General features: G+C 44.7%; 6 protein-coding genes and 2 long non-coding RNA genes across 13 annotated transcripts; 6 read left to right on the top strand and 2 right to left on the bottom strand.

Moving 5' to 3' along the window:
• The first annotated feature begins 36,912 nt into the window (after positions 1–36,912).
• Positions 36,913–55,145, top strand: LOC140502230 (CUGBP Elav-like family member 5). The gene is made up of 3 exons (XM_072606528.1): positions 36,913–37,168; positions 54,574–54,656; positions 55,068–55,145. Exons 1-3 carry the CDS (start codon positions 36,913–36,915, stop codon positions 55,143–55,145), a joined length of 417 nt encoding a protein of 138 aa, XP_072462629.1.
• A 32,374-nt stretch (positions 55,146–87,519) lies between these two features.
• On the top strand, positions 87,520–111,478 carry LOC140499814 (CUGBP Elav-like family member 5). The gene is made up of 12 exons (XM_072601695.1): positions 87,520–87,580; positions 88,804–88,806; positions 92,389–92,517; positions 92,910–92,989; positions 95,787–95,933; positions 97,092–97,236; positions 97,610–97,756; positions 98,239–98,301; positions 98,381–98,470; positions 100,316–100,459; positions 108,395–108,539; positions 109,316–111,478. Exons 1-11 carry the CDS (start codon positions 87,532–87,534, stop codon positions 108,520–108,522), a joined length of 1,125 nt encoding a protein of 374 aa, XP_072457796.1. The 5' UTR covers positions 87,520–87,531; the 3' UTR covers positions 108,523–108,539; positions 109,316–111,478.
• An 18,792-nt stretch (positions 111,479–130,270) lies between these two features.
• LOC140499812 (uncharacterized) lies at positions 130,271–143,380 on the top strand. 3 transcript variants are annotated; one of them, XR_011965548.1, is made up of 5 exons: positions 130,278–130,869; positions 131,285–131,472; positions 134,438–134,489; positions 135,624–135,885; positions 143,099–143,380. It is a non-coding gene; the product is annotated as an uncharacterized lncRNA (long non-coding RNA). The 3 variants fall into 3 exon arrangements; XR_011965546.1 differs by having other exon boundaries at positions 130,280–131,135; XR_011965547.1 differs by having other exon boundaries at positions 130,271–131,552.
• Positions 143,381–143,423: 43 nt separating this feature from the next.
• Positions 143,424–147,585, bottom strand: LOC140499813 (uncharacterized). Its single transcript, XR_011965550.1, has 2 exons — positions 147,438–147,585; positions 143,424–147,262 (listed from the first exon to the last, which is right to left on the bottom strand). It is a non-coding gene; the product is annotated as an uncharacterized lncRNA (long non-coding RNA).
• Positions 146,342–160,394, top strand: MAP1S (microtubule associated protein 1S). Its single transcript, XM_072601694.1, has 7 exons — positions 146,342–146,560; positions 150,161–150,262; positions 153,528–153,610; positions 154,269–154,409; positions 155,181–157,884; positions 158,546–158,781; positions 159,858–160,394. Exons 1-7 carry the CDS (start codon positions 146,389–146,391, stop codon positions 160,011–160,013), a joined length of 3,594 nt encoding a protein of 1,197 aa, XP_072457795.1. The 5' UTR covers positions 146,342–146,388; the 3' UTR covers positions 160,014–160,394.
• A 6,119-nt stretch (positions 160,395–166,513) lies between these two features.
• On the top strand, positions 166,514–223,907 carry FCHO1 (FCH and mu domain containing endocytic adaptor 1). Of its 3 annotated transcripts, none has more exons than XM_072601693.1 (27): positions 166,514–166,620; positions 178,356–178,527; positions 183,990–184,081; positions 184,271–184,345; positions 184,723–184,864; positions 185,545–185,697; positions 199,452–199,556; positions 200,665–200,763; positions 201,003–201,099; positions 211,257–211,301; positions 211,592–211,676; positions 212,088–212,112; positions 212,903–212,960; positions 214,359–214,543; positions 214,690–214,714; positions 214,979–215,030; positions 215,217–215,308; positions 215,466–215,681; positions 216,536–216,621; positions 216,976–217,063; positions 218,609–218,720; positions 220,080–220,235; positions 220,465–220,597; positions 220,928–221,127; positions 222,145–222,200; positions 223,045–223,209; positions 223,540–223,907. In XM_072601693.1, the coding sequence occupies exons 2-27, from the start codon at positions 178,501–178,503 to the stop codon at positions 223,560–223,562; spliced, it is 2,592 nt and encodes an 863-aa protein (XP_072457794.1). In that variant the 5' UTR covers positions 166,514–166,620; positions 178,356–178,500; the 3' UTR covers positions 223,563–223,907. The 3 variants fall into 3 exon arrangements, with proteins under 3 accessions (XP_072457794.1, XP_072457792.1, XP_072457793.1); XM_072601691.1 differs by having other exon boundaries at positions 215,409–215,681; XM_072601692.1 differs by lacking the exon at positions 166,514–166,620 and adding an exon at positions 172,871–173,449 and having other exon boundaries at positions 215,409–215,681.
• A 2,792-nt stretch (positions 223,908–226,699) lies between these two features.
• On the top strand, positions 226,700–258,984 carry B3GNT3 (UDP-GlcNAc:betaGal beta-1,3-N-acetylglucosaminyltransferase 3). 2 transcript variants are annotated; one of them, XM_072601688.1, is made up of 3 exons: positions 226,700–226,815; positions 253,205–253,965; positions 255,483–258,984. In XM_072601688.1, exons 2-3 carry the CDS (start codon positions 253,339–253,341, stop codon positions 256,041–256,043), a joined length of 1,188 nt encoding a protein of 395 aa, XP_072457789.1. In that variant the 5' UTR covers positions 226,700–226,815; positions 253,205–253,338; the 3' UTR covers positions 256,044–258,984. The 2 variants fall into 2 exon arrangements, with proteins under 2 accessions (XP_072457789.1, XP_072457790.1); XM_072601689.1 differs by having other exon boundaries at positions 226,704–226,815; positions 253,333–253,965.
• Positions 258,665–261,426, bottom strand: INSL3 (insulin like 3). The gene is made up of 2 exons (XM_072601690.1): positions 261,021–261,426; positions 258,665–259,246 (listed from the first exon to the last, which is right to left on the bottom strand). The coding sequence occupies exons 1-2, from the start codon at positions 261,187–261,189 to the stop codon at positions 259,017–259,019; spliced, it is 399 nt and encodes a 132-aa protein (XP_072457791.1). The 5' UTR covers positions 261,190–261,426; the 3' UTR covers positions 258,665–259,016.
• Positions 261,427–287,748: the final 26,322 nt, after the last annotated feature.

Genomic DNA, 287,748 nt, shown 5'->3' with positions numbered 1-287,748 from the left:
CTTGATTTATTATTTTGTTGATTATCTAGACTTAGGAAAGTGATTGGGAATTGTTAATAATGCAGATGAAACTTAAAAGTATGTCTTGCCATTGGGAGAGCCCACTGCTAAACATTTCCAACCATCTTTTTTAGGGACTGTCTTTTTTGCCTATGTTTGTATCCCCAGTGCTTAGCATGGTGCTTGTCATAGAGAAAGTGCTTAATCAGTGCTTTATTTATTTATCCGTTCTTTATCTACTCTCCTATCTATCCATTATCTATATCTATATACCTATCCATGCATCCATCTATCATCTATCTATTTATCTATCTATCATTTACCTGTCTATCCATCTATCGTCTACCTGTCTGTCTGTCTATCTGTCTATCATCTGTCCATCCATCTGTCCATCCATCCATCTGTCCATCCATCCATCTATCTATCTGTCTATCATCTACATGTCTGTTCATCTATCTATCTATCTAATATCTGTCTCTACATGTCTATCTGTAACAGTGACTTCCCTGACCCTCACAGCCCAGAAGGCCAGATATGTCATAATTGATCCCTCCTTCAGATTTTTCCAGCACCTTTAAGGGGGTTAGGAGGTATTTAGTCCTCCCATCATTCTCTGAAGCCCTCACTGATTGTGCTACCCAAAGTTTAGGGGCTCAACTTCACTCTAGTTCCATTTAACCACTTAACTGACAGAAGAACTTTTACAACGGAATATTTACTTCAAAGGTATAGCAAGGACAAACATCCTCCTCCCCCAATATCTGTGGGACATAATCTCCCCTTATACCACCTCAGGCTCTTGGAAGAGGTTGGGGATTTGGTTCACAGCTTAACTCACTTCTTATATATCACAATCCCACCAAGTTCCATGTCCAGAGCCTTCTTGGGCCTTTGTCCTTTGGTCTTCCTTGATAGGCTGGCAGCAACATCTGGCCTGGAATCCTGGCTCCAAGGCCATCCTAGCTGGAGCTCCTGGGTCCAGGTAATCTACTGCCTGTACCTCTAATGGAAAAGGACAAATAAAAAAGACCAAAACCCCAATTCCGATTCTTGGGGCGACAGGTCCCCCAAAGGGGGATGTAGCCCTTCCCAGCTCAGTGCAAGGTAGTTAGGCTGAAAGAACAGGACCTTGACCCCCTGAACCTGGGAAAGAAAGAGAGACTGTCCTGGTCTGGTAGATTTAAAGCCCCAGCCTGTTCTGATGATGCAGCCAATTGAAAGAGGCTGTTCCTACCCACATGGTTAAAGCACATCTTCTCCTAGAAACTGGTCCCTGGTGTCTCCCACATGGCTGCCTCCATCTTAGGTGATCTGGGCATGCTCAAAACCCTATTTCTTGTCTGTTTTTCTATTCCTCTAAAGTAGGAGTATGATCATCTGCTGAGAGGGAGAGAGAAAGGAGTAATTGAAGAGATTTGAAGAGAAAAGGAAGATTTGGTATATTTGTTTACCAATAGAGTGATAGAAATTCAATCAGAGAAGAATATAAACTTCAGGAGAATGGGACTGTTTTTGCTTTTTCTTTGTACTCCCAATATTGAGCATAGTCCTTAGTAAATATTAAGTACTTAATAAATACTTATTAACAGGTGGAAAGTTTGTCTCATAGAACCAGCAAGGGTTCAGTCAAAATCAAATAACATGAGAGCACAGCAGATCCAGCCAGTGCGATTTTCTTTTCGGCAGCACATGAGTTAGGAATGGAGAAGGCAGGTGGCAGAAGCAACCCCAGGGTAGGGGGTGGCAAGACATGATTGAACACTGGACTAGGGGACAATAGGATTCAAGGGCAGAGGATGATTGCTAGAGGAACCGGTCAACAATAAGGTCAAAGGGGATGGGGGAAGAAAGTGAAATCAAAGCTGTCATGGTGGACTGGGAAAACAGGGAAGGCTGGTAGAACCAGACCTCGTGGGGAGGACAAAGAATAGGTTTAAGAGGAGTGAAACTGAGGGAGAGATGAAAGGCTGAGAGGTTAGGATCAAAGAGAATTTCAGAGTTCAAGGTCATGGAGATAGTAGAGTAATAAGTGAGACAGAGATCTAGGGTGGGCATTCCTGCATGAGGCCAAAATAGGATGAAAGATGGAGGTCATGAGATTTCAGGAAGATAGTGACCTGGGAGGGCAGAGTATTTGAGGGGACGATGATGTCTACCTTGACTAAGAAGACTATGATAAGACTATGATCTGATTACTGATCCTTGAGAAAGGAGGAAGAACGATGAAGAGGTTGGTAGATCACAGCCACAAGAACTCTGATTTGGACAGAATGAGCCTCCAAGGATGAGCATGATGAGGACAGAAGGGGAGTCTGAAAGTAGGGGACAGAAGTGGCTCATTGTTGGGGTGAAGAAGGGAGAGAGACTGAGAGGAGTACCACCCAGCTCTGAAGAGTATGGAGAGAGAGGTAGTATCTTCCAAAGGCAGAGAGGTCTCCATTGTGACCATAAGATGGAAGATATGAGGGGATAAGATCAAAGTTTCCCAGGAATTTATTAACAATAAGGTAGGGATTCCAGGGGAGGGACAAAGAAAGTATGGACTGTGCAGGGAGAGGTAGGGCTAAGGTTGGTTGGGATGAGAACGTAGAGGAGTAGCAAAAATGAGGAAGGGGGAAGGAAGGGACATAACTTTGGAGCTAGAAGGGACCTTAGGGGCCCCGAGTCTAATTTTCTTCACCTGATAAAGAAAGCAGGGCAGTGGATAGAGTCAGGAGTCAGGAAGATTCATCTTTTTGAGTTCAAATCTGGCTTCAGACACTTACTAGCTGTGTGACCCTCAGCAAGTCACTTAACCCTGTTTGCCTCAGTTTCCTCATGTGTAAAATGAACTGGAGAAGGAAATGGCAAACCATTCCAGTATCTCTGCCCTTCAGCCTTCTAACTCCCTGAGACTTGGTATTTCTGATGACTGGGATCCCCGTGGGCATGGGCTTTTTACCTTGGCCATTAATCACAGTACTGTTAATCTAAGCATCCAAGTAGAGAGAGTTCAGGGCCTGGAGAAGTTGAATGGAAAGTTTTGGCCTAGGTGTTTGGGAGACCTCAACAGGAAGGAAAGGAGCTCAGAGATACTCAGGGAGAGAGGCATCTCTCACACTGGACTCTGCCCCCAAACTGCTGGTTCAGGAGATTTCCATGGCCACCCGAGTTGAACCTCTATTCTAGGTTTTGGCAATTTGCTTCCTTGGCTCTGAATTCTTTAGACCTTGCCTGTAAGTCATCGCTCCCTGCCCCAAGTGATGGGAGTTTCAAGCAGAGAGGTTCAGTTAACTTGGAATTTCTCAGGAACCTTTCAGTTCTCAGAATTGATTTTGTGTCTGTGCAGATGGATTCCCCTTGGCTCGGTTTGTCCCGCCAACTCAGAATGCTGCCTACCCTCCAGAAATTAATTTTCCTAGGCACAGTTGTTATTATATGCCACTAAGTGGAAGGAGCTGTTTGTTCTTCAGTGGAAGAGTAGTAGGGGCTCCCTGTGATCCACAACCAATGGAACCAAGGCATCAACTCCTTCTAGCACCCTGGGTTGCAATCTGTCCAGCCCAGCCCTCAAGTGATACTCCAGGGGGGTCAAATCTGCCTTTCCCCTGTAAAGAGACTCTCCCTACTCCCTCCTTATGCTTGGGAGCCAGCTTTCACAGCCCCACCTTGTGCTTGGCTTCCTCTGGCAGCTGTGCCTTTCCATCTGTCCACTGCCTTCTCCTGTGCCCCTCCTTTACCCATGCAGGTGGGCATCTCATCCATTTATAGTCTTGGAGAGTCTCCTGGAGGAAGTCCCCCATATGACTTGCCCATGATCACAACCAGGCCACTTGAGAAGCGGGACTTTGAACCGAAGTCTTCGTAGACCAAAGACCAACACACTTTCTCACCTGTCTGTGGCATAATGGCTTCTTAATAAATGCTAATTGAAGGATTCTGATTCTACTCCAGCAAGCTTTTATTAAGCACATACTATGGGTAAGGCCCTGGGGATAGAAAGACACAAGGAAAATCAGACCTCAGGTTCAAGAAAGGACACTTTGCTCTCCAACACACACATGTGCACATGCACACACATGCACACACACACACGCCCACACATGCACATGCAGAAATAGCATTTCAACACTCAGCCCCCCGCCTCACAAATGTGGCAGCTCATTACTAAGTGGTGGTAAGCTGAGAATAAATGCGAGGCTACCAGACCCAAGAAGACAAGAGATGCAGGAATTAGGAGTATTGCTGCCTGTCAACAAACCACACCAGAGGCAGGATGACACACACTCAAGGAACAGGAGTTAAAGTCACAGTCAGAACCAGGAGTCATATATGGAGCAGGACCTGGCAAGGAAGGTAGCCTGGAAAGAGGCTTTGGAGAAGCCAAGGCAAGGTCAGAATGATTGGGTGAGTAGTCACTGGGGATCTAGAACTCAGAACAAGGGGAGGGGAGACAGTAGAGGAACAATTCAGGTGAGAGGGCCTGGAGCAGTTGGAAGGAGGGAAGCAGTTCACCAAGCACAGCAGGTGTCCTGGGGCAGCTCTTCTGATGGATCGCTAATCCAGGTCTGCCAAGCTCTCCCTGGATCCCTGAAGGAATTGGTCTGGCAGAGATCAGGCTGGCAGGGCATGGCTGAGGGAGCCCAGCTGGTGCTTTTTCTCTAGGCTCCATCCATGCTGATGCCAAGGCCCCCTTCCTCTTTCCACTGATGTCCCTTGGTTGGAAGGTATGGAGTCAGGATTGGAACTAAGCCTTGGATATTGACTTCCAAAGCAGCCCCCTTCCCCTTCCTGGATGGGAGCTTTTGTAGCATTGGCAGTCCCAAAAATATAGAATAAATAAGATTTATCAGGGACATGCCATATGGAAGAGGGACGAAGGGAAGAAGGAAACAGTGGGAAAAGTCACATGATAAGGTGGGATCAGGGAACCTGGGTTCAAATCCTACCTTGATGCTAACTACCCATGTGACCTTGGGTAAGTTCCTTCCCCTCCCTTGGCTTCAGTTTCTTCCATCTGTAAAATGAGGCAGTTGGATTATTAGATCAGGGGCTCTTAACCTGAGGTTCACGAACTTAAAAAAACCCAATAATTTTGATACCTGTACATAACTGTGGTTTCTTTTGTAATCCTAGGCATTTGACTTTTTGCATTTAAAAATGTACTTCTGAGAAGGGATTCATAGGCAAGCTAACTACCAAAGGGAAAGAGGAGGGAAGGAATAAACATTTATGTGGCACCGACTATGTACCAGGTGGGCAGCTAGGTGGTGCAGTAAATAGGGCACTGAGCATGGAGTCAGGAAGACCTGAGTTCAAATCCAGCCTCAGATATTTATTAGCTATGTGACCCTGGGCAAGACACTTAACCTTGTTTGCCTCAGTTTCCTCATTGGTAAAATGAACTGGAGAGGGAAATGGAGAACCATTCCAGTATCCTTGTCAAGAAAACCCCATATGGGGTCACAAAGAATCAGACATTACTGAAGCAACTGAACCATATGTACCAGGCACTGTACTGAGTGCTTTTTACAAATATTATCTCATTTGGTCTCCACAACAGTCCTGAGAGGTAGGTGTTCTTATTCTCTCCATTTTATAGTTGAGGAAACTGAGGCAAGCAGAGATTAAGTGATTTGCCCAGGACCACATAGCTGGTGTCTGAGGCTGGGTTTGAACTTGGGTCTTCCTGACTTCAGACCCAGTCTTCTAACCAGAGAGGTCTAGAACATATCAAAGAGTTAAGCATCTCTGGACTAGACGGTCTCTAGGACTCCTTCCAATTCTACTGCTCCAATCCTAAATTACAGAGAAGCATATTTCAGTTTAAGACAAGGAATAAACTACCTAAAAATCAGAGCTGTCCAAAAATGGAAGGAACTGCCTTTGAGAGGAGTAAATGCTCTGTCATTGGAGGTTTTCAAGAAAAATCTGGATAATCGTTTGCTCCCCATACTGGGGAGGAGATCTCTGCTTAGATATGGGGTTGTATTAAATAGCACCTGAGGCCCCTTCAAACTCTGGGATTCTGGGGGTTTTTCCCCACCCAAGGCAAGCAAAAGGTGGCTTAGTTTTAAACCCATCCCACAATTCAAAATGGAAAACCAAGATGGTCCCACAGAAAAGTGCTTCCCCCTGGTTCCCCTGGGTCCAAATTGAGGAAGCCCTCAGTCCTGTCTTTCTCCTCCCTCAACCCAACCACTTCCCCTGAGATTAGTGATTAAGGGATGGATGTCTTCATCAAAGAAACTGAGGAGGAAAGAGTCAACAGCCTTGGGATGACATGGAATGAGCTCCCCAGGAATTGCACTCCCACCCTCCCCTTCTCCCTTGTGCTGGGAAGGCTCTTGCCATCTTTGTGCTAAGAACCAGGCCAGCTCTCCCTCCTCAAATGGGACCATACACACCTGTGCCCATGTTACAAATGACATCAGCTTTCATGCCGGTCCTCTCCATGCCTACCAAGGGTGGCTTATAAACTGCCCATGACTCTGAACCTGAGCCCTGAGATTCTGAGCAGCAGCAAGGGATGGGGAGGAGCTCATGGTCTGCCCTCCCTTCCTTCTCCCCAACCCCCTCTCCAACTCCAATGACGCTGGAGTGTGTAACGTGCACGTAAACTGAGGCCAAGAGGACAGCTGCTTGACAAGGCTGCCAAATCCTCCTTTGCTGGAAGATGCTGAATCCGACTCGCCTCTGCCCTCTGCCTGGGCTGCTTGGCTGGAAAGGTTTCCAGAGATGAGGGATGCCGGAGCCCCTGAATCCTCCTCTCCTTCCCAGCACGGCCTTGTCAGCCCCATGAGAGGGTGGGCCCCACAAGTGGATGTCGGTGTCTCATGATTCAAAGGAGCCTCTTGAAAAAAGAAAATGAACAAACAAAACCAAGTTGAGGTTTTCTTCCAGAATGCCTTTGCCCCCCTATTCTGTTTTAATAAAACCACACCAGGGAAGACTGGACTGCACATTCACATTGAGGCTGTGCAGTGGACCAGAGGTCTTGTTCAGAACCATTTAAAAGGCCCAAGAGTCAAATAATAATGCTGGAGGGGGTCTAGAATCACCTAGAAGAACGGGAATGCTAGAAGTCCCCTTTTCCCCTTTTGCTTGTCTCAGTCTTGGTGACTGCACTGATCGCATTAATGCCTTGCCGACTATAGTACTCTGATTTTAATCCTGTCTCCTGAGGCAAATAGTTATTGACCCTCAAACCAGGCCACCCAATGGATCAGCAACTAGAGAGAGCTTTTACTCCAGTTGGTTGTAAAGTGGAGTAGCTTGCAGGTGACTTCAAGTCCGATAACCACAGGAGTGGTGTAAGCCTGGTAATAATAAGGGTAATTATTGTTATTATGAATAATAATGTATTATTATCACAATTACTGTTGGTATTAATAATCATACTGTTTCCTTTTACTTTTAGGACTTCAAGTTACCCAGTGGGAAATTCTGCTTCAGGAAGTAATGAGATGCTTGTAGGAGGTGCTCACGGGACGATGACTTGCTGGGGATGGTGTGGAGGGGCTTCATGTAGAGCAGAGGTGGTGTGAGATGATTTCAGATCAAAGAGTTTTCTAAGGTCCTTTCTAACCAGATGATGCTAGCTTCTGTGGTCTAATGACCCTCTCAGTTCTGACTTTCCGTGTTCTAAGATCCTTCCAAGCCCCAACATTCCCTGATTGTGAGTTCAAGAGAGATTGTCTTTGGACTTTTTTTTTTTAATACTTTCATTGTTAAACAAAAGTGCAATGTACATAGTAGGAGTTAATAAATGTTTTTGACTAATTGGCGTTCTGAAGAGCTCCCCTGCACACACTCTGTGTTACATGGTTCTTTACTCTTCATCCTATCTGGAGCCTCAGCAGAAGTGCCCAGGATGGTGCCACAGCAGCCTGCTTACATCCCGAGACTCTTCCAGGGCTCACCTTGCCTTTGAAAAACAGAAAAACAGACCTGTTTTCCCCAGCAAGAAAGCAACATCTGGTTCCATTCCCCCACCTCCAAATAAATGCCGTCTGCTGGAACAAATTTGTATTTTACATGGATGTCGAACCCCTGTTGGCCTGTCTTCCACCTGCGACATCTGCTAAGCTTTCAACTTTTCCCTCCCTCCTTTTATTTTGACTCAGGAAGGGGAGGGGAAACAGCATTGAGACATTGGAAGACGCTTGTTTGGATCCCTTGAAAATTCCTTCCTGTTTTTTCCCAGACAGCTTTGAGAACTTCAACATCAAAGATGCTCCATCCTCTATATATTTATACATATACAGTGCATATATACATGTATGTATGCATATATATGTATATATGTATGTAAACATATTTATAATATATACATATATACAAATATAAATGCATAAAATTATTATATATTTATATATATATAAATAAATACACCCAAATTACATATACACATTTATACATACATGTATGTATATATGTATATTTTGGAGGAAGGACTGGAGAGGGGGGGTGTATTAGAGCAAATGAAAGGGATGATCTGAAGGAAAGTCCATTGTGCAACAGATTCTGTTGAAATAAGGAAATAACCAACAGTCTCTTATCTCTCTGCCTCTCTCAACAACTCAGTCATCTAATACCTACTGTGTGTGACCATGGGCATGCTTCCCTTGTGTTCCCCATAGCTGGGTTTACAAAGACAAACTATACCTATCCTTGGTCCTCATGGACTTTGATTTTATGGAACTTCTGTTCATGTCTTCTCTCCTTGGGATGAGGTAAGTCATTATCAATTAATCGATCATTCATCAAGCACTTGTTAATTAATTGCCTGCTCTGTTCCAGGTGGGGAGTTGGGAATTTGAAGACAGATCTTACCTTGCCATCAAGGAGCTCAGATTCCACTGGGTACATGGAATCATAGATTTATACCTAGGACGGACCTCAGAGACCATCGAAAAGTAGTAAAGTGATGTAGCAAATTCTTGACCTGGAGACAAGAGACAATCTCACCTCAGATACTTCCTAGGTGTGTGACACTGGGTAAGTCACATAGTCTCTGTTTGTCTCAGTTTTCTCATCTGTAAAATGAGGATAATAATAGCACCTACTCCCAGGGTTGTTGTGAGGAACAGATGAGATGACATATGTCAAGTGCTTAGCATGGTGTTTGGCACATAGTAAGTACTTAGTAAAGGCTTATTTCCCTTTTTCCTCTCCCCTTCTCCTACCTACCTTGGAACAAAGAATAAAAAAAAAAGATTGAAAAAAGGCAGTTTGGTAAAACCAACCCAGACTTCACTAACTCTGATAATATATGTGATATTCCATACCCACAGTCCCCGACTTTCGCAAAGAAGTTTGGGAGGTACATTTTCTTAACTCTTGTCTGGGGTCAAGAAAGTTTTTATTATGGAGAAAAATTTAGCAGCTTTGAAATCCATCTATAATTATAATAATCACATTCTCTGTAACTCTATTGCTTTGAATTTTTAGGAAATACTTTAAAAAAATACTTTGGGGATGCCTTTTCGTTTTTCTTTTTCTTTTGGACATCACTGTAATTTCTCACTGACATCCTTGTCCTCTCCCTGAATTTGTAGACTCCTTCCTTTTAACATATAAGCACAGTCAAACCAAACACTTCAATACACTGGTCATCTCTGAAAATGTATGCTTTATTCTGCACCACTAGCCCACCACTTTCTCTGTTGAGAAGGAGGAAGACCTGTCCACGAACTTCTAAAGTCACAATTGGTCACTGACGGGTACCTGGTTTCTTTCCAGTTCTTTACTACAACAAAAAATAATACTGTACTTTTTTTGTATATATGGAATTTTCCCCTCCATCTCTGGTTTCCCTGGGATCAAAAGCCTACTTAGTGGTATTTCTGGGTTAAGGGACATATGTGATTTAGAGACTTTTTGGGTTTAATTCCAAATTACCTCCAGAATGGATGGATGAATTGATAATTTCACTAGCAGCACATCCGTGTGCCTGCCTTAGTATACTCCCTTTGGTGTTTACTATTTTTGTCTTGTCATCTTTTCAGATCGGATGGGTGTGAGGTACGCTGTGAGGACAAACCCCTCAGGCCAACAGTCTTGGGCAGAAAGGAATGTCAAGGTCATCCTGCTCATTTTAGTTACCTATAGGCAATTAAAGTTTTATTTAGCATATTTTCAAATATACCAGTACATTTTGCTTAGCATGAAGACATTTCTTAATGAACACCCATATTAACCCCTCAACAAAACACTGCCCAGTAGTATGATTGTGACCGAAAGTGGCAATGCCACTTTCAACTTTCCTATTTCATCAAATTTCAACAGGAAAAGGGATCATTGTATCTAACCATGAGAAGAACTGAGTTCAGCTGTGACCTTAGATACTAGCTGTGGGACCCTGAAAAAGTCTTTTAACTTCTATCTGCCTCAATTTCCTCATCTGTAAAATGAGGATAAAAATATCACCTACCTCCCAGAGTTGTTGTGAGGATAAAACTGGATAATGTTTGTAAAGTGCTGTGCAAACCTTTAAGCAATATAGATACATATAGTTACATAGATATGCTAACTATTATTAAATTATCATAGCTTTGTTGTGTTGCAGTGTTCAGTTTATTTTCATCGATGTAGTTGTTGAGTGTGTTGTTCTTTTGACTCTGATTTCTTCACTTTGCATCATTTTATTTTGTTTTTTTTAATTAAAATTTTTTTCATTTAACAAAAAATCTCCTTTCCACCTTTTATTTTAGTAACTTGTTTTGTAGTTTTATTTAATTCCTGTTGTTGTTACGTTAAATGAAATTTCTCTTTCATATTTTGTTAGACATATTAGGAAAAACTAATGATTTTTTCCTACTACTTTACTGAAACTATGATCTAAATTAGTCCTTTAGCATGCCACTTCTTTTTAAAGCTGTGGGAAGCAAGCTTCGTTCATTTGGAGTCATGATGATTCGTTACATTGATCAGTGTTCTTAATTGTTTGAAAATTGTTTTTCTTTCCAATATTGTAGTTATTGCAGGACTTAGGTGGTCCATTGGATAGATCATTAGACCTGGAGTCAGGAAGACCCAAGTTCAAATCTGGCCTCAGACACTTACTAGCTGTGTGATCTTGGGCAGTTCACTTAAACCTGTTTGCCTCAGTTTCCTCAGCTCTAAAATGAGCTGGAGAAGGAAATGGCAAACCAATCTGGAATCTTTGTCAAGAAAACCCCAAGTGGGGATCATGAAGAGTCGGACATGACTGAAGTGACTGGACAACAAAATCATAGTCATGGCATAAATTGTTTGTTTGGTTCTTCTCACTAGGCATCTTTTCCTACAAATCTTCCCAAGGTTTCTCTGACTTTGACCCTTTCACCATTTCTTAGAGCCCCCTAATATTCCTTTCTATTTATCTACCAGCATTTGCCCAGTCATTCCCAATCAATGGGCACCTTCTTTGTTTCCAGTTCTTTTTGTTGTCTTAATTTTTTGTTGAATCTTCAGGGTTCTCTAAGTAGCCATTGTACATTTCATCTGTTAAAAACAATGTTGCCTCTTTACCTACGCTTATTACCTTAGTTTCTTTTTCTTATTGCTATAGATTGCATTTCTAGCACCCTATCAAATAGTGAAAACGGTAGGGATCTTTGCTTTACTTCCTGATCTTACTGGGGATTGCTTCTTCACAAAAATGCCAGTTTTTGGTTTTAGATGCATGTTTTGATCATATAAAATACTTTTATTCCTTACATATAAAGAAATGGTTAGTTTTGTTAGAGGCATTTTAAAGTATGTAGATAGAAACATGATTTTTCATTAATGTGATTAAATATGTGAACAGCTTTCTTAATGTATACTTACCCCTGTATTTCTGGTATAAAACCAACCTGGTGATATTGAATTTCTAAAAAAATTGCTGTTACTTCTTTGTTAATATCTTACATAATATTTTATATGAATATTCAAACATTACTGATATTGATCTATAATTTTCTTTTTCTACTTTATCTTTTTTCAACTTGGGTAGGAGGACAATAACAGGAGTTTGATGAGGTGTTTCATTCTCAATTTTTGCAGATACTTTATATTGTACTGGAATTATTCAATCTTTAAGTGTTTGCTAGAATTACCATACTAATGCAGCTGGATCAGATGTGTTTTCTTTTAAAAAAATACATTTTTATTTATATCCTTTGGTTTTACATTACTTACATTTCTCAATTTAGTCCTCCCCTAAAGAAATTTTCCATTTATAATAAAGAATAAAAAGAGAGAAAAAAACAGTTTAGAAACAATAACCAACATATAAAAGTATCTTGCATTATTGTTCCATGCTCATAATCGTTTCCCACCTCAGAAAGACATAAAGGGAGATGCCTTTTCATATCTGTTCTTTGGGACCAGACTTGGTCATTATAACTTCAAAGAATTCAGTTTTTATTGTTTTGTTATTCTTGTCCTTTCTATTCACAATTGTTTTAGTCATTGTGCATATTATTTTCCTGGTTCTGCTTACTTCCCTTTGCATCAGTTCATGTCTTCCTATGCTTCTCTTTTTTATCTTATCCATCATAGTAATATTCCATTACACTCGTATATCAAATTTGTGTAACCATTCCCCCAATTAATAGGCCTTTTCTTGTATTTCAGTTCTTTGCTATTACAGAAAAGGCTGCACAAGATATTTTGGTGTACATGGGACCTTCTTTTGTGTCACTGACCTTCTTGAGGCATATTCCTAATAATGGAATTGCTAGGTCAAAGGGCATGCAGTAGTGTTTTTCTTTGGGATTTAATTTATGAACTGTTCATTTTCTCTTTCGAAAGCTGGATTGTTTGGCTTCTATTTCTTGATTTGTTAATTTAGGTATTTTAGATTTTTAGAAATATACATGTCCAATTTTGTTGGCATAGAATTGTGTATGATAATTTCTAATAATTTAACTCTATCTTCATTTGTTACAAATTCTCTACCTTCATTTTTTTGGTTTGGTAATTTGATTCGTCTGTCTTTCGTAAGGAATCAATGGTCAATTGATTTAGTTGGTCACTTAAAAATAGTTTCAATTCATACAGGAAAAATTAATTGAATTGCAAAAAGACATAGATTGTAATATAATAACTGTAGGTGACTTTAATGTACATATTTCTCAGCACCTTATTGTACTTTTACAAAAACATATCTATCTATCAAAGCTGGAATAAATCTACTGAATGATTAACTAAAAGAAAATTATAGAATAGAAGAATCTGTGGAAGAAGTTAGCTCTGAAAGATTTGCTATATTTTTAAAAGTGACATGACAAATCTATTTTTTACTTTAAAAGAAAAGTAAACAATACATAAGGAACTCACAATTTCACAGCCTCTTTTTGTGTTCAACTTTTTTTTTTGGAAATATTAATTTTACTTGATGTTGGTTGAGTTCAAACAAAAATCAAATGAAAACAAAACAATTCTGGATTAGCGGGCTACATCTAGGTTCCATCCTCTGCCACACTTCTTGGCTTCTACTTCCTCTCCTGATGCCCTCATGCAAGTGTTGGTTTCAGCCTTTGTCTGTCTCCTTTTCTTGGAACAATCCCCAAACAGGATTTGGTTCTACCCCTTGATATGGCCCTAACAGGCTCCAATTAGATACGGAAGATTGAACTGGCCTTTGGTCTCCTTCAAGGTTTCCCTGGACTTCAAAGGTGGGAAAGATAGTTGAGCTGGTCTTGCCCTCTCCTATGTCTCTAAAGGAGTACTGTTTGCCGTGTCTCCCTGCGTGATGACCTATGAAATGTTATGCTATCCCACCACTGCCCCAACAAGCCAGGATCCAAATTTTATTGACTTCAGGCCCTAGCAGGTTTCTTTAGATAATTATTGCCGCAACGGGATGGCATGAACAAATTAGAAAATCATATATTGTTACATTTTAAAAGATATGTATTTTAAAAGGCTTATTGCACTTGATGGACTCTTCTTACCTAATCTGAGGCAGACTTCCCGTTGTGCACCAACCTCCAGAAACCACTACAGCCAGTGAATAAAGAATTTATAAATACACATCCCAAAAATGGGAAGAACCATATTATGTATTTTGAATGGGGAGCTTATAGAATGTATATATTTCTCAGCACCTTATTGTACTTTTACAAAAACACATCATGTTTTAGGGCACAGAGAGATGAATAACTATAAACATGTAGAAAATACTAAGCATTGTTTACACACTATAAAGCAACAAAAATAGTATTCAATACAGGGAATGCAAGTAAAACTTATAAGACTTAAATTTTTCCATCCCTAATGATATCCCAAATAATGAATTGATCAAAGAACAAACTACCTCTATTTTTAAGAATTTGTTTTCCTTCAAGCCTCAGCTCAAGCACCACTTTCAACATAAAACCCTGATTGATCCCTGAAATTGCTACCCTCTTCCCCTCCAAAACTACATATCCATTCTTTATACGTGTGTGTATATATACATTCTGTCTCCCCTGTTAAAATATAAAGTCTTTGAGGAAGGGATTATCTCATTTTTCTTTCTGTCTCCAAAAGCTTAGTATAGTTCCTGGTTTGTTGCTTGACTGGTTGATAGGAACAAATAATACTTAGGTACAATGGGTGATAATGATACAACATATCAACATTTCAGTGACATAGTCAAATCTTTCTTCAGAGCCAATATTATATCCCTGAAAAAAACCCAACAAAATAAGAAAAGAAAATATTAAGGAACTGAACATGCATTTTTTAAGTTAGATTTTTTTCTGGGGGCCATTTTTAGTCATCTTGATCTATATCTTGCCACTGAGAAAGGAAGAAAAACAAAACTGTTACAAATATATATACTCAAGCAGAAAAAATTCCTCTGAGTATGCATTTTATACACTAGAAAAGCAACAAATTAAAAAAAACACAAAACAAGCACAAAAGAAAAAATCTAGAAAATTAGAGGAGAAATAGATAAATTCAAAAATAAAAAGACTATATTAATATTAAAACTAAAAGCTGGTTCTTTGAAAAGAGTAACAAAGACCTTATTAAAATCGATAAGACCTGATCAAGAAGAAGAGAAAAGAAAAACAAATGATCAAAATGAAAAAGAAATGAACAAGGTGAAATCATAACAGACTGAAGAAATAAAAAGAATGATCAGATTCTACCACAGACAATTATGTGCTGGCAAAACCCCGAAATTTAAAAGTAAGGAAAGCTTACTTGCAAAAAAAAAATAAAACACACAAAATAACAATATCAAAGTAATAGAGATCTTCAATAATCCAATCGCAATAAATAAAATTGAACAAAAAAAAAAACCACATCCCTGGTCCAGATAGATTTATGAGTGAGTTCTACCAGAATTTAAAGAATAATGAATACCCCTGCTACATGAATCACCCTACTGTTTTTGTGCTCAGTCATTAAAGGGCCACAGAGATCGAGTGGAGCCTATCCATTAGGCATTCTCCATGTTTCAGCAAGTAAATTCTTAATTCCCTTTCTCCCTGTAATTCATTCACTGTGCAGTTGAAACAAACATTCTCTACCTTCCTCTCTCTCTCTCTCTCTCTCTCTCTCTCTCTCTCTCTCTCTCTCTCTCTCTCTCTTTCTGTACTCTCATTCCTATCCTCCTCAGTCCTATCTCTTCCAAATCCCCTTTTCCCTTGGCTTTGTTCCACTGTTTTGTCTGGAAGTACTCCCACCACTGTCAATTATGAATAAACTGCTTTTTATCTTGGATTTCTTAATTTTATATTCTTTCCATCCTTTTCTGCTTATAGAAATATGGTTCTCACAGAAGACACTGCATCCCTGGTCATCCCACCCAGTTCATAGCTCTCTGTAACCTGTTAATATTGTTACAATATTTTTTATACTTTCCTCATCCCAGATGAATTTGGTTCATGAGACTGATCCCCTCTCTTTCTAATCTCTACATCTTTTTTTGAATGACCTTCATCCAGTGTTTCAGTTTCAAGAAATATTGGTTGATTTCTTTTCTCTCTCCTTACTACTTCTCTGGGACAGAGGTCACTAGACCTCTAGACCCACAGTTGCCGGTTTTGTCCATTTCTTTTTGAGCCTTCAAGCCCATGACCATGACTGCCTGTTGCCTCAGTGACCCATAGTTGAAGTGGGACTTCCAAAGGATGACAGTTTTGTCTTCTGCTCCTTTCAAGCTATTAGGTGCCGTATGACACTATTTCCACCTTCATCACCATTTTACATGATGAGGTAGCCTTTCCTTTTGCCAAGGCAAACCCATCTACATATGGAAGGAATCCATCCCTTCTCCTCCAGCAGATTACAATCCTCACTCTCACTTATCTTCGCTTTTCCCTTGTTTATTGTCTCCTTTCCTACTTATATCTCCCCAATCTTGAAAAGAAACCCTCATTTGATCCATCCTTGCTAACTATCATCCTATTTTTCTGCTGTCCTTTGTGGCTAAACTCAAAAAAGGCTGTCTACAATAGATACTCCCATTTTCTCCCCTCTCATTCTCTTCTTAATCTTTACAATCCAGCCTCCAACTTCATTATTCCACTAAAAAGTCACCCTGATTACCAATGATCTCTTAGTTGCCAAATCTAGTGGCCTTTTCTCAAGCTTCATTCCCCTTGACCTTTGACAATCAATCACTCTTTCTTCCTTGATACGCTCTTCTCTCAAGTTTTTCTGGATATTGATCTCTTCTGGTTTTCCTCCTATCTCTATGACCTCTCCTTCTCCATCTCCTTTTCTGGATCCTCCTCCAGATCATTCCCTCTAATCATAGGTGTCCCTCGGGGCTCTATCCTGGGCCCTCTTCTCTTCTCCCTGTATACTACTTGGTGATCTCATCAGCTCCTATGGATTCAAATACTATCCCTAGGCTGATGATTCTCAGATCTACTTTCTCTGCCTTAACCTCTTTGCTGACCTCCAGTCTCCCACCTCCAACTGTCTTTCATACATTTCAAACTGGATGTCCAGTGGACATCTGAAACTCAACATGTCCAAAACTGTTCATTTTCCCCCTAAACCTTCTCCCCTTCCAAACTTCTCCAATACCATCGAGGGCAATATCATCCTCCCAGTGCCCTAGACTCACAATCTAGGAATTGTTTTGGACTCTTCATTATCTATCTCTTCCCCACCAAATTGAATGTATTGCCAAAGTCAGTCAATTTCACCTTTGCAACATCTCTCCAATACACCCCCTTCTCTCTTCTAACACTTCTGCCACTCTGGTGTCAACCCTCATCACCTTACATCTGGCTTCTTTGCAATAGCCTGCATGTGGGTCTGCCTACCTCAAGTCTCTCTCTCCTCCAGTTTATACTCCATTCAGCCACCAAATTGATTTTCCTAAAGCACAGGTCCAACCATGTCACACATACCCTTCTAACTCAATTATTGCCTCCAGAATAAAATGCAAACTCTCCTGCTTTTCATTCAAAGCCCTTTAGAACCTGGCTTTCTCCTACTTTTCCTACCTTCTTACACCTTACTCCCTGCCACTCCTGGCCTCCTGGCTGTTCCATGAATAAGACTCTCCATCTCTTGGCCTGGTCATTTTCTCTGGATGTCTCCTGTACCATTTTCTCTTTCCTCATCTTCACCTGCTTCCTTCCCTGGTTTCCTTTAAGTCCCAACCAAAATCCTCCCTTCTATAGTAGCCTTTCTCAACCCCTCTTAATATTAGTGCCTTCACTCATTTAATTATTTCCTATTTATCCTGTATATAGCTTGTTGATTCACATTTGTTTGTTGTCCCTGTTAAATTATAAGCTCCTTGAGGTCAGGGACTGTCTTTCTTTTTATTAATTATATTCGTAGCACTTGGCACAGTGCCTGAATGTAGTGAGCCCTTAATAAATGTTTATTCACTGTTGACTGTCTTAACATCAACTTGTCCAAAAGGGAATTTTTTGTCTTTCCCTCTAAAGCTTCTCTTCTTCCTAACATCCTTATTACTACCATCCTTAGTCACCTGGACTTGTGACCTCAAATCTCATCCTCAAATCTCTCTCTCTCTCAACCTCTACATCCAATCTTTTGCCAAGTCTGTCCATTTTTAGCTTTGTTGCATCTCTTACATGTGCAGCTGTCTTCCCTCTGACATTGCCACCACTCTGTTGCAAGGTCTTATCACCTTATGCCTGAGTCTAATAGGATGAAATCCAGTAGGGAGAAATGTAAAGTCTTACAGTTATATTAAAAAAAAAATCAACTTCATAAGCACAGGATGGGTGAGGTATGGTCAGACAGTAGTTTGTCTGGGAATGATCTGAGAGTTTCAGTGGATGGCAAACCTGACTGTGAATCAGCAGCCGAAATCATGCAACAAACATCCATTAAACACCTGCTGGCACAGGACCTCTCAGCATGGCATGCCCACATCAAAGAACGTGCTGTGCCGTATGAGCAAAGCAGAATTGAAACAACTCAAAGGAAATGCGGGATGCACAAATTTAGAGAATGCACCCCAAATGTTCACACAGACTATTTATGCCTGACTTGTGGTAGAGCATTCTGACCTCTTATAGATCTGATCAGCCACGGTCAAACACTGAAATTTGACTCTAGCCCAGGAATGTCATTTTGGTCCTCTTTGAGAATGAAGGACAACAACCAACCACTGTGTGCAGGGCACTATGGTAATCACTGAAGAAAGAACAAAGCTTAGCCAAGACATAGTCTCAAGTAGATGCCAATGAATGACTAAAAAGTATTTCTTAAGTACTTACGATATGTTATGCCTTGGGTTTACACATAGGGAAGGAAGATACTGGCATACCTTGTGAATAGTATGGGTTTGGTTCGGTTCCAGATCACCACAATAAAATGAGTATCCCAATAGATCAAGGCACACGAATTTTTTGGTTTCCCAGTATATATAAAAGTTCTGTTTATACTATACTGTAGTCTGTTAAGTGTACAATTGTGTTATGTCTGAAAAAACAATGTACACACCTTAATTTTAAAACAGTTTATTGCTAAAAAATATGTGAACAGTCCTCTGAGCCTTCAGGGCATCATACTCTTCTTTTGCTGGTGGAGGGTTTCATGTCAGTGTTGATGGCTGCTGACTGATCAAGGTGACAGTTGCTGCTGAAGGCTGTGTCAATTTCCTAAAACAAGACAATAAAGTTTGCCCCATCGATTGACTCTTCCTTTCATTTAAACCCTTAGAGGCCATGGTAGGGTTATCAATTGGCCTAATTTCAATATCGTTGTGTCTCACGGAATGAGGAGGCTTAAGGAGAGAAAGAGCGATGGGGCGGTGACTGATCGGTGGAACAGTCAGAACAAACACAACATTTATTGAAATCTTTTATGGACGAGGTTCATGGTGCCCCAAAACTATTACAATAGGAAAAATCAAAGATCATTGATCTTAGATCACCATAACAGATGTAATGATAATAATAATTATGTAAAAGTTCGAAGTTTTGTTGTGAGAATTACCAAAACATGACACCAAGACGTGATGGGAGCACGTGCTGTAGGAAAAATGGCACCCACAGGCTTCCTTGACACAGGGTTGCCTCAGACCTTCAATTTGTGAAAGAAAGTAATATCTGCAAAAACCAATAAAGCGATGCACAATAAAATAAGGTATGTCTATAGCCATTGTCACCTAAGAATTTAAATTTTAATAAAAGTAAAAACACATATCAGGGAGTGATGGCCAAGAACGGGTGTTTTGGTTTGGGAAGTCACAGAGACTCTGAGTAAAGCCATAGAGGAGTGATACTCCCTTTAATCCTATCAAAGAAGATAATATTTGTAAAGCCCTTACCACATAGTAGGTACTTCACCAATGTTTCTTTCCTCCCCCCTTTTCCTTTCGAGAAGCAATGGTAATATTGAGTTGTAACAATGACTACCCTTTGGGCCTCATTGTCTCAAGGCCAGGTATGTTACATTTCACCCCTAAGGGATCTCTACTACTCTTAGAGAGGCTCTTTGCCAGTGGCTTTAGCCCCCACGATTGGTATTCCACTTATTGTAGGAGATACCTTGCATCTTTGTTCTACTTAACCACTTAATAGTCAGATTAGCTTTTATAAGGGAATATTTACTTCAAAGGTACAGCAAGAATAAACATATGAACATTCCCCTAGTACTTGGAGGCATAATCTTCCCCTGTGCCACTCAGAGGTTCACAGTTTAGCTCAGTTTCTGTACAGCCCATCTTAAGTTCCAAATCCAAAACTTTCCTTGGGCTTGAGTCTTCAATATTCTGGATCCTCAGGGCTTTCCCATGGGCTGTTGGAAACATCTGACCTGAAATCTTGGCTCCAGGGTCACAGTGACTCAAAGTGAGTCCAGTGAGCACTCTGTCACCCCGACCAAGAACTGAAAAGGACAAATGATGCAGGCAAAAATAAAATAAAACCACAACCACAATAAAATCTAAACTCATTTCTTGGAACCATAGAGCAAAAGTGGAGAATAGGGGAAACTGGCCTTTGTTCTCTCACTAGTTCCATTCATAGTTTTGCCCATGCTGTGGGTGAAGTTGGGTCTTTATCCTCTCTGGACACTGAGAGAAAGAGAGCAGATGTTCTAGTCTGGCAGTTTTTAATGGCATCCTGTTTTGGCTACACAAGCAGTGGAAAGAGGCTACTCCCACCCTGTGGTAGGAGACCATAGAATATCTTCTTTCATTTTTTTAATTAATTAATTTTTAGTTTTCAATATTCACTTCCATAAGTTTCAAATTTTCTCCACCTCTTTTCCATCCTCCCTCCTCAAGATGGTGTGCAATCTGATATAGGCTTTATATATACATTCTTATTACACATATTTTCACATTAGTCATGTATAGAAGAATTAGAAAGTAAGGGAGGAACTGTGAGAAAGAAAAAACAAAATAGGACAGCAAATAGTATACTTCCATCTGCATTCAGACTCCATATACCTTTCTCTGGATGTGGATGACATTTTCCATCATTAGTCTTTTGGAGTTGTCTTAGATCCTTGCATTGCTGAGAAGAGCTAAGTCTATCAAAGTCAGAAATCTCACAATGTGGCTCTTACTGTGTACAATGTTCCCCTGGTTCTGCTCACTTCACTCAGCATCAGTTCATGTAAGTCTTTCCAGGTTTTTCTGAAATCCACTTGCTCATTATTTCTTATAGCACAGTAGTATTCTATTAGAGTCATATATTACAAGTTATTCAGCCATTCCCCAGTTGATGGGCATCCCCTCAATTTCCAGTTCTTGGCCACCACAAAAAGAACTGCTATAAATATTTTGTACATGTCGGTCCTTTTCCCATCCCTATGGGATACAGAACTCAAAATGGTATTGCTAGGTGAATGTCTTCTTTCAGAAAGTGATCTGGGCGTGCTCAAAACTCCCATTACAGATTTAACTGCAGTTCTCAAAGTATGAGGTCCAGGATACAAATGGTAGCAGGGTTGATGGTTAGAAGCATGGAAAATTGTTCTGGATAAAGGGGTCTATATGAGTTTGCCCTCATTCACCAACCAAGACAACTGATTCTCATGATAGGACTCACAAGTAAATTAATCTCCTAGGAATTGGAGGATGCATCGCAGGGTAGATGGTAAGATGGCCGGAGGTGGCTAGATCCATGGTCATATGAGGACTGGATGAAGGAAATGAACATATATCCTTGGAAAGAAAAGACTGGGCCGGGGGCACAATATCTATGTTCAAGTATTTGAAGGATAGTCATGTGGAGAAAGGATTATTTTTGTTTCATTTGGCCCCCAGGCATTAGATTTAGATTTAACAAATATTTTTAAGTGCCTACTATGTGCCAGGCACTGTGCTGAACACTTCATAAATAATATCTTATTTGATCCTCACAACCTTGGGAAGTGGGTACTATTATTAGCACCAATTTATAGATGAGGAAACCGAGACGAACAGAGGTCAAATAACTTGCCCAGGGTCACACAGCCAGTAAGTGTCAGAAGCCAGATTTAAATTCAGGTCTTTAAATCCAAGGTTCTATCCACTGCACCACCTAGCTGTCATAGGCTAGACCTGTGAATAATGGGTAAAAGTTACAAAGGTGCAAATTTATCCTTGATGTCAGGAAAAAGTTCCTAACCACGTCCAAAAGTGGAATGAACTGTCTTTGGCATGATGGGCTCCTTCTCATTGGCTGTCTCTAAGTAGATGATAGGTGGCCACTTGATAGTCATATTATAGTATGATTCTGTGGGTGTCTAGGTTATACTATGGCTGTGAGGACCCTTCCAACTCTAAAACCTTTCTGAAGAGAATTGGATGGAGGAGAATGGTAATATAATGGGAAGTCAAGTCATGAAATGACTTGAATGCCAGGCACAGAAGGCTGCTTCTTACTCAGGATTCATTCAGGAGCCCCTGAAATTTGGTGCCAGTGGAGTGACATGATCAGATCTAAGCTTAAGGAAGCTTGTCTTGGTAGAGGTGTGAAGGTTAGACTGGAAGGGGGAAGACAGTGGAGGTGGAGAGATCTACAAAAATATGAGAATATGACTGTGCTGGGTAGTAATGAGGACATGTATGCACTGAGTCAATGCTGGAGCTGATGTCAGATTAGAGAGATATCTCAGAGATGCAGTGAACAGGGCCTGGTCATTGATTGGTTATGACAGGTAAGGCAGAGGAAAGAATCGAGTCAATCAATCAATTAGCAAGCACTTAAGTGTTTACTATGTTCCAGGTACTGTACTAGCCCTGGGGATTCAAACAAAGACAAAGACAGTGTCCCTGTCCCCAAGGAGGTCACATTCTAATAGGAGATGTCATATGTACATAAACTGGCACATACAGATGAAGTGGAAAGATTACCCCCATATTATGAGTGTGATAGATTGGATGAATGGCAGCACCACAGCAAGGAGCACTGAACTCAACCGATCAATCAGCAGTTACTAAGTGCCTACTATGTGTCAGGTCATGTGTCAGGATTCAAAGACAAAAATGAAAACATCGGAAGGTGGATCAGGAAAAATAATGAACTCAGTTTTAAGCACCAATGGAACGCTTGGATGCAGATTTTTTGTTCAGGCAGGGGAGAAGAACTCAGGACAGATGTCAGAACTCGAGGTGTACATACAGGACTGTTCTACACAGAGAATGGAAGTACTGAAAGTGGCAAGAGAAGAAGTATAGGGAGAGAGGAGAAGGATGCCAGGGACAGATGTCTGGGGTCATGAAGAGGATGAGATAAGGGAAGAACCAGAAGAACATGGTATCCCTGAAGTCAAAGGAGGGTGAGAGCTGGAAGGGACCAATCTCATCATTTTACAGATGAGGAAACTGAGGCACATAGAGATGAAATAATTTGCCCTGGATCACACAGCTAATAAGTATCTGAGAGAGAATTGGAACCCAGGTCTTCCTGATTCATAGGATTGTAAGCTCATAGATGTATAGCTGGAAGAGATCTTAGAGGTCATTAAACCAAATTCTTCATTTTGCATATTAAGAAGTAGAGGCAGAGAGAAGTCAAATGACTTTCCCAGCATCCTCTAGCAACTAAGGGTCTGAGGGAGGATTTGAACCCAGGTCTTCCTGACTGAGTCAAGTCAAGTGCCCTATTTTGGTCAAAAATATCAAAAGTTACAGAGACAATATACAGAGATAATATATAGGGTCAAAATGGATATGTAATTTAGATATAAAGGGTGATACTGTAAACAAACTAGGAGAGCAAGGAATAGTTTACTTGTCATGTCTATGGAGAAGGGAAGAATTTATGACCAAACAAGAATATTATGAAATACAAAATGGATAATTTTTATTACATCTAATTAAAAAGGTTTGGCACAAACAAAGTCAATGCAACCAAGATTAGAAGGGAAGCAGAAAGCTGGGAAATAATTTTTACAGTCAGTGTCTCTGATAAAGGCCTCATTCTAAAATATATAAAGAATTGTGCCAAATTTATAAGACTACAAGCCATTCTCCATTTAATAAATGATCAAAGCATATGAACAGGTAGTTTCCAGATGAAGAAAGCAAAGCTATCTTTAGTCATATGAAAAAAGGCTCTAAATCACTACTGATTAGAGAAATACAAATTAAAACAAGCACATCACATCTATCAGATGGGCTTTCATGATAAAACAGGAAGAGGATAAAAAAATAAAACAGGAAAAGGAAATGTGGGAAAATTGGAACATTGTTGGTGGAGTTGTGAACTGACCCAGCCATTCTGGAGAACAATTTCGAACTATACCCAAAAGGCTATAAAACTGTGAGTATCATTTGACCCAGCATACTATTGCTAGGTCTGTATCCCAAAGAGATAATAAAAATGGGAAAAGGACCCACATTTACAAAAATATTTATAGCAGCTTTTTTTGTGGTGGTCAAGAATTGGAAATTGAGGGGATGCCCATGAACTGGGGAATGACTGAACAAATTATGGTATATGAATGTAATGGAATATTATTGTTCCATAAGAAATAACGAAGAGGTAGATTTCAGAAAAATCTTGAAAGACTTAAATGAGTTGATTCTGAGTGAAGTGAGCAGAACCAGGAGAACATTGTACACAGAAACAGTAACACTCTGTGATGACCACCTTTGATAGATTTAGCTTTTCTCAGCCATGCAAGGATCTAATGCAATTACCAAAGAAAGACTCATGATCAAAAAGGCTAGCCCCATCCAGAGAAAGAGCTATGGAGTCTGAATGCAGAACAAAGCGTACTATTTTCTCTCTATTTGTTGCTTCTTCTTTCTCATGGTTTTTCCCTTCTGTTCTGATTCTTCTTTACAACATGACTAATTGAAAATGTGCTTAATATGATTGTGCATGTATAGCCCATATCAGATTGCATGCTGTCTTGGGGAGCGGAGGGGGAATGGGAGAAAATTCAGAACTCAAAAATCTTATAGAAATGAATGTTGCAAACTAAAAATAAACAAAATTTTTAAAAGTTACAGAGAGCTCAGAGAGAAGGATTGGGAAAAAGCAGGTTGGTTTTGTTGATTTGGTAATTATCAATGCCCTTTAGAGACACTGGTTTTAGCAGAGTGGGAGGTGGAGAAGGAAGGCCTGATTGTAAGTGGTTCAGGAGACAGAGATTAGGGAGGGAAAAGGGGCATCAGATGTAGGTAAGGTTTTCAACAAGTTTAACCATGAAGGGGGAAAAAAGAGAGAAAGAGAATAGTGGCTGATTGGAATAGAAAGGTCAAAGCAAGGCTTTCTGAGCATGAGGGAGATCTGAATATGTTTTAGCCAGATGGGAGGGAGCCAATGACAAGAGGGAGAATTGTTCAGTATGTGGATATAGAGGGGATGCCTGCTAGGACAAAGTCTTATAGGAGGCAGGAGGGAACAGGATTCAGGGGTTTGGTCTTAGCAGCAAAAATACCTTTTCTGTGACTGGAGGGGAAGAAAGGAAAAGAGAGGATGCTGAGAAGGTCTGAGGAACAGAGCTTGGAAAGGACCTGGTAGATGACCCCAATATTCTCAGTGAGGTAAGAGAATGACTCACCTGCAGTAAAGGGGTGGTGTCAGAGGATGGAGGCAGAGGTCTGACTGCTGATAGGAGGAAAGAAGGAAATGTTTGAAAATGATGTCTTAGAGGCAGCTAGTTGGTGCAGTAGATAGAGCACCAGCCTTGGAGTCAGGAGGACCTGAGTTCAAATGTGACCTCAGACACTTACTAGCTGTGTGATCCTGGGCAAGTCACTTAACCTTGGGAAGGAAAAGAAGAAAGAGGAAAGAAAGAAAGAAAATGATTCCTGTCAGGTGAGAGAAAGAACCCTGAATGACCTCAGAGTTCAAGGACCCCGGTTCAACCCCATCTGACACAATACCTGTGTGGCCTGGGGCAAAGTAATTAACCTCCTTGGGCCCCCATTCTCTCATCTATAAAATAAAGGGTTTGCATTACCTCTAAGGTTCTTCCTGGTGCCAGAATTGGGCACCTAATGAAGAGATAGGGTCTTGGGATTCTGAGCTTTCTGGTTCTATTTCTGGAACTATTGAAGAACTACCCAGGAGATATCAGACTTGTACAAAGTCAAAATGTCCCAGCCAGTTCTGGAACCCCAGGACTTTGGGTCCCTATGTTCTTTCCATTGCATTAAAAGCTTCTTCTATAAGAAGGAAAAGGAAAACTGAAAATTAAGGGAGAATGAAGAAACACAATATTCCTCCAGCTCCATCCTGCAAATGATGTTTCAAGGCAGAAGAGTTGGAGACTGGTGATCTTCTCCTGGTCCTGTTACACCTTCTCCCATTGTGGATGCAGGTGGAAGAAGACACTCCCACTTCAAAAAAATGCAACAGCTTTTTTGGGAACTGAGTCAACTAACATCTATTAAATGCAAAGTATCTATTAAGATACAAAGAAAAGGCAAAAACAATTCCTGTTCACAGTCCAATGGAGGAGACAGCTATGTACAAACTATATACAGGATCAATTGGAGACAATCTCAAAGGTAAGGCATTAATAATAATAAAAGCTGGCATGTGTATGTCCTACTATGTGCTAGCAGGTCCTGTACTAAGTAAGCACTGGGAAGAAGAGATTCTAAATGAGGCCTGGAGTCCCTGAGACCTTGCTTCAGACCTCTAGGGATGGCCCAAAGATGCTGCCTTGGTGGGGCCAGGTGGCCAGAGCTTGTATCCCCTTTGTCAGTGCTATTTTCCCTTGTTAGAAGGAAAGGGGCCCTGAGGAGACAGAGATGAAAAGTGAGAAAGTACTTTGGCAATTTGATTTTTACTCCCAGACTCCTACCACCCAGCTTAGTATTTTTTCAAAAAAAAATTTTTTAATTAAATTAATTTTTATTTATTTAAATTAATTTATTTATTTAAATTCAAATATTTATTTATTAATTTGTATTTATTTAAAAAATTAAAATCTTTAATTATCATCATCCTCACTATTTTTATTGTTAATAATATTAATAGCTAGCTTTTTGCAGCATTTTAAAGTTTGTAAAGTCCTTTTCATGTATTAACTCATTTGATCCTCACCACAACTGGGAGTAATCATCATTTTCATTTTATAGATAAGGAAACTGAGGAGAACAGAGGTTAAGTGCCTTGCCCACACAGCTAGAAAGTGTCTGAGGTCAGATTTGAACTCAGGTCTTCCTGACTCCAGATCCAACATTCTATCCTCTGTACTACCTAGCTGGCAATCTTAGACAAGTCATCTGCTTTCCCTGAGTCTCAGTTTCCTTATCTCTAAAATAAGAAAGTTGACCTAACTAGCCGCCAAATTCCCTTCTAGCTCAAGGTGGATGATCTTTTTTTCCTGACTTTATCCTCTCTGACCTCGTTGTAGCATCTTCTCTATCCAGCACTCTCTTCCCGGTGTTTCTATGACATTGTACTCCCCTGATCTTCTTACCTTTGATGATGGCACATGATGATGATTGGAACAGAGGACAGAGAGGAAAGAGCTGGGGCTTCCATTTAAAAGCTTCTCAAAGGAGGGGGCTGGACCAGATCACCTCTAAGATAGTTTCTAAGTCTGATTTGACATCTTGCTTCTTGGCGTTTTCTCTGGCTGCCCCACCCCCAATCCCTAGAATTTTACCCCTCCTCATTTCACCTCCTGGCTTCCTTCAAATCCCAGACAAAATCCCACCTTTCTCCACAGGAGTAGTCTGAAGCTTGACTAACTTACATTAAGGTGTGAGTGGGTGGTAAAGAAGTTAAGGAAGTCATTGTAGATGCTTCTTCCCAGAAGACTAGCAATATTGGGGAGGGGGGAGAGACAGAGAAAGAGACAGAGACAGAGACAGACAGAGAGAAAGACAAGAGAGATAGAGACACACACAGAAACAGAGAGACAGAGAGAGACAGAGTGAAAGAGCATCTCAAGGGATTTCTGGAGTATCAGTGTCAAGAGAAAGTCTCTTTGTTTTTAGAGTTCATTTCTGCCTGTTTAGAGACCAAGGGGAAGGAACCAAATACAGGTTCTGGGTGAGAACTGTAACAATGAAGAGCCAATCTGAGTGCATTTGTGCCATGCTGATCATAGCTGGGCTGGACAGTGTGCATTTCAGAGGATGAAAGGCAGTTTAAACAAGGAATGCAGCAAGCAGTGCTATTACTCTGTCAAAATGTGTAACATTGTGAGTGAGGGCCCATTTAGCATTTGTAAGAAGTGCAGGATTGACAGCTATGGGTAGTTTGAGGTCTTCAGTGAATTCTGGAGAGTACTTAGTTTGGGGAATAGACAATTAGAGAGGGGACTTTCTTATTCTCTCTCTCTGTCTCTCTCTCTCTGTCTCTCTCTCTCTGTCTCTCTCTCTATCTCTCTCCCCCTTACCTCCCGTCTTTCTCTTTATCTTTGTCTCTCTGTTTTTTCTCTCCCTCTGTCTCTCTATATGCCTATTCTCTTCAGTATTACTGGGATAGACCATAGATAAACTCAATACATTCAAAATGGAATGTATTACTGTCCCCCCAAACCCTCCCTATTTCCAAATGTCCCTGCTTTTGTTAAGAGCACCACCACTTGTCCAGTATCCCAGGATCCCATCCTCAGAATTAGAGATTTTTGTGCATTTCTGGTATCCCCTCTAGGGGATTCTAAGGTCTTCTTTAACTCTAAGTTTCTGCAGTTCTCAACCTTTCCCTCGCTTTCATTCAGACATACAACTGGTTGCCAGTCTGGGGTGTTCTACCTTCATAACATCTCATTGTGTCTTTTCAGTCACCCAGCTACCACCCTAGTTATACCTCACATCACTTTCTGTCTGGACTCTTACTGTAGCCTCCTAATTAGTCTTCTTGTCTCTAGTTTCCCCTCCACAATTCATCTACTGCCTAAATTTCTGAAGGTATTGATCTACTTGTGTCACTCCTGCTCAAAAGCCTCCAGTGACTCAGTCAGTTAACAAGCATTTATTAAACATTTACTATGTGTCCCTCACTGTGCTAAGCATTGCGAATACAAAGAAAGGCAAAAGGCTCACCTTCTAATGGGGGAAACATCATGTAAATAACAAGATACATAAATGATACATCCAAAGTAGGTGGCCCCCTGAGTCCAATCCAATCCAGGAAAGATTTATTTTTTTTTCTTTTTTTAAAAAATTATCGGTGTGAACCTGGGAGCAGCAGTCTCACATCTAACTCAGAACTTTCGCAGCCTGACCAGTATCTCGCTATCCCCCCAGATACCCTCCAAAATGGCATCAACTGTCAAGGATCAGCTTATCTTGAATGTCCTAGAGGAAGGCCAGGTTCCTCAGAACAAGATCACTATCGTTGGGGTCGGTGCAGTTGGCACGGCATGTGCCATTAGTATCTTAACAAAGGAATTGGCTGATGAGCTTGCCGTAGCTGATGTAATAGAAGACAGACTAAAAGATAATGGATCTTCAACATGGCAGCCTTTTCCTCAAAACACCAAAGATTGTTTCTGGCAAAGACTACAGTGTGACTGCAAACTCAAAACGGGTCACTGTTACCCCTGGGGCACATCAACAGGAGGGAGAAAGTCATCTTAATTTGGTCCAGTACGATGTGAATATCTTTAAATTCATCATTCCCAATATTGCTAAATACAGCCCTAACTGCAAGCTGCTTATTGTTTCCAATTCAGTGGATATTTTGACACATGCGGCCTGGAAACTAAGTGGCTTTCCTAAAAACTGTGTTATTGGAAGTGGTTGCAATCTGGATTCTGCCCATTTCTGTTACTTAATATTAGGAAGAAAGACTTGGTGTCCATTCTTCAAGTTGTCATGCACGGGTCATTGGGGAACACAGAGACTCCAGTGTTCCTGTGTGGAGCGGTGTGAATCTGGCCGATGTGTCTCTAAAGAACCTTCATTCTTCTGTGGGAACTGATGCTGATGCAGAGAATTGGAAAGATGTTCATAAACAGGTGGTTGAAAGTGCTTATGAAATGATCAAACTGAAGGGTTACACTTCGTGGGCCATTGGCTTGTCTGTGGCAGATCTGGCAGAAAGAATTATGAAGAATCTTGGGAGAGTGCATCCAATTTCCACTATGATTAAAGGCCTACATGGTATTAACAAGGATGTCTTCCTTAGTGTCCCATGTGTCTTGGGGCAGAATGGCATTTCAGATGTGGTGAAGGTCAACCTGAATCCGGAGAAGGAGAGCTGTTTAAAGAAGAGCACAGATACTCTTTCTGGAATCCAGAAGGAGCTGCAATTTTAAAACCTTTGAATGGGCTGCCATAGAGAGAACATGGCAGGGGTTGAGGGGTTATGTATAATTCTCTTTTCAAATAGGCTAAATCCTTCCTCTGATTAGTGACTAAACACCAGAAATGTAAAACCTGTGAACACACTCTGGTTTCTTCCTAAAGTTAGAAATGGGGAATAGAACACTGTTTTAGTTAGCATACAATACTGGATATGACTTATATTGTCTGAGTGGTTGGTGTCAAGCAGAGCCAGTGCCCCACAAATATATCAACTACCTGCTTTGTATGTAGGTGCTACAGGTTCCCTTAGGTCCAGAAGACAACACTCCTGGATACAAAACACCATACAGTAGTAATTCTTCATTGATGCATTAATCACCTTTGTGCTCCCCTCCATTATGGCACTACAGCATGGCCCCATGTATCACCTTTCCAGAGGACCTGATTTTGTCTGTCTATATATGTATCAATAGTTGTAAATTTCCATATTATATAAAAAGATCTGCATATGTACAACACAACCAATTCCTCAAAGTGTCATGCTAACCCAAAATATTGAATAAATAACAAATAACTGATTTAAAAAATCATCTATTTATTTTTAGTTTTCAGCATTCACTTTTATAAGATTTTGAGTTCCAAATTTTTTCCCCTCTCTTCCAAAGACAGCATGCAATCTGATACAGGCTGTGCATGTACAATCAAATTGAGCATATTTCCACACTAGTCATATTGTGAAAGAAGAATCAGAACAAAGGGAAAAAACTATGAGAAAGAAAAAAAGAGAGAAAATAGTATGCTTCGATCTGCATTCCTGGATGTAAATACCATTTCCATCATGAGTCTTTTGGAATTGTCTTGGATCCTTGTATTGCTGAGAAGACCTAAGTCTATCATAGTGGATCATCACACAACGTAGCTGTTACTGTGTACAATGTTCTCCTGGTTCTGCTCACTTCACTCAGCATCAGTTCATGTAAAGCTTTCCAGTTTTTCTGAAGTTCACCTGCTCATTATTTCCTTTTTTATGATCTCTTTAGGATACAGCCCTAGAAACAGTATTGCTGGGTTAAAGGGTATGCACATGTATTCCCTAGCAAAATGTAAACCCCTAGAGAGCAGAGACTCTTCTGTTTTTGTCTCTTTAACTCTAATACCTAGCACAGTGTCTTGCAAATAATCGGTGCTTAATAAATGGCTATTGAATTGAATCCAATTGAAATTCATTTAGGACAATTCCAAAAGACTCATGAGTTTACAAGCTGATGTTCATGGGAGTTCATGGGAGGCACACTAGTTGGGGCTCATGATCTCAAGTGTTCACAGTGGTCACCTACAAGATTACTCCTAGATCTAGAGGTAGCAGTGACTTCTGGAGGGATCCAATGTACCAACATAATGGTAAATTGGAGCACCCCAAAAGAATTACTACAGAACAGTAAGAGAAATGTCTTCTACTTGCAATGTTAGGAAAGTAATTGCAAGAGAGGCTCAGCCCCTAAACCAAGAGGAACAAGGTTTAGACTAGGCTTCCTAGTGTTCCTTGTTCCTGGAAGGCAGAGGAAGAAAACTCTTTGGGCAACCTGTATGAGAAATTGTGTTTTATTTGACATGGGGGTGTGATGGCCTGTGCTTCAGGAACAATCTTAAGGTTCAGCAAATGCTGTCCCGCCCTCCCTGGGGCACCAGGTACATTTCATCAGAAAGAGACAAGAAGTTCCTTCCCAGAGGGTATCTTCCCCACCCAGGGGACAGCTGGAAATCATAGTCCCTCATCCCTTATAGTTGGAGAGTTCTATGTAATTACAGGATGCTTTGTGGTTTACAGACATTTTCCCACTCATGATGTCATTTAATAACAATACCCCTCCCATGAGGGTGTCTGAGCAGTGATTATTATCCCCATTTTATGGATAAAGAAATTGAAATTGAGAAACACCTTTGGCTAAGGTCATATAACTAGAAAGTCAAGTCGATAAGCGTTTATGAAGTGTTTACTGTATGCCAAGCATTTTGCCAGTCCTTAGGGATTCAAAGAAAGGCAAAAACAGTCCCTACACCCAAGGAGAATATATTTCAACGGGGGAAATAACAGCTAAATAACTAGACATATAGGAGATAATCAGACTAGATGGAAGGCAGTCTCAGAAGGGGAGGACCTGGAGGGAAGCCATAAAGATTGGCTTCTTTTAGGAAGTCAATGGAAAACTGAAGTCCAGAGGCAGGGCCAAGGAGGCAGAGAGAGACTTCTGGCAGGGGAAGGGGTTGGAGCAGGAAATGCGAAGGCATGGAGAGGTGTGCACGAGGAACAGCAAACAGGCCAGCCTTGCTGAATCACAGACTGTGTAGGGTCAACAATGGGCATTTTTATAAAGTGCCTACTATATTCCAACCACTATGCTCAGCACCAGAGACATAAAGAAAAGCATCCAACAACCCCTGCTCTCCAGGAGCACAAAGTCTAATGGGGGAGACAACTGTGTACAAACAAACCAAAAATTTACGCAGGATAAATTAGAGATAATCTCAAAGGGAAAGCACTAATAATAAAAACTAGCACTTATGTCCCACCTACTATGTGCTAGGCACTTTACAAATATTCTTTCATTCAATCTTCACAACAACCTTGGGAAATAGAAGCCATTATAATTCCCATTTTACAGATGAGGAAACTGAGGTACACAGAGTTTAAGTCACATAAGTAATAAGTATCTGATTGGAACCCAGGTCTTTCTGACTCCAGGCCTGGTGCTCTATCTACTTTGTTGTGTATGTGTGTTTGTCCTTCATTGCCAAAGACCATGCCATCACAGAAACAATGACATGACTTACATTTGACTTTGTTTTGAGTGAGGGTAGGTCACCAGCCTCACTTCTCCTCCAGAGCCATCTGAATCCAGCGACCAGATATTCATTAGGATGAGTGGAGATGACCCAGGATGAGGCAATTGGGGTTAAGTGACTTGCCCAAGGTCACACAGCTAGTGAGTGTCAAGTGTCTGAGGTGAGATTTAAACTCAGGTCCTCGTGACTCTTGCACTGGTGCTCTATCCACTGCACCACCTAGCTGCCCTTATCCACTTAACCATCCAGCTACAATGAGCTAGCATTAAAGGAGACTGCAGAAGATGGGATTTTAGCTGAGACCTGAAGAAAGCCAGAGAAGCCATGAGAAAGAGATCAGGAGGGAGAGATTAGAAGGCGTGGGGTCCAGCCAATGACAAAGAACAGAGTTGGAAGATGAAGGGTAGAAAAGTATAAAAAGACTAGATGTGAGGGAGGGAAGGGATAAGCACCTACTATGTGCCTGAAAGAAGGGGATCAGTAATAAAGAGCTTTAAATGGCAAAGATTATGTATTTGATCCTGGAAGTAATAGGGAGCCAGCGATGGTAAATGAATACGAGCATGACATGGTCAGATCTGTGCTTTGGGAAAATCACCTTAGTACGTGTGGGGTGGATGGACTGTGATGTGGAGTGGCTTTAGGAAAGAGACCAATTAGAAGGCTACTGGAACAGTCCAGGCAAGAGGAGATAAGGGTCTGAACTAAGGTGGTGGCTGTGTGAGTGAAGAGAAGAGACTTCATGAAAATAAAAACAAGGAGACTTGGCAACACGTTCTATGAGTGAGAGTTGAGGTCACAAGGATGACCCTGAGGGTGCAAGCCTGGATGATTGAAAGGTTGATGGTACCCTCAATGTTAATAGGACTTGTACCTGGTCTTTTGCTGCCTAGTCTAATCCAATCCAATAAACATTTCTTAAGTGACTATTGTGTGCTAGGCATAGTACTAAATGCTGGGAATACAACTGATAAAAAGAAATAGAGCCCCTGCCCTTAATGAGAGTACAATATGAAAGGAGACAATGCACCAAAGGAAGCAGGAAAAGGGATGGGGGAGGGAATGGGCCACTAGGGGTTCTTCTTTGTAGAGTTGAAACCAGACCAAACAGCAGAGACAGAGTAGAGTGATCTGAGAATTCAGTTTCTGCCCTTTATATAGTCCAGCATCTAGGCGAAGCAGTGGATGGAGTACTGGGCCTGAAGTCAGGAAGAATCATCTTAATGAGTTCAAATCTGATCTCAGATACTAGGACCCCGGGAAAGTCACTTAACCCTGTTTGTCTGTGTTTCCTCATCTGTAAAATGAGCTGGAGAAGGAAAGGACAAACCATTCCAGTATCTTTACTGAGAAAACCCCAAATTGGGATCACAAAGAGTCCAACATGGGACTGGAAAAAAAACCCAAATGACTGAACAAGAAAATAAAGGAAAACACTGGGAGGAGTTTGGCATTTCATCCTCCAGCCCTCCAATCAGAGAGGAGGGTGAGAGAGGTGGTATCATTCAAGGCTGGAGTGGGCTTCTAAATGATGAGATTAGATGGGATGAACTTATCCTGGAAAGATCATCTTGCTCTATGGAGCTAAAACCAGGCAAGGCCCCAGGTCAGCGGGTCTAGATCTAGGATTCTCTGAATTTCTGGACCTTCACATATGAATAGTGCCGAAGCAGCCTGTGCTGGGGAGAGGACTCAAATGAAGCCTAGGGGATCACTTGTCAATGTCAGGAATGTTGCAGTGGGGGTTGGACTAAGAACCTTTTGAAATTTTTCTAGTTCTAAGACTCTAGAATTCTAATCCTGACCCAGGAGTCACAGAAAACAAGTCTACCACCTCTTTCCTATTGAAGACAATGATTATACTGCCTCCAAAGTCTTCTCCAGAATAAATACTACCCCCTCCCCCCACCCATTTTCCCCATATCCTTGTCATCCATCCCTAGCTGCCCCCAGCAGCTCCAGTTCATCAGTGTCTCTCCTATAATGGGATGCCCTCCACCAGACATGGGCTTCCCAAGTTCTCTCCAAGAGGATCCACAAGGATATGTGTTAGGGATCGAATTATTTCTCTAATAGCCCCAGGGACCTCCCCTTTCCCCACTCCACCCCCAGCAGAGACCCCAGTGCCTGCTCCTTCTTGCTCCATGACGCCTCAACACGGGGGTGGTGAGGTGGCAGGCAGGACCATCTGCCTCTGTCGCCTTCCCTCCCTGGGCTTCTGCCATGGCGATGAAAAGCTGTCTTTCCCTGTGTTTCCACCTACTCCCTGGCCCGGGTAATGCTTTGATGAATGTTCTCAAATCAGCAGCTCCTCCACCTCCAGATGATGGTGCTATAAAAGCAATCACTATTGGAGGAAGGGCTGCTCCGTGAAAGAGAGAGAGAGAGAGAAAGAGAGAGAGAGAGAGAGAGAGAGAGAGAGAGAGAGAGAGAGAGAGAGAGAGAGAGAGAGAGCAGGCTCAGAGCAATGCTTAGCATTAATTCCACAACCCAGGAGCAGAGAGAGGCAGGAGATAGAGGAAAATAATTTTTTTCCTCATCTTCTTTTTTCTTTCTGTTTCCCTGGAACCCAATTCCTGCTTGTCCACCATGAGATGGGAAGAAATGAGGAGGAGGGCATGGGAAAGGGATGCTGTGTTCTTCCTAGCAGGGGGCTCTCCCCTTCTTTCCCTGGTTAATTTCAAGGCAGAGGAATCTTTTCCTTCTATGGCATGCTTCAAGCCTAGTTCTTTTCATTGCCAGGTCTGGTGGTCTATCACCTGCCACAGGGAAAGCTCTCCAGACACTCCCCTACCACCAATCCACTTCCAGTCCACCTCTTAGCCCCATTCTATCTATGTGTTGCAAGCATCTTCTCTCAATCTGGATTGTAAGTTGTACATAATACTGACTTGAGCTCCTTACCTCCTTTTACATCTTCCTGCCTTTTATGTACTCCTTTCCCTTCCTCTGCCTCTTTTCTGCCTGGATCAGGCTGGAATGTTCCATTGCATTCCATAAAGGTGATGCCTTGTTCCCAGGCCAGAGAAATTTTAAATATCAGATGGTTCTAGGTTTGGAACCTCTTCTGCCTAACCACCACCATCCTTCATTCCCAAAGGGTTCTAGACCACGAGGCCTCAGAGACGTGGGCACAGCGTGTGCCTCTTTATAGTTTCCTTTGCAAATTCATATATTTGTGCCCTGGCTTGGAGGAGTACCCTTCCCAGCTGTCTGGACCAGTAGAGATGTTTCTTTAGTGAAGAGGTATTTCCACTTCCTCTAGACCTCAAGGAGTGAACCCTCCCCGGCAAGGACTGATGGGTTGGATTAAGTATAGTTGCCTTAGAAAAGTTGAATACTGGGGCTGGATGGGGCATTAGAAACAAAAATATCAAAACCCACCTAGTCTAACCCCTTCATTTTAGAAATGAGGAACCCTAGACCCAGGGAAGGGAAATGATTTGTCTAAGGTCATATAGGGAGTCTGAGATGAGAATTTGGATCTCTTGGACTCCAGACCAGCATCCTTCCCGCAACTCTGGGCTGCCCCATTTGGAGGAAGCAAGAGCAAAGAGTTCTGGAAAGGAACCAGATCCTGCTAGCCATCCCTCGCCCCTAGACTCCCTCAAATACGACGTTCCTAGGTCTAGCCCTTGCCCTGCCCCCGATGGGGAGGGAGGTGTGTGGCCGGGGCGGGGCATCGGAGCGGGCCTGATGCACCCTGGCTGGACTGGGAGGGAAGCCTCTCTGTCCTTGACAGGGGAGGGAGCTCGCAACGCCATCATCCCTGCAACCCCCCTGACCTCCCCCTGCCTTGAGTCCCTCCATCCTCCCTGGCGCTCCCTCCCTCCCTGCTCCCCGGGCGGGGGCCGTGGGAGCCCCAGGCGGCAGCGCCGGGCTCGGGCCAGCAGGTGTCGCTGCGGAGCGCTTCTTTTGTGGTCCTGATGCTGCCGCTGGCCTGAGAGCAAGAGCTTCCTCTCCAGCTGAGAGCTTTTCTCCTCCGTTCATTTGCTCTTCTCCAACCTGTGTCGGTCTCGGGCATGGCCAGACTGACGGAGAGCGAGGCAAGGCGGCAGCAGCAGCAGCAACTCCTGCAGTCCCGAGCCTCCCCGATGAGCAGCGGCCCCGAGCCCCCCGTCCAGCCGGACAGCATGAAGGACCTGGATGCCATCAAGCTCTTCGTCGGCCAGATCCCCCGCAACCTGGAGGAGAAGGACCTCAAGCCCCTCTTCGAGCAGTTCGGCAAGATCTACGAGCTGACGGTGCTGAAAGACCGCTACACCGGCATGCACAAAGGTGCGCCCCCGCCCCGCCCCTCCCCGGGCCGGCCGCCCCCTCTGCTCCTGCTCCGCGCTGCCCCTTCCAGCATCCCAGCGCCTGCTGCTCTCGCTCCTCGCCGCCCCTCCCCGCTCCACCTCCTGGCACCGTTATCATCATCGTTATCAGCATCATCTCTCCCTCTTTTCCTTTCTCCTTCCTCTTTCCCTTATCCTTCATCAGTCCCCCTCCTTTTCTTTTCACTCTTATCCTCCTTTTGCCTTCCATCCTCCCCCTCCATCCTCAGCATCCTCTCTGTCCCTCTTTCTCTCTGTCTCTCTCTCCTGTCTCCCCCTCCTTCCTTCTCCATCCCATCCCCCCCATCTCTCCCATACCTTTCCTTCACCCCCCTCAAGACCCCTCTGTCTCATCTTCTTCACTTCCCCCATCAGCCCTCCCTCTTTTCCTCCTCCCACTCCCCCTGGGTTTCTAGGGGGTGGTGTGGGCAGATTAGAGCCATCCCCCTCCCTACTTTTCCATTCATCCAAGCTTTTGACAGGAGCAACCCAGGAAGTTTTAACCTCCGGACAGAATCCCATTGGTAATTTTCACAAAGGGGACGCGCCTGTGCGGGAGACTGGGGAGATCAGAAACACTAAAGGTCCAACTGTCCAGTGTGCAAACAGATGCCAAGGAGGCCAGCTAGTTGGTAACTACAAAGAAAAAGGGGATGGGGATGTGTGGGGAGAGAGGATCTATGGGAAGAGAATTCCTATTTATGAAAATGCAATCTTGCCCCAATGTTTGGGGGAAAGAGTCTGTCTCTCCCTTCCTCTTACATTCACCCATCTCTTGCCCATTTTGGAAAGCATCAATCTCCCTTCTTCCTCTATCCAACCCTACATCCTTCCCCTCCATCTCCCTGCCATTTCCTCATGCCTAAATTAATCCTGGATGAGGCAGGTTGGGGGAATGGGGTGAAGGGTTCCCTGTATCTGGAGACAATGAGCCCTTCGAAGGCAGAGCTGGGCAGAATCCTGGTGTGAAAATGAAAATCATTTGGCTAGTTTTGATAGACAGAGAAATAGGAAATTGCCCAGACCAGAAGGAGGTGGGCTTCCTGCAACCAGATGACCTGCCTCTGTAGAACAGAATCTCATTAAGATAAAGAAAAATTCAGTGACAGCAGGAGAGGAAAATTGTTTATGGTTCAACTTGCATCTTGGGTTCAGATTGCTCTTGTTAAATCAATTGTTCTGTGAGGGTATGCTTGTGCAGAGGAATTATGGACAGAGTTGACATGGTAAATATGGGAGGCTTGTGTTGTTGGCATCCATGTTTCCAATTCCCTTGTGAGCAATCAAGAATATTTAGGGACATGGAAACATGCATGGAATATCTTTGTGTCAGTTGCTGAGCAGGTACTGAAGTCCCAGAAAGCCCTTGGTGCCCCAAACATTCTGCCCCTGGCTGGAGGCCCTAACCCATGCTACCTTCAGTGTGCCTCTCCAGATGTCATCTTCTCAGGTCTTAGACATGAATCAGGGGGCCCTTTCCCCCCAGAATGCCTTCCTGATGGGGCAGGCATGTGGAGAGAATGTTGGACAGATGTCCAGATCAAATCTATGAGGGCTGGCTCATTCTGAAGCCTTTGCCAGTCTCCCAAAGGGAAGGCTGATGCCCTCACACCCCCTTAATGATGGAACCCTCTCAACAGTGCCCAGTAAAAACCCTAGTAAAATCTTCTGCTCATTCTCCTCAGCTTAGTCCTGTGATAGAGATGGTTAGATTTGATTTAAAAAAATCCAAGAACTGGACACTGAATGGGTAGATTGAACTTCTCTGAGGCCATGATGAGGCTCAAATTCCTCAACCTTCCCTTTTCTACTCCCTCCCCTCTTCCAACATGTGTAAAACATGAATCATCACTATCTAGAAAGATTCCTACCCCGGGTGGGGCTGGAGGTTGTCCTACAGGGCTGCCAGCATGCTTTACAGGAGACCAAGGCTCTCTCACATGGTACTCTTGGTGTCCTGGGCTCCTGAGGTGTGATCCAAGCAACTAAGGGTGGGAGGGTGGTTGTCTTGGTGATGGGAGACTTGAAGCATTTTTTTCCTTGTTAATTAACCTTCCCTTCTTCCTCTCCCCTCCATCACATACACACACATACACACACATCTCCTTAATTCTATGTTACTATCCTATTGAGATCAGTCTTCATCATCATGGCAGGGAAAAGAGAGTCCAAACACTAGGGGAGGTATAATTATGGACTCCTCTACCATGGATAATGACTTCCTGGACCCAGGGAGATGGAATTAAGGAAAGAGTATTTGGTATGCCCCAAATGCAAGAGATATCATTCACCTTCCTCTCTTTCTTTTAGAGACTCATAGAATCTTTGAGGTGGCAAATCTAAGTACCTCTGTTTGGATAAGTGTCATGCTTCAATGGCAACTTGAGGGGACAGGGTAGGACACCAAGATGTTGTTCCTGATTCTTTCTTTGAGGCTTATCTGGATATGATTAGCTGCTGGAGCCCTGGAGGAGTCCATTTCCATCAAAGCAGGTTTCCAATTTTTTAACCCCTTTGTGTACTGTGGCCTTACACCTTTATTTCAATATTTCCCTGAGGAGTGGGTTTGAGTTCCTACGGCTTGCTCCAGTGTTGGAGGATGTTGTGAGAGGGACCCAATGGACAAGGTGCCACCTACACACCAGTTTAGGTTCTGGGATAATGTGTCCTATGCTTAAGTATAGGTCTGGTGGAAGGCATCCAGAAGAGAATTGGAAGGGAGGAGAGTAGAAAGTATGGGGTTTCTCATAGAGATAACTCTAGGCCAAGAGTCAGAAGAACTGGATTCTAGCTACAGGTCAGACACTGATGAATTTGTAATCTTGGGTGAATCACTTTCCATTTGGGACCTCATTTTCCCCATCTGAAAAATGAGAATTTGGACTATATGTCCCCTAATGTCCCTTCCAGTTCCAAAACCCTATGTTCTAAGGGCCCTCCCCAGCTCTGACATCCTAGGTTCTAAGGGTTTTCCTAGCTCTAACATTCTATGTTCTAGGTCCCTCCCCAATCTGACATTCTACGCTGTATGATTCTAGAAAGGGAGGCAGCAAATTAATGGAGAGCTATGTGTGTGTTTCAAATGATGCTGAGCTGAAGGCAAGGAGAGAAGAATACTCTCTAGTTGCTGGGGTACAATGGGTAAAGAGGGGAGTAATGAACATTTGATTGGGACAACCAGAAGAAGACTACATTGCAAAGCCCAGTATCTTATTTGGGTCTCAGAATCACCCAGTGAAGCCAGTAAGAGCAAGGATTATTTTCTTCATTTTATAGCTAGAGAAACTGAGTCCTATAGAGGAAAAGAGTCTCGATGAAGGTCACTCAGTGACTCACTAGCATAGGTGGACCTTCCTACCTATGACTTTTTGTCATACCTGCGGCTGCTTAGGTTTGAGGGGAAATATCTGGACAGGGCTGGGTGCTGAAAGCTGGGGGAGATTAGGGTGTGTATGTGTATGTGGTTGGGGGGTGGGACCAGATCTCTCTAGAGCTCCCTTGGAGAGGGTGAAGGAATAAGTATCATTTCCATGAAAACTGAAAAATTCTTGATGGATACGATCGTTCCCTGAGTTGGGCGCTGGGAATAAAACTGCTGTGTGTGTGTGTGTGTGTGTGTGTGTGTGTGTGTGCCGCCACTCTCAGAACAAACCTGTTACCATCTGACAATGCTGGGCCTCGAAAATAGATTGGTGTGGCACGGTGGGGGCTGGGAACCAGGAGGGTATGGGAGGGGGCGGGGAGCCCATGAATAAAACACTCATTTCATTACAAACAGCCCATTAAATATAGTCTGCATTTGTAGGTTGAGGTCAAGCTACAGACAGAGGCAGAAATCTGTCACTAGCCTGTATGGAGATGAGGAGGCCAGTGTTGGCATTACCTGGGTGGGTTCTTGTAACAAAATTCATTCAGAAACACAGGATTCTATAGCAAAAAAAAAAAAAAAGTCCCTCCCCTAACCTCTGCTCTGAGTTGGCTTTTTTAATTTGGTTTTTGGGGTGTGTGTGTGTGTGTGTGTGTGTGTGTGTGTGTGTGTGTGTGTGTGTGTATATAGATATGTATTTGTGGAAAGAGAGACAGAAAGAGACAAAGAGAGACAGAGAGAAAGGCAGAGAGAGACAGAGAGCAGGCATGTAGGGCTACTGTTTTTGGTTATTAATTTTCTTTCCAGGGAAAGATGCTTGTGAGTGCAAGAATAGAATTTGGAGAGGGGGGTGGATTTCACTCCCTACCTCTCCCATCCCATTTGTTTCCAGTCATTCCCATGATTCCTCAGCCCCTCTGGCCTCTAGCCCCTGAGGCCATCCCGTGATGTTTGGGAAATTTTCTTCCCCCTCCCCCATCCTGTTTCCCAGGACCCAGCACCCTATTCTTATCTCTCCCTTGGGTCCAGGGCCTGGCAAATTTGGCGCATCTGGTGGGCGTCGTTAATTTTTCTATGAATGTTAATGCCTTAATGTCAATATTATTATGAAGTGGTTTATATATTCATATTAGCAGATGAATATTAATGCTCCAACACCCTCTGTAGTGGTTTGTGTTACTCCAGTTCCCCTGGTATTATTCACAATGCCATTTTTTTCTATTTATGTTAATCGCATATACATTTGCATATTAATGGTAATATTTGTCTTAAAAGGGTTATTTTGAGGGAGGGAGGGAAGGAAGAAAATGATTGATTAGAGATGGGGGAGACACAGACCACTGGCCAGCACTCCAGGATTTGGAGGGATGGTAACTCCTAGACCAGGGTCTGGGCCAGGTGTCATCCCTAGTGGGTTTTAAGAGGGAAGGAGAGGGGGGCTCTGAAAGCGTGAGATTCAGAGAGAGCCTGATGTGGTATCCAGAGGGAGATGACAGAGGAAGGAGGGAAGTCTGAAGATGGAGAAGGGGAGAGGGAAGTGGAAGGGGCAAGGCAAGGGGATGGACAGGGGAATGAGAATTATAGGGCATTATGCCAGGTGAAAGCTGATCAGCTTAAACCTCAGAGCTGGGGGACACAATCCAATCAAGCAAGAAGAGCTAAGATCAATTCCTGTTACTTCAGGGCAGGGTTTGATCAGACATGGACAGCACAAGGGCGAGGGGCCCCAAAGAATCTGCTCTGTCCGTTGTCCGTTCTTCTCCAGGGCAGAAGGGAGCAGCAATGGTCTGAGCCCCGGGAAAATCTGGGTTTGATATTAATCAATCATCTAATTTTATTGAGCACCTGCTGTGGTAATCTTTCACATGCATTTCACAAGGCCCTTTTTCATTCAGATCCTCATTTGTTTTTTTGCAATACCCCCTGTAAGGTGGACAGAACAGGAATTATCACCCCCGTTTTTCAGCTGGGAAAATGGAGGCTCAGCAGACGTGATTTGCCCTGTAAAATGAAAGGGTTAGACTAAATGATCTCTTAAAAGATCCTTCCTAGCTTTCTATGTTCTATGTCCTAAGAAGTCTCTCCTGGGTCTGACACGCTGTATTTCCCAATTCTGACATGTACCCTTTTTCAATTCCCCTGAGTTGTTAGTGTCCCATCTCCAGAATTTACTTGGTACTTGTTTTGCATCTTGTCTTTACTCATCTGTGTACATGCTGTACCTCTCCAGTACATTGTAAACTGATTGAAGGCAGGTACTGTAAATAAACAAAATACTATCCTCAGCACCTAGGACAGTGCCCAGAACATAGTTGGAGCCTAAATGGGCTTGCTGAATTGAATTGAGTGCTACCTTCTAAGATTCCTTCCAACTCTGTGTCTTTATATTCTTAGGTGTCTTCTAGCTCTGAAATTCTGGGTTCTAAGGTCACTTCTAGCTGACTGTGTCCCCAGACCTGACCCTCAGGAAGGCTGTAGCAACTAGGCGGTTCAATGGGTAGAGCAGTGGACCTGGAGTCATGAAGAGCTAATTCCAAATTCAGCCTCAGACACTAACTAGCTGTGTCATACTGGGCAACTCACTTAACCTCTGCCTCAGTTTCTGTATCTATATAATGGGGAAATAATGGCACCTTCTTCCAAGGGTTGTTGTGAGGAACAAATGCGTTAATATTGGTAAAAAGTTCCTGGCACATAGTAGGAACTTAATAAATGTTAGTTCTCTCCTCTCTGATTTCTAGTCCAGTGGGAGAAAAAAAAGACAGATGCACCAATTAACAGTGATCAAGAAAAGAACTTGATAAGACAGTTTCAGACAAGATGCTCAGACAAGATGGAAATCTCACTTCCAACTCAGATGAACAGAAAGTCTTAGAGGAGGTGGCATTTGAAAGGGGCATGGGAAAAATAAGTCTCCAGAGAGCCAAGGATCACCGGGAAGATAAAATGTAGAGCCTCAGTACCTCTGTGGCTAGCTGATGAGTGCATATGTGTGTGTGTGTATAACACACATGTGTATGAATGTATGCAGTGTGTGGGTGGGGGAGTGAGTAGGGCCAACATGTGCAGGTGGATGGGGTGTGTATACATTTGTAGATGGATGTGTGTGTGTCAGGGGGAGGGGGGGCGAGTATGGAATAAGTAATTCCTCTGGTAACAAGGAGGGTCTTCATTCAACCATCCACACTTTCCCACCTGCTTGTGAACACACAAACATTTGTGAGATGGAAAAGTTCATTGGGAAGGCAGGTCAGAGACCCTGCTGTAGGAATCCACTCTAAAGTGGACAGGTGAGGATAGAGGAAATTATGAGAAGTCAGGTTGAAGTTGATATAAAGATGACTTTGCACAAATAGCCAGAGTCTGGAGGGGACAGAGCTCCCTTTCCCTAGATGGTTTTAATCACAAAACTGGGTAACCTTCTGTGAGGAATGATGTAGGAAGGATCACAGCATTTGGCAGATGGTTGAACCAGGGGCCCTCTGGGGTCCTGCTCCACCTTAATTGAGGAACTGTTGGGGGGAGAGGAGGTATGAAAAATCAGGCTCTATCTGACTGGTTCAAAGTACCTTCTAACACCCAGGAGGTCCTGGATGAAGATCTCATTGCATCCCAGCTGACTTAAGTCCCTGGGATTAGCTGGAGTGATTGGGCATGATTAATAGTGATGAGAACAAAAGCTAGTGGCTCTCTGTTACCTGCAGGATCAAATATAAGCTCCATTGTTTGGCACTTAAAGCTCTTCACAACCTGACCCCATCTTACCTTGGCAGTCTTATACATTTTATTCAGTTGTGTCTTACTCTCCGAGACTCCATTTGGGGTTTTCTTGGCAGAGATACTAGAGTGGTTTGCCATTTCCTTCTCCAGCTCATTTGACAGGTGAGGAAACTGAGGCAAACAGGGTTAAGTGACTTGCCAGGGTCACCCAGCTAGTAAGTGTCTGAGGCTGGAATTGAACTCAGGTTTTTTTGACTCCAGGGCTGGTGCTCTATCCATGGTGCTACCTAGATGATCCCATTTTACACATTATGCTCCTTCATACACATGATGGTTCAGCCAAACTAGCCTACCCTGTTACATAATAATTCATTACTCCTCTCCCTACTTTTGTGCAAGCTGTCTCCCATACCTGGGATGCTGTCCCTTCTCACTTTCTTTTCGAAGATTTCCTCCCCTGTCATTAACTGTCTCTAAGAGAAAGATCCCTCCAAGGCTCAGCTCAGAGGTCACCTTTTACAATGAGACCTTTCTTCCTCAAACACTCAACATGGTGCCTGGTTTATAGTAGGCATTCAATAAATACTTATTCCTGCCTCCCCTCCCCTTCTCAATTTGACCGAAGTTATCTTATATCGATTTTGTGTTTATCTCCTTACATTCACATTGTCTCTGGTAGACTGTGAGTTCACTGAGGGCAAGGATCAGTTGTTTCATTTTTGTGGAATCCCCAGTACTTGGTTCATAACCAACACTTAATATATACACGTTAACTGTTTGCTTGATTGAATAACAATAGTATTTATTTAGTATCTGAAGTTGACATAACAATTCCACTTATGAATTGTACCTTACAGCTACAAACCAATTGGATTTTCATAGCAATCTTTTGAGGAAGTTAAGAAAGTGTTAATATCCCTATTTTACAGCTTATAGGATAATTATAGGAGTTGGAGCTAGGGAGGACTTTAAAGCCCATCTGGTCCAACTTCCTTCCTTTACAGAAAAAAAAACCTAGGCTCAGAGGGTTGGAACCCAAGTCTTTCCACTCTAAGAGTCTTGAATGGAGTGGGCATTCAGTAGACACTGGATTGAATTGAATTCTATTGAATGCTTGATCCCAGGTAACTATGCCCACTTGGTCTGGTGTCTGGAAGTGCCCTCTCTCTCTCACAGCCCCTCCCCACACACACACTTAGAAGTCCTTTGATTCACTCTTTAAAGTCAATGTAGCTCTGCAGACAGAGGGGTTTGAGTGGAGAGTCAGGGACCCAGGCTTTTGTCCCACTGGAGCTCCCTGACTGGCCTCTTGCTTGAGTGGCCTCACTGTGAGCCTTGGGTCGTTCTGCCTGCTGGGTTGGGAGCAAGAGATCCAGTCTCCTGAGCTTTGATTTTCCCATCTGTGCTGTTGGTCCTGTTTCCTTCTCGGGGAAATAGGACTGGATAATCTCTCAAGAACCTCTGTGTTCAGGTTGCTCCCAGTTCTGACGTCCTAGATTCCTTCCTAGATTCTAAGTTTCCCTCCATCTCTAATATTTTGCATTCTAAGAGCCTTCTCAGCTCTGACTCTCTGGTACTGGTGACTCTGGGCTCTCCCTGCTCTCACATTCTCTCTCTTAAGGGCCCTCCCAGATCTGACCTCCTGGGTTCTAAGGGTTCTTCCAGTTCTGACACCCTGTGTTCTAAGGGTTCTCCCAGTTCTGACATCCTGTGTTCTAAGGGCCCTCCCAGCCCTGACATTCTGTGTTCTAGGGACCCTCCCAGCTCTGGGTAGGTGGTTCTCTCTTTTTTTTCTTTATTCATTCTTTTCTTCATTCATTCAACAATTCAAGTGCCTACTACAGCACTATACAAGCACTTAATAGACATTAATTTGTGGACTAAGCATTTATTAAGTACTTACTGCCATATCGAAGGTGCTTGTGATAGGCTTGATGTAGGGGGAGAGAAATGAGTAAGAGATGCCCTCATGGAGTTCATTGTCTATGGGGGGAGGTTGAGACATCTACAAAAATACCAAAGCAGAATGTGCTGAGGTCCACAGAGACATACAAAGCTCAACAAGCTTCCCGCTAGCAAGATTAGGAAAGTTTCCCCAGAGGAAGAGACACTTAAGCTGAGACCTGTAAAATGGAGAGAATTACAAAGGAAAAGATGGCAGACCTACATTCCAGGAGGGAGGAAAATACAGGACACATTTAAAGAGAACAGTTTATATGCAACATATCATGGAAGGGAAGATAAATCTGCAAAGGCTCACTAAAGTTAGACTATTAGGTACCTAAAGATTCTATACCTTTTGTGGGTACTGGAGATTCATAAAAGGTATTAGGCTAGGTGAGGGTCATAATCAGAATTGGGTTTTAAGAAGCAGATTCTGATGACCTGTGAAGGAGGGTTCATGGGATCATAGGTTTATATCTTAAAGGGCCTGCCCTCCTCATTATACATATAAGGAAACTGAGGCACAGGCAGGTTAGGTAAGTGGTCCACACAGATAGGAAGAGGAAAGGCTGGGATTGATCCTAAGTCTGACTCCAAAATCAATCATTCTTTCTATTGTAAATAGAAAGGAATATACCAGAAGCAGAGAACTTATCTGGGGAGTCCAGTCAAGAGGTGACAAAATCTGAATGAGGGTGCTGGCCATTAGAGTGGCAAGTAGGGGACTGACCTGAGACAGAGGTCAGAGCCAAGATAGAAGGCTACTGGTTGGTTGTGGTGAGGTCAAGGAGGTGCCAGAAGTACCCTATTCGTTCCAAACTGTAGAGATTTGTTGATATCTCCAGGGATAGAGAGAGGACAGAAGGCCATGAGGCATCCCAAAGAGGTTGCCTTTCCTGGAATCCCAGAAGAGGATAGTTATGCCCAGAGATTCAGTCTGAAAGCAACACTATGGGGTACCTGTTTGGGTAGCCTGAAGAAAAGGTCTTTTAAGATGGAGGATGAGACCATGTCTCAACATCCATGGCCCATCCTCCCCCTCTGCTAAGGACTGGAATATCCATGAGGGTTTCCTCAAGGAGCTCATTAAAGGTATGGGAAATGAGGACAGGATCATGCATAGATTTGCATATGATTGATGGACATTTGCATGTATCACCTGAGACAACACTGCCTTTCCCCCATCATTCTCAAGTTAAAGTGTTACCATGATTTCTTCTGTCTTGGATTTTCTCACCAACTACCATCTCTGATCCCCATCTCTGGCTGGGGAGGGGGAGTAGGGGAGGAAGGCTTGGAAGACAAGGAAGAGTAGAGACCTGGTTTCCTATCTAAAGTCAAGACTAGTCTGACCCTGCTTAGCTGGTGGGAGTCAGCCAAGTGGGACAGGCATGGGAGCAGTGAAAGATTGTTACCATCTGTTAAGTGGGCGGTCTGTCCAAATGGTGTTCTTCAGACACATAGAGGAAGCTTCCTGATTACAATCAGGGACCGCCATGCTTTCAGCTGGGTCTTCATCCACACTTTCTTGCCTTGCTTCCTCTTGTGAAGAAGAAGACATGTATATGACATGACTGGTGGGCATTAGGACTAAGGATGGGACTGGGATCAGGACTGAGATTAAGTATGGGTTCAATGATCAGTCTGAAGCAGGACCAAGTTCAAGGACTGAGTTGAGACTGGGTTTAGGTTTTAGGACCATGCAATTCCACTAGATTGTTGGAGTTGAAGGGAATCTTAGATCAAAGAATGTAGAAAATCAGAGCTGGGAGGGCCCTTAGAACCCAGAATGTCAAAGCCAGGAGAGCCCTTAGAACATAGAATGTTAGCACTGGGAGGGCCCTTAGAGCACAGGATGTGAGGGCTTGGAGGGCCCTTAGAACCCAGGATGTCAGAGCTGGGAGGGATCTTAGGATGTCAGAAACTTGAACTTGAGCCCTGGTTTTGTATGTAATACAGCCCCCTCATTCCAAAGATAAGGAAGCTGAGATCCAGCGAAGGGACATATTTTGCCAAAGTTCCCATGGACTCAAAGTGAGGGGGCAGAGCCAGGGACTCAAAGCCAGGTCTCCTCCAAGGCCAGGTCAGGTCTCTTTCCATTATTCCATACTTTCTATCATGGAGATAGCCTGTCTCTTAGTACACTTTAGTTTCCTTTTGGTGCCTCAGGACCAAATGACTGAGCAGAGCATGACTTTATACTCAAAAGAAAAGTAATAGAGTGAAAGACCAAATTTAGTCAATTTCTTTTAGACAATTCAAATAACAAGCCTTGGTGAGTTAGAGTTATTTCCAAAAAGCTTGGAGATTTGTTTAGATTCCCTTTATCCCCTGACCAACCCCTAACAAAGAAGATTCTGATTTGTGACCCAGCCAGGAGGGACCTGAGAACACGGAACGTAGAATGTCAGAGCTAGAAAGGATTTTGTAACGTAGAACACAGAATCACAGGATTTAGAAGTGGAGGAGAGTTTAGAGATTTTCTTATCCAACTCTCTTGTTTTACAGATGGGGAAACCAAGGTTCAGATTATCTCTTAGGTCCCTTCTAACTGTGATGCTAAGAGTAATCTGGACCCAAAATGAATATCCAAACCCGGTTGTGATTTCTTCCAAGCTAGCTATGCTTGTTGTTGGGACCAGCCCACTGGACAGGCTCAGGGCTCAAGTCACCAGTCTCTTACCTTCTTTCTCCCTTCTCTTTTCCCCCCTGATTTTCAGTATAGCTAGAATTAGAGGCTGATATTGGCATGGGGGGCTGGGCTGGGCTGGCAGGCAGAGGAGAGGAGCAACATTTACCGAAGAGAATTGGCCCCTGGATGCAGTTGGCCACTGCTAGCCCTTGGCAGGCAGCCTCCATCCTCTGCCAGCGAGGGATTTCCATATTTTTGGAGCCTGTTAAATTATCAAAGGGCTGCTGTGCATAGATTCCACTCCTCTCCCCTTCTGACAAATCAAATTATCAGAGCCAAGATTGAATTATAAATGGCTTAAGATGATCTATTCATTGTTGGTATTTAAAGTCTCCTTGGTCTCAAAGCATTGGAGAGTTCGAGGCCCTCTAGCCTCCCACATGGAACCCTGGGATCACCAACAACAAAGGTCAATGTGTTTTTCCACACACTTGGCTCCATTCTTGGAAGCACCTCTGGCTGGAGCTGTATCACCCAGGAATACAAAATTTGGAGATCCTGCCAATGGGTGAAAAGACTTGGACTTGGAAATGAAAGGCAGGGCAGGGATGAGCCTCAGAGGTTCTGAGGTTTGTACCCCAGTCCATTTGCTTATTAATAGTTTAACCTTGGAAAAGTCACTCAGTTTCTCAGAGCCTCAGTTTCCTCACCTGTAAAATGAAGAAAATAAGTCCTGCCCTGCCTCCTTTGTGGAGATGTTGGAAAGATCAATCCAACCAACCAAATAAATGCTTTTAAATACAATTATAGGCCAGGCACTGTGCTAAGGAAGCAAGACAAACAAAAGGACATCACACATAGGAAAGAAAGACAAAATACATAGAAATGGTGACCTTGTAGGGGTGGAGACCAATAGATAGGGAGACCAGGAGGGGCCTCACATACAAGGTGGCAATTGAGCTTAAATATAGAAGGGAACTGGGAATTCTAGGGATAGAGGTGAGAAGAGAGAACAGAGGTTGAGCAGAAAAAAGGCCAGTTTGTCTGGACCAGTCAGTGGAGGAGAGTAATGTGTAATTAAGTCTGAGAAGGGAGGATGGGACCAGGTTGGGGGGAATTTTTCAAGCTGAACAATAGTGTTTTTATTTACCCTATTATATACATATATCACATACATATATATACACACACATGTATTATATTATATATACATACATGTCGTATATATGTGCATATGTATGTCTATACACATATATGTATATATCCTATATATGGGGAGTGGCTGGAGATTATTGAGTGGCAGAGTGGTATGGTCAGATGGGCCTGCTAGGAAAATCGCTTTGGCAACTACATGGAGGATGAATCCAATGAAATAATGGATAGGAGAGTACGTTGTAACTGCATAGTATAATAGAAATGTCAGCTATTGTCATTATTATTACAAATGCATGTGTTATCTTTTGTGTACAAAGATGATCCCCCTGACTCACCCCCTCTGGAAAGGGAGTTCTGCCTGCCATCTTCAGCAGTGGGAATAGGCTGTTCTGAATTATCTATATTTTCCTCTCCTTCTTTGTGACCAGCAGCATATTTCACTTAGGGGGTGTTAGGGTTCAGGCTGTGGTGGCAGAGTAATTCCTCAGTATGGAAGCAGGGAGCAGATCAGTCTGGGGCGTAGACTGCAGAGGACAAGGTGGGGAGATTAGGGAGCTGTCCAGTTTAGTTGGAACGTAGATTATGTGAAGGGCAAGAGATACAATTATACACACAGGATGGATCAAGATTTTGGAAGACCTTGAATGCTAGAGTGCAATAGGGGTGGGGATGGGGAGACTTTTTTTTTTTTAAACTGGGAAAGCATTGGGGAATCCTAGATGATCCATAAGGTCTGTCACAGCTCTGTCCCTATACAAGGTCTGCTGTTCTACAGTGTGAAGTCTCCTCCAGCTCCAACATTCTGGGTTTATTTTCTGTGGACCTTCCCAGCTCTGTTACTCTGTCCTAAAAGCCCTTATAGCCTTAACATTTTGTGTTCTAAGGGCCCTTCTTGCACTGACATTCTGGGTTCTAGAGACCCTCCCAGGTCTGACATCCTATGTTCTAAAGACCCTCCCAGCTCTGACATTACTAGAAAAAAATCTCAGAGATAGAAGATTACTCAGAGGTCATCAAGTCCAACCCATATCTGACCAAGAATCCCTCCCCCACCCCTCCAACATACCCAACAAAGGGTCCTCCAACCTTTGCTTGGGGACCTCCGGTGAAGGAGACCCCATCCCTTCCCAGGGTTTCCTGTTCTACTTCAGCACACCTGTCATTTGTTTGGAAGTTTTTGACAATGAAAGCTAACATTTACATGGCACATACTATGTGCTAGGCACATTATTTTATCGGATTCATCCTCTATGTGGTTGCCAAAGCGATTTTCCTAACAGGTCCATCTGACTGTACTACTCTTCCACTCAATAATCTCCAGCCACTCCCTATATATAGGACATATACATATATATGTATAAACATACATATGCACATATATACATTTGTATATCTATAATATACATATGTATATATAATATATGTATGTGATATATATGTATACAATAGGATAAATAAAAACACTATTGTTCAGCTTGAAAAATTCCCCCCAACCTAGTCCCATCCTCCCTTTCCAGGCTTAATTAAATTATCTCATTTTATCCTCACAACAACTCTGAAAGGTTAGTGCTATTGCAGTTGAGGAAACTGAGGCAGATAAAGCCTAAGTAACTTGCCTAGGATCTCATATCTAGTAACTATCTGAGGCTGGATTTGAATTTAGGTCTTCCTGACTCCAGGCCTGCCACTCATTCTATCCACTGGGTCACCTAGATGCTTAAATTCTTCCTGTTATCGAGTTGAAGTCTACACCCTATAGTAGTGCTTGTAAGGGCTGAATTCACCACTATCATAGATTACTCCAACTCTCAGGGCCAACCAAAATGAGCCTAATTCCTCTTCTATAGACCAGCCCTTCAAATACCTGAGCATAGCCCTTATGTCTGCCATCTTTTCTTCTCTAGGCTAAACATCCTCATTAGTTCTTTCCATCAATCATTAGGTGGAATAATCCTGAGACCCTTCAACATTCTGATCTTCCTCTGGATATTCTCTAGTTTATCAGGGTAGTACCCAGAATTATGAACACTATTGTGTTCTGAGGACAACCTAGTACAATAGGGCTATCCCCTACCTAGTCCTGGAGATTCTGTCCCTCTTAATGTGGCCTGAAAGCAAATTAGCTTTTTGATTGCCATATATGACACAGGGTTGACTCATGTTTAACTTGAAATCCATAAAGATACCAGATCTTTTTTTCCAGGTAAATGTGTAATCATACATCTGCTGTCTTGTACTTGTGAGCTGACTTTTTGAACCCAAGTGTATGACTTTACATTTAACCCTAGATTTCTCCCAATATGTTTCATATTGTAATGACTTCCAGTTCAAAGGTTCTATTTTGTGTTCTTACTCTGACTTGAATTCAATAATTATTTATTAAACTTCTGCTATGTGTAAGCTATTGTGCTCAGTGCAGAGGATACAAAGATGAAAAACAATATGAGCCCTACCCTAGAGGCACTCATAATCTGTAGAAGGTTGAGAGATACAAATCCCAATAAATTGGAATATAGAATCATAGGAAAGGTTAAAAAATGACAAGATTATATGGGGGAAATTTGAGTGGCCCAGTTTGCTTTGCAAGTTCAAAGTACAGCTAGAAAGAGAAGTCAAAGTCAGATAAATGCAGACTTTAGAGGCCAGCCTGAGACACTTGCATTTTATCTGGGAGGTACTGGGGACCCAATGAAGGTTATTAACTAGGATAGTGACCTGATCAGATTGGCGCATTGGGCAGTTTACTATGGCAGCAGAATGAACGGTGGAGGGAAGCAGGAAGAGACTGAAAACAGGTAGGTTGGTCAGGAGGCTATTTCAATTGTCCAGTCAAGATGTAAGGAGGGCCTAAATTAAAATATTTGCAGTGGGAGCGAAAGGGAGAGTACCAATTTGAGAAACAACTTTGGAATGAAGATTAATAGGATTTGGTCAATGGTTTGTATTTGGGTGGAGGGGGATGGGGAGAAGTCTTGCCAGAAGGTCATCAAAAGAAGGGTAGAGGATGAGTCCAGTCTGAAGAGTTGGGCTTAGGGTATTGACTGCTCATTTAGGTGGAGAGATCTCAGGGGCATTTGGAGATACAGGACTGGAGCTCAGGAGGGATGTTCAATACAGATTTGAGAGTCATGTCCAGAAACATAATATTTGGAATTGGAGAGTTAATGTGTATTCATCCTTCATTGCCGAAGAAGACCATGCCATCAGAGAAATGATGACATGACTTGCACTTGACTTTGAATGAGGGAGGGCTGTGCATGTCACTAGCCTCACTTCTCCTCAAGAGCCATCTGAATCCAGTGACCAGATGATCACTCATCAGGATGAGTGGAGATGACCCAGGATGAGGCAATTGGGGTTAAGTGACCTGCTCAAGGTCACACAACTAGTGAGTGTCAAGTGTCTGAGGTGAGATTTGAACTCGGGTCCTCCTGACTCCTGCACTGGTGCTCTATCACACTGTACCACCTAGCTGTCCCAGAGAGTGAATGAGATTATCAAGGGAGTGGAGACTGTCTGGAGATGCCCACCTTTAAGGCCATATAAACTTGGGGGTGGGATTAGTTAGTGTCTAGAGATCCTTCCAGCCCTGACATTGTCTGTGCTTGAATGAGGCTTGAATGAGATAAAGATTAATCAGAGAAGCTGGGTTCAAATTATGGCCCTTCCCTCTACTGGCTTTGTGGCCTTGGGCAAATTATTTCATCTCTCTGGGCCTCAGTTTCCTCATCTGTCAAGTGAGAGGCAGATGAGTACTAAGATCCTTTTCAGCTCTAAGTCTATGCACCCTAGGCTCCTTTTAAAGTCCCTCCACACTCTGGTGCTTGGGGATTTTCAGTCTCCTTGAAGCTAGGCACTTTAGGGCTTATCCTCCTCCCCAAATTATACTATAGTAATTACTTCCTCTGTTCTCCTTCCTCTCCCACCTCCCATCCATAAACCCCCCCAATGACCCTCATTTCACCAGGTCCTTCCTCTGTTGGTTTTTAACCTTGATTCTTCTCCTAATGACTCCCCCTGAACCCTCTTCTCCTTCCTCCCCAGCCAGAGCAAATTTCAACTCAAGCCCTCTTTCTTGTGTCTCCTTATCCTCTCCCCCCCCCATTCCAGATCATTAACAAACAACTGAAGGACAGGATGGGGTGGAGAATGAACATCTTTTCCTGCTTAGGGCAGAAGAGCTGAGTCTGATGAGGAGAAACAAGAGAATGCATGTCCCAAGACTGGGACTCAGGAGTGGGTGATGGAGAATGTAAATGAAAGAAGTGGGGGGCTGGCAAATGTTTAACAACTGGCTCCCCAGGAAAAAATATATGCTGGACATACTTTTAAATTTAATCCTCATTGTTAACACGTCTAACAATCAACACGATATTGGATCAAGGCCTGATCTGTTGTAGAGCTTGCCGATTTCCAGGGAATAAAAGCTCCTGCTGAAAATTCACCCATCTTTGTGAACCATTGAAAGCAGATCCAGCGCACCTGAAAGAAAAAAAAAAAAATCTCTTTTCTCTAACACCTGATTTCCATTTCTTTCTCTCCTCTACAGGGTGCGCTTTCCTCACCTACTGCGCCCGGGATTCCGCCATCAAGGCCCAGACCGCTCTGCACGAACAAAAGACTCTGCCTGGGGTGAGTCTGGCTTGGGAATGGGGGAGGGGAAGAGCGGGGTGAGAGGGAATGAGAGTCCCCCAGAAGGGTATACAGGGTTTAGAGAGGGAGTTGTCGTTGCAGACAAGCTTGGTTTATAAGAAGACCCCATCTCTCATAAAACGCCTCCCTTCCTAACCCACAATTACATGCAGCAACTACAGAGATGTAAAAAATTGGGAGGTGGAGAAAGGAGGTCTAGAAGGTTTGACAAAAATGAGTACTGCAGGTCATTGTAGGAGCCTTAGAATGCCCTCCTTCTGTTCTCTAGTAAGGACTGACTCTTCTCCCTTTGTCAATTACAAACAAAACAGACCTGACTGGGCAGGGGCTTCTTGGGTGGTAGTTCTGCCAGCGTTCCTTGCTCTCTGTCCCCTCTCTCCACTTCCCCAGGCTGACCACAGTCCTGAAAAGACTCGATCAAACACAAAACAACACAAAAAAGCCAGCCACCTTCTGATTGAATATTAGCTCTGTAAAGGCAGAGACTTGTTAATCATTTTTTGTCTTTGTGCATTCTCAGTGCTTAGCACATAGTAGGTGTTAATAAATCCTTGTAGATTTATTACATTATTACAATATAGTTATACTATTTATTTATTATATTCCAGGACATGAGGACTGCCTGTAAACTCAGAGAATTTAGCTCAAGTGGGTATCCTGGGTTAGTGTAGGAGCCTAAGAAAGCTTTTCTGAAGTTCTGTAAATAGTCCTTGGGGAATCTGACAAAACTGGGATTAGGCACAGAGGCATCTAGCCTCAGTATTGGGACTGACACATTTCAGTTCTTGGGGTTCTTTTACTTTTAGAGAGCCCTTGGGTCAGAGGCTTACTAGTGGTCACTGGTGATGGAGAAAAAGGTCAGAGAGCAAGAACAATAAGGTAGTAGGTGGCCTGAACATCCAGGAAAAATAAGGCGGATGTTGGACAGCTCCCATAAATCTATGATCTCAGTCAGAGGCAATACAGAAAGAAAATGCCCATGGGTCAGGAGACCTGGGTCCCATACCAGGTTGTGTCATGCATTCACTGCATTCCCTTAACAAATCCTTTTCTCTCTCTGGATCTCAGTTTCCCCATTTGTAAAATGAGGGAGATGGATTAGAGATAATCGCAAAAGTCCCATCCAACTATAAAATGCTAAAACCCCAATAAAGTATCAGGCCTCTGAGAGTGGAGCTGGCCTCCAAATCTCTTCCCTAATCTATGTCCCTGAAGGCTGAGAGTGCCAAGGCAGGAGTGGGATTTTCCTTGCAGAGCCTCAGGAGGGGTTTGCCTGCTGACCCAGCTCTCCCCTGGCACTGATGGGGGCCTCTTCCTTGCATCAGGCTCTCAGCAGAACAGTCTCCAGGTATTTAAATCTGTGGATTAATTTGTAGGGAGGTAGCACTCTGCTAATTACAGACCTTCCGTGCTCATCTCATTGTGGGAGACTAGAGGAAGCTGCCAGGGTTGGTGACTGGATTTAATTTGTTAGGGGTGGAAAAAGTGTAGAGATAGAGAGGACTAGGGGGAACTGAGGGACAATGGAGAAAGTGCCAGATTGGGAAACAGGAAGCCTTGGTTCTAATTCTTGTTCTGTCTTCAACTTACCTTGTGGCCTTCAGCCAAAACCTTCCATTGGTTAGATCTGACTGTGCCACCTTGGACATGTTACTTAACCCTTTCTCTGCATCTTGGTTTTTGCATCAGTAAAATGAGTGACTAAATGATCCCTAATCCTTTCTAGCTGTAAATGCTATGAGCTCCTTTCTCCTTCGAGCTAACCTGTACTGGGGGGCAGGGAGGATGTGGCCACAGTTTTCAGTGCTATGACTGGACAGTGATAGAGGGCTTTCTGTGTTCTAAAAGTTCTCCCAATTCTGACATCTTGGGTCCTAAATGCCCTCCTAAATCTGACCTTCTGTATTCTAAGGGCCCTCCCAGCTGATATTGCATGTTCTAAGGGCCCTCCCAGCTCTGATATTTTGTGTTCTAAGGTTCCTCCTGACATTCTAAATGTCCCCCTGCCTATTTTTCCACCCTCCTACCCAATTTTGACATGTTCTGTTTTCTTCCATCTCTGACATTAGCATGGTATGGTGAAAAGTGCCAGATTTAGAATTAAATGGCATGGGTCCAAATCTCCTTTTTGCCACATGCTGTAGCCTTGAGCAAGTCATTTAACCACTCTATGCTTCATTTTCCCATTAGTACAATGAGAGGTTGTTGTACTCGACTCCCAAGTACCTTTCAGCTCTAAGTCTACAATCTATGTTCCAAGGGCCCTTCTAGTTCTGATACTCAATGCCCTATATTCTAAGCTCTGCCTCCCCTCAGCTCTGACATTCTTTATTCTACATTCTAAGGGTTCCTCTCCCTGTAACATGTTCTAGAATCTTCATGGTTTCTAGGGTGAGTGAGGGTCCTGGGATCATATATGCTGGACAGAGGGCCTGCTTCATTGTGGAATGGTTCTTGGTGTCATCAGCTTTGACCTAGGCAGGTTCCTATGCTGCTGGCACCAGGGGGTGAATAAGAGCTAGGAGTAGGAATGTGTACAGTTAGAGCACCTAGGGACAATGAGGTCCCATAGGACTAGCAGCACACAGGAGGAAGCACACTGGACTGGGGAAGCAGGGCTGGAGGAGAAGAAGCAGCCTGAAACTAGAATCCAGAGACCAGGGTTGCAATCTTGTTTCAGCTTTGTGACCTTGGGCAAATCACTTTTCCCCCTTTCAGTGCCTCAGTTTTCTCATTGGTAAAATCAAGAAAATAATGTTTTATTGGAGTGATCAAATGATATGGCTCCTTTATACATTCTTTGTAGTAGGCTTGATATGAATGCAGGCTGGCATTATTCTTTTAATTCATCTAGTGCTCTTATCACCATCTGGGTTATGGAACCTAAAGAGACATTTCCCCAAGGCTCTCTAGCCATCTCAAGGAGAAGACTGGAGGGGAGGGGGGTTGGGGAAATAACCTTTGCTTTTCAATCTCCGAAGAGACATTGTGGGACACAGGGAGTTGATATCTCTGGGTGAACCACAGGGTTCACCCTAAGATGAATGAGAAAAAGTTTAAGGGAGGCAGATTTTATCTGAGACTTCTTAAGAATCAGAGATGCCCCATGGTATAATGGCCCAGCTCAAAAGGTAGGGCAGTCCAAGGAGCAGGGACTGAACAATCACTTGTTGGGGACACCATGGGAGATTCGTGTTTCATGTGGGGACAGGATTAAGGGATATCTTTGGTCCTTTTTTTTCTTTGCCTTTTAAAAAAGTTTTTTTTCAATAGGAGAAAATGTAGTTAAGAACAAAAAAAAATCAATTAAAATTTAAAAGTAGATTTTCATCAATATATTTGGTTTTTTAAATTTTTATTTTCATTGTTATCTTTTGTTTTCCTATTGCCTCCATTTCCCCATACATGTCTTCCCCTCCCTGTCCCAGAGAGCCTTCTCTTACTGACAAAGTTAAAAAATAAGAGAGGAAGAGAGAAAAATCAGCCAAAACCAATCAACACCTGGGAAAAATTTAATGTTATATTCAATATTCCATACCTATGGACCTCAATCCCAACAAAGGAGCAGGAGGAAGTTCCTCTCATATTTCTGCTTTGGGGTCAAGCTTGACCATAATAATTTCACAGCCTCTAGTTCCTGGTCCTTTCTAATGCTGATTAGAATTTTAAATTTTGTGATTCTAAGAATCTAAGATTCTATGATTCCATCCATTCCCATCTTGTTGTCTGTGATTAGTCATGACCTGGAAGAAAAGGAGGGGATTTTTTTTTTCCAGGTGATGTCAAGAATCAGGGAGCCCTATGAGGTCACTCCTTCCAAGGGTCAGTCATTCTGAATCTGTGACAAGCTGACCCATCAAGAGGACCTGTCCTGCTTTCTGTCTCTCCTGGGGGAAAGAGCCCATGTGTTCAGGGCAGAAGGCTCCCAGAGGGACAGAGGGAGCACAGAGCTTCAGCATAATTAACACACTGTAGAAAGCTGAATATTTTCCCTTCTTCCATCTACTCTCCAGCTCACTACCCTCCCCCCTCTTTTGCTGGATCCATAGCCCCCCTTCCCAGACTCTCTTGCAAGGTGCCAAGGTTAATAACAATAGGTCTGTAAGGTTTTAGAATTATTTTGCCCCAAATGACCCTGTAAGGTAGGGAGTTCCTCCCTCTTTCCTTCCCTTTCTTCTTTCCTTCCTTTCTTCCCTCCCTCCTTCCCTTCCTTCCTGATGCATCACCTTTGATCTATTTCATATGTACCTATCCTTGTACTTGTGTCCCCTACTAGACTATAAGCTCCTTGAGAGCAAGTAGTGCTTCAGCTTTGCCGCCTGGGGCGGGGTCTATACAAAGTAGATGCTTAATAAATCCAGGCAGATTGACCGAAGTATTGCTATTCCTGTTTTGTAGCTCAAACAATCAAGAAGCACCTATGAGAAGGCAGTCGTGTGCTAGGCACTGTACTAGGCACTGAGGATATAAAGACAAAAGTAAAACAGTGCCTGCCCTCAGGAAGGTTACCTTCTATGAGGGAAGAAAATGGATTTATTTGCAAGTATATACCAAATCAATGGAAGGCGATTTGGTATGGAGGAGGCACTAGCTTCGAGGGGAATCTGGGAAAGCTTCAGGGAAAAATGATATTTGAGCTGGGCTTTGAAAGAAATTAGGAATTTTAAGAGGGGGAGGAGAGGAGGGAATGCCCATAGGCAGGAGGGAGAGCCTGTACAAAGGCACAGAGAGAAGAGATGGAGAGATGTGAGCAATAGCAGCGAGGCCAGGTTGGCTGGTCATGAAGTTTGTGCAGGGCCAGTTATGTGTAAGACATGCTGGAAGGGTCACTGGAGGACTTACAGTGATAGGTATTAAATAGATCAAAGGTGATGTGTCAGGAAGGAAGGAAAGGAAGGAGGGAGGGAAGAAATGCAGGAAAGAAAAAAGGGAGGGAGGAAGGATGGCAGGAAGGGAGAAAGGAAGGGGGAACAAAGGAAGAAAAGAAGGAAGGAAGAAGGGAAAGAGGTAGGGAGAGTGGGAAGAAAAGAAGAAAATGACAGAGGAAGGAAAAAAGGAAGGGAGGAAGGATTGGAAGGAAAGAAGAATGAGATAGAAGGAAGGAAGGGAAGAAGGGGAAAGAGAGGGAGGGAGGAAGGAACAAAAGATGAAAGGAAGGAAGGAAGGAAAGGAAGAGGGAGAAAGGACTGTGAAGGACTTTAATCACTAAACAGAGGGGTTCGTATTTGATCCTAGAGTTTATTGAGTAGGGGAATGTAATGCCTAGATGCGAAGGTAACTTACAGACTCCCTCTTGTTGGGAACGAGTAGAGCTAGAGGAGATGATGACTTCTGATGTCTGAGCTTCCTTCCAGCTCGGAGGTTCTGTGAGAAGTAAGTCCTGGTACTGCCAGGGCCAGGACACGGATTATATATAACCTGTGGGTTCACCTGGACAGCTCCAGAATTAGGGTGCTCTGAGAGACATGAAGATGGGAAGGGAGTTGAGGATCTCCCAAGAGAGACAAAGGAAAATGTGTTTGTGAAGATGAGTCCTGGGGAGGCATTCTAGGGAAAGAGAATTTCATGTAGAGATGGGAAAGCATAGAATGTATCAGGAAACTAAGTTGTCCATTTGGATTGGAGAATAAAGTATATTTTAAAGGAAAAGGAGGAGGTTGGAAAAACAGCATCCTAGATTAAGAGAGCTGGGAGGGATCTAAAAGACATCTATCTAGTCTAACTCCCCCCTCCCCCTTCACTTTAGATATGAGAAACTGAGGCACAGAGAGATTAAGGAAGTTGTCTAGGGTCACACAACTAGTAAGTGGCTAAAGTGAGATTGGAACCAAGTCTTCATGGCTCCAAGGCTAGTATCTCTTATCTCCTCTAACATGGGATGCTGTGGTCAAATTGTTGAAGGCCTTGAATGCCAGGCTAAGGAGTTTGGACTTCTACAGATCATAGAGAACTAGTTAAGGTGGAGAAGAATCAGGAAGCTAGTTCTAACCATGTAAATGAGAGGTAATTAGGCCTGGACTAGGGGGAGCTCTATGGGGTTGATAAGCTAATGGATAGGAGATGCTTTGAGTTCCTGGAGCCATGGGCTTGAGGCAGTCAGTTAGGAGATGGGAGGCCTGTGTCATGGGTGTGATACTTGTTGACTCTGGCCATGTGCCCCACCCCAACACCCCCAGTCCCAGAGCCCTGAAACCCATTTCTCAGCATTCAAGGATCAGGGTATTTTACTTACCCAGTGAAACAGATTTTTCTCAGGTTGGTGTCCGTTAGAAATGATTAACAGCTTTTGTTAGTCTTGCATGAGGAGGATTCTTGGATGGGAATCTTTGTGGGCTCAACCAAGAAGCACCCCCACAGGGGAATGTGGCAAGGCTCTGCCCCAAGCTTTCTCCTCTTTTCTCTACCCCAGAGTTCTTAACATTTTTCTGTATGTGTACTACAGTCTAGCTGTATGACCCTGGGCAAGTCACTTCACCCTGTTTGCCTCAGTTTCCTTGTTTGTAAAATGAGCTGGAGAAGGAAAAGCTAAAACATTCCAGGATCTTTGCCAAGAAAATCCCAAATGGAGTAACAAAGAGTCAGACATGGCTGAAAACAACTGAACAACAACTATACGCCCATGGACTCCTTCTCAGAATAATATTTTCAAATAATTGAAGGAAATGCTCAATTTCAGTTAGAGGTAGTGAAAATAAGAATGTTTTTTTCTCATTCAAGTTCATAGATGCCCCACCTCCCCATCTGGGGACCCCAGATTAAGAACCCCTTCTCTATACTGTCTCCCTCAGAGAGATATCCCAGTGCCCCAAGCCTCCCACCCCAAACATACCCCTTTATTGAGGTGATTCTCACACCCTGGCCTCTCCCACTCAAGTTTCAGACTCCATTTTCCAACTGTCAGTTGGACACCCTTACCTGGATGAGTGTCAGCCCCCTCACACTCAAAAACTGGGAGGTACATTGACTCTGAAGTAAAACGCTGGCTTTAAACTCTGCCTCTGCCACTGACTTTCTTTGAGATCTCAGGTAAATCACTTAACCTACCCTGGCCTCAGTTTCCTCATCTATAAAATAAGGGGGTTGGACTAGATGGCTTCCAAGGTGCTCCCAGAACTAGATCTAAGAATCTGTGAGCTTGCCCTCAAACCTATTCCTCTTCCTGATTTCCCCATTTTCTGCCAAAGCAACATCATATCCACCATCCCTCTGCTTCAAAATCTCTGCAACCTCTGATTCTTTCAAAACCTCACAACCTATAGCCAGCTACTTTTCAAGTCTTGTGGGTAGCACATTCTCAATTTCTCTCCCATCCCATCTTCTTCATCCTCACAGAGCTCACCTTAGTCCAGGCCTGATCACTTCTTACTTAGATGGTTATGACAGCCTCCTGACCATCCCCCAACTTTGGTAGCTTCCTATAACCTGCAAGAGAAATCCTGGCATTCAAGGTCTCCCACAATTCAGATCCCACTTATCTTTCCAGCTTTAATCTCTTCCTTCAAAACTGACTTTTTGCTCCAATCTAACTGTACAAATTTCAGTTTCCTGTATGTAGCCTACATTTTCCATCCAGTCCATGATACAACCTACACCTTTCCTTATTTCCATCCACCAATACTTTCCCTAATCTGGCTCAGCAGCAGCCACCCTCCACAAATTGGACTTTTACCTGGACTCTTGCAATTTGTCCCTCAAACTCTCACCAAGTTGTTCTCCCTGCCTCCAGTGTCAGCCCTGTGCAATCCATCCTCCACACAGCCACCCAAGTAACAGTCTTAATATGTCAGTTTTCTGCTCAAGAAGGCTTCTGTGGTTCCCTATCTCCTCTAGGATCAAACGCAAGCTTGTGTCTTTGACAATAAAATCTTTTCACAGCCTAGTTCCAACCTTCCTTTGCAGACTTTTACAAATGACTTCTTTTCATGCATGCTATGACCCAGCCAAACTGACTTCTGACTTATTTGTTATTCCTCATACATGACACTCATCTTCCACCTTCATGCCTTTGCCCTCCCTGCTCCCCCTGCCTGAAATGCTCTCTTTCCTTCCCTCCAACTTTTTAAATCTCTGATTTCCTTGGAGCCTGGGCTTAGAGGCTCCTTCCTACATGAGACCTTTCCTGATTCCCCTCCCCCAGCTGCATGCCCACCTTCAAAAAACTCTTGTATTTACTTTGTACACATATGATACATATACATATATTATATGTACTTGTAAATATGTACATGTTGTTTTTCCCAATAATATACAAGCTTCTTGAGGGCAGGAACTTTGGGGCAGACTTACCTTTGTCTTTGTATCCTGTGCTGAGCATGGTGCCTGGCACATAGTAGATGCTCAATAGATGTTTTGTTGATTGACAGATAGATAGATAGAAGTCCTCCTGATCTCCCCCAAGCAGCTATTTATTCCCTATCACCGATTATCTTATGGTAGAAGCTAGCTAACAAGTTTGACTACACTTTCTGGCAAGATTCTAGAATATATTATTAAAGGGATGGCTTGTAGTTGTCTAGAAAAGGAAGCAGTGATGAAGGCAGTATGGCTTCATCAAGAGTATGTCATGCTAGAATGACCATGGTTCCTTTTTCAGACAGGGTAAATAAAGTATATCTTATAGAAGAAGATATATACCATAGATGTAGGGGAGGTAGGTGGCAGAGTAGATAGAATACAGGGCCTAGAGTAATAAAGATTCATCTTAGTAAGTTCAAATCTGACTTCAGACACTTACTATCTGAGTGACCCTGGGCAAGTCACTTCAGCCTGTTTGCCTCAGTTTCCTCAACTGTAATAGGAACTGGAGAAGGAAATGGCAAATCACTCCAGTATCTCTGCCAAGAAAACCCCAAATGGGGTCACAAAGAGTTGGACAGGACTGAAAAGCAACAGAGCAATAAAAGCATGTCTACCTTAACTCCAGCAGCATTTGACAAAGTCTATCATGCTATTCTTGTAGAAAAGATGGTGAGATGTGGGCTGGCTGGTAGTTCAGTAGGTGGCTTTTGAACTGGTCAAATGCCCAGACTGAAAGAGCGTTTATTAATGGATCCATGTCAGCTCGATGGCGACAGGAGGTCTCTATGGAATGCCCCGAGGCTTTGTACTTGGCCCTGTGCTGTTTAACATTTTTGTCAATGACTGGGATGAAGAGCTTGATGATCCATCCCTCCCTTCTCTGATGGTCTGTGATTGCCCCTCGGGGGTGGCAGACCAGCTAAGAATATCTGCTTCCAATTCCAGGGAAGGGGAACCATCCTTAGAGAGCCTCCAGCCCCAAAGCTGCAGGCTTCAAGAGAAAACCAGTTTTCCTGCCTGGCTTCATCTGCCTGGCACTATGCCCAGCACTTGGACCATGTAGACATCACTGACTGGCCCTCCACTCATCCAATGCAAAAGAGAGCCTCCCGCAATCCTAGTTGGTGGTCTCTGTTTATGGGCTACTCTTAGACTATGAGCTCCCAAGGGCAGTGCCTGTCTTTTGCCCTTTGTCTCCCCAGGCAGTGCCTGGCATATAGTAAGCACTTAATAAATGCATGTTGACTGACTGCTGTGGTCTGGAGGCTCCCTCGCTCCCCCCTCACCCCAGCAGCCGGGAGATTCACATCTGGAGTTTTCTAAACTAAAATGTGTTCATTTCCATTTATCACTAACCCTCACAGGGTGAGGGCAGGGTGGGAGTTGAGGAGTGTTCCCTGCATTGTTAGGAATAGTCGGGGGCCAAGCCAGAAGAACCATGTGTGACCCTAGAGGCAGCCTTCTGGTCAAAGGTCTGGACATCACTGCCACTGGGCAGTTCCTTAATATTTATCACCCATCTCTCTCTTTCTCTTTCCTCTTTCTCCTTCCCCACAATAATTTTCAGCCAGAAGGTGATTCCACAGTATGGCATAAGGTCTGATTTGTGCCTGAAAAAAACATTCCTCCTTCCCCCACTCATACACACACACACACACACACACACACACACACACACACACACACACACACACACACACAGAGAGATAGAGAGTCACCATGACTCAGATCAGCATTCAAGCTACACTCAGAAACCAAATGAAGCCTGGTCTCCACCAGCCCCAGATAGGAGTGCCAAACATTGCAGAAATATGTCTGAGGAGAGTCCTTAATGTGGGAATCTCTTCATAATCCTGATATCTGGGAACAAGTGTCATGCTCCCATAAACTTGCCCCACTTGTCTGAGAGACAAATGCTGTCGATGGGGTACATGATTGAAAAGAACCTTTACATTTTCTAACAGAATCTGAAATGAAATTCTGGGACAAATCCTAAAAAGAAGAATATAACTCTGGAAATTAAATCCTAAGGAAAATTCTAGAATAGATTCCTAAATCAGATTCTGAGATCCACAGAGTTCTGGAATTCAAGCTCACAAAGAATTATAGAAGTTTAGGTATTGAATCTGAAATAGAATCATGGAATTCTGGAATGCAGTCTTCAATGCAAGCAGAGCTTCCTCTGGGGAGGAGTCTGAGCTGAACAGGACTGGTCCAACTCCCTGCCTTCAGGCAGGTGAAGGTCTAACCCACCCAGAACAGAGGGCTATCTGTTCTGTTCTTGAAGGTCTCCAGGGATGAACTACACAGCCTTCCTGAGCCATAGCATTCCAGCATGGCTGCTCTTGATAAAAGCTCTTTCTCCTGCTCTCCCTCCTTTTGCCCTCTCCCCCTTGGTGGGTAGTTGTCTAGTCATCCCCTCTTAGAAAGTCACATAGTCATTAAGGAGGCCCAGTGGCATCTAGCCCATGGTTCAAGTGAGTCAATGGCATCCAGAGTCATGCCCTATGATTTTAACCTCAGCAAGCTCTATCTGGGTCCTCACAGAAGCCTGAATTTACTAATTGAGAAACTGAGTCCCACTTGTAGATGTCTCTAAAATCCTTCCTTCCAGAGAGCTGAGGCTATTGGGTTTAAGTGACTTGCCTAGAGTCACACAGTTAGCAAGTGTATGAAGCTAGATTTGAACTCAGGTCCTCCTGATTCCAGGGTAGTTTCTCTGTTCACTTTGTCACCTAGTTGCCACTGAGTTTTTAAATACAGGAGGGATCTTAAAGACATTAAAATTTCAGAACTGGAGGGGACCTTAAAGCACCAAATGTCAGACAGAGCTAGGACGGGCCTTTGAATGTAGAGATGTTGTGGTATGATGGGGATAAAAGAGAATTCAAGACCCAAGGTGGGTATGACAAAGGTCTTCAAATATCTGAAGGTCTGATGTAAAAAGAGGGATTAGAATGTTCTGTTTGACTCCAGGGTGAAGAACCAAGAGTGAGTGAAAGATGCAAAGAGGCAAGTCGAGACTCGATATCCAAAAAAGCTTCCCAACAATCAGAACAATTATGGTATAGAAAGATTATGGTATATATACCTGCCCCAAGAGGTAGTAGGACCCGACTAGAGGTCTTTGGGCAGAGGCTGGAAGACTTAGTGCAGGCTAAGTTGGAGTGGGGATTCCTTTCATGCATGGATTGGGCCAGGTCCCTTTCAACTATCAAATTCTATGATTCTGTGAAAGAACTTTGCACTTGGAGTCAAGGGAGATGTGAGTTCCGATCCTACCTCAAATACTTCTTAGTTGTGGGACCATGCACAAACTGCTTAGTCCTTCTGACTCTGGGTTTCCCCAGTATCTGTGGCACTTGCTTCTCTAGGTTCTGGTGAGGGTCAAATGAAATAATGCATGTGAAATGCTTAATTAACCTCAACACACTTTATAAACCTAAACCACTGTTACTATTCACAGAGCATTTCAAAGCAAGAGTGGGGTTGGGGAAACCATCCTGATTTTGCAGGTGGGGAATCCGAGACTCTGAGGAGGAATAGAATTGGTCCAAGGTTGCCCAGCAAGTTACTGAGACAAGTAGGGTTAGAACCTAGACCTCCTGATTCCCCCAAATCCAGACTGTTTCTGCCTTCATGGTTTGTCATAAAGCGTGGAATGTCAGATCACTAGGGTAATGCCTTCATTGAGGTATGGAGAGGTCATGGATATCCCAAAGCATATATAGGAAGTGGGGAAGGACACTAGAATCTGGGGGTCTTGATTTCTAATCCAAGTACTCTAGACCAAGGACCTTCTAGAAGCCTCATCATCCTATTCATTGTCCAATTCAAAAGAGATCTTATAGCTGGCATTTGGTAGGAGGGGACCAGTAGTGGAGAGCAGTGTCTTGGCAGACCAGCAGAAGGAAATATTTAGGATCAGGGCACCCATGAAGGTGTTGTAGGAACACAGCAGACCCTTAAGCCAGGTCCTGTGAGAGCTTCCAGCCAAATCAGGGAGCAGCTATGAAAGGTGGCACTTTTCCCTTCCATTCTTCAAGCATTGTCTTGTGTCTGGTTCCACCTGGAACAAGACAGTTGCAAAAGATACAAAATTATTCCAGGAGGAAAATAAGAATAAAGAGAGGAAGAGAGAAACGGAATGAGAGTAAGAGAAGGAGGAAGAGGGGGAGGGAAAAGAAGAAAGAGGCAGAAGGAGAGAGAGTGGAAAGGGAGTAAGAAATGGAGATGGGAGGTAGAGAGAGATGGAGAAAGAGGAGGGATGGAGGGAGACATAGAGACAAAGACACAGGGAGAGGAAACCGAAATGGAGACATTTGTTGCAGAGGGAGACAGAGAGGAGAGATTGTCCTAGCAATGCACAGTCCTCAATTTATTCCATCTTAGAGACAAGCTGGGATGGAGCTTGGGGAAATAATATGAAAACATGTTCTCTTTCCTTTCTCCTCCCTGTCTAAATCCACCCCTCCCCATCATTTTCCTGTTTCTGTGGATGGCACCAATATTTTTTCAGTTGTCCAGGCTCGAAACAGCTGTCTCTAACTCTTTACTGCCCCTCAGCTTCCACATCCAATCAGTCACCGATTAGACCTCCCTAGGGTCTCTCCTGCCTGCCTCCTCCCCTATATTTCCACAGCCAATACACATCAGGCCTCAACCCCTCTTGCCTAGACTATTAAAACAGCCTCCCTCCCAGCCTCTAACCTCTCCCCATCCTCCAGCATAGGCTGACCAGTCATCTTCCCAAAGCCCAGTTGTGGGTCCTGCCCAGTTCACCTTCCTTCCATGGAGCCATGCTGTTAAGGGCCTTATACTTCAGTCTGGCATTTAAGGCTTTCCACAGTCTGGCTCCAATGTCCTTCTCTAGCCCTTACTGTCCTTTACCTATACTGTGTTCCAGCCATGCTATGTTCCAGGCATCGATGACTCAGACTTAGCTAGTCAGTCAACAAGCATTTATTAAGTGCTTATTAGGTACCAGACAAGTACTGGGGATACAGAGAAAGGGAGGAAGAAAAGAAAGGTGAGATAGAGGAAGAGAGAAGAAAAAGGGAAAAGAAGGAAGAGGGTAACAGCTTTCAGGCAGGGACTGTTGGCTACTTTGGGTTCTGTATTCCTAGCACATGCTAACTGAATGCTTGTTGCTTGGTTGATGAAGAGAAGAAAGTGAAGTCAAGAGAGATAGTGAGGGAAAAGGAGAAACAGAGGGAAGGAGAGAAGAAAGAGAGGGAGAGGGAGAAGAAAAGAGAGAAGGAAAAAGAGGGAGAAAAGAAAAAGCGAGAAGGAAAGGGAGAGAAAGAAGGAAGGGAGAGAAAAAAGGAAGACGAGAAGGAGGGGAAAAGATTTATGAAAGGATGGAGAAACATTGAGATATTCCTGCATGTTTACAGATTAGAGACCAATTCTCCTTATTCTCTAGGTGATCTGGCAGGTGACTTTAACTGTCAGCATCCTTGTCAATTTCTAAGAGACGATGTTGACCTGCATTGGTAGAGGTTTTTCTAACTGGTGAATTCCCTGTATCAATGAAGTCGCAAATCCAGTCCCTTTTCCTCAATCCCCATCCTAGACACTGATCCCTGGGGTTCTTAGAGGCCCCGGGAACCTGAATGCTTAGGCAGTACCTTCTGAATTCTTGGAGATCAGTTGTGGCCCCTATATGTTTCCTGGTATTCTGTTGCTTCAGGGAGAGGCGGTCTTGGGGTCCCACAGACTGTCCTAGCTAAGGGTGAGCATGCTGCAGATGCCCCCCCGGGGGCCCACCAGGCTCTATGCCTCTATTACATGGCATACATAAGATACCCACTCGATGATCACAAAAGGGGAGCCATCCACACCAGCCCGGCTGTCAGGAAATGCCGCACAGCCAGAGGTTGCCATGGGAACTGGGAGTTAATTAAGGCCTATACACAGAGGCCTGGGTGGAGAGGTCTCCACCACTTCCTACTTGGGAAGCTCAGATGCACCGGCCTCCTGTTTCTCAACAACAAGAGAACATTAAATTAGCCGAGACCCATCTCCACTAAATCATTATAATTAAGTCTCCATGGGGGGAGGGGGCAGAGCCTGGTAACAGGTGCTACTGAATCTCTGCCCTGGCAGGGGAGAGGAGGAGGACAGGGAGGGGTCTTCTTGCTGATGGCTTACTTGGCAGGTCACTCATTCTGGGGAAGACCTAAGGAAGCCTGAAAAAGGGCCCCTCAGCTCCCCATCACATTGATGGAGTCCCTTCTGCTCCTTTCTGGCTCTGGACAGTACCCAGAAACCTTGATTAGATATCCTCCTTCACCCTCTCCTCCTGGACCAGCTTAGTCTGACCAGCGTTTGAAGAGAAAACCAACGGCATTCTTTCTGGAAGGCTTGGAATGTTGACCTGTCCAGAGGCTGGGGGATGGACATGATGAGCCCTTCAGGGGCCATTCTGGCTGAGAGATCACTGAAGGGTCCGAAACCAAGGCAACCAGCCTTGGTGGGGAGGGGACAGGATGGGACCGGCAGGGAAAATGAAGGAATAATCAATTACTTTCTCTGTCTTGACTTGTTTCCTCATCTGTCAAAATAAATGCTTGTTGAATTGAATCTGGGGGGTTAACTAAATGGGCACTAAGACCCATTTTAGCTCTGATTTGTAGCATTGCTCTTACCTTCCTGTCTATATGCCATCTCACAACCCCCTACCAAGTCATCTTTTTTCCCACTGGTTTGCTCCCCTGCCAACCCATCTACCCTGGCGTGTTAAGCGTTGGTCCTGCCCACAAAGAACAAACAGACCAAATCCTCAGCAGGAGCCCTGCTCCTGATGCCCTCCTGTCTTTTCCTCCAGTGCCTCATCTCCAAGCAATGGAAGCTCTACCCTCAATCCGGACCATACCCCACCCCCAGGACACTCATCAAAGGTCCTTGGAGGCCACTCACTACCATTCCATTACTCATGCTTTATTAATAGCAAGTCAGAGACCTAAGCTTTGGATTGAAAGGGCTTTCTGTCCCATGGGCATCCTCAGCCACTCGTTTTCCTTGCCCCATGATCTAAATGGACGAGTGGAGCCTCAGTCTGGTTATGTTATGATCTAGGGCAGCATGTGACTGAATCCAAAGGGCCGAACTTAAGGACCTAGAAGGCTGAATGTTTTTCCCCACCTCTGGGTAGGGAAAGAGGCTTTATGGGCAGCCACTACCTCTACCAGTAATTCTCTCCATTTAAAGTTTCCAAAGGACTTTTCTCACCATACTCTGAAGGAGGCACTGTGAATCTCATTAACCTCATTTTACAGATGAAGTAACTGAGGCTATAGGTGGTGAAATGAGCATCCCACAGCTAGTGTTGGAGCCAAGAGCCAAAGCCAGGTTTCTCCTGACTTCAAATCTCTCTCTCTCTCTCTCTCTCTCTCTCTCTCTCTCTCTCTCTCTCTCTCTCTCTCTCTCTCTCTTTCTCTCTCTCTCCCCCCTCTCTCTCCACTTGGAAATATTGCCTATGACAACAATCACTCACATTTCTAACCTACAGTTACAAAGCCCTTTCAGTCATTCTTTCGAATGATCCTCATTGTAGATCTGGAAGGGAGGCAGGGCAGGGTAGGAATTACAGTTCCCATTTCACAGATGGGAAAACTGCAGTCTGAAGAGGGGTAAGGACTTATCTAAGGCCCCACAGCTAGTCAGTGGCTGAGCCAGGACTCACCCTCGGGTCTCCTGACTCGTAGGCAGGACAATTTCCATGAAAAATGAGCCATTTATCACAGGAGCCAGAGTGACTTTGAAGCCTCATGTCATCACCAAGGGGCCCTTAATGAGCCCTGTCAGGGACTGGAGGGATGAGTAACTCCTTCAGACCAGGTCTGTTCTTGCCACACCCTCCCCATATCTCAGAGACTGATCCTGCTCTGCCCTACCTGAATGTGCCTAACTGGAAGGGGCAGAGAAGCCCATGGAGCAAGCCTAGGCTCCACCCTCCCCACTTGACTGCCTGACCCCAGCACAGGTTGGTTGTGGGCCTTGGCAGGGATCCAAGTGGCATTTTCATGGACTAAGGTTAAGATAGAGAGCACAGGAGGAGAAGGGGGTGGAGATGATGTGGGAGGGAGAGAGGCAGAGACCTTCCAGAAGAGCCAGACACAAGCAGGAAGTGATGGGAAGGGACAGATAGAGACAGATGGGGAGAACTGGAGAAGAAAGGAAGAGATGCGTGCCTGAACAAGGGAGGACAGAGACAAACAGACAGACAGATGGCAGGAAGAGAGAGAGACACACACACAAAAAGAGAGAGAGAGAGAGAGAGAGAGAAATTTATGAAAGGATGTGCTGGGCTCACTGCTATTCTGGCCCCCGCCCTTGGGATGAAACCTTAAACATTAGGCAAAGAAGGGGTGCCCACAAGGGGGAAAAGGGTGGTACAAGACTACCACCCAGGGTCAACAGTCTACTTACTGGCCAGGGAAAGACTGTCATCAGGAAGGAACAAATAGATTAATTTTTAATACTTATCTAAATAATTGAATGAGGGGAGAAAGGAGAAATCTAACTTTATCTCAGAGGCCAGTTTTATCTCATCCCTCAGTCGGTAGCCCAAGTTCAAAGACCTGCATGCATGGAATGTATGTGTACTTGTGTGTGTGGATGTGTGCGTGCATGTGCCTGTTCTGGGGATGGAGCATGTGAGGGTGTGTGTGCGCGCGTGTGTGTGTGTGTGTGTGTGTGTGTGTGTGTGTGTGTGTGTGCTGGAGCAGAGGGTGTGTGTCTGCCTATGCCTGTGTGCTGGAGAGGGAGCATGAGCATGTCCCCCTCCCCTGCCGAGTGTGGGGTTGGCTGGGCGGGAGCACGTCTCTCCAGCTGCCCAGAGACAGCGTGCGCGCATGAGTGGGTAAGTGTGCAGGGATGCATGTACCCTGGGGCACCTGCCTGCTGTGGCTGCTCGTGGCTGAAGGTCCCCAGAGGTTTCACACATGCTCAGTGTGTGTGTGTGTGTGTGTGTGTGTGTGTGCGCGTGTGTGCACGTGTGTGTGTGTGTGTGTGTGTGTGTGTGGCCTGTGGTCCAGCTTTCTAGGGTGGGAGGAAAAACTGCTTGAGCCCTGTGAATCGGGTGAGAGATGGAGTGGCCTCCCCCCGGGGACTTAGTCCATGTGGTGTCTGAATGGCTGACAGCTCTGCATGTCAGGGGGAATAGTCACACCCATCCCTCCAAGTGCCCCAGTGTCTGTAGGTGACAGGACCTGGGCGACGCTACTACTCATGTGGTCCTTTAGGGCATTGCCCTAAAGCACCTGCATGGGGTGTGGAGGGCACACATGCCATGTGCTCCAACCACTGGGCAGAAACCCTGGCCTCAACAGGTCCCTTCCTGGTTTTGCTGTTGATGTGGGCCAGGGTCTGCTCACTAACCATTACAACCAAGGCTGTCAGGCTTGCAAGGCAGAAAAATGTTCAAAAGAGCAGATATGTGTGGATGTGGGAGGCGGGGGTGAGACAGGGGCCTAATTCATTCCCCTCCCTCCTTCCCCATCACCACAGACCCTGAACATAGAGCATCTTCCTCTTTGGGCCCCCTCCCCACTGCAGCCCAAAGTGCTCTGGACTTCTAGGCTGAGTCTGGAGGGCAGGGACCCAGGCCCCTAGGCATAGAGGTGGGACAGCTCCCCCTCTCCCTCCCCCTCCCCTCCTCTTGGTTATCCATCTCCAGAAGATTATATTTAAATATCTCTTTTGTGCAAAGCAGGATCTGGGAATGCCCCTAAGAGCCAGTTACCACGGCAACAACAAATGTCAGCTTCCATGTGCTGAATAACGGTTGCCATGACGACTCCTCCTCTACCCAAGGTGCTGGGAGAGAAGGGAGGGAAAGGGAGGGGAGTGACAGGCTAGCCTTGCTCCTGAGGGAGGGGGAGGAGGGGAGGCTGGGGGGTGGTCCAGGTATCCAGATCCCCACAAAAGCCCTCCAGGCTTTCCTGGGGGCTCTTGTCCCCTTACCCGCCTAGCCACTCATTCCTCTACTTTCCATAGTCCCCTAGGTCCATCACCCTCCCTTCTGCCCCCTGCTCCAGTGCCATCTGTTTGTTTTAATCCCTGCTCTCTCCTTCATTCAGGGGGTACCAGACCAGTCCGCTGGCTGGGTTCTATGGCCGCAGGGTTCCCAGGACCCTGAAGGGTTGGGGGGGGGGGAAATCTAGGCACCAGGGAGACTGGAGCCCAGGACTAGGAAAGCTCTAACTCCCAAGATTCTCTGCCCTTTTGAGTCTCCCTGGGCCTGGCATCCAGATGAGAATTTGCCAGAGTTTGTCATAGGGGAAAAACTCGGGAAGAAGGAGAATTCCCTGGACTGGGGTATTTGGGGGGAAGATATCAGGGTGAGATGTGGCATTAAAAGAGATCTGAATCCATTTAAAAATTGTCCCAGTCCCAAAATACTTGGGAAGAGTTGAGACTCAGTGAACAGAGTGTAGCTCTTTCAAGACAGGGGAACTCTTTGGAGAGGAATGGGAAATGAGGGAAGGGATAAGGACATGACAAGAGGAATGGGGGAATCACTGAAGAAGATGGGGACTCAGTGAAGGAGGAGAGGCATTTGATGAGCGAATGGGATAAAGGCTCAAGGAAGGGAATGGGTTCACTGAGGAAGAGGGTGGTTCTGGGATTCAAGGAGTCAGATGGGGACAATGAGAGAAACAGGGGCTTAGAGATAGGTTTGGGGGTCAGAGAAGTGGTGGGGACTCAGTGAAGACATGATAAGACCTGTGAACTGGGATTAAGGGATTTAAGGAGTCTCAGGAAATGGGACAGAGGCATCAGTGAGGAATAGGGCTCATTGTGGACATGGGAACACACTGAAGGGCCTGAAATGTAAAGAGAGGGTTAAGTATTCTGTGTATTCTCAAAATATCTTGTATATTCTTATACCTGCATATTGTATCCCCTACATTCAACTGTGCCCTTGAGGGTAGGAATTATTTTTCACTTTTATCTTGTACTTAGCATAGGGCCTCCAACGTAGTAAGCATTTAATAAATAAATGAGCATTACATTGGTTTGGATTTAGAGTGAGGTGAGAGGAGTCCAGCGAATGAATGGTGAGAGGGGTGTTTTGGAACCAAACTGGGGCTCTTGAGAGCTGATTGTTAAATTTTCATTGTGAGCATTTATACCTAGGAAATTGGCAGATGCTATAAATCAGGGCTTGATTTATTATTTTGTTGATTGTCTAGACTTAAAGTGATGGAGAAATGTTCATGAATAAACTTAAAAAGTGTTATCAACACTCCCTGCCTTCCCCAGCTGATTTTTAAACATTTACCAGCACACCTCTGAATGTAGGTATCAGTGGAGTGGATATTGGGCTCCTTGAAGGGGATAAATGCTAAGGGAATTAAAGAATCGTAGAATTTGAGAATTGGAAGAGACATCAGTGATCATCTAGTCTAACCCATATCTCAAAAGAATCCCTTCATAGTATTTAGTGAATTGTTTTTCAGTCATGTCCAACTCTTTGTGACTGCATTTGGAGTTTTCTTGGCAGAGATGCTGGAGTGGTTTGCCAGTTCCTTATCCAGCTCATTTTACAGGTGAGGAAACTGAGGCAAACAGGGTTAAGTGACTTACCCAGGATCACACAGCTAGTAACTGTCTGAGGCTGGATTTGAACTCAGGAAGATGAGTACAGGCCAGGCACCACCTAACGGCCCTAGTCTATATTATTATATACTCAATTATTACCCAACAATCACATACCAACAAGTGGTTACTAAAGCGTCTTTGTGAAGACTCCAAAGAGGAGAAATCAAGGCAGCACATTCCATTTTGGAATAACACTGGTGGTTAGAAAGCTTTTCCGGACAAGCTGCCTAAATGAGCCTCTACCGTTTTTACCCACTGATCCTGGTTCAGCTCTCTGGAAGCAGGCGGAACAAGTCAAATAGCTCTTACAGGCGACAGCCCTTTAAATAAATCCTTGCTATGATGTCATCCCCACCCCACCCTAGATTCTTTTCCAGGCTAAATATGTAGAAATCAGTAAGATTCGGAGCTCAGTGAACTACATTGGTGTTCTGTATGGAAATGGGCACTCCAGGAAGGGGATTAAAGCTCACTGGGTGGGAAGGAGTTGTAACAAGTGGGATATAGGGCCTGGGGATCAGTCAGGGGACTGGAAGGGACTTCTATGGCTATCCACTCCAATCTACATCTGAGTAAGGATCTGGAACAGGATAATATGTGTAGAGCCCACTGCCTGGAACATAGTAGGTGCTGAATAAGTACTCATTCCCTTCCCCCAACCTCTCTCCAATATACCCAAGTATATATTCTCTGGTCTTTGTTTGGGGTCTTCAAAAGCAGAGGAACCCACTCTTTCCTGAGGTAGCCCATATCTCTAATAGGAAATTGTTTGTTTTCTAACCACACCTAAACTCTCCTCTTTGCAACTTCTAACCCTTGATCTGAGTTCTGCCTTCAAGAACCAAAGAGAGCAAGTCTAATCCCTCTTTTCCATAAGATCCTTTCAAATGCTTCTAGAAAACCATGTTTCCCCCTCCCCAATCTTCTCTTTTTCTGGCTGAACATTCCCATTTCCTTCCATCAGTCTTAGGGAGTGATCTCAGCACCTACAACATATTGGACGCTATCCACGTTATCAATGTCCTTTGGAAATGAGACTCTCGCAACTGAACACAGTGCTGCCGTTGTCCAGGTGTGATGAGGGCATAGTATATTGGGATTTTTCATTAACATTATCATCGCTATCCTTAGTCCTGGAAGAGTTGCCTCCCCTAATGCTGCCTGAGATTGCATTAGCGATTTTGGTTGATATTTATTACGCTCTTATTGTGTGCCTGGCATTTGTACTGAGAATACAAAAAGAGACAAAAGATAGTCCATGACCTCAAGGAGTTTACGGTTTCATGGGGGAGAAAACAAACAAATACATACAAAGAAACTATATGTAGGATAAATAAGAAATAATTAACAGAGGGTAAGCACTTGAATTAAGAGGGATTGGGGCAGGCTGCCAGTAGAAGGTTGGATTTCAGTTGGGACTTGAAGGAAATCAGGAACAGAGGATGAGGAGGGAGAGCATCCCAGGCCTCAGGGATAGCTAGAGAAAACACCCAGAGCCAAGAGATGGAGCTTGTTTGTGGAGCAGTAAGGAGGCCAGTGTCACTGGTTCAAAGAGTAGTGGGGGGGGGAGCTAGATTATGAAGGGCTTCGAATGCCAAATGGAGCATCTTTGTCAAGCACTTAGAGCAGTACCTGGCACACAGTAGATATTTCATAAATGCTTATTCCCCTTTTGTTTTCCAACTACATCCATTATTCTATCAAAATAAAAAAAAATCACAGGTTTAGAGACAGAAGGAACCTTGGAGGTCATCTAGTTCAATCCCTTAATTTTATAGATGAGGGAACTGAGGCTTATGGAGGTTAAATGATTTGCCCAAGGTCATTCAGGGAGTGAGAGAGGTAGAGTTTGAACCCAGGTCTTCAAACTCCAGATTTGGTACTCTTTCAAATGACTTAATCTGTTTCATTAATGACTACTCTTAGGGCTTAGTCATTCAACTACTTCTGAAGCCACCTTACTGTATTATCACCCAGTCCATATCTTTCCCTCTTTTCACAATAATGGCATGAGAAAATTTTAACTTATTTGCTAAAATCTAGGTGAACCATACCTACAACATCTACCAGAAATAAGGTTAACCCAGCATGACCTGTCCTTAATGAACTCTTGCTGACTTTTTGTGATCACTGTTTCGTCTTTGATATATTCACGAATCATCCTTTTAATAGTAGTCTCTAAAACTTTGCCAGTAATTGAAGCCAAACTCCCTGGCATATAGTTTACAGAATTCATTCTTTCCCCTTTTTGGAAAGTCAGAACAATGTTCGCTTTTCTTTAGCCCCGTGGCACCTCTCAATTCTCCACTATATTTCAAAAATCGCTAATAGATCAGCTGTCAGTCACATCTGCCAATCCTTTCAGTTCCCTAAGATGTCTACCATGGTTTGGTAACTAGAACTCATGCAGGGTAGCTAGTGTTCTCTTAGTACAAATCTCATTTATCTTGGTTATCCACTTCCTCTTAGTCATTTTTTATTGCCTTTTCCAGTCCAAAGGTTGTATTCCCCTTTATGGAAAAAGAGAGAGGGACTAGACATATGGTTCAATTAATATAAGGAATCCCCAGGTGAGGAAACTCCCTTTCTCAAGGCAAGTTGGCACTTTCTCCACAACTTACAGTCCTAGAAAGTTTAAAATCTCCAGGACTAAGAGGCTAAGAGATTTGCGCATAGACTCGCAATACTATAAAAGAAGGAATAGCAGTTGAAACATGCCAAAATAAACAGGAGTAAAAAATACAGTACTTGCCAAGAGGTGGGACTTCCTCAGTTTAAGGCCACCTCTCTATCTGCCTCATCCTTTATAACAGGAGTTGAGTAGCAATGCTTCCTCTCCATCATCCTTTATATTATCCCCCATCACCTAACCTATGTCTTCACTGATCCACCTCTTTTCTCTCAATATGCCTTAAAAACAATACCCTTTTGTCATTCTTAGCTTTTGCCTCAGATCATTGCAATTATTAGCAACCACGTTATTTTTATAACACCATGCCGTTATCTGTTTTTCACTCTCCATTTCTTGATTCTATCTGCTTTATTTCCCTTAAAAAACAAAACTCAACCCAACCCTAAATTGATAGATGAGTTCCCTGTGCGTTGACATGGGTCCCACCTTATCAGATTTGTTTCTCTTTGTATCTTTGGAATTTTGTGTTTGAGAGCTTTCCATCCCAGGAGGGTTGCCTTCTCCTGTAGAAATGAGATAGTGAAATTCTCCCCGGGCCTCTTCTGAACCCTTAGAAATATCTTCTCCCTAAAAGTGCATGTCATCTTTGTCATAAATTCTCGGAATCATCAGTCTCCTCCTCTCCAGACTCCCATCATTTCCACCCCCGAGCAACCTGTTTCTCCTTGTCAGTGAGAATCAGTGCAAAGGTTCTTCCATCTCTTGAAGGTTGAAATTATCATTAAGGCAATTAATTTATTAGCTGTTCTGCTTTTGGCAGAGAAAGAATGCTCTAGCAGATGTCTGGGTAATGAAATTCCCTCATCCTCCAGCGAGCCTGTATACCAAACTTGGGATGTATCCCCAAACTCTTCATCTCTTTCCTCTTCCTGTCCCGGTGGTCTACAGCATGCCTTGATGGGGCTGTGTCTTCTTGCCTCAGTTGATCACTCAAATGCTTTCCTCTATGCTTCCTTCCTTTCCTGGATTCCTGGATTTCCTCCCACAAATGTGTCTTTGTTGTACAGATTGCCATACCTATGCCCCTCTTTTAGCTATTCTATCCCTTTTCAAGAAGGTAGACCCTTCCAGAATTACATCCCACTCATTGGTCTCATTCTACCAACTTTCAACTAGACTTGTAAACTGAAGGCACTAGATAGTCCTGGAGTGGGGAACCTGTGGCCTCAAGGCCACATGTGACCTTCTCGGTCCTCAAGTGTGACTCTGGCTGAATCCAAACTTCACAGAACAAATCCTCTTATGTTGTCCTTTAGGTCCTCAAGTGCAGCCCTTTGGCTGAATCCGAAGTTCACAGACTGTGTTGATAGAGAATAATTCATTTTTTGAAAGCAGATTTTATTGATGCTTTAAAAAATATATTGCAGTCATTTCCAGATATATCGCCTACCCCTACACTCTCAATGAACCCTCCAGTAAAGCAAAACCAATTGGAGCCCATCTGACAAACAGCACCACATTCCGTGCCTATGGTTCCCCACCTCTCTCTGATGAAGGGAATCACATTTCATTGTACAAAATATTCTCTTGAACCAAATCTGGTCATTACACTTACTCTGAGGTCAACGTGCTTTAGGATCCTTTTCATTTGCATTGTTGCAAGGGCAGAAGTCATTGTGTTGGCAAATTATTTAAGAATAACCAGTTCTTGTAAGGACTTGCTCACTCTCTCCCCATGGCTTAGCTGCAAGGGCTTGCCTTACCCCTGCACCATTGCTTCAGGGCAGCTACCCAGAGGAGAACTGGTGGAGTAGTGAGGAAAGATTGGCCCAAAGAGGAGCAACTCATCATTTCTTGACTTGCCTTCATGACAATTTCATTTTCCAAAGGTGGAAGAATCAAGGGGATGTGCTGGATCTTAGTCTCACTAACGAGGAGAAACTGCGTTGCTTAGTGATAATAACTAGGAGGAGGGCAAATTTTCCAATAGGGGAAGAGGATGAAATCTGAAAATCATGGGCCAGTGACCTTGACTTTGATTCTTATAAATAAGTCTGAAATAGATAATTAAAGAGATGGTTAAAGAACATCTAGATTTAAGAAGGAAAAAAAAAGTAGGGATAATAAAGAGCCACCATGTTTTCATCCAGGTAAATGTTTTAACAGCTGATCAAAAAAAAGTGCGGGAAGTACTTTTAAATTTAAATCTGCAGGAGGACCTGAGTTCAAATCCAGCCTCAGACATTTATTAGCTGTGTGACCCTGGGCAAGTCACTTAATCCTGATTACCTCCAATAAAAAAAAAGTTTAAATCTCCATTATTAATATTTTTCTCCATCATTTTCTTAAGTCTAGACAATCAACAAAACAACAAATTAAGCCTTGATTGTTAGAGTTTGCCGATTTCAGAAAATCGGCTAAAAATTTTACAAGTGACTCTCAGGGTGCTGTCTGAACGGCCTCCATCCAACACATCACTGGCAAGAATCAATCATGCCACACCACCCTGTCCATCACCCATGCCTGGAATTTCCTTTCTCCTCATCTTCACCTTTGGCCTTCTCTGGCTTCCTTCAAGTCTCTGCTAAAATCTCACCTTTTCCAGAAAGCCTTGCCACATCACCCTTAATTCTAGTGCCTTTCCCCTTAGCTGATGTCTTCTTTATCCTGCACATATTTTATTTGTACATAGTTGTTTACATGTTGTCTCCCCCATTAGACCGAGAGCTCCTTGAGATCAAGGACTGTCTTTTGCCTTCTTTGCATCCCCAACACTTAGTACAGTGCCTGGTATGCAGTAAGCACCTAACAAATGTTTACTGATTTGACTTATAACCTGGGGCACCACGCTCAGGTCAGCATCTTTTAAACAGTGTCAAATGACTCTCTGAGAAGCATTCCTCCTAGGAGAATTATAAACTCCAGCTTATATTGGCAGCTAGGTAGCTCCATATATGCCCTGGAGTCAGAAAGACCTAAGTACAAATTCTCCCTCAGACACTAGCTGTGAGACCTTGAACAAGTCACTTAACCTCTGTTCACCTCAGTTTCCTCATCTCTAAAATGGGGATAATAATGGCATCAATCTCACAGCATCATTGTGAAGATAAAATGGTATATGTAAAATGCTATGCAATCCTGAAAGTGTTATATATCATTCTATAAATGTGAGTAATGATTGTTCTCTCTTCTCATATGATTGCTAAACTAATAGGTTGGAAAATGCTGCAAATATCACTTGCTTAGATTTTAGTAGAGCAACTGATTAGGTCTTTCATGATATTCTTATGAGTGAGTGGCCTAGATTATAACAGTTTTAGATGCTTTTGGACCTGGGGGAAGGGTTGGGTTTCAAGGGGAACTCATAGCCACTGTTTCATATCAGTTCGGTGGATATCCAGTGGAGGGTCCCAGGGTTCTTGTACTTTATCATGGGACATTTTTATTTGTGGCTTAGATGAAGGCAGAGATGGCATGTTCAGTACATTTGTAGATGGCACACAGTTGGGAGGGTTAGGGTTAGGGTTACTACAACTAATACATGATCAGGATCCATCAAATCCTTCAGAGCCCAGATTAGAGGAGTCAAATACAATGGCTACAGATAATTGGTGGGAACCAGATTAAAATGTAATTGGGAAATGTTGAACAAAATAAATAGAAATGCAATAAAATCTAGATATTACACTTTAGGGGAGCTAGGTGGCGACTCAGTGGATAGAGTGCCAGGCCTATAGTCAGGAAGACCTGAATTCAAATCTGACCTTAGACACTAGCACTATGACTCTGGACAAATCACTTTATCCTGTTTGTATCCATTTCCTCATCTATAGAATGAACTGGAAAAGAAAATGGCAAACAACTCCAGTATCTTTGCCAAGAAAGCCCCAAATGGGGTCACTGAAATAACAACAAAAATACTACATTTTAAAACTGTCAGTACTCAGCCTGCAGGGATTCTTATGTATGGATTAATATTCACCATTTCTTTTTGAGTTTGACTGAAACATTGGGTCTAGAACACTGGGTTGAATCTAGTGAGATGGAATTCTATAGGGATAAATGTTAAGTCTTTTGCTTGTATTAAAAAGGTCAACTTTATGATTTCAATGTGGGGGCAGGATGGGTAGACAAGCAGTTTGTCTAAAAAAATAATCTTGGGTATTTGGTCTGGGGTGAAGGCATTATGTGATAGACCAAAAGCTAACTGCATTAAGAAAAGCACAACTTCCAGAAATCAGGATCTTATAGCCCCTTGAATCTTCTACCTTGATCTGACTATATCTGAAGAACTGGGTTCAGTTCTCAGTGTCGTGATTGAGGGGGGGGCATTGATCAGTCAATCAATCAATAAGCATTTATGAAGCCCCTACTATGTGCAAGGTACTGTTCTAAGCACTGGGGATATCTGGATACAAAGAAAGGTATGCTGGAGAAAGTCCAAAGTGGGTCCACCAGAAATAGTGAAGAACTTGAATTCATATCATATGAGTATCTGTTAAAGGAATCAGCAAAGTTTAGCCTAGAGAAGGGAATACTTGGGGACCATGATGGCTGTTTTCAAGTATTTGAGGGATTAAATGTGTTCTGTGTGGCCCTAGAGGGTAGAACCAGGAATGATGGGTGGAAATTGCAAAGAGGCATTTTAGGCTTGATGTGAGGAGAAATATCTTTTCATTAGAGTTTCTCAAGAGGGAAATGGGCTGATTCAGGGTTCCCCCTCTTGGAGGTCTTTAATCAGAGACTAGTCAGCCATCTGTTGGATACATTATGGTGGGGATTTCTTTTGTGTGTCAACTGAGCGAGATGTCTCTGAGGTCCCCAATTCAGAGTAAATTTTCTTATAACCTATGTTAGAAATTATTGTGAGGTTCAAGCATATTCTCCCAAAGTCATTAGTTGGTCCTGAGAAAACAAAACATTAGGCAAATCAACATTACAAGAGATAGTTAGAAAGATGCAAAGTTATAATGGTCCATAAACAGTACATAGGCTGGTAGGTATTGGTACATCCTCAGACTGGCATTATTATTGACTCTTCCCCTAAGTGGAAGGTCACATCTGACTCTTGTCCTGGGCACAATCATGAAAAAATGTCATCTTGTGTTGTTATATCAGAGTTCAGTGATATTGCATTGGCAATACTACTGTGAAACAGTGTTGGTTAGGGCAACATCATGAACTGTGCAATATTATAATTAATCAATCATTATCATCATATCATATGATTACTATAATCATAAATAATGATTAATTAAGCTTGTGTGAGCTTACCTGGGGACTTGATAATCAGTTGTAACATAAATTCTATGGGAAAACATAGTCTAATTCAAACAATCAGTTGACAAATGAATCTGTCTCTAAATTAGCCCGTATAATACAAAACTGTTTCCCATGCTGACCCACAGAATCCTGTTTCTTGGAATTCCAAATGGATATCACTATGAGGCTTTTTCTTTTCACCTGTAAGGTGTCTGAGGGTATGAGTCCTAAAGGTGTTATAGGAATTCTTATAGGAAGGTTCTAAGTTTTGTCATTTTTCAAAGCCCCAAAGTCTAAAAGACTAATCATTCCAAAATGATTGGTCATGAGCAACTTGTCATACTGAATAAATCTGTACTGGATGCCTCTGATCCATATATAGAAAAACTTTATGGAAAAACACTAAAATTTACATCAGTTTCCACTATAATTAATAGCAACCTAGTCTTTCTAAGTCTCCAAGCACATAAATTCTTACCAATCTTTGTTAGGGCACTCCATCTCAGGCTAGGATCCCACTATTCCATTAAGTCATGGCCCAAAAATCCAACTCCCATTCTTAGACTTCACCTTCTTAAGGAGGCATTCCAAAATCTACTTCCTCTTCTGCGTTATTTGGTTTCCACCAACAAGAGTGATGAAAATATTATGTGTGCCACTGAGCCACAGACATCAGTCTTGGGAAGTGCTCCCTAGATTCTTCCCGGCAGTATGATTTGTTCCTATGTGAATCACTTGGACTAGGTAATAGTTACCCAGTTTGAAAAGTTTTGGAAAGTTCTCTGTCATCTTCTAGATACACGTCCTGGGAAGATAATAGACTTTTCTATTGTGGTTATTGGAACAACAGTTAGTTGGTCCTAATGACGGTGGAGCTGTGAATTGGTCCAGCTATTCTGAGAAGCAATTTGAAACTGTACCCCCAAAGTTACTAAATTGTGCATACTCTTTGACTCAGAAATATCATTATTAGGTCTATACCCCAAAGAGATCCAAGAAAAAGGAAAAGAACCCACATGTACAAAAATATTTATAGCAGACCATTTTATGGTGGTAAAGAACTGGAAACTTAGGGAGTGCTCATCAGAATCAGGAGGGTTGAATCAGAATGGTTGAACAAATTTGGTATATCAACATATCATTGTATTTTAAGAAATGAAGGGGATGGTTTCAGAGAAACCTGAGAAAATTTGTATGAACTGATGCAAAGTGAAGTGAGCAGAACCTGGAGCATGATTTACACAATAACAACAGCATTGCAAAAGCAAACAACTTTGAAGACTTAACAAATCTCATCAATGCAAAGACCAGCCACAATTCCAAAGGACTCATGATGAAGCTTATTACCCACCTCCTGACACAGAGATGATAGATTCTCTTCTAGGAGGTGAAGAAGTCTTTGGATACTGACTAGGTCATCCATTATGTTAGTTAACCCTCCCAGCTTTGTACTATCTGCAAATAGGAGCACACAGTGGAGCACACAGTGTGATGAATGAAATGTAGAGATGGGCTAGACAATAATAGGTAGGTGTATTTGGAACAGATTGAGAGAGTCTATCCCCAAAGTAGCCATTGGTGTCTCAGTGTTAAATTGAAAGGAACTCCTTATTGGAATGCCATAGAGATATGTGCTTGACCCTGTAATAAAGGAAATAAGTAGATAAATAACGTCATTATTTAACTTGAATCAGTGACTAGAACACGGTCAGCTAGATGGTGCAGTGGATAGAGCGCCAGGCCTGAAGTTAGGAAAACCCAAGTTCAAATCTGACCTCAGACACTTACTAGCTACGTAACCCTGGGCAAATAAATTATCAATGATTGCCTCAGTTTCCTCATCTGTAAAATGAGCTGGAAAAGGAAATGGCAAACTACTCTTTGTCAAGAAAACCCCAAATGGGGTCATCAAGAGTTGGAGATGACTGAAACAACTCCCTAACAACACAGGCATATTAGACATACTTATCAAATCTACAGTTGACACAAATCCAGGAGGGATGGTCAATATACTGTAGGACACAATCAGGATCTAAATAAAAGATCTTAACAGACTAGAATGTTGGGCCAAATCTACTAAGATAGTATCAAATAGGGATCTATATAAAGTTCTGCACTTGGATTCAAAAACTAAACTTTACAAGTATAACAGGGAGAGCCCTGATTAGATGTTGTGAAAAAAAAAATCTGGACTACAAACTCAAGGTGAGTTGACAGTATAATACAACAGCCCTAAAAAAGATAACTCTCTCTTAAGTTGCATTAAGACATATGTAATCTCCAGGGTGAAGGAGGAGGTGCTAGTGGCTCTATTCTCTTCCCCAGCTAGATCATATCTAAAGTATTTAGGAAAAACATCAATAAACTGGAGAGTGTCCAAAGGAGGGCAAAGCAACTGGGCTAGGGAATGGCCTCAAGATTAGACCATTGAGAATCAGGCAAAGGATGAAGGGATTCCTTAAGGAGACTTAAGGAGACATAAACATTGTCTCCAATATTTTAAAGGTTTTCACATGGAAAAGCTCCAGAGTACAGAACTAGGAACAGTTATCACTGAGCATCTTCATTCTTTCACTGATTTCCATTCTCTCACTATCTACTGGCTCATCTAAGATTGCCTACAAACATGCCTATGTCTCCTCCATCCTGAAAAAATCCTCACATGGTTTCCCCCAGCTCCTGCTAACTATTGACCTTTTCTTCCCTTTGTGGTTAAGTTTCTTGAAAAGTCCATCTATAATAGGTGCCTCTACTTTCTTTCCTCTCACTTTCTCCTTAACCTCTTAGAATCTGGCTTCTGACCTCATCACTCCACTCTTTCCAAAATTACCAATGATCTCTTAGTTACCAAATCTAATGACTTTTTTTGGTCCTCATTCTCCTCCATCTCTCTGCAGCCTTTGGCACTATGGATCACCCTCTTCTCCTTGATACTCTCTTGTTTTTAGATTTCCAGGGCACCACTCTCTCCTGGCTCTCCTCCTGGCTCTCTGATTTCTCCTTCTCCATCTGCTTTGATAGAGCCTCTTCCAGATCGTGCCCTCTAACTATAGGTGTCCCTCAGGGCTTGGTCCTGAGCCATTTTCTCTTCTCTCTCTTTACTACTTCATTTGGTGATCTCATCAGCTCCCAAGGATCTAATTATCATCTCTATGCTGATGATTTTCATATCTACCTTTCCTGCTCTAACCCCTCTACTGATCTCCAATTTGCCATCTCCAACTGCCTTTCAGACATCTTGAACTAGATGTCTACTAGACATCTGAAACTCAACATGTTCAAAATTGAATTCATGATCTTTCTCCCCAAACCCCCCTCCCCTCCAAGCTTTCTTATGACTGTCAAGGACAACATCATCCTCCCAATCCCCCAGGCTCACAACCTAGTTATCATTCTGGACTCCTCACTGTCTCTCACTCCCCATATCCAAGCTAAAACTAAAGCCTGTTGATTTAACCTTTGCAGCATGTCTCAAATATACTCCCTTCACTCCTTTGACACGGCCACCCCTCTGGTGCAGATGCATTCTCTCTCTGTCTCTATCCCTGTCTGTCTCTGTCTCTCTGTTTCTCTCTCTGTGTCTCTCTGTCTCTGTCTCTCTCCCCCTTCTCTCTCTCTCAACTTTATTTATTTATTTCTTTTTTGTTATCAACATTCACTTTTATAAGATTTTAAGTTCCAAATTTTTTCTCTCTCCCTCCCCTTCCTTATCCCCAAGACAGCAAGCAATCTGATATAGGCTATGCATGTACAATCATATGAAACATATTTCCACATTAGTCATGTTGTGAAAGAAGAATCAGAACAAAAGGGAAAAACCAGAAGAAATAAAAAACAAATGGAAAAAATAGTCTGCTTCAACCTGCATTCAGATTCCATAGTTCTTTCTCTAGATGTGATAGCATTTTCCATCATGAGTCTTTTGGACTTGCCTTAGAGCATTGTATTTTTGAGGGGAGCTAAGTCTAGCAAAGTTGGTCATCACACAATGTGGTGCAAGCTTTCTTGATCTCCTGCTTTGGACTATTGCAATAGCCTTCTGATGGGTCTGAGGGCAGCTAGATAGCACAGTACTGGGCCTAGAGTTAGGAAGACTCATCTTCATGAGCTCAGTTCTGGTCTCAGACACCAACTGTGAGCCTGGGCAAGTCACTTTACCCTACTTGCCTCAGTTTCCTCATCTGTAAAATTATCTGGAGAAGGAAATCGCAAACTATTCCAGTATCTCTGCCAAGAAAACCCCAAACAGAGTCATGAATAATCAGATACAACAATTTTTCTGGTAGGTCAGCCTGCCTGAAGTCTCTCTCCACTCCAATCCACCTTCCATTCAGCTGCCAAAGGGATTTTCCTAAAGTACGGTCCAGCTATGTCACTCACCTACTCAATAAACTCCAGTGGCTCTCTATTATCACCAGTATCAAATACAAAATTCTCTGCTTGGCATTCGAAGCCCTTCATTGCCTGGTTCTGACCTACCTTTCCAGTCTTCTTGCACTTTACTTCCCACCACATATTCTGCGATCCCATAACACTGACCCTCTCCCTCTTCCAGTTCCAGGCCTGGAATGCTCTCCCTCCTCATCTCCACCTACTGAAGCCAAAAGGGATGTCAAGGCTTCTAAGACATGGAGGAATTCAGGTCTTACACCCAGGTCTTATACCCAGGGTATAACCTTCTGCCTCCATATATGTGAATTTGGGTGAGGGGAGTCTCTAATGTCTTCCTTCCATTTAAGGTTAAAGGCCAGGCAACCTGGAGGGTCTTGCCTCCACTCTGAAGCCCTATAGCATTCCCTGCTACCTCTGTGATAGGTGTGTGGGACCACTGCAGCCAAATCCAACCCTATTCTATACCCCTCCTTCATGGAACTATGTGAGAGGAACCTGCCTTATTAGACCCAAGGGAAAAAAGGAGGACTTTTTGCCAAAGGAAAGCCAAAGCCCTCACCGAGGAAACTGGATCACCTGGCCCACCTGATAACAAAGGTTTTCCCACTACAAGGATGAGAATTCTTCCTAACTTCCCCCTATCTCTTTCTCTCTCTGCAGATGGCGCGACCCATCCAGGTGAAGCCCGCCGACAGCGAGAGCCGTGGAGGTAACTGTCATCTCTCTTTCTTCCCCCACCCACCTTGCTCCCCCTGCCAGGGGGTGGGGTTTGTGGAGATTTCACTTAAGGCTAAACTTGGGGCCTCCATCCCCAGGGCAAGGCTTCGTTATGATGCCTATGATGTCACCTGTGATGTACACATACCCAGCTCTCTGACTCTTCTCCAGACTCCAGTTTGGATAACTGGGCTTAGTCCTTGTTTCCTCCATCTCTAAGCAGGGGGTCCACTCAGGCCTGGCCATTGTGAATTATATTTGTCTCTTCAGCCACTGAACCCCTTGAGTCCCTCAGCCCCTACAGTTCTTTTAGCTCCTCAAACCCCTCAATCCCTCCAGCTCTTGCAGACCCCTTACCTCAGTCCTCCAGTCCCCAGCAGTTTTCTGAGTTCTTCAGATCCCTGCCTCCATGATCATTTCAGTCCCCCGGTCCTTTGGTCCCCTTCCTCTCTCTCCCCAGTGTTGCTCTACATCTTCATGGATTGTACCTCCAGGATTTACCAAGACTACCTGGATTCTGTGAAAAACAGACAATGTTCCATAGAAGTGCCTTGTTTTTGGAGTGAGGTGACATTGGTTCAAATCCCAGCCCTGCCAGTGATGATCTGTATGAATTTGGGAAATAGACCTTAATTTCTTACTCTATAAAATGAGAGAGTTGGATAATATGGTCCCTTCCAAGTTGGAAGTCTGAGATTCTATGAAAGAAATGTTACTTTGAACCAGGCTTTGCAGAAGAAGTAACCTTTGTCAGATAGGGTTTGGATAGTTTGGTTTGAAAAATATGGGTGCCATGTAACTGGGGGGGAGGGAAATAAAATATTAAATTAGAAGTCAGAAAGGAAGGAAGAAAAATTGGTTTCCTTCCACATACCTCATACAGAAAAGTGTGGTGGGAGCAGCCCTCACACCACTCCAACTCCCATCATGCCTTTTTGGCCAGCAAGCCCTTTCTAGGCAGGGCAGGAGGCCCTTCTTAGGGTCAAGCATGGCTGAATGGGAGAGGGACAACTCATAGGGCAGGTAAGATTAGGGTGAGGAAGCAAAGAGGAGAGGAGAGAAGGAGAACAACCTAGGGTGGCCAGGGTCATGCTGCTTAGGAGGCTATGTGGTCAGGGTGCCTTGGCCTGAATTCTTTAGCCCCGGTTTCACACACAAACCAGTCCCTCCCTGCTGGCCTCCAGGGGCCCAAAGTCAAGTATGCCTTCCTTCTAGGAAGTGCCTGATGTTCATGCCATCCTTCCTGGCTTTCAGGCAGAAAGCGCTAAGAGCCTTCACCTGGGCGGGGGCGGGGGGAGCCTTCACCTGGGGGGAGCCTTCACCTGGGGGGGAGCCTTCACCTGAGGGGGAGCCTTCATGGGGATGGGGGCGGAGCAAGGTTCTTGTCTTGGTTACTCGTAAGCTGAATGAATGAAAAAACGATCTGTCAGAGTCCTAGCACAGAAAACAGAGGTAATATCCCTTGCCCCTCCACCCCAGAGGATTTCTGTGAGGAAAACATTTTGTAAACTGTATGTTCTTATAGAAATGGAAGCGATTATGATCATCAGCATTATTCTTATCCCTTCCTGCTTCCCCCACCCTGCCTCTGAAGCCTTCTCCATCCTTGGGGAAGCAGTGAGGAATGTGCTGCTTTTAGGAAGCTTCATCCCCAGACAACAGAAGAAAGGGGACTGTTTTCTCTTCCCATCAGACCTCCTTAGAGGGGGTCTAAAGGGCAAAGGAAGGTGGAATGGCATGGACATCTAAACCTATCCCTTGCCTTGAGAGTCCAAGCCCAGGCTGTTTCCCCAACTCCTCTGGGCTTCTGTCACTGTCCAAGGGGCCTCTGGGAGAGGCACAGAACCCCAAATAAACATTAAGCCTTAGAAGACCCTGCCATTATCTATGGGGAGGGATGAAGACCAGTGAGAGCCTCCCGTAGGAATCAGAGGTCCGCCATCTCCAAGGAGAGGGACGAGATTTGCCTTGGATGTAATAGAGATAGGTATATGGGGAAAAGGTGGCACCGGGTATTTCTGGGAGCAGTGGAGTCCCTTCCCCCACCTCCAGCTGCCTCCTCAACACACTGGTCTATAGCAAGAGAGGTAGACGGGAGATGCCCTCCCCCCACCAGGGGCTCTCAGGGTTCACCTCCCTCTTATAGATCCTCTTTCTTGTCTCTGCCTCCCACGGTTCAGACCTTCACCCTCTAATATTCTCTGTCAGGGCTCCATCAGACAAGATGTTCTTCTCTCCCCGTTCCTCTCCCCCCCCAACCAATCTCACCAATGACTGATAAGAATAGGTTTCCATGGCAATGCAACTCAACATTGAGGGAGGAGGAGATAAAATGCTCCTGATTGCTGGACAGCGCAGGAAATTGCCGGGCCAAGGAGGGAAAAAAGCTGGGGGTTGGGGGGGGGGGGGGCAGGAGGAGATGGTCAGGTGATTCTGAGAACCAATAGGAGAGGGCACCCTTGCCCACTACCTCCCCTGGGTTTTGAGCCGATGCCTTCCCCTGCCTTGGCAGCAAAAGGGCCAACCTGTTGACTCCATAGTGAAAAGCTGGTTTAGGCAGTGGAGCAGCCAGAGGAGGATGCCTGCACAGGGAATGGGGATGTGGGGAAGTCCCTCCTCAGGCATCCTAGAGCCCAGGCTCTCAGTAGGGTCTTTGTCCCTGGAGTACATGGAGGAATTCAGGCCTGAGAATTCGGAAGCCTAGATTCCATTCCTGGTTCTCTGACCTGGGGCAAGTCCCTTCCTCTCTTGGAACAACCCTCCCCTCTCCCCCCACCCTGTAAAATAATAATCAGACTAAATTGTCTCTAATTTACCTCTTAGCTTTGACATTCTGTGTTCCAAGAACCCTCCCAGCCCTGACATCCTTTGTTCTAAGGGCCCTCCCAGCCCTGACATTCTCTTACGTTTTCTAAGATCCTGTCTAATAGCCTGAATGGGGCTAGACAAGAAATTTAACTGAAAAAACTATGAAGGTTTTAATGGAGCCTCACAATGAATTAGCAGTGTGATACTGAGATCAAAAGAAGCAAACATCTACCTTAAAACAGGCGTTGTGTTCGGGAATAAGGAAGAGGTAGTCTGGTGCTGCCCTGCCCTGCCCAGGTCTTATTTGGAATATTCTGGGCAATTCTGGGGCCTGTATGAGGAAGGAGGCTGGTAACTGGAGACAGAATGGAGGAAGACAACCGGGATGTGAAGGACCTTGGAATCACACCATGTGAGAATCAGGAAAGAGGAATATTTAGCCTGGAGAAGGGAGGGAGGAAAGGGATTTATATAGTGCCAATTATATGTCTGGCACCGTGCTGAGTGCTTTACAAATATTAACTCATTTGGTGTTCACTAACAACCTTGTAAAGTAGGGGCTATTATTATCCTCACTTCCCAGATAAAGAAGTTGAGGCAAACAGAAGCTACATGACTTGCCCAGGGTCACGCAGCTAGGAAGTCTTTCTGAGTCTAGGCCCAGCATTCTATCCATTGCATCACCAATTTTCACCTAGAAGACAAGAATTGTTGTTCTTCAAGTCTTTGGAGGGCTTATCATTGAGAGACCCTAGAAGAGAGGACCAGAAGCTGGGGGTGGAAGTTGCTAGGAAGCCAGTTGAGACTTGATGTCAGGAAAAACATTTCCTGAGGATGAGAGGGCTCCCAAGAGAAGGGGCTGTTAGCAGAACCCCTTCATGTTGGAAGTCTTTAAAGGCTAGTGGGCCACTTGCCAAGAATATTGCGAATGGGGGATTCTTGTCCTGGTGCAGCTTAGATCAGATGGCCTGAAGTCTCCTCCCAACTCCTAGATTCTAGATGTAGAGATGGGAACCTGAGAGGAGAGAAATCCAGAGATTGGAAGAGCCACTTAGGAGCGATGTCCTGCAAGGAGGGGGAGAGGGTGTCGGAAGCCACCTTGGTGGGTGCACACTTGCCAACCCAGACTCTAAGCAAAGTTTTCCAGCAAGCTAATATTAGTCCCTTAGTAGAAAGGGAGCAGAGTTGTTTGGCTTGGTCCCAGAATTCAGAAGCAGGAACAGTGGAAAGGATTTCTAGGGAGGCAGATTTCAGTTTAATATAAAGAAGAATGTTCTATTAGATAAAGTGGAAAAATATTAGATTTGGAATCCTAGTTAGATTGAAATCTCAGCTCTGCTCCATACTCCTGGTGTGACCTTGGGCAAGTCAATTCACTTTTTTTGGTTTCGTTACTTGTAAAAGTAGGAAGCTGGACTAAAAGTCTTTAACATTCCTTCTGTGTGGAGTCAGGAGGACCTGAGTTCAAATCCAGCCTCAGACACTTCTTAGCTTAACCTTAATTGCCTCCCCAACCCCCCCAAAACAAGATTCCTTCTGTGACCAATTAGAGATCTTTCACAATGAAATGGGCTGAGCAGGAGGGAGTGAACTCTCCATCATTGGAAGTACCTAAAGAGAGCTTGGAGGAACCCCAGTCAGGAAGGCTAATGAGATGATTCTGCCTGGCCTGGGTGACCTCCAAGAATGCCAGCTGTGGGATGTTAAGATTCTATGACATTTCCTCCCTTCTGAGAAAGAATCAGAGCCCTGCCCCTTACTGCCCTCACATCCCTGGATCTGTGTCCCCATTGTCCTCCCCCCCACCAATCAACTGCCATCTCCTCCTCTTCTCTCTTGGGGGAAACAGGCCCAGGGGGGAGTGGTCTAACAAAGAGAGTGATTAAAGGCCAGGCAGCATCTCTATTGGGGGTGTCCCCTGCTCTGGGCACTCTTTCCCAGGGCAAGGGTGCCTGGCTCTGTCCAGGCTGATGTCTCCATCTCCCCCCACAGGGGATCGGAAGCTCTTTGTGGGCATGTTGAACAAGCAGCAGTCTGAGGAGGATGTTCTCCGGCTTTTCCAGCCCTTTGGGGTGATCGACGAGTGCACAGTGCTCCGGGGCCCTGATGGGAATAGTAAAGGTGCTACTGGTGCTCTAGAGGGGAGGGAGGGAGCCTTTCATGGTCCTCTAGGGCATGCCGCTTGTCTGCCTGTTCTCCTGTCTGTCTGTTCACCTATGCCTGATTCATCTGATTGTATCTACTGGTCTCTGTCAACATGCGGCTGCCTCAGTCTGCCTGGCCGACTGTATGTGACTGTCCGTTGACCTCTGTCTCTGTAGGGCTGCCCAGCCCTGGCCATCGGACTGACCATCCCACCATACAGTTCTGTGTGCCTGTCCATGCCTGTCTATGTGATGTCGGAAGCGTGTCCTCCCCCTCCCTTTAGTCGCTAAGGCTTCAGAAGGGAAGGAGAGGCAAAAGGTAAGTCTGTCTCACCCTCCTATCTGTCCTTCCCTCTCTACCCCACACAGGCTGTGCCTTTGTGAAGTTCTCATCACACACGGAAGCCCAGGCTGCCATCCATGCCCTCCATGGCAGCCAGACAATGCCAGTGAGTATGAGATGCCAGAGGTTTCCTCCCTTCCCTGGGGGATGGAAGGAGGGGAAGGGAGACAACAGGGCTTCAGGTTGCCTGGTCCCTCCTAGTGCATTCAGGCTAGGTGCATCCCAGAACCAGAAGACATGGCCTTTAATCCTGGCTTTGCTGTTGATCCAATAGAACTTGACCAAGTTGCTTCTCTCTGAAGCTCCATTTGCCCATCCTGTAGAGGTCCCTGGCTCAGTGGTCTTTGAGGCTTCTTTCAGATCCAGTGGTCTATGTATGAGAGGAGTCAGTGGACCCCAACTCTCTACTGAATGACACAATGGGAGAGAAGGGGGATAAGTCCCAACCCCTGCCCTCAGAGAGCGCATAGTCCAGCAGAGGAAGGAGACAGAGTGGGACAAAGACCACAGGAAAGAGACGGACTTGGGACTCAGAGGAGGAAGAGGTTAGTCTAAGATAGCAGGCAATGCTTCCCAGAGGAAATTGAGTGGGGCCTTGAAAGATGGGGAGAATCTTGACAGGTGATGAATAGGAAAGAGCAAAGGGAGGAATGTGAGCAATGATCTACAGGTGGGAAAGAGGATGGTGTAAATAGTCCACACCTGCTAGAGCTGATAGTACCTGGCAGGGAGATGGAACAAGTCTGGAGAGGGAGACTGGAGGAAGAGCAGAGAGGGCCTGGAATGTCAGACTAAAGAGTCTGGGCTTCCTGCCCGTGAGCCTCAGCAGACCCAGGAAGGGTATACGTACAGGATAGAGACATGACCAGAGCTGAGTTTTAGAAATATGACTTTGGCTGAATGTGCAAAAAAAATCATAAAATGGAAGTGAATGTTGAATACTAAAAATAAATAAATTTGTAAAAAAGTCATAAAAAGAAAGGAAAAAACTGAAGGCAGGCAGACTGGTTAGGAGCCTCATTCAAAAGTCCTGGGGAGAGCCTGAAGGAAGTAAGAATGTTCCTTCTAAAGAAGCAGCACAAAGGTCATAGCCTTCCAAGAACTGAAGGGCCTTTATAGGATAGACTTGTTCAGTTGGGTCCCAGCATAGGGCAGAATGAGGGGCAGTGGGAAACAAGACTCATAGGAAGGCCATTTCAGGTCCAAATAAAGGATACCTTCCTGACCGTGCACACTGCCTACAATGCAATGGAAATGGGTAGCATCAGGCAGGGGCTGGATGCTCTGGTCTGACCACACCTGGAACTCCATTCTGAGCCAGCTGCTAACAGAGATGGCAGGCAGCCATGGGGCAGGACCCTGGATCCAGGCTCGAGGAGAATCTTAGCCTGAAAAAAAGACTCCTCAAATATTTCAAGGGCTGTCATTTGGAAGAAAAGGTAGACATCCTTGTTGGTCACACAAGGAAGAAGTAATGAGTGGAAGTTGTAAAGATGCAAATTTAGGTTTTGATGTAGGGAAAAACTTGGTGGTCTGGACTGCCTAGCAGTTCAAGGCTTCCTCCTCCTCCTTTAAATAAAAGCTTCCTTTTGGGCATGTCGCATTAAAGGGTTATTTTTCAAGTATAGATTAGACTAAATGGTCACTGAGGAGGGCTCATTCAACTCTGAGATTCTATGGATCCCAATTAAGGATGTAGTGTGCTCATATATGTTTAACAACCAGCTCTATAAAAAAGAAAAAAACGATATATACAAAACATTTTTCAAGTTTAATCTATATTATTAACATTTTCTTAAGCCCAGACAATCATCACAACAACAAATCAAGCTCTGATTTGTAGCCTTTGCTGATTTATGAGGTGTAAAGGCTCCCACTGAAAATTTAACAATCAGTTTTCCCTAGCTGGTTGGAGCTGGCTCCAGCACACCCACAGAGGGTATTCTGAGTAGAGGACATTCCTATACAGAGGAGGGATTGTGGACTAGATAGACTCTGAGACACCACCCAACTCTAAGAGGCTACTTAAGACAGGAAAACTAGGAGGAGGACCTGGTGTAGGGGATAATGAGCATGAAATGAAGGCAGACATCCATTCAGAAGCTGTAAATGGGCATTAACAGTGCTTGTATAGGGCAATGTTTGACGATTAGGGGATGCTGGTCACTCTCTCCCATGGACACAGCTGGGATCTGCTGCTTCAGGCTCCCAGGGTCAGGATACCTGGGGATGCGGTGGGGTGTGTGTGTATGGAACTAGCGAGCATGACCATCATATGAGAGGAGGCAGCCTGGCATAGTAGACTAGAAACCAGAAGACCTGGATTCTGTTCCCAGTTCTTCCTTACCTCACTGTGCAACCTGAGACAAGTCCTTTCCCTTAATCTGAGTCTCAGTTTCCCCCTCTGTAAAACAGAGTTAGACTTGACAGCTGTTTCCAGTTCTGACATTCTATGAAAAATGTACACATGTGTGTATAAAAGGGAGTAAGGGATCCTGGGGTTGTGTCCCCCTCTCCTTCCTCCTCTCTACTGTTCCCCTGCTGGGGAAGATGTATGATCTCTCTGCCTGCATGACGCCATCATTTTGTAATTGATCTGTCTTGTGGTCATGTCAATATCTGCCTATGTGAATATTCGGTCGCCTTTCATTTCTATAGTTGTGTTTCAGTTGGTCTGTGTGGGAATTGTGCCCCTGAGCCTTGGCATTGGTAGATCAGGCTGCTGAGTTGGCCCTAGATGAATGCAGGATGCCATGTGTGTGTGTGTGTGTGTTTATGTGTGCATGTATGTGTGTCATTTTCATGGGCTGGTCATGCTGCGGAGTGGAGGAGAGGGGCAGGCCTCTCCTGGGCCCTGGCTTCTTGCTGCCCCTCTCTCTCCCTGGCCCTTGCCCCTTGCCCAGGGCGCCTCCTCCAGCCTGGTGGTGAAGTTTGCGGACACAGACAAGGAGCGGACCCTTCGGAGAATGCAGCAGATGGTAGGCCAGCTGGGCATCTTCACACCATCCCTTACACTGCCCTTCAGCCCCTACAGTGCCTACGCGCAGGCTGTGAGTACCCCTAACCCCATCTCTCAGCAGTGTTGTCTCTCTATCTTTCTGCGTCTTTGCCTCGCCTTCCCTCCCTTCTCTTCCTCTTCCTCAGCTTGACGTTGACGCTTCTGGCCTCAGTTTTGTCTGTCTGTCTGTCTCTCTCCATCTCCCATTCTTTCCATCTATTTCTCCAGGTCCATCTTGTTTTCACTCAGCCTCTGTTTCTCTCCTCCCACCTCTGTGTTACGGTCTACCCAATCTTCTCTCTGACTCAGCTCCCCTCTACTTATATCTCTCCCCTTTCCTCTGTCTCTGTTTCCCTACCCAATTCTCTCTCTTGGCATGTCTAGCTACCTATCTCTGACTAGGTCTCACTGTTTCTGTCTCTTTCTCTTCTCTGTCATCTGTTCCTGTCCCTCTCTCTCTTTTTGTTCTTAGGAGAATGGGAGGAAAAGGAAATGGGAGGAAATAGTGGGGGGCTACTCCCTAGGGACAGGGGAGTTGGGATCCCTCTCCATCACGCTGACCCTTGGCACTAGGACATATGCCCATTGTGGCATCAGCCCTCCCAATGGGATGCTCCCTTCCACCATCCTGAGGCATGCCCCTAGAACCAGATCAGAAGACACAGGTGGGAAAGACCAGGAGGCTACTGGTTTTGGACTTCATGCCCAGGGTTAAAGAGGTAGAGATCAACCACAGCCTGACCCCTAAATCACTCTCTACCCGACAAGAATGTGCATGGTTCAATGTGGTTCCTCTAGGGGACATGCCATTAGAGGAGGGGGGCTAAGAGAGAACCTAGGGCCAGTTGTTGGGTAGATGGAGGGAGCGCCAAGCTATTGAGTTGTGTATCCAACATCCCTGCCAGACCCACTCTCAGTGGAGTCTGATGCCCTCTTGTGGTCAGACTGAGGAGCAACTGGATTGGGGATCAGGGCTGGACCCACCCAAGCCCTTCAAAGCGACGGTCCCCATCCCCATGAGAACCCTAGGTCCCAAACCCTCTGGTCCCAGGAGAGGGGAAGGGGAGGAGGAAGAGGAGAAGGAGGAAGAGGAGGGAGAGATGGAAGAGGCACAGCGGGGGAGAAGGAAGACATAGAGGAGGAAGAGAAAATGAAGGGAGGGGGAGGTCTTTTGGCAACTGTCAGACTTACTTATCCTGTCTGGCCCCAGCTTATGCAGCAGCAAACCACAGTGCTGTCCACCTCCCACGGCAGCTACCTGAGCCCAGGCGTGGCCTTCTCCCCCTGCCACATCCAGCAGATTGGCGCTGTAAGCCTCAATGGGATTCCTGCCACACCCATCGCCCCAGCATCTGGTGAGTGGCTGGCATAGGCCCCGTGTAGCCAGGCTGTAGGAAGTTTGCAGTGATTAGAGGTCCTAAAGCCAAGAAATCTCATTTCTCCTACTAACCAGCTCTTTGGCCTGAGGCCTTTCCCATCTCTGGACTTCAGTTTTCCTCTCTATAAAATGGGGGAAATCTAGAAGACTAGTGGGAATCTCAAAGCCCTGATTCTGAAAGATTATGACCTAGGATAAACCTCTTTTAAGACCCTGAGTATGTACAATATGGCAAAACTAATGCCCAGCCTAGTGATTTCCAAGTGAGAAGGCCCATGGGGCTGAGGAATGAGTAGGTGAGTCCTCCATATTCCTGATGACTGAAGACCTTGGCTTCCTTCCTCTCCTAGGGCTACACTCTCCACCACTCCTAGGCACAGCAGCTGTGCCAGGTCTTGTCACCCCCATCACCAACGGCTTCGCGGGTGTGGTGCCTTTCCCTGGTGGGCATCCAGCCTTAGAAACTGTATACGCCAATGGCCTTGTGCCCTACCCAGGTAACACGGGGGTGAGATGAAGGGTCTCTGCTGAGGATAGTTTCAAATGTCCCAGTTGCCTCAGACTGGGAGATCTCTAAAGGAAATCTGAGTTTAGGGACCGAAAAGGAGCAGTGAGGGGATGGGGATTGATGGATGAGAAAGGGATGGGAGACAAATAAGCGGAGCCTCTAGAGGTAGCATCAGGCAAATCCCTTCCATTCTCTGGGCTTTTGCTTCCTCCCCTTTCAAATGAGTTTAGATTCACTGACCTCTGAGGTCCCTTTTACCTCTTGTTTCTACGACACTCCGACCTCTGCTGTGCCTTGGTTCAAGTCTCCCACAGAACCACCCAACCCAGCCCTCCATTTCTTATCCGGTTCCCCACCCCCAGAGTAGCAAGTGGTGGCAAGGATAGGGGCCAGTGCGGGGAAGGGGACACAGAATGGTGAGGGTGCCTCCCCTTCTTTAAGGTTATCCTCCGCCCCTGGTCTCTTCTCCAGCTCAGAGTCCCTCGATGGCTGAGACCCTCCATCCAGCTTTCTCAGGAGTCCCACAGTACACAGGTAGGCATACCTCCCTATTGCCCTGCAGACTCTTGCCTGATTTCATGCCACACTTCATCCTCTCTCTCCCTCTCCCCAGCGATGTACCCAACTGCGGCCATCACACCTATTGCCCACAGTGTCCCGCAGCCTCCGCCTATCATCCAGCAGCAGCAGCAGCAGCGAGAAGGTGAGACAGTCCCGGTCCCTCCCTGATTGTGCCCACATGAAGGCACTAGCTCACACTCTCATCCCATCTTGGGGACCCAAGACAAGTCCCTTCCCTCTAATGAAGCTATTTCCTCCCTTGTAAAATGAAGTTAATAATCTCCAAGGATAAAACCAGATCAAAGATTCAATTCACTGGCCCTGGACTGGGCTACCAGGCAGACAGACAGGGATGAGATAGATCCCTGCCCCTGGAGAGCTCACAGTCTGGAAGGGGGCTGAGAAGAAGGGTACACAAAGCTAAAGTAATGGGCAGGACATGATAAGGCCCATGGGATACAGAGGAAGGAGAGATCACTTGAAGTCAAATGAAGGGGGAATTAGGTAGGAGCTGGCCATAACAGATGTCAACAGGGAAGTGACAAGTGTCCTCTGCCTCCTCTCCCCACAAGGCCATGAATAATCACACCCCCAAGAAGGGCATGCACAATGACCCTTAAATATACTACAAGCCAGAACCATCTGGCTTGCAGAACAACCTCCAGGCTTTTAATACCTATAATGATGGGTCAGTTTTCCCAGGGTTCCTTGGAAAATGTGTGCCTTTTTAGTTTCTTTGTACACATATTCTTGGCCCACATCCTGATTTCTTTTCAGCCATGCCTAATTTCATTGCAGCCTTCACTTTATGTAGCTGGGGCCATTTTGTATAGTCGTGGCTAACAGAGGTTCCACGTTGAGAGTTTTTTGGACAAATGAGCCTTCTAACCTAAGGATGTCCCAGGATGTTAGTTATCACATTGCCTTCTAAGAGGCCTATGAGGGGGGTGCGGCATTATCTCCTTTTACAGGTGATGGAACTGAAACTCAGAGAGGCTGGGCAGTTTGTCTAGGGTTACCCAACTTGTAACCCAGGAATCAGACTTGGGCAGTCTGACTCCTTTATGTCAATGGAATGCCCCTCAAACTAATATCAAACAATACCAATGCCTCTGAATCACATATCTGTCCAGTGGGGGACAACAGAGACCTGAATGGTCCCAAACTGCATCATAGAATCCTGAAATTTAGAACCACCAAGTATCTTGGCAACCATTGAGTCCAACCCTTTCATTTTATGGATAAGGAAACGGAGGCTCAGGTAGGGGAAATATTTATGCAAGGTCACACAGATAGTACAGAAGTTTGAACCCAGGTCTCCTGATTTCAGTGTTCTTTCCATGACACCAAAACTGATATTACTTCAACAGGTGCAGTTCAGGACACTTGCTTGGGGCCCACACAAAAATGCACCCCTTTCTCTCTGCTCTAGTACCAATTCATATAGGTTTTGACATTTAGGACAATCCTTATAGGTTTGGGATGGCAGAAGAGTATACCCAAGCCTGGGTTTTGCCATGGGCTTTTATTCTGGGTGGGTCTTAGCATCTCCTCTAAAATGGAGATGATAACCCCTACCTCATCTCCTTCCTTGGATTCTGATAAGGAGAGGGAATGCATGAGAAACCCTAAAGTATTCCCAAATTAAAGGAGGGAGGGGTTGGGATTTATTACTGACATGCAAGGTGCTTTACTCATTAGTGGATGATTGGGTTGCCTTGAGGCATTTTTGCCTTCGTCTCTAGTAAAATCTAAAATCCAGACCATGAAGTTGCCCCAGTGCTTTCCACGAGCAGGATCTGAATAGTTCAGGAGTTTCTAGGGGCTAGGTTCACCCAGACAGAAGCTCTCCTCCTTCCTGAAGATTGCTTGGTCTAATGCCTTGAGCGGATACATTGCCCTCTGCATGACCCGGTGCTCAGGATCCTAGTGGGGTCCCATCTCCTCTCCTTGGGGGCTTTATGTCTTTCTCTCCCCCTACCTGCAGGTCCCGAAGGCTGTAACCTGTTTATCTACCACCTCCCCCAGGAGTTTGGAGACAGCGAGCTGATGCAAATGTTCCTGCCCTTCGGCAACATCATCTCCTCCAAGGTGTTCATGGACAGAGCCACTAATCAGAGCAAGTGCTTCGGTAAGCAACTGTCCCATCCCATCAACAGCCCAGCATACAGACCATGAATCCCTGGGCCAGGAAAAGACGTTAGCGACTGGCCATGGTGCTAGATGGAGACCAAGCCAAATTCCAGCATGGTTCCAACCTCTATTCCTTCAGCCATCAGCCAACAAGCATGGTGCCTCTTGAGTGCAAAGCTCACACACTTCATCACTGAGGGAGACTGAGGCCCAGGTCTTGAAGAGTTCATTGGCTGAATGCTGAAAGTGATTGGGAACTTGATGTAAGTAGGATGTTGTGAGAGCTTAGGAGAGATTATATACAGCTGAGAAACCAAGGAAAGTGGTGGAGAAGAGGGTGTCTTTTAGGCCTTGAGGGATGGGGAAGAATTGGATAAGAAAAAGGGGAGGTGAGGACAAGAATGAAAAGACATTTCAGGTGATAGGGAAAATAAAAACACCCATAGCTCCTCATTGTGGCCTCTAGGATCCCACACAACACAGCTGCTCATTCTGTTCTCCCCTAAGCCTCCCTTCCCCCAAGGTCAACATTTCCAATTCCAGCCCATCATGAAACTCAAATCCACCTCCCTCTAGAATGTCCCAGAGAAGTCTTTTCCACTTGAAGAAAGGGCATTCACACCCTTGAGGATGGTGGTTGTAGAAAACATTATTCCCCAGGCTTGGGCCTATAGTGATGGGCAGCCAGGATAGGGACAGGAAAGGAATCCACTCTTGGGATCCCCAGATGAGCTTGGATCTCCTGTGTTTTGTTCCACTAGCCTGCTTCTCTCAATAGCTGCTGGGACACCAGACTTCTTTCCACTCTACTCTCTTATACCAGGATGTGTTTTTCTTATATGCCTTTGAGCTCCAAAGAGAAATTTTTTTTAAAAAAATGCTTCTTATTACTACTTAAGATTTCATTTAAGAGTCACATGAAATGAGAGTAGGAAAGCGATTGGGGAGGGGGTAAAAGGGGTACAATGGATGCTCGCTGAGATCTTGTCAGCTTTTCACCCTATGAATTCATTCTAGCCCCAAATCTATGATCATATGTTATTATGAGTCATAGAGCCTGGGAACTGACCCAAGATTTCAACCAAGATAGAGATGGGCTAAAAGAATTAGAAGGGATAGTGAAATGAATTAGCCCACAGAGGGCTCTGGGGACCTGAACATGGCTACCTACTGTTAAATAAAGCAGAGAAGATATCCTAATCAAACAGGCTGCCTGAAACCTGGAGGGATGACTTTACATCGTCAGTGAGGGCATACACAAATAAGTTAAGTACAAAATAATTCAAGGAGGGAAAGAGCACAGACAATTATGGGGTCAAGAGGGCAGATCAAGGAAGGCTTCTTGTAGGAGGCAGTGCCTTGAAGGAAGCTAGGGACTGAAAGAACAAGTGAAGATGGGCCCCACTCCAGGCACAGAGACCAGAACTGGGCTTTGAGAAGCAGCTAATAGACCAGCATGGCTGGAGTATGAAGGAGTACGTGCAGACGAATAAGATGAAATCAGTCTGGAGAGGGGAGTGGGAACCAAATGGTGAAGGGCTCTAAAGCCAGGTGAGGGCTCTGCATCCTATCTCAGGTAGCAGGGAATTCCTGAAGGTGTTTAAACAGGGAACGAATATGATCAGACCTGTGGCATCTTCACCATTTTGAAGAATCTTACCTATATTCTACTGCAAATCCCCCACAAACATGCTGGGAGGGCTTGCCAGAGCTATCCCAACACAATGAGCCGTCTGCTTCCCACTTCTGACTTCCTAACAAGCCCAGCTTTTCTGGCAATGCACAGCTGGTGAAATCTTTGCTTTGTTTTTCCTGGATGATGCGGTCACCTACTCACACCTGTGCAAGTCCATGTCTGTTTGACTGATGCATGAGTTTCGATTCTCCAAAAATGTAGTATTCCATGTTTCTCAGTCATATAAATACTTGTTGGATTGACCTGTATATATGCATATGTGTTTATCATATATATATACGCATACACACACATATATAATGTTTGTGTCTTATATATATACGTACGTAAAAATCAGTCTTCTAGTAATGGAGAGTGTAGATGTGTGTGTATACACATCTGTCTATATCTATATATATGGAATTGTGCAGACTAATGAACCCAGTTCTCCTTGAAATAAGTGACACACTCACACAATATATATAATATGAATATATAAACAATAATCTTTTTTAACAGCAGTCTTTTTTCAGTAATGGAATGTACAAACATATGTGTACATATATATACATATATGTATACATATATATGCATGTATAGTCACACACATCTATATACACACAGCTCCATATAGAGTATATATACTATATACATTCTTCTCGTGATGGTATCTGTGTGCACACACACACAGTCTGTATGTTTATATATCGTACGTATACACATGCACATACACATGTATATACACACACATATGTATATATACATGTATACAATATATACACATATTTTCTTGGTCAGTTTTACTTTTTCAGTTGCATCATAAGTTAAGGCTTAGATTTGGAAAGTAACTTCAAAGTAACTTTAAGGTCTTCTAGTCCATCCCCTGTCATTGAGGAAAGAGAAAACTGAAGCCCAGGGAGGAGAGGTGATGTGTCCAAACTCACCTGAGGCGGTGAGCAACAGAGCCAGAATTTGAACCCTGACTCCAAATCCTGCCCCTTCTCTACTGTACCATGTTGCCTTTAAGTAATAATGTCTGTAAATTTTTCCCAGGGACTTGATATCTCTGCCTTAATCATTGGTCCCTCAGGGTCCCCAAAATTGGGTCACCTTCAAGAAGGAAAGAAACAATGATTTAATAAGCATCTACTACGCGCCAAGCCCTGTGCTAATGCTATAAACATATTATTTAATTTATCCTCACAAAATCCCTTGGAGGATGCTACTGTTCCCATTTTACAGATAAAGAAACTAATGCAGACGGAAGTCAAATGACTTGCCCAGGGTGACACAGCTAGTCAGTATCTGAGGCCAGATTTTAAGTCAGGCCTTTCTGCTTCTAGGTCAAGTGCTCTATTCACTGCACCTCCTAGTTAGGAGATCTTCAACAAAGATAGATAGTCTAAACCAGCTCGTCTTTCCATTTTTTGTTTCCTTTACTATTTTTTCTACTTTATTATGCAGGATATTGATGTGAGAGTCCAAATCTCATCGTCACCAATAGGAGAAGTTATACCAACCTACTTTTCCATCTTTTTGTTATTGTTATTTTACTCTTATCCTTAAGTGCTCTCATGATGACCTGGTTTAATTGGGTCTCTCACCAAGCAAGCTTTCTGTGATTTTTCCTTTCTCCACACTTGCCTATTGGGGACCATAGTGCCTTTCTGAGAGAATCATAGGATCACAGACTTAGTTCTTAGAGGTCATCATGTCCAACCTCCTCATTTGACAGGGATCCAAGAGAGAGGAAGTGACTTGCTCAGGGTCACATAGGTAATTGGTATCAGAGGTGGGATTTGAACACAGGTCTTCCTGGCTCTAAGTCCAGTACTATTCTACTACACTTATCTATTTCTTTCACCATTTTCCTCTGAGAGATTCTACAAATGAGTTCATATTTTGTTCATACATTTGTTCACAGAACAAATGAGTTCTAAATGCCTGTTATCATTAGCAGCCCTCTCTCTCTCTCCCTCTCCTTTTCCTTCTCTCTCCCTCTTTCTCTGTCTCTGTCACTGTTGTGTCTCTCTCTGTATGTATGTGTGTGTGTGTGTGTGTGTGTGTATGTGTGTATTTGGGAGATCAAGTGTTCTAGACTTTAGGGGTCAGCTTGTGGTGGCAATTAATTTACATCTGTTAAGCATCTTTGAGAAATGATGATAGTTATTATCAATATTCATCCTTGTATATATTTCCATTTTTCTCCATATTTGGGGGCCATTTAAGTAACAAAGATAATTGATCAAATAATCAAGAGAATGTAGAGAGAAAAGAGAGTCTTATTTTTCATACATGCTTTGTGGGTGGAAAATGAATGACAAAAGTTTTAGGCCTTGGCTTACTTCTCTCCTTCCCTGCTCTTTCTTTTGGTGATCTCATCAATTTCCAATTAGTTATCACTTCCATGTGATAACTCCCAAATCTACATATCCAACCTTGATCTCTCTCCTGAACCCCTGGACCAACTGCCTACTGAACATCCCATTGACATCTCAAACATGAGTCCAAAATAGAACTCATGACCTTATCCCCAAATCTCCTACTCCTCATTCTCTCTATTTCCTGGGTTCTTTGAGGACCCAGATTTACAACTTTGGAGTCATAAGATTACAGGACTGGAAAGGACCTTCAAAGCTATCTAGGCCAGCTCCTTCACCTTGCAGATGAGAATACTAAGACCCAGGGAGGTAAATTCACTTGCCCAAGGTCACATGGGTAGGAAACATCAGGGGTGGTATTTGAACCCAGGTCTTTGGATTCCAGATCCATATTTCCCTTTCCCTCATCTCATATCCAGTCAGTTGCCAAGTCCTTTGAAGCCTATCTCTCCAATGTCTCCTCCATCCACATCCTTCTCTCTACTCATATATCCCATAACCCAGTTTGAGCTCTTATCATCTTTGGCCTGGATGATTATAAAAATCTCCTAACTGGTCTCCCTGTTTTCCATCTCTCTCCTCTTCAATTCAGCCTCCACAACAGCTGCCAAATTGCTGTTCCTAAAATACCATTCTGACCAAGGAACTCCCCTCCCCCTGCTTCAAAAAGTTTCAGTGGCTTCCTATTTCCTTCAGGATAAAATACAAACTCCTCTGCCTATCCTTGAAAGCTCTCCACAACAAGGTGGCCATTTACTTGTCCAATATGATTTCCCATTACTCCCCTTGTATGCTCCACTCCACTGACATTGGCTTGCTAGCTATGTCCTGTACATGACATTGCTTCATCTTTTACCTCAATTCCAATGCACAGTTGGTTCCCCCATATCTGGAATGTCTTTGCTCCTCACCTTCACCTCATATAATCCCTTTATTCAAATCACAACTTTGGGACCCTTTACCACCTTCTACAAGAGGCCTTTGCTGACCACCCCCCCTAGTGATTAGTATCTTTCTCCCTTGGAAATTACTTTTGCTTTGTGTGTGTTTGTGTGTGCGTGTTTATTTGTACTTACTTGAGTACATGTTATATCCCTGAGTAGTATGTAAACTCCTTGAGAACAGGGACTGTTTCCTTTTTGTCTGTATCCCTACTTCCTGGGGACACATGGGAGGGACTTGGGAGATATTTGTTTAATTGAATGAAGCAAAGGGTTCTGAAGAGTGAGCAGAAAGCTACAAAGGCAGCCAGGAGGAGAGGGTCATTAACCAAATCAAAAGCTTAAGAAGGGTTAAGGAGGATGAGTGGAAAAGGGCTACCAGATCTAACAGTTAAGAGATCACTGATAGCCTGGAGATAACAGTTCTAGCTGAGTAGTAGTGGTTGGAAGGTAGAATGTAAGGAGCAAGAAGAAAAGGTGAGAAACAAGTAGCAAGTGTAGTCTTTCTAGGAATTTAGCAAAGAAAGAAGAACGATAACCAGCATTTATTTAGATAGCACTTCCAGGCTTATAAAAACACTTTGCAAACACGTCCGTTAATCCTCAAAATATCCTGAGAGGTAAGTGCTGCTATTATTCTCTTTTTTGCAGATGAAGAAATTGAGGCAGAAAAAGGTTGAGTAACTTGCTCAGGGTCATCCAGTTAAGTATCTGAGCACACAGGGACTTCCTGCCACCAGGTCCAATGCTCTATCCACTACCCCACCAAGCTGCCTAAAGGAAAGAGAGATATAAAAGAGTAGCCTGAGAACTCGCCAGTGTGAAAATAGGTGTTTTTTAAAGGAATGAGAGACTGGAATATTTGTTTAGGTAGCAGGAAAGAGTCTGTGAAGAAAGAGAATTTTAAGATAAGATATAAGAAACATGTGAGTTAGCAAACTCAGAGGGAATGATCCAGCACATTAGGAAGGTCAGCTTTCGTGAGAAGCATCATCTCTTGTGAGAGTCTGGAGCCAAGGCGAGAATGGGGAATGATGCAGAGGTATGGTGTAGGGGAGCAGAGCTCACAAGGACCAACCTTTATTTCTCAGAAAAAGGAAGCAAGGGCCTCAGCAGGAAAAGGCAGAAGGGGTGGCAGAGGGAGACAAATTGAGAACTGAGAAGATTTGGAATAGCCACAGGGAGGGGGTAATCACTCAGGGAAAAATTAAAGGATTTCAGAGCATTGGTAAGGACCCAGGCGAGATGGCACGATTCAGTCAGCATGGTTGGGGGAAATGAAAGCATCCTTTATCCAGCAATAGAAAGTAATAAGACTAAAATAGGGGAGTGTAATCCAGGGTTGGGATTTGGTGAGTCTGGTGCAACATTGGGACAAGGGGCAAAGGACCATGGGTAGAGGGGCAAGGGACAGTCTACAGGTGAGCCGGAACTGGAGAGTCAGGAATGAGAAGGGAGGTAATTGAAGGCAGAGCACAGGCTGGGAGAGCCTGTGGGTGGACTGGAGGCTAAGGTAAGGACTACAGATGGGTTTAGGAATGAGAAAGAGGGGGCATCAGATGAAAGAAGTCTTCTCCTGGCAGTATGAGAATTGAGATTTCAGAGGTCAGCTAACCTACCCTCTCAATACAAATAGCCTTCTCTATAAGTGACCCCTTCTTGGACACCCCCAATACCAGAAAGCTGCCTCCAAGACAGACTTTTTGGGGATTAATTAATAGGCCTTGCTAATGGCACAGGATAGGCCTAAGAGCCCTAAAGTCATTTCTACTCATTCGATTTTTTGAATTTTTCTAGATGCTAGGTGGCAGAGGTAGAAAACTTGTGCATCATATAGAACTACAGAGTTTACTGAATAGATAATCAAAATCAAATTGCCTGCCTTCTCAAGGAGTGGGGAGAGGCAGGAGAGAGGGAGAGAATTTGGAACTCAAAATGTTTAAAAATGATTGTAAATTTTTTTTTTTACATACAATTGGAAAATGTTGAATGAAATGAAAAATTTTTAAAAAGAGTTAACTGGACATAACAAAGGAGCTAGGGCAGGAAATAAGTGATCATTGGAGGGGAGGAGGGGAATTGATTGGTACATAGCAAACTTAATGGCTTTTTTCATTTTTGAGGTAAAGCCTTTTAGAAAAACAAGAGAAATTGGTCTTAACAATGTTTTTCAGGGTTGCTGGGACATCTCATGCACGGTTCAGAGTCAGAGGACCAGGGTTCAGGTTAAATCTCTGTTAGGTCTACAGTTAAATCTAACCTTAGCTGACCAATCATTGACCTTAGGCAAGATACCCAAGAGTAAAAGTTCATATTTTGTTATCATTTTGTAGTTTACAAATGGCTTTAATCCTTCAGCTGCCCTATAAGGTGGGTAACACAAAGTGTTCTCTCCATAAGGAAACCGAGGCACAGACAGGATGGTCTTGCCCAAACTTACAGTAAGGGCAGAGCTGGAATGGGAACATGGGTCTTCTGTTTCCAAGTCTAAGTGCCTCTATACTAATGGTATCAAACTCAAATAGAATTGGAGACCACTAAGCAGTACATGAGGATGTCTGCAGGCCTTGTGTTGACTTAATTTTAGAATGAGATGATCGTTTATGTTTTATTATATCTTTTTTTTTTTTGTTAAGTATTTCCTAGTTTCATTTTAGTCTGGTTCCCAGCACACTCAGGAGGTTGTAGGCTGCTTTGACCTCAAATTTGACATCTCTTCTATTCTCCCACCATTCTAGGCCTTGTTTTCCTCAGGTGCAAAGAAGGAGTTGTCCACCATTTTTTTTCCAGGGAAGAGCAAAATGTGTGTGATTGATATGTTTAAAGACAACGTAATAAAAGCAGGCAAGCTCACTAAGCTCTCCTGCTAAGAGCTTCCCCCTTTCTGGACTCCCCCTGCTACTTAGCATCCCCTCCCCCTCTGCTCTGGCCTCCAGGTTTTGTGAGCTTTGACAACCCATCCAGTGCCCAGACAGCCATCCAGGCCATGAATGGCTTCCAGATTGGCATGAAGAGATTGAAGGTCCAGTTGAAGAGGCCCAAGGATGCCAGCCACCCTTACTGACAGGACCTCCAGCACAGGTAGGAGAGCTACCTCCCTGTTCTGGCCACATGGGAGCGACTGTGGTTTCCTTGTTTCAGGCCCAGAAGGCAACTGTTAGTCCTGGCCCTGGCCACTATAAAGGCAAGATGGTGGTGGGGTAAGGAGGGGTGGGGGTGGGGAGTCCTATAGGTTTTGATTAATTTCAGATGCCTATCTCTAGCAAAGAAGGCTAGAAGGAATGGAAAGGGCATCAGGCCCAGTCCAGTGATTATACCCCCCCAGTACTCTCAGCACCTTCCTTAAGGTCTCAGAAAAGTTGCTACTAACACTTTGGGTAGAGCCAACCTTGTCCTAGCTTAAAGTAATACTTCCCTCCCTTGGAAATAGAAGTTCCAGTTCTTCAGAAGTGAGGGTTACTAAGGGCAGAGACTGACATCATCGAGGGCAACTCATGTCTTTCTGGTCAGTTCCCTTTTGGGAGACCTGGCTTGCCCAGGACTGGGTTGTTATACTTGGCATAACACCCTGGACAGAGATCACTCATGGTGATACCCATTAGGAATGTCCATCCTCATGACCTTTGGTCCAAGACACTAACAGGAGGTTTCACTGTGGGCTTCTGGCTGACTCTGTTGTCCCAGAACACTTTGAGAGTCATGAGTAAGGAAAGCCAGGGGTGGGAAGGAGGCAAGAACAGGAGGATAAAAGGACATCTTCATTCTGTCCCAGATCCAGGAGCTCTTATAGGTTTCCTTGGGTATGCACACTCAACTGAGGTTGACTCACCTCATACTTTACCTTCCTTCTCCATCAGGTGAGGGGCAAATCCGGAGGATGGTTTGCAGCTTCATATAGATCCAGGAGATTCCAGTAAATTACAAACTGTTTTTGACACCAGCCCTCCCCTTCCTATCCCCCTGCAACACCCCACCCCCCCAAAAATGTGAAACATTGGAGAGGAACGCAGCTTTGGAAGGCGACGGCAAGGAGATCCTTCCCATGGGGGGCTCCAACAATGTCCTGGGGACCAGAACATGGCCCCTTGGGGACTAAGGATTCTCCACCCTGAGAGGACACAGGGAAAGAGTGAAGCATTGTGGACCAGAAAGTTCATTGTTGTATCTTTAGGTCACCATGACAACTCTCAGAACTTTGAGACTCACCCTTTCATATATATATACATATATATATATATATATACAGTATATATTTTTTTTTAAGTAAATCACAGGACCAAACTTTGCAGAGACTTCTGCCTGTGGGAGAAGGATTATGTCATCTCAACAGGAACTTAATGAGCCCTGAACATTATCAGAGGGAAAAACAGAAGGGTAGCAAGAATCAGGCACCCTCACGTTCTCTCTCTGCTCAGTATTAGGTTCGGGCTTTTGGAGAAGCAAGGATGGAAAGTGCTCCAACACTATATACCTCCAGGATCTTGTTACCATGGCGGCAACTGGATGAACCACTGAAGAATTTTTGAATGGCCTTCAGGCCAGCTTGGTTAGGCAAGCTTGAGTCCTTGCAGGGCCAGCATGCCCATGGATTTGAGACTCTGGCTCAATCCCATCCCCATAGGAATCCCCTTACACCTGGGTTTAGGCACAAAAATTACCTTTGACTTCCCCTTCCCCCCCATCCCTGCTCACGCCCTTGTATCATCTTCATATTCATAGCCTTATCCTGTTCAGCCCTTGGGTTCCATCTTTCTTCTGTGGGGCACTGGGGGGAGGGAATTAGGGGGCCACATCCTACCCACCTCCCACGTGCCTGGCAGCTGCCTCCTGCCCCTGAATATACCAGCCTGGAAACCAACCCCCTGCCTTACTTAGGGGGTCAAGAATGAAGAAAACTAGGCTCATTGGTGTTCAGCTGGTCCAAATGCTTATTGACCAAGCACACCCTTGGGATGATGTTTTCTCCAAGGATGATTAGCAGGAAGGGAAACTGTCTTTTGTCACCAATTTGGTCCTTCTCTGAGCTGGTGCCAGGAAGAACCAAGCAAAACAGATTTTCCCAAGGATACAGAAGGCAGCCCACGTGTATCTATCCAGATATATCTCTATCTTCATATAGATTCCCATACTGTAAGCACAGAACCAAGTTCAAAGCTTGGTTAGTCTCATTCCCAAACTAGGGGATGATCCGGCTAAGATAAGTAACAATTGGACCACTTGAAAACAGCCCCTTTCATTTCTACCAAAATATCCTAAAAGACAAAAAAAAAAAGAAAAAGACCCAACCATCTTCTGAACAACTTGTTTCAAGATTCCAGAGTTTGATAATGTACCAAGAACATTCCTATTGGTGTGTGTGTGTCTGTGTGTGTCTGTGTGTGTGCGTGTGCGTGCCCGAGTAAGTGTGTAAGCCTTCATAGGTAGCGCATCATTGGGAGAAAAAGAGCAAAATGAGGGCGGGAGAAGTTGCTTCTTCCAGGGAGAAGACAGGGGCTATTGCCCGGCTTCTCTTGGACCTCAAGGTGCCACATCATGCTCTGCCCTCCTCAGGCCGCCTCCTCCATGCTCCTCAGACCCCCCCTTCAGAAGAGTGTGGTGGTGTGGCGGTGTGGCGGTGTGGTTCCCCGGCCACTGGCCACGTGGCCTGTGCGAGTGAGCGTGCGAGTGAGGCTGCAGGAGTGGAAGTCGCGTGTTTCTATAGTCCATGTTTACTGGTTGTAAATACCATTTTTATACCTGACATCTATTACGTACGTGATTTGTACCTTATTTCTGCTACAAGTAATTTCATGAAGTTTGAACTTATCTAATTTTAAACAAACAAACAAAAAAAGACTTTGGGAAATTTTCGGTTAATCTGATTTGAATTCTGTGTCAAAGATCAAGTTTCTTCTACCAGAGTGAACTATGTGACTGTCAAATGTTGCAGGTAAGAACAACCATCGTCTTAATGTCCAAAACTCCTCTCTCTGGTCTAAAGAACCTAAATTTATTTAATAAAAGTTTTACTTGCTAAAGGAGCTATTCTTACTTTCCTCTTGAGTTTCTTTGACCTCTTCCCTACCTCATTGAAGGGCAGTGTGATGAAAGCTCAAACAGTGATAGGATGTCCCACGCACGATCTCATTGGAATCTTACACCAGCTCTGAGAGGCAGGTCTTGTACCCATTTTATAGGTCACACACAGTGGTAACAGAATCAGGGTCCTAGACATGATAGAATCACAGTATCAGTGAATGTGAGAGGTAGAATGAACCTCCGTGCCATCTAGTCTAACCCAGACACTAAGGGAATCTCCATTCAAACTTACCCAAGTCTCTGCTTAAAGACCTTCAAGGAGGTGGAGCCTAGAGTTAGCAAGTTAATGGTGGAATCTAGGCCTGAAAGCCCAGGTCTTCTCACCAAGCCTAGGTCTGCTTCCCATTGCACCCTTCCACTGCCTCTCACAAACCAGTAGTCCCACACTTCATGGTCAAAGATGACAGGATTCCATCCTTGAAGTCCAAGGAGAATAGACTTTCTTCAGTGACCTTAGGTAAGAAGTGAGGACAAACAAGTGTGCTGGAGCCAGCTCTCACTAGAGTTCACTATTCTATCTTCAGTGACAGCTCTGAAACTGGCACAAATGACAAATCAAGGCGTGATTGATTATTTAGTTGACTATCAACCCGGGTGGGGAACCTGTGGCCCTCTAGGTCCTTAGGTGCAGCCTTTTCATTGAGTCCAAGTTTTACAGAACAAATCCTTTTATTAAGGGGATTTAAATGTTCTGTGAGGTTTAGAGTCAGTCAAAGGGCCACACTTGAGGACCTAGACTGACACATGTGGTCTTGAGGACACACGTTCCCCACCCCTAGCCTAGATTTAATTTAAAAGGGTATCATTCATTCATTCTGTTTTGTTGTAATTCAGTTCATGTCCCCATTTGGGATTTTCTTGGCAAAGATACTGGTGCTCTGTTCCTTCCCCAGCTCATTTTACAGGGCAAACAGTGTTAAATGACTTGCACAGGGTCACACAGCTAGTAATTGTCTGAGGCTGAGTTTGAACTTGAGTCTTCCTGATTCCAGGCCCCAGGGATCTCTCCACTGTGCTACCTGACTGTAGTTGTTAAACATTTCCCAGCACATCCTTAATACAGTAGCTTAATCAGACACTAAGACTCCAGATCAAAATGGACCTTAGACTATAGAATTTCAGAACTAGATGGGGCTTTAGGCACCATCTCATTTTACGAAGGAGGACACTGAAGACCCCTAGTTGCCAAAGGTCAGGAGGAGTTAATGGTAGAGCTTGGATATCTCCTAAATATAAAAGAAAGGGATGGGAGAGGGGAGGGAAGAGAATGTCCAGGCTCTCCTGGGAACCAATCCTGTGTCCCTATGGCAAGTCAATGGACTTGGGCAATTCCCTTAATCTGTCTGGGCTTCTGAGGAAATGGTTTCTTTCTCAGGGGGTTCCCCTTTTGTGTAGGGCAAACATGTTCTAGCAGAGGACCCAAAGTTGAAGATGGACTGACCACTCATTCACAAAAAAAGATAAAAGCAAGAGCAGTGCCAAAAACAGTCTCCACCCCTGGACTCTGGGGTCTCCCATGTCCCTGGTACAACTAAGAGTCTTGGTTGGCCTTCGGCTGTGGAATCCCTGGACACAGTCCAACTGGCTCTGTAAGTCCAGAAGAGACCAACCAGAACCCAGACTGGGAGGCTACATTTATACTTACACGTAGAGCTTTTCCCACCAGTTCTCTCACTTTACAATAACCCTGAGAAGCAGACAAGGAAGAGGCTGTGACTTCCATTTTACAGAGGGGGAAACTAAGTCATGGTCCTACAAGTAGAAACTTTCAAAATTAGGACTCAAATACAGGTCTTCTGATGTCAAGTCCAGAGCTTTGTGAGGACAAGTCTGCCCCTCAGTCTCTGGACAAATGGAAGACAGTCCAACCAGCACTTTCTGTCACCAAGTTAGCCAGCCCAGGGCCTGCATGCACCAGAATATTCTCTCTCTCTCTCTCTCTCTCTCTCTCTCTCTCTCCCCCTTCTTCCCCCCTTTCTCTCTCCCCCTCTCATTCATGTTTGTGTTTATTAAATGTTAGCCTTCCAGTCAGGCCCAAAATCCAGCTAGAGCTTCCATTCAGAATCAAGGTTAACACAGCCAAAGTCTCTGACACAGTCAACTACATGAAAATCAGAATGTCCCCCACCTACCATGGGGTAGGAGGACAGGAAAGGAATAAAATAAGTATTTATATGGTATCTACAATGTGCTAAGCACTTCCGACTATCATCTCATTTTATCGCTGGATTCCTGGAGTTCCTAATGCTCTTGTCAGCTCTCTTTGCCTCTTGTCCTGATGCACTGACAGGGTTGATGGGGGGATACTGGATGGAGAAAGAGGGACTGGATAAGGATGCTTGGTTTGCCCATGACTTACTGACAAGTGACGAACACCAGGGTTTCCAAATCCTTCAAGAATGGAGAGAGACAAGGCCTGAATACTCAGGCATTCCTAAAGCGTGTGAGTTGTAAAGGGCAAGAATAGGAGAGAATTCATGAAACATAGCTTGTTGTAGCCAGAAGGGGTTTTATTGTTTAATAATAATACTAGTAATGGCTACCAATCCTGTTGACTTTTACCTTCATAACATCTCAACTGTACAATTCCTCCTCTAGTTTCCTCTATAATTCTAAATGGTTTACAAAGCATTTTCCTTTTCCTTGTGAAGTACAGAGTGCACAGAGTTCTGCGCCTGGAGTCAGGAAGACCTGAGTTCAAATCCAGCCTCAGACACTTATTAGCTATGTGACCCTGGGCAAGACACTTCACCTCTGCCTGCCTCAGTTTCCTCAACTGTAAAATGGGGTTAATAATAGCACCTCTCTCCCAGAATGGTTGTAAGTATACAGGGACTTTCCATCTCCCAATTCCAGTATTTTCTATGGCTGGGCTCTCCCTCCCCATCTCTGCTTCCTGGCCTCAGTTTCTTAGATCTGCTTATCCAGTAAATAAGAAACAATGACAAGGACAGATAAATAGTGTGGTTATCTTCACTTTCGGAAATGCTGAAATGACACTGAATAGACAACCTTTGAAGGGGTGTTAGGGGCATTGTTCTCTGCTTCATTCCCAAGTCCCAGCAGGAAAGCAGGGAGTGCCTGGACATAATACAGATGAGATCTCTCTCTCCCCCATCCTCGCCACTCTCCTGGGATTCAACAAGGACTCTTAGACTCTCTTCTCTCCTTCCTCGAACCTACTTCATGTGGGCTCCCACAGATTTAATGACCATCTCTACATTGAGCATTCTCAAATCCACTTATCCTGCCCCAATCTCTATGCTGACCTCCGGGCTCACAAACACTTTCCAGACATCTCAAGCTAGATGTCCAGTAGACATCATAAACTCAACATGTCCAAAACTGAACTCATCATCTTTCTCCTCAAACTCTCCCCTCTTCCCAACTTTCCTGTTCTTATTGAGGTCACCATTATACTCCCAGTTACCCAGGTTCATCACCTAATCAGGACTGGGGAAACCTGCAGCCTCAAAGTTACATGTTGCCTTCTAGGTTCTCTGGTGCAGCCTTTTGACTGAGTCCAAGTTTTAGAGAACAAATCCTTTTATTAAAGGGATTTGTTCTGTGAAGTTTGGATTCAGTCAAAGGGCTGCCCTTGAGGACCTAGAGGGTCATATGTACCCGCAAGACCCCAGGTTCCCCACCCTTGACCTAAGTGATAGCCTTGACTTTTCATTCTCTCTCTTACCGCTCCTCCATATCCAATTTGTTGCCAAGTCCGATAGATTTTACTTTTGTAACATCTCTTGTGTATGCTCCCTTCTTTCTCTTTTTTTACAATTTAATTTATTATTTGTTTTTAACATTCTTTTCTTTTTAAATTTTGAATTCCAAATTCTTTCCTTTTCTCTCACTCCCTTCCCCCAGTTACTGAGAAGGTAAATAATAAATCAATTATACATGTGAAAGAAGCCATGTAAAACATTTTTCCATATTAGCCATATTTCCAAAAAAAAGTGAGAAAATTATACTCTGATTTGCACTCAAAGCTCATCAGTTCTCTCTCTGAAGGCAGATAACATTTTTTTAAAAGCAAGAAGTCTTTGGAAATTGTCTTGAATCATTGAAGATGTAGCCAAGCCTTTCATAGTTGATCATCACTATAACAACTTCCCGGTTCTTCTCACTTCACTCAGCATCAGTTCATGTAAGTCTTTCCAGGTTTTTCTGAAACCACGCTGCTCATCATTTCTTGTAGCACAATGGTACCCTCTCACAATCACAGGCCACAGCTTGTTCAGCCATTCCCCAATCAATGATTAATTTCCCATTCTTTGCCACTACCAGCAAAGAGCTGCTATAAATATTTTTGTAAATATGGATTCTTCTCCTTTGTCTTTGATCTCTTTGGGATGCAGACCTAGGGGTGCTATTGTTGGGTCAAAGGGCATGCATCGTTTCATAGCCCTCTGATGCCCCCTGCTTTCCTCTGACCCTGCTACCACTTGCCCTAATGCCAGCCCTTACACCTGGACAATAGTCCTACCTGCTGGGTGATCTCTCTGCCTCAAATCTCTCTCACTCTAAGCCATCCTCCACTCCACTATCAAATTGATTTTCCCTAAAGTGCAGGTCTGAGAATGTCACATGTGCACACACACAAACACGCACGCATACACACACATATACCCACTCAATAAACTCCAGTGGTTCCCTATCAGCTCCAAAATCAAATATAAAATCCTCTAACATTCAAAACCCTTTATGACCTGGCCCTCCTCTTACATTTCAGTCTTTTTATACCTTACCTCTCTCTGCCCTGCTCCATCCTCATCCCTGTACCCGGCAGTCCTCTGACACTGACCTCCTTTCTGTTTCTCAGACAAGACTCCCACCTCCAGACACTCCCAGCCATTTTCACAGACTGTTCCCCATGCCTCGATGCTCTCCCGCCCCTTCACTGCCTCCAGGCCTCCCTGGCTTCCTCCAAGTCTAAAAACAGCCTTTTCTGATTCACTTCCCCTCTGTGGATTATAAGAGCTGACAGTAAGCGCTTTAAATTTACAGAGCACTTTAGGGTTTGCAAAATGTTTCATAAATATTATCTTATTTTATCTTCACAACAACTCTGGGAAGTAGGTGCTATTATTGTTATCCTCATTTTACAGATGAGGAAACTGAGGCAGACAGAGGTAAAGTGGCTTGCCCAGAGTCACATTGATAGGAAGTGTATGAAATCAGATTTGAACTCAGGTCTTCCTGGTGCACCGTGGGGCCACCTGCCTCTGAATTATCCTGTCTATGTCCTGTTTGTACATGGCTGTTTGCATGTTTCTCCTTCCTCTTCCCCCACCCATTAGCTTGTCAGCCTCTTGAGAGCAAGAATTTTGCCTTTCTTTGTATCATCGGTGCCTGGCATACAGGAGGCAATTAATACATGCTTACTGACTGAGTGGGTCTGTTACTTAACTACTATGTACACTAGACATGGCTCTAAATTTTAGAGAAGGTGCCAACCACCTGTATTAACAGAGAGAGTTTCCTTAGCCAGGATCAGTAAACCCACAGATCAAGCTCCTCCACATGGCCAAGGCACAGAAGCCCAGAACTGCAAGGTACCGTGTTCCGAAACATCCAGCCCAGTCACTTATAAATAATGACACAGATCGATGAAATTGTCTGTTAAGTTACTTTATATGGGGGGAGCTGGCTACAGAGGGTGGGGGTGGTAAAATACAAACAGAAAAAGCAGCAGGTACATTTACAGAAACAGCTAAACAGCTTATCAGGGTGGGAGAAATACCGAATCAGGCCACAGACCCTTAGGAGAAAGGGACCAGCACTGTACCTCCTCGAAAGAATTTCTTAAAATCCTAGAATAATAAAGCTGAGCCACTGAGACAGAAATACCAACTGGGAGAGGTGTAAGGTCCCAAGGACCTTTAGAAGACAGAATGGCCCTGCTGGAAGGGGCCTTAGAGACTGTCCAGGCTGACTCTCTCATTAGATGAAACAGCCCAAAAAAGGGTGAGGCTGGGCCAGAAATGAGTGCAGGTTTCTAGGTGCCCAGGCTAGCACTATGTAGTGATGCCAAGGTGTTTCACCAACATTAAAGTGTCCTGAGCCCCTGCTTGAACATTAAAGAGGTGGAATTTCTCAGAAGAGGAGGAATGGGATCAGAGGGCAGATAGGCTTCCTCCCCAGAGCAGGGGACTGCTTTGATCAACTTCAGAAGCAAGAGGAAAGGAAGCAGCTTTGTGTCAAGCTAGCATGAGCCAAGGTCGCTTTACATGATGACTAAAGGAGATGTAACGTGGGCAGAAGAAAGGCAAGGAGTCCCTGCCTAGAGACACGTTAGCAGGGGCTTGTTTTGGAGACAGAAGATGAGCCATAAGATTTTGGAAGGGCTCTGGGAGGGGAAAGGATGCTCCCAGACATAAAACTTGAATCACCCAGATGCGGTCAAAAGCCAAAGGAAGTCTTCCATAGTGTCTCAGGTCCCCTAATACAGGGGCTGTGGGGTTACCATGATTAGCTTCACATCTGCAGGCACAAGAAAGAAAAGGGGACCAAAGTTCACTATCCCATCAAACACTTGTTACAAGCTTAAGGTTGGGCAGTCCAGCCCAGGAAAAGGGGATGGAGCCAAAGAAGTGATAAGTTTGGACAAAGAGGAGAAGACCAATCAAGTTCCTATGTAGGGAACTAATCATAGATTCTCCTGGAAAGTAGAAACAGAGAATAGGGTAACAATTAGTAAGAAAAATAATCTCCTAAATCTGTATGGCTCTTTTAACTTGGAAAAGAATATTCACACCAATCAATGTGAATTTCAGCTCAGCTTGATGAAGGCAAGGCTGAGGATGGGAGTGGGGATAGGGCAGAAGAAAGGAAGGGTGATTCACTAGAGTCCCCCCATCTTGGAGGCTGTGGAACTTTGTCCTAAGAAAGACCTTCTAGTCACTAAGCCCCGCTGAATGGAATCCAAGGGAAGGTTGGTCCTTTGGAGGACCTAGTGGCATTTCAGGTCCTTCAATATGAAAGTCAAGAGCAGCCACAGACACTCTTGTACACAAGTGCCCATGCTGGACTCTACCCTGCTCTGGCTGGACCTCAGCTCCCTCTGTGGAGTTATGTCTGACTCTCAAGTTTTCTTCCTAGAGCCCCTAGAAGAAAGTGATTCGTGAACTTCTACATCAGAGGGGACAATGGTCCTTATTCTGGGTTCCCAGTTCACTGACAGAGCTAATTAAGGGTATTAGGATTAGAAGAATCAGACCACTAAGTGTGGCTAGAACCAGAGAAATTCCCAGTGTGAGGCAGAAGGAAAGCTACTGATTTGAAATCCCGAGAACCTCATTTCAAATCTGGACTATGCTTCAGTTTTCTCCTCCGTAAAATGGGGACAATAATGTTTTCCTACCTAACTCAAACAGGAAGAGCACTTTGCAAACCTGAAATGTGAGTTCTTTTTCTTCTTGGAGGCAATTGGGGTTAAGTGACTTGCCTAGGATCACATAGCTAGCTAGATTCTGAATCTGGATTTGAATTCAGGTCCTCCTGATTCCAGGGTCAGTGCTCTACCCATTGTGCCACCTAGCTGCCCTAAATTATTCTTGGAGTCTCTGTTTTGGGGAACCCCTCAGCTTGGATGTCCTATGTCTCCAGGTTCCAGTTCTGACCTTCTGCATTCTATATTCTCAAGTCCTTTCTAGCTCTGACACTTTATGTTCCATGTCCCCAAGGCTGACTCAGTTCTGATAGTCTGCTTTCTGTGGTTCTATGAACACTGCCCAGCTCTTTCCTGTATCTGTTAACAAGCCTTAATTAAGGAATTTCTATGTGCTAAACACTGGGGGTAGGTACAAAGAAGGGCAAAAAGCATGGACCCTGCCTTTAGGGAACTCAGACACTGATGGGGTGGGGGTGTTTGGGGCAGACAGGTTCAATGTAAATCCTCCTTCATTTTGAAGAGTATTGTCCCTAGGAGGGAAGGGCAGAGTAGGCCCTTCAGCCATCTCTCCCAGGTCTTACCAGGCCCCTGACCTCTGCCCATAGCCCATGAGCATTTATATACTTTCATGAACTCCCTGACCCAGGGGCCCAGCCAGAGCACCCCTCTTGCTCAGTCCTGCTGAGCTGGTACCCATCCAGGGCAGCACTGTCCCTGGAACTTTCCCAGAGGCTTCTGGTCCTCTCCACCCCAGGCTTGGGAAGGAAAGGATGTGGAACATGGGCCTTGCCTTGCTGGGGATCCTGGAGAGAAGACCCAGGCTTCATCTGAAGCATGAAGATTCAGGTCAGACACGGGGCTGGACTGGATTCTCTTTCTAGTTTTCTCTGAAGCCTGTGATCCTCCAAGGAAGGGAAGCTGGCTTTGGAGTGTGACTCCTTTAGAGTCCTGGATGCATAAGAGTTTAATGATCCCACTGATGTTGTTTTCTAAGAGGACAAAGCATTTTCCATGGTCCATCATCTCATCTGAGACTCAAAGTCACCCTGGCAGTGAGGCCAGGCAGGGGTTATTATCTCCCTTTTACAGATGGGGGTGCAGTTCAGGGACAGAGCCAAGGTAGAGACTCCTGGTGCCATGGAGTCCTAGGCTCTGTGTGACTATGGGTCAGTCACTTCACCTCCAGGTCACAGTACCCTCTTCTGAAAAGTGAGGACTAGATGATTTCTGGGACAGGGACAGTGCACTGGACCTGGAGTCAGGATGACCTGAGTTCATATCTGGTCTTAGACACTGTGTGAACCTAAGCAAGTCCCTTCACCGTCTGCCTCAGCTTTCTCATCTATAAGATGGAGATAATAATAGCACCTACCTCATAGTTTGTTATAAGGTTCAAATGACATAAGAGTTGTAAAGTGCTTAGCACAACACCACACACACACACACACACACACACACACACACACATAAATGTTAGCTACTAGCTGTTCTTGGTGCACATATTGGTTTGTATGTTGTCTCCCCCAACAGACTGGGAACTCCTCGGGCATTTAGGGTTCGTCTTTTGCCTTTCCTCATATGCCCAGCACTTACCATAGTACCTGGCACATAGTAGGTTCTTAATACATGCTTATTGACTGACTAACATGATAATAAGGACATAACCCCCAAACCACAAAGTGACATTCAAAGTTTTGCAATTCTGTAAAAATGTTGAGCAAATTAGCAACAGGGAGGGACAGAGAGGCCTATGTTCCCAGTGCCACTGGAGGATATGTAGAGCTAGAAATAACCCCAAAGGTCATCCAGTACAATCCTTTCAAAAGATGGGATCCGGATTTCTCCAGCTCATCAAAATGCCCTGACTCCAAAAAGAAAGGCCCATGGGCACAGGCAACAGAAGTGAGTAGGATCAAGGTACAGAGCTGGACAAGACCTCCCTCCAGCCCAGGGTTACCATTGAGGTGAAGCAGAGCTTGCTGGGATATCAAATTAAAAGGTCTCTAGGGTCCCATAGGGGAATAATGGAGAGGTTGGCATTGTCTGCAGAAGGGAGATGTCAAAGACCAGTCTGGAAGTATCCATCAGATACTTCCAGCCCTCAGAATTTGGTGTCCCTACTCTGAGGCCCTCTTCCCAAAAGACCCTGCAGACTCCAAGTCACATAGGATGAAGTTTCCCAAAGCTTAGTCTATATGGAGCAGGGGTCTGCTGGAGCCAGCTCAGGCTGTCTTGGGAGAACTGAGTGTTAAATTTTCAAAGTGAGAGTTTACACCTCAGAAATCAGCAAATGCTACAATTCAGGGTTAGATTTATTGTCTTCTTGACTGTCTAGACTTAAGAAAATGATGAAGGAAATGTTAATAATACCAACTGAACTCAAAAGTGTGTCATGGGTACCTTCCCCCATCACCCCTCCCAAGAGTTGGTTGTTAAACATTTACTGGCACACTGCTGTGAGCCCCCAGGTCATTTCACTCTTAAGGCAGACCCAGAAGCAGCAGTGGAAGCCAAGCTCCACCTGGCAGATGAGAAGAGTATTTCTGTTATATTGGCTTCACCCAGTTGATGATGATCTTCTCCAGAATCTAAAGGCAGCCTGCGTTCTCTAGCAGCACATAGTAGGTGTTATATAAATCTTAGCTATTATTATTATATTTGTAAAGCACTTGGCATAGTGCCTGGCACATAGTATAATCATAATAAATTCTTGTTTAAAATAATTTAAATAAATTATTTTTTAAAAATAAAATATTTAAAATAATTCAATAAGTTCTTGTTTCCTTTGATTACCTCATGAAATTTTTCACAACTTCCAGCTGAGAAAAGCTGGGCAGCGGTTATTAGTTCTGAGTTATAGGTGAAGAAACCGAATTTTAAAAATTTAAGTCATTTCCTCCAATATCACAAATCAAGCTACATGTCCAAGCTAGAAGAACCCAAGTCTTCTGACTCTAACATTCTTTCTACTGCCAATCAACAGTTAGTTAAGAATTTACATCATCTTCAACAGATAAGTGGTCAAAGGATACAAACTATTTTCAAAAGTTTTGTGAACCATAAATGACCATATGAAAAACTGCTCCAAATCAGTAACAGAGAGAAGAATGAAAATTAAATTAGCTCCAAAGTTTCACTTCACTCTGCAGATTGGCAAAAAATGGGACGAGCAAATGCTGGAGGGACTATGGAAAGACAGGCATGCTAATGTACTCTTGGTGTGGCTGGGTCAGTGGTTCAACTGTCTGGATTTCAATTTGGAATTATGCAAGAGAAGGGACTAAAGTATCTGTATCCTTTGACCAAGTAATCCCATTATAGGACACACAGGAAGTCAGAAACAGAAAATATGCATAGTGGCAATCTTTGTGGCACCATAGAACTGGAAATAGAGTGGGTATCCATTACCAGGGTAATGGCTGACAAAAACCATGTTATATGAATAGAACAGAATATCATAACAGTAAAAAAGAGAGAAGATGTGATTTCTAAGAACTGATACACAGCAAAGTAAGCAGGACCAAGAAAACACACACAATTTCAATGACCACAGTATAAATTAGGAAAATCACCAAAAGGAAATTGACCTCAGTAATGGGAAGGAAAAAAAGAAAAGGTCCTGCAGAAGAAGTAAATTAAACATTTCCTCCTTCATGACAGAGAGGTGGGGCCCACTAGATCAAAATACTTCTGATAAGGATTAGGTATCAATGTTTTTGTTACATTATTTTTCTTTGCCATAGGAACATGGAAGGAAGGTGGGAAATTGTGATATAAAAACAAAAGGCATTCAAAGGGAAATGTTGCAAAATTTAAAAAAGGATTGAGAACAACTGGGGCCTCAGTGTGGTAGAAACTTCTTTCATAAGGGTAAGAGTGAACATTTAAAATGGCACCCAGGCAAAGTGACTCCAAGAGGTTATTATAATCCATTAACAATTCCAATAAGACAGCTTTTACTTACATTGTCCACCTTGAAACTCACAAACAACTCTGTAAGCTGAATGATACAGGCATTATTGTCATCTCAATTTCATTCAAGAGGAAACAAATCATTTTCCCGCTTGGTAACACTGTTTCCTTTTCTGAAGAATGAGGGGGTTGGATTAGATGAACTCTAAGACCCCTTCCAGCTCTGACATTCTGTGTGAAGGGCCCTAATATTAGATGATTGGACTAGATTTGATGATTGGATTCGATACTGGTTGATTGGAATAGATAATTTCTAAGGTCCTTTCCAGTCCTAAAAATCAATGATTCTAATAAAAATTTTCCCCTTGTGACTGAATTGCAAAATGCTTAAAGACAGTTCTCAACACTGCCACTGGGTGGTGCCAAAAAGCCAGAAACAAACAAAAACTTGAGAAAACCCATCAATGGGTAGTAAATTTTGGAAACCTAAAATATTTTGCAAAGGGACCCCTTTCAACAACCATGCCTTGGGGTGGCATTTGGCAGGCCTTCCCCTGCTCCCACCCTCTCCCATCTCCCCTTCTCCCTTTCTTTTCTGGTTCTCCAATCATAGCAGAAGAGCAAAGCTAGGTGGTTTGGAATTAGGAAGATGTCTTCATGAGTTCAAATCCAGCCTCAGACACTTCCTAGCTGTGTGATCCTGGACAAGTCACTTAACCCTGTTTGCCTCAGTTTCCTCATCTGTAAAATAAACTGGAGAAAGAAGTTACAAACCATTCTAAGATCATTGCCAAGAAAATCCCAAATGGGGTCACAAAGAGTCAGATACGATAGAAACCACTGAAGAACAACAAAAATCAGGTCAGAAGCTGTTAGATATTGATTACGTCAGAAGTCCCCAATCCCAAGAGATAAACAGCTAGTAATAAAATCTCATAGAAAGTAAGACAACCTTAAGAGAAGGACATAGATTGACCTTCAGTGATTAGCCTATCGATGTGTTGCTGCCTTGATGTACTGATATTAAATCCTTTTCATTCTCAAAAAAATAAATAAATAAAAGGACATAGAATATTAGGAAGGATCTCAGACTGGAGAACATTAAAACCAAGAGAGCCTTAGAATAAGACAGTGGAAAAGCACTTTGGAACAGAGAAAATCAGAGCTGGAATGAAACACAGAACCAAGACGTCAGAGCTGGAAGGGGCTTCAGGAAACGTCTGTCCAGCCCCTTTATTTCATAGATGGGAAAAACTAAGGCAGGGAAAGGGAAAAGTTTGTCAAGGGTTCAACAGCCATTTTGGCAGTTGCAGCAAAAGTCTCCTAAATCCTACTCCAGGGATGCTCTGAGACTAGAAAGGGAGATTCAAAAGGTAAAAAGTTCACAAGATTTCCCCTTCATATGCCTTCCCAACTGGAAAATAAAAAATATTAAGTTAAGCTCAAGGTGGACCAAATTCTCCCAACCAGGCAATGGGCCATGATTAGATGAGGAAGCTAATACTACTTGTCCTCATAATAATGGTAACGAGCATTCATGTAGTACCTTAAGGTTTAGCAAAGCACTTCATAATTACTTCATTTTATCCTCACAGGAAACCAGGTGGGTACATGGTATTATTATCACCCTCATTTTTCAGATTAGGAAACTGAGACAGGCAGAGGTTTTGCCATTTGAATTTTTTAAATTTGATTTTTTAAAAATACAGTATACTGAAAAACAAATACCACTTCTCATTAGTTACACAAACAGTAAGTATATATGGCTGAAGTTAAACTCAGATCTTCCTGACTCCAGGCCAAGGGCTCTATCCACTGGACCACTTAGTTTTCTTGCATGTCAATGATAACTAGATAGTGTAGACTGGGGGAAAGAGAAGTATAAAATAAATAATTCTGGATTTAGAGTCAGAGAAACAGTATTCAAATTCTCTGTTATTGCTATTTTATACAATTTTGAGGAAGATTCATCTCTCTGGGTCTCTAGATTTCATGGAAAAGTTGAATCAAATGATCTCTCAGGTCCCTTTTCAGCTTCTAGAGTCTATGATTCTTCCCCAAACTGGCAAGATCCCTGACCTCCAACCTCAGAGGGAAGAAGAGGATGAGAGACCCTCCACCATCATTAGCTTCCAAACCCAACCTTCTAATCTAGACAGTTAAAGGTCTACAGACTTTTACATTAGGCTCTGTCACTGAAGTGCTCTGGGACCTTGGGTAAGTCCCACCTTCTCCTCTATAAAATGAGGGGGTTGACCTGGATCATCTCTAAGGATCTTTTTGAACTCAGAAAATCTATGATCTAAGTCTAAGGTGCCACCGGCTCTGAAATTCAATGATTCTAGGGCAGGGACCTTGGATGACATCTGATCCAATCCCCATTGCCATGCAGGAATCGTCTCTGGAGTATCCCTGAGAGGTGATCATTCAGTCTCTGACCGACACCATGCAGCTCACTATTTCCCAATTCAATTCTATAAATATTTACGTATTTACTAGTCATCTGAATAGTACAAGTACTTTATTATTTTGCTAGGAGCTGTGATACTAACTCCCAGAACCACCAGGATGCTGGTGACTGAAACTGACAAACACTAATTGTTTGAATTAGTCTGAAATTCATTCTTCATGTTCCCAAACAATCCAAATTGTGTGCTTGTTTCAAAAATGTCTCCAGTGGTTATGGTGTACATGAGAAGGTCCAAAATGCCCAAGAAGATGGGCCTACCCACTGAGCAATCACCCTGGGTGGAGTTCTTGTAACTATAAGATAACTCAGTGATACCTTAGGTTGGTGGTGTTAAACTCCAAAGAAATCATACCTAAAGATCCCTGCTGGCCTCACATTATCTTAGATAACCACAAATTAACATTAGCTATGTTTTATTGTATTTTTATCTATTTTGTTAAATATCTCCCAATTCAGTGTAATCTGGTTTGGGCTGCATCCCCAAGTTCTGCTGGCTGTAATATGCCATGGGGGCAGCATTTATGACACCCCTGATCTGGCCACTTTCTGAGTACATGTTGTGTAATAATCCCTGTCCAATCTCTTCCTCTCAGGTAAAGTATGGCCAGGGGATGTGGCAGCTATGGAGCCGTGGAGTTGTTTTCCTCATCTGTAAAATGAGAAAAATAATAGCATCTGCCTCCTAGAGTTGTTGTGAAGATAAAATGAGATATTTATAAAACACTTTGCAAGCCCTAAAGTTCCATATAAATATAAAGTGCTTATTGTCAACTCACAATCAACAGGGGGAAAGCATTAGCATTAAGGGCAAATCAGAACAGGCTTTGTGGAGAAGGTGGAATTTTAGCTAGGTCTTGGAGGAAGTGATTGGAGCATGGAGAAGTCATTTACTATGGGCCCTATCAGATATCATCTCAGAAAGTTTTTCCAAAGTCCTGAGAACATGATTATCAATATATAAAGAAAAATTCATATTCACAGCAAGCCAGGAAAGGTTTACTTGGCTGCTAAATCTGACAACAGCCCCAAGGACCAGCCTATGTGCTTAGAACACTACAAAACCTGTCCTAGCCAAGCCTAGATGTGCTCCCTGACCCAACGGCTGGCTATTCTGTGGTGTCAAAGTTTAGAGCCACAATCCTTACCCTGGGAAGGCTTCTAATTTCCTTTAAACAGAAAGATCTCAAGAAATAATGAACAAAACAAGCAATACCAGTGTTCCATTTTTATTTCAAAATCATAGAGTTGTAGTCACTAGACCTATAGGTCAGAGACCCAGTTTTGAGTTCTGGCCTCTAGGTGAGCCACCTAGAATCACAGAATCTCAGATGGGAAGAGAGCCATGTGGTTTTCCATTCTCATTCCCAACCCTTTCTACAACATCTTTGACAAGTGACTATTCACATCTACAGCCTCTGTTTACCCATCTATGAAATAAGAGAGTTGGACCAGATGACCACTTTAAAACACTACTGAATGCCAATACTAAGAAATGAGCCTCTCTCATTTTTCTTCTAGCAGGTATGGTCTAAGAAGAGGTTATGTCAGCTTACAGAATATTACAGAGGGCCCTTAACATTAGATAAGAGAAATGAAAAGTTTTTGAACAAACAAAAGCAACACAATTTAAACTAGAAGGAAACCTTTAAGTGAGGGCAGGGAAAGTTGTTGCAGAAAGTTTCTCTGATAGAGGTCTCATTTCCATGAGACATAATAAGTTGATTAAAATTTATAGGAACAAGACCCTTTCTTCAATTGGCAAATGGTCAAAGAATAGGAATGGGTAGTGTTCAAAGGAGGAAACCCAAGTTATCAAGTCGTATTAAAAAATGTTTCAAATATCTAATAATTAGAAAAAGAGTACAGTAAGGCAATTCTGAGGTTCTACCTCATGCTCATCAGATTGGCCAAAAATAACAAAAAAAATTACAAATGTTGGAGATGCTGCAAGAAAACAGACTTATTGTTATACATCCTTTGTTTTCAAAGAGAACCGATGGCATCATGGTGTGATGTCTTCATTTGCTCATGAACTGGATTTAAGTGAGGCAGGGTGACACAAAATCATCAGCCTTACTCTCTCTTCCAGAGTCATTGGAGTCCAGTGGCAGGACAAAAGTTGGGATGACTACAGATGGCCTAGGATACAGTGGATGACCTTGGCATCTTTGATGTCTAACCAAGCTCTCAGGCTTCAGAGAGTCTGCTTCAGCTGCCTTCATGGTCATTAGAACAAGTTGTTTTCATCCTCCCATTCAGCCAGGAAAAGTCTCCACATGCTTGTAGTAGACACCAATAGGTTTGAGACCCCTGGGTCACCCTCAACCTGAGAAAGCCCATCTGCCAAGACCATTTTACAAGGGGGTGACCACTGTGCATGCTGTCACTTCCTGGAGCCAGAGATGTAAGCTGGGTGAGAGGCGGACACCAAAGGTGAGTGAGCTGGCCTCCCTGAACACTCCAGGCACCCCAGAACATATTACTGTACTGCTGGTAGAGCTATGAATTGCTCTAGCCATTCCCAAAAGCAATTTGGAACTATAGCTAAAAACTATGGTGACTAAACTGCACATACCCTTTGATGCAGTGATACGACTACTAAGCCCATACTCCAAAGAGACCAAAGAAAGAGAAAAAAGACCCATTTGCACAAAAACGTTTGTAGAGGTTCTTTTTGTGATGGCAAAGAATTGGGGCCCAGTGGAGAGAGTCAGAAAGACCCATCTTTCTGAGTTCAAATCTGACCTCATACATTTACTAGTTGGATGTCCCTGGGCAAGTCACTTAACCCTTTCCAGCAGCTACTCCCTTTCTAGCAGGTGTCTCCCTCTATTAGAATATGAGCTGCTTGAGGGCAGAAACTGTCTTACTTTCTTTGTATTCATATCACCAGTGCTTAGCACAGTACTGGGCACACAGTAAGTACTTAATAAATTCCTTTTCATTCATTCAAGATAAAAAAAGACCTTGGTCAGGGACAAGTTCAAAGGGTCATAGACTTAAAGATCATTTCAAGTCCATCTAATGTACCAGAAGAAAATCAAACCTGGTTTTGTTTTTGCTTTTTTTACAGAGTATCACATTCAACCCCTAAGAAATATAACAAAGGAGAACCATGTATAATCCTGAGGATTTTCCAGACAATCTGTACCAGCTGAATATTCTTCATAATCCTTTCCCAGAATAGGAACTGTACTTTACAAAACCACTGGGGTAATTTGTTTCAGCATGAGAAGGCATCTTGATGTTTCAATCAGAAGATTTCACAACCCAAGGTCCATTCCTGATGTAGAAACTGAAAGGAAGAAGCCCGGAACTGGGGGTCAAGGCACCAGGCTTCCTGCACCAACTCTGCCATTAACAAGCAAAGGAACTTTGTGTATTTTAATACAACATTTACTAAATGCCTACAATACAAAGAAAAAAAATGAAGCATTCCTTATCTTCAGGGAGCTTCCATCATGCTAGTAAGATACAACAGACACACAAGGAAGTACAATTCAGGGGAAATGTTGAAAGATGGTCCCTTCCCCCTTCTGGGTCTGAGTTTCCCTACTTGGTCAGATGTCAGAGTTGGACTAGATGACCTTTCCTGTTCCCTGTGACCTGTGCTCTAAGGTCGAACTTTGAAATAGATGACTTGAGTTAGAACTAGGAGGCTCCCCACCCCAAATTTGACACATGAGGAAACAGGGGGCTTCTATCTCCATATTTAATTTTCCACTGCACCCCAAAGCTTCCTGTAATAAGTGACTGAAAGGAGAACTTCAGTTCCTCGAGAGGAAAGGCAAGCTCCCTTCTCCCTAGGACAGCACCCTTGGACAGTCACCTTCGAGCCAGGTTAGAGGTGGAAGGTAAGGCAGACCAGGAAACCTTTTTAACAAGAAGCAGTTTGTCGGGGGTGTGTGCTAGACTTGGAGTCAGGAGAGACCTGCCTTTCAAACCCTGGGCAGGGCACTTAATCCTTGTGTGCCTCAGTTTTCTCATCTGCAAAATGGGGATGTTAATAGCACCCACCTCAGAGAGTCGTTCTGAGGATCAAAGGATATAATTGGAACATTTCTGTTGCTGTCTCTGTTACCCCATTCTGGGTTTTCATGGCAAAGATATTGGAGTGCTTTGCCATTTCCTTCTCCCGCTCATTTTACAGATGAGGAAACTGAGGAAAACAGGGTTAAGTGACTTGCCCAGGATAGCACAGCTCAGAAGTTTCTGAGGACAGATTTTAGTTTAGGAAGGTAAGTTTTCCTGACCACAGGCCCAGCACTCCATCCACAAACCACCTAGCTACCCCTTCTGGTGCATATTAAATTCTAAATAAATATTACCTACTATTACTATTGCCACCACCACTACTGCTTCTTGTACCACCACCACCACCCCCGCCGCCGCCTTGAACCAGCATCATTCTCTCTGTGCCAGGCTCGTCCTGAGCACGTTAGCACTTAGCCCTGTCACACTTGGGAGGGCGAGGACCCCAAGGCCAGCCCTCCCTCTGAGGCCCCACTCCCCTCCCAGGCCGCAGCCGTGGGCCCAGTGGGGGGCTTGGTTGGACTTCTCCCAGGTCCAGGGACCCCCGCGTGGTCGGGGGCTCACATCAGCCAGCCCGCAGGCCCCAGTGCAGATGGGCTCCCTGCGGGCGGACGCCGGCCTCTGGGTCTGAATCCCCAGGGCTTGGCACAGTGCCGGGCACACACATTAACAAATCAGTGCAGACCTCCAGCCCCGCTTGGGCAGACGTGTTTGGGGGGGCGCTAGGCTACGGTGTCAGGGACTGCGAGGAGAAGGGGAGGTCCTGACTCCCCCGACCTTCGGGGTCCCCCGGTACTGGCCGCAGCGGCCAGGCTTGCTTCGGACTCCGGGGCAGGAAGAGATTCTGCGGCTCGGGTCGCGACCGAACCTCCCCCTTCCCCTTGGGACCTATGGGCTGGGAGGGGTCCGTCATAGGAGCGCATGGCATCTGAAGCCTTCATCTGACCGAAGGGGTAAACTGAGGCACGGGGGTGAAGAGAGGGCCTGCATTGCTAAAGAAGGATCGACGCGCCTGGGGCGTCCGGGCGACCTCCTTCCTGGCCCTCCTAGGAGTCTGCCGTGGGTCGGAGGCCGGGCTGCAGAGGACAGAGGCGCTAAAGCTCTCGGCCTAGCAGTGCTGGAAAAGCCTGCCCCCCGCTTCCGTCACAGCCACGCCCGCACTCACGCCTAACACCAACCACCCTCCCGCGCGGGAACGGCACCGTTATATTGTTGCATATTCATGAGCACCCACCCAATCAAGGGCCGCTCTCAGCGCGCGTGCATTGGCTCCTCCCTCTCACCAGTTCCCCTTCTTTCCCCCCTCCCCCCTTCCCATTAGCCTGAGAGGGTTGAGAGCGGAGGAGGGTGGCGCATATTTACATATTCATGAGTTCCCAGCCTATCGAAGGCGTTTGCGTATTCATTTTGCCTAGCTGCAGATAGGCACGTTCGCGAGTCCCCGGCCAATCCCAGACCACACGCGACGACCCTTAACGGGGTTGATGAGCTGAGATTCTCCGTCTGCCACGCTCGCAGGCCAGGTTAGGCTACATGTTCCCCTCAGGGTTCTAGAGGTACCTCCTGGGTTCTCTAATGCAGTGGCCCGTTACCACGTGGGTCCGCCGCTTACAAGGCGTGGACCCGCTCTGCGAACCACAAAGCAGTAGAGCGAAGGTGGAGGACACAAAGTATCTAATGGCATATTAAGGAGCCCTCAGCCCATCGGGGGGTCGGAGACCCCCAGGGTTTCCTGCCTTCCACAGCTCCCCCAGAGACCATCCGGAGGAAGGAAGGTTGAGAGAGTTAGGTGAGAGAGGACAGACGTTTTCCTATTCAAGAGGGTCCTGCCCTTCAGGGACCTGGGATCTTTCCTCCTGCCCACCCGCGGAGGAACGGATTGGAAAAAGGAAGGTAGCTGGAGGGGGTTGTTCATATTTGCATATTCATAAATTCCAGCCAATCAGGAGCCTGAGATTTTCCGGCCCGCGCCTAAGCAGCGCATCCTTCATCGCCAGCCTCCGCACCAGCCTCCGCACCAGCCTCCGCACCGCCCAGGCCTGGTGGAGCAAACTTTTCCAGCAAAAAGTCCCCGAGTGACAGGCAGAAGTCGGAGAAGTTCCACCTGTGACTCATCCCTGACCCTGGTGAGCCGCTTGCGCTCTGGATCGCCTCCCCAGCAGCGGGGCTGCCTGCCTCTTCCTCTGCCCAGCTCCTGACTCTCTCTGTAGGTGGATGGTGGCTCGGCGCTGTTGGTGGAGTGGGACCACCCCAAAGGGAAGAGAGCGCTGGACTTGTGTTCAAATCCTGGTTCTGACAATTACTTCCATGTGACCTGGGGCCCATCACTGAGCCTCAGTTTACTCATCTGTAAAAGGAGGGCACTGGGCTGGATGACCTCGAAGGTCATTTATGATCCTATGTGCAGTAACTGCAGATCCCACCTGCTCCTACTGATAAAGTAATCTATGGAGGCCCAGTTCTCCAAAGCATATGGACAGGGACCTTCATAGGTTCCATGGTCATAGCTCTCCCTTGGGGAAAGAGAGGCCTCTTGGTGGATCATGAAGGGCACTAGTCCTGGGTCCTAGTCCAGGCTGTGGCCGGGTGACAGTGGGCAAGTTCCACCCCTGCCCTGCCTCTTTTGGGGACCCTACCCCATCCCACCAGCATCTGAGCATCCCTCAGAAGAATGGGTGGAGAAGCATCTCACAAATGATGGTGGATCTGTGTTGTCATTATTATTCTGCAGCCTCTAGCCCTCCTTAAAATCACCTGGGGGTCCCTTGTGACAGACTCTCATATTCTTTTCCCCTCCATCATCACCACACACCTGAATTTCAGAGCCTTGTTCAAATCCTCCTCCGGGGATTCAATTTCCTTCTCCCAGTAAAGCATTAAAATATCTAGGACTGAGGAAGCCAGGTGGTACAGTGGATAGAGCACCAGCCCCGGAGTCAGGAGGACCTGAATTCAGATTTGGCCTCAGACACTTACTAGATGTGTGACCCTGGACAAGTCACTTAGTTCTGATTGCTGTGTGTGTGTGTGTGTGTGTGTGTGTGTGTGTGTGTGTACACTGACACACACCCATACACATATACATATATAATATATGCATATATGTGTGTATACATACATGTGTGTGTGAGACTATAGAAGAAAAAGCTAAAAAAAAGCCTGAGAGATCATGCGGTCTAGAGCAGGGGTGATGACTGTGCAGCCTTGGGGCCACATGTGACCTTATAGGCCCTCAAGTGCATTCTTTTGACTGAGTCCAAGTTTTACAGAACAAATCTTTTTATTAAGGGAATTTGTTCTGTGATGATTGGATTTGGTCAAAGGGCCAAACTGAGGACCTTGAGGGTCACATGTGGTCTCAAGGCCATAGGTTCCCCACCCCTGGCCCAGAATATGAAGGGCCCTTAGAGACCATCTAATTCAGTCCTCCCATTTTACAAACGAGAAAACTGAGGTCAGTTGAGGAGAAATGACTTACCCAAGGTCACACTGCTAACTAACTTTCCCCCATGCTCTGATTCCAACTTCAGCACCCACTGGTGTATGTAAAAATGGTCTCCAGATAAGTTTTAGTTCTTCCACATGGCTCTAAGTATGAAAATCAGATGTGACGATGAAACCTAAGCTAGCTAGACTGTTATTTATAGACAAACAATTAGCTATTTCCCAAACAGAGCAGTTCTTTTTGTTAAAAGAGTTTTTCCTTTCAAACTACAGAACAAGCTCAATTTTGTCCCTAGGTACTAGCTGTATGACCCTGGACAGGACAGCACCTCTGAGGGCCTCAGTTTCCTAATCTCCAAAAGCTTCTAGTAAGGAAGGAGGATGAACACAGAACAAGAGATCAGAGCCTGGCTCTGCCCCATATAACCTCTCTGACCTGGGAAAATTTACTTCAAATCTGAGTCTACTTCCTCCTGTGTAAAATTGTGGGTGATTTAAGTCAAAGGTGACCAACACTATCGGGCCTCATGGAGCAGCATTTGGCAGTCCTAAGTACAGCCTGAACCAGATTAAAATGAAGTTCCTATCTTATTTTAATGTGTTGGTGTATCACTGATGTCTCTTTTTTAATGGTTTTCTAAGCCAATATGTGGCCTGCAGGGATCTTTATCTACAGTTTAGTGGACCACATTTCTGTTTGAGTTTGACTAATCTAGATGACCTCTAAGGTCTCTTTTGCCTTGGCATTTAAGACAGTCCCTAATTTACAAAATCAAAGGGAGATCTGGAGTTAGCACCTCAAAAGGAGGATTGTTGTGCCTGGCACAAACTGAACCTGGGAAAAGGAACAAAATGAATGTCCTGCACGTGCAGGGACAGAGACTCCGTGAAGCCCACCATTACAGAAGACGGGAAAAACAGCAGGCATGAAGTTGAGGGATTTGTCATTCTGTTTAAACTAATTATCTTTTCTTTGGTGGTGGTGGTGTTCAGTCATATCTGACCCTTTGTGACCCCTTTTGAGGTTTTCTTGTCAAAGAAACGAGTTTGCCATTTCCTTCTCCAGCTCATTTTACAGGTGAGGAAACTGAGGCAAACAGAGTTAAGTGACTTGCTCAGGGTTACCCAACTAGTAAGTGTCTGAGGTCAGATTTGAACTTGGGTCTTCCTGACTAGGCCTGGTGCTTTATGCTGCTTTATCCCCAATTATCTTTTCTCACTAGATGCTAAGTTCTGTTGTTTCTCCTGCCTCATGAGTACAACTGCTCTCAGTGCCTTGCAAATTTTGCACCCTTGAAAGCCCCTTTCACCACACCCTAGTTATTTATTCCTTTACTTCTGGAACTAATTCTTGTGCCTTGTTCCCTCTATCTGTCCCCATCATTTATGGTCCCCCTGCTCCTCTTTGTCTTAGGGGACTGAGAACTGAATCCAGTTCATTTCTGGGAGGATGGGGGCTGTAAGGAAGCAGAATAACATGTCCAAGTTTATTTGATAGTATGAGTTTTCCTGGCAAATCATACTTTGCCAAGGAGCTGACATTTGGAGAACACAGATTCAGAAGCCAGTGAGTGCCTCACTGCCCCCCAGGACTTTGGGAGGTGCCTAAGGTCAGTTTCACATTTACAAACCCTCCTTTTTGTTCAGGTTCCCAGGAGCGAAGGACCACCAAGCTGCATCATCTAGCTCTAAAAGTCAGGTACCCAGTAAAGTCTTTTTTAGTTTTTTCTTTTATGTGGTCTCTCCACCCTTCCTGTTCTGTCCCTCCAAACTAGACGACTAGCAGAAACTTTTTGTTTTAAATAAAGCAAATTTTATTGATGCTTTTTGTTTGCAAAACAGTCATTTCTAGGAAAAGGCAACTCACTCCCAAAATGAACCTTCCCTTGTGACCAAGATGATGTAGACAACATTCTATTGTCCTTTTTTAAACAGGTGGTAAGTGACTAGGTGGGAGAGTGGGTCCCCTAGACAGACTTAAGAGTTGAGAAGACCTAAGGTCAAAACCTGCTTCAGGCATGCTAGGGCACTTCAGGCACTTGCTAAGGAAAGTCATTTAACTTACCTCAGCCTCAATTTCCTCATTTGTACAATGGGGAGAGTAATAGCACCTGCCTTCCAGGGTGACTAAGAGGATCCAATGAGAGAATATGTATGTAAAATGCTATTATTATTAGTCTGTTCTATTATCTGTGTTCTGGGGCCAACATTTTATGTTATAATTCATTTTTTTACATTTTACATTCCTTTTATTCTTAACATTTACACGATTGTGGTCATTGTGTCAACTGTCCTGGCTTTCTTCACTTTCCATCAGTTCATACATATCTTCCCACGTTTCTCTGAATTCTCAGGTTTATTGTTTCTAACTGCCACGGGCCTTGTTTTGGCAGAGATTCTGTAACTCCCCCCTTTGGTGTCCATCAGCAGGTGGCTAAACATTCCCAGAATCCCCAAAGTTCATGTGGCTTTTTGGCTATAGGAACTTCTACAGAGAAGTGATCACATGAAGAAGCACTGGAGGCTCATAGAGTTTGGATGGAATGTCTTCTGGGATACCATTTTGCGTGGAGCTAAAGAACGGTTCAAGGTCATGAGGTTGGAATGATAATATTAGCTAACATTTATATAGTGCCTACTGTGTGCCAGGCACTGTGTTAAGTGCTTTACAAGTATCATCTCATTTGATACTCACAATAACCCTGGAAGGTGGATGCTATTATTATCTCCATTTTACACATGGGGAAACTGAGAAAGGCAGAGGTGAAATGACTTGCCCAGGGTCACACAGCTGGTATGTATCTGAGGCTGGATTTTAAATCTGATCTTCCAGATTCCAGGCCCAGTGCCCCTGGAAGACAAGAGGAGAACAGAAGGACTTATCCAGAGGATGGTGAAGATAGAACGGATCAGAGGACGGGACTGAGAGAGATAGAACAGCTGATGGGGTCAGTGGACTTCACAAACCCAGTCCTCAAGACCTCCCTTGCCCATCTATCTGTCCCCGGAGCAGGGAAGTTGCTTTTCGTTTAGCAGACCTCTACTCGTATCCAAGTTCTCCTCCAGCTAGGTGCAAGCTGAGGTGTGAAATGGAGGTAGCTATTGTCTTCTCTTAACTACAGCCAAAATAAGTAGCATTTGGAAGTTTTGGTCCTTTCATTTTTAATTCTCTTTCTAGATTAGTTGGAGGTATTATTTTTTAAAAAGGAAAACCTATATATTATTTAATATGTTTGTCTTATTATGAAAGTACAGAGTAGAATTGAAAGAAGGGTGAAGTCCAATCTAACAGGGAGAAAAGATTATTTTCCCAGCTGAGGTTGGGTTGTAGTGGAGCTGATGAGAGTTTTCTACTAATAATAATTAATTAATCAATAATTCACCATAGACCAGGAGGGTTCTTAACTACTTTTTATGTTCTGGAAACTTTTGGCAATCTAGTCAAGCCTGCGATTCCCTTTGGCTCTTTGAGGAGGTCTAGGACTCTTCAGGATCATGTTTTAAATGCACAAAATAAAATACACAGGATCACAATGGAAACCATTTATATTGAAATACAATTATCAAAATATTTTTCTTTTTTAAATAATATTTCATTTTACCCCAATTTCATGTGTTATCAAAATATTTTTAAAAATTCAGAAATGTTGTCCCATTGAAATCCACAGATCCATGAAACCCAGGGTAAGAATACCTGCCCCGGTCTTTTTTCCTTTTGACGTTGGAAAGACAACCAGAGACCATTTCCTGTAGAAGCTAGACCACTCAGCTTTGTATTTCCTGGAGTCCCCTTCAACGCAGTCATTTTCTGTCCTTCCTTTCATGGTTCTAGTCACCATCTATGTGATTTCCCAGACCAAAATACCAGGCACTGGGCATGCAGACATAAAGAAGAAAGACACAATCCCAAATCTAAGGAGCTTACGTTCTAATGACTGTAGCACCTTTATGTGTTTGTTATTTCCCTTGTTGGGCAGCTAGGTGGTGCAGTGGGTAAAGCACCAATGCAGGAGTCAGGAGGACCTGAGTTCAAATCTCACCTCAGACACTTGACACTCACTAGCTGTGTGACCTTGGGCAAGTCATTTAACCCCAATTACCTCATCCTGGGTAATCTCCAGTCATCCTGATGAATATCTGGTTACTGGATTCAGATGGCTCTGGAGGAGAAGTGAAGCTGGTGATCTGCACAGCTCTCCCTCGCTCAAAACAAAGTCAAGTGTAAGTCATGTCATTATTTCTCTGATGGCATGGTCTTCTTCAGCAATGAAGGACAAACACACACACACACACACACACACACACACCCATTTCCCCTGTTAGAATAGAATGTCACTTGATCTTATAGATTGCTATTAGTTGCCTATATATCTTGGATATCAGACACTAAGGATTTTTTCCCAATCAACCACTTTTCTTCTTATTCTAGCTTCATTAATTTTGCTCTTGCAAAAATTTTCAATTTCATATAATCAAAATTACCTATTTTTTTAATAAAAGCCTCTGCCTTTTATTAGATCATTGTTGTGAAAATTATCTGATCTGATAATCTAGGTTTTTAGGGTATAACGTTTAATATTCACGCCACACATCTATTCTGAGTTTATTGTGGTACACGAATAATATTCTATACTGTTCACATATTACAGTTTGTTCAACCATTTCCAAATCAATGGGCTCTCCACCTTTTTTGTTTTCAGTTTTTAGCTACCATAAAAAGTGTGTCTCTGAATATGTTGGTATGCAAGCTGTCCTGAAAGTCTCAATGCAGTTTTAAGCCTTAATAACAAAAGCTCAAACTTTAATAGCTTTTCAGCTCTACTAGCTTAAAACTTCACTAAGATGATTGAGAAACTTTGTATATTGGACTTTCCTATCTTTGATTTCTATGGAATACATGTCCAGTTGTGGGAATTTTAGGTAAAAGAGTATGAAAGATTATTCACCTTTCTCACATAATTCCAAATTGTTTTCCACAATGACTGGACCAATTCACAGCTCTGCCAACAGCTTTAGCAACTGGGCAACAGTTGTGCCCAACCTCCCATAGCCCCTTAAGCATCCTTGCTGTTTTTTTTTTTTTTATTATTTTTACTAGTTTAAGGGGTATGATGTGAAACTGAAGGATTCCAGTTCCTTCATTTTACACATGAGGAAATCGAGATCCAGAGAAGTCATAAGATCATATGTTTAGAGTTAGAAGGAACCTCAGAGGTCATCTGATCCAATGAGGCCCAAGAGGTAAAGTGACTTTCCCAGGATCACTAAGGGAGAAAGCAGCAGAGCTAAGTTTTGAACCCAAGCACTCTGACTTCAAATCCAGCACTCTTTCCCCCGTACCGAACTCTGTGTAATACCTCCATAGGTAGATTTGTCTCCTCCTTGGCATGCCCCAGTACTTTCTAACCCAGATGAGGACCAAGAATGGGAAAAGGTAGGGAGAAATTACCTGGAACCATTAATGTACCAGGAATAGATCATTTTCACAGTGAGCAGGACACTTGAAACTAAGGGACTGAATGCTGGCGAGGGGGAAGGGAAGAAAGGAGAGAGAGAGAGAGAGAGAGAGAGAGAGAGAGAGAGAGAGAGAGAGAGAGAGAGAGAGAGAGAGAGAGAGAGGATCACAATGAGAATGATGCTTAGAGATATGGGGTGGGATGGGGGAGGTGTACTCATCCTATTACATAAGAGTAAGAAATTTCCTCCTTTAGGTATTGGGAGTTTGATAGTGTCTGAATTGCCAGGGAAGCTGGGGTACTCAGGACCCCCCAAAAACTCCTGAGTCAGAGTATCAAGCATAAGTTTGTGGAACATTGTGTTTTGGGGACTAATCAGAATGCTGTGTTGAAGGGATCCCTGGGAATCTTCAGATTTTAGAGTTTGTCTAACCAATAAACAGGAAGCATTGGCCATCTTCTTAAGTATCAGAGTAAGGCCATATGGCCAAACCACCCCTTTTCCTTATCTATAATTGCAACATTGGCTGGGAGAGGGGAGCCATTTGGGCTGGAGGGCAGGGGCTTTCAAAGTTATTCAGTAATCTTGCCCTAATTCATGATGCGAATGTGTAGGTTTTTGAACCTTGTAAAAGTGGGGAGATGATAAGAATCTGGGTTACAAAGAAGGACAAGTAGGAGCCAGTGGTAACTGGTTCATCAATTTTTTTTATCAGATTGATTTTACATTTTAAACTCTAGACTGAGCTGAGTGCCAAGACTGTGCTAAGGCTCAAGGACACAGGAATCCAGACAGGTTCCTGGGAAGTGCCTCCATCTTAATGGTGTTCACCCATCCATCTGTCTTCCTCCAATTCCCACACAAGAGGCTGGTGCCTCAGGATAGAAGGTTCCTTGCTTTACCTAGCAGCACCAGCAAATCCCTTCTTTCCTTTGAACACGTGGCGGTACCAACCTTTCTACATGTTTTGTAATCTCAGGTTGCTTTCTTACTTCTGACTCCCTGTGTTCTATGTTCTTCAAAAGTCTTTCAAGTCATTATTGTTTAGGTTTAAAGGTTCCTTCCATCTCTGTCCATTTGGTGTCTCAAGACTTCCTTCACAACCCCAGCTCTGGCATTGTGTGATCTATGGTTTTTTTCCCTCCACTTAAGAGTATTTAATTTTTTTCTAATTACACACAAACCTAGTTTTCAAAATTAACTTTTACAACATTCTGAGTTCCAGGTTTTTTTCTCCCTCCCTCTCCTCCCTTCCTCCCTCCCTAAGACAGCACACAGTCTGATATAGGTTATAAATGTACAATCATATTAAACATATTTCCACACTAGTTATGTGGTGAAAGAGGAATAAGAAGAAGAGGGGAAAACGGAGAGAAAGAAACAACCAAAGAGAAAGTAGTATGCTTTGATCTGCATTCAGACTCTGTATTTCTTTTTCTGATGTGGACAGTATTTTCCATCAAGAGTCCCTTGAAATTGTCTTAGATCCTTGCATTGCTGAGAAGAGCTAAGTCTATCAAAGTTGGTCACTGTGATGTCTTCTAAGGGTCATCCCTTTCCACTTTGACACTTAACTAGTGAGAGATTGAGTCTTTCTTTTACCTTCCCTTGGGAAGGTCAGAATTGGTCCAGAGTTTGGTGTGGGACTGAGGCTCTAGGGACTGGATAGGATCTATTCTAGGATAATATCAATGGCCAGGTAGACCCTGTCACTCCTATGGAGACTTCCTAGTGCCTGTGCCTATTCATTTCCCTCCAAAGCAGGCTAGATCAATCCCTAGACCTTCAGATACAGGCAAGTGGGCAGCCCCAAGTGGGAGCCATATTGGTATAGTTGTGATGGACATTTGACTAGGGCTGGGAGTTAGGATAAGAGAAAACTCTTCCAAGATCTGTGTCTCCTCCCCCTTGGGAGTGCCTCTACCCTTCAGACCTGAAGGACCCTGAAGACAGGGCCAAAGTTCCAAGCCTAGACTGATGAGTTGGGGAGAAGATTATAGCAGAGTCCCTGCAGAAGTAGAGTTCAACTAGGGCAGGATCTTGATGGCTCCAGACTCATGTCTCCTGCACTCTGAGACCCTGAATGGTTTCCATGTGTCTGCAAAATGCAGAAGTGGCCGGAGGGGCAGGGAGAAGGACTCGTGACTGTTACAGGCCGGATGGAAGTGGGGGCTGAGCTTGGAGAATTCTGGTCTGGCTCTCTTCCAACCGTTAACGACCTCTCTGCTCCCAGTCTCTCCCCTGACCAATCTCTCCTCTATGGGTGTTGAAAGTTGGTCCCACAAACACCAAGGTCCTAATAGTTCCTCCGGCACTGGAGGTACTCAGCACAAACTAGTGGCTTTCCTAATTTGTCCCCATTGCTTATTCACTCCCTTATATGCTGGGAATGCACCCTGGCTGCCATATTTGTCCTTGAAGGTTTAACTTCCCCTCCCCCTCCCCCTTCTACTCTTGAGAAGGAGGAACAGTGAAACGGAGAAGAGAATAACAAGGGTCCCAGGAACGGAGGTGCAAAGAAGGAAAGAGTGGTGGTGAGGGAGGGAGCAGCACTCCAGGAAGGCTTCCTGGAGGAGACGGTATTAGATGTGGGACTTTGGAACATGGGGGAAAATACAGGCCACTTCCTACTTCTTCAAGAACAGGCAAGAAGCTCCTAACTTCATTGGGTTTTTTTACCAGTTGGCTCTGCAAAGGACTTGCTGTGTGACCTTGGATAAGTCCCTTCCCCTCTTTAGGACTTAGTTTTCTCCTCTGTAAAATCCACTGACCAATAAGCAATTATTAAGTGCCTCCTATTGTGTTAAGCATTGTTCTAGTCTGCAGAGGTGGGGAACCTGAGGCCTCAGGGTCACTTGTGGCCCTCTAGGTGCTCAAGTGCCAAACTAGAGGGCCCCATGTGTTACAGAGGGGTTATAAAAGGTAGTCTCTAAGGGTCCCTTCCATTTGTGACATTTTCTTCCCTAACATGCCTTCCTGCTATGATATAGTGGAGACTTGGAGTCAGGAAGACCTGAGTGTGAGTTGTGTGACCTCAGGCAAGCCATATGCCCTCTGATCTCATCTGTAAAATGAGAATAATTGGGCTTGAGTGGCCTACGTGATATGTTGTTGTGAGGGAACTTTTAAGTCACCATAGAAACAGCAGCTTAAATGATCAAGGATTAAGTGATCAATTCTTCTCCCCCCTCCTTTATAAAAGTGAATAGAAAAACATTTATTAATTACCTACTATGTACCAAGTACCTACTATGTGTCATCCCAAGGGAATTCAAGAATGAAAATAGAAGAAGAGTTACAACCAGAAGAATAGTGCAAAAGACTCACTAACTATTTTTCTTCCATCAAGGATGGGGGAACCCCCAGCTCTTGACCACTAAAACCTCAGTTTCCTTGATATGCTCCTGAAGGAGATAGATATGGTAATACAGAGGACAAATGCAGGAAAAGCAGCTAGATGACATCAAATATACATAAAGTAGATTTTGGGGAGGGGGTGGCGAAACAATTTTGAGGGTATGGATGGACCAATACATGTGGTATCCGAAGGAAGAAAGCGATCACAGGCAAAGGAAAAAATCCTAGGCTCTATCAATACAAAAAAAAAGTGAGCAAAGCAATAACTAATAATCTGTATGCCTATTATCCCATCCCTGCAAAGTTTTTATGAGCAATGTCTATCTGAGAATTGGGAGCACCCTTCATGCATGAGTGTCCATCTCTGAGAAAAAACTGTCCCCTTTGTGATTCTACTTTGGGGGCCTGAGAATAATTCCTTTAATTAAAAACATATTCAGAAACCCCCTTGTAAAATTAGACCCCAAGGCAGTAAAAAGCAGTTCACAGGAAGGTAAAAAAAGAGAAAGAGAGAGATAACAGTCACTGGCAGAGATTAAAAGTCACCCTTAAGGAAGTTCTTGGGGGTCTCAGGAGCTCTTGAAGTTAAAAAAAAATTGTCATATCCTTTTTGTGGGAAGGGACCCCAGTTAAATACCAGATCAATCTACCTAGGACCCAAAGTTAACTCCAACTGCCCCAGGTGTGCTGCACAGAGTCTTGGTGGAAACGTGGGGGTTATCTCAAACCATCCCAGTTCTACTAATGTCCTGGTCCACAACAAAGGGACACTGAAGTCTCCTAATATTATTGTGTTACTTCCTATAAGCAACAGCAGATCACTGAGCTCAGGAGGTCTGGGGAATGCTCTGGGCTCACACATACTGACTTCTACAGAGAGGGTCTTCCTTCTTATTTCTGGCTCTTTATGTCCCCACACTAGAACCCTGTGGAAAACTGCTTAAAGCTTATGTCCAGGGTTTCCACAAAAGAGAAACATTTCTGTGTAAATTAGGTATAGGACAGCTATTTATTTCCTTTACCCACAAAAGATTTGTTGAAAACAAAAAAGGCATATAAGCATAAACGGACATGTATCACACATGATACACACATGATACCAAAGCCCTTAACTCTTATCATCCTGGGGAGATTAAAACAGTGGGATTACTGAACAGCCATTTCCCCTTTCCTTCTGCTCTGCTTGGTCCAAGCAACTTCCTCAAGGTCTTTATCTCTTTGTAAGCTAGGGAATAGGTTGCACTCCTATATGTTCATTTTCTCCAAGAAGAGCATATTTGTGAAAGACTTCTCCTCCAGTCAGCTTCAACTGAGAAACTTGGGCACTCCCAAAGTCCTGGGGAAGCCACCCCCCCCCCCAAATCCTAATTGCCCTCCTGTGCTCAAGGAAAGACATACAAGAAAAGGGAATTAGGTGCCCAAGGTCTAGTGTCAGGCTTACCTAGACAGTAACGTGTCCACAACAACAAGTAACTATTTTTTTTTTAATTTGAGGGAGCCTTGAAGACTGTATTCATACTCAACAGATAGGAAAATAAGACCTAATGGGAAAACTGAGTCAAGAGGATCCTGTCATTACCTTCATAAGGTCATCCTTTCTCAAAATCGATATCCACTTGGGATTAACTATTGCATCTGGAGGTGCTAGTCATCATTTCTTGTTGGCAGATGTTGGAGCTGGAGATTATTGATTCATCAATACAGATGCTTTTACTTGGATTCAATGAGAGATCAAATTAAAATTACGGTCCACAGGGTTGCTCCTCACACAATAAATTTTACTGCTTAGAGTTTAGAGTGGGGTAAAATTTTCACCGCATTAATATTAATAATACAAGATTTTAGAATTATTTTATTGCTGTAAAAGAAGCTATAATGGTATAACATTGAACACACCTTTTGTATCCACTTGGTTCAGAGGTTTAAATGTTTTTTATCTCCTTTCTCTGTGTTGCCACTAGCACAAATTTGGGGTATAATGGAGTGTTCAGGGAGGGCCAGCACCTCTGGTGGGAGGGTTTGCCAAATCCCTTTCAAGGCTGCTCGTTCACCTTTGGTGTCCACCTGTCACCCAACTGTCACCTGTGGCTGCAAGAGGTTGTAGCATGCTCAGTGGCCGCACCTCAGTAAAACTGTCTTGGCACGCAGGCTGAACAAGGTTGAGGGGAGCCAGCAGGCCTCAAACCTGTCGGTGAGTTAGGGGGGTGTCTATCCCAAGCAGCTGAGGACTTCCCTGGAGGAATGGACAGATGAGAACAATTTGTTCCAAAGGCCATGAAGGAGGCTGAAGCAGGTGCTTGGAGTTTGGTCAGATACAGAAGCTGCCAAGGTCATCCACTGCATCCTGGGCCATTACCAGTCCTCTTGACTTTTACCTTGCCACTGGACTTTGATGAGTCAGGAAGAGAGAGCGAGGTCAATGATTTTATGCAGCTTTGTTTCACTTCGATTCAATTCACACCTAGTGAAGGGTAAACAAAAGCACAACCATTCATTCCTACTACATATGACTTTTTATTCATAATAGACTTCAAAGCAAATACCAGTAATGACAGGTCACATTCCTCAGAATAAAACAAGGGTGTTGTGAGATTTTATACAGTAAGAGAATAGGTGGGAGCTTACAGAAAAATGGTAAGAGATTACTTAGGACAGTCATGGTAATAATGAACAATTCTTCCTTTTTAGAGACCAGGAAACTTTTTTCCCTCAGTGGGTAGGTTTGCCTGGTGAGAGAACTGGGATCTGAACCCAGGTCCCTCATCTCCAAATCAAGTTCCCCATTGCCTGAAGTAAGCTTTGGGTGGCTGGTAATTCTTAGGGCCTCATTCCAGGGGCATTCTTCTGATTCCAAGTCTACAGGTCCTTTCACTCTATAGCTGTAACAACTGACATTTATATAGGCTTGTAAAGTTTGCAAAGTGCTCCACACACATTATCTCATCCCATCCAGTCATCCACCAGGAAATCAGGGCCTTCCCAGAGCTGGCGCCCTGCCCTGCCCTGCCCTGCCCCATTGTTTGCCTCTAATGATTTCAGCTCTCTTTCTGAGATTTCCTTCCCTGGTCACCAATCCCCTAAATGTGTTGTATCCCTCTATTAGGAGGGATTTTGTATTCTCCCTCTCCCCGTTTCCCACCCTAGTGGAAGGAAAGAAGCATTCATTAAGCACTTTCTACATGCTAGGAAGTATTCTTTCAATGACTCAGAGAGGGAGGGAATGTTATTATTCTCATTTTACAGATGAAGAAACTGAGGCAAACAGAGGTTAAAATGACGTCCAGGGTCATACAACTAGTAAGTATCTGAAGTTGAACTTGAACTCTTGATTCCATACCTGGCACCTTATCCACGGTGTCAGCTAGTTATCTCAGGAAAATTGAGGCTTACCTGGAATAAGGATCATGCAAATTCTGACTTCAAACTCAACTATTCTACTATTCCCAAACTCCTTTCTGGCTCTAAAGACTAGGTCATTTTGCCTCTCTAGTACTTAGTTTCCTTAAGAAAAAAGTTGTGGGCTCAGCTTCAATCCAGCTCTGACTGTCTAGCTGAGATTCGATCTGACCCGCTTGTCAATACAAGCATCACAAATAGGCTTCTTAAGAGTCAACCCAATATGGTGAATCTTTAATAAACTTTGTTTTATTTTGGCTGAAAAAAAAAAGAAAAAAGTTGTGGAGGTGTTTCATAATTAATAATCAATTAATCAGTAAACATTTATCAAGTATTGTGGCTACACACTGAGAATACAAAAAGAAGCTAATGATAGATTTCCTTCCCCCTCAAGGACCTTACAAACTAATGGATTAAGGCACTATGGGAATGGGATTCAGTATAAATATAGTATTTTTATACAAACACACACAGTATACATAGAACATAAATAAGGAGGCAGAATTAGTAAGTAGAGAGCCAGTCTCGAGTCAGGAAAACCTAGAGTCTATGCTTACCTTTGATACATGCTGAATGTATGACCCTGGGTAAGTCACTGAACCTCTCAGGCTACTGCAGAGCCTCTTAGAATGGGAAGAGAGGGTTTCCTCACCAGTGATATCCCAGGTCTAGTTAAATATAACATAATATAATGTAGGTCTTGATTTATGACTCCAGGTCCAGCATTTATTAAGCACCTACTCTGTGCCAGGTGCTGCGCATACAAAGAAAGGCATATGATATAATACAATATAATGTCATATATCATCATAATGATTATATAATGTTATAAAATTATGTTAATGTAGCATATTAATGTAGCCATAATCTGGCATTAATATAATTCCTCCACGTTTGCAAAGCACTTTACAAACATGGTCTCACTTCATATACGATATAACGATGTCACATACTGGAATATAAGGGGATGTGATACATTTGTACATATCTATACATACACAATAGCATTGCAATTCTAACCATTACCAGACAAAGGCACTGGGGGGAGGGGATCCAAGGAGGGAAGACAGGCGGACCAGGCCCTGCCTAACTTGCCAAGAGGAAGGGCCTTGCTCCTCCCTTTCCCAGGTCCCCTCCGGACCCCACCAATCCTTCTAGTTCAATCCACTCAAGCCCCTACATAGTCCATCCGGAGGCCCCTTTAAGGAAGGGGCGGGGCCCAAATCTTTCCCCACCCCTGACGCTCCGATGGTTGGTTGCCGATGACATCACTGGGCGGGGCGGCGAGGGGGGCCAGGGGGAGCGCTCAGGGCGGGCTCGGACCGGCGAGAGGGGGAGGGGGGACGGAGAGATAGTCTGCTCCGAACGTCACGGCCCCGGGGCTGAAGATGGCGGCTGCGGCGGTGGCGGGGCCGGCGATCCCGGGGCGGCTGCAGCCCCAGCCCGAGCCCCAGCCCCCGGTCCCGGCGGGCGGAAGCCGCTGCTCGCTGCTGGTCATCGTGGGCGGCGAGTGCGCCCGGCCGGGCCTGCTCCGCCCGGTGCTGGCCCAGCTGGAGAGAGGTGAGCCCGGCCCAGTTCGGCCAGGCTGCGTCGTTCGGGCGCTTGGAGATCCTCTACCTTGGGGGGGATGTGATAGGAGATCCTCTTGGGAGGGGGATGTACTAGGAGACCCCCTTCTTGGGCGGGGTGCGCCTGCAGATACCCCTCTTGGGGGCGGGGTGCGCCTGGAGGTCTTCTTAGGCACGCTTGGAAATCCTCCTCCTGGGGGTTTGCGCTTAGAGATCCTCGTGGGCACGCTTGGAAGCGGGGGGGCGGGGCGCGGCGCCGGGGGAGGGGGAGTGCCTCGGTGCGCTTGGAGATCCCCCGGGGCGCCCGCGGAGTTCCCCCGGGGGCGCCTGGCGTTCTCCACCCACCTCCCCTTCCCGGCCCCTGGTGGAGGAGGGCTGGGCTGGGCCAGGCTTTTCCCTAGCCCGCCTGGGCAGCTGGGAGAGGAAAAAGGCTGTGGTTCCGTTATTTGGGAGGAGGGAGGTACCTTGGAGGGGGAGGATCCGGGAGAGCTGGGTCCTGACCACCGCGCGCCCCTCGGTGGCCTCAGTTTCCCCTTCTCACCTTCGACATGCTCTCTAGGGAAGCAGCGGGGGAGTCCTTGAGAGCCGAGGCATTACGATTTTTCTTAGCGTCGCGCATGTTAGAGTGTAGGTGCTTGAAAGTTTGTTGTTAGTGGCTACAATGTTGCACCTGGCTTCTGAGATGTGCCGAGCCCTGTGTTAAAACAAACAGTGTTCACCGTTACACAAGGATCCAGTCTTTGGGATTTCCATCATAGCTTTAGACCTTAAAGGGCGTTGAATTCAACTCCCTCATTTTGCAGAGGTTCCCCCCCCCCCCTCCATCGCTGGGCACTTAATAGCCCTGTGCCCAGGAGCAAATCACTTACCAGCTCTGAGTCAGAGCTTCCCCATCTATACAATGGGCATGGAGCCGCCCCAGACTAGTGGCTCTGGTCAGATGGAGGGAATAGTCCCTGCCTGGCCTCCCTCCCAGAGCCCATGTGAGTAGCAGATGAAAGTGATGAGAAGGTGCTTCATCAGCCAGAAAACGCCACAGAGATATTGCTTTATGGAATGGGGTATTTATGCTCTCCCCTGATGGGTGGGGGGAGAGTCCTCTGACCCTCCTCAAATGAGATAATATTTGGAAAGCTTTTAGCACAGTGCCTGTCCCACCCAGAATATGCTTTATAAAGGCTTTTTCTCCTTGTGACAAAGCTAACCAACAAATTGTGGGGAAAGGAAGAAGGAAAAAAATACTCTGCCAACCTCAGGGAGACCTGGGGTCAGTGCTTCTGTAGGGTAGGAGGGAAGCTTCACCCTGGCACTGGGGAAACCACACCTGAGAATCCGTTGCCTCAGGCGTCCCACAGCACTAATTGCTGAGGTGGAGCTGGAGGAGGCCCTGCCTTGCCCTGCCCTGCCCTATGGGGGCTTTGGCACTGGCTCCCTCAGTGAGTCACCAATGCAAGGTGGAAAGGCAGTTGTAGATGCCGCTTCCCTGGTGCAGAACAGCAGACCTGGAATGGGCCTTAGAACAGATATGGCTTGTGCTAAGAGGGCCTTGGTGATACATTTGCAACTGCCTCCAATCTACCTCATTATGCCCTGGTCTTTGAGTGCTTGGGCAACACTGTTTTTCCTCTGTATATATCTCCAGTGGCCTGTCCAGGTTCTTGGACATATTGGGGTCTTTAGAAATGTTCATTGAATTACATTGTTTGAGCTGGGAGGGCCCTTGGTCTATAAGCATTTAGTTTGTGCTAATCATATGCTGGGCACTGGGCTGAGCTTGGTACTGGCTGTGCAGAGAAAGTCCCTGCTCTCAAGGGGCAGGCCTTCTATTGAGTAAGACAGATATCTCTGTTCATAAAAGGTATAGATAGAGTAGATGAATATGTTCATATACTCCTGAAAGAATGTCAGAATGGGAAGTCTTAGAACCCAGAATGTCAGAGCTGGGAGGGCCTTTAGAACCCAGAAGGAGGGCCCTTAGAACACAGGATGTCAGAGCTGGGAGAGCCCTTAGAACCTAGAATGTCAGTGCTGGGAGGGTTCTTAGAAACCCAGAAGGAAGGCCCTTAGAATCCAGAATGCCAAAGCTGGGAAGGCCCCTAGAACACAAAATGTCAATTCTTGGAAGGGCACGAACTCATAAAATGTCTCCATCTTGATAGGGAACTGAGCCCTTTGCCCTCTTCTCCGTGTCCAGTGGGTGGGATCCCAGGACAGCAATGTCCAGTCTATACTTTTCTGGGTGAGAAAACCTAGCATCACCCAACCCTCTCTCCACTTGTTTGGTGGGGGAGGCAGTGCAGCAGTCATGTGTGTTCTGAGCTCAGGATCAGCAGGGCTCAGGAGGAGATGAAACATGGATGGATACAGAGCCAGAAGCCTGGGGATGCAGCCTATTAGGATAGGCCTCCATCAGAGATTTGAAGAGTTTGTAGGGCTATTCAAAGGTCTCAGACGCCTTTGCACTCCCCCTTCTACAGAAATATCAACATAAGGTTAGCTATCGATTTTTGTCTCCACACTTGATGATGTGATGATGTAACTGAGCAAGACCCTTCTTTCTGGACCTTAGTTTCTCTTCCTGTAAAATGAGCTTGGATCAGCTGGATTGCTGCCAGCTCGGACATTCACTCTCTTTTTTTTAATTAGGTTTTTATTGGTGCCTTTTGGTTTTCTATCTCTTAACTTTCCTAGTGTAGTCCTCACTCCTCCACACCTCCCCATCCTCCACCCAGTCATGTGTTTCTAAAAGTGCCTGGGAGGTGGAGGGTTAACCACTATTTAGCAAAACTAACCAACTGATAAAGGCAGGCATTATCTGTAGTATTCCACACCCCAGGTCCACCTCTGCAAAAAAGGGAGGTTCCTTCTCCTATCTCTCCTTTGGGGCCATACTTGGGCATTATCATCTCTCAGCATTCATTTTCAGAAGTTTTGTTCTTTCCCTTTTCTTTGTTGTAGTCGTTGAGGATTCTGTTTTTCCAGGCTCTGATTGCTTCCATGCTCTCAGCACAGTAATATTCCATCACATTTATATACAGCAGTTTATATAACCATTCCCCAAGTGGTGAGCATCTACTCTGTTTCTCTGCTACTACAGAAAAAAGATCTGCTATAAATATTTTGGTGTGTCTGGGACCTCTCTTTGAATACATTGACCTTTTTGGGGACCATGTCTGGATGTGGAATGTCTGGGTCAAAGGGTAGGGACACTTTCTTCGTGTGGCTTTCTTTGAATAATCACAGATTGCTTTCAACAATGGTCGGGCCAATTCACATCTCCACCAGCAGTCATGAATATGTTATCTTTCCATCTTTGGCTTTGCCATTCTCTGATTTAAGGGGCCCTTCTAGCTCTGATATTCTTTGTCTGAAGGCATGTACTAGAACATCAGAACTGGAGATGGGAAAGTGTATGGATAAGAAGAGAATTTGAGGTTTTCTTGTGAGGAAAAAGGGAAAAGATATATTAGGATAGGAGGAGGCTGGGAATTTATCTTTTTGTGATACTTATTCCTGAGACACCTCTGAACTGTCTAAATAGGGCATTCTATGAAGGAGGTCATAGTAATATTCTGTCTCCTCTCCACAATAGGGATCCGCTCTTGGGATGTTGACCCAGGCATTTGTAACTTGGATGAACAGCTAAAAATATTTGTCTCCCGTCACTCAGCTACATTCTCCAGCATCGTGAAAGGTAAGGAGGCTCTGAGACGATTCCGTGTGTGTGTGTGTGTGTGTGTGTGTGTGTGTGTGTGTGTGTGTGGTCACAAGCTCTAACTTCCCTCGGTGGGGGGGGGGGGGGGTCACAAGTCCTAACTTGCCTCCTTTCTGGGTTTCTTACTCCATCCCTCTTCCATACCGGGCTGTCATCCATCCCTCTTCCATACCGGGCTGTCACAGCCTTGACTCTTGGCTTTGATGGAGGGTGGAATCCATATAATACATTCAGTTCTGAGCACCATATTTTAGGAAGGCAGATGAATCATTTGGAGATGATGCCCGAGAGCACAATCAGGATGGTTGAGGACTTCCAATCTCACAGGCTATTTGAGAATTAGCTGAAGAACTGGGATTGTTTAGCCCAGGAGGCTGAAAGACAAGCTCAGGGTACATGACCACTTGAGGTATTGGAAAATCTATCCTTCAGAGGAAGATCTGTTTAGGAGGACCTGACATAGGAAGAAACAGAGGACCAGAGAGGGTCAGGCATTTGGTAAGGTCATACAGGCAGGAAGTACCTGAGCCAGGATAACAAAAAGTCCCTGGAAATCATTTTAGACTGTGAGAGAGACCTCTTGGGTCAGGATGACTGGGGCGTGCTGGGCTGTGCCCCTGGGGCCAGCGAGGCAGGTAGATGCAGTTGGAGACCCAGAGGGTAATTTCCCTGGGAATAAAAAATATTGGATAGGGTTAGTTGGAGTTTTTCATGTGGAGACCATGGGAACAGCTACAGCTACCTCACTGACATCAGGGGACTGGAGTTTGAGCCCAGTTCTACTTACTCACTCAGTGCCTTCCAGCAGGCCACCCTGCCTGGGCCTCAGTTTCCTCATCTGAAACTGGGAATACTAAGTGACCTTTGCATGGTATTTTAATGTTTACAAAGTGCTTCGCACATGGCTTCTCCTTTGAGGGTAATGATCCTGCTATGACTTAGGTGCTATGGGGTTTATTACCTCCCCTTTTTCTAGGCAGGACTCCAAGAATCCCAGGATCACTCAGCTAGGAAGTGTCAGAAGCAAGGGTTGAACCCTAAACCTAGAGCTCCCTGCCCCCACTACCTGATTTCACATATAGCTATGAACATTGGCAAACTTTCACATTTAGAAAAATGTTTGAAGGGGCCTGGGCTGGAGGGAAAACTGGTGTGGTTGTTAGTGTAATATGTGGATGTTTAAATGTTAAAGATACAAGTGCTGACAATATTGTGGTAGGTCATAGAACTGGAAATGGAGAATTAACAGAGCCTGAAACTCCTGAGACTTAGTTGTGGGCCCTGAGGGCCTGTGGCCTAACCAAGCCTCCCACGGCAACAGCAGCAGTGCCCAAGCTGGGAACAATGAAAAGAGTATGGGATGTGGAGTCAGATCACAGTTCTGCCCCTTTGAGTCCAGCTCTCTGGGGCTCCTGGATTTTTCTTCCCACTTGGCCCTCTGTCTCTCAGCTCTGGGCATCTTCTCTGGCTGTCCCCCACGCCTGGAACCCTCTCCCTCCTCTGCTCTGACCGCTGACCTCTCTGACTTCCTTCAAGTCCCAACTAAGATCCATCCTTCTACAGGAAGCCTTTTCTGAGCCCTCTTCATTCCAGGGCCTTCTCTCTGCTAATCATCTCCTATTTATCTGTCTGTAACTTTCTTCTTTCACATCTGTTTGCTTGGAATTTTCCCCCATAGTGGAGTCCTCCTTGAAGGCAGTGCTCAGTAGCAAGTGCATCATAAATAGTGATTGATTGATTGGGATGCTCTCCCTCCCCCGCTCTGCCCCTCAGAATCCCTGACTTCCCTGCAGACTTTGTTCAATCACTTCCTTCTATAGGACGCCCCACCCTAGCTGCCAGTGCTTCTGCCCAAGGTTATGTTCTCCCTGTTTTTATTTTTTAAATATGCCCACATGTGCATGATTGTGCCCTGGTTAATATGTAAGCTACTTGAGGAGAGGGAGGATTTCTGTGTGTTTTGCATCCTCAGAGCCTGGGGCATCATAGGCACCGAATCAGTGCTTGTTGATTCATTAATTCATCCCTGTGTGACCTTGGGGCAGTCAGCTGGCTTCTCCAGACTTCCTTTTCCTTGTGGGGGTGAGGGTCCTTTTCAGCTACCCTTCTGTCCCTGGGCCTCAGCTGGGAGCCACCAGAGAGATGCATGGAGAGGGGGAAGGGAGCCTGAGAGGCAGGGTCTCCAGGGACCAGAGACACAGCTAAGGTCACATATTTTCTCCTCGCTCTCCTGTGACTTCCCCATCAGCACCCAGTGGCTAGGGCACCTGTCCCTTCAGTTTTCTCTCAGAACAGCCAGTCTCATCAGAATTTATGCTTCTCAGAAGGCCCTGAGCTGGGGTGGGTATCCTGACACCTGGCCCTGGGCATCAAAGGGCAGCTGGTCTGGATGATGATGATGTCACCAGGCTTTTGGTCTCTGCATCCATTCCAGAGAATCTAGGAGTACCAGATCCCTGGGAACTGAGTGCTTTGTGGGTTGGCACTCAGCTCCCTTCCTTCCCCAGATATCTGAAGTGGGTGGTAAAGGAGGCAGAGTAGCTGCTGAGAGTCCCTGGAGTGTTTGCCGAGTGGGTGTCTGGCATGGACTTGGCCATGGGAGGAGCAGGAGAACCTGGATGTTTGCCCCAGACTCTCAGTAACCAGACAGAGGGCAGGACCCTGAGATCCACCACATGGGTCTTTAATGTAGAGATTCCTCCCCTTCACCCCCCCAAGCCCATACTACTGCCCTTGCCCAATGAGGACGGCCTCCAGTTCTTGATCTCATGGCCAGGTAGAGACACAGAGAAACAGGCCTGCTCTCCCTTTCCTAGCCAGTGGGAAGGAAGTGTCGTGGTTTGTATTGTCTTGTTAAGTCCAGCTTCCTGTCCTGAATCTGCTGGCCAGCTGGCTGGAGGATGGAGCCAGCTTCAATTTGAGGTGATGTTGAGGGCAGGGGAAAAGATAATAGACCTGTCTTCCACCCCTCCCCCTATCTCCACGGGTTTGAGTCTCACCCTCCAACTGGCTAGACATGTCACAAACATTCTGTGACCTGAGGGCCCTCTTCCTCTTTGACACTGTTATAGGAGCCCTCCCAGCTCCAACATCCTCTGTTCTAAGGGTCCTCTCAGCTCTGACATCCTCTGTCCTAAGGGCCATCCTAGCTTTGACATTGTGTGTTCTAAAGGCCCTCCCAGCTGTGACACTCTGGGTTCTAAGGGCCCTACCTGCTCTGACATTTTCTGTTCTGTGATTCCAGGTCAGAGGAGCCTTCACCACCGTGGAGAAGAGCTGGAAACTCTGGTGCTGCTGAACCCCTCAGACAAGTCCCTAGTTGATGAGGTGGGCACCTGGCAAGTTAGTGGGGGTAGCCTCTCTGAATTTCTGTCTGAGAGGGGCTGGCCCTGGGAAAATTGGAAAGGGGAAGAAGGAGGTGTCTGTTCTCGTTTTTCCAAGCCTCACTTTCCCTCCTTCCAGCCTTCTGTTGTCCCCACCTCCCCTACCCCTACCCCCTGCCCCCCATTCCTAAACTTCCTGGTCTTCCCATCAATCAGTGGTCATCACCCTCTTTGTGCCTGGCTCCATGCTAAGCACTAGGGATACAAAGAAAGACTAGACTCTGCCCTCCACAGGCTCACAATCTAATAGGAGAGATGACATGCAAGAAAAAAAGTCCATCCACAATCTAGCTAGTGTACATGGACAGTAGGGGCAGAGGGAAGCACGCATTGAGGGCAAGGAGGAGAGAAGACAAGACAGACTGCCCATGTGCCAGGTTCACTCCCATCTCATCCCTTTTACTCTTTTCCCATCTGAATCACCTGTGGGATCATCTCCATCTGTACAGCATTGAATGTTGAGCCGCCAGGGTTATGGAGTTTCAGTGGTGGGATGGCCCTCGGAACATGGAGGCATCGATGGGCTGTGGGTGGAGAGTTGAGGATGTCCCTACTGGACATGTGCTGACTCAGTTTCCCTCTTTGCTCTGGGCCTGCCCTAGTTACGGAACCTGCTTCTGGAGCCTTCATATCATAAGCTGCTGGTGCTGGCTGGCCCCTACGTGGAGGAGACAGGGGAGCTCCTGCTGCAGACGGGGGGCTTCTCCCCCCGGCACATCTTCCAGATTCTGACTGATAAAGAGGTGAGTGGGCCTTGGCCCTGGGTGCGGAGATGGGGAGGGAGAAGGAGAAGGATTCCCAGCCTCTCTGCTCTCCCTTTCCTTCTCTTCCCCATTGTCCCCTTCAGTTCTGACCAGAGGGTCTCTGCCAAGGGGCTGCTGTGGGAGAAAGACCAGAGGAGCCATGTCTCTTTCCCCACCCCCCCAGGTGGTTTTGATACCTTTCCAGGGCTCCAGGTCCCTGGATCTAGGATGCTCTTGATCTCACTGACTGGGAAGAAGGGGAGGCATGGGGCCTTAGATAGAAGGGCTGGGGCTGAGGAATGAGATGATTAGACAGTCAGACAGAATCTCCCAAGCCAGGTGGGCGGAGGAGGGTGGTGGTGGATGGTTCTGGAATAAGGAAAGAGGGAAAAGAGGCAGGATCTCATTGGACTCTTAGTGCCCTGGTTAAGTGGGAGCCTGAGGGCACCCCCAGCACCCCCAGATGGGCGGAGGCTATAGAGAGTAAGGGAAGCCTGGTTCTGATGGTCACTGACCTCAGTGACCTCCCTAAAATGTGGGCAGTGGTCATCTTAACCTCAGAGTTTGGTTAACCCCAGAGTGCTTTGGCAAGGAGGACTGTGATTTGGGGTGACCTGCCTGAGGTCCTTCAGTGAAAGAGGGACAGAGTCAGGATTCAAATCCAGGGTTCCCAGCTTGCTCCAGATGCAGTGAGGTCCTGGCAGAGGGTCTCAGCACCTCCTCTATATGCTGAATGCCCAGGCCCAGCCTCATACTTGCCTCCTCCCCCAGATTGAGGACCTTCGGAGCTCTGCATCCTCTTCGGCCCTCCCAAGACTCACCATCACCTGCCCTGACTTTGGAGAGTGGGCATACCCCGGGCTGGATGGTTCTGGCCTCCAGGACTTTGTTGAGCTACAACTAAACCCCCCTGGGCGCCGGCCAGAGTCCGAAGGGCTTCGTGAGTTCCTTGAGTATGTGGCCGAGTCCTTGGAGCCACCATCCCCCTTTGACCTCCTGGAGCCCCCTGCGACGGCGGGATTCTTGAAGATCTCTCGACCCTGCTGCTACGTCTTCCCTGGCGGACTGGGTGACGCTGCCTTCTTTGCTGTCAATGGCTTCACCGTGCTGGTGAATGGTGGCTCAAGTGCCCGGTCCAGCTTTTGGAAGCTGGTGAGGCACCTGGACCGTGTGGACGCGGTCCTGGCGACCCGGGCTGACAGCCTGCCAGGCATCAACAGCTTGCTCCGGAGGAAGCTGGCCGAGCGGGATGAGGAGGCTGCAGGAGTGGCCATGGGGGGTGGGCGAGGGAGTGAAGACTGGCTCCGCCACCTTATTTCCCCTGACCTGGGTGTGGTTTTCCTCAATACTGGGGAGCGGCGTCCCGTGTGGGGGGATGATGAGGCTGGCCTGGCCCTGGGCTACCTGGAGCGGCTGGGCATAACGCCTACGCCCCTGTGCCGTGGCCCAGTTCCCTCTGAGCCCATGGTGTTGTTCCTGAAGATGGGAGTGGGCCGGCTGGACATGTACGTGCTCCATCCGCCACGGGCTGGTACTGGCCGAGAGTCAGCCCTACCAAGCCTGGCAGTGTCGGCCTGTGCCCTGCTCGTCTGGTACCCCGCCAGCCCCACAGAGAAGATTGTGCGTGTTTTGTTCCCTGGCTGCACCCCGCAGAGCAGGCTTCTGGAGGGTCTGGCCAAGCTACAGCACCTGGCTTTTCTCCAGCAGCCAGTGGTGACCCCCCAGGACCTGGAGGCCCCAGGCCCCGGGCCAGGGCGAGCAGAGAGCAAAGAGAGCCTACGCTCGGTCTCCAGGAGCAGCTTGGCCGATGGAGCCCGACCTGTGAGGGCAGACAGGAAGGAGGCCAAGCCAGCAACTGCAAGGGAACGGCCCCGGGGCCCCACAGATGAGCTCCCTAAGCTGGGCAAGGAGCGTGGCCTCCCAGTGAAAAAGGAAGGTGCTCGGGGGGAGATCCCAGTGCGCAAGGAAGAGAAGAGGATCGGTCGAAAAGAGGACGGGGCCCCCAAGAAGGAGCCCAGGGCAGAGGGGAAACTTAAAGCTGAGCCCCCCAAGAAGGAGGCCAAGGCAGAAGACAAGAAGACGGGGGCTGCCAGGATTCCTGCCCGCCGCACCACATCTACAGCAGCCGAGCCTTTGCCCTCCCGACCTGGGAGTGTACGGAGGAGCAATGTCCAGCCCACCCCCAAGGGTCCTGACAAGAGCCATGCCCGGGCAGCGCTGAAGGATCCCGGAGTGTCCAAGTTGGGCAGCTCCAGAAGCAGGGAAACATCCAAGACCCCTGGCCCAGGAGGTGACTCTGTCCTGGAAGGGGAGAGCCCATCCATCTTCCGCTGTCGTGATGGCTGCCCCTCATCAGTGCCAGGCTCCCCATCCCCCCTGGCAAAGACACCCCCTGGGGAGCAAAGCCTGGAGCTGGGCCTAGGGGCGACCCCCCCTTTGGAGGGTCTGATGAACCACATTGGGGAGGCTGGTGAGGATGGAGGAGGTGGCTGCAGCTCAGAGGAGAAGACCCTGGAGCTGATGTCTCCCGCCAGCTCAGTGGCCCCCACACCCTCCCCTGCTAGTTCCCGGAAGCCCCCAGAGGGTGCAGAGCGGCTTGCTCTGAGCCCCTTCCGGGAGGCAGGCCCAGACATCTCACCCACGGTCACTACGCCCTCGCTGCCTGCAGAGGTGGGCTCCCCACACTCCACGGAGGTGGACGAGTCCTTGTCCGTCTCTTTTGAGCAGGTGGTACCTCCACCGGTGGCAGCTGGTGATGTAGAACCAGGCAAGGCAGGGCTGAGCCTCCCGCTAAGGGCACCAGCCATGCGGGCACCACGTTCAGCCTCGCCCCATGATGTGGATCTGTGCCTGGTGTCCCCCTGTGAATTTGAGCACCCCAAGTCAGCCCTGTCCCCAGGAGGCCTAGCCAGCCCCCGAGATGTCTCCAATGACAGCAGTGCTCGCTCCCAGGAGCTGGCCCGAGGGCACCAGGGGAGTGGAGGGCACCCTGAGGAGACCCCGCCCACCTCGGTGAGCGAATCACTGCCCACTCTCTCAGACTCAGACCCCCCACCCACAGCAGAAGATGGGCCCTCACTGGCACCAGACTCAGATGAGGAAGACACAGAGAACTATGGCCCTGCCCGGGATCCTCTGCCTGCCCCAATGAAGGACCCACCCCCCCTGCCTGCTCAGCCAGGCATCTGCATGGTGGATCCTGAGACACTCCCCCCTGACCACCTCAAACGACGTGAAACTGTCAGCCGGACCTCATCCCGCAAAACTCCCTCCCGGACGGGTCCTGGCCCTGGGCCTGCCAAGGCTACCCTTGGGTCAGGCACCAAAGCCAGGGGGCCTCTTAGCCACACCCTAAGCAGTACCAGAAGTGAACCTACAGACAGGGGTCCCCGACTGGGCTCTGATGCCAAGGGGAGCTTGTCTGGGCGTGGTGTAGGCAGCAGTGGGGCCAAGGCAGGTCCCCGAGGTGCATCAGGTGAGTACTTTCTCTTTGAGTTGGGGAGAAAGCTAGCATGGGAAGGAGAGGGCCCCCCACCCCCAGATGAGAATTCCCTTTAGAAAACAGAGAGCACTTGTTTCTGGAGCTGCCAGGGGATCAAGGTTGGGAAAGGCTGTGGATGGGCTTAGGTCACTCATTGGGACAGACTAGGAGCCATGTGTCATAACCGGGGTTAGCCTTGGAGCTGTGGGTGGCAGGGAGAGACCACTAGCTATTGAGCAGGAACTGGACCCTAAAGCTGTGAGAGGAAAAGGTCCTGGAGGTGGTCCCCCTAGAGGCCTCTACTGTTCTGATGGGCTTGAACTTGTGGCAGGAGCCTCAGGATTGCCCAGAGAACTGATGGGGAAGAAGTGAGGGAGCTTCTACCAACAGAGACCCATCCCCCTGACCCCTGCACTCCGATTTGTGACCTGCCACTGTGGGGCCTGAGTTCAGTCAGCTTGGGGTTGGGATGAGGTGGGAGTGTGTTACCATAGAGCTCCAGGTGACATGGAGACCCCCACTGCCCACAAGGCTCCCCACTCCTACCTGTTTTATAACTTCTCCCCCAGGGGAAGGTTGGTGCCCCTGGGTGGGAGGGAGCAAGCAGGGAGCATTCGATGAATTGGGGTCATGATGGATGCCTCTGTCTCTGCAGGGTCAACGCTAGGTCGAGCAGACAGTTGTACCATCCCTCCAGGGCCTCCCATCTACTTGGACCTGGCTTACCTGCCAGGTGGGGCCAGTGCCCGCTCTGTAGATGAGGAGTTTTTCCGGAGGGTTCGCGCTCTCTGCTATGTCATCAGCGGCCATGACCAGGGCAAGGAGGAAGCCATGAGGGGTATTCTGGATGCGCTGCTGGCCGGGAAAGAATGCTGGGAAGCAGACCTGCAGGTGAGTGCATGGGGTGGCCTTCTGGGCCTAGCCTTGTCCTAGATACATGAGTGGGGAGGTAGGGATGCCAGAGAGAAGACCCTTGACCCTATATTCATGGGGCTTATGGGCCACAGGTGGCAATGACAGTGATAAGTCACATTTATGTCAAAACCCAACGTCGGAGTTCTGGGATCCACAAACTCTGTGTGTATGCCTATATACACATGTGTATGTGCTTGCACATGGATGTGTGTTTGTGTATGCATGCATTCACCTTACGTTCTATGTGTGTATGTCTGTGTCTGTATTTCCTTGAAAGTTTTATGTATTTCATTTTATGCCACACACTCATGGCAAAGAATACAAGGATGGGGGCACAAAAAACCTGACACTTTGGGCCTTGATGTTTCTCTGATCTCCTTTTCTGGCTCTAAAATCTACAGCTAATTCCAGGCCCAGGCTCCCTTTTCCTGTGCTCACCAGATCTGTGTTGGCATAAATAGCTAGAGAGAATGGGTGTGTATAATTTCTGCAGAGTGTGCTGACTGCATTGAGTATTTAGAGGTGAGGGGCAATCCAGGGAGACTTCTGGGAGGAGGGCTTCAAAGGACAGGTGAGATATGGGTCCAGCTTGATGACCCTCTTAGCAGGATGGAAAAATGGAAGCAACAAAGACACACGAGGCCCAAAGGAGCCTGGGCTGGATTCCCAGGGGCCCCATGGGACCGTCTGCATTAGGTTTGGAGCCCAAGTCTAGATGGAGAAGTGATGAGAGAAGTTTGGGATTTATTTGGAAGCCTCAGATGCCAGGAAAAGTAGACGGGAGAGAATCAGGTAGGGAAAGAAATGAGCAAGCTATGAAGAAAGTCTGGGCCTGCACTTAGATTTGACCCAGTCATATGGCAGTATGGGGGTGTCCTGACTTCCCTCCCCCAACCCAGCAGTGGGATGTGTCTATCCTGCATTTCTGGTGGTGAGGAGTGTCCATATTCTCCTCCCAGGGCCTGTGTTGGGAAACCCCCCAGGACTCGGTCACTAATTCTAAGGGCAGCCTGTCCCAGGGCACACCCCTCAATCCCTCTCTCTGCCTCCAGGTGACCCTCATCCCGACGTTTGACTCCCTGGCCATGCATGAGTGGTACCAGGAGACACACGGGCGACAGCAGGACCTTGGCATCACTGTACTCGGCAGCAACAGCACTGTGGCCATGCAGGACGAGACCTTCCCTGCCTGCAAGGTGGAGTTCTAGTGCTTCCCTGGCCACCTCCGACCCTCACCAGCCTCGTGTGGGTACCTGGGTGCACACGCACAGGCTGACACCCACAGGCTCACGTGTGTGTGTGGACACACATGGGCACACACACAGATGCGCACACACACACACAGCACGTCAGGGCATCACTGAGCCTCTGGCCAGAGGCATAGCCCAACTACCACTGCCCCAGTGGTGGGCAAAGGGAAGTGGAGTTTAGGTCCCAGGGTTAGGAGGGGCTCCAGAGAGCCCCTCAAGCCTCATCCACTCCTTCCCTCCCAACCCCGCTCTCTCACATATCCAGATTGTCTGTCTGTCTGCCCAATTTCACTGACACAGCATTAAAAGGAGCTCCATCACTTCCTGCTCCACTCTCCACCTGGCCTGACTCCTTTCTGTGGATTGTAGAGAGATGGGGCTGTGAAGAGTGAAGACCAGATCTGGAGAGTAGGTGCTGGGGAGGGGGAGACCTAGGTTAGAGTGGGGAGGAACATGAGATTGGGGAATATCAGAGCTGGGAGGGCCTTTAGAACACAGGAAGGAGGTCAGGTCTGGGAGGACCCTTAGAACACAGGATGTTACTGGACAAGGACCTCATAACATGGACCATTGGGGCTGGGAGGGTCCTTAGGACATAAAATATAACACCTAGGAAGAGACCTTGCAGTGTAGAACATAGACTCTGAGCTGGGAAAAACCATATGATACAATACAACAGACTTTGAAGCGCTCAGCATGTGCTAGGCCCTAGAGAAATCCAAAATGGAAACGGGCCTAGGGCCCAGGCTTCCGGGGGTCCCACACTAGCCCTGAGATAAGACACAGGCATTGATCACTAGAGAGGGACCCACAGGGCCAGGGCTACATATGAGCTCTAAAGAGGGAGAGTCTTCTGGAATGGAACAGCCTCCAAGGAAGGAGGGGGGACCCCACGTGAGTAGCCTCCACAGGGCCTCCCCGCAGGTCTGCACTGGCCTGTTGGGGTGCCTGGCGGTGGGTGTTCCTTCTGACTCTCACATTTGGGGATTTTGTGACCAGGAAATCAGAGGAGTCTTCCCTGTGGAGGTGGCATTTAAGATGGTCTGTAAAGGATAGGGGGAAATTAAATTAGTGAAGGCGGGAAGGCTGGACATTCCAGGGGTAGGAATCAAAGGCAGGGGAGTTTGGGGTCCATTGACGTGGCCGTGTGGCTGCGCATTGTTGGCGCTTAGTAAATGTTGATTGGTTTGGTAAAGCATAGAGTGCTGCACTGGGAAGCAGGGCCTGGTAGCTCCACCATATCTATGTGTGGGGAAAATAGATTGGGGCCAAGGAGAGAAGGGAGGTGGGAGGGTTGTTTGGAGCCAGGCCCGGCTTGGGGTGTTGGCTGTGTCTGCGCCAGAGTTGGGGCTATGGGAAAAGAGGGGAGGGTGGCAGGTCTTAGAGATGTGTGTGAGAGAAAGTGATGGGGGCCTGGGAATTGTATGGAAGGGGCAGAGAGAGGGGACAGCCAGAGGTGCCCCCCTCACCAGCAGGCCCTGGGAGATTCGGGGAAGGGCCGCAGGGCAGATAGAAGCTGCAGCAACAGCAGCAGATCAGGAACAAAGGAGCTGAATGGGAAGTGGTGAAAAAGACAAGGGACCTGGGGCCGGAGCCCTGGGTCTGGAGGCTGGCACTGCTCCTTCCCACCTGCGTGAGGACAAGTCCTGGGCCAGCTGGGCCCTCTGTTTCTTCATCTGATGGAATGAAATGGCTCCAGAACTGGAACTAGTGAGACTGGTTTGGAAAGCTCATTCTGGTTTCTGGGATTTCAGTGAATGACAGTGACAGTGATGCTACTGCACATTTATCTAAAATTTCAACATTTGAAAAAAACACTTTACAATACTCTCATTTGATCCACAAACTCTGTGTGTATGCCTATATACACGTGTATGGTTGGTGCTGTTATTATCCCCATTTTACAGATGAGGAAATGGAGGCAAACAGGTAAAGTGACTTGGTTAGGGTCACACAGCTAGTTAAGTGTCCGAGGCTGGATTTGAACTCAAGTTTCTCTGACTCCAGGCCTAGTGCTTTATCCTCTGTGCTCCCTAGCTGCATTAGAGTTGGAAGAGGCCATAAAGAGGCAGACGTGGAATCCAGCAGAAAAGGTCAGGGCTGAAGCTAAATTTTTTGGGGGGGGGGGTCCTTTTCAGGGTTGGGGAGGATGCTGTAATAAACCAGGGGAGTGAGTGGCCGGCTTTGCCTCTGGCACCATGGGTAGAATTGAGGGGGCAGAGGAAGGTCTAGTTCTCCCCCAACTCCATGTCCAGGTGGCTTTTTCATCTCTTGAGTTTCTTCCCCCCACCCCAACTTCACCATCTTCCATTCTCCTTCCTTGTCCTCTCTCCCTCACCCGTTACCAAACTCACATGCCCCCACTTTCCCCTCTGGCCTCAAGATCACAGGATTTGGATCTGGGGGGGGACATTGAAATGGTGCAGTGCAGCCTCCTTGTTTTGGAGAAGAGAAGACAGGAGTTCAGTCACTTAACCTCCACAGAAGTTGTGACTTACCCAAGGTCACAGAGAGCCGTGGCAGAACTGGTATTTGATCACAGGCTTCTAGATTTCCAGCTGGGAGGCACCTTAATGTCATCTAAACCAACCCCCTCCCTTTCTGGAAGAGGAAACAGGCTGAGAGAGGCAGTGATGATGACTATTACCATTATTGATAAGATACTACTACTAATAGCCACGCCTATGTAAAGCTTTCCTCCCCAAGGTTTGCCAAATACTGTACTGACTTTATGTTTCTGCCTCCCAGCAGCCCCAGGTGAGGAGGGGTGATGTCATTCTCATTTATGAGGAGCTGAGGTCCTGTTACCCACGGCCATCTAGGCAATGGGCAGCATTTGAATGCAGGTCATCTGATCCAAGGCCAGGCAGCTGCCCACCAGACTCCCCGTCCTCCCTCAAGAGTACGGTGGTTTCTTTGGGTGAAGGACCAGCTGTGTGCTGAGCTGGATTCTAGCAGTGTGCCCTGGGCCCACTCTGGGGAGCTTCCTTCCAGGGAGCTCAGGGCCCCAAAGTACTGTTAGGTTATGTGGAGGGATGGAGGGAGCGGGAACTCATGGGGCAGAAACAACCCCACCAGATGCCAGGTTGGTGATGGAGGAGAATTGGAGGTGTTGCTATGACAACCTGAAAAAAACTGGGCCTGCTGCCACAATCTGTGTCCTCAAAGCAGAGTGGGTCTTTCTCCCCATTTTACAGGTGGGGAAACTGAGGCATAGAGAGAGGAAAGAGACTTAGCCAAAGTCATGAGACAGGAGAGGGGCCAGGCCAGGACTTAAGACCTGAGTTTCTTGGCTTCATCTTGGTGTAGTGGAAAAATAGGGAATCAGGAAACTCACATTCCAGGTTTGGCTGTGTTTCCAGTTGCTCTGTGATCTTTGGCAAGTCCCTACCCATCTTTGGGCTTCAGTTTCCCCATGTCTAAAAAGAACTATCCCAATTGCCTCACTCCCCATTGACTCTAATTCTGCCTTTTGGGACCCCACCAACCATGCCTGCTCCCTAGATCCTTTGGTATGAAGAAGGTATTGATCATGGCCCCTGATCACTTTGTTCCTCTCCCTCGCCCCCTGTATTTTTGTGCCTCTGTCACTTTGTTTCAGTAGCTCTGGGACCCTAGGTGGGCCTCTTCCTGGTCCTGGGGGAAGCAGGGGAAGAGGATGTTCTGGACTGCTCAGGAATCCTGACAGCTGCCTGGTCACCATCCTATCTGGGGCTCCCAGCTAAAAATAAACTAGCCTGGGTTGGGTCCAGGAGTCTGGGAGGTGGGGCAGGACGTGGAGAAGGTACTGGGGTTTGAAGTTTGTCTGTTCTGATGCCCTCGGCAATCCTGGGAGCGAACCTTCAGGCAGTGGCCTAGAGGAGAGGAAGGAGAGGTTTAGAGTTGGAAGAGAATTGGATTCAAATCCTGAGTCTGCCATTTGGGTAAATCTCTTCAGCTTTCTGGGCCTCAGTTTCCTTGTCTATAAATTGAAAGAAACCATAAGCTCATAGAAAAATGGAATCCATAGAATCCTGGAGTTGGAAAGTCTGCCCTGGCTGGACTACATCTGCACTAGAGTATTCTAGATCTCATATTTTAGAGCAGGCATTGATAAATTGGAAAGAATCCAGAGGAGGGTAACCAGAGTGTCGACTGGAGGGTGTGGGGAGTTTTCGTTTGGAAAAGATGTAGGGAGGAAGGTGTTTGCAAGGCTGCCAAGATGGGCAAGAGGGCATCAACTTACCCTGTTTCACACCAGGGCCAAACCAGGAGCTATGGGTGGGCAGCCGCAGATGAGGCAAAGGGAGGCTAGCCTTCAGCAAAAGTCACATGAGTACTTCTCAAGAAAATTGGGGCAAGTGATGTGGTTCATGGTATGGACTTGAAAAGATGCTGCATGAGTTCCCCTGCCAGGCTTTTAGATCCCAGAATGCCAAAACTGGGAGGGAACTTAGAACACAAGGGTGTCAGAGCTGAGAAAAAAATGAAGTATTTCCCAATATTTGCACCTTGACACTATTCCAGGGCAAGTCTATATCTAGTCATATTTTCTCAATCAACAGTTGCTAGTAGTTCAATTATACTTTGATATTTTAAAAATATTAGTGTTTATATAGCATAACTTTATTAATTTGTGGAAATATTAATTGATTGATTGTGCCCCAGATAAGGGAGAATCTAAGGGGCACAAGATCCAGGTGCCCACCCTTGCTTTCCGCCATGCTTGTTCATGGTAGATTCTAGGTGTGGCTGTAAGTAGCATAAAACCGTAGTCTTGATGTTTCCAATTTATGAGTAAAGGAATGGGGCCCCCAGGGGGTCCCTTGGAGAGGGTTGGGGAGAGCAGGCATGCCCAGTTTTGTGGATACTTGCCAGGAAAGACCATGATGGCAGCAGGTGGAGAATAATGCTTCAAGACATGGAGAGTAGTGAGGCAAGTGATAAAGTGTAGTTGTGGAGGGAGGTAGACTGGTGGGAAAGAGCCCTGGGGAGGGAGAGGGGCCCTTGTGTAACCTTGGATTGGAGTTGTGGGGACTCGGGCGGGATGGACCTGTAGTAGGTGGAAGGAGTGCTAGGGGGCTGGAGATTGGGGTCCCATTTTCTAGGGTTGGGGAAGGGGTGGACTAACTCATATCCGTGCAATTTTGGTGTAGTTTATTAACACCCACATTGTCTCAAAGTAATCAGCAACACCTTCAGCTTAATTCGTTAGCTGAGCGTTTTGCTTGTTTTGACCCCAGCTTATCTGAAGCTTCCAGACCAGGGGCAGTTAGCTGGACCCAGGGGCCATTGCATTCAGGCCTAGCTGGCTTCCCCTACGTTTCACATTCTCAGAAAGTAGCCTTAGTCAATTTATGAGGCAGTTCCCAGCGGCTCCCATGCACTCCTAATTTATGAGACCATTGGTTCCCCCATTTGCAATCTATTGCTAGCTACTTAAAAACTTACTATAGTAACTAGATGGGTGGCTGGGGGTACCAGAACAAGATACATTTTCAACACAACTGCTTCATGACGTTATCATCCTCACAACCTGGAGATGCATGTGCCATTTCCATTTTACAACGATGAAGAAGCTTAGGCAGACAGGCTAGTGATTTGCCCAGGGTCACACAGCTAATAAGGATCTTTGGCTGGATTTGAACTGGGAATCTCGACTCCCAGTCAAGCATTGTGCTACCTAGATGGCTTTCTTTGAAGTAAAAAGGTGATCTCACCCGTACAAGGTTGGGGGTCACTCTCACTGCCTTTGTATATAGGAGGGCCCTCAAGACAAAACCTGACATGGCCGAGACCAGACTTTTTGAAAATGGGGAAGCTGAGGTCCAGAGGAGGTAAGGGATGGCACAGTCGAAGGCAGAGGCTCTGGTCCAGGGTTTTTCTGCTGTCTTCCCTGCGGATGGATGATGGTGCCCAGAGTTTCCGAGGCATCCTAGCCCCCTCCCACCCCAAGTTCCCTGTTCTCAGCATCCTTGAGGAGGTCATCCAGCCTCCATTTTTACACCTCCAGGGAGGGGCTGCTCACTGCCGTAGGAGGCAGACCTCCCATTGTGGAAGAGCTGCTTGTGGGGAAATGGCCCTGAAAAAGTGTCTTGGGGAGATGGAGAATACCCCTGGACCTCTGCTTCGGGATCCGGAGCGGGAGGGATGGTTATTCGCTTTCCCAGCCGCAGCCGTAATTCTCACAATCTCAAATTTTGGGGAAGGGGCTGGCCCTTGGGCATCATTTTTTTGAAAGAGCGATCTCTTTAAGGTATGCAAATCGTTTCCAGTGTCTCCAAGGGAGACAGACCGCCTTCTTGAGCTCAGCCAATCGGAAGATGAAGCTACGAGAGCCGACGCTCAAAACGTACCAATCGCGGGGGAGTGTCGGGCAGCTCCGCCCCCTCCCGAGCTGGGTCCTCGGCTCCGCGCGAAGGGGTGGAGGGGGAGGCTGCGTGGGCTCCGCCCGCCTGTGGGCGGGGCCAGAGAGGGGCGGGGCTCCGATGCCCGGCGCGCTCGGGTGTCAGTGTCGGCGTCGGCGGGCCCCGAGCCGCAGGTGGCTGCGCCGGCTGGAGGAGGACGCTGCGAGGGCCTCAGGGAGGTGAGTGGCCGCTGACTCCGCGGGTCTGGAGGGCGCCCGGGTGCCTTCTCTCGCTGCGACCTCCTCTCCTGCACGGCTCGCGCCCCGCCGGTCCCGGTGTCCCGGCTCCGCACCCCGCCCCCCGTACCCCGCTCCTGCAGCGGCGCCCCCTCCCCAGCCGTGACCTGCCATCCCCGGCCCCGCCGTTGTGCCCGCCGGCCCGACCCTGCCAGCAGGAGCGTCGCCCCTTCTCTCCATCCCCCTCCTGAAGCCCCTTCTCTCCATCCCCCCAACAATAGCTTCTCGTCCCTGCCCGGGAGCGGCCATCGCCGCCCTTCTCCCTGAGGAGGGCCGACCCCACCCTCCGGTACCTATCCCCCTCGCGCCCACCCAGATCCCCGCCCGGGAGGCTGCCAGACCGATGGGCAAAGGGGCCGTCAGCCGTCTGCCCTCCTGCTCAAGGAGACAGCGGGGCCTGCGCGAGCCCCCAGGGCGGCGTGTTAGGGAGCGGAACCTGGGCAGTGCGGAGGCCCGGCTTTGGCCCGGGGGTGCGAGGGTCAGCCCCCCCAGGCCTGAGACTGGGCTGCTACTGCCCTTGAGGCTGGGGGCATCCCTGCTGGGGCCGAGGGATTGGCAGGCTGGCGCGGGGTCCGTGTCCGCTGTGTGTCAGCTTCAGCGGAGCATCTGATCCAGGGATTAAAATAAAAATCAGATCTTATTCTGTTCACCGACTTGGCAGCTGTACCCAGCAGCTCTGGGGGAGAGGAGGAGGACGAGGAGGAGGAGGAGGAGGAAGATGCCATGGGTGTGTGTGTGTGTGTGTGTGTGTGTGTGTGTGTGTGTGTGTGCGCGCGCGCGTGCACGCTCTCGTGCAGCAGATCCTCCCAAGAACCTGCCTTTCTCCCAGGGCAGACCTGGTAGTGAGCATCTGGCTTGAGCCCAAGCTTGGGGGGTGATCGGGGTGAGAGAATAGCTTGGCTGATTAGGGTTTAGGATTTGTGGCGTGCTCTACACCACCCCCATTTAGCATCTATCCCCTTGGGATAGACAGAAGTTGGGTTTGTTACCTCTGTCTTCTGAGAATCACCCAGTCTTACTCGGAGGGCATCTGGGGCCTCAGCCCTGACAGGTTCAACAGCCATAGTGTTTCTTCTCCATGGCCACCTCCACCTCCAAGCTCAGGGCCAAGAGCTCCGGAGACATGGGTTCTAGTCTCAAGTCCCCTTCTGATGTGTTTATTTCCCCTCTCTGAGCCTTAATTCCATGTCTGTAAAATAGGGCTCATAGTCCTTGCACTAATAATATATTACTGTGAGGTCAATACTTATAAAAGTCATTATGTTAAAGACTACTAGACGAAATCTAGCACAGATATATACTAAGAGCTGTGTGACCTTGGACAAATGCTTCCCCTCCCTGGGCATGGGCTTGTTATTCTATCGTATCTGCCTCTCCGTGACCCCATTTTGGAGTTTTCTTGGTAAAGATACTTGAGCAATTTAGCCATTTCCTTCTTTAGTTCATTTTACAGATGAAGAAACTGAGGCAAATGGGGTTAAGTGACTTGTCCAGGGTCTAGTAAGTGTCTGAGGCCAGATTTGAATTCAGGAAGATGGGCCTGAGCCTGACCATCTCTAGCAAATGGAGGTGATTGTCTCACTCACAGTCAGTGTGGCTTTGGAGAAGTCATTTCTTTGGGTCTCTTTCCTTTTTTAAAATGGAGGTGTTGGGCAAATGATCTGTGAGTCCTAAGTCTCATAAGACTATGATATACACGCACACATACATACAAACATATACATACATATATTTCAGCTACCGACACTTTAAAGTTGTTTTGAGAATAGTATTTTATAAACCTTAAAATACAAGAAAAATGTGAGCTGTCAGTCTCTGTAAAATGAGGGCTAGAACCCTCCTAGCTCTGACATCCTGTATTCTAAAGTCTCTTCTTTGTTCCAAGGTCCTTCTCAGCTCTTATATTCCATATTCTAAGGCCTCTCTCAGCTTTGACATTCCATATTCTAAGGCCCTCTCAGCTCTGATATTCCATATTCTAAAGACCTCTCTCAGCTCTGACATTCCAAATTCTAAGGCCCTCCCACCTCTGACATTTTGTCTCCACTCTGATATTCCATGTTCTAACATCCCAGTCCAGTTGTGACATTTTAAGGACCCTTACATTCTCTGACTGGCAGATGAGGCAAGAGAGATTCCAGCCCTCACCTAACCCCACCTGGGTTGTGGGAGGGGGAACTTGCTGGCCGACATCCTCACCCCCATAGGGTGTTTCCTGACCCACATACCAGGTCTATGCCTTGAGGAGGCTATGCACCCAAGCCTGGGAGCAGGTTTGGCCTCTGGGTGTGGTTGGCATGCACCTCCCCCCTCTAAAGTATGGCTGTTTTCCCGATCCGGCAAAGCTGGATAGCTCCTGCCTCCCTCCCACCTGACCTCGAGCATCATTATCCCTGGGAATGGTGCGGCCAGACAAATCCCAGACTACCTGGCTCTGGGTCATTGTTTAGGGCAGTGGAAGAAGCTTGTGCCGTTTCTGGTTCGGTTCTGGGGACCTCAACCTTGCAAACATGGAATCTTGCAAACATAATCGGAGTGGCTAGCGAGGGAAATACTGGGCAGTTGTGACTTTTCCAGAATCTTGGAGGTCTGTTCTGACCCATCTCTTCCTGGGACTGCCTCAGGAAGAGGCATATTCTCTTCTAGGGGAAGGGAAGTACAATTATTCACCACCCATTGGAACCCCAAACAGTTTATTACTTGAAGTTTCCCCCTTTTTTTTGATAATACTCCCTTGCAGTGAACTCCTTCTGTAGAGCCCTGATCCGAATTCAGGACAAGTGCGGAAGGGACAATCACCAGTCTTGGGAGGCTGAGGCTTGTGCCCTTGGGGTTCCCCTGCCCTTAGGCGTCCCTTGCCTGAATCTCCTATGCTGGCCACTACCCCTTGTTCCCCTCCTCTCCCTAGCCTTACCCTCTCCAACAGTCCCTGTCTCCGGGTGGGGTGGGGGGAGCTGGAGAGATCTTGGGGCATACAGTAACACAGTAACCCTTATGTGGCCTTCTATAGCTTTGAAACTTTATGAAGGATTTTTCTTATCCCAACATAGTAGAAGAGGCTGGGCAACTATTCTTTTTTTTTTTTTTTTTTTTTTGCCTTTTAAAATTTGTATCTCTATCTCCTGTTTTTACATAATTTCATTTCCCAATATGTCTCTCCTCCCTTCCCCACCCAGTGAGCCATCCCTTATAACAAAAGGAGAGAGATGGGTTTTGAACCAGTGATCCGATTGGTATAGGGAACTCCCTTTGGAGAAATTCCCTCTATTGATGCAGGTCAGCACCTTAAAAAAAATATTTTTTCCTTCTACAAATCAATCCTAGAGAGTTGCCCAGAGCATTGAGCAGTTAAATGCTTAGCCAGTATAGGTCAGATGCAGGATTTGAACTTGGATCTTCCTGGCTTTGAAGTTGCCTCTCTATCTACTATACCAAAAAAACAAAATCCTCAAAAAACAGAACCAGCCCCCAAGCCAAAAGTCAGCAAAACTAAGCAGGCCCAACAGTGGGCGCAGCTTTCCACACTCATAGTCCCCTAATTCTACAGTGAAGAAAGAAGCATATTCTTTCAGCTCTTTGAAGGTTGGGCTCAAGCTGCTCATTATGATTACCCAGGGGGCAGTTCTGATCATCATAATTATGTTTTAATATTCCAGTGGAAGGGGCATCGGCTCAGGAATTGGAGGACCTGAGTTCAAATCCCTCCTTGGACATTTGCTAATAACTGTGTGACTTAACTTCCCCAGGGATCAGCTTCCTCACCTGTAAAATTCAGAGCTTGGCCTAGATGGCTTCAGAGGTTCCTTACAGCCCTAAATCTTGGATCTTCCTTACATTATTGCAGTCCTTGTTAACATTGTATCCAGAGTAGCCTAAAAGCCTTAGTGCCCACGGAAGTTTGACTGTCTACAGCTTTCCTGATTCTCTCGATTCTCTTTCTTGCTTTCTTTTTAAATAGTATTTTATTTTCTTCCAATTCCATGTAAAGACAATTTTCAATATTCATTAAAAAAAGTGTTTGAGCTCCAGATTATCTCCCTTACCACCCCTGCCCAAGATGGCAAACAATTTGATATAGGTTTCGTGTGTTCGTCCTTCCTTGCTGAAGAAGACCGAGCCATCAGAGAAATAACGACATGACTTGCACTTGACTTTGCTTTGAGTGAGTGAGGGCTGTGCAGGTCACCAGCCTCACTTCTCCTGTACGTTGTTAAGGAATGAACATATTTCCATGCTCATCTTATTGTCTCACTTCACTTTCACTGCAAAAATGATTATTCCCGTTTTACAGATAAGGAAGCTGAATCCAGCAGGTGAAGTGACACAGTTTCAAAGCAGTAGCCCCACGACCTGTGTTCTCTGAACCCCTTTTTACCCTGTGAGTTATTCTTGGAGTCTCTGTTTTTGGGAACTCTTCAGCTTGGATGTTCTGCAGCTGCAGTTCTTACCTTCTGCGTTCTATGTTTTAAAGTCCTTTCCAGCCCTGACACTTTATGTTCCGTGTCCCCAAGGCTGACTCTGATATTCTGCTTTCTGTGGTTCTATGAACACTGCCCAGTTCTTTCCTGTATCTGTTAACAAGCATTAATTAAGGAATTTCTACGTGCTAAGCACTGGGCTAGGTACAAAGAAGGACAAAAACACAGGCTCTGCCTTCAGGGAACTGAGACGCTGATGGGACGAACGCTGTGGAAATAGCTGTGTCTGGGGCAGACAGTTTCAGTGTAAATCCTCCCTCATTCTGTCCCCAGGAGGAAAGGGCAGAGTAGGCCCTCTAACCATCTCTCCTAGGCCCTGCTAGGCCCCCGACCTCTGTCATGGCCCATGAACATTTATGTACTTTCATGAACTCCCTGACCCAGGGGCCCAGCCAGAGCATCCCCTCTTGCTCAGTTCTGCTGAGCTGGTACCTATCCAGGGCAGCACTGTTCCTGGGACTTTCCCAGAGGCTTCTGGTTCCCTCTACCCCAGGCTTGGGAAGGAGAAGTTGTGGAACATGGGCCTTGCTTTGCCGGGGACCCGGGAGAGAAGACCCAGGTTTCATCTGAAGCATGAGGGATTCAGGTCAGACATGGGGCTGGACTGGATTCTCTTTCCAGTCTTCTCTGAAGCCTGTGATCCTCCAAGGAAGGGAAGCTGGCTTTGGAGTGTGACTCCTTCAGAGTCCTAGATGCCTAAGAGTTTAATGATCCCACTGATGTTGTATCCTAGGAGGACAAAGCACTTTCCGTGGTCCATCATCTCATCTGAGACTCAAAGTCACCCTGGCAGTGAGGCCAGGCAGGGGTTATTATCCCCATTTTATAGATGGGGGTGGGGTTCAGGGACAGAACCAGGGTAGACACTACTGGTGGTATGGAGCTCCTAGGCTCTGTGTGACTGTGGGTCAGTCACTTCACCTCCAGACCATAGTATCCTTCTCTGGAAAGTGAGGACTAGATGACTTCTGAGGCAGGGAGGTGGCCCTGTGGATAGTGCACTGGGCTTGGAGTCAGGATGACCCGAGTTCAAATGTGACCTTAGACTCTTACTGTGTGAACCTAAGCAAGTCACTTTACCACTGTCTGCCTCAGTTTTCTCATCTGTAACATGGAGATAATAATAGCACCTACCTTGTAGCGTTGTTATGAGGGCCAAATGACATAATAGTTGTATGCTAAGCGTATAGTAGGAGCTTAATAAATGCTTGTTCCTTCACAGCTCAAGATGTATGATTTTGTGACAAGAACCCAGGTTTCCTGTGTCTCACCACTTCAGGCCGGTGAACTTTTCTGTGGTTGAAGAGTAGGCCCTCCCAGTTACAAGACGCACCATTTCCTTAGGGTCATCCTACTAGCCAGAAAGATGCTGGTGACATCTAAGGGGACTCCCCCAGCATGGAGTTGGGAAGAGAGACCCTGGTTTTTTTAGAGGTATCATGGAAAGAGCATTGGATTTGGAGCCAGGAGACGTGGGTTCAAATCCTGATGCCAGTGTTTAGTAATTGGCCAACCCTGGGGAAGTTTTCCTTAACTTCCCTAAGACTTAGTTTCCTCATCTGTACAATGGGCACAATAATATTTGCACTGCTCCCCTTACTGTAGGTGTTGTGGGGAAAGAGCCTGGTGAAACTTGATGCCTTATAGAAATGGGAATTACCATCATAAGCAAAATAAAACTGCTTTTGGATGATGTTTTCTCCCTTAGAAAGTCTCTTATCTACCCACATCCTCAGGGCAGTCCTTTAACCCCTGTCACTCTGAGCTTGGACACTTGGGAGTCTGGCCCACTGAATGCTTTACTGGATCATAGTTTAGCATCAGAGAGGAGAGTACAATGTTTAATTTCACCGATGAGAAACTGAGGCCAGAGAGTAGAAGGACTTAGCTAAGATCACCCAGGTAGTGAATGGCAAAAAACTACACGCACACACACACACACAACACACAACACATACACACACCACACACACACCACACACACACATACACACACACACAGGCACGCAGCTGTGGGTGTGCAGAGAGGGAGGTGGGGCAGGAACCTTCTCGTTCCCCAGTCTGGCCTCCTTCCTGCCAGGGCCCCAGCCCAGCACCCAGGTGTCAGGCCCCATACAACAGTCTCTTGTGCTGGCGGAAGTGAGCTGAGCTGAGGCCTCACTGCCCCTGTCTTGGTTTCTACATCTTCTCTGGGGGCATCTATCAAATTCCTGCCCCTTCTCCTTGGTGTCTCCCCTCCCCCAGGAAGTCTGAGGATGGAGAAGGCTAAAGGACACCTGATCCAGCAGTCCTGGGTGAGTCCTTGCCCCCTTGTGCCTCCCTCCTTCTGCCAGTGTCATGGGTAGCCACATGGAATGTGTGTGTCCCCTGGGCACTCCCCAGTCCTGGGGTTTCAAGAGGGAAATGGCTTCTGTTCCTGGTTTGGGGGGTGAGTGGGAGGCAAACCAACCTTAGAGGCAGAGGGAAGTAGAAGGGAGGCCCACTGCAGACTCCTAAGCAAGGTTTGGGAGATGAGGCTGTTGATTGTACCCACATCTTGGGGGCTCTGGTTGACTCTCTGTAACATCTCAGCCTCTCTGTCGCATCTCTCCTCTGGCCAAGAGGAGCTGGTATTTCTGCCCGGCTCTGAAGCAGCATACCTTTCGCCTTACCCACCCTTCTCCTGGCCTCCACACTGTGTCTGAATACCGCCAGTGATTCGATTGGGACCTCCTCTCTATTGTCTGCCCACTGCCCAGTTCACAGAACAAAGAATGAGATGCAGGTGGGGAATAATCTTAGAATATAGGACATTAGAAGGGAAGGACCTTAGAACATAAAATGTCAGAGCTGGGAGGGTCCTTAGAACCCAGGATGTCAGAGCTGGGAGGGCCCTTAGAACACAGAATATCAGAGGTGGGAGGGCCCTTAGAACACAGAACGTTAGAGCTGGGAGGCCCTTCGAACATAGAATATAGTCTGTCAGAGCTATTATGATCCTTAGAACATAGACCAGGACTGTCAGACCTGGAAGGGCCCTTACAAATCATCTGCTTAGAGGCAATTAGTGTCACAGTGGATAAAGCATTGTGCCTGGAGTCAGGAGGACCTGAGTTCAAATCTGTCCTCAGACTCTAGTTATGTAACCTTGGGCAAATCACTTCACCTGTCTGCCTCAGTTTTTTTATCTGCAAAATGGAGATAACAGAACCTACCTCTCAAAGTTGCTGTGAGTAAAAAATTAGATTATATTTGCCAAGTGCTCAGCAGAGTGCCTAACGTGTAGTAGGGGTTATAAAAGTGCTTATTCCCTTCTTTTGCCCCTTCCTTCCCCAGTTCAGCTTTGCACTTTACAGATGAGACCGAGGCCCTGGTGGGGCAGTAACCTGCTTGGAGTCACACAGCAAGGACCTGTCCCGTTCCTCTATCTCCCTCCACTTCCTGCTTCTCTTCCTTGGTTTCCCTGCCAACTTTCAGGGTGCTTGTTTGGGTTAGTTAGAGTGTCTCTCCAGAGAACAACCCGGCGTTCCCCAGCTGCTGCAGTCACCCAGCTTCCACCGCCTCATGCATTATGAATCACTCTCCGGCTCCTATGACAGCTACCAGGGCCCTGGCTGGGGACAAGATTGCCAGGAACACCAATACCTCCTGCATCCCCACCCCAGAAGGGCTCTTAGAACATAGAACACCGATTATCAGACTCAGAAGGGCCCCTAGAGACTAGCCAGTCCAGTACCCCTCCCCTGTTTTACAAAAGTAGAAAACAAGACCCTGAATGGCAGAGGAGTTTCCCCAGTGTCAAACTGTGAGTTAGTGATAAAAGTTGGGAAGTACCCTTCTAAACCTAGCCCTTGGCACATTGCCTGCCATGTAAGAAACGCCATGTCATGCTTAAGAAATAATTGTGGCGGAGCCAAGATGGCGGAGTAGAAAGACGCACATACACATAGCTCCGAACCCACAACCCACAGATCTGCTACAGGGGAGCAACTCACGGTGAATTCTGCACCCAGAGGCCACGGAATATTGGAGCGAGGGAGATTTCTGTTCCGGAGAGACCTGCAAACCTCTTGCGGGGGGTCCTTCGCGCTGCGGACTGGGCGCCGGGACTGGGAGCAGAGGGCAGCCCTGCAGTGGCCTCGGCACCGAGAGGAAAAGATCCAAGTGGGCTTCGGGGACGGGATCTCCAGCGGCCACACGGGTCCCTCCACCCACAGAGGGACCTGCAAACCTCTCGCAAAAGGTCCATCGTGCTGCAGACGGGGAGCCCAGCCCAGCCCAGACCTGCTGCGGCCACAGCACCAAGAGAAACAGACCCGAGCAGGCTTCAGGGACAGGATCTCCAGCGGCCACACAAGTCCCTCCGCCCACAGGTGACGGGGTCGGTGAGAGAGTCTCTTTGGCGGGTCGAGAGGGCAGTGGGGTGCCCCCATGATTCGGGCCCCCCCGGGAGGTAGAAGCTGAGAGGCGGCTGCAGACAGGGGCTCCCCAAGGGGGCAGGAGCCTGGATCCATTGTGGAAGGTCTGTGCATAAACCCCCTGAGGGAACTGAGCCTGAGAGGTGGCCCTGCCCCGACCTGACCACCTGAACTTAATTCTCACACTGAATAGCAGCCCTGCCCCCACCAAAAGCCCTAAGGCGGGAAGCAGCATTTGAATCTCAGTCCCCAAACGCTGGCTGGGAGGACCAGGAGGCGAGGTGGGTGTGAGGAGAATATTCAGAGGTCAAGTCACTGGCTGGGGAAAATGCCCAGAAAAGGGAAAAGAAATAAGACTATTGAAGGCTACTTTATTGGAGAACAGACATTTCCTCCCTTCCTTTCTGATGAGGAAGAACAATGCTTACCATCAGGCAAAGACACAGAAATCAAGGCTTCTGTGTCCCAGCCCACCCAATGGGCTCAGGCCATGGAAGAGCTCAAAAAGAATTTTGAAAATCAAGTTAGAGAGGTGGAGGAAAAACTGGGAAGAGAAATGAGAGAGATAAAAGAAAAGCATGAAAAGCAGATCAGCTCCCTGCTAAAGGAGACCCAAAAAAATGTTGAAGAAATTAACACCTTGAAAACTAGCCTAACTCAATTGGCAAAAGAGGTTCAAAAAGCCAATGAGGAGAAGAATGCTTTCAAAAGCAGAATTAGCCAAATGGAAAAGGAGATTCAAAAGCTCACTGAAGAAAATAGTTCTTTCAAAACTAGAATGGCACAGATGGACGCTAAGGACTTTGTGAGAAAGCAAGATATCACAGCACATAGCAAGAAGATTGGAAAAATGGAAGATAATGTGAAATATCTCATTGGAAAAACAACTGACCTGGAAAATAGACTCAGGAGAGACAATGTAAAAATTTTGGGACTACCTGAAAACCATGATCAAAAGAAGAGCCTAGACATCATCTTCCATGAAATTATCAAGGAAAACTGCCCTGAGATTCTAGAACCAGAGGGCAAAATAAATATTCAAGGAATCCACAGAACACCGCCTGAAAGAGATCCAAAAAGAGAAACTCCTAGGAACATTGTGGCCAAATTCCAGAATTCCCAGGTGAAGGAGAAAATATTGCAAGCAGCTAGAAAGAAACAATTCAAGTATTGTGGAAATGCAATCAGGATAACACAAGATCTAGCAGCCTCTACATTAAGGGATCGAAGGGAATGGAATAGGATATTCCAGAAGTCAAAGGATCTAGGACTAAAACCAAGAATCACCTACCCAGCAAAACTGAGTATAATACTTCAGGAGAAAAAATGGTCTTTCAATGAAATAGAGAATTTTCAAATTTTCTTGATGAAAAGACCAGAGCTGAAAAGAAAATTTGACTTTCAAACACAAGAATGAAGAGAACCATGAAAAGGTGAACAGCAAAGAGAAGTCATAAGGGACTTACTAAAGTTGAACTGTTTACATTCCTACATGGAAAGACAATATTTGTAACTCTTGAAACATTTCAGTATCTGGGTACTGGGTGGGAGTACACACACACACATGCACACACGTACACATACATAGAGACAGAGTGCACAGAGTGAAGTGAAGAGGATGGGATCATATCTTAAAAAAAAAATGAAATCAAGCAGTGAGAGAGAAATATTGGGAGGAGAAAGGGAGAAATTGAATGGGGCAAATTATCTCTCATAAAAGAGGCAAGCAAAAGACTCATTAGTGGAGGGATAAAGAGGGGAGGTGAGAGAAAAACAGGAGGTCTACTCTCATCACATTCCACTAAAGGAAAGAATAAAATGCACACTCATTTTGATAGGAAAACCTATCTCACAACACAGGAGAGTGGGGGACAAGGGCACAAGCAGGGTGGGGGGGATGATAGAGGGGAGGGCATGGGGAGGAGAATACAATCCGAGGTCGACAGTCATGGCGAGGGAAAGGATCATAAGAGAATAGAAGTAATGGGGGACAGGATAGGATGGAGGGAAATATAGTTAGTCCTATACAACACAACTATTATGGAAATCATTTGCAAAACTACACAAATTTGGCCTATATTGAATTGCTTGCCTTCCAAAGGGAAGGGGTGGAGAGGGAGGGAGCTAAAGAAGTTGGAACTCAAAGTGTTAGGATCAACTGTAATGTTCTTACCACTAGGAAATAAGAAATACAGGTTAAGGGGTAAAGAAAGCTATCTGGCCCTACAGGACAAAAGAGAAGATGGAGACAAGGGCAGAGAGGGATGATAGAAGAGAGAGCAGATTGGTCACAGGGACAATTAGAATGCTTGGGTCTGGGGGGGGAGGGGATAAAAGGGGAGAAAATTTGTAACCCAAAATGTTGTGAAAATAAATGTTAAAAGTTAAATTAAAAAAAAAAAAGAAATAATTGTGGCTTGCTCAACTGAACTATCAAGGAGGGGAGAAACCTTTCCCTAGAAAAGGGAGCAGACCTCTGGAATCTTCCCTGCGGTTTAGGGAACCCTCTAAGTCTTGGGATGCTCTGCTGACCTTGCCCTGCTCTCTTCAGGACACCTGTCTGCCAATCACTGCTGTGGCTGAAACGGATGGGACCTCACACCAAGATAACCCAGATGTCTGTGCCAGGCCCTGTCCCCAAAGGCCTCACTCTTCTCCCTCTACGTCCCAACCTGTCTAGACGCTGTTTGTCTTCTCCAGCCAGCTTCCAGGCACTGTGGGGGGAAGGAACTGCATTCACCAAGCCCTCTCTCCTCCCCACTTTCAATTCCTCATTGGGTCCCCCTTTCTCCTCTGCCTTTAGGGATGAGGAAGGAAAAACAGACTGGAATTCTCCCCCCTCCTCCAGGGGCTGAAGCCAGGCCTGCAGCAGGGATTGACTTGAGCTGGTTTCCTCGAGAGTGAGTGACCACAGGAAGGGTCTTTTGGACACCAGCCAGCAACCCACAATGTCGTATTTTGGGGAGTACTTTTGGGTAAGTAAAGTCTCTTGTATTACTAGGGGAAAAGTGCAGTTGCTTTGATTCTGGTTGGGGGTTGGTGCAAATGGGTATCTGTGGATGGCAGCTGGCACCCAGGGCTAGTCAATTTACTCTTTCCTGAGTGGGCCCTCCATTCAGTGGGAGAAAACTGAATTAGGAAAAAGAGAGGAGCAGCCTGAGCATACTGCCTTTGAAAAGCCCCAGGCTGAGGAAATAGGTGGGTACCCTGGAAAGAGATTTTAGAACTGGATTCAAATCTCAGCTCTGATATTTCCTGCCCATCAGCCTTTGGGCAACCCTCTCTGAACTTCTGTAAAATGGAGGCCTTGTATTAAATGATCTATAAGGTCCACTCTAGTTCTCAGTCTCCATGGAGAGAGGATAAGGAAGACATAAAGCCCTTACCCTTAACCCTGGACTTGGGGTGACAGGGATGGGGTTGGGTAGAGGATGAAATCCAAAATGGTGGGCAGATTTAATCAAGGAAGATTTCCTGAAGAAGAGTCCTCATAGGAGGGCCCCTCCATATCCCACTGAATGTCCTCCAATGGAACATCAGCAGGGCAGGGGACTCACTGAGCAGACTTTGGGGCCCTGGCTCAAGTTCCCAGGGCTAGAGGTCTCTGCCCCCTGGTTGCTCCAACCTTGGCTGATCTTCTGCCTTGTTGGGAATTGTTCTGGGCTCAGGGAATTTCCAGATCATCCCTGACCCAGAAATGATTGGGGATTTTTTCCTTTTCTTCCCTGTAAGTGACTCCCCCTCTTCCCATGATCCTTTGAAGCCACAGGATTCCTTAGAGCCTTTAGAGCTGATTTCCCATAGGGAAGATGGGGGCTATCCTTTGGGGGGAGATGGGGAGAAACAGGAAAATATAGATTGAGGGATGGGCTTCAGCCCTCCTCTCTTAGTCTTTTCTACAAGCCCACTAGCTCTGCCAAAGGGAGACCCAGGTTGCTGAGTAACTGGTTGCCCCTGGCAACAGAGCCAGGAAAAGGCAGTTCAGCTTCTCAACCTCTGCATAGAGCCTGGGGCCAGGGTCCCCTTCCTTAAAGGGGCCATACTCCCTCTCCCCTATGCCCTGCCCTGCCACAGGGTCTGGAGAGCAGCCTCACTGGGGATGTAGGAGAAATTGTGCATGGGCCCCCTTGCCTGGAGGAAGCAGGTTTCTTCCTTCTCTCAGAAATGAGATGGGACTTTGAGATCCTGTCATCAGTGAGTACAGCTGAGGCTCATTGAGAAGAAGGGTTGTACCACTCCTCAGCAGCCTGGGTCTGCTTTGAAAGATGTCAGATAGTCAGGCAGGTAGAAGGCAGAGTCAGGAGTTGGGAGACCTGGGTTCTGGTCCAGTGTCAGCTACTGATTGTGTGACCTTGACCAAGTCCCTGCCTGTCTCTGCACTTTAGTTTTGTCATCTAGAAAATAAGACGGTAGGACTTTTTAGTCTTTCAGGCTGCCTTCGTCCTGTGACATTCCGTGGGTCACATCAATCAAAGGGTTTTCTCTCCCATCCTTGAGGCCTGTTCTCAGTCCATGTGCCCTTTGGAGTCCCAAGCCTAGAAGGAGCCCAGGCCTCATCTGGAACTATTGCCATTGCTGCCCACCAAGGCTGGGCGTCAGGACAAGAGACAGATGGCAGGCAGGGCTCATGTCAAGGGGCCTTCCTGGGTCCCTGTCTAGCCCTTGACAACAGGTGCCCAGCACTACCTGGCTCCTGCTGGCACTGCTAAGAATCCTAGAGCCCTGTTGGTCAGAGTGCCCACTGCTCGGTTAGCAATTTGCAGTGGGGGCTGTCTAGGCCAGGGAAGAAAGGGGTGACAGACCAAGAAGAAAGCCTTACACGCAGCATGCTTCCAAGACAATTCACTAAAGCCTGTTGTGGCCAGAGTGCTTTAGGAGGTTTCAGAGGAGAGAAAGCTAAATGGAACTAGAGAATGTTAGAGCGGGGAGGGTGTCAAAGCTGGGAAGACCCTTAGAACACAGAATGTCAGAGTTGGGAAAGCCGTTAAAACACAGGATGTCAGGACTAGGAGGGCCCTTAGAACCCAGGATGTCAGAGCTGGGAAGGTCCTTGGAAACTGCTTGTTCTACTACCTTAGTTTTAAAGAGGACAAAACTTAAGTTCAGAGAAAAAGGGACTTACAGCCAGTTAGTGTCTAAGGCAACCCTAGGATCCAAGTCTTCTGGCTCCTAGCCAAGAAATCTTTACAGCCACCCTTCCCCTCCCCTCCTCTCCTCTCCCCTCCCCTTTCTTCCCCTCCGCTCCTCTCCCTTCTCCTCCCCTCCTCTCCCCTGCTCTCCCCTCCCTTATCCTCCCCTCCCTTCTCCCCAGAAAGATGGGCTCTCACATATGGAAAGATGACTAATAGTATGAGACATGATGTGCTAAGTACCCCATGGACTGAATACACAATGAGTTCTGTGGGGGCTCAGAGGAAGGCGAGGTTACTGTTGACCAGAAAGGGCAGCGGAGTCTTCCCAGAGGAGACATGCCCTGCACTGGGCTTTGAAGTCTTTTATGGTTAATCACTTAGTATGGGCCATGTACTTTGCTAAGCACTGAAAATACAAATTAAAAAAAAAAAAGAAAAATCAACCTCAAGCCCTGCCTTTCAGGAGTTTCCATCCTAGTGGGGGTAGATAGCTCAGAAAAAGGATGTGAAAAAGTGGGGGCTGGAGGGCAGCCTTGCCAGGGCCTGGTGGTGGAGGAGTCCAGATCAGAGCCGGAGAGGAGGAAAAGAGTGAGGGTGGCTTGGCCACTTCCTTGGAAACTACTCTGGTAAGAACTCGCCAATCAGAGGTCTGCGCCCACGGGGAAAAGCAGGGTCTTCCAGCATGAAAAGGACAGAGAAAACCTGGTCACAGAAATGGAGGAGGACCACCCACCATGGAGAATCTTAGATAAACATGAAGGCAAAGGGCACGTTTAGGGTGTGGGATTGGAGCTTAGAGTGTGTGAAGGAGGAATGAGATTCAGGAGTTGGAGATTGAGAGTAACTCATGAGGGGCATTGAATGTGAGGCTTAGGGGGTTGAACGTTCTTCTGTGGGCAGTGGGGAGCCATGGAAAGTGTTTGAATCTGCAAAGATTTGATCAAACATGGGCTTTAGGAAGATGAATCTGTGGCCTATGGAGAGACAGAGACTGGACACAAGAAAAGAGGTTGCAACAAAAACTGTGGGATGGAGAGAAGATGAATAAAGGAAATATTCTGGAGAAAGAGCAGAACTTGGGGTGTAATTGACTGTGAGGAGGTGGTTTCTAGATTTGGTAATGGGGAAAATGGCGGGGCCCCTGGCAGGGATAGGCATGTCAGTAGGAGTTACAGGTTGTGGGGGAATAGCAGAGAGTTTGGCCAGCTGTGTCCATTCCCATGGAACCCCAGAGAGTGAGTAATGGCAGTTAGCATTTCTTTGTGTCTTCCCCAGGTCCAAGTCAGCCTTAGACTCATACGGCAATTTTTCCAAAAAAAAGGTTGGGGGAAATTCTGATGGTCTGTACCTGACACAGTGCCTGTGTCTAGTAGGTGTGCCCAATTGGCTAATAAAAGTTTACTGAATGAATTGACGAGCTGGGATGACAAGACATCAGCAGCATGCCAGAGGTCTCCAGGAGAGTTGATGGCATCTCAGATTGTGGTCAGGGAAGCAGACCATGTGTGGACAGGAGGGCGGTAGCCCCTCTGTCCTCGGCCCTGGTCAGACCACAGCTGAGTTATTCTGTCACTTCTGGGTGCCTCGGTTTAGGCGGGATATGGATAACTGCAGTAGAGCCTGGTCTATAGTAAAGGCCATAAGTAGAGCAGTTAAAGGAGCTGGGGATATTTAGCCTGGAGAAAGGGAAGGTTGGCGTGGTGGCCGTTTCTGTGTAGCAGATGTATTAGATGTGCTGTGGCCCCAAAGGACAGGGCCAGAAGCAAGGAGACCTCCAGAGAATCTTCCTGCTGGAGCTAGTGGTATCTCCTTGGAGGTCTTCAAGCAAAGGCTGGCTGGCCACCTTTGGCTGTGGCCAACATCATCAGGACATGGTTCAGATCGGATGGCTGGGCTGAGGACTTTTCTGACTCTGACATCCTAGGCTTCTGAATTTGGGGGGACTAAGACAGGCCACTGGACAGACCCCCTAGGGCCTTTGCTTGCTGGCCTGGCACAGGCCAAGCCTGGGGGACTTGGCTGAAGCTAAGCAGCAAAAAGAAAAGCTGTTTTGTGTGGAATGCCAGCCAGAATGCTGGGGGCTGGAATCACAGGGGGTGATGTGAACGGGCTCTGTTCTAGCAGGTGCCTGACAGGCAGCCTGCCACCCCCCCCGCCCAGTCGGCTTCCATCCCCAGCTCTCCCTGTTTCCCGCTCTAGACTCTGGGCCATCTGTCTACCCCACCCCACAGCCCCACCACACCCCAGCCCTGGGAGCTGCTTCCAGCCCCTGCTCCCAGGCCTGCTGAGGCCCTCCTCATTCTGCCTCCTCTGCCGGAGACCTCAGTCCTAATCTGACTTTATCCCTGCCAAAATTCGTGAGATCGTAGGGCGAGAGGGCAGGAAAAGATCCTGAGAAATCGTCCAATCCACCTTAACCCAAATCCTGCCTTGGGCCCTTACTAGCTATGTAACCTGGGTAAGGATTGCCTAACCTGCTTGTGCCATGGTTTCCTCCTCTGTAAAATGGGGATGATTATTGCACTTATCTCACTAGGGTGTTGTGAGGATCGAATGAGGGCATATGGGAAAAACACTTTGTAAACCTTAAAATACTATTGAAATACTAGCTGTCATCATAATAATGATAAATATTGTCATCACAGCACAAGGCTGGGTAAGGTATGAGGTTCCTTGCTGATAACCAAGACTATAATTTCTAGGGGAAGGTGAATTTAGTACCTAGGTTCAGATTTCCGTTCTGTTCCTGACTCTCTTTGTGACTTTGGGCAAATCCATTTCCTGTTCTGTGTCTGTCTTTGAAATGAAGTATCTCAGATAATTTTTAAGGTCCCTCCCAGCTCTGACATTCTGGCTTCCAAGGGTCCTCCCAGCTCTGACATTCCATGTTCTAAGGACCTCCTCAGTTCTGACATCCTGTGTTCTGAGGGTCCTTTCAAGACTGACATTCCATGTTCTAAGGGCCCTCCCAGCTCTGACATTCCTGGTTCTAAGGTCTGTTCCAGCTCTAATGATCTAATTCACTTCTCTGTCACTGAAGAAGAGCCCTGAATGCCTTGCCAAGTATTGGGCCTCAGTTTCTCCTTCTGAGAGCTCTTACAGAAACACCAAGTCTCCAAAGGGCAGATTTGGTCCTTAGAACACAGAACAGAGAATGCCCAAGTTGGGAGGACCCCTGGAACACAGAGTGTTCAAACTGGGAGGACTCTTAGAACATGTAGGGCTCTCAGAGCAGACAGCAGAGATATCTAGATGGAGGGCCTCTGGGATGATTCCCATACAGACCATTCATTCCCATTCTCTAGGGGGAGAAGAATCATGGCTTTGATGTCCTATACCACAGCATGAAGCAGGGGCAGGTCTCTACGAAGGAGTTGGCTGATTTCATCCGAGAGAGGTAACTCTCTTCCCACCCTCAGTGCCCCTTCCCTTCAGACCCAACCTTTCCCTTTCCCATACTGTTGCCCACCCCCAGCCCCTGAGCAGAGAAAAAGGAAAAGGGTCACTGTTTCCCCTATCCCTCCAACCTCATTCCCCTCACGGGCCTTTCCACCCACTACATCTTTGATCTTTCCTCTCACTCCAGGGCCACTGTGGAAGAGACCTACTCCAAAGCCATGGCGAAGCTTGCTAAGATGGCTGGCAATGGGACCCCCATGGGGTGAGCTGGGTGGGGGGAAGGGTGAGAGGGGACCTCATTGGGGAGTTGGGAAAGAAGTGAGAAAAGCGGACTCCATTGGTGGTTTGGCACAAGCCCCTTGGGGGAAAGGAATGAAGGCATTTGTACTAGAAGCATCCCTCATCCCTGAAAACATCACATGTTAACAGCTGTCCAGTCAGTAACAAAACCTACCAGTTTGGGCAGATGTTTCTAATTGGCCTTGCTTGTCACATGAGACTCAGATCATGGGCATATTCTCTTCCTCTAGAAGGGGACTGATAGGGGATGTGTGTGTGTGTGTGTGTGTGTGTGTGATGAGGAGAGAAACCCTCTGTGAGTGTGCACAGGACTGTGTGACCATTGGTTGGTGCCCCCAGGACATTTGCCCCGCTTTGGGAGGTGTTCCGGGTGTCCTCGGACAAGCTGGCACTGTGCCACATGGAGCTGACCAAGAAGCTGAATGACCTCATCAAGGATGTGGTCCGCTACGGGGAGGAGCAAAGCAAAGCCCACAAGAAGGTACACACAAGGGCATCCTCCTCCTTCCCTAGCATTTCTACTCCCAACTTCCCCACCCCGCAGATGATTGTCTGAGATGAACTGGCATGTTCTCAGCTTGACTTCTAGGTGCCCCAGGCTGGTGGGAGCACACCAAGGGCAGCTGATCCAGTCTAGTTTGTGCTAAGGGCAAATATTATAAGTGGTTGTCCCACCTCTGGCTCTGGACCTCTAGTGTCCTGCTCCCAAGGAGGCCTGCTCCATACCGGGATGCTTCTTATGGGTTCGAATCCTGTTGGATGGTTCTGGGCAAGTCCCTTAACTTTTCTGGGTCTCAGTTCCCTCATCTGTCAGATGAAGGCTTTGGGTCATGACCTTTAAGTTCCCTTTATCTTTTAAATTTACGATGACATGAGTGATCCTTATATTAAGCTGAGAACCTCAGCGCCCAACAGAGTCCAGCCTGATCCGTCTCCTCTTGTAGCCCATTAGAGTGCCCCTGTCCTTTTCCAAGAGCAAACCTCCCCATATGGCATGCTGTCCAGGACACCCTTCTCTCTTGCCTCTCTCCACCTTGTCCCCAGAGTAGATGTGGCCTAGGGGAGGGGCCTGGGAGGAGGATACCCAGGAGCTGTTGAAAGGAGTTTCTTGGGAAGGAGAGGGTCCTCCCTAATTCTCTTCCCTACCCACTCTTTCCACAGTGCAAGGAGGAAGCTGTGGGGACTCTGGAAGCTGTCCAGGCACTACATGGGGTCTCCCAGATCTTGCCCAAGTCCAGGGAGAGCTATGTTAGCAGGTGTCTGGAACTTGACCGGCTGAGGAAAGAAGGCACCAATCAGAAAGAGATTGATAAGGTAAGATAGGCATGAGTACCTGGGCAGGGCTTGGTTGGCCCTGGAGCCTCTGCCTGACCTAAGGCCCCTTGCCATGTCCAGTGACATCCAAAGGAAGGGTCAGAAAAGTGAGAGTCAGGAGAGTCCACTAACCTGCAGTGTGACCTTGGGTAATTGGTTTCACTTCTCCAGGCCTCAGTTTTCCCACCTGCAAAGTGGGTGACAGTACTCCTCCATCATTTGGGTAATTCTGAAGGTCTGATGAGAAGATGGATGTGAAAGTGCTTTTAAACTGAAAAGGACTCTATGAACTATAAACTATCTTGAAAGGGGACAGGGGCCTTCTGGAGTTAAGCAAGGCAAACCTAGTCTTTCTGTACTCAGTGCTTCAGAGTGCTTGTGTCCTGGCTTGAAGTCAGAGGACCTAGATTCAAGTCCTAACTCCATTACTCACTGATTTTGTGACCTTGGACAAGTCCCTTCCACTCTCTGGGTCTCATTTTCCTCATTTATAAAAGAGGAGGGTTTGGACTGGGTGTTCTCTCCAAGGTTCCTTCCAGCCTGAATTCTTCTGGTTGTCTCTTATTGCAGAGCTTAGCACTGCAGTGCCCAGTACATAGTAAGTGCTTAATAAATGCTTGGTGACTTCACTTGAGTTTTTGATCATCTCTGCCCCTGCTTCACCATTAAGCACATCCTTTATTCTTATTGGGATCTCCAGTTCCTTAGACCTTCCCTATTCCCACTTATAGGGCAGCTAGATAGTTTAGTAGATAGACATGGATTTGGAATCAAGAAGACTCCTCTTCATGAGCTCAAATCCAGCCTCAGACACTCACTAACCGTGTAACCCTGAGCAAGTCACTTCACCCTGTTTGCCTCAGTTTCCTTGTCTGTAAAATGAGCTGGAGAAGAAAATGGCCAACCAATCCAGGACCTTTGCCAAGAAATCCCCAAATGGGGTCATAGAGAGTCAGATATGATTGAAACAATTGAACCAACATCCTCCCTGTCCCCAAACATCCTTCTCGACTTTCTTCCTTTCATTATTTTGGCCTGAAAGTTAACCATTTCAAAAAGGCTTTGTCTTTTCTCTTGAAATCCCCACAGCTTAAGGCTGGGCATGTCCACCTTCTTCTCTGACTGCTCTTAAGATGTCCTGGAAAGTCCCAAATTCACATGGTGTAGGCTCACTCAGAATCCGCTGTCTGACTAATTATGCACTCTTGCCCAACAATCTGTCTTTCATCTCAGATTTACTACCTATCACAGTCAGCATCTGGGGTGCAAGCCCAAAATATGAAGGAGAATCTCCTAAGACTTTGCCAATTTATGATAACAACTTTTCTGACTATTCATGTAGGCACAAATGATAACTCCCAAAGGAATCTAGAAAGCTTTGCCAAGGGTTATGAAGTCTTGAGTGAGTAACTGAAGACCTTTAGGGGCACAGGTGGGAAGGACTTGAGGAGGGAAAGGCAGATTTGGAAAGTAAACAGATTGCTGAAGACAAGGGTTCCTAGCCTGGAGTCCATAAACTTGTTTTGAAAAAAACATTTTGAGAATTTTATTTCAGTATCTTTGGTTTCCTTTGTAATGTCTTTGAAAATCTCATTCTGAAAAAGAGTTCCTAGGCTTCATCAGACTGCCAGTGTGGGCCATGACATACACCAGGGGTGGGGAATCCTTTTGGTTTTGGTCAAAGGACTGTCCTTGAAGACCTAGAGGGCTACATGTGGCCTCAGGGCTGCAGGTTTCCCACCCCTCCCATATACCCCCACACACAAAAGGTTAAGAACTCTTGGCTTAAGAAGATGGTATGGGAAAGTAGGCTTTGGGTTTCTGGACCACAGCTTAAGATATAGGAATGATGGCCTCCCAGCCAAAGATCGAATACCAATATTGGCAAGGGTGTATTTTCCTGGAGTCTAGCAAATCTAATCTGGATAACAAAGGAGAAGTGAGAAACCAGTCTAGTTCTCCATCCCATAAGAGAAGAGAGTGATTACAATGTAGGAATGAGAAAGGAAGCTGAACCATGTGGAAATTTCCAGGAGACAATTCAAGGAAAGAACATGAAGTAAGATCTGTGGTCTCAGATCTCTAAAAACAAATTCACAAGATCCCAACATTAAGAGAGAAATTTGGCCTACTGCATAGTCCCTGAAACGTAGAAGAAAGATGGAGGCCCCAGGCTGGAAGGTGACTTCCAGGGTTTCTTCTCAAAAGAAAGAGGATTAGTAAAGAGCTGTGGAAGCAGAGTAGCCTTATATATTAAGAAGATACACTTGTATAAGGGAATCCAGGGACCAGAATGGGGCAAAGTATGGTTGAGAGCATTTAGGTGAAGATCAACAGAGGTAGAAATAAAAAGGATATTGCCATCACAATAGAACACAAGCCACCTGGGGAGAAAGGGAATAGGAGATTAAGGAAACCAGTGATAAGCTAGGGTACAGTGATATAGTATAGCAGAGTTGGAGACTTCAGTTATCTGGACAGCAGCTGGACTTGCAGGGTTGGGGAACTTGTGGCCTTGAGGCCACGTGTGACCTTCTAGGTCCTTGGGTGTGATCTTTTGACTGAGTCCAAGTTGTACAGAACAAATCCTTTTCTTAAGGGAATTTGAGGACCTAGAGGGAAACATGTGGCCTCAAGGCCACAGGTTCCCCACCCCTGAACTGGAGCTTTCTCTTTCCAAAGCAGAACAATTAATAATTTCTTAACTTGCCTTAATGATCATCTTATCCTTCAAAAAGTAGAAAAATCAACAAGGGGTCCTGTTTTTCTGGATCTGAGCATCCTCAGTTAGGAGAAGTTAGGAAGAAAGGATTGGAACCCTGGAGAAAAGTGAGGGCTTCAGTTTAGGATCTATAATAAAGAAAGGGAGTTAAGTATAATCTGACCTGACACCCCAGATTGCAAAAGGTTGAGAGAGAGAATGGAGCCCCTTTTTACCCTCTTCCAAGGATTTAGAACAGACTTCTTAAACTGGGTTCTGTGGATGGATTTCATGGGCTCCCTGAACTATGATGGGGAAAAAATGACATTTTTATACTTTTGTTAATGTCTCCCTGAAATTGAGCATTTCTATCAACTATCAACGCAGGCAACCAACCATGGGAGTATTAGGTTTCACTAGACTGTCCAAGGACTCCATGAGACACAAAATATCCTTTTTCTCAAAAGGATAATACTAAAATCCCAGAAGAAAAGACAGTGCGTGCAGGAAAGATAGGAAGTTCTCAAGAGTAAAATTCTAAAAACAAAAAGAGAAACAATTCCAATGAAGAAGAAAAAAGGATTTGTCTATGGAGACCACAGCAGACACAAGGGAAACTTGCCAGCCAAGTTAGATTCTTCTAAAAGACACTTATGGAAGATAAGTGCAAGGTCAGATGACTGAGGATGGATACAAGAGCGGGGCATGGTCTGATAACAATAGTGGGAGAACGGGGGAGCTCGGGAAGAAAGGTCAAACAAGTTTTTCAAAGCTGTATCAAAGGTAGAGGAGAAGGTTCAGAGGAGAGTTGGAGTTGTTTCCTGGAATGGACGAGATACTTACAACAGAGAGTAGGGAAAAGATAAAGCTGATCAGCTTTGCTTTTGATTCTGTTTTCTCAGCCAGGGAGAAAGATCTTTTCTATAGGAAAGGATAGACCAATGATGGATAATGAGGGGTGGATTTTCAAGATAAATAGGTAGATTATATAAGATCATCTAGTTCCTAAACTCTTGGTTTAAGGGTCAGGAAGATTCAGGGATAAGGACATATATATAATACATACATATATATGGAGATATATAAGGAGATTTAAGATAAGGGATCATAGGATCTGGGGATCCTTACAGTCAGGAAGATTCAGGGATAGGGATTGATAGGATCAGGAGATTTAGAGATAGGAGATCATAGGATCTGGTGATCTTTAAGGCCAGATCAGAAAGATTCAGGGATGGAGATTTCTAGGATCAGGAGATTTAGGATAAAGAATCATAGGATCTGGGAGTCCTTAGGGACAGGAAGATTCAGCGATTGGGATTTATAGGATCAGGAGATTTAGGGAAACTTGGATCCCTAAATCTCAGATTTCCTGTGATCAAGGGATTTAGATGTAACCTTAGAAGTCATCTATGACCTGAGAAATCCCCTCATTTTAAAAGTGAGAAGATGGAGTTGTAGGAACTTGCCCAAGGTCACACTGGAAGTAAGCGTTCTCACTGGTGTCCAGTCCTGGGCCTTCTGACTCAGAACTCTTTCCCCTACTTCATGAGGTCACTAGATCCAGATGTACTCTCTCCTGGAAATGGAAAGAACTAACTGATGTCATTGCTCAGCCTGGAGAATTAAAAAAGTGCTGCTGGACTAGGGAAGGATAAATGTTTCCATTTTCAGAAAAGGGAAAAGAGCAGCATTTGAAAACTATTGGCCAATGAGCTTCTCTTTGATTTTGGGCAGAATTGGAGAAGGCATTATGAATGGGGTATTTAGTGGCCATCTCGTAAAGGAAGCTAGGTCCCCAAGTAGGGGCATGACTTTATCAAGAGCAGGCCTTGTCAGACATTCCATGTTCTATTTTGACTAGGTTGTTAAATGAATAGATAAGTGGAATACCATTGACACAGTTTATCTCGGTTTTAGCCAAGTATTTGAATCTCACATTCTCTTCTTATGAGTAAAATCCCACCCTGGTATAGGAGAATTCAGAACTCGTTGAGTGGTCTGGCACAAATAATTGTCATCAATAGTTTGATGTCAGCTTGGAAAGCAGTCTTCAGTGGAGGGCCCCAGAGATTTGTCCTTCACCAGAGTCTGAGATAAAGGCAAGGACGTTATGTTTCTGCAATTTACAAATTAGGCAGTACTAAAACATCAGATAAGTGATCCAAAAAGACTGCAATGTAAGATGGAATTTTATAGGATAAATGTAGTTTTACAGCTAAGTTTAAACAAAAATCAAATCTTCAAGTAGAAAACTAAGAAGGCCTGGCTAGAGAGCAGGTCACCTGCAAAAGAGCTGGGGGTTTTAGTGAACTCCAAGTTCAATATGGGGCAACTGGGTGGTGCAGTGGATATAACTTGAAGTCAGAAAGACCGGTTTTCATGACTTCAAATCTGGCCTCAGACACTTACCAGCTGTGTCACCCTGGGCTAATCCTGTTTGCCTCAGTTTCCTTATCTGCAAAATGGACTGGAGAAAGAAATAACAAACCACACTAGTATCTCTGCCAAGAAAACCCCAATTGGGGTCACAAAGAGTCAGACACAACTGAAGCCACTGAACAATAACAATTTAGTATGAGATAACAGTGCATTATAGCTACCCTAAAAATCAGTGCTGTCAGGTGACATTCAGAGAGACAGAGACTACAGTCCAAGAGATGTGATAGTCCAGCCAGCCTCTGACCTGATCAGGTAACATGAAATATTTTGTTCTGTTTTGGATGCCACATTTTAAAAAGGGCATGGATGGGCTGAAGAGTGTCAAAGAAGACTGGCCACAGTAGTGAAGGCTGATGAATTCATGCCTTATAAGCATTAGTTGAAGGCAAAAAAGGAATTCCCCCACTAGGGAGGCCACATCTCCATCCTAAAGATCCCATTCACATCCTTGCCCCAAGGCACCCCTGTAGTAGTGAGGAGAATTGTAGAGTTCTTTATTGTGTTCCATCAATAAAATCACTATATTTTGTGCAAAAAAAATTATCCTAGGAAACTAGAAGACTCAGGGAGGATTGATATGGTAGGCACTTTAAGTATTTGAAGGGATGTCATAAGGATGTGAGATTAGATTTCTTGTTTGGCTCCAAAGAGAGGTGAGTTTAGACTTGCAGTTAGGACCAGCTTCCTTACAGTAGAGCTAATTAGAAGTGGAATGGGGTGCCATGGTTGGGGTAGGGATGGATCATGTTCAAGAGAGGTTTTCAAAAAATGGCTAGATGATAACTTGTTGGGTATGTTGCAGAGGGCATCCTTGTCTGCGTGTAGTATCCGAGGTCCCTTGTACCTCTTAGAACTCTATGATCCACTTGAAGCCCCCAACTTTCATTTTCTCTCTCAGGAGAAGACTTTGTTGTTTCTCTTACTGAGGTTGATGCCATCCACAATGAACTCCCTCAACTCCTGTCCTCCACACCTGAAAATACCTCCCTATCATAGAAGATTATGTGACCCTTCTCCTTTCCAAGGTTAACCGTGCCATTTGTGTCCACAATTCCATCTGCTGTCCCCTCATATGAGGATGATTCTCTTGCTTTCTTGTCCTCAATTCCTCTCTCTCCTGGCCTTTCCTCTGCTTCCCACATGCATGGCACTTCTCTTATCTTTGAATTCTTATCTCGGCCCTACTGTTCCTTCCAGTTATCATTCTGTGTCTCTTCCTTTGACTGCTAGGCTTCTGGAAAGAACATTTTATACTTTATACCTCCACTTCCTCACCACTCATCCATTCTTCTACCCTGGGCATTGTGGCTTCCCACCTCCTCCACGCTATTTTTTTCAAAGGTCACCAATGACTGATTATTGTTTCAGCCATTGGGCTTTTCTTAGTTTTCATCCTCCTTGACCCATCTGCAGATTTTGACAGTTAATCACCTCCCTCTCCTCCTGGGCCCTCTTTCCTTTGGTGGCTTTCAGTACTTTCCATTTTCTTGGTTGTGCTTTCTACCTAGAATTTGAATGCTTGGCAGTTTAGCTTGAGAAAGGACCTCGGTGTACAATACCTTATCGTATCAAGTGATCTTCAGAATCTTCCTAAGATAATGCAAATGGAATTGATTCAGCTTCCTGGCATGGCGCTGTATAGGCTAACCACATTGAGCAAATGCCAAATGTACATTTGCCTAAAAGACTATTTTACAGAGAACTCACACAAGGAAGATGCTCACATGATGGTCAGAAGAAATGATACAAGGACACTCTCAAGGTCTCCCTGAAGCTCTTTGGAATCAATTGTGTGACATGAGAAATGCTGACAAAGGACCATCCAGCATGGCGTGCCTCATCAAAGGAGGCCCTGTGCTCTATGAGTGAAGCAGAATTACAGTAGCTCAAAAGAAATGTAAGATACACAAATTTAGAGACAGCTCCAGTCCACATGTTCATATCCACTGTTTGTGCCCAACCTGTGGTGGAGTCTTGTGAACTTGTATTGGTCTGATCAGACACAGTCAGACACAGTGTAATTGACTCCAAGATAGTGATGCCATTTTTGTCCTCTTCAAGAACAAAGGACAACAACCAACCAATAGCCATTCTCTTGGTTATTCCAATTTTTTTTTGCACTCAGATCAATGCATTTTAATTAAGTAGGAAGCTTGTATCAACTTGAAGAAACACATTTATGTTCCTAAAACTACCACACAATCTCAATAGCACAATTGTTTCAGGACCATAGAGTAGAAATGCCTTGTTTAATGAAGATGTTAAATATTTCTTCTTAAACTATTTTCTGATCAAAAAAGCCAGAATTAAAAATTTCTTCAAGACAAGTTCTTCTGGTCCTAATGAGATTCTTCCATAGCATCTTTTTATACTTTTCTTGAGTTTTGTATTTGAAAGTCAGATTTTCTATTCAGCTCTGGTCTTTTCATCAAGAATGCTTGAAAGTCCTCAATCTCATTGAATGTTCATTTTTTCCCATGAAGGATTACACTTAGTTTTGCTGGGTAGGTGATTCTTGGTTGTAATTGTAGCTCTTTTGCCCTCTGAAATATCGTATTTCAAGCCCTCTTATCCTTTAATGTAGAAGCTGCTAAATTTTGTGTTATTCTGACTGTGCCTCCACCATATTTGAATTGTTTCTTTCTGGAATTTAGCTACAATATTCCTAGTAACTTTCATTTGGGGATCTCTTTTAGGAGGTGATTGGTAGATTTTTTTCAGTTTCTATTTTACCCTCTGGTTCTAGTATGTCTGAGCAGTTTTCCTTGAAAATTTCTTGAAAGATGATGTTTGGGCTCTTTTGATAATGGCTTTCAGATAGTCCAATAATTTTTAAATTATGTCTCCTGGAGCTTCCAGGTCAGTGGTTTTTCCAGTGAGATATTTCATGTTGTCTTTTTTCCCCCCATCCTTTTGGTTTTGTTTTATTATTTCTTGATTTCTCATAAACTCATTGGCTTCAATTTGCTCCATTCTGATTTTTAAGGAATTATTCTCTTCAGTGAGCTTTTGGACCTCCTTTTCCATTTGGCCAATTCTGCTTTTTAAGGCATTCTTCTCCCTATTGACTTTTTGAACCTCTTTTTTTTTTTTTAACCATTTGGCCTAGTCTGTTTTGAAGGTGTTGTTTTCTTCAGTAATTTTTGTGTCTCTTTTACCAAGCTGTTGAACTAATTTTTCATGATTTTCTTGCGTAACTCTCATTTCTTTTCCCAATTTTTCCTCTACCTCTCTTGCTTGATTTTCAGGATCCTTTATGAGCTCTTTCATGGCCAGAGATCAATTCATATCTTTCTTGGAGGCTTTGAATGTAGGAGCTTTGACTTTGTTGTCTTTGTCTAAGTGGGTTTTGATCTTCCTTGTCACCATGGTAACTTTCTTGTTTGCTCATTTTCCCAGCTTATTAGTTGACTTTTAACTCTTTGTTAAAGTAAGGCTCTGCTTCCAGGGTAGAGGGAGCACTGTCCAAAGCTTCAGGGGTTTTGTGTAGCTGTTTTAAGAGATACTTCCAGGGACCTGTAAGTTTTCAGTTCTTCCAAGGTGGTATGATCTAAGGAGAGATGTTTACTCCTTTTCTTACCTGTGCTTTGGTCTGTAAGCCACCACAAGCATTCTTTTCTACCCTGTAACTGTGAGGAGGGTCTCCTCTACTGTGGCCACAAACTCTGCTGTGCTAGTGCTCCTCCTCGCCCTGTTACTGCCACCCAGGACTGTGACCCAGATCGAAGTATGGGCAAAGCGAAAGAGTCCTGCCTCAGTGCTACCAAAAAGATCTCTGTAATCTCCTTCTGACCAGTTGTTTGACCTCCTTACCATCTATGGGCTGAGAACTCTGAAAGCAGCCACTACTGATTCAGTCAGTACCTGCTCCTGGTTTGCTAGGGCTGGGGCTGTATTGGTGTAGCCTGTGCTGGACTGTGCTCCACTCCCACTAGGTGCAGCAGACCTTTCCTGCTGACTCTCTAAGGTGTCTTTAGCATCTGTGGGCTTAGAAGTCTGGAAACCACCACAGCTGCCAGTGATTCAGTTGCTCCAACGTCTGCTTCAGGTTTGCTGGGGCCCTGTGTTCACTGATGTAGCCTGCACTGTACTGTGCTTCTCTCTCGCTCTGGTGCAACAGATCTTTCCTGCTGACCATCCAAGTTGTCTTGGGCTGGAAATTTATTCCACTCTGGCTTTTTGTGGGTTCTGCTACTCTAGAATTTGTTTAGAGTCATTTTTTAAGGTATTTGGAGGGATTTGGGGGACAGCTCAGGTAAGCCCCTGCATTTACTCTACCATCTTCTTGGTTTCCTTTCCATTCTCTTCTTCCTGACTGCGGGTAACCACTATATTTCTTTCTAAGACCATATATCTTGACCTACACTTGACTCCCATGGGTTCAACTTTTACTTTCACATAGACCATACCCAGTTCTATATATCTAGCTTGAATCTCTCCTCCTGAACTCCCATCCTGCGTCCCCAGCAGCCTGCTGGACACCTGCCTGGGTGTCTTGCGAACACCACAAATTCAGCAGGCCTAAAACAGGACTCTTCATCCCTATTTCAGCTGCCCTTTCTCTAAATATCCCCATTTCTTTTGATGGCACTGTCATCTTTCTTGTCATTGAGACTGGAAAGCTTGGTCACCTTTGAGATTTTCCTTTCCCTAGTGTCCCACATCTGTATCCTGTTACATTTATCTCCACAGCTTTTCTCCAGTTCTACTCTCCCTTTTCTTCACTCTCTTCACCACAGTCCTGGATCCCCTCCATATCACTTTTTGCTTGGACAGTTATAATTGCTTCCTCACTGGTCTCCCTGACCCCATCTTCTATCCTTGATGCAACTTCAAAACTAATTTTCTTGGTCTGATTTTTTTTACTTCTCTGCTCAAAAATCTTCAATGGCTTACAATGCCTGGCACATAGAAGGTTCTTAATAAATATTGATTGATTGACAGAGAGAAAATATAGAGTCCCCAGCCTGGCATTTAAGGCCTTCTACAGTCTGGTTCTAGTTTAAAAAAAAAAACAAAACAAAAACCTTAAAAAAGGTGAACTTGATAGTTATCAAGTTCAAAGGACAGAAAGAAGATTGAAACCATGATTCTGCTATGTATGGTTTTTATTTTAAATATACATCACCTTTAACACAGTAATGCCAACACCATCCTTCATGTCTGCATCCCCTTCTGCTCTTTGTTTTTTCATGCATGCTCATTCCTCCTCCTCCTCTTCCACCTCTCTGGTCAAATCTCTTCTCCCCCATCAACTCTTTCTTTCTAGGTTTATTATATCCCACCCCTTTCATGTGCTTTATGTCAGTTGTATTGAAGTTCAAAGGTGTTTTAAAAAATGTGTTAGACACTTTTATTTTCCTATCACCTTCATTTCTGATTACATACTTCCCCAATGAGTCACCACTCGTTAAAAAAAATTATAAAAGAAAAAAAAACATTGAGCCAAACCAACCAACCCATCAGCTAGGTCTGACAATTTATGTGATAATCCACACCCCCAGGCCCTGCCTCTGCAAGGCAGGGTGAGAGGAGCCTTTTCTCCTAATTACAGTGTTCAATTTGGATTCTTTGTTTTTTCCCATTGCTATTGTCAATGTGTCACTTGTTTCTGGGTTGTGCTTTCTTCCCTCTGTATCAGTTTGTATCCATTCCCATGCATCTTTGAATTCTTGGTATTCATTGTTTCTCATAACAAAGTGATATTCCATTACATTCATGTACCACAACTGTATCAGGATGAATCACATTCTTGGGTTCTGAAAAAATGAGCAGATATGATGGCAGAGGCGTCTCCAGTGATATTTGAAAGACCACAGAAAACAAGAAAGACATCGCAAGACTAGGGAAGGGCAGGTGTTGTCTCAGTTTTTAAAAAAGGAAAGAGAACAGAGCCTACAACCACAGGCTAGTGAGTTTAACTTCAATTCCCTGGAAAATTCTAGAGAAGATTTTTCGAGAGATAGATGGTGAATGTTTAGAAGTGGAAGTGGTTGTTGTCCTTCATTCTTGAAGAGGACCAAAATGACATCATCGTGTTAGAGTCAAGTTTCATTGTGTCTGACTGTGACTGATCAGACCTTGGGATGCTCTACCACAGGTTGGGTACAAAGAGTTCATGTGAACATTTGGAGTGGATTCTCTAAATTTGAGCATCTGGAGTTTCTTTAGAGCTACTTCAATCCTTTTGAGCTCATAGAACACAGTACCTTCTTAGATGAGGACATACCGTGCTGGGTGGTTCTGTGCCAATGTCTCGCCTGTCAATTTGGAGAGACCTTGAGAATGTCCTTGTATCGCTTCTTCTGACCACCGTGTGAATGCTTGCCCTGTGTGAGTTCTCCATAAAATAGTCTTTTGGGCAAGCATACATTTTGTTAAGAACAGGTCATGGCAGACTAACCTTATTTCCTTTTTTGACATGATAACTGTAATAGTAGATGAAGTAAAAGATAGGGATATAGTTGACCTGGACTTTAGTAAAGCTTTTGATTAAAGTATTACGTATGATTCTTGTGGAGAAGATGGACAGACATAGATTAGATGATAATACAATTCAATAGAGTCAGGCATAGTTGGATGGTCAGACTCAAAGAGTAGTTGTTGATGGTGCAGTGTCAGTATAGCAAGAAATCTCCAGTGGAATGCCCCAAGGACTTTGCTTGGATTTCTGCTATTTAACATTTTACCAATCATTTGGATAAAGACATAGATGCTCTGTAGGCTCATCATGTTTTCAAATGACTTCAAGCTGAGAGGGGTAGTAAACACAGCAGGCAATACAGTTTGAATTCATCTTGACAGGCTAGAATATCAGACTGAATCTAATAAGATGAAATTCTATGAAGATAAATGTAAAGTTTTGCCCTCAGGGACCAAAAATTACCTTCACAGGTATGATATCAGAGAGGCATGATTTGACAGCAATGTTCTGAAAAAGATCTCGCCATTTTAGTGGACTGCAAGCTGAATATGAGTCATCAGTGGGATATGGCATCTGAAGAAGAAGAAACAGGCTGATAGGGACCTACCTTCCTACAACAGGTGGATCATAAACCCATTTTCCTCTACCCTCATTAGACCTCATGTGGAGTATAGTTTTTAGTTTTTGGCATCGTGGTTTAAGAAGGATGTCGATGAACTGGAGAGTGTCTAGAGAAGGGTTATCAGGCTAATGAAGGTCTTGAGTCCTTGATAGATTAGTTGAAAGACCTGGGCGTGTTTAGCCTGGAAAAGAGAATACTTGGGGGGAACATAGTAGTGATCTTTAAGTCTTTTATTGGCTATCATGGAGAGGAGGGATTGGTCCCAGAGAGTAGAAATAGGAGCAATGGGTGGTATCTTTAAGAGGTGAATTTGAGGGTTCCTAAAATATTAGAGCTCTCTGAGAGTGGAATGGGCCACTTTGAAAGGTGCTAAGTTTCCTTTCCTTAGAGTTCTTCAAGGAGAGGTTACATGATCACTTGTCAATGATGTCCAATGGGAATTTCTTTTGTGTTTAGGTTGGATGGGAGGACCACTAAGCACCTTTCCAACCCTTTGGTTGTGTAATTCACGATTGGCTTAGCCATTTCCCAATAGAAGAACACTGACTTTATTCCCAGGTCTTTGTTACCAAACAATAATGCCTCTAGACAGGCCTTTTTGTTCTGTCTTTCACCTCCTTGGGGTATGCCTAGCAGTACGACTTTTACGTCAAAGAGTCTGGACATTTTGGTCACATTCTTCACAGAATTCAGAATTGTTTTACAGAATGGTTGAATCAACTCACAGTCCATTAATAGTATTAGTATGCCTGTTTTTGCCCTAACCCTTCCTTTTTTTTTTTTTTGGCAAGGTGATCAGGGTTAAGTGACTTGACAAGGGTCACACAGCTATTAAGTGCCAAGTGTCACAGATTGGGTTTGAACTCAGGTCTTCCTGACTCCTGGACCAGTCCTCTATTCACCACACCACCCAACTGCCCCCATAGCCCTTCCAATTTTGACTACGCCAGTCTTTTATCAGCTTTGCCAGTTTGTTGGGTGTAAGGTGGGACTTCAGAGTGATATTGATTTGTGCTGTTTTTTTTCTTATTAGTGATTTGGAGCATTCTTTCATATTGTTGTTAGTTATTTGCAGCTCTGCTTTAGGGGCTTGTTTGCTCATGTCCTTTGCCAACTTCTCCACTGGGAATGAGAAGGGGGAAGGAAATAAACATTCTCTAGCACTTACTGTGTACTGGACACTTTGCTAAGCACTTTTACAAATGTTATCTCATTTGATCCTCACAACAGCCCTGGGAGGTCGATTCTGTTATTATCCCCATTTTACAGGTGAAGAAACTGAGGCACACAAGGTTAAGTGACTTGCCTAGGCTCACATGGCTAGTGAGTGTCTGGCACTGGATTTGAACTCAGTGCTCTATCCACTGCACCACCTGGCTGCCTCTTGGCCCTGGGTCTTATATATTTATGTTTATCGTTTATATGTATTGTGGATAGCAGATCCCCAGTAGCAATATTTCACAATGGTGAGTCTAACAAAAGATTTACATTTTAAAAATAACTGAAAAATGAGAATTTTTTAAAAGTGTTATTGTTATTAGAAAAAAGCCTTCTTGTACCCCTCCTAGATAGAAGGAAAGACGAAGAAGGCAGCTGAGACCCTGCGTCGCTGTGTGGAGAAGTACAATACAGCCCGGGCGGATTTTGAGCGGAAGATGTTGGAGTCGGCCCTGGTATGAGAACACAGGAAGGGAGGCTGGGCAGGTGTGGGGGAGGGGTCCTCCAGTGAGTCACTAAATAGTTGGGGATTGTGGGTTTCCCTTCAAGGCCCATAGGTTTTTTCTCAGACATCTGTCCTCTGGGTTACTTCCTCATGATGGTTGCCAGTGAGAGCTCCAGCATGACCTGGCATGGGCACTTGTTCAGCAAGCATTTAGAGATGGGGTCCAGGCTGGGTTGTGTTAAGCTGATGAGGACACAAAGAGTGGATAAGATTTTGATCCTGCCCTCACAGAGCTCCCCACTCAGGAGGGGAAATAGACAGACTCCAGGGCCCTCCAGCTTATATTATAAAGTAGAGGGGATCATCCTGAAAGCATAAATGGAATACTCTGGGATTTCAGGACAGCTTCACTTCCTTGTGATCCTAGGATTTGGAACTGGCAGGCATGAGCTACTATAGCCCCCTCGTTTTATAGATGAGGAAATAGGCCCAGAGAAATAAAGAGACTTATCCAAGGTCACACAGCTAATAGAGATCAGGGCCAAAATTCAGACCCAGGGCTTCTGATTCTCATCCCTAAAACCCCTTCCAGCCTGGCAGCTTGTGATCCCTTTGGGAGAACCTGCTGTAAGACATGAAGATGAGGAGAGATTGGGGAGGCTTTTGAAAGGATAGAGAGTCTGAGCTGGCCTTGGAAGGACCACTGGGATTCAGAGCACAAATGGAGAACAAAGGCATTTCTAGGCCTAGGGAATGGTTTGAACAAAATCATGCTGCCTAGAAAGTGTGTTATTGGGGTTGGGGGATGTTGAGTCATGTAGCTTGGCTAGAGTACAGAATGCATAGAGCTGGAGTATGGGGAGACAGGGCTATAGTGGGGGCTTGGGACCAGCCTGTGATTTTGAATGCCAAGCCTTCCTCTTCTGGGCTTTGAGGAGCTGCAGAAGGCTTTCAAGGCTGGCCAGAGACACCATGAGGGCTGGCTATTAGGAGTATGATCCCTGTGGTCCACAGGGAACTATTTTTGGCTCTAATTTAGGGCCTGGGGGTCAGTTTCCTAAGAGGAAGTGGGGTAGGATGGTTTGGGCCTAGCAAAAAGTGACCTTTTTCCCGTGCAGCGCTTCCAGGCCATCGAGGAGACCCACCTTCGACACATGAAGGGCATTCTGGGAGCATATGCTCACTCTGTAGAAGACACACATGTGCAGATTGGGCAGGTGAGGCCAAGGTCTGGAGGGAGGAGCAGGTGGGCACCCAGCCCCAACCAGCTGCCTCTCTTAGGGAACAGACAGTCTTCAATAGCGGAAGTAAATGGTGAGGGGCTCAGTTAGGAGGAGAGAAGGTGGTCTCAGTCTGGGGAAAGGGGCCACGGCTAAATGATGCCCCATCTAGAAGGGCTGCCACCCTTGGGCTCCAGGGGTGCAGTCCAGCCTTTCCCCTCTTTCCTCCCCTCTAGGTTCATGAAGAGTTCAAGCAGAACGTGGAAAATGTCAGCGTGGAAACCTTGGTGAGGAAGTTTGCTGAGAATAAGGGAACAGGCCGGGAAAAGCCGGGTGAGTAGGTCCTGCTGGTTTGGGTTCTGTGTTCAGGTCATGTTTGGAATCTGTAGTTCCGTTGTGGCAGCAGACCCACTGAGTATTTGTTAAATAACCTGGACAAGCTTCCTGGAACAGATAGGACTTCAAAGCAAAGGATTTTCAGAGCTGGAAGGATACTTAGAACATAGAAGATCAGAGCAGAAAAGGGCCTTAGAACAACGTAGGATGTCACAGCTGGGAGGGCCCTCAGAACCCAGGTTGTTGGAACTGGGAGGGGCCATAAAACAAACCTTCCAATCTATTAAGATCCCCTTCTTTTACAGATGAGCTGCTAACCAAGCCATGCCTCCCCCATATCATACTTGTGAAATTTTTTTTTTAAAAAAAATCAAGTGACTTTATATTTATCCCTATAAAATTCATCTTAGTAAATTTAGCCTAATGTTCTGTTCTGACAGAATCTTTTTGAACCCTGATGTTTGCCATCCAGGGTGTTGAGCTACCCTCATCTTCACATCATTTGAAAATTTGATAAGCATTTATCACTCTTAATTTCTAATACTGGAGAGCATATGATCCCTCACAGATCTCTGGGCCACCTCTTGAGCCTTCCTTCCAAGCTGAGGTTGAAACATTAATGATTCGAGTCATTCATCCAGTGTACTCCACTGAATTGTCCCATCTTACATCTCTCCATCTTTCCCACTATAATCCCATGGAAAACATTTCCAAATATCCCTCTTCTGTTCAAAGGGAGGAACTCAAACATCCCCTATTCAATTTAGTTTCTTGATATAAATCTTTTTGAACAGAGTGGTCCAGTTAAAAGGGAAAAATAGGGATTTGGTTGTTCATTTCTGGAATGTTAACCCAGATTCTATTGTAACATGTCTTTCCCTTGTTTGAGATTATGTGCAAAATGTATTTCTCTCTCAGTCATGTTGTGAAAGAAAATACAAAGAAAAAAAGACAAGTAAAGAAAGTAAAATAATAGTGTGCTTTGATCTGCATTCAGATTCCATCAGTTCTTTCTCTGGAGGTAGGTAATATTTGTCATCACAAGTCTGAGGGAATTGTCTTGCATCATTGTATTGCTTAGAATAACTAAGTCACTCAGTTGATCGTTGCACATATTGCTATTACCATGTATAATAAATATTCTTTTGATTCTGTTCACTTCACTTTGCATCAGTTCATGTAAATCTTTCCAGGTTTTTCTGAAAGCATCCTGCTTATCATTTCTTATAGCCCAAGAGTGCTCCATCACAATCATCTACCACAACTTCTTCAGTCATTCTTCAACTGATGGGCATCCCCCCAATTTTCAATTCTTTGCCATCATGAAAAGGTGCTATACGTATTTTTGTACACATATGTCCTTTTCCTTTTTTAAAAAATCTCCTTGGGATACAGTGGTTGCTGGGTATGCGCAGTTTTATGGTCCTTTGGGCATTGTTCCAAATTACTCTCCGGAATGATTGGATCCATTCACAGCTCCACCAACAATGCATGTGTCCCAGTTTTCTCACATCCCCTCCAACATTTTGTCATTTTCCTTTTTTTGTCATATTAGCCAATCTGATAGGTGTGAAGTAGTACTTCAGAGTAGTTTTGATTTGTATTTCTCTAATAAGTAGTGATTTGGAACCTTTTTTATATGATTCTAGATAACTTTGATTTCTTCATCTGAAAACTGTTCATATCTCTTGACCATTTATCAATTGAGGAATGATATATTATAAATTTGATTTAGTTCTCTATATATTTGAGAGATGATCTTTATTAGTGAAATTTGCCATAAAATTTCCCCCCAGTTTTTCTTACCTTCTGATATGGGCTGCATCGGTTTCATTTGTGCAACCCCTTTTTAATTTAATGTAATCAAAATTATCCATTTTACTTCCCTCGATATTCTCCATCTCTTGTTTAGTAATAAATTCTTTCCTTATCCATAGATCTGACAGGTAAACTATTCCATGCTCCCCTAATTTGCTTATGGTATCACTATATCTAAATTATGTACCCATTTTGACTTTATCTTGGTATATGGTATGCGATGTTGGTCTGTACTTAGTTTCTGCCAAACTGCTTTCCAGTTTTCCTAGTAGTTTTTGTCAAATAGTGAGTTCTTTAAAGTCTGGACCTTTGCATTTATCAAATAAAAGATTATTATCATCTTTTCTGTATGTCATGTGTATTGTATACCTAATCTATTCCACTGATCCACCACTGCATTTCTTAGTCATACCATTGTTTTAATGATGATTGCTTTGTAATACTGTTTGAGATTTGATACATCCAGACCACCTTCCCTCACGTTTTTTTTCATTGATTCTCTTGATAGGCTTCACCTTTGGTTCTTCCAGATGAATCTCATTACTTTTTCTAGCTCTGTAAGATACTTTTTTAGTAATTTGATTGGTATGGCAATAAATAAGTAAATTAATTTAGGTAGAATTTTTTTTTTAGAATTTTCAATTTTATTATATTATCTTGGCCTACCCATGAGCAATTAATATTTTTCCAGTTGTTTAGATCTGACTTTATTTGTATGAAAAGTGTTTTATAATTTTGTTTGCATAGTTCTTGGTTTGTCTTGGCAGGCAGATTTCCAAGTATTTGATATTGTCTACAGTTAATGTAAATGGAATTTCTCTTTCTATCTCTTGCTACTGAACTTTGTTGGTAATATATAGAAATACTGATGATTTATGTAGGTTTATTGTATCTCTTGAGACTTTGCTAAAGTTATTAATTGTTTCAACTACTTTTTTAGTTGATTCTGTTGGATTCTTCAAGTAAACCATAACATCTGCAAAGCGTGATAGTTCCTCAGTGCCTATTCTATTTCCTTCAATTTCTTTTTCTCCTTCTGTTGATATAGCTAGCGTTTCTAGCATAATATTGAATAATAGTGGTGATAATGGGCATCCTTACTTCACCCCAATCTTATTGTGAAGGCTTCTAGCTTATCCCCACACAAATAATACTTGATGATGACTTCAGATAAATACTACTTATTATTTTAAATAAAACTCCATTTATTCCTATACTTTATAGAGTTTTTAATAGAAATGAGTGTTGCATATTGTCAAAAGCTTTCTTCTGCATCTGTTGAAATAATCATGATTTTTTTTTGTTGGTTTTGTTATTGAGATGGTTATGCTGATAGTTTTTCTAATATTGAACCAGCCCTGTATTCTTAGTTTAAATACCACTTGCTTATAGTGTATGACTTTTGTGATATATTGCTGTAATCTCCTTGCTAGTATTTTGTTTAAAATTTTTTCATCAGTATTCATTAGTGAAATTGGTCTATAGTTTTCTTTCTTGCTTTTGCTCTCCCTGGCTTAGGCATTAGTTCCATATTTCTCTCATAAAAGGAATTTGGTACCACTCCTTCTTTGCCTATTTTTCCAAATAGCTTATATAGTATTGATATTAATTGATTTTTAAATATTTGGTAGAAATTACTTGTGAATCCACCTGGTCCTGGAGGTTTTTTTCTTAGAAAGCCCTTTGATGGCTTGTTCAATTTTTTTTCTAAGAAAGGGTTATTTAAGTATTCAACTTCCTCTTCTGCTAATCTGGGCAACTTATTTTTTTTTTGTAAATATTCATCTATTTCATGTAGATTGTTAGATTTATTGTCATAGAGTTGGGCAAAATAACTTCTAATAATTGCTTTACTTTTCTCTTCATTGGTGGTGAGTTCACTCTTTTCATTTTTGATACTTGTAGTGTGGTTTTCTTTTTTTAAATCAAATTAACCAATGGTTTATCTATCTTACCTGTTTTCCCCCCCAAAAAACAGCTTCTAGTTTTATTTATTAGTTCATTAGTTTTCTTACTTTCAATTTTACTCATCTCTCTTTTTACTCTCATCTCTCATCTCACTGATCTTTATTTATTTAGAAATATAAAATTTCTCCTAAGTACTGCTTTGGCTGCATCCCATAAATTTTGTTATATCATCTAATTGATTTCATTCTATTTAATGAAATTATTTATTGTTTCTGTGATTTGTTCTTGGATCCATTCATTCTTTAGGATTAGATTATTTAGTTTCTAATTAATTTTCAATCTATGTTTCCATGGCCCTTTACTAAATGTTTTTATTATTGCATTGTGATCTGAAATGGATGCATTTAATATTTCTGCTTTTCTGCATTTACTTGTGAGATATGCCCTAATACGCTGTCAGTTTTAGGTGTTACATGCCACTGAAAAGAATATATATTCTTTTCTCTTCCCATTCATTTTTCTCCAGAGGTCTATCCTATCTATCTTTTCTAAAATTCTATTTATCTTGTTAACTTCTTTCCTCTTTATTTTTTGGTCAGATTTGTCTAGTTCTGAGAAGGGAATGTTGAGATCCTCCACTAGTATAGTTTTGTTGTCTATTTCCTCCTGTAACTCGTTTAACTTTTTCTTTAAGAATTTGGATGCATAAATGTTTAGTAGTACTTTGTCTTTCACAATACCAACTTGCTGTTAGCCATCTTTTCCCATCCAGAGAGTTGCTCGGCAAGAAACCCCTTTTTTGTTGCCCTTAGCCTTCCTTGCTCCCCTCAGTTCCATTCTGCACCTTAACATTCCAGACAATATTTTTACAGGACCATATTAATCTTCTTTGGTCTGCTCTTCTGGCTTTGGTGTCTTTAAAAATCAAGTTTGTTATTGAATGTGTTCATACCTGTCTCTTTAGAAAACTCCCCTTTTTCCTCTTTATCAAAATTTTCTCCTTGTATCTTCAGATTCAGTTCTTGAGAGATTCCCCTCTCTCTTATGCTGGCTTCCCTGTTGAAATCTTAGTCCCTGGGATCCTCCTACCTATGCTTTCCATGGACACTTTTGAAATCTCTTCCCCTTCAATCAATAAAATCAATAAATTAATAAACATTTATTAAGCACCCCCATATGTACCTGGAATTGTGCAATGCACTGGGAATATTGAAAGAGGCAAAAGCTAATCCTTGCTCCTGAGGAGTTTACAATATAATAGCAACTGATCTAGAATCCATTTCAGATTCTGTGTAGATTCTCCTTTTCTATCATAAATTCTAAAGTGGAATGATCTACACACACACACACACACACACACACACACACACACACACACACAGTCGTATCATTTTGACTCCAGGAACCATTTTCTCCTTGTTGACAAGGCTCAGATCCAAAATATAATTTGTCTGAATCCTCTATGTTTGAAGTATGAAATTAGCATTACGAAGGTAAGAGAACAAGTATTTATTAAGTATCTACTATGTGGCAAGCATTTTACAAATATCACAACACTCTGAGGTAGGTACTGTTATGATCTCCATCTTACAGTTGAGGGAACTGAGGCAGGTAGAGGTTAAGTGACTTGCCCAGAGTCATTGAACTAGTAAGTGTCTGACTCTGGATTTGAACTCAGGTCTTCTTGAGTTCAGGTACCCACTGGATAACTTAGTTGCCTCAAGTCAAGATTTTATTAGCTCTTCCACTTGTGGCAAAGATAGGGAGAGGAAGGGAGGGAGAAAGAGACAGAGAGAAAGAAAGCAAGCACTAATGCTTTTCTTGATCATTGAAGTCCCCATGATTACCACTGTGCCAGACTTGTGACTTCAAATATTTCCTCTGTCTGTTCACATAGCTCATAGTATACTTTGCTGAGAATGTCTTCCTCTTTTCCTCTGCTGATGGTCACCCAATTGCTGTTTGCCATGTTTATTTCTCCCCTCTGATTCCTCTATTTCTTTCCATGAGTTTGTCTTCTTAATAGGCACTCCCCTTTCTTTACAACCTTTTTCTTTTGAATAAAGTGTATCCCTTCAGAGAGGCAGCTTGGCATTGTGGAGACAGATCTGGCCTTGGAGCTAGGAAAACCTGGGTTCGAGTCTAACCGTTGACACATATTGATTGAGTGACCGTGGACAATGCACTTAATCTCTTAGGGCTCCAGACACCTCCCAGGCCAGGTTGCATTGGTAGAGGGAGTTTTCTCATTTTGGAGTCCCTCATACCAAATAAATCCAGTCCTTCTCCATCTAGAGCCATCTGTCTTAGACCACTGAGTCTTGGCAGTATCCAGGAAGTCATTTGGATCTCCTAGGATCTCAAGTTCAACTTGCTTCAGATATGACTTTGGGCCAAGGCAGAAGACAATGGTACCATCACCTCTTCAGGGCTATGGACAACCATTCTCCCTGAGGATATTAATACTGGTCCTAACTCCTCCTGAGGTCTATTGTAAGGAAAATGCTTTGGTGACTTTAAAAAGAGGAGCTGCTGCCGCCATTAGTTCCTTTATCCATTCTGCCATTTGATTCTATAAACAGTTATTAAATGCCTGTTATTTAGGAGACACTGGGGACATAAGACCCAAAACAACAAACATTTATCGAGCACCTACTCAGAGCAGAGCCCTGTGGGAGATGCAAGAATAAATAAGACACCCATCGCCTGCCCCGCACAGTTCACTGCCTAGTGGCAGCCAGAGCATGGACCCAGATTACTAGCATGCTCAATGACAGGGGCACAGAGAAGCATCCAGGAAGCTCCAAGGAGGGGAAAGATGATTTCCAACTATGAGGGAAGGAGGCTTCATTGACTATCAATTAAGAGAAGTGGGACGAGTTACAAGGGAATAGTCTAATTAAGGTGTGTAAGATTCAGGATGGGAATAAATTGTTAAGAGTTCTTTACTGAGATCCTGGGGTCATAGATGTAGAATTGGGAGGGATCTCAGAGGCACTCCAAGCTGAGCCCTTTATTTTGTAGATGAGGAAACTGAGGCCCAGAGAAGTGAATTGATTTGCCCAAAGTCGTAAAATGGAAGAGCCAAGATACTCTTTTCCGTTTCACCATTTCACCCTAGTATTCCCATGGTTGCATGATACCATCAGTGTGGGCATCCCCTCTAATCTTAACTCCTCCATGCCCTCACATTTGGGGTAATTATTCTCCATCTCCCCAAATAATCCTCCAGAGAGGATAACTCAATGCATAGGAGACCTCTTTGGGTCTTTTGGATACTTCTTGGATACCCATGAGATGTTAAAGCTCCCCATCTGTTATCCTTTGCCTTTACCATATGACTGACCCACCTCCTTTTCTGATCCTATGTGTCTCTGGTATCAGTTCTACCACCTCTCATGTGCAGATCATTGCTGTCGATAGACTGCAATAAGTTCATCCCTACCAGTTCAAGCCTGCCACATTCAACCTATGAGAAGATGAGAAGCTCATTGTCATTCTCTGTACCTCAGTTTTCTCATCTGTAAAATGAATGATCTCTGAGAGCTCTTCCAACTCCATACCCATAATCCTAGGACCTTCTGATATTTCCATTGCTTTGAATCACCTACTGTTCTAATTCTGCAGAGATGCTGTTATACCATGATTCATAGCCTTCAAACATCATGGAAGACTCTCAGTTGGGGTTTTTGTTTTGGGGAGCTCTTTGGGAATCATAGAAAGTACTGATTAGTTTCCCAGGCAGTCAGTAATATTTAGTAAGCCCTTATTATGTGCCAGGTCCTGTACTGAGTTTTGGCAATAGAAAGGCAGAAAACAGATCCTGCCCTTTGTTCATTTTTTTTTCCAGTTGTGTCTGACTCTCCATGACTATATTTGGAGTTTTCTTGGCAGAGATACTGGAATGGTTTGCCATTTCCTTCTCCAGATCATCTTACAGATGAGAAACAGAGGCAAACAAGGTTAAGTGACTTGCCCAAGGTCATTCAGCTAGTGTCTGAGGCCTGATTTAAATTTAGGGAGATGAGTCTTCCCAACTCCATTCTCGATCCAGTGCGCCACCTAGCTGCCCAGTGTGCAAATAACTATGTACAAACAAAAAGGAGACAAGATGAGTTAGAAATAATCAATAAAAAGAAGGTACCAACATTAAAAGGGATCAGAAAAGGCCTCTGGCAGAAGGTGATACCTGAAGGAAGCCAGAAGGCAGCAGCAGGAGGAATATTCCAGATATGGGGGACAGCCAGTGCAAATACTTGGCATAGGGACATGGAGTGTCTTGTGTGAGGAACAGCGGGGAGGCTATTGTCACCGAACCCCAGAGTACATGGGGGAGGACTCTAAGATCTAAGAAGACTGGAAAAGTGGGAAGGGACAGGTTATTAAGGGATTTGAATGCCAGAGGATTTTATATTTTATCCTAGAAGTGATAGGGAGCCATTGAAGTTTATTGAGAGTCATAGGTGACATGGTCACATGTATGTTTTAGGAAGATCACTTTGGCAACTGAGTGGAGGATAGATTAGAGTAGAGACCTGAGGGAGGGAGACCCACCAGTAGGCTAGTGCAGTAGTCCAGGCCTGTGCCAGAATACAAGGAATGTCATGGTTACCTTCCTAGTTTGGGGATTACTGTTTAAGAAGGACTTTGGCATACTGGAGAATGATCAGAGAGCAACCAAGATGATGAAGGTCCATGAGTCCCAAATCACATGAAGATCCATTGAAGGAAGTGGGGATGTTTAGCCTGGAGAAGAGGCATGGGCATTGGGAGGCAGGGCGTGACAAACTATTTTCTAGTCTGTCATGTGGAGGAAGAATTGACTTATTCCATTTGATCAGAGAGGGCAGAACCAGGAGAAGTGAGTAGATACTGAAAGATGCCAGTTAAGACTTGGGAAAGCTTCTTGGTGATTAGAGCTCTCCAAAGGTCTCCATGAAAGAGCATGACAATCATTTGTCAGGTATGTTATAGTGGGGTTTCCTTTGTGTATGGGTTGGCCCACACAGCAATGCTCAGATTCTGTGATTCAGATGGGAGACTTTTGAGTAGTCAGTGGACCTTTGACCACTTTCATTTCTTAATCCTTAGGCCATCTCTTCCAACATATTTTCACCATCTTCTCTTGTACCCACTATCATGTGGAAGTCATGTTAATTAAGGTTAATGCTTGGCGATATGGCTCAGAGGATCTCAGGCTCTTTGTGGCATTTTGCTCTATGTCCTCTATGTTCTCTAAGAATTGTTGGTATGTATGTGACAATTCTTTTCAAGAAAAATCACTGAATGTCCCATGAAATGAGGTTTCTTCTGTTGCCCGTGGACACCTATTGAAACATCTTTGCCCATTCTTTTGTATCAGCCCCTCTGAGCAGAGCCCAGAAGCTGTCTTATCCTTTAGTTGAAACTTCTTTTCAAAACTGGTCCCATTTATATAGGGAATTTCTCTGTTCCTGGGGTTCATTTCCTGTAGCCTATAGTGGGTCAGCCTATCTGTCACTGGACAAGAACTTCACGTTTGGGGAGCCAGGCACTAATTCAAGGTTCATAAATGGGTTCAAAACCATGATTCTTTGCATCTTCTGCCCAACTCCCCCCGTTTCTCTACGCTATGACTGTCTCCACAAAAGTGAAAAGGACCTACACAGGACAGAGACCTAGTTTGTATTTTTCTTTGTTTCATGGGATGCCATGGTCAAAGACTGGTCTAATGGCCTACCTCTTGAGGATGGAAGTAGGCCACTAAGCTAATTTGGTCTTTAGACAACAGGCGTAGTTGGGGGCCGGACTTTGCTAACTTGGTAGACCCTGCCAGACCTTGTAAGTCACTGCTGTGCCGTGAGGAGCCAGAGGAGGCTTGCTGTGAGGAAGAAGGGAGTTTTGTGAAGGCAAAACTGTGTGGAAGAATTTGTTTTCTTTCAAAGTTAGTGTTAATGTTGTCTACTTTGAAATGAAAAGGTCACAGGGTATAGTGAGGTACTGTAGTAGGGGAAGTGGAAAGAGTTCTGGATTTGGAATCAGAGGACCTGAGTTCAAATCACAGCTCTTCCATTTTACTGCCTGTGTGACTTTGGGTAAGTCACTTAACCTCTTGAGCCTCAGTTTCCTCATCTGTAAAATTAGGGAGAGGTAGACTTGAATGAACCTGAAGACTTAGCTCTAAATCTAGGAACTAAGAATTAACAAATCTAGTTTCTCTCCCTGCCTTTACCATTATATGGCCTTGGCCTTTCTCTGGGCCTCAGTTTCCTCATCTATGAAAAAGGCGAACATTGTATTCAATGATTTCTGAACCTGATGAGCTCTGAAAATCTGATTCTGAGAGATGTAGATAGCCCTTAAAGATTGGATTTCAACAGATAGAGATGGCAGGAGAACCTAGGGAAGAAAGAGAACCTTACTGGGTCTTCCCATTTGTTCTTTTTCAGGTGTCGTAGACTTTGAGGAGTACAGCTCAATGGCCCTTCCGGAAGGCAAGTACGTGTGGGGGCCCCTGGAGGCCCTGCCTGGGCCCCCCACCCCCTAGCCCCTTACCCCTGTCCTAGGGTCTGGTCAGACCCCAGAACCCCTGAAACTGGACAGTGGAGGGGAAGGGGGATGTGGCATGGCCGGATAGGTTGGGGTCCTTCCTTTCTCCTTGTCTCCCCCACCCCCGGCATCCAAATTCAGGGAGCTTCCAGATTCCATTGTCCCTTCGCTTGGGGTTCAATGCCCTTGTCCATCCCCTCCCTTCCCTCCCTATTCCCCCCTCCCCAATACACAGGTGGGAGACGCCTCCGAGGCAGTGGTGGGAGCAGGCCCTTCCGAATCCCTGGGCTGAGCCGGAGGGAGCGTGAACATCGGCCATCGTAAGACTTATCTAGCCCTGCAGAGAGCCTTGGTCCCACCTCAGAGTGGTCACCAGGCCTTCTTCCCCTCTTTTGGGTGATCCTGACTTGGAGTGGGCTGGGGATAGTAGATGATCAGAGACCCAAGGATCAGGATTGAGAGAGTTGGGATTCATGGTCCTAGGAGTGGGAATAGAGGAGAAGGGAGTGTCATGGGACTAAGATACCCTTGGGATGGGGAGAGAGTTGGGTTGGGATGGAGGATTAGGGGGTGAGACACAAGGCCCTGAGAGAATAAAGGAGTTGGGAGGAGGATACTGAGCACAGAGGGGCTGAGGGTCTAAGGGAAGGGAGATGAGCAAAGATGGGATTTGAGGAAACTGGAAGTTTGAGGGAACTGGTCTCTAATGGTTTGGGATCTTCCTTTTCCAGGGACTCCCCAGAGGCTGAATCAGTGGTGAGTAGGGGCCATGAGAGTTCTACTCCTCTCAACAAGCCTGAGATCTGTCAGTTCTACTGGATGGGGCCCCAGGCTGAGTACTGAATGAGGATGAAGGCAGAGTGACTCCTACCCCTAGTCAGAGAACACAGCATGCCACAGCTTGACGTAACTGATCTTAAAGACCATTCATTTTTCTCAGGGAGTGGAGGAAGGGAAAGGGAGTTGGTACAGGTAACTGAGACCCAGAGAGACAAAGGGACTTCCCCAAAGTCACACCGTGGGTCAGTGGCAGAGCCTGGAACCAGTCTGTACCTACTGGTCAGCAAGCATTTATTAAGCTCTAAGCCAGGCACCATGCCAAGTGCTAGGGATAAAAAGAAAGGCAAAAAAATTCAGACCTCGCTCTCAAGAAGTAGACATCCTAATGTGGAAGAAAACATGTATTTGTCTAGGGACATGCGGGATCCGTACTATGGAGCATAAGAAGGTTATATAAAGTTCAAGGCATTCACAGCTGCTGCGGTGCCTAAAGGGCCACTGGCAGAAGGTGGAACTTGAGCTGGGTCTTGAAGGAAGTAGGGGAGCCTGGGAGTGAGGAGACAGGGCCTCCCAGGTATGGGGCAGAGCCAGTGCAAAGCCATAGGTGGGAGATGAAGTGTTGGGATTGAGAAGACAGCTCAGCATGGAAGGGGGAAAGGAGAGCCTGGGCTCTTCCAGGAGGGTTGGTGGGTCGGTCTGAGGGGGCATGGAATGGGGCGAGGGGCCTTCTCCTTTCCCAGTGCCTCTGATACACCTGTTCCCCCAGACCTGCCCTGTAGTGGATGAGGAAGGCTTCACCGTCCGGCCGGATGTCAATCAGAACAATATCCTTCCCAGATCCAGGGAAGTGGGGCTTGGGGAGCAGGGCCAAGTTAGAGCCTTGCCGTCCCCCTCACCCCCTAATCAGCCAGCCAGGTGCCCTTACCCTGGGCCTGGCTAAGCTCAGAATTCAGGCCTGGAAAGTGGTGAATGATCACCACCTTGTGGTCAACATGGAGAATGGCAGCCAGGCCACTAGCAGGTGCTGGACCCTGGAGCCAACTGAAGATGAAATAATGGTAATAATGACTAATAATAGATTGGGCTCTGATTTAATTAGCCTAGAGCATTCCCAGGTAAAGACACTCCTTCCGCCAATACAGTTCTGCGACTGATAGATCTGGAGAGTTTTCTAGAGTTGACTTGGAAAGAAAACAGAAGTGATAACAATCAGTAATAAGCAGCGTGGCATAGTGGATCTAGAACCAGGAAGACCTAGGTTCAAGTCCTGTTGATGACACATACTGGCTGGGTGACCCTGGACAAGTCACTGCATTTCTTGGGGCTCCAGGTGAGTGGCAGGGACCGACCTGAATTGGCAAAGGGAAGGAGCTCACCTGGGAGTTCCCTCTGTCAATGAGATCACAGAGGCAGTCTCCATCCCTTATAATAATTAATGATGATGAGGATGACATGCTGTCTACCTTCAGGGAGGCCCTTGGGTGAGAAAAGAAATGTGGGACTACTGGGGTGTAGGGAGAGACATATTTCTAAGGGAACCCCTGGTCCATGGAAGGGAGGGAGGAAGGAAGAAAAGAAGGAAAGGAAAGGAGGAGAAAAAAGATTCGTTACATTCCTACTATGTGTCAAGAACTGGGCTTAGAACTTTACAAAAAGGATCTCATTTGATCTTCCCAATAGCCCTGGAAGATAGGTGCTATCATGATCCCCATTTTACAGGTAAGGAAACTGAGGCAGACAGAAGTAAGGTGACTTGCCCAGGACCACACAGCTAGTAAGTTTCTGGAGCTATATCTGAACTCAAGTCTTCTTGGCTCTTCCCATGATACCACCTAGCTGCTTCTGTGGGGAGAGATAGAGCCTTTGATGTCAGGGGTCCCTCAGAAACATACATGGTATCATAGATTTGGAGCAAGAAGGGGCCTTAAAAGTCATCTAGTCCAAATCCCTCATTTTACAGATGAGGAGACAGGCCCAAGCATCAAGATTAGAACTCAGTCCTCAGATTCCATCTCTATCACCAAAAGAGAAATTATTTCCTATCTGTCCATCTGTTCATCACTGTCTATCATCAAATAGAAATTATTGCTAGACCTTCTGTGGAATTAGAGGCTGTCTCCATTCAAGGCTTGGGCATGATGTGGAGATGCCTGTAGTGGAGGCAGGAGATGGGGGAGGAGGGAGGTCACAGTCTTTTACTTGCCTCCTTGACCCCTGAGCACCAGAGCGGGAGAACCCACGCTTCTGCTCCTCTAGTGACTCTGACTATGACGATGAGGAGGAGCCCCGAAAGTTCTTTGTACAGATCAAACCAGCCCCACCGCCCAGCCAGTCCCGGGACACCGAGGCTGCCGCGGCCCAGCTCAAAGCCACGGCAGGCAGTCTGATCCTGCCACCAGGCCCTGGGGTAAGGAGCTGGGCAGTGGGGGAGACGATGAACAGTGGAAGGTCAAAGGTCATGGTCGTTGTAGCCCAAGGAGAGCAGAGGCCCCATGGGGCAGATAGGTGGGTGGATGTTGGGGGCACCTCCTGACACCCCTGTTCCATTCACAGGGCACCATGAAACGCCATTCCTCCCGTAAGTGCCAGTGGTTGTTGCCAGGCTGGGGGGCGGTGGGAGCAGATGGGCTCAGACCAGGTCCTGGCCCCAGCCTCCTTCTGGAGCGCCTGGCTTCTTTCAGGGACTCCCAGCCCTCTGGGTCCTTGCCCTGGGAGCTCTATAGGATTGAGTGGCTGGACTGAGTGGGAAGGAGGGCCTCTGGGGACTCCAGGTGGGCGGATCTTGTTGGTAATGGGTGGGGGAGTGTGGCAAACTTAAACTGAGATGTGGGGTCTCTTACAGGGGAGCTGTCAGGGAAACCACTGAGGCCTCACTCAGCCTCCAGAGCCATCCGGTGTGTATGCGTGCAGGGGAGGGAAGGGGGTGCAACAAATCAGGGTGCATCTATGTGCTCCCACACCAAGGACCCCTGTCCTGTGCTCCAATATCTTCTCCCCTCGAGCCCTGTGTTTAATCCCTCCCCTCCCCACCACCTGGAGCCAGGATCCAGCTGTAAACTCCACCCCTCCCCCATCTCCAGATGTGCAGAAAAGCCCCAATCAGACGTGCAGCTGTCGAAGGCCCTCTTTGGCCCTCCTCTGGAGTCAACCTTGGAGCCAGAAGACTTTCCAGGTGATGCTGCGGGGAAGGCCACTTAGAGGAGGCCAGGCTGTGCAGCTAGACTCCCATCTCTCTGATCCCCTGCTTTTCCTCTCCCACTACCCTTTTCCAGGCTCTGGCAGCTACGGCCTTACCTCCAGCCCTTCCCCCTTCTCCTCCTCCTCCCCAGAGAATGTGGAGGACTCTGGTCTGGACTCCCCATCGCATCCAGCCCCAGGTCCCTCTCCAGACTCCTGGGTTCCCCGACCAGCTACACCTCAGAGCCCCCCTGTGGCCAGGAGGCCTCTTAGTTCCCCACCAGCCCGGCCCCACACCTGCCCTGCCTGGACTGCGTCAGGGGGACCTCCAGGATCTGAGCCCAACCCTGACCCCTGGGCAAGTGATGGTGAGTCTGACCCCCTCCTCTGTCCCTAGCCCATTCCCAAAGTGTCTATTTCTCCCAAGTTCGGGGGATCTTAGAATCCCAGAGATGGGAGGGCCCCCCCAGGAAGCCCTGATGGGTCTAGACCAACCTCTTTCTCTCTTCAGTCTTCCCAGGAGGTCTAGCCCATGCTCACATACTCCTGGTGATAGAGCCTCTGAAGACAAATCTGCTCAGGGAAACTGAGTCTTCTCCCTTTCCCTTCCTTTCCAAGCTTCCTGGAGGGATGGGGGTGGAATGGATGTGGAAGGGAGGCCGTGGGATGTAGTGGAAAAGACCCTAGCCTTGGACACTGGAGGACAAGGCACTTTGCGCTATCTTGACTCTTGGTATACAACCTAGGATGTCTCCCTTCCCCACTCTGAGCCTCAGTTTCCTGATTTGTAAAACTGAGAACATAATCTTTATACACCCTGAAGGGAGGGAACTATTGTGAGGAAACCACTTTGTAAACTTTGAAGTGTTATTAGAAATTCTAATCACTGTTAATGTGTATCTTATGGATGCTGAGTTCAAATCCTGCCCCATACACTTAGGCTGCGTGACCCTGGGCAAGTCACTCAGCCCCTGTCAGCCCTGTTTTCCTCACGAGGATGGCAGTAACACCTACCACACAAGGTTGTTGAAAGGGTCAAATAATGAGATGTTATAGACACACACACATATGTGTGTGTGTGTGTGTGTGCGTGTACGCACATCTAGGCTTTGCAAGCCATGCCATAGTATACAAATGTGTTATTACTACAGTTACAGCCATTGTTCTCACCCATCTCTCATCCCACAATGCTCTGACCTACTGCCCACTTTGCCCTATGCAGGGGTCCGCGAGGGACAGGCAGTGCTACCCAGAAGAGGCCACTCCAGGAAGACACCTAGTGCCCTCACCCGGAGCAATGGAGACCTGGTAAGGGTAGGCCGGCCCCCTGGGGCCTAGGGCTGGCTGACCTCGGCACATGCTTTACTTCCTGTAGTACATGATGCTTGAAAGTTCTGGGCTGTGCCAGCTGCCAGGGCAGGGAGTGGGGAACCTGGATGGCTAGAATGGAGGGGGGGGCATAGAGGAATGGAAAGAGACTCTAAGGACAGCGTAAGGGGAGGTGGGCACTGGGCACTGCCCATGGGGTGCTCTTACCCCTGCCCACATAGCCTCGAGTAGGGAGTCACACCCCAGCTCCCGGTTCTGGGCCTTTATTTTCCTAATGAAGATGGTCAGATATGACCTCTGACCCACTCCAAGGACCTCCACTTTGCTCCACAGTCTCGTTCCTTGAGCCCTTCCCCGCTGAGTTCCTCCGTCCCTAGCAGCCTCCCGGAGAGGAGCAGTGGCTTTTCCCAGTCAGGCCTCGGTATGTCTTGGGCTCTCGGGGCAGGGGTGGAGGGAGGGCCTGAACTTCCTGTGCAGCGGACAGGGCTTGGGTCCTGAGAGAGAGCACACGGAAGACTGTTGGACTATTGTAACCTCCTTGAGGTCAAGGCCTGTCTTGTATGTCCCCACACTGGCTGACTGACTCAATTTAAACTTAGAAGACCAGGGTTCCCATCCTCAGCTGTGCCCTGGTCAGCCATGTGTCCTTGGGCAGTTAACATCTGCAGGCCTCAATTTTCTTCTCTGGGTAGTAGTCAGAGAGGAGACCTCCTGGGAGGCCTGCCAGCCTTCATGTGGAAAAAGGATTAGCCTTTTTTGTGTGTCCCCTGAGGGCAAAACTGGAGCAGTGCATGGAAGAAGCCCAGGCAGGCAGATTTTGGCTCCAAGTTAGGAAAAACTTGGAAGGATGAGACCTGTTCAGAAGTGGAATGGGTTACCTTAGGTTGGTAGTGAGCTCCCCATCACTGGAGGACTCTAAGGAGAGCCTGGACCACCTGTTGCTAAGGGCATTCCTTTCTGCAGTCCCTCCCTTCTAATTGGGACATTCTGTAATTCTGAGTCCCAGCTTTGCCCCAGACTTGCCTTTCATGAGTTTTTCCCCTCACTGGGCCTCAGTTTCCACATTTGTAAAGTGAGGCCAGATTTGATTATTCCTAAGGATTCTCCCGCCTGTTATTTTATCACCTGGCACAATTCTTTGAGAAGGAGCCCCTGGGGCAAATTATCTCTCATAAAAGAGGCAAGAAAAAGACTTTTCAATGGAGAGAAAAAGGGAGGAGGTGAAAGGAAAATGTGAGGCTTACTGTCACCACATTTGTCTCGAGGAAGGAATAAAATGCACACTCATTTTGGTATGAAAACCTATCTTACACTACAGGAAAGTGGGGGAGAAAGGGATGGGGGGGACAATGATGAAAGGGAGGGCAATGGGAGGAGGGATAATTAGAAGTAAACACTCTTGGGCAGGGACAAGGTCAAAGGAAAGAATGGAAGAAATGAGGGGCAGGATAGGATGGAGGGAAATATAGTTAATCTTACACAACATGACTGTTAAGGAAGTCATTTGCAAAACTACGCGTATGTAGCCTATATTGAATTGCTTGCCTTCCCAATGGGGATGGGGGAGGGGGGAGGAAGGAAGGGAGAGAAGCTGGAACTCAAGGTTTTAGGAACAAATGTTGAGAATTGTTTTTGCGTACAACTGGAAAATAGGAAATACAGGTAATAGGTAATAAATAATAAATAGAAATTTATCTTGCCCTACAGGACAAGAGAGAAGATGGGGATAAGGGAAGGGAGGGATGTTAGAAGGGAGGGCAGATTGGTGATAGGGGTAATAAGAATGCTTGGCGTTTTGGGGCAGGGGGAGGGGAGAGATGGGGAGAAAATTTGGAACTCAGAATTTTGTGGAAATGAATGTTGAAAACTTAAAATAAATAAATAAATTAAAAATAAGAAAAAAAAAAAAAAGAAGGGGCCCCTGGGACTGAAAGCTGATCCTGTCTTGTCTTTTTCCCCTCTGCAGGGATCTCCAGGGGCCCAAGCCCCGTGGTGCTAGGCTCCCAGGATGCCCTGCCTGTAGCCACAGCCTTTACAGAGTATATCCATGCCTATTTCCGGGGCCAGGATGCCCCCAGGTAGGCCACAAACTGGAATAGATGAGGTTGAGGGGGAAAGAGGGGGGTCATGTCTGACTAGGGTTCCATCACTCATTCTACTTTGTCTCCCAGGCCACTTTAGTCCTTTCCCCTAAAGATCCCCCCAGGCCGCTGGATGGTCAAATGGACACAGACCAGGGCTGGAGACTAGAGATAGAACCAAAATGAGAATAGAGAGCCCCTAAAGTAACACTGCACCACTTTGAGTGAGTCTCTTCACCTTTCTGGGCCTCGGTTTCTGTCTTTGTAAAATAGGGTTATAGCCCTTGCTGGCCTCCTGACCATCCTCTCCTCAACTTCTGAGGCTCAAGTGAGATCGTGGATGAGAAAGTGCAGTGTAGACAGCAGAGTGATGTCAGATGTAGTGGCAGGCCCAGGATATCCCTAATAGAGCTAGCGTGACAAAGTGGGTGGAAGAGGGTAGGCCTGATTTCACATTTGCCGCATGCTGACCATACCTCTCAGAACCCCTGGCAAATACCTGAAACTAGAAGTGCAGATAAGTCATGAGTCTGTGTCTGGAGAGGAGGGCTGCGTCGCCAAGTGAGAACATCACAGGTCTTAGCAAAAGAGAAGGATAGAATACCCACTATACACCAGTTGGTCATATATTAATAAAACATTTAAAATAATAAAATGACGATAAATATAGAACTATCTGTATGTAAATTTGCTCTATATTCTATATACTATAAAATAATGTAGAAATATTTTATATGATATATAAATACGATAAGTAACAATATATTATATTGTAATATATTGTGTTATATATCGCGTTATAATATAATAAATTTATATGCTAAAATATTTATATGTTAAACATATAATTAAATATTCAATTTTATTTATTTGTAAACTTGTTTTGTATGTTTATATTATGGAATTTATATAATAAGAAAAGTCAGATAAGTAATAAACAGAATAATACATAAAATACAGTGGTAATAACGGCAACCTTGAGCATTATATATTTATATTATAGAATTGATGTGTATAACAAATCTAAGATAAATAATAAATATCATAAAATACAAGAATGATCAGCAGTCACAGCCTGGTGCACCTTTTAAGGTCACCAAGTGTTACATATATTATCTCATCTGGTTTTCACACCCCTGGGAGGTAGGTGCTATTATGATCCCTATTTGATAAACAAGGGAACTGAGACTGAGGGTCTCCAAAGGTTAGTGAGTGTCTGAGGCAGGACTGACTCTGGTCTTCCTGACCCCAAGTCCAGCATTCCATCCATTGTGCCATAGCTCCTCCTTGGAAAGCTCTTTTCTGTGGAGGTGAGGATCGGGCCCAGGTGCCCCCTCTGAGCTCTGTGCTCCACAGCTGCATGGTGAAGGTGACAGGCGAGATGACCATGTCCTTCCCTGCGGGGATCGTGAGGGTGTTCAGTGGGACGATGCCCCTGCCTGTGCTCAGCTTCCGTCTGGTCCACACAACTGTCATTGAACACTTCCAGCCCAACGCTGACCTGCTCTTCAGGTGTGGAGGAGGTTCAGGTTAGGGCAGCTGGTCCAGCCAGAATGCCTGGGGTATCCTGGGTACGTGGGCAGGGGTTGGGTTGGCTCATGAGATACCATCTGGATGACCAGAACTAGGACGATCCTGAGGGGATGGGGAGGGGAAGGAGGGGAGGTTGGGGTGGGGATGGAGAGAATAGCCAGGCTTTGACCTTAAGCCAGAACCAAGCAGCCCTAACCCTGCCTCACAGCGACCCTTCCCAAAGCGATCCAGCCACCAAGGACTTTTGGCTGAATATGTCTGCTCTGACGGGGCATCTACAACGCCAGGCAGAACAGAGCCCAGCAGCCTCTTATTACAATGTGGTGCTGCTTAGGTACAAGGTAAGGCCTAGAAGGGTCACACAGGAGGAAGGGGACCCAGGGCATACACCAAGGAGGATCTCAGCTGTAATGGGAGGAGGGTGGTTTTAGAAGGCCTTGACCCAGGGATGGGAGTGGGGATGGCAGCTCTGAGCAAATGCCCAGGGAGATGATGGTGGCTTTCCATGGGCTCCCAAGGGGACAGGTTAGGGGGCACAAAGCCAGTACTGATCAGGTTTAGAGATAGGAGGGACCTTTGTGGATAGGAGGCTCTCAGGATGAATTGGGGTGCGGCAGGGCTCAGAAGACAAGACTCCTCTATCCTAAGTTGCTCTCCTCTTCCCTGCCCAGTTCTCCAAGCCTGGGGTGCAGTCGGCTCCTCTGCAGCTCAGTGCCCACTGGCAGTGTGGCCGTGCCCTGACCCAAGTCTCGGTGGAGTACAGTTACTGCCCAAGCGCCATGGCCCTGCCTGCCCCACTCACCAATGTCCAGATCCTGCTGCCTGTTGAAGAGCCGGTCACAAATGTCCGTCTGCAGCCTGCTGCCAGCTGGTAAACCCTCCCTGGGTTCCCTGGGTTTTCCATTGAGGTCGTGGGTAGGGGGACCTCTTTATATTCTGGGATCCTGGGGCCATCAGTCCACAAGTCTTTCTAAAGAACCTACAGCGTACCTGGCGCTGTGCCAGGTGCTAGTGAGACAGACTGGCCCTCAAGGACCTTACATACTATCCAGGGAAGCCACATGTACACATATGAGTAAATACATAATCCATCATGTATTAAATATATTCAGAACAAATATAGGGTAATTGAGGTTGAAAGTTAGCAGCCAGGGGAGACTAAGAAAGAGCTCAGTAGATGATGTGTAAGCTTTGAGGGAAACTAGAGATTCCTGGTACCAGGACTGGGAGCCGAGAAGGGCCTGGTGAATGAACAAATGTTGTCAAAGAATCATGTCAACTCTTCTTGACCCCCTTTGGGGTCTTCTGGGCAAAGTTACTGCAGTGGTTTGCCATTTTCTTCTCTGGCTCATTTTACAGATGAGGAAACTGAGGTAAATTGGGTGAAGTGACTTGCCCAGGGTTACACAGCTAGTAAGTGTCTGAGGATGGATTTGAACTCAGGTCCTCCTGACTCCAGGTCCAGTGTTCTAAACACTTCACTACCTAGCTGCCCAAATGTTTAAATACAAATACATTTTATTAAGCATGTACCATGTGCTAGGTTCTTGGGACAGAAGTATAAGCAAGACAGACCTTCTTCTCAAGGAACATACACTCAAATAAGGGAAGACTCCACATAAAGGGGAAGTGGGATGGACCAGTGGCGGGGGGGAGGGAGCGGGGGGGGGGGGCGCTGTGAGGGGGGCAGGGAAGTAGAGATGGTGAGTGTGAATTGTTTAGAAATGGCTGAAAAGCCTGTGGAAGATTAAAAGAGGAGCCCCAAGCTCACCTGTCAAGGGCTAGGGACCCAGGTCCAGAGTCTGAATTCTGGTGGGAGTGGGATAAGGAAGGGGTCAGGCCTGGGTGAGGAGGCCCAGCTGAGGGCTTTACCCTTTTCTACCTATAGGAACTTGGAGGAGAAGAGGCTCTTGTGGAGACTTCCAGACGTGTCAGAGGAAGGAGGTGAGCCAGTACCCTTGGTGGGGGAGGAAGGATGAGCTTCTGCTAAACTTCCTGGCCATCTTCTGTCCCCCAGTTCTAAATCCTCCCCCCACAGAACCTTAAAACATAAATCTCAGAGCTGAGAGGGCCCTTAGAACACAGAATGTCAGGGCTAGGAGGACCCTTAGAACACAGAGAGTCAGAGCTGGGAGGGCTCTTAGAACACAGAACACATTTATTAAATGCATACTGTATTCAAGGCATTGGGCCAAGTACTGTTAGATATAAGGATGAAAAAAGGGCTCAGTCTCCATCCTAAGGGGTAGAATGGGGGATTTGTTAGCTTGTCCACAAATAATTAGAATATGATCAATCACCAAGTATTTTCTAAACATCTCCTATGTGCCAAGCCACTCTGCTAAGCACTGGGGATGGAAAGGAAGATCCAGACTGTTCTGCCCGTCAAGGGCTCATGTTCTAATGAGGGAGATGCATCAGTGAGTAGGTGCATATAAGGTACATGCAGAGTGGATGGTGATTCCAAGATGGCAGAGATTTAAACAGAGCTCTCTAGGAAATGGGAGGAGAGAGAATCCCTTCTCACCCCCATCCAGGAGATTTTGTGCAGTGGCACTTAGCCAATCATTGGTTGTACTCCAGCAGCCACTTGCCTCCAGTCTGGGAGCCCAGGCTGATGGGCATGGGGAGGTGGGGAATCAGCCATGGAATCTCAGAGACTGATGAGGAGAATGGGGGCATTGGAGTCTGCGGGCCTTATATGGCTCTCTCCTCAGTCCTAGAAGGGTATTATAGGGATTCTCAGGGTTAGGTAGACCAGCGTCTAGCTGTCTTTACTCCCCTCCAGGCCAAGGCCATCTCTCTGCCAGCTGGGAACCTCTGTCAGGGCCCAGCATGCCTGGCCCGGTGGCTGCCCACTTCACCAGTGAGGGCAGCACCCTCTCTGGGGTGGATGTTGAGCTTGTGGGCAGTGGGTACCGCATGTCTCTGGTGAAGAGGAGGTTTGCCACAGGTACTGGAAGGAGCCGTTCTCCCCCTTCCCCAGGGTTCCCTTTATCATCACAGCCCCAACTGGCCCTACTCCTGGGGTCCCTAAGAAAGCACCTGAAACGCTGCTTCCTGGAGGTGGTGGAGGGGTAGGGAGCAGGGTGGAGAATAGATTCAAGCCTGGGATTGGAGGAGAGAGAGGGGGCTGTCAGGGCTCAGCATACGGGGGGCCTCAGACTGCCAGGAGATCGAATGGGGGTGGGGGGGAAGGACCTGAAACTCACCCAGAACGCAGAATCAAGAGAGGAATGCCAAGCCGTGACCCTGTGCCTAAGCAGCCCTTCACATTCCACAGGGACCTATCTAGCTGGCTGCTGAGCCCGACAGGCTGGCCTGTGCTGCTCCCTCTCTGGCCTTGGATTTGCACTTTGGCTTTGTGGTGGGGCCTCCTCCCTCCTGCCCCACACCCCAAACTTTGGACCAGGTTGATCTAAACAGATACTGAGTGGCTCCAGTGCTCTGGGGAGGGGGGTGGAGGGTGTGGTGTGAACTGGGAGGGTTGGGAATTGGAGAGTGGGGGCCCAAAGTTCCCCAGCCTGGGCTGAGCCTGCAGGTTTCCTTCCCCCGGGTTTCCCCTTCCATTCCATACTCCTCCTTCTCAGCCCAAGGTCAGCCTGGGGTTTTATGTCATTTGAATAAACACTCTATTTTCTAATAAAACCATTCCGGCTCTGGACCTCTTCTTATTTGGGGAAAGGGAGGCCAGCTAAGAGGAAAGGGGCTCAGCTTGGCTACTCTGTGGTCTCTGTGGAGACCAGTCCAAGCTCTACATTGAAGGGGATTTGGCAAGGAAGAACTCACAAGACGAGCACGCAACAATGTTAGAACTCAGAATATCAGAGTTGGGAGGGCCCTTAGAACAGAGAATGTCATAACAGGAAGGGCCCTTAGAACACAAGATGTGTTCTTGATGTGTACCTTGGCAGGGAGGCATAATTATCCCATTCTGCAGAAAAGAAGGCAGCTGGTCACTTATGTACTTTGCCAGTGGGTGGCAGAGGTGGCCTTTCACTGCACTGAAGTCTTTGTGTCCCCCAAGTCACTGCCTTTAGGAACTCCCAGGTCTAAGTTTATGTAGCTATGATGTAGAAAGCATGAATTGGAAAGAGCTTAGAAAATAGGTGGCATGTCCTTGGGCACAGGTCTGAGGTTCTGCACTTTGGGTCCCCTGCTCTTCTGACTCCTGTCCCGGGGCTCTTTCCCCTAATTCCCTTTCTTTCTGGGTTTTTTTTTTTTTTTTACATTTTCTTTGGTGTATGTAGGAATCGTGACTTTTTCTGAGTTGTTGGTCCTACCCCATCCTTACAAGGGTCATTCTTAAAAATGTAGCCCCTGTTCTTAGCACCTAGCCTACTTAAAGCTCCTACCTCTCTCCCTCTCTCTCCTCAGTTATAACTCTGTCTTGTCTGGCCTCCCCTTCAGGGCTCTGCAAAGGGTCCAAAAGCTCTAGGACTGTCCCTGTAGAGGGAAAGGTGAATCTGGTATACAGGATGGAGGAGGGTAGAGGCATGCTAGGTTCTATTGGACCCCAGTCTAAAATGTACACTGTGAATAAGAGCAGAAACTTTAGTAGCAAAGTTTTATTGAGGAAGGCAAGCCTATTTACCTGATCCCACTGATACAGGAAGAGGCTGGCTATGAATGGTGTCATTGATTGCAGTGGCAGACTCCTTCACCACAAAGATTTCTGTCAATGTCTGGACACCAGGAAGGATGTCTAGTCACACCTGAAGCAGCCAGCTTCTTTGCACTAGCTTCTAATTTACATCATGGTATATTTGATAATAATCAATTATATTAAAGTTAAATATGTCTATATTTGCAAGGTACACGTAGCATTCTAGAGCATGAGAAGTTTCGTATACATATTTCAAAACATATTTGCACACCATAATGATAAGCTGCCAAAGTCGCTTACTGGAAGTGCGAGATAAGATAATGTTTATTTATGAGGTGGTATCCCTTGTCTTCACCTTTGGGAGTGGGGGCTCTGCTCACACTGTTCCTGGAATGCTGTGCCTGGCCCTGGACTCAAGCTACTCTTCCTTGATTCTTGGGCTTAGACAGAATGCCTTTGGCTGGGAGTTCTTGATCTAGGGGTGCTCAAGACCCATAGAAAGATGTGAGAAGGTCCATGAATGGGAAAAAACCCTACAACTTTATTTTCATTGACTTCTGATTGAAACTGAGCACATCCTTCAGTTATTTAAGGGGCTTGTAGGCTTCACTAGACTGCCAGCAGGGTCCAGGGTACCAAAAAACGGTTAAAACCACCAGGACGTTTCTGGACAGAGAACTGGGCTGGGAGGTAGAAGCCTAGTCTAGCTTTGTGGCTAATTGATTCCACGTGATCTGTTCTTTCCCCTTTCTCAATTTTCGATTTTCTAGAGGGGAGGAATACCCTCTTCTGGGCTTTCTTCCCCTGGGAGTTAGAGGAATCTGGGAGAGGATAATTATAAAGGTTTGTTAAAAGTCTCTAGAGGTGGAAGGAAAAAGTTGCCTTGAAGTGTTAATTGTCTTTGACAGCAGAGACCAATCTGCATCTCAAAGGGAATGGGGCCCCCAGCTTCCTTCCCCCTCTCCACAAAGCTAAGAGAGGCCCCAAGTATTGGAGGATGGGTGATATTAGGAGGATTACTGAGAGGGAGGAAGTTGACGCCTAGCTGCCAGCTGGGAAGCAACCGAAGGGTATAGAATGTCAGCTCTGGGAGAGAAGCTGTTTTGGTGTGTTTGTGCTTTGTTTTTGAAGAGGACCATGATATCAAGGAGGTGGCGCCATGATGTGCAAGCGAATTGGGTTTAAGTGAGGCAGGGCTGTGCGGAGTGACCAGCCTCACTTTCTCCTCCGGAACCATCTGGTTCCAGTGGCCAGATGCAAATGGAGATGGCCCTGGACACAGTGGGAGACCATGGCCTTTTTAAGCCTTTCCCAGGTCTCAGTTTGACTGAGGCAATGCCCTTTCAGTGATGAAGGCTAGGTAGATGCTTACTAGCTATGGGACAGACGTTAAAAATGTAGAATGTCAGAGTCAGGAGGGTCGCTAAAAGACGGAATGTTAGAGCTAGGAAGGATCTCAAAACAATGGATATCCAAATGGGGCGTGGGGGACAGAGAAGGGAAACCTTGGAGACTGTTTAGTCCAAAACCTTCCTCTGACAGATGGGGGAAACTGAGCTTCAGAAAGTCAGCAACTTGTTGAAGAAAAGTCTGGGATAGAGCAGGGACCAGAACGTAAATCTTCTGCCTCCTGGCCCAGGAGTCTTTGCAACTGAAACACTGAGAAATGTAGAAAGAAATTCTGAGTGTGAAGACACAGTGGAAGAGAGGTAGGGAAAAGGAGCTAACTGGGGAGAAGTGCAGATCATTGTCTTAGCCCAGGAACCTGAGTTTAGCTGGGGGGAGGGGCCTGGTGGGCGGGGGAAGAAGGGAGGTGGCCAATTATAGGATCAGGTGAAACCTAGTTTCCTCAGCTTGGAGGGAAACACTGTGGCTGGAGGGACCTGTGGCTGCAAGGTCAGAGCCAATTTCCAGGGGAAGAGCTGCCTGCTTCAGGGGCAGGATTGCCCAGTGGTGAGTGCTTTGGGGGGTGGGGCTGAGATCATCTCCCCCGTGAGGGGAGGGGGCTTACCAGGGACAGTGAGGAAGTGGGGCACTGATTTTCTGTATCTCAGGGAGGAGGAGAATCTTGGGGAGAAGCTCTAGCCTTCCCACCCACCCCGACTCCATCTCCTCTGGCGTCCTGGGGGCTCTGAATCTGGCAAGGGACAAAGAGCCTGCTCTCTGGAAATGTGAGCTGTCTGTGCTAACCAGAGTTTCCCCCCTGATCCTCAGGGCAGGGACCAGAAGAGTCAGTCCCAGATTCTGGGCTTGTCACCTGTTTCAAATTCTCTAAAGGAAAATCTTTATGTTGAAGGTGGGAACTAGGGTTAAGAATCCAAAATCCGGGAGAACTAAGAGCTGAGAGAGTTCCAGGACTTCAGCCATTACATCTCTGCCTAGAAATCCCTGAACCCAGGGAGGGAGCCTGGGTCTGAGAGCCTGGGACTAGGAGAAAACTGGGCATCCAGTTAGGATTCCAAACCCTCAGCTGAGGGTGCCAAGGGCTTTCTCTTAAAGCACACAAACTTCAGGCCAATCTTCCGCCCCCAACAGCTTCTGCTGTCTTCCCCCAAGGTGGTGGTCCAATACTGTAGCCCTCCTTCATCCCACAGCCTCTGTGGCCAGCTTTGGAGGGCATACAATGTGTGAGGAGGAAAACGGAATGTCAGAGTGAGGAGGACTCTGGAAACAGAGCTCTGAGAATGGAAAGGGAATTAACATCTACTCCATAAGCGTTCATCAAGTGTGTAGCAAGAACCCTGTAGGTGTTAGGAACACCACAGTGAAACAATCCCCACTTGGGAGGATGCCCTCCTCACCTCCGCCTCTGAATGTGTCTTCTTTTCAAGGTTTGGCTCAGGTCCTACGTTCTGCAAGAGGAGGCTTTTCCTGGGCTCCCCAGGTGCAAGGACCTGAAATGACTTCCCATTCACAATGTATAGATTTGTTTGCATTTTGTTTCCTCCGGTAGAGTATAACCTCTTTAATAGCCAGGACTCCCCAGATCTGGCAGATTATAGGCTCTTTCCCCTCCCCTACTTAATAGTGTTTTATTTTTTTCCAAATTACATGTAAAGATAGTTTTCAACATTCACTTTTATAAGATTGTGAGTTCCAAATTTTTTCCCTCCCCCAAACTGGCATGTAATCTGATATAGGCTATACATGTACAGTCACATTAAACATTTCCACATTAGTCATGTTGTGAAAGAAGATTCAGAACAAAAGAGAAAAACCATGAGGAAGAAAAATAACCAAAATAAAGTGAAAATACTATGCATTCTATCTACAATCAGACTCCTCAGCTCTTTCTCTGGGTGTGGTTAGCGTTTCCCATCACGAGTCTTATAAAGCTTTTTTAGGTCATCGTATTGCAGAGAAGAGGGAAATCTATCATAGCTGATCATTGCACAATGTTACTGTTACTGTATACAATGTTCTCCTCACTTCACTCTATCAGTTCATGTAAATCATTCCAGGGTTTTCTGATCATTTTTTATAGCAAAATAGTATTCCATTACATACGTATACCACAGCTTGTTCAACCATTCCCCAATTGATGGACATCCAATATTGTAGTGTCTTAATACATGTTTGTTGACTGGCTGAGGGGAGCGCATATTATAAGGATACAATTCCAAATGTATACAAAGTATAAAATAAATTCAAGAGAGAAAAAGAGAGAGAGAGAGAGAGAGAGAGATGGAGAAAGACAGAGAGAGACAGAGAGATAGTGAGTGTCAACCAGCCAGCCAATAACAGAGGAGGTATCCTTGAAGACCTGGTAGATACCCTCAGAATGTTTTGAAGAAAGCTAGGGATTCTTTCTCATTACAGAGGAGGAGGGAGTGCATTCCAGGCACAGGAAGGCTAGAAGATGACAAGTCCTCAGTGGGCAGCTAGTAGGCTAGTTTGACTGGAAGGGAGAGAGAGTGTGGGAGGGTCACCCAGAGGACATTGGAGAGAGGTACTCTGCATCTAATCTTCCAAGAATTGTTGACTATAAGCACCTGAAAAGATGTCATGAGCATGTTAGAGCTGTGAGAAATTAAAAAATGACCTAAGTCAGTGGTTTTCAGTCTTTTGAAAAGTGGGAGCCCCTCAAATCTTTTGTACTGCCTAAATTTCTCATTACTATGGAGGACACTGTCATCCTCTGTTACTCAGGCTTGAACCTTAGATTTTATCCTTGATTCCTCACCCCTCCACCCTGACCCCATATCCAATTGGTTACCAAGGACTGTCAATTTGACCTTTATAATATCTCTCATATATGGCCCCTTCTCTCCTCTGACAATGCCTACCCTAGGGCAGGCCCTCATCACCTTATGCATAACTGTTGTACCAGGGGTGAGGAATCTGGAGGCCATACATGGCCTTCTAGGTCCTTGGGTGCATCCTTTTAACTGAGTCCAAGTTTTACAGAACAAATTCTTTTATTGAGGGGATTTGTTCTGTGAAGTTTGGATTCCGTCATTGTGGCCTTGAGTCCGCAGGTTCCTCACCCCTAGACTAAACTACCTTATTGTCACCTTGAGGCGCAGTAATTATGACACTGGACCTTGGGTCAGGAAGACCTGAGTTCAAATCCAGCTTCAGGTACTCAGTAGTTGTGTGACCCTGTGCAAGTCATTTAACTTCTTTTTGTCTGTTTCCTCATCTGTAAAGTAAGGATAATAAAAACACCTTCTTCACAGGGTGTTCAAATGAGGTAAATTTTTTAAAGTGCTTTGCAAATCTTAATGTACCTTGTAAATTCTATTATTATTATTATTAATTGAGATAATATTACTATGAATTTATTAACACTTTAAGATGATTTAAATGAGCTACAGCAGAATCCACATCTGTTCTAAAATAGTTCTCCTACACATGAGATGGTCTTAGGCAGACAGAGGGTTTATGCAGGAGGCAGTGTGGAGTATGGCAGAAAGTCAGTAAACCTGTGCTCAAATCCTGCCTCTGATGATGACCTTGGGCAAGTCACTTCATTCTCTGGGCCTCAGTTTCCCCATCTGTAAAATGAGTAGGCTGGATTCCATGGCTGCTGAGGTCCCTTTCTGCTTTAGATCTGTGCTTCTATGAACGTAATGTTTATGATGCTTCGTCATTTAATGAGCTGGACCTTTTGCAGTAGCTTGGCCATGGCCCACAAGGTGGAAACTACCCCCATCAAAAATAAACTGTATCCTTCCAGAGCTAGAAGAGACTTGGTGGATCATCTAGGCCAGGGGCTAACCCTTTTTGTGTCCTGGACCTTATTATTTTTATTATAAATGATTAGAAAGAAACCATTGATATTGAATCTACTCCAATCCCTTCATCTTAACAAATGAGGAAATTGAGACCCAGAGAGAGAAAAGAACTTTCCTACAAGCATCTTATACTGGAAGCAGGGAAAAAGATGCTATCAAAGTGGTGTCAGAGATCAGGACATTCTGAGGTTCTGGCCCCAGACCCTTCTGCCCAGGGCATCAATGAGAGTACAGCCCCAGGAAATGTTTTGACTGTTAGCCCAGGAGTCTTCCTTTGAATTACACTTGGAAGGGAAGAGAGTGGCTGCTAAGACTCTGGACTGAGGCTGTGTCCTGGGGCACCATTGCTTTCCAAGAACCATCCCTCATACTGGTCAGGACTGAGAAGTTTGAAGAAGTTGGGTTTCAGAGATTGTCTAGATCTGGGCACACTGAGTGGCCAGTCTGGTGTCAGGAGTCATAAGAAGATGTGGGCAAAGATTGACAGCTATTTAAAGTGTGCTCAGCCTTGGCCAGGGACCAAGATTTACTCTTGACTTGGCCCAGAGCCAAGGTTTCCCTTCACTTGTATTCACAGTTGAGTATTTCCTTTCCTGCAAACGCAGCCCAGAAGTAAGAAGAGGTTGCTCAGGGTTGCAGGTTTTAAAGGTCCTTTGAGACATACAGTCAGGCTATCAGAGTGGAGTGACCTGTTAGTGGGTCAGGGTGTAACCATGTTTGGAATCTGGGATTCTCAGTGGCTTTGCCTAAGGTGGGCCCATGACCCACTTATTCCAGGATAAGAGTGAGTTGTTAATCTTTGGGGCTTGTTGGCACAGTTGGCATCTAGCCTCTTTCTCCCCTAACCCTGGGAGAATTGAGTCACAGGCACACAGGTACCCTTTGAAAAGTCAGGTGGGAGGGTCTAGGAGGAATGAGAGGCTTGGAATAAGAAAATATCTCTCTGGAGGAGAAGAATAAATGAGTAGCTTATATTCCTCAGAATCTATAAAGGCTATACCACCATCCTCTCCTCAGATTCTCCTTACTGTCCTGAGATGGAGGTCGAGCAAGACATAGCTAAATTCATCTGGGGTGGAGACTGAGTCAGCCCCAAGTGGGAAAGGGCTTTGCCTAAAATCACTCAACTAGCTTTGATTCACCCTTCTGGATAGATAATTTCCAAGGTGGCTTAGTTCAGTGAACACATTAATTGCCTGCTATGTGCAAGGGTGTGTGCTAAAGGCTAAGTATACTGCCATTAAAAAATGATTTATCCCCTAATCTTAACAAACTTAAATTTTGGTTACAAGAGACTGAGCAGGTAGGATCAGAAAGCTAAAGCCCTACCTGCTATGGGAACATAAGTTCAAGGGAGTGTAGCCAACCTGGAAATAAAGAGATGCTTGACCTGGGCTCCCTTCAGAAAGAGAATTAATGGGAGACAAAAATTCACATGCCCAGGGAGACTCCATTCCAGAGTACTGAAAGGACTGGTGGATGGGACTGCACAATCCTTCATTAGATTATAAGCTGATTGAGGACAGGGACTGTTTTTGGCTTTCTTTGTATCCCCAGGGCTTAGCAGACTGCCTAGTCCTTGGGAAAAGCTTGTTGACTTGACTGAACTCGCTGACCAGTTGTCAAGGATCTCTGATAGATGGTAATGAACAGAAAACCTGCCACCCAAGGGGTGAAAGGGCATATATTGTCCCAATTTCCAAAGAAAGAGAAGAGAATGGAGTTTGCACGCTATCCTGTGGACATCCCAGAAAGGCTTATTAAAGAGGTGGTTGTGAAAGCTTTGGAGAGGAAAGCAATGACAGCGTGGAGATGAAATGGAGCATATCTGATTAGCCTTCATTTCCTTTTGGCCTGGGTTAATAAACAGAAATCCAGGGAATGCTGCAGGTAGAGTTCATGAAAATTTCAGCAAAGTGTTTGATAAAGTGGGGGAAATGGAGAGATATAGGCTAGACAACAACAGCAATGATGATTGATGATGTAGTGCCTTCTATGTTCCAGACACTGTACTAAGCACTTTTCAAATATCATCTCATTTAATCCTCACAGCAATCCTAGGAGGCAGGTGGTATTGTTATCCCCATTTTACAACTGAGGAAACTAAGGCAAAGAGAGTTTGCCCAAAGTCACACAATTAGGAAGTATCTGAGTCTGGACTTGAACTCAGGTCTTCCTGATTAACATCTGCTGGTTAACCTAGATGCCTATAGACAACAGTATAATTGGATAAATTTGAAAGTGGCTGAATGATGGATCCAAAGAGAAGGCTCTCTTTCAATAAGGAGGTAGCATGGTGTAGTGAAAGGAATCTTGGATTTAGCCTTAGGATCAGAGTTCGAATTCTAAATTGTTCTATTTTTTACAATCTTGGATAAGTCACTTATCCTCTCTGGGCTTTTAGTTTCTTCCCTGTAAAATGAGGTGGTTGGACTGAGTCACTTCTTAAGTCTTTCTGCTTTAAATCTATGATTCTTATGATCAGCATGGAAAGTGGTCTCCAGTAGAGTTATCAAGGGATCTGTGCTTGGCTCTGTGCTGTTTAACATCTTTATTAGGCTTGCGTAAATGCAGAGATGAATCATTCAACAAGCATTTATGAAGTGTTGTTGGGGTGCCAGGCACTGGGCATGGTGATTAAATTGATAAATGACACATAGCTTGGAGGTTAGGTTATATCGTCGGTGACAAGGTCAGGATTTGAAAAGATGGTAAATGTCTAGAGAGTTGAACAGAATCCATTAAGATTAAATTTATTAGGCAATTTTGGTTTTTGACCCACATATTAGATAGGAGAGGCTTGGCTAGGTAACAATTTATTTGAAAAAGATCTGGGTGTGCGTGTGTGTATGTATGTATGTGTATGCGCACATGCATGTGTGCAAGCATGTATGTGTGTGTGTTTTGTAGACTGCAAATGAGTCAACAGTATAATTGGTCAACCAAAAAACAAAAGTACTATTAGATTTCACTTAAAGAGGCAGAATGTCCAGAGGGAGAAAAGGTACAAAGACAAGAGTGAAATAACCCTTGCTCAGGGAGTTACCATTCTTTTGGGGACAACCTGTATAAGTGTATATAATAAGTGTATATAAATATAAACCTGTATAAGTGTATAGGATGTTTTCAGTTTAAGTATTTATACTTCAGAAACCATCCAGGGCTGCAAATCAAGGCTTGAATTAGCATGTTACTGATGGTCTAGATTGAAGAAAGTGATGGAAAAAGAACTGATAAATATAAGTATGTATAGAATAATTTTACATATACGTGTGTATGTATACATACACACATACCTATTTGGGTCTAATGGTAGCCGTCTCTAGGGCGGAGAGGAGGGAAGATAGAAAAAAGAGAAAAAAACAACTTCTACAATGATAACTTTAGAGAAAAAACAACTTTGAAAGACAAGAATTCTGAACAATGCAATGATCAACCAGGAGTCTAAAAAATGAAAATGTAACACACCACTCACCAGGGTGGGGCTCAAGTTAAAAGTAAGAAAGAAACAAATGTTTTCAGACATAGACAATGTAGGAATTTGTTTTGTTGGAATATGTCAGGAGAACTTTTTAAAAATTTGTTCAATGGAAGGGACAGATTAATTGTTAAAAATACTTGTTGCTTGAAAAACAAAATTTTTTAATTAAAATAAGACTTGAGAACTAGACTGGAGACATATTGTGATGGGATTTAAAAGTCAAAGAAAAGGATGTGTATTTTATCCTAGAGTCAGGTGGGAGTTACTGGAGTTTACTAAGCAGATGGATGACATAGTTTCTTTGACCTATAGTTTAGGAATAACAGTTCACAAAACCAAGAGAACATTGTATACAGTAACAGCAAAAATTGTTTTAAGAATGACTTTGAGGGTGGAGCCAAGATGGCGGAGTAGAAAGACACACATACACTAGCTCCGAACCCACAGCCCATGAAATATCTGTAAAAAAGAACTCCCAACAAATTCTGGAGCAGCAGAAGCCACAGAACAAAGGAGCAGATGAGATTTCTGTTCCAGAGAGCCTGAAAACCTCTCGCAAAAAGTCCTTTGCGCTTCAGACCCGAGCTGAGCCCAGCCCTGCCTTGGCCGCGCGGTGCCGAGAGGAGAGGATCTGAGTGGGCTTCAGGGACAGAATCTCCAGCGGCCGCACAGGTCCCTCCACCCACAGGTGACAAGGGTTGGTGAGAGGGTCTCTTTGGCGGTGCCCCCATAACTCAGGCCCCCTAGGGAGGCAGCAGCAGAGGCGGCAGCAGACCAGGGCTACCCAAGCAGGCAGGAGCCTGCATCCATTGTTGAAGGTCTCTGCATAAACCCCCTGAGGGAACTGAGCCCAGGAGGCAGCCCTGCCCCCACCTGAGCACCTGAACTTGATCTCACACTGAATAGCAGCCCCGCCCCCTCCCAAAGCCCTGAGGCTGGGAAGCAGCATTTGAATCTCAGACCCCAAGTGCTGGCTGGGTGGATCTGGAGGCGAAGTGGATGTGAAGAGAATATTCAGAAGTCAAGTCATTGGCTGGGAAAATGCCCAGAAAAGGGAAAAAAAATAAGACTATAGAAGGTTACTTTCTTGGTGAACAGGTATTTCCTCCCTTCCTTTCTGATGAGGAAGAACAATGCTTACCATAAGGGAAAGACACAGAAGTCAAGGCTCCTGTATCCCAGCCTACTCAATGGGCTCAGGCCATGGAAGAACTCAAAAAGGATTTTGAAAATCAAGTTAGAGAGTTGGAGGAAAAAGTGGGAAGAGCAATGAGAGACATGCAAGCAAAGCATGAAAAACAAGTAAACACCCTGCTAAAGGAGACCCAAAAAAATGCTGAAGAAAATAACACCTTGAAAAATAAGCTAACTCAATTGGCAAAAGAGGTTCAAAAAGCCAATGAGGAGAAGAAGGCTTTCAAAAGCAGAATTAGCCAAATGGAAAAGGAGATTCAAAAGCTCACTAAAGAAAACAGTTCTTTCAAAATTAGAATGGAGCAGATGGAGGCTAATGACTTTATGAGAAAGCAAGAAATCACAGAACAAAACAAAAGAATGAAAAAATGGAAGATAATGTGAAATATCTCACTGGAAAAACACCTGACCTGGAGAATATATCCAGGAGAGACAATTTAAAAATTATGGGTCTACCTGAAAGCCATGATCAAAAAAAGAGCCCAGACATCATCTTTCATGAAATTATCAAGGAAAACTGCCCTGAGATTCTAGAACCAGAGGGCAAAATAAGTATTCAGGGAATCCACAGAACACCGCCTGAAAGAGATCCAAAAAGAGAAACTCCTAGGAACATTGTGGCCAAATTCCAGAGTTCCCAGGTCAAGGAGAACATATTGCAAGCAGCTAGAAAGAAACAATTCAAGTATTGTGGAAATACAATCAGGATAACACAAGATCTAGCAGCTTCTACATTAAGGGATCAAAGGACGTGGAATAGGATATTCCAGAAGTTAAAGGAACTAAGACTAAAACCAAGAATCACCTACCCAGAAAAACTGAGTATAATACTTCAGGGGAAAAATTGGCCTTTCAAGGAAATAGAGGACTTTCAAGCATTCTTGATGAAAAGACCAGAGCTGAAAAGAAAATTTGACTTTCAAACACAAGAATGAAAAGAAGCAAGAAAAGGTAAACAGCAAAGAGAAGTCATAAGGGACTTATAAAGTTGAACTGTTTACATTCCTACATGGAAAGACAATATTTGTAACTCTTGAAACTTTTCAGTATCTGGGTACTGGGTGGGATTACACACACACACATGCACACGCACACACACACACACATAGAGACAGAGTGCACAGAGTGAATTGAAGAGGATGGGATCATATCTTAAAAAAATGAAATCAAGCAGTGAGAGAGAAATATATTGGGAGGAGAAAGGGAGAAATGGAATGGGGCAAATTATCTCTCATAAAAGAGGCAAGCAAAAGACTTTTTTAGTTTAGGGAAAAAGAAGGGAGGTGAGAGAAAAACATGAACTTTACTCTCATCACATTCCACTAAAGGAAGGAATAAAATGCACACTCATTTTGGTATGAAAACCTATCTTACAATACAGGAAAGTGGGGGATAAGAGGATAAACAGGGTGAGGGGGACGATGGAAGGGAGGGCATGGGGAGGAGGGAGCAATTTGAGGTCGACACTCATGGGGAGGGACAGGATCAAAAGAGAGAATAGAAGTAATGGGGGGCAGGATAGGATGGAGGAAAATATAGTTAGTCTTATACAACATGACTATTATGGAAGTCATTTGCAAAACTACACAGATTTGGCCTATATTGAATTGCTTGCCTTCCAAAGGGAAGGGGTGGGGAGGGAGGGAGGAAAAGAAGTTGGAACTCAAAGTTTTAGGAACAACTGTTGAGTACTGTTCTTGCCACTAGGAAATAAGAAATACAGGTAAAGGGGTATAGAAAGTTATTTGGCCCTACAGGACAAAAGAGAGGATGGAGACAAGGGCAGAGAGGGATGATAGAAGAGAGGGCAGATTGGTGATAGGGGCAATTAGAATGCTCAGTGTTTTGGGGTGGGGGGAGGGGACAAAAGGGGAGAAAATTTGTAACCCAAAATTTTGTGAAAGTGAATGTTAAAAGTTAAATAAATAAATAAAAGAAATAAAAAGAAAAAAAAAGAATGACTTTGAGTAAATAAATTATTTTGACTATTATAAATACTCAAATTAACCATAAAGGTACTGCATATAAAGATACAAACTATAAAGGTAACTATAAAGGATATATGAAGAAAAATGCTATCTACAGTCAGAGAAAGAACTGATAAGTAGAAGTGCGTAGTTTTACATTTATATATGTGTGTGTATGTATACATACATACGCATTCATCTATTTGTGTCTAGTGGTAGCCATCTCTAGGGTGGGGTGGGGGGAAGCAAGGAAAAAATGAAATAAAAAAGAGCATGATAATTTTGTGTATATTTGAAAGGAATAGCAAATTGTGTGTAGAAGATCTGTGGTTTCATATTCAATCATCTTTTCACTGTACTATGTTGTGGAAATGCTTGTTTTGTTCCATAAATATGCATTCATGTAATAAAAAATAAAAGGGAAAATTTTAAAAAAGGAATATTATTTCAATAGCTGTGTGCAGGATGGATCAGAGTGAGGAGAGACTCAGGGTGAGGAGGCCAATTGGGAAACTATTGCTGTAATCCAGGAGAAAGGTAATGAAGGCAGTGATTGTGTACAAAGAGAAAAAAAAAAGAGGATAGATGTGATGTATACAGTATGAGGAAATCAACCAGACTTGGAAACTGCTTGGATGTGATGAGTTCGAGAGTGGAGAGCTGAAGTTGTAAACCTGGGTTTCTGAAAGGATGGAGACACAGAAAGAAAGCAGTTGGATGAAAAATTGGAATGGGGCAAATGGAAGCTTGGGATCAAGAAGAATCTTCCTAGCAAACAGGGCTGTCCCAAAGTAGAAGAGATTGGCTCAAAGGTTGTGATCTCCCCTGGAAGTCTTCAAGCAAAGTCTAGAAGAAGATTTGGTGGGGATGCTTTTGCCAGAATTGTGATCTGAGGAAGATTGGAAGATGGTTACAAGGTCATTCGATTTATTCAGTCCTGTAGGCATCGGACCTCAGGTAGCTCCAATGAGTCTCCTGCAGAGTGGTCTTTCCAATCCTCAGGTTTCTCTAGGATCCCTCCCAGCCTTTCTTCCTCTTCTCTCACCAGCCACTTTCTATACTAATGTTGAAAGGGGGGGTGGGGTGGGGAGGACGGGAGGACGGTGCTGGAGTGGGGATAGGCATGGTTCTCATTCTTCTCTTTTTTCTAACTTTAGAAGTGGGATGGAGTGGGGGAAGGGAAAGAATAAATAGCCAGTCTGTCTTTCTCTGCCACCCTGCTGCTCTCTCCTCCTGGAGAAAGGGCCCTGGAGAAGCAGACTCCTAAGTCCAGAAAGCCATGGGGATTTTGATCTTCCCCTTATCCTACACTCACCCCCATTTTTTTAAAAATAGTAAATTAACAAAACTTCTCTCCCTCTTACCTTTTCCCCACCACTAAGAAAAAAAACCCAAAATTTCTTATCACAAACAAGCAGAGTCAAGCAAAAGATATTCTCACATTGCCTGTGTCCAAAAATGTGTATCCCCCAAGTCCCCTACCTCTCTGTTCTGAGGCAGGCAGCTCGCTTCATGATTGGTCCTCTGGTCACTGCTTGGATCGGATTCTCCAATCTTTCCAAGTTGTTTGATTTTATGGGCGCTGCTGATAATTATATAAGTTGTTCTCCTGCTTCTGTTCACTTTGCATTAATTCATGTAATTCTTCTGAGGTTTCTCTGAAGAGTCCCTTTGTCATTTCTTATAGCAGAGTAGTATTCCATTATATTCATATAACATAGTTTGTCCAGCCATTCTCCAGTTAATTTTCCATCCCTCCACCATTGGAGGAGGGTAGAAAGAGAAGTGTAGTTGACTTCTGGCCCCTATTGCTAGTAGGTGTGACTTCACCCTTCTGAACAAGGGGTGGTCGTGGTGGTGGGATTACTCAGATGACTGTAAATATTTACCTTTGTGCATATTGTTTTCTCCCAATACCATGTAAGGGGGGGGGGCTGTGTTGGCTTTGTCTTTGGACCCCCAGTGCCTGACACAAAGTAATACTCAAAAAAATGATTGTGAAATCGATGTCTCCTGGCATTGTCTGCCGTGGTTCTGAGGGCTCAGTGACTGGCGTCTCCCGATCCATGCCTCACCAGCCCCTAGGATACTGGCTGATTTCTTTCCAATCTCAAGGCACTTAAAGTGATCAGAACTGAAAAGGACCTTGGATATCATGTAATCTGGTCCTTTTGTGCTATCAAAGAAGAAATTAGGGTCTCAGAAGAGGGAGGAGGAGATGGTAACAAGACCAGCATAAGGACCATGGGTTACACCTGAGGATCACAGATTTAGAGTTGAAATTGGATTCAACTTCCTCATTTTACAGAATAGGAAATAGAGGCCTTGAGAGGTAAAAGTGAATTGCCCAAGGTCCCATAATTAGTAAGTATTTGAGACAGGATTTGAACTCAGGTCTTTCTTATTCCAAGTCCAGCACTCTAACCACTGTACCACCTAGGACAGTAAACTACTTTTCCTTCCCTTCCTCCCCATTCATTCACTCAACAGTTTATGAGATTTAAAGATCTTCCATCTAAGGCAGATTCATTTCAATTCAAAATCTTATCTACCCTTTGCTGTTCATAGGGTCCTAAGCTGACCAAGAAGAGGGATAGGTAAAAGCCAGATCCTGATAGGGTTCATAGTCTAGCAGAGATATAGGACAGGAATACCTCCTCCTCCAGGAGCTAGCCTGATACAGGAATGTAGGAGTGCAGAAGACATAGTGGAGGGGAAGGACTATAATGTCATAGATTTAGAGCTAGGAGGGACCCTGGAGTCCAACTCCCTCATTTTACAGATGAGGAAACTGAGGCCCAGTTAGTAAGTGTCTGGAAGCATTTGAACCTGATTCCAAATCCAGCTCTCTCTATCCCATGCCAAAGGCTTCCTGGAGGCGATTATATTTACACTGACCTTGAAGAATAAGGATAATGTTGCCCAGAGATAGGGCAGCAGGAATTCTATAAGTGGGTACAGGCATGGGCAGGAAAGCATGGGAGGTATTGGGGGCTGGAGAGCAAGTGGGAGGGTCTGCCTAGGTCTGAGGCTGCAAGCAAGGAAGGAGAGGGGGAAGGGGGCACTGAACAAGAAGCCTGGGTTTCAGCCCTCAGGATGAGACCTTTGCTTACACTGTTTGCTGATGCTTTCTAAGACTCTTGAAACAAAAGACTCAGCCAGGAGGTTGAGAGGAGGTTGGGCTGGAAAGAGGGTTTAGGTTGGGGGCAAGAGGGTGGCAAATGCAAGCTGTAGGCAAAAGTCAGGAAGCTGAACCTGCAAGGGCTCCAGGCTCCACATATATTGAAGAGATAAAACTTGCTGGGTCTTCTTTGAAAGAAAGTGTTCTTTGTGAGGGAAGGAGGGAAGCTGTGGTTGGGGAGAGGGGAAGCCCATGACCTGAAGCATTGGCTGTATGCTCTCCCTACTCTGGGGGTCCAGAGGCAATGACTACAGGCCTCCCATAGAGGAACAATGGGAGAGTGGGAAGGAGGGGGGAAGCAGAACCGTTTCAAGGTGTCTGAAGTTTCTCTTAGAGGAGAAAGGTCAAGGAAATAAGGGCTGTGAAAGGAGGAAATTTGACTACCATTTTCCCTGTGAAGGCCTCAAATGGCCTGATTCATAAAATGAGGGTTGTCTCAGGTCTCTTCTTGCTCTAAGTCTATGATTCTATGAAAGAAAGAAAGAAAGAAAGAAAGAAAGAAAGAAAGAAAGAAAGAAAGAAAGAAAGAAAGAAAGAAAGAAAGAAAGAAAGAAAGAAAGAAAGAAAGAAAGACACTGAGAATAGTAATCCCTTCTTTCAAGGAGTATATATCCTATTACCAGATATAGTACATACAGCTAGGACACTATATGTACTAGGTAATTCAGGTGAGGAGGGACATCAGCATATAAGATGATCCTTGAGCTGAATTTTTAGAAAAACAAGGAATTTTTAAGAGGCAGAATTGAGGGAAGAAAGTACATTCATTCTAGGTCAGTGCAGAGATACAGAGATGAAAGAGGAGAGTATCACGTGATGAGAAGCAAGGAGGGCAGTTTGACAGAATTCTAGATAAGCTAGATAATATGTAATATATAGGAAAGGTAGATCACAGCCAGGTTACGAATCGATTAAGTCCTAGAGGCAATAGGGAGCTACTGGAGCTTATTGAGAAGAGGAATAACATGACTAGACTTTTGCTTTTTATCTCCAATTTGTTACATATCTATCTCTATCTATCTATACACATATACATATATATGTATGTATGTATAGCTATGATATAAATATGTTTATATGTAGTATGTGTATATATTTGTCATATATAGCGTGTTACATTTGAAAATTGAGGTAAACTGAGAGACGATGGTCTGAGAATGGTCAATTTATTAATTAGGCTAACAGAGACCAATAAATTAGGTCAGTAGCCTCTCTTAAAGACCAAAAGATCCCAAGATAGGACTCACTAGCCCTCATATAGTTTTGGGTAGTAAAGAGTTGAGTAGGTGGGGAAGACAATGTGATTGGTTTCAGGGTACACAGCATCATGGAGGTGGAGACAACATGATTGGCTACATCAAGGAAAAGGGCTAGCACTACCATGGGGCTAATAACCACTCTTTCTTTTATAGAGGGATGCTTGATTGATTTATTGGACCCATTTGCATATTGAAGACCTTGTTAATGGACCTGAATTAAGGACTCCCAGGTTCCTAGAAAGGTTTGTTAGAGTGATCAGGCTTTCTTTGATGGTTCAAGGACAGTTTAAGGACAATTTATCTAAGAGCTAGCTTCAAGACTCAAAGATAATCCCAGATGTCTTGGTGTTTTCCCAGGAGCTGCAGACATGAACAGTTTTTCCCATTAATTATAACTTTAAACTAACTCAGAGAGAACATGGATTCCTGAGCTCAATTCAGGGATGTAACCAGGTGAATGCAGACCCAATTTTAAAATTAATACAGCATAAAATCAGTTACATTATTGAACAAATACAGGAGAAATGAGAGGTAATATTAACTTTGATATTTTCAGTGTATGTATATATATGTGTGTGTCATATGTATAGAATATATAGTTGACACATAGTGCATATGTGTCATATACAACATATTTGACATGTATATATGGCATATATAGCACGTACATATTTGTCCTGTATGAAGTACATATTTGTGTACATATATCTTGTGTGTATATATGTGTATATACACATGTTATATATGTTTCATATATGTGTATTTATCTTGTGTGCATGGATGACTGCATGTTGCCTTTCCCATTAGTTTGGAAATTCCTTGAGGGCAGGGATGACTTTTTGCCTTTTTTTTTTGTATCCCCAGAGGTTAGTACGATGCCAGGCACCTAGTAGGTGCTTTAGGAGAATCACTGTGCCAGCTGTGTAGGGGATGGACTGGGGCGGTGAGAGACTTGTGTCAGATGAGTAGGCTCTTATAGTTGTCCAGTTAATAAACAACATGGGCCTGAACCAGGGTAGCAGCCAAGTGAGTGGCGAGAAGAGAATATATACAAGAGATGCCACAGAGAGAAAAATGACAAGATTTGGCAATTGTACACGTGGGGAGAGAAAAGCATGGAGTTGAAGATTAAACTGAGGTTGTGAACTTGGCCAGTTAGGAGGAGGATGGTACCCTCAACAGAAAAAGGGCAGCTCAGAAGAAGGATGGGTAGAAGGGGTATTCTGAGTTGGGCCTCATTCAAACCAGTCCAGTGATTCAGGTTCATGGTTAGAATGACTTATGAGCCATAAAATGAAGTTTTAAAAACTTTACTAGTGAAAAAGTATTAAAAAGATATAGCTCCTAAAGTTAAAAAGATACTAATTCATATAAAAACAGCTACTCCTATAACCCTTTGCATTTACTGTGGCAACTAGCCATGCTAGATTAGGAAGATATTTCCTAAAGGGCAGAAAAGGCAATGGTAAAACCCCATGCCATCTTTCCTTAGGGTGTTGGGAGACTCTAGTAAAACTTCTATGCCACTCCCCAAACAGCCTCTCTGCCCTCTTTAAAAGACCAACCCAACCGACATAAAACAGGTACCACTCCTATCATATCCCACCCCTTGGTGCCAAGGTCCCCAAAATTTTCCAGAGTACTTTCTGCTAAGACAATCTTAAAACAATCCTAATGTGATTTACTCAGAAAACAAAACAAAATAGTCCTAAATAGGCATTGGAACAGACACTGGAATCTTAGAATAGCGTTGGAGGAAGAGCTACCCTTAGAACAATACACAGTCTGTAAAAGTACAAGTGATATAGAGAGGGGAATGAAGTTTGCAGTAGATCGACTAATACATAGACAACCAAGATGGCCAGGAGAAGCATGAAAAATATTAGGTCCATAGCACAGATGACTCAGACAACATTCTTTATTCCAAAATGGGTTCCAAAATAGTTCCAAAAAACCTGCTTTATATAAATTCACCACAATGACAAAAATCTCATTTCTGAGGTGATTCAAGATTCTGAGGGCAAACCCAACATATTTTCCTTAATCAGTGCAGACAGTGAAGATGAGGAGAGAGAGAGGAGTGATTTATTTACTTTGTACCATGATGCAATGTTAATTTTAAGACTGAATTTTATAAATTTGACAGAATGAATGACCCAAGCGAGGAACCAGTTATTTTTAATATGCCTGTCTTTGTTTAGATTTCTTTTTTAGATTTCCAACTTTTTTGTTGTTGTAAGTTGTCTTTCTGTCATCTCTGACTCTTCATGACCTCATCTGGGGTTTTCTTGGCAAAATACTAGAGTAGTTTGCCATGCTCATTTGACAGATGAGGAAACTGAGGAAACAGGGTTAAGTTAAGGACTTGCCGAGGGTCACATAGCTATTAAGTGTCTGTGGCCAGATCTGAACTCAAGAAGTTAAGTCTTCCTAACTTCGGGCCCAACACTGAATCACCCAGCCACCCCAACTTTAGTATACACTAAATAAAGGTTCTTAATCTGGGATCCATTAACTTGGTTTTAGTTGGTTTTTTTTTTATGCTATTTCAAAGTAATTGATTTCCTTGGTAATGCTATGTATTTTATTTTATGAATTTAAAAACATGATTCTGAGAAGGGGCCTATAGGCTTCACCAAATTGACTGCTAAAGAGTTCCAGGTCACAACAAATAATTAAGAATCCTCGTTGTTCCCCTAATTCCATACGTTCCTTCTTTAGAAGAAAAGCATACATACTACATACTACTGTACAATAAGACAGAGAGGTGATTTGTGTGAAGCTGTAGCATTTCAGTTATGTGCAGGAGTCCTAACCATGGTCACTTCCTGAGTTATTTTGAAAAAAAAATTTTTTTGAGGGGGGTGGTAAAGGTTAGATTTTAATGACTGTAGTATGATAGGACATGCTATAATGCTTAGAATCAGGAAGAGATTTTTGAATTCTATGCCAGATATTTATTTTAGCTATGCAACCCTGGACAAATAAGTCACTTACTTTTCAGCCCATAGAGAGAATCATGGCAGCTAACAAGATTGAAATCAGATAATAATGATAAGATATTAATAATTAATTAATAGTTCATAATCATAAGATAATAATAAATTTTGCAAACCTGAAAGCACTAAATCATTGCTATCTGTCATTATTATCTCAGTTTCCAATGTACTGTGATCCCTTCCACACTGTGATTTTCACATCATGATTTTCCCTATCGCTTTTGATATATCACAGATAGGCATAAGAAATTAAATGGGACTTTTGGGGGAGTTCTGCGGAAACCGCAGACGACGTGAAGATCAACAGACAACACAGAAAAAGTTTAGAAACTCAGAAATGCATAAAATATATGTATAGTATTATGTAATATAGCCTATGACCAAATACTTAACCCAAATTATAAAATAAGGTATTGTAAATACTCCATTAAAGAAAAAAAAAATCTAGACTTCTCTGGTACCGTGGACTTTCCAGATCACAGTGGTACCGCACCCAGAAGACCCATGATGTAAAAGGGACAGCTTAATTTTCACCATTTTCCTCTTTCCCTTCTTTCTTCACCCATTCCTTTGCAGGTTGAGTTGCAGTAGGTAGCCACCATGCATGCACATTAGAGTAATGAGTTAGAAATTTACCAGCGTCTTTTGAAATGTTTCTATTTTCCATATGCTTATAACTAAAACTTTTCCTAGGATAGAAAATAAATTTCAAAAAGAAATAAAATAATTCATAACTGTCACTCATTCCCACTATACATCTGGCTCATCTGTATAAGAGTGTATACCTAGGAGGTCACTTATCTCTTGAACAGAACCTATCTCAGAGAGGACCACCTATTCATCGTTCCCTGGCCCACCACAGACAAAAGCTCCACCTCCCTAGGAGCCTTGAGCAGGGATGGGATGATGCCATCAGGCAGCTTTGTGGTGCAGACACTTCCTAATTGCATGACTCTGGGGTAAATCACTTCACCTTTTTGTTTCTCAGTTTCTTCCTTTGTAAAATGGGGATAATAATAGAATTTACCTCACAGGGTTGTTTTAAGGATCAAATAAATTAACATTTGTAAAGCCATTTGAAAAATCCTAAACCGTCATATAAATACTAGCTAGTTTGGCCTTTTAGAGGTCTTTACTGTTAGGGTACCCGTCCTCTGTGGGGGTTGGATGCGAATTCCTTACCTCTATAGAGAAACTTAAGATTATTACCTCATCAGCTAAAGAATTCCCATTTTTCCTCAAATGAATTCTCATTTGCCATGGTGATTAAAAAAAGCTAGTTTTACCTTCCCCATAGCATTAAAAAGCAAAGCACTTCCTAATTATTCTACACCTTCATCCACCTCAGACTTTGGTTATGAAGAAGTTGTCCAAACCATCCCAAGGGAAGGGAGGAAGGCCTGTACCTTTTCTCTGGATTGTATGGAACAAAGCCTTGGAAACTCCCCAGAGAGGGAAATAAAGAAGGACCAGAGGGGTTTAGTTGGGATTATGTCCAAATGTTGTCCATCCTGGTCACATAAATCTTCCTGAAGATCAGATCCAAGAAACTGGATCCAAATAGTCCAATAAACCTATGAATCTCCTTCTAAGTTTGTGAATATTATCACACTTTTGGGTTAGCCATCATCTGGTTTCTCCTTATTCAATTTATTCCCCTAAATTTTCCTTTGGTTTGATCTTCCACTCTCATCCCTCGTAAGAGCCATGATCTGTTTGACAATCTCTGTGGCCTCATCTAGCCCAGTCAACATTACATCTTTGGTATAAAAGTGGGCACCAGTACCCTCTGAAAGGGTAGCCTCTGCCAATCAAACTGACAGTATGAGGGCAAATTCAAAGAACCTTGAAGAAAAGTAGTGATGGGATACTGAGCTCCTTCCCAGGTAAAATCAAATTTTTCTTGATTGGTCATGGGGATGGAAAAGGCAATGGGAAAATCACTAACCCCTTACTACTATCCCAAGCCCAGGACTTCCTGGTCCACCAAACTGATAAGGTCAACAAGAGCTGAAATACTTAGCAAAAGAACTTTATTTAACTCTCAAGAATCTCCAGTCTACTTTGTTCGTTGGCCACACAAGGTTATTTTAAGGAAAATATAGGTAGCAAAGTAATCTAACCTTCATTTCCATTACTGGTAAGGAAATATCTTTCATACTCACACATGCACACACCTCACCTAATATTATTTAATATTTAACTACACTGGATGGTTTAAGCAACTCCCAGGGCATCCATTTAAGAGCAGGCAGAGAAACTATTATAAATGTCCACGTAGGCACGAGTCTTAATACCCATGTCCACAATATACTTGCCCCAATTAGCCATACCTATCCCAACTAAGACACAACCAATAGATCTTCCACTCAACTCCATATGAGCAAGGATGTTCTTTCTCTTTGTGGCCTTTACCCCTAAACCCCAGGAGAAACTGGGATAAACCTATGGACAGTGGAGAGTCCCCTTGTATGATAGTAACATAGCTGCTAAGATCTTATTTAGTGATTTCCCCCTTTCCCCTTCCCAAGTCACAATGACTCAGACATGGTGCCTTGTGGTCCTTCTCTTTAGAATAACCTAAGCCTTGGAGGAACCTTGGTCCTTACCCTAGGGAGACTCATTCTGATAGATTCTCAAACCTAAATGGAAAGACTTGGGTGAGTCTGAATGACTGGTAGAGTGGAGAAATGGCCGGATGATATAGTCATCAGAAAAAGCAGAGGTTTTCAGAGATGTCCTAAATTTGATTAGAGTAGAAGAATCTTTACTGTATCTGTCCCCGATACCCAGCTAGGATTTTATTAACATTGGTCATCTTGTAGACCCTCTGATTCAAAAAGTATACCTACATCTCCATATGGGAAAGAGGATCCTTTGCCTTCACTAAGAACTAACATGATAGAAGGCATCATGCCTCCTCCAGTTTAAACTTCATTGATTGATTGTGGTTTGTTGGGAATGGGTCATACAATTTAGATGGGGCTCCCCAAAAGATAGGATCTCATTGCACTTGAAGTAGGAGAGTGTGTGTGTGTGTGTGTGTGTGTGTGTGTGTGAGAGAGAGAGAGAGAGAGAGAGAGAGAGAGAGAGAGAGAGAGAGAGAGAGAGAGAGAGAGAGAGAGAGAGAGATTGATTGATTTGGGAAAAGGTATAAATCCAGTTCACCAAATCTCTCTCTTTTAAAGGTTTTACCTCCTCACTTACTATCCTCCATCAGGGAACTGGCTGTACAGAGAACTCATCTTTGTGAGGCTCGGTATTTTATCCACCTGAAAAGGGACAAAAGGCAATCCCCAGCTCACACCTCTAAACTGAGATCTTGGGAGATTTTCTATCCTCTTCCAGGGAAACTTCTGAGTCAGGGCTCACACTTCCCACCTGTAGTCCATCATTCCCAATTATCATTGCTTTTTTCAATGATTTTATTACCAGATCCATTGACTATACCATAGCCCCCACCCTTACCCACCCCCCACCGTCAAGCCATAGTTTGGAAAGATTAAAAAGTGTTTTCCCTCTGACTCTAATTGCTTAATATACAAGGACAATTCATCTTTATTTTCCTTTGGTTGGTGATTAAGCTTTCTGAAAGTTGTCAGGGAATACTTGATTTTTCTGTTTTCATTTTCCCTTTCAAATTCTTTAAACATTCTTTGCACTAATCCTGCAAGAAAAACGGAGCTCATCATTATGCCACTGAGAAGCTTCCCAGCATACTTCACTGTGATCACAGGATGCCACACTGTTAAATCTGACCAGCAGATCATCTGAGACTATTTGTTCTACATCCTCTTCCCCTCCCCGCCCCCATTAAAAAAAATATGAATTTAACATAAAGCCAATTGCGAACAGCCCTGTCAACTGTGCCAAATATTCTGGACCAGGTTTAGAATATAAAAAGACACTTCTGGACCATAAAATGCAATACAAACAACTTTACTGGCGACAAGGTAAAAGGATAACATTCTCAAGGTTAAAAGGGCTCTAATTCACATAAAGAGGGCTATTCCTTTCTGTCTACGCATTCTCCATGGCAACTAACTACACTTAATCTGGAAGGAACACTGATAAAACTTTCCGCACCAACTCCATATAGATTGGACTTTATGCCTCTGGTGGCAAGGAAGCCAAGTGGTCCCCATACCCTCTTACAGGACCAGTCCAGCCTGCCTAAAACAGATGCCACTCCTAACACAAGGAGAAAGATGATGAGTTTGTGTTTGGATACTTCAGCTTGAGATATCTATGGGGCAGTTGCTTGGAATTATTCATTGAAATAATGATGGTGTCCAGAGAAAGAACTATGGAATTGGATTGCAGAATGAAACAGACCATTTTCTTTTGTGTTATATGTTGTTTTGTTTTATGGTTTCTCTCATTCATTTTAATTCTTCTATTCAACATGACTATGGTGAAATTGTATTTAACAGGAATGTATGTGTAGAACGTATATAAAATTGTAAGCTGTCTCGGGGAGGGAGTGGGGAGGGAGGGGGAAAGGAAAGGGAGGAAGGGGAAAAAATCCAAGATATATGGAAGTGATTATAGAACACTGAAAACAAAATAATTTTTAAAAAATAATGATGATAAGGGGAATTGGAGCACAAGAGAGAGACTGGGGCTGGATAGGAATATCTGGAAGTCATCTACTAGATATAATTAAGCTATGGGAGCTGGGAAGATCATCTTGGGAAAGAGTAGAGAGCCTGAAAAAAATGGAGATGAGTTTTAGGTCACACCCACAATTAAGAAGTAAGATTTGGATGGTGTTCCAGCAAAGTATCATGAAAACCCAGAAAGGAAAGAGTATGTAGGACTAATAATAGCAATAATTCTAATAACTAGTATTTATATGATGCTCAGAGGTTTGTGCAGCACTGTACATATATTAGCAGTCAACAATGTCAAACTCCATCTCTTGGCAAAGATGCTGGGGCCATTTGCCATTTCCTTCTCCAGCTCATTTGACAGATGAGGAAACTGAGGCAAACAGGATTAAGTGACTTGTCCAGGGTCACATAGTCTGGTCTAAGGCCAGATTTGAACTTGGAAGATGAGTCAACAGGCGATTTGTAAAGGCTGGAGGAGTGAGAAGAGAGCAGGCAGAGGCTGGCTGCCCTTGCTTCCATCTATACACATCTTTTAAAAATCAAAGTTGGGCAGTGAAGGCCCCGTGCGTCTACAGTGGTCTCTCCAGATAATTCCTGTTCTTCCTCTTTGCTGGGGTTCTTCCACATTTGAGTCTTCTGTATTCCATTCTTGTCAGCATTCTACTTCTCTTGGGTTGACTTCCCATAGAATAGGGGAGGAGAACCTGCAACCTTCTAAATCCTTAAGTGCCGCCTTTTGACAGAAACCAAACTTTACAGAACATAACTGCCAGGCCTAGAAGCCTAAGGGCTACCCGAGTCTTACCTTACCTATCGCAGGTCTTCGGCTGGCCAAACTGGATAAACGTATGAGAGAAGAGACTTTCCAGAGTCGAACAAGGGTTAGGCTTTATTCAGGGTCTTGGTTACATGTGCAGGGGGAATTCTTCCTCAGGAGAGAGAAATCTCCCAAGGAGGCAAAGATCTTACAGTAAGAGAATGGAAGTGGAAGTGGAAGTGGGGAGATGGGAGAATGGAAGAGGGGGAGAGAGGGGAGAGGGAAGAAGGGCCTTCTGTCCTCAAAGGGCCCCTCAGCACTAAGAGTGCCTTCAGGCTTTCCTGACCCTACTTAAGCTCTCCTGCCGCATAATTTGCACCTGAATACTGTGCCTGTTAGACAACAATAGGTGTGCTCATACCCCGGGCCAATCTCGAGGGCGGGGATGCTCTCTCCCAGCACTTTTCCCACGGGAAGAGGTGGAAATGCACGAGATAGCCTGGGTCTCACACCTCAATTCCCTGCTGTTCCCTGGGGGGCCTCATGAGAACTCTAAGGTTCAGAAGTCCTCACCTTTACCCGCCCAAGACTGTCCACATGGAACTGAGCTTACACCCCCAACACATAATTAGGATTCAAGTAGTACTTAAGGATCTAGAAGGTCACATGTGGTCTCAAGTTCCCCATTTCTACCCTAGAAGATTTTAATCCTTGGGAATTATGCCCAGACAACTCCCTTTTGTGGTAATTATTTTCAAAAGCCTTGGGAGGTTCTATCATATCTTGGGTGCCCATCCCAGGAAGAAAACACCTCTTTGTTTTTGTCAGGAAGTTGACAAATTGTTCTCTTGTGGTCTGTCACTCATCAGGGTGTCACCAGCCTACCTGACTGTTATTGTCCCCTGACCTTTCCTGGATAATCATCATCCAACAAAGTTTGCCAGTCTAATGCCTGGGAGGACAAGTGGCTCAGAGTATATAATTTCTCCCACTCCTTCTCTTGACATCCTTTTTCTACCCTTCAAGCTCTTCCTCCCTCTCCCCTTCCTTCCTGTCCAGTCTCTTCTGTTTGGGGTTTGGTTTTTAGAAGCATTTGGCCCTTATAACCTAGGATAACCCAACTAGTCAGATAACTTGGCTTCCTTGAAGTCTCAACTGCAAGAACTCTTTCCCAATCCCTCTTAATACTAGCCCCTTCCAGCAGCACGTTATTTCCAATTTATCTAGTCTGTATCTTGTTGGCATATGGTCTCCTTCATTAGACTAGGAGGTCCTTGAGAGCAGGGATTGTCTTTTTTCTTTCTTTGTAGCCCCAGGGCTTAGCTCATGCCCAGCACTAAGAGGAGAGGATACACTTATTGACTTGTTGATTTGACTTAGTCTTTAACTTTGCTGTAGAAACATCAAAGAAAAATAAAAGCTTTCTGTGTACTTTAGCTAGGTGGTGCAGTGGATAGAGCGCCAGGCCTGGGGTTCAGAAGACCTGAGTTCAAATCCAGTCTCAGACGCTTGGTAGCTGTGTGACCTTGGACATTTAACCCTGTTTGCCTCAGTTTCTTAATCTCTTTAAAAAAATAACTAGAAAAGGAAATGTCAAACCACTCTAGTATCTTTACCAAGAAAACTCCAAATTGGGTTACCAAGAGGCTGATCCTGTGAAAATAACTGAATCACAAGTCAGCATACCATGTCTGAGCCTCAAGCAAATCTGCTTCTCATGGGTGGAGGGAGTTTCACATACTTGAAATGACTGTAGATGGTGTAATTGTGCACTGGATGGGTGTGACAGAAGTAAATCTGTCTTGTGTCCCCACAAAAAGACACCAAACAGTGAACAGTGGAAACAACGTGCGTGCAAAAGGTTGGAAGTACATGGGGGCCAGAGGAATGGAATCCCAATGAGGGTTCTGGGCAACCAGAGTTATGACTAGCAAGGGAAGAATGGACCTTTGCTACAGTGGGTTGACATCTGATGTTGGGAGTGGGGGATGCGGTGAAGCGAGATTGTTGCTTCCTCCCCAGAGGGTGTGTTTTTGTTGCCCCACCCTATGGTAAACCTCCCCTGAACCTCTCCTAGAAAACTCTGGGGAAACCGGCTTTTCCTTTGAGAATAAGTACTTGTGTTCTGAAATCCAGGCATGCTGTACCTAAGGAAACCAGAAATTCCTGTGATAAAGAGCATGTGGGATATTGGCCCCAATGTTATACAAGCTGACAGGTGGATCTCACCCCTAATCCCACAAAACTAATGTAACTTTAGACTGAGTTAAGAGAAATATAGCTTTCAGGATGAGGGAAGAAAGCTGTCTTGCTGGTTTCTACCCTGGGCAGAAATACCTGAAGAGTACTGTCTAATTTAGGGGCTGTATTTGGACAGAACAGGGTCAGAGAAGGGCAGCCAAGATGGTGAGAAGACTGAAAGCCAGGTGTGTGGTAGGAGGCTCGGTGGAAGAAACCGAGAATGTTTACCCCGGGAGAAGAAAGGGCTGGGGGATGGTGGGGAGAGAACGGAGATCATAGGATCACAGGACTATAGTTCTAATAGTCTGGAACCTTTAGTTATTGATTAAGAACCTGAGACTCAGAGAGCTGGAGACTTGCCCATTGGGGTGGGTAAGTGACTGATCTGGGAACTTGATGTCTGATCATCTGACTCCAAACCCATATGCTTTCAGATATCTAACGGGAACTGGAAGAACAGTTTAAAGAACAGTAGCAATATTATAGATAATATCATTAGTAACAATTATTATTTATAAAATTATAGAGAAAGACAATCAACTTTGAAAGACTCAGGAACTCTAATCCACACAATGACCCCCCATGATTCCAAAAGGCTCAGGCTGAAGCATGTGGTCCACACTGAATATAGAGCTGATGGGTGGAAGCCTTTTTTCCTTCCTTCCTTCCTTGATTTCTCCTCTCTCTTCTTTTCTATTTTCCTTTCTTCCTCTTTTTTTTCCTTTCTCTTTCCTTGCTTTCTCTTCCTCCTTTTCTCTTTCCCTCCTCTCCTTTCTCTCTCTCTCTCTCTCTCTCTCTCTCTCTCTCTCTCTCTCTCTCTCTCTCTCTCTCTTTTAGAAATGGTTAATGTAGGGATTTATTTTACATGACTACATATTTGTAATATTTTTCTTGCCTTCTCAATGAGTATGGAAGGTGGGGGGTAGAGAATTTGTATTGGAAAATAAAATTAAAATTAATTTAAAAAGCACAACAAACCACACATATCTAAAGGGCCATCACAGGACAGAGGAAGCCTTGATCCAAAAGAACAGAAGTAGAGGCAATGGGAGAAAGTTATAGGGAGCTAATTTTAAGTTCTGGCTTTATTTTTTTATGAATTTTTATTGCTACCTTTTAACGTTACTTTAATTTCCCCCTAATTTCAAGTTAATAGAGCTTGAAAGGACCCTTGGACCATAGAATATGAGAACTGGGAAGGACCACAGGGCACAGAACACCAGGTTCAAGAGTGCCTTTAGAACCTCAGATCTGACAGGGCCCTTAGGACATAGGATGTCAGAGCTGGGAGGGCCCTTAGAACTCAGGATGTCAGAACTAGGAGGGCCCTTAGGACACAGAATGTCAGAACTGGGGCACAGGATGTTGGATTTGAAATTACCAGATCATTTATCCAGCCTCCTCATTTTACAGATGCGGAAACCAAGACCCAGAGAGAAGTGAGTTGCCCAAGGCCACACATAAGTTCAGGGCACACATTCCTCCCCCAAGCCTAAGGTTTTCTCTTACTGGGCCTGCCATCCTTCTCTCTTGTATCCCAGGAAATAATGCGACGACCGAAGAAAAGATTGGCATTGATCTTCCTGGCCTTAGCTGTTGGGGTCTTCCTTTTCCTCTTCCATGACCGTTCCTTGGAGTTCTCCTATAAGACCCGTTGGCAAGACTTGGGGACCTCTGAGCTCCAGCCCCAAATGGTTCTGGAGCTCCAGCAACAGCAAAGGGTCCCAGAGCCCCAACACCCAACCCCGTCTGAACATCGTCTGGTACCCTGCTTTGCCAATGCCTCTGTGGCCAACATGTCTGGCTTCTCAGCCCAGCCCAAGCACATCCAAAACTTCCTCCTTTACAAACATTGCCGGGATTTCCCGATCCTTCAGAATGCCCCCCCAAATAAGTGTATAGGGTCCCCCGGGGGGTTGGGCCCCGTCTTCCTCTTCCTAGCCATCAAGTCATCCCCTAAGAACTATGAGAGGCGTGATATCATTCGACGGACATGGGGGCAGGAGCGAGAGGTCAAGGGGGCCACCATTCGCCGGCTCTTCTTAGTGGGCACTGAGTCTAATGTCCTAGAAGCTCGAAAAGTGAACCGACTCCTGGCCATGGAGGCCCAGACCCATGGAGATATTCTCCAGTGGAATTTCCATGATACTTTCTTCAATCTGACCCTGAAGCAGGTTAGTGGCAGACCCTGGGGTGGGAGATGACAAGTACCTCACTCCTTTCCAACCTTGAATTCCACCACCTGGACATGCTATGCTTTTAGTTGAAAACCTGGACCAGCCTATGGCCTGAGGTCTCTTTCTCCATCTCCTCCCTGATACCCCCAATTAGTATTGGTTTTCTCTATTGATAATAGCAATCTCTTCTTCTTGACAGTGTGGTGAAGGAGGGGGAGAACCCTGGGCCACAATCCTGAATCTACTTGTCTCCAATTTGCTATGTGACCTTGAGCAAGTCATGGTCTCTTTGGTCTTTGATATCCTCTCTGAAATGAGAGTATTGGACTAAAGCATGGTTTCTCACATTAGCTGTCACTGAGCCCTAGTGACTAGAGTGAGTCTTGATGCTAGCAAGACCTTTTTAAAATGCCAAACAGCAAATTCACAGAATCATAAGGTTGTAGGATGTCAAAGCCAAGAGGGACCATTGAGCCTAGGGTGTCAGAACTTGAAAGATCTTAGGATGTAAGCTATTAGAGTTGGGGGTGCAGGACATCAGTTGGGAAGGACCTCAGAACATCAGAATTTCATTTCAAAGGCCACGTTCTTCAAGAGATCTCCCCCCATCACTTTGTATTTATTTTGAATTTATCCTATATTTGCCCATCTGTGAACATCTTTACCTTGTTCCCCCCTCCCCCCCAGGGGAATGTAAGGTCCTTTAGGGTAGGTACTCTTAGTTTTGTCTTTTATCTCCAATGACAGGCACAGCACCTGGCTTGAAAAAAGTTTTTAATCTATTGTCTTCTCATTTCTGACATTCTATGTTCAATTAGAGACCATTTGATAATAATAACTCATAATTCAATAATAACTCATAATTAAACCTTGGGTGAGAATTTTTATGCCCATTTTATAGACTTAAAAACTGAGGCTCTGAGAAGTTAAGTGATTTACCCTAGCTAGTTAGCATCTGTGGAATAATCTGAACCCAGGTTTTCTACCTCCAGATCGAATGTCTATTATACCTTGCTGTAGATGAGAAAATGAAGTATACGGAGGGGAAATGGCTCAAAAATAGTTATTACAATTTTCAGTATCAAGCTCAGGTTAATTTCTGTATTTCTCCAGCATTCATCTCATGATCCTAGGGGGATCATGCTCCCAGCTTCTCATCCTCTAGATGAGCATAGATGGTCCCATCAGGGTATTTCAAGCACCAAGATGTTCTGATTCCAAATGAGTTGGGGAAATACTAGGCTAGATGATCTCAAAGGTCCCTCTGAGCTTTGGAATCCTCAGATTGCTAGATAGGGTTCTGTTAGTCCTCTCCAGACCTCAGTTTCCCTACTGGTAAAATGGAGAGAAAATCCTTCCCCTGCCTCACTCAGAAGTCTGGTGTTAGGGACCAAGGAGGTTAGGGATGGAAAGATGCCTCATGGACCATGGAGAGCCTCTGAGACTGTAGCCAAGTGAGTATCAAGCCCACAGAAGGGCTCAGCATTCTACCTCTTCCTCTATTCCTATGGCAGGTGCTGTTTATGGAGTGGTTTGCTGCCCAGTGCCCTGATGTTTCCTTCATCTTCAATGGTGATGACGATATCTTTGCCCACACGGACAACATGGTGGTGTATCTGCAGGGTAATAAGGCAGACAAGCACCTGTTTGTAGGCTATGTCATCAGAAATGTGGGACCCATCCGGCTGCCATGGAGCAAGTACTTTGTGTCAGAGCTGGTGATGAAGGAAGATAGGTACCCCCCCTATTGTGGAGGAGGAGGGATCCTGATGTCTCGATTTACAACAAGAGCCATCTGGCGGGCTTCTCACATGATACCTCTTTTCCCTATTGATGATGTCTATCTGGGCATGTGCCTAGAGCGTGAAAGGTTGGCACCAGCTTGGCATATGGGAATTAAGGTGGTTGGTGTCAATGCACCATCACCTCGCATAGGGTCCTTTGACCCCTGCTTCTACCAAGACTTGCTCCTGGTCCATCGTTTCTTGCCTTATGAGATGCTACTAATGTGGGATGCCCTCAAGAATCCAGGTCTGAAATGTAGCAAGTCAGTATTATATACCCAAAGGAACTGAGGGCTGGTCCAGAAGACCAGAGGGTCAGACTGATTGAGAGATCCCTGAAGAGAATAACCCAGCACATGATACTCAGAAGAACAAAAACCAGGACAAATAACTTCAAAGCCAACTATGAGACCTTAATGAAATGACTTCCCCAGACCAAAACCTCAGCTTTTTACTTTGGACCAAACACTACCTACCTCACAGGGTTGTTGTGAGGAACATGCTTTATAAGCTATAGAAAGGTGGGTTTTCATTGGAGGAAAAGAGGGAACATTGAATCTCTGTAGTACCCTCAACTAGAATGACCTTGGGTGAGTCCCTTCCCTATACCCTACCTCGGTTTCCTCAGTTGGCAAAATGGGCAGAAGAGTTCCTATCTTGCCTTGTGAGAATGAGATGAGATGAGAGATGGGACCAGGGCACAGGGTCACAGTTTGACGGAGGACAGTAGAAGCTAAGATTATGAGCTTGAAGGAGGGAAGTGGGTTTTCTCCATGCTTTGCCCCCTAAAAGGAAGGAAGGAGGAAAACAAACATTTATCTACCATAAATTAACAGGGCCTGGAGTAAACCCAGGTTCTCTCATTCACAATCCAGGATTCCTTCCACTATCCCATGATGAGGCAATCTCTCCCTTCTCAAAGCTTGTTTTCCAGTCTGCAAAATGGGTGAGTTTGGACTAGATGTGCTATTGAGGCTTTTCTAGGTTCAAACCCTGTGATCCTCTGTTGTCCATCATGTTCCCTAGCTCTTCCTTGGGGTATCATGCAGAACCCTAACCTGTCCCTAGAGAAGGGAGGAGCCCCTTTCTAACCAAGAATCCTCATTTCCAAGGAATCACACAGTCTCTAATGGTCATCTGCTGGCCTGAGGTAAAGGGAGGCCAAGATCTGTAGCCACACAGCATGGCCAAACACGTAGGAGACAGCCTAGGATGGTGGGTAAAGCCATAGCTACCAGAGTTGGAAGACCTGGGGTAAAATCCTGCTGCTGAGGCTTATTATTGCGTGACATTGGGCAAATGACTTAACTTCCCTGAGCCTAGAAATTCCCCTCATTTGTGAAATGAGCCAGTGGTCCTCACCAGCTCTAAATCAGTGATCTCTCCACTATAAAGCCAGAGCACTGACCTTCATTGTCCTGGCAGGAAGCATCCCAGATTGGAGCTGAGGAGGGGGAGGTGTCAGGATTTTCCCAGAGGGATTTGGTGTTTTCAGCTTTCAGAGGTGGAAATGATCTCAGATGCCCATCTACTCAGGCAAAAGACATGTATAAGGTCCTGCCATTCTCTAGGCACTGTGCTAAGCATGGGGGATACAAAAAGAGTCAAAAGACAGCCCCTGCTCTTGTCAAGGAGTTTACAATCTAATCTATTACAAACTCCTTACTGTAGAGATAAATCAGGGCCAGATTGAGGGAACTGTGTCCTGGAATCAGGAGGACCTGAACTCAAATTTGGCCTCAGACACTTAACTGGGCAAGTTGCTTCACCCTGTGTGCCTCAGTTTCCTCATCTGTAAAATGAGCTGGAGAAGGAAATGGCAACCACTCCAGTATCTCTGCCAAATGGGGTCAAGGAGAGTCAGATAGGAATGAAATGACTCAGCAGCAGCAATAGTTAGACCCCAGGACTCAAATTCAAGTCCAGGGCACTTTCCACTGAATCCCTCTAACTTCTTGGGACTTGGGTGCTGGGAGGGAGTAGAACAATGTCAGGGCCTTGATTACTCCACATTTCCCCCAATAAAAAATTGTTGAAAGCCCTGCACCTATGATTCTCCCCATCTGTGATCTCTGAGTGTGACCCCAGCCCCATTTCCAAGAGAAGCTATCGAAGATGCACTGAGTTGGATTAATAATTGGAATCCCAACTTTCCGGCCCCTCCAGGTTTCTGGGTTTCCCTTCCCACCTTTCTGTGCCTGGTGTCCACCCCTTCCTCACTCTAGGTTGAATGGAGAGTTGACACTGAGGGGGAGGGAGCATGGCAATGTGGAGAAGGCAGGCAGACAAAAAGGAAACCAACATTTAGTGAGCACCTACTATGCGCCTGTCACTAGTGCTAAGCACTTTACAAATATCTCCTTTGATCCTCATAACAACCCTGGGTGGAAGTACTGTTATTATTCCCATTTTACAGTTGAAGAAACTGAGGCAGCCAGAGACATTAAATGTGACTTGCTTGGGGTCATATAAGTGCATGAATTTGAACTTGGGTCTTCCTGACTGGCCCTATACCTCTATCCACTTTGCCACCTAAGAGCTGGTAGGCGATGGATTTCTGGGCCATGGAGGCCTTAGTCAAGTGTGAAGTCCACCAAGGCAGCTGAATATACGGGAAAAAACAATTTAGCTTAGAGACTAGTCTTGTGATGCTGAGTTCCCTCTTCTTCCTGAAACACACTTTCCTCACCCATAAAACAAGTGTCTTGGACTAGACGGTCTCCACCCATTCACGATCCCAATGTTATCACTTCTTTGCAGTCACCTTATATCCATGTGGAGGGGAATGACTTTTCCACAATCTCCACCCCAGGGTGATTAGAAGAAAACCATTTTAAAGACTCTTCTTCTTGGACTCCAGAGGCTAGCAGCCAAGGTCTCCAGCCCATGCCCCAACACATCACAGACAAAGATTACCCTTTGCCAGTTTCTTAGGTTATTTTTCCCCCAGAGCAAATACAGAGGACACAGAGAGGACATTTGAAGTCACAACATTGGAGCTCAGGGTCAGTGGAGGTAATGGCCTTGCCTGGTTTTCCCCTAGAAATTATAGATTCTTTCTAGTTGGGGCTCCGATTGCTCCAGGAAAACCTGGGGACCTCTGGTCGCCACAGGCTTGAACCCAAACCCTGAGGAACTGAGTTTAGGGTTGTGGCACCACACAGCCCAGGCTAGACTCCAGCCTCTCTGTTCCCTTGATTTTCTTAGGAGTACTTGGAGAAGTCCATGGACCTCTCTGGGCCTCAGTTTCCCTTTCTGGGGAAACTAATGGGGGCAGAAAGCCATCAGATCTTGTTTGGTGCAGCCATTGTTACAACAGTGTTTGGCTGGGCTGGGGGCTCTTCGCCAGCGTTGGGCCCTCTGGGTGCCAGAGGGGAGCTCCAGTCCACTCGCACCTGCAGTCAGACTGGGCTTCAGCTTCAGTCCTAAGTCCAAGTTCTCATCTGGTGCTGTTCCCTGGAAGGGTCTGGTCTGCAGCCACTGAAGTATTTCTCCTGAGGGAGGGATGGGGAGAGGGCACCAGACAAGACCAGTCCCAAGGAAGTCAGCAAGATATATCAACTGCAAAGTCCCCCAGGCCTCCCCCCACTTCAGTACACAGGTCCCTTTACTCAGGCTCATCAATATGGACATAGAAGCACATGAATACCTTGGATACCTATTGGCTGTGTGACCATAGGCAAATTGTTTAACCTCTCTGAAATTCAGTATGAAGTACAGTACAGTGTGATACAGTAGGAAAGAACATTGGTCCTAGATTCAACACCTGCCCTCAAAATGCTATATTATCAATAGCAATATTATTATTTTTATTAATTTAATTTAGTTAATAATATTAATTATTAATATAGATAATTATTATCAATAATGATGATAGCATTTACTTAACCCTTTAAGATTTATAAAGCACATGACAAATATCTCATTTGATCCTCACAACAAGGAGGGGAGGTAGATGTTGCTATTATTCCCATCTTACAGATGGGGAAACTGAGATAGAGGCTAAGTGACTTGTCCTGGGCCACATAGCTACTAAGGGTCTGAGGTCACATTTGCGCTCTGATCTTCCTGACTCCTCTCTACCACCCTCACTCTGTTCGAAGGAGCCAATAAAACATTTACTACCTTCTTTACAGAGATACCCTGAGCTTCAAATGAGATGAGAAGCCCTTCAAGGCTCGACGTCAAGAATTATTAGACTTCCCCTCCTCCCCACTTCCTGCTGGTCTCCTGTCTCTCTCTTCAATCAGTCTCACTAGTAGTAGCCCTGGGATGGCGGCTTGGCTTCCTCCCCATCCCCTATTCCTCCAAGAGAACACACACACACACACACGCATGCATATGCATGCATACACACGCATATGCACACATGCACACACATGCACACACATACACTACCTTTTGCCATTTTCTTGAGGGTGTGGGGGAGGAGGGGTTACCAGGGATAATTGTAAGGAATGGTGCTGAGATTTGAAGGCACAATACTGGGAGTCAGGGATAACAGGGAGACCCTCCTTGCTTGGTTTCCTGGAAGGAGCACTGGATTTGGGGTCCAAAGACCTGGATTTGAATCTCAGACCTGCCACAACCTGTGTAATCTTGGGCAAATCGATTCACTTTGGTGGTGGAAGGGTCTCAGTTTCCTCCTCTTTAAAATAAAAGTGTTAGTGGAAATCAATGTCAAAAACTAAAAATAAATAAACATAAAAAAAAAAGGTGTTAGACTAGATTGGGCATTCTTAATTTGGGGTTCACAGACCTGGCTAGATTCCAGGACAGTTAGTGGTCTTGGATGGGGGAAAATTGTATTTTTATTTTCATTAATCTGTAACTGAAATTTGGCATTCCCTTCAATGAAAATTTAAGCACGAGTCTGAGAAGGGGTAGGGTCCCTAGGCTTTGATAGACTGTCAGATGGGTCTGGGGCACAAAAAAGGGCTAAGAAACCCTGAGCTAGATGATCCCTTCCAATTCTAAATCTATGGTCCTGTGAGGAGCAGTTTGGGAGGTGAACCCAGATCATGGGAGTCCAAATCAGACCTTTCCATTATCCCATAGTACTTACCTCCTGTCCTCTGGTCTGGTGACCTAGTAAAGAACTGCAGACTGACAGATGGAGAAACAGACACAGAGCGAAACAGCTATGTATATAGACAGGAGACACATTCATCAATAACTTAGATGCACATACTACCTAAGAGAAACAGGCCCTGTGGGACAAGGGACAGAGGACGCTCAGTTTCCCACCCTCCTGTCCCAAGGACTTACGGTCACCGCTGGTGGCCTGTTTTCCCTCAGGGAGGGCCCAGCGGGGGCCACCACAGACCTGGACAAGGGCTCGGATGAAGTTGTGGGCACAGAGTTTCTGGGGTTCCTCCCTGGAGCATGCGCAGGCTGGTAGGAGCAGGAGTAAGAGCAGGGCCAGCAGGCGGGACATGGCGTGGACACAGGGTCAGAAGAGGGTGATGGAGCATCCCTCCTCAAATGAGAGCTCCCTGCTCTTATAGTTCTCACCCACTGCCTCCCCCCACCCACCCCTGCAGCTGCAGAATCCCTGGGGGCAGTTCTGGGAGATCTGATTGGACTCAATGGCCAGGAAGGAGGAACAGGGGCACCTTAGGGGTCAAGGCCAGTGTAGCTGTAGGGCTAGAGAGGCCCAAGAGAAGGGAGCTAGGGAATAAGGCAGGGAGATTCTGGAGGAGAGACCAGAAGCCCACAGGGCGTGCAAGGCCGGAGCAAAGGGAATCGAACCGAACAGGGGATACCCACCCTTGGCAAGAGGTGGAAGAGAGCCCAGAGGCTGGCCGATCTGGCCCTTATCTGTCCCCGTAGAGTGCTCATCCAGTCTCTGCCTGAGGATCTCAAGGGATGAGGAACACTTCCCCCACCCCAACCTGCTTAAGGCCCACTCCATTTTTGTTTGTAATTCTAAACATTCAAAAGTCTGAGGTCTTTTTTGTTTGTTTGTTTCTGCAGAGGACAAATCTAAATCTATCACTGCAATTTCTACTCCCCCTTCCCCCGCTCTTGGTTCAGCTCCCTGGTATCAAGCAGAACATGTCAGACCCCACTTCTGTCTGTCCTGCAACAAGCATTTATTAAGCATTTACTGTTTGCTGGGTCCTGTGCTATATCCTGGGGATACAAATATAAACAGAAAGGAAATTCCTGTCTTCAAGGGGCTTATGTTCTAGAGGCAACTGGGTGACATAGTCGAGAGAGCACTGGGCCTGGAGTCCGGAAGAACTGGGCTCAAATCTGGCTTAGGACATTTACTAGTTGTCTCCCACTGCATCCATCGGAACCATCTCCAGTCGTCCTGATCTGGCCACCGGACTCAGAGTGCGAGAGAAAGTGAGGCTGGTGACTTTCCCCAGCTTTGCCTCACTTAAATCCAATTCACTTCCCCGATGTCATTGATCCTCTTTGATAATGAAGAACAAACCACAACAGTAACAACAGCCTTGTGACCCTGGGCAGGTCATTTCATCTCTGTGGGCCTCAGTTTAAAATAGGGCTAAGAACAGCTCCTACCTTGAAGGATGAAACCTATGGTGCATCCCATCTCCTCAGTGCTGATGGAACCACATTGATTAGTGATAAGGACGATCCTAGAGAGATGGGCTGAACACTTCCATAGTGTTCTCAACAGACCATCATCAATCAATGCTGAGGCCATTGACTGTTTATCTCCAGTTGAAGTCAATCCCTCCTTAGCTGAACTTCCAACTGAAGAAGTTTTGGAGGCCATTAGGCTCCTTTCATGTGGCAAAGCACTTGGTGCTGATTCTATTCCAGATGAGATTTACAAGGTAGGGGGACCATTGAATGAAATTTTCCAAATTATATGGCAAGAGGAGGTTATCCCCCAGGAGTTCAAGGATGCCTCCACTGTCCATCTCTATAAAGGTAAAGGAAATAGATTGTCCTGCAACAATCACAGGGAGATCTCTCTTAGTTATTGCTGGCAAAATTCTTGCTAGAGTCCTCCTTAATGGGCTGATCCTTCACCTGGAAGATGGTTATCTACCTGAGAGTCAGTGTGGCTTCAGAAAGGGCAGAGGAACAGTTGATATGGTATTTGCTGCCTGACAAGTCCAGGAGAAATGCCAGGAGCAGAACAGAGGTCTGTACACAACGTTTGTGGATCTGACCAAGGCCTTTGATACTGTTAGTTATGAAAGCTTGTGGAAAATTATGTCAAAATTTGATTGCCCAGAGCAGTTCATCAATATTGTACATCAATTTCATGACAGCATGTTTGCCCGGATTCTGGATAGTGGACAGTGTTCTTGTGCCTTCCCAGTCACCAGTGGAGTAAAACATGACTGTGTGCTTGCTCCCGTGCTTTTTAGCACGATGTTTTAGTCATGTTGTCAAATACTTTCAATGAGGATGAACATCAAGGTCAACTACTATACTGATGGTAAGTTCTTCAATTTGAAAAGGCTACAAGCCAAGACCAAAGTGGAGGGAGTGTTGGTGAGTGATTTTCTGTTTGCAGATGACTGCACTCAATGCAACCTCTGAAGCTGAGATGCAATAAAGTATAGAGCAAATCTCTGCTGCCTGTGCTAATTTTGTGCGCTAACAATTGACAACAAGAAAATACAGGTGCTCCATCAACCACCACCCCATGCATACATGGAACCATCGGTTGCAACAAATGGAGAAGTTTTGAATGCTGTGGACAAGTGCACTTACCTTGGCATTGTACTTTCCAGGGATGTACACATTGACAATGAGTTAGCTCAGTGTTTGGGAGGCTCTGAAGAAAAGTTTGGGAGAGAAGAGGTATTTGACTACCAAACTGAAGGTCTACAGTACCATTGTGCTGACCTCATTGTTGTATGCCTGTGTAACATCGACAGTCTACCAGCACCATGCCAGGAAACTGAATTGCTTCCATCTGAACAGTCTTAGGAAGATTCTGAGGATCACCTGGCAGGATAAGGTGCCGGACACTGATGTCCTTGCTCGAACTAAACTGCCAAGCATTCAAACTATGCTTCAAAGTGTAACTCTGATGAGCTGCCCACGTTCTTTTTATGCAAAATATATGCTTGCCAAAAAGACTATTTTAAGAAGAACTTGCATGGGGCAGGTGATCACATGGTAGTCAGAAGAAGTGATACAGACACTCTCAAAAACTTTGAATTTGACTGCAACATGGGAGACACTGGCACAGGACCATTCAACATGGTGTGCTCACATCAGAAAAGGTGTTGTGCTCTATAAGCAAGGCAAAATTGAAACAGCTCAAAGGAAACACAGGGTGTGCACATTTAGAGTATCCACCCCAAATGTTCACATGGACTATTTGTGCCTGACCTGTAGTAGAGCATTTCAAACTCATATTGGTCTCATCAGTCACAGTCAGACACATTGAAACTTGACTTTATCATAGTGATGTCATTTTGGTCCTCTTCGAAAACAAAGGACAACAGCCAATTCTCTAATGGGGCAAGAAAACAGAATAGAAGCTGAAAGGGGAGAGATATCCACCAGGACCATAGTGTGAAACCTGGAAATCCAGAAGCAGAGCCAGGAGGAGAATGAAGATTGACTTGTCTTGGTCTCTTCCCAAGATGGAGACACAGTTGATCAGCAAACATTTACTAAGTGCCTACTATATGCCAGACACTATGCCAAGTGCTGAGACTACAAAGAAAGCCCCTCCCCCAACACAACACAAACAAAAACCTGTCGCTACTCTTGAGGACTTCGTAAGCTCATGAAGGAGACGAGGTGTAAACAACTATAGGCAAACTCCGTTTGTAGATATGGATGGGGGAGTAAGTTGGGAGTAGACTCAGACAGAAGGACCTAGGATAAAGAAGGTGGAGGGATAGCTAGTGGATACCACACCAGCCCTGAAATCAAGAGGACCTGAGTTTAAATTGGGCCTCAAACACTTACTAGCTGTGTGACCTTGGGCAAGACACAACTCCAATTGTCTCAAAAGAAGAGGGAAAGGCTTCCTATAGGATGCAGGACTGTAGCTGATACTTGAAGGAAGTCAGGGGAGCCAGACAGAGGAGATGGAGTGTTGGGCTCAGGAAATAGCAAGGAGGGCAGTATCACTAGGTTATAGAGATATGGGTAGGAAGCAAGGGAAGCTTCAGAGGGTGAGCAGTGGCCCGGTAATGAAGAGCTTTCTAAACTAGAGAATTTTCTATTTGGTCCTAGAAGTAATCGGCAGGCAATGGAATTTATTGAATAAGGGGAGGGGATGGTGGTGTGAGGCAGTCAGATCTGCATTTTAGGAAGACAATTTGACAGTTGAGTAGAGGATCGATTGAAGGCTGAACCTAGAAGACTTGAGTTCAAATGTGACTTCAGACATTTGCTAGCTGAATGACTCTGGGTAAGTCACTTAAACTTTTGTTGGCCTCAGTTTCTTCATCTGTAAAATGTGGCTAGTAATAACAGCTACCTCATAAAATTATTGTGAGAATTCAATAAGAAGTGAGCAGAACAAGGAGAACATTGTACACAGTAACAGCAACTCTGTTCGATGACTGACTATGATAGACTTAGCTCTTTTCTAAAAGACTCGTGATGGAAAATGCCATCCACATCCAGAAAAGGAGCTATGGAATCTAAATACAGATCAAAGCAGACTATCTGCTCTTTTTTTTGTTTGTTTTCTCTTTCTTGCGGTTTTCCCCTTTTGATCTGATTCTTCTTTCACAACATGACTAATATGGAAATATGTTTAACATGTTTGTACATACATAACCTATAATCAGATTGTTTGCTGTCTTGGGGAGGGGGGAGGGTAAGGAGGGAGGGTTTATACCAATGAAAGAAGTCCCAAAACAGGACGAGGAAGAAATGAATTCTGATTTTATGCTCTTTCCTTTCAAAGATTGACCCATTTAGAGACCCAGCAGATGAGAATTCAAAAAGGAAGAAGAACAGGAAGAAATTTGACATAAAAGAAGCAGTTGGCTCTTGCCTGATCATACTTTATCCCATTCTGTTTCCCAGGCCTCATTTCTCTAGGTAGACAGGTGGTATACCCAGTAACAGCAATGTTATATGATGATCAACTGTGAATGACTTAGTTGTTCTCAGAAATACAATGATCCAAGACAATCCCAAAGAATTAATGATGAAACATACTATCCGCCTGCACAGAAAGAACGGATATTGTCTGAATACAGACTGAAACATGCTATTTTCACTTTCATTCATTCATGTTTTTATTCGAGTCTTCTTGTACAAAATGACTAATATGGAAATATTAATATGGGTATATGTATATCTGATTGCTTACCATCTCAGGGAGGGAGAGGGGAGGGAAGGAGGGAATTTGAAACTCAAAACTTTTTTTAAAAATGTTAAAAAAATTGTTTTAACATGTAATTTGGGGGAAATAAAATTATATATTGGAAAAAAGTACAGAGCCAAAATAAAAATCTTAAAATTGAAACACTTCTGAAAGAAATAAAGGAAAAAGGAAGGAAGGAAGGAAGAAAATAGAGGAAGGATCCACAGCTGGGGAAATCAGGTAAGGCTTCATGGAGGAGGCAGTACTTGCTTTGACCTTAGAAAGAAAGCAAGGATTTTGAGCTTCAAAGTGAGAAGAGAGAACATCTCCTGTATGGGAGACCAAATGGAAAGACAGGGAGCCAGCAGACGGAGTCTGTGCTGGTGGTTCAGCTTTCCTAAAATGTAGTTTATGAAGGGAAGTGGGATGAAACAAGATTGGAAATGAGGTCCTAAGAGTCTAGATTTTGAGCTGAAAGGGACCTCAGAGGTTCCTCATTTTACAGATAAGGAAACTGAGGCCTAGAGAAGTTAAGTGACTTATCTGAAGTTCCACAGGCTAGGATTCAAACCCAGCTCCTTCGACTCCAGAGCCAGGGCTCTTTTCACTGTACTACCCTGCTGTTCCTCTCCTATGAGCATATGTGTGGTGGAACTGTCCAGAGTTTTAAATGTCAAGTTAAAGACTTTGTATTATAATATTATTATTATATAGCAATTATTATATAATTGTTATATAAGTAAATATTATATAGCATAGCATACTATTATTATAATATAAAACTATTATATAGCTTTATTAAATTTTGTGATATATATAATTACAATTATGTAGCACCTACTATGCGTAAATACTATGCTAAGCACCTTACCCATATTATCTCAAATCCTGGAGATGCCCATCAGCTGGCGAATGATGAATGAGTTGTGGCATATGATTGTGATCATTATTTGACTATAATGACACAGGTGGGAGAGTGTCAGAAAAACATGACAAAATCTATATGGACTGATGCAAAGTGAAGTGAGAATCAGGAGAACACTGTACATAGTAACACCAATGTTTTAACGATGTTCAACTGTGAAAGACTTGCCTACTCTGATCAATATAATGATCCAAGACAATTCCAAAGGATTCATGATGAAAAAATGCTACCTACTTCCAGAGAACTGATAAATTCTGCAAACTGAAGAATAATTTTCTTTATTTTTCTTACGTTAGCAAAATATGGAAATATATTTTTCATGAGTTTATATATATAAGTGATATATCGCTTGCCTTCACAGTGTGTGGGGGAAGGAGTGGGAGAGAGACAGAGAATTTAGAACTCAAAATTTTAAAAGAAAAGAATGTTAAAATAAATAAGTTAGAAAACTTATACATTATCTCATTTGATCCTCACAACAACCCAGAAAGTAGATGCTACTATTATCCTTGGAAAACTGACACAAACAGAGGTTAAGTGACTTGCCTAGGGTCACACGGTTAGTAAGTGTCTGAAGCCAGATTTGAACTTGGGTCTTCCTAACTCTATGCTGAGAGCTCTATCTTATTGTGCCACCTTGGAGCGGGCAGGTAAATGAGCTTTTGCTCCGTGAAGCCATATATAGACACCCTAAGTGTCAGAGAATAAGACTGATGCTGTGCTTTGTGATTGAGGCTCATATCTGCTAGAAATAATTTTAATGAATTTACCATTGATCTATAACCAAGTCAACTAACTTGTAAAGAAAGAGATGTACAAACTGGTGCAGTTGCACACACCTCCCAATATGACCTCTTACATGCCTTCTCTGTCCTAGGAGAATATGAGGTAACATAGGAATCCTCCACAAGATGACAAAATGCTAAATACAGATTTGAGTTAATATTTCAGGATAGTTACTGCTCAGTTCCTTTCTGAACCACAGTTCTTAGAGACTGCTGAATTCCTAGCTTTGAGCAATATTGTAGCCTTGAAAGCTAAAGCGGGTATTACTCTTAGGACATGACCTAGTGCCAGTGACATTAGGGCTTGTGGTGGCAATGATCTCAAAGGTCAACTTTGATTCTCTCCCTTACCCCATTTCAAAGGAAGGCTTTTGTTCTCCTCACTTTCCTAAAAAGAAAAGTCTGGAGAGGATTGTAAATTGGAGAAAACTATTTCTTATATTTCTAGAAAAACCAAAAAGAAGGTTTTAAATATACTTCTAAACAGGTGAAGTCTAACTATTAACTTTGGAGTATAACTCCTCAACCAGTCTTGAACCCACCTAAATGTACTGTCATTTGGTCACATCTCTCCACCTTGCATTGGTAGGAGGTGCCAGGCCTCGAGTCAGGCTGACTTATCTTCCTAAGTTCAAATCTGACCTCAGACACTTACTAGCTGTGTGACCCTGGGTTAAGTCACTTAACCTTGATTGCCTCAGTTTCCTCATCTATAAACTAGTTTCAGAAAGAAATGGAAAACCACTTCAATATACACTTATTAACTGTGTGACCCTGGGCAAGCCCCTTAACCCTGTTTGCCTCAGTTTCCTCATCTGTCAAATGAGCTGGAGAAGGTAATGGCAAACCACTACAGTATCTTTGCCAAGAAAACCCCACCCCCAAACCAGGCATGACTGAAAAGTGTCTCAGCAACAATAACCACATATTTGGAAATAAAGGTGATATAGAAACAGATTTGCCAGTTTAATTTTAAAAAATTTTATATAAATTCTTACTGACTTCATTCCCCTGACCTAGATATTACCCTGTGACAAAGAAAAAAGAACCCAATTAGCTCAGCATGATTTGTTCTTGATTGAGATGGCTGCCTTCCTGGAAACTGGGGTTCAGTTTCTAGATGTTCATTAACTTTTCTTGTAATAAAAAAAATTGTTGGATGATTCCAGGAACTGAAGTCAAGGTTACCGTGAAATAGTTTACAGATTCTATTATCTAGGGGGAAAGAATCCACCCAATATCAGTCCCTTTTGAGTCTTATGAAACGTTTTTTAGAAAGATTATTTTTATCTTTTCCATTAGCTGGTTGATATCTTTGTACATGAGTCATTTCTTGATTACTGATCTAACATTTGGACATTCCCTTATAACAAAGGAAAACCATGAAGAAAGGAAACATCTTATAAACATTCTATAGATGCCAGTTTTTCTTTTTTTAATTAAATTTTGTTGATTTATTTTTGCCAATTATTTTTCAAATATTATCTCACTCGATCCTGAAAGAAAAATGCCATGATTCCCATTTTACAGATGAGGAAACTGAATAGAGCAGGGTAAGTGACTCGGCCAGAGTCATACAGCTAGTAAATGTCCGAGGTGGGATTTGAATTCAAGTCTTCCTGACTCTGGGCACAAGTAGATGGCACAGTGAGCCTGGGGTCAGGAATTTTTGTCATTTTTCAGTAATTTTCAATCATGTCCAAGTATTTTTAAATTTTTTGTGCCAATTGTTTTCAAATATTATCTCATGTGATCCTGAGAGGAAGGTGCTATTATTATTTCCATTTTACAGATGAGAAAACTAAATAGACAAAGAACCTAGTGCTCTATCCACTGCCCTACTTAACTCTCTCCCAGATTTACTTATCCATCCCCAACCTCAAATCTGCAAATGCCTATCAGACATCTCCACCTCTTGAAATCCAGTAGACCTCTCAAACTCAATATATCCCAAACCGAATTCGTTATCTTTCACCCTTAACCTTCTCCCCCTTCTAAACTTCCCTATTACTGTTGAGGATACCACCATCCTCCCAGCCTCCCAGGTGTCATACTCACCACCTCATTATCTTTTCTCTCCCTCTCTTCCATGTCCAATCTGTTGCCAAGGCCTGTCCATTTTGCCTTTGCAACATCTCTTGAATATTTCCCCTTCTTTCCTCTAACATGGCCATCATTTTGGCCTTGATCTTTTCATTCCTTGACTATTGCAATAATAGTCTGTGGTCTACCGGCCACAAGTCTTTCTGCACTCTCATCTATCTTCAATTCAACTGCCAGTGATTTTCATAAAGCATAAGTTTTATCAAATCACCACCCCATCCCTCAAGAAACTCTCTTGGCTCCCTCTCACTTTTAGGATCAAACACAAAATTTCTGGTGTTCAAAGTCCTTCATAACTTAATCCCCAAAGTAGGTGCTTAATAAATGTTTGTTGACTAAATAATACCTCTGATTAGTGACTCCACTCTGTGTAGGTGTGCCTACCCCACAAAAGTAGCATCATCTTGTTAGTTACTTCAAGTGGGAGGGATTTGATTGATTGACTCCATCACCTCACCCTTACTGAGATGCTGAGAGGTTCCTTCTACTGATTATCTCCAATTTGTTCTATACATAATGGGTTTTACAGATTTGTTAGCTTGTTGTCTCTGCCATTAGACTGTCATCTCCTTCAGGGTAGAGACTGTCTTCAGCCTTTTCTGGTGCTCCTGATCTATATGTGGCTTCTGGACCCAGACGGCTCTGGAGGAGAAAGTTTGGCTGATGACCTTGCATAGCCATGCCTCACTTACATCCAATTCACTTGCAAGTCATGGCATCATCTTCCTGATGTCATGGTCCTCTTTGAGGAGGAAGGATAAATAACAAGTCTCCGTAGTGCCTAATACAGTGGTTGGCACTTGACTCAGAGAGAGTTCCCTTTATCAATGAAATCACAGATCTTTATCTCCTTGTCCTTTTTGCTTTTTTAAAATTTATTTACTTGTTTATCAAGAACATGTGGGCAGCTAGGATGTTCAGTGGATAGAGCATGGGGTCTGGAGTCAGGAAAACCTGAATTCAAATCTAGCCTCTGACACTTACTAGCTGGGTGACCCTGGGCAAGTTCCTTAACCCTGTTTGCTTCAGTTTCCTCTTCTGTCAAAATAGCAAACCACTCCAGTATCTTTGCCAAGAAAACCCTGAATGGGGGCATGAAGAGTTAGACACAACTAAAATGACAGAACAGCAACAAAAAGTAGATCTGAAAACCCCAAAAAGCCCCAAATGGGGTCACAAAGAGTCAAATCTTACTGAAAATGACTGAATAACAACAAAAATTCCTGACTCTAGGCCCAGCATGCCACCTAACTGCCTCCAGTCAGGGAGACCTGAATTCAAATCTCCCCTCAGACAACTGTATGATGACTCTGAGCAAGTCACTTACCATGTTTGCTTCAGTTTCCTCATCTGTAAAATGAGCTGGAGAAGGAAATGGCAAACCACTCCAGTACCTCTGCCAAGAAAACCCCAAATGGGGTCATGGAGAGTCAGACAGGACTGAAACAAGTGAACAGCAATACAAAGTAAATTTGAGAACCATTCGCATGGAGAAGGTAATTAAATCCCTCAGAGCTGATGAGATCACTAAGTAGTATAAATGGAAAATGAAAGAAACAGAGCCCTGGGGGATAGCCATGGTTATTGGACATGACCTGGGTGTAGCTCCAGCAAAGGAGACTAAGAAAGATAATTCAGAGAGAGAAGGAGAACTAGGAGAGTGAGGTGTCCTGAAACCCTAGAGAGGAAAGTATGAAGAAGAAGTGATCCACAGGGCCAAAGGCTACCAAGAGGTCAAGAAGGAAGAGGGTGGAGAAAAGACCTTAGATCTGACAAGCAAGAGACCATCAGTAGCTTGGAAAAGAGAAGTTTGATTTAAATGATGAACTTGGAAGACAGATCATATAGAGCATTAGAAAAGAATGAAAAGAGAGGAAGCAGAGTCTACTGTGGCAGATGATCCCAGGGAGCTTTAGTGAACAAGGACTACAGACAGACTTCAATTTTTTGCACTTTGCTGATAATGTGTTTTTTTGCTTTGCTACAAATTGAAGGCTTGTGGCCATCTTGTGTTGAGCAAGTCTATGGGCGCCATTTTTCCAACAGTATGTGCCCACATCATGTCTCTGTGTCACATTTTGATAGTTCTCACAGTATTTCAAACTTTTTCATTATTATTATATCTATTACGGGGGATCTGTGATCAGTGATCTTTGACGTTATTGTTGTAATTGTTTTGGTGAGCTAAAAATCATGCCCATATAAGATGGTGAACTTAACTGGATAAATGTGTTCTGACTGCTCCAATGACCAGTTGTTCCCTGCCTCTCCCCCATCCTCAGGTCTCCCTTTCCCCTGAGAAATGACAATATTGAAGAAAATCATATAACCTTAGTTGATAAAGTAGTGGCTGGGGATTGACTCCAATTATGAAAGAAGTTCTATTGTGGATAAAATGCTATCAAACAGCATCATCTGCTACAGAGAAAATCTTTAGTGAAAGGAAGAGCCTATCAATGTGGCAAACTTCATTGTTTTCTTAGTTTTTAAAATTGCCACAGCCAGCTCAACCTTCAGCAACTACCACCCTGAACAGTCAGCAGCCATCAACATTGAGGCAAGACCCTCCACCAGCAAAAAGTTTATGACTTCACTGAAAGCTCAGATGATGGTTAGCAATTTTTTTTTAGCAATGAAGTATTTTTAAATTAAGTTATGTACATTTTTAGACATAATGCTGTTGCCTACTTAATAGATTACTACATAGTGTAAGTATAACTTTTTTATGCGTTGAGAAGTCAAAAAATTTGCATGACTCAATTTATTGTGATATTTGGTTTTTTATCAGGAACCAAACCCACAATATCTCTGTTTATACCTACATGGTTATGGGAGAAGGAAATGTCAAATGAAGGCTTTTTTCAGAATTAGGGAGATGTGAGCATGCTTGTAGGCAGTAGGGAAGCAACCAGTAGACAAAAAAGATTGAAAATAAGTCAGAGTGGAGATAACAAAGGGGGAAATCTGCTGGAGGAGATGGGATTACCCTAGGTTTTATGATTTCAAAAGGTTTTTTTTTTTAAAGAATATGTACTTGTTGCTGTAGTTGTAAACTGATCCAACCATTTTGGAGAGCAATTTGCCCAAAGGACTATAAAATTGTGCATAGACTTTGACCAGCAATCCCACTTCTAGGTCCGTATCCCAAAGAGATCATAAAAAATGCGGAAAAAGGCCCTTATGTACAAAAAATATTTATAGGAGCTCTTTTTGTGGTGGCAAAAAATTGGAAATTGAAGGGATGCCCATCAGTTGGGGAAAGGCTGAATAAGTGGTATATGAATATGATGGAATACTATTGTGCTATAAGAAATGATGAGCAGGAGGACTTCAGAAAAACCTGGAAAGACTTATATGAACTGATGCTGAGTGATGTGAGCAGAACCAGGAGAACATTATACATAATAATAGCCACACTGACCAACTTTGATAACCTTGGAGCTTTTCAGCAAGACAACTCCAAAAGATTCATGATGGAAAATGCTGTCCACACCCAGAGAAAGAACTGATGGAATCTCAGTGCAGATGGAAGCAGACTATTTGCCCTCTTTGTCTGTTTGTTTCTTCTTTCTTGTGGTTCCTCCCATTGGTTCTAATTCTTCTTTATAGCATGATTAATGTGAAAAAATGTTTAATATGGGGGTGCAGAGCCAAGATGGTGTAGTAAAAGCAGAGACTTCCTTGAGCTCTTCCCCTAAACCCAGCCAAATACCAGTAAAAAATGACTCTAAACAAATTCTAGAGCTGCAGAACCCACACAATAATGGAGTGAAACAAATCTCTAGCTCAAGACAACCTGGTAGGTCAATAGGAAGCATCTATCACACAGGACTGGGAGCAGAGTGGAGCGCAGTCCAGCATGGTCTGTGCCAGCACAGACAGGGTCAGAGCAGGCCTCTGGGGACTGAATCATTATCAGCTGTGGTAGTTCCCAAACTTCTCAACCCACAAATGCCAAAAAGAGCATAGAAAATCAGTGGGAAAAGTCTGTGGGACCTGGTCTGACTGGTGTCTATCCCCAGCCATGGAGCAGAGGAGGAAAGACTGGCTGGTGGAGGCAGTAGTGGTGGTGGTAGCAACTGCTTCTGGAGCTCTGGACCCACAGATGGTGGGGGAATATGCCAACTGATACAAAACCCCTGAAGCCTGGGACAGTACACCCACCCCCACCTCCACCCCCACTTGAAGTAGAGTCCTACCTTGACAAACAGGTCTGTATCTGGCTAGGAACATGAGCAAACAGTATTAAAAAAAACCTCAGACTATAGAATCTTACTTTGGTGACAAAGAAGATCACAACGAACAACCAGAAGAAAGCACCTACACCCAAAGCGTCCAAGAAAAATACGAATGGGTCACAGACCATGGAAGAGCTCAAGAAGGATTTTGAAAATCAAGTAAGAGAAGCAGAGGAAAAATTGGGAAGAGAAATGAGAGCAATGCAAGAAAATCATGAAAAATGAGTCAGCAGCTTTCTAAAGGAGACACCAAAAAATACTGAAGAAAATAACACCTTAAAAATAGACTAACCCAAATAGCAAAAGAAGTTCAAAAAGCTGATGAGAAGAAGAATTCCTTAAAAGGCAGGATTGGCTAAATGGAAAAGGAGGTCCAAAAGCTCACTGAAGAAAAAAATTCCTTAAAAATTAGAATGGAGCAAATAGAAGCTAATGAGTTTATGAGAAATCGAGAAAAAATAGAACAAAACCAAAAGAATGGGGAGAAAAAGAATAAAATGTGAAATATCTCACTGGAAAAACCACTGACCTGGAAAATCCAGGATAATTTAAAAATTATTGGACTACCTGAAAGCCATGATTTAAAAAAAGAGCCTTGACATCATCTTTCAAGACATTATCAAGGAAAACTGCCCTGATATTCTACAAGCAGAGGGTAAAATAGCAATGGAAAGAATCCACCTCTTGAAAGAAATCTCAAAAGGAAAATTCCAGGAATATTGTAGTCAAATTCCAGAGTTCCCAAGTCAAGGAGAAAATATTGCAAACCGCCAGAAAACAAAAAACAATTTGAGTATTGTGGAAATACAATCAGGATAACTAACACAAGATCTAACAGCTTCTACATTAAGGGATCAAAGGACTTGGAATCTGATATTCTGGAAATCAGAGGAGCTTTGATTAAAACCAAGAATCACCTACCCAGCAAAACTGAGTATAATACTTCAGAGGAAAAACAGAACTTCAATGAAATAGAAGACTTTCAAGCATTATTGCTGAAAAGAGCAGAGACGAATAGAAAATTTGACTTTCAGATGCAAGAATCAAGAGAAGCATGAAAAGGTAAATGGGAAAGAGAAATCATAAAGGACTTATTAAAGTTGAAATGCTTATATTCCTACATGGAAAGATAATATTTGTAACTCATGAGATCTTGCTTAGTATTAGAGTAGTTGGAAGAAAGAAAGATAGATAAATAGATAGGTAGATAGAAAGCAGAAAGTAAGTTGAATATGCAGGGATGATATCTAAAAAATAAAATTAAGGGGAGAGACAGGAATATATTGAGAGAAGGAGAAAGGGAGAGATAGACTGGGGTAAATCATCTCACATAAAAGAGGCAAAAAAAATGTTTCACAATGGAGGGGAAAAGGGGAGAGGTGTGAGGGAATGAGTGAACCTTACTCTCATTGGATTTGGCTTAAGGTGAGAATGACATATACACTCTATTGGGTATCTTACCCTACAGGAAAGTAGGAGGAAAGGGATAAGAGAGAGGGAGATTATAAAAGGGAGGATAAATTGGGGGAGGGGGTAGTCAGAAGTGTATTTAGAGTTAATGGGGTATAGAAATCTATATTGCCCTACAAGAAAGTAATGGGTGAGAGAATAAGGGGGGGGGTGATAAAAAGGAGGGCAGACTGGGGGAAGGGTTAATCAGAAAGCATGCCATCTTAGGGTGGGGGAGGGGAGAGATGGGGAAAAAATCTGGAACTCAAAATGTTGTGGAAATTAATATTGAAAACTAAAAATAAATAAGTTAAAGAAAAAAATGTTTAACATGAATGTATATGTAAAGCCTATATCAGATTGCATATTGTCTTGGGGAGGAGGGAGAGAAGAAAGGGGGGGGGAATTTTATATCTCAAAATCTTATGAAAATGAATGTTGAAAACTAAAAATAAATAAATAAAATCTTAAAAAAGAATATACTCTCATGCCAAATGTCATTGTTAGTGATAACATATATTTTCTGACTGGAAACTTTTTTGCACAATACATTCCAGAAATGTTTTTATTTTAACTGCAATTTTTTCATTCAATTTTGTCTTCTTTTCAGTTCCAGATTTTCTCTACACCTAGCCATTGAGAAGGCAAGAAATACAAAGCCCACTGCAACTATGAAGTCGTGCAAACTAATTTTCTCCATTAATCATAAAAGAAAGGAAGGAAGGAAGGAAGGAAGGAAGGAAGGAAGGAAGGAAGGAAGGAAGGAAGGAAGGAAGCAAGGAAGGAAAGAAGGAAGGAAGGAAGGAAAAATTAGAGAAGAAAGGAAGGAAAAGAGAGAAAAGAAAGGAAGAAAGAGAAAGGAGGGAAGATAAAGGAAAAAGAAAGAAAGGAAGGAAGAAGGGAAGAAGGAAAGAAAGAAGAAAAGAAAGAAGGAAAGACAGAAAAGAAAGAGAAAGAAAGAAAGATTCAGTCTGTACTCTGAATCTATCAGCTTTCTATCTGGAAGGGGATTGAGTGTTTCATAATGAGTCCTTTGGACTTGTGATTGGTCATTGTGTTTATCAGAGTTACTAAAGTCTTTCACAGCTGGTTTTCATTATAATATTACTGCTACTGTATAGAATATTCTCCTGGTTTTGCTCACTTCATTTTCCATCAGTTCATATGCATCTTTCTAGATTTTCTTGAAACCATCCCCTACATCATTTCTTATAGCACAATAGTATACCATCACATTCATGCACCATAACTGGTTCAGCCATTCCCCAGTTAATGGGCATCCACTCAGTTTCCAACTCTTTGTACACACACACACACACACACACACACACACACACACACACACACACACACACACACATACACACACACACACACATTGCTGCTGCTACTATAAATATGGATCCTTTCCCATTTTCTTTGCTCTGTCTGGAAAACAAAGCTAGTAGTTAGATGAAAATTAAATAACTTTTTAGGCAGATTACTTTCTAGAATGGTTTAGTCCAATTCACAATTATACCAATACTGCATTAGTGTGCCTATTTTCCCACATCCTTTCCAGCATATGTCATTTTACTTTTCTGTCATTTTAGCCAGTCTGATTGGTGTGAAGTAGCGCTACAAGTTCTTTTAATTCACATTTCTCTAACTATTAGTGATTTAGAGAATTTTTTATATGATTATTGATACCTTTGATTTCTTCTTCTGCAAACTGCCTGTTCATATCCCTTGATCATTTATCAACTGGTGAATAATGCTTAGTCCACTCGTTTGGCTCAATTCCCCATATATTTGAGAAATGAGACCTTTATCAGAGAAACTTGCTGCAAAGATTTTTTCCCCCTAGTTTCCTGCTTTTCTTCTCATTTTAACTGTATTGGTTTTGTTTGTGCAAAAAACTTTTAAAATTTTGTGTAATCAAAATTTAACTACACATTTTAAATTTAAAATATATTTTATGAATGTATATTGCATTTTACAAGAGAGTAACAAAGTTACTCTGTATTGCTTTCAGTAATTTTTTGTGTTTGTTTTCTTTTGAATATTTGGAGAGAGAATATTTGGAGTACAGTATTTGGGAGCTGGGTTACCTGTCTTCAACAAATAAGCAAACAAAATCATACCATACTGAATAATGACCAAGAACTCCAATGAGAAACTACAGTAAGTGATTTGTTATACACAAAACACCAGCCAGAAGCCTGTAGGTAATAGGAAAGAGGGTCTCCAGAAAAGCCATCTTCAACACAATTGAACAAGGTTACAGAATAACTGGAGCAGCTAGGTGGCATGGTGGACACAGCATTAGTCCTGGAGTCGGGAAAACCTGAGTTCAAATTCAGCCTCAGACACTTACTAGTCGTGTGACCCTGGGCAAGTCACTCAACATTATTTACCTCAGTTTCATCACCTGTCAAATGAGCTGGAGAAGGAAATGGTAAACCACTCCATTATCTTTGCCATGAAAACCCCAAATAAGGTCATGAAAAGTCAAACACGACTGAAATGACTCAACAGTAAAAAAGGTATAGCCAAAGACAGGCAGGAAACAATTGTTGGCCCAAGGCTTTCTATCTAGAGGCACCTGGGGAGTCAGAACCCCACAGTGATCCCTCTTGGAAGCCATCAGGTACACTAGAGACAAGTGTGGACATAGCAGAGCTCAGATGGGCAAGCACCCCAGGGTGCTGAGTTCTCTAACACATTATTTTGAGATACCATAGACAGAGGGCCTTAAATATCTAGTGCTCTGAGCCTCAAAGATGGGTGAGGGGAGGCATCTAACCTTCCTGGGAGGTGGAAGGCAATGCACAAACCCAAGTCAATACCAAGCAGGGCTTACCCCAAAGTGCAGCAGGGCATAGAGCTTTGCACTGGCACAAAGTCTCGTCTTCAAAACAAAGGTTGTAATGATAATAAACTAAACAAAACACCAATCCCTATAAAGACTTATTGCAGAGCCAGAGAAGCTCCCCAATCCAACCTAGAAGAAGCAAGTAACCTTAAAACAACTGCAAGGAGAGACCCAAAGGGGAAGAAAGGGTTTGCCATAGGGACTATATGTATACTGAGAAAAAAATAAGTGATGATGATATATGTTATATAAATGATAATGATGTATGATATAAAATGATCAAAAAAGCTTAAGTTTTAACCAAGTAAAGGACTCCCAGAAAAATAGAACAGATCAAACAGAACTCAACGACTTTGGCAGTAGCAGGAAATATTAGAACAAAATCAAAAGACTGGGAAAAAAAACAGGAAGCTATTAGATACTAAGAATAACCCACCTGGAAAATAGGTCAAGAAGAGATAATTCAAGAATCACTGGATTCCCTGAAAACTATGATTAAAAAAAAGCTGAACACTATATTTCAAGTAATCATAAATGAAAACTCTCCAGATCTATTTTGCCCCACATGGCAAAGATAGAAAGAATCCACCAACCATCTCCTGAAAGAAATTTCAAAAGGAAAAATCCCAGGAATATCATCACCAGAATCTAGAATTTCCCTGTCAAAGAAAAAAAAATCCTGCAAGGATGCAGAAAGGATTTGGTCATTGAAGAGACCAATCAGAATCACAAAACTGCTTCTACTATAAACAGAAAGTCAGCTGCAAATACAATATTATAAAAGGGGAATAACCTACCCTGTAAAACTGAGTATAAATGTATCTTTAATGAAGAGAGGACTTTAAAGCATTTCTGACGAAAAGATCGCAAGCGAGTGGGAACTCTGAAAGACAAATAGAAGAGTCAAGGAAAATACAGAGTGGTCAATTTATTTGAGCCCTTGGAAGGAACCAAATGGTGATGGAGTGCTAACATTCTTGGCAGGGAGGAGAGAATAGACAAATATCGCTTCAGAACCTTAATGTCCTCACAGGATGAAATGATGAACTCAGGGTACAGAAAGAAACGTTGGTTTTTTTGATATGACCATTTTGTGGATCAGTTTTACTCAATTATGCTTACTTCTTATAAGGTTTATTTTTTGGGAGGAGAAAAATGAGAGAGAGAGAGAGAGAGAGAGAGAGAGAGACAGAGAGAGAGAGAGAGAGACAGAGAGAGACAGAGAGAGAGACAGAGAGACAGAGAGAGACAGAGAGAGAGAAAGAGAGGGAGAGAGAGAGAGAGAGAGAGAGAGAGAGAGAGAGAGAGAAAACCATTGAGCCTTTTTAAAAGACATACAAAAGAGAACAGAAAGGAGTTCAGAAGGAAGTACATACAAACAGAATAATTTTGAAAGTTATGAAATTTATTATATACTTTTAAAAAAATAAGTGTTGAGTCCAGAGGAAGAACTATGGAACTGAATTACAGAATGAAGCAGACCATTTTCTCCTGTGTTTTGTTTTGTTTTATGGTTTTTCTCATTCATTTTAATTCTTCTATACAACATGACTAAGATGAAAATATATTTAATAGGAACGTATGTGTAGAACCTATATAAGATTGCATGCCATCTCAGAGGGAGTGAGAAGGGAGGGGGGAAGGAGAGGGAGAAGGGGGAAAAATCTAAGATATATGGAGGTAATTGTAGAAAACTGAAAACAAATAAAATAATTTAAAATAAAAAATAAATAAAAACAAGTGTTGGGGCAGCTAGGTTGTGCAGTGGATAGAGCACCAGCTCTGGAGTCAGAAGGACCCTGAGTTCAAATCTGATCTCAGACAGGTGATATTCACTAGACCCTGGGCAAATCACTTACCCCTGATTGCCTCTGGGGGGGACAAAGTAAGTGTTACAAAATGGAGTCTCATAATTTCATATTTGATCTTTCTGTGTTCTGCTGTGCTCATGAAAATTCTCATTTTTTATTTTTTGGTCTTTAAGTTCAGAATTTGATTTTTTTAATTTGAGAAAAAAGTAGAAAACTCAGAGAAGAGAAAATGTCCAGGAAGAAAGAGTAATCAAAAATGTCAAATTATAGAGAGAAGTCAAGAAAGTTGAGGACTGAGAAAGGATCGTTAGATTTGGCAATTAAGAGATTGAGAGCAGTTTCTGAGGAGTAAAAAGGTCAGAAATCAGATTACAAAAAGGTAAGAAGTGAATGAGAGGACAGAAAGGAGAGAAGAGGAGGGCAGACTTTTCTAGAAGTTTAGCTGAGAAAGGAAGGAGAGGCATAGGACAATAGCTAGAAGGGGTGATAGAAATCCAGAAGATTTTTCAAGGATGTCAGAGACTTGAGCATGATTACAGGCAACAGGGAAGAAACCAGTAGAGACATTGAAGAATGGGGAGAAAGAGGTCGATAGAGGTGCCAACTGCTGGAGAAGATGGGAGGAAACAGAGTTAAGAGTCACTGGAGAGAGGGTTAGCATCAAAGACCACAAGGCAGAAGGAGGGCACTCTGGATATTTCCTTAGCCTGGATAATTGCCTTGCCCCATCCATCCCTTACCCCACATCAGTTCTTGGGGTTGAATTTTGATCAGTTCAGCTCTGCCATAGATCATGAAGGTCAATCTACTGCCCCAGGGTCCCACTCACCTTCCAGACTTTCTAGAGACTGGAATCTAGATCAAAGGGCCCCTCCCTGGACATCATTCTTTTTTTGGGTGTTGTCTCCACTATTAGAATATTATCATGAGTTCATGTCCAGGTTTCACAGGCACACAACCAAGAGGTCAGTGCCAAGCCTCCGTAGACCTTCAGTTGTTGGTCAGTCTAATACCTTTTCTCTCTCACACTTTCCCTCGGAGCCTTCCAAACACTGAGCTAGCTCTGGCAATGTGTGTGTCAACCTCATCTTGCATATGTGCATCATTGGAAGGTACACTACCAAGTTAAGTAAAATTATCTATAATATTCAAAACTTCTCCATTTGCTGTAACTAATGGTTCCACATATGGAAACCTACTTACTAAATTTAGAGACATCTCCACTCCAAGTGTTTGTATGGACTATTTGTGCCCAACTTGTGGTAGAGCCTTCCGAATCTCTATTGGTCTAATCAGCCACAGTTGGACATGCTGTAACTTGACCCCAGCATAGTGATGACATTTTGGTCCTCTTTGAGAATAAAGGACAACAACCACAAACCAACCAACCAACTAACCAGTAGGTAAGGCACTAGGGTTGGGGTCAGAAAGACTTGAGTTCAAATCCACTCATAGGCACTTAACTTTGTGACTCTGAGCAAGTCATTGAGCTTCTCTGAGTCTTAGTTTCTTCATCCATAAAATGGGTTTGGACTCGATGAGCTTCTAAGATCCCTTCCAAGCTCTACCTCTGATCCTTGATCACAGGTACTCTTTGCTTTTTGCATTTGTATCCCTAGAACTTAGCACAATGTACGGCACTAGTAAGTGCTTAATAAAGGTTTTTTCATTCATTCATTCAAGGAATTATGATAGACAAAGGCAATCTAGGGACCACCTGCTGATTAACTTCTCTCAGTAAGTTCAGAGTTTGGGGGGAAGGCATCGTGTGGGAAATTAGAGGAGAGAACAGGAGAAAATAGAAGGCTGTAAAAAGATCTTTTTTGGAGAACTTGATTGAGAATCATTTAGGGAGTATTTAGCATTTACTTTGCTGCACTGAATGCCCATTTGAGAGGAAAGAGAAGGGAACAAACATTTCTAAATCATCTATTATGCACTAGACACTGGACTCAGCACCTTTTATAGATATTATGTCATCGAGTCCTCACAACACCCCTGGGGAGGCAGGTGCTGTTATTATCCCCATTTTACAAATGAGAAAACTGAGGCAAATAGAGGTTAAATGATTTGCCCAGGGTCATACTGCTAGTAAATATTTGAGGCCAGATTTGAACCCGAGGCCAGGTTGTCAGGGTGTGCAGAAAGGACCTGAAGATCAGGGATTTCTGAGGAAAGAATAGCACTGAAGCCATGAGCAGGATTCAACAGGCAGCTGAGAAGTGATGTTATGATCCAAGAGATCTAGTGAAAGCAAAGGAGAAGTCATCAGGTCCACAAGCATTTACTGGACACCGACTGTATGCTGGTCTCTCTGCTAAGCATTGGGATACAAAGAAAGGCAAAAGACAATCCTGCCCTCAAAACGTGGTAGGGTGAAGGGGTAGAAGAACCAATAAACAACTACTTTCCGATAAAATATATAGAGAACAAATTGGAGATAATTAACAGAGGGAAGGCAATGGCATTATGGGGAATTAAGAAAGGCTTCTTGAGAGATACAAGAAGACATCCCTACCCCATTCCTTTTCAGAGGTGTGGGGGAGGGAGGCATGAGTATGGTCTATTACACATATTTTCAGACTTTTTTGATGTATTGATTAGTTTAACTTATGTCTCTCTGACTCTGTATGCATGTGTGTCTCTCTGTTTCTCTGTCTATGTCTATGTCTGTCTCTAAAAATATTATGTAATATGGGTTAGCTCTTTGGGAGAGATTGGGACATTTTGACGATGTAAAAATTTAAAAGACAGTAATTAAACCTTTTTTTTTAAAAAAAGAAAGACTTCTCACAGACAAGATTTTAAGTGAGACTTGAAGGAAGTCAGGGTAGATAGGAGATAGAAATGAGGAGGAAGGACATTCTAGTCATAGAAAAGGACAACGCAAAACTTAGAAGATGTCCTGGAGACAGCAGGAGATGCAGAGCTGAAAGGAAGGTGAAGTTGAATATAAGAGATTTGGGCTAGGTGGTGCAGTGGATAGACTACCAGGCCTGGTGTCAGAAAGCCTCTTCTTCCTAAGTACAAATCTGGCCTCAGATAGTAGCTGTGGCAAGTCACTTTAACCCTGTTTGCTTCAGTTACCTCATCTGTAAAATGAGCTGGAGAAGGAAATGGCAAATTATCCAATATCTTTGCCAAGAAAACTCCAAATGGGGTCTCAACGAAAAACAACTATGAAAAAATACTAGAAAGGTCTAAGGGGCTATTAAAAAAGAGATATGGCCCAGAACCCTCCCTGTCCCCACTCTGTACCTTGTTCTCAGATTGGGTGACCACAGCAGAATGAGCAAGCTTTGCCTGGCCAAGGTAAGCAGAAAGAGATAGGACTGAATGGTGACAGTTTGGGAGCCCTTGGGGTGTGGGAGAAGGAAATTGAATCTCAGCTAGGGAAATATTAGCTGGGCTGTAGCTGCCTAGGGTGGGGGGAGGGTAAGAAGGAGGGGTCCCCAGCTACCTCCCAAGGCCTGTGTTCCTCTCAGTGTCCCAGACCCACACCTGTCTGGGTGCTGCTGGGTTGGCAAAGGCAATATCACCGGCCCTCCCAGGCTGAGGCCCAGAACACCCAGTGTAGCTGGCCCTGACACCCAGTGATAATGCCTAAGGATAGGGAACATGGTGCCCTCCACAACGTGGGAGAGCAAGGACGCTTCGGAGGAGAGCTGCTGAGGACACCTCCTTATCACCGGACTTTGGTCCTCCCCCTTCCATCAGCGTCCTTTTCAGGGCCTCTTTTCTCCCTGGGCCCACAGTAGCCACTCCTCTGCTTCTCTCCACCTCCCAGGCCTGCTGGCCTTTCCTTTGGAACCTCAGGACACTCTATGCCCCTCCTCCAAGGCCGGAACCAGATCTCCCAGAAGCTGCAGCTAGTTACTGCGAGGGGGTGGAGAACACGAGAAAAAAGTTCCCCTCCCCATGATCCCTCCTCAGATCAGGACTCCAGCAAAGCTTCCTTGGTCAGGACTCCATTAAGTCTTAATGTCTCCTGGGCAGCAGTCAGTCAACACTTATGAAGTGCCTACTGTGTGTTGGGTGCTGTGCTAAATCACCCGAGATAGAAGTAAAGGCAAAACCAGTCTGTGCCCCCAACAAACTCAGTCTATAAGGAGTGAGAAGAGCTATGTCCAAATGGGATAAATTGACGGTAATCTCAGAGGGTGTGGAGTCATTAAGACAGAGATTAAGGAGGACTGGGGAAGCCTTATTGCAGAAGGTGGGACTAGCTGAGAACCAGGAGGAGAAGCTCCAGGGAAGGGGAGCAGCTAGTGAAAATGCTCGAAGTCAGGAGAAGGATCCTCCAGTCTGAGGGTCAGGCAGGCATGGCATGCTGGGGTGAAAGTTGGAGGTCCCCAAGCCTCAGCCTCTGCTTCACATCCACCCAGCAAGGGGAAAGGTGAGGAAGGGAGAGAGAAAATTCGAAACTCAAAATTGTTTTAAATGAATGTTAAAAATTGTCTTTACATGTAACTGGGGAAAAAATAAAATGCAATTTTTTTTAAAAAAGGAAGATTGTTCGACGCAGCTTTGTTAGCAGCTGTTCCAGTAACTACCCACAATATGGAAAAAGAAACAATTCTAGTTTGGAGGATGTTTTGGTGGTGGGAAGTTGCAAGTCTGTTAGTCTACTAAAGTGACAACTCAAAAAAAATGCATGCTTGCATGATCTCCCTGTCCTACACATTTCAATTATCTCTTAATTGCCCGGTCTGGTGGCCTTTTTCCTCAGTTCTCATCCTTTTTCTAAAAAATTGATTTAACTTTAAAATTTAATGTATTCAATAAAATTTTTTTAATTGATCAAAATTAATTTATTTTAATTAACAAAATAAAACAAGCCTTTCCATAACAGCAAAATTTTTAAATTGCACATGAAACTGCAAATCTATTATGTACAACTTTTAAGTATATAATAAAGTTATCATGCAAATTTCTTATTTTTCTTCCCTCCTCCCTTACCCTAGAGATGGCTACCATTAGATATAAATATATGCAAGTGTGTGTGTGTGTGTGTGTGTGTGTGTGTGTATATGCGTGTGTGTGTAAAATCATTCCACACATACTTCTATTCATCAGTTCTTTCTCTGGATGCAGATAGCATCTTCCTTTATATGTTCTTTGTAGTCAATTTGGGTATTATAATAGTTAAAATTACTTATTTGCCCAGAGTTGTTCTTAAAACAGTATTGGTGTGACCATATACAATATTCTCTTTGTTCTTCTCATTTCACTCATTATTTCATACAAGTCTATCTCTGTTTTTTTCTAAAATCAACAAGCTTATCATTTCTTCCAGCACATTAGTATTCCACCACAGTCACGTTCTACAACTTGTTCAGCTATTCCCCCACTGATGGGCATCCCTACAGTTTCCTGTTCTTTGCCACAACATAGAGAGCTGCCATAAATATTACATTTATATAAATGATCTCATCTTTCTTGACCACTCATTTGATGATGATGATTCCCCCTCCCCTGCATCCTTCCTCCTGGAGAATTTCTCCTCCCTTGGTTTTCTTGACCCTACTTTCTCTTGGTTTTCCCCATACTTGTCTGGCATCTTTTTCTCAGCATTTTTTTTTTTTGCTGGATCATTATCCATATCACACCTCCTAACTGTGTTTTTGACCCTGGACAAGTTATTTAACATTTGCCTGCCTCAGTTTCCTCATCCATAAAAAATCTGGATAACAATGGCACCTATCTCCCAGGATTGTTGTGAAGATCAAATGAAATATTTGTCAAGTTCTCTGCAAACCTCAAGGGGCTGTATAAATGCTAGCTATGTTTTTTTCTCTTCTCCCTCTATACTTTCTCACTTCAACTTCATCAGGCTCCATGGATTTAATTATCAACTCCCAAGATGACTCTCAGTTCTATATATGAAGCCCTAAATTCTCTCCTGAACCACATCACCCAGCTGCCCACTAGGCACTTCAAACTGGATGATCGATAAGCATCTTGAACTCATCATAGCCAAACAGAACTCATTATCTTTCCCTTCAAAGTCTCCATTCCTCTGATCTTCACTATTTGTTGAGAACCCTACTGTCCTTCCAGTCACTCAGGTTTGCAACCTCAATGTCATCCTCAGCTCCCTGCTCTCACTCAGTCCTGCATCAGCATATTTAGTATCTGTCCCCTTCTCTGTACTCACATGGCCACAACCCATGTTTAGTCTTCAATTCATCGGCCATACAGGTGTCAAAGTTATTTTCCTAAAGTATAAGTCTTACCATAACATTCCCTTACTCAATAAATTCCAGCAGCTCCCTACGATGTCTAGGATCAAATGCAGACTCCTCTGTTTGGCATTCAGAACCCTTCCCATCTGATCATTAACTACCTTTCTAGTTTTGTTATATGTAACTCTCCTTCACACACTCTACAATTCAGTCCAACTGGTCTTCTTACCTTTCTTCCTACATGAGATTTGATCTCCTTTGTCCTCACATAGACTTTGTCCTCCATACCTAGAAGGCCCACCCTCCTCACCCTCTGGATCTCAAAGCTCCATTTACATGCCATTCTTTACATGAAGCCTTTCCAGTTTCTCCAGGTACTAGTATCCCTACCCTCCCTCCTCCCCAGTTATTGTAGGATCATAAATTTAAAGGTGGAAAGGGCCTTAAGAATCAAGTCCCATCCCATCATTTAATTTTTTATTAAAAGAATTTTGTCTTTTTTTATTATTACCATAATTTTCCCAAGTATCCGTCTCTCTCTCGCTTCCAGAGAGTCGTCCCATATATTTAATGTTGTTGCTGTCATTCAGTCATATCTGACTTTTCGTGACCTCATTTCTCAACAGAAATACTAGAGTGGTTTGCCATTTCCTTCTTCAGCTCGTTTTATAGATGAGGAAACTGCGTCAGAGGGGGTTAAGCAAACTTGCCCAGAGTCACGTAGCTAGTAAGTGTCTGAGGTCAGATTGGGACTCAAGTCTTCCTGACTCAAGGCCTGACATTCTATCCACTGTACTTTCTAGCTACTCTCATATATTAAATAATATTCTTTAAATTAAAAAAGAAGACAAAAGCAATCAGTACAACTGATCAATACAACAAAAAAAAATCTGAAAATATTTGCAATCTGCAACATATATGGCACTACCATCTCTGCAAAAGGTTGGGATAGGGGTATCTTCTCCTTACTTGGAGCCAAGTTTGTTCTTTATAATTTAGCAACATTCATTTTTGATTTTTTTTTTAGTAGCTGTTCTTTCCATTTATATTGCTGTGACCTGTAGAATGCATAAAATGACATTTGGCCTTTAATAAGAAAAAGAATTGTTCACTATTAGACATATTATCTTTTGAAAGAGATTGTTCCCTGGGAAGACTTATATGAACAGATGCAAAGGAAAGTGAGCAGAACCAGGAGAACATTGTACACAGTAACAGCAACATTGTAACAATGACCAACTGTGAATGACTTAGCTCTTCTCAGCAATGCAATGATCCAGGACAATTCCAAAGGACTCAAGATGAGAAACATTCTCTGCCTCCAGAGAAAGAATTGATATGTAAATATAGAACAAAGCAAACTACTTATT

This window comes from Notamacropus eugenii, chromosome 4 (assembly GCF_028372415.1).
Source record: "Notamacropus eugenii isolate mMacEug1 chromosome 4, mMacEug1.pri_v2, whole genome shotgun sequence".
In the NCBI taxonomy this organism is placed as follows: Eukaryota; Metazoa; Chordata; class Mammalia; order Diprotodontia; family Macropodidae; genus Notamacropus; species Notamacropus eugenii.
This window is presented reverse-complemented; position numbering and strand designations above follow the sequence as displayed.

Coding starts and splice junctions, on each gene's coding strand:
- LOC140502230 (XM_072606528.1), top strand. CDS start 36,913: ATGGCCAGACTGACGGAGAGCGAGGCAAGGCGGCAGCAGCAGCAGCAA. Junction 37,169..54,573: donor CTACACCGGCATGCACAAAG/GTGCGCCCCCGC, acceptor TCTCCTCTACAG/GGTGCGCTTTCCTCACCTAC. Junction 54,657..55,067: donor AACAAAAGACTCTGCCTGGG/GTGAGTCTGGCT, acceptor CCACTTCCCCAG/GCTGACCACAGTCCTGAAAA.
- FCHO1 (XM_072601691.1), top strand. CDS start 178,501: ATGTCGTATTTTGGGGAGTACTTTTGG. Junction 218,721..220,079: donor CGGGGCCAGGATGCCCCCAG/GTAGGCCACAAA, acceptor TGTGCTCCACAG/CTGCATGGTGAAGGTGACAG. Junction 220,236..220,464: donor AACGCTGACCTGCTCTTCAG/GTGTGGAGGAGG, acceptor CCTGCCTCACAG/CGACCCTTCCCAAAGCGATC.
- LOC140499814 (XM_072601695.1), top strand. CDS start 87,532: ATGGCGCGACCCATCCAGGTGAAGCCCGCCGACAGCGAGAGCCGTGGA. Junction 92,518..92,909: donor CCCTGATGGGAATAGTAAAG/GTGCTACTGGTG, acceptor TACCCCACACAG/GCTGTGCCTTTGTGAAGTTC. Junction 100,460..108,394: donor TAATCAGAGCAAGTGCTTCG/GTAAGCAACTGT, acceptor TCTGGCCTCCAG/GTTTTGTGAGCTTTGACAAC.
- B3GNT3 (XM_072601688.1), top strand. CDS start 253,339: ATGCGACGACCGAAGAAAAGATTGGCATTGATCTTCCTGGCCTTAGCT. Junction 253,966..255,482: donor TCAATCTGACCCTGAAGCAG/GTTAGTGGCAGA, acceptor TTCCTATGGCAG/GTGCTGTTTATGGAGTGGTT.
- INSL3 (XM_072601690.1), bottom strand. CDS start 261,189: ATGTCCCGCCTGCTGGCCCTGCTCTTACTCCTGCTCCTACCAGCCTGC. Junction 259,247..261,020: donor ACAGGCCACCAGCGGTGACC/GTAAGTCCTTGG, acceptor TCCCTCCCTCAG/GAGAAATACTTCAGTGGCTG.
- MAP1S (XM_072601694.1), top strand. CDS start 146,389: ATGGCGGCTGCGGCGGTGGCGGGGCCGGCGATCCCGGGGCGGCTGCAG. Junction 146,561..150,160: donor GCTGGCCCAGCTGGAGAGAG/GTGAGCCCGGCC, acceptor TCTCCACAATAG/GGATCCGCTCTTGGGATGTT. Junction 150,263..153,527: donor ATTCTCCAGCATCGTGAAAG/GTAAGGAGGCTC, acceptor CTGTGATTCCAG/GTCAGAGGAGCCTTCACCAC.